This window comes from Drosophila takahashii, chromosome 2L (assembly GCF_030179915.1).
Source record: "Drosophila takahashii strain IR98-3 E-12201 chromosome 2L, DtakHiC1v2, whole genome shotgun sequence".
NCBI classification, from domain to species: Eukaryota; Metazoa; Arthropoda; class Insecta; order Diptera; family Drosophilidae; genus Drosophila; species Drosophila takahashii.
Window position 1 is genome coordinate 22,968,372 of NC_091678.1, and position 234,443 is coordinate 23,202,814.

Genomic DNA, 234,443 nt, shown 5'->3' on the forward strand with positions numbered 1-234,443 from the left:
GACAGTTTTACAAGCCATTGGATCGGAAATGCTGAGGCACTCCCTACGTCTCCTTTCACATACTTATATACCACACTGACCCCAACATAATCAGACTTTGTGTAAACGGAAACTTTTCGATTTCTGATTGTTCGATTGGGGCCTATGATATGTATTAAATTTATGACAGCCAAGCGATGGGGGGTTGAAATGTTTTCTAGGAAGCGAAATTTACAAATAATTTATTTTCTTAAAACCCAAAATATGTGTAATTATATGAAGTTTAATAAATCAATTTGGTTGTCTTCTACATAAAAGATGACTGTTTTTGGTCTTTTTTCTACTCAACAGTTTCTGATATAACTTTAAACAACTGACCGTTACCCTAGAAACTTTTTAGCAATTCCATTGCCATAAGGAGGGACAAAAAATGTTTCAACTTTCATGGCCAATCAGAATGCCATCCACACGCAGTCTCCATTCTCTAAGCCCCCTATTTTGGCCAAGTAGCTCTAATCGTATTTCTCGCAAATGCTTAATGTCTTAAAACCGAGCAGAATAAATACCGAAGTAGACATGAGGATGAGACAGGGATACTCTAGCCAGAGGATACTCCGAAGGAGCTGAAGCTTCATCTCTGAGTGCAATTAATTAAGCAAAGCTGAAAGTCATGCTCACAATCCCATCCTTTGGTCCTCACATACGCACAAATTTAATTGCTTACAAGTTGGAAACATGATGGAAACAAGAAGGGGTCAAGGAGCCAGGGGCAAATAACAATTGTAATAAAGCGTCAAGAGCAAAGCAAGAAAAATTGCAACAAATGTTGAACTAAACCATAAAGTGTGATTAATTGAATATTTCTTATGCTGCACGTAGACGCGTCGAGAGCGCACAAAAGAAATTCACTTTAGTGGCAAAGATCTCCCTTAGCTCCCCAACCACCACCTCATCCCCCCACATTCCCCCTTCAACGTTTTCAAGAAAGACAGAGAGAGTTCGAGTTCCACGGTAGCTAAATTTCTAGCTGGCGGCAATAAATTTAAATAAATATACGATTACGCGTGCGTATTAAGTTGCTTCGGGCCAACGAAGCCAGCGAGTCTAGTCCCGGGTCAGAGAAACAATGGGTCGGATTCGGTGTAATTCTGGAAAAAATAAAGAGACTTAAATATTTTCATTGAAGCGTTGACAAGTTCGGGTCGAAAAATAAATATTTTGTATAGTTTTATTTTTTTAGTAAATTACACAGGCCGACAAAATGTGACATGGGTCGATGTCCAGGCCTGCCACCATTTTATTTCGATAAATTAGGCTTTTCTAAGCATAAGTTGCCACTACGCCTATAGTCCATCAGCTCTGGTTTTTGCGGTATCTTTAATTTAAGAAAATCACAAAATTTCTTCGGCTTTTGGGATATGTCTTTAAGAGTGGTCAACCAATTTTGGTAATCTTTTCGGAATTAAATAGTTACATGTCTCTTTTATACGGTCGTTTTGGAAAATTCAATCTAACTCAACAACAAGAGGAGGTGGGCGCATTCAAAATTTTAAAGAAGAAATTTTGGGATTTTCTTAAATTAAAGATACCGCAAATACCAGAGCTGATGGACTATAGGCGTAGTGGCAACTTATGCTTAGAAAAGCCTAATTTATCGAAATAAAATGGTGGCAGGCCTGGACATCGACCCATGTCACATTTTGTCGGCCTGTGTTATTTTATCCTCCAAATTTTATGAAGAAGTGTGAAAAAAAATTGTTTTTCAAGCCCCCCCCTCAACATTTAAATTCAGTATCCACCACTCAGAACTTATTCAACAGCTTTAACAAACATGATATAAATTCAGCAAAGGTTTACCAGAATGAATGTTTTTGGACTTAAATCCTTAAAATTTTATAATTTATACCTTATTATAGCACGTAAATATCAACTTTTGACCTACAATAAGACAATAAAAAATGTATTTTTATTCTTTAAAATACTTTTTTTCAACATGTTTAAGGCTTTGCTTAAAATTTTCCCAAAATTCTTATTTAAAAAAAAATTGTTTTGTTTAGTTTTTACTGTCTGGTTGTTCCACGGTGCGCAGTTCCAAAACTGCCGCCTATTTTGTATCTAGAACAATGGCAATGCCTCGCCTGCCAGTGTTCTTCTTCCGCTGATGCTGATGCTGCCGTCCCTTCCTTCTGGTCCGTCCGCTCTGGACCTCCGCACCTCTTCCCCTTTCTCCGGCGGGCCGCTCGTGGCTCGTTATCTGCTGACTTCTAATTCAGCCACAATAAATCAATGCAACGTGCTGCAGCGGCGAACAGTGGCAACATTTTGTGGCGCAAATGTGTAAGTGGAGTTGATGAGTGGGCCAGGAGGCGGTGGTGGGGTGAGTGGGCGTGGCCAGCCGTACGACAAAAGCCCAAAAACACACACATAAAAAGTTCTCGCCCCGCTCGGCTAATCGAAATTTGTTGGGCATTTGTGCTCATTTTTTATACCGCCTTGTTGCCGATTTTATTCGCTTTTAATTGGCCATAATAAAAATTTATTGGCTCCAACTTGTTAATGGTTCGTTAATGTTGCGAACTTTTCACTCCAAATCGCGGCTAGCCGTGCATGCATAATGTATTTTAATATTATTACAATCGCCAGGCAGCTAAAAGGTAGCGAACGCAATTAATTGAAAACCAAACAGATTAATTAATTTCGGATATTGTCATAACCAAAGCAAAAACAACAACAAATTTCTTTAATTAGCTTGTGCAAATTGAAAATATTTTGGTCCCCCCATTTTTTATAAAGTATATTGTTTTACAATTACCGTAACCAGGTTTTTTAAGCTATTAAAATAACACGTTTGGTAAAAATAGGTAGGTATTTAGAAATATGAGAACTTTAAATACTTTAATAGGGTACTTTTTTAACCAATGCATCTCAAATATATGTGTGTGTTTTTAATGAAAACATATAACATAATATATAAAACAAGTTACAAAAAATAAATTTGATTACAACTAAAAAAGTATAGAATGTATACAAAAGCGATATGTATGCTTAATTGAAATCGACTTTTTCCATAAATTCAGGGCAATTGTTGAAGCAGATAAGCTGTCAATCGAGACTAATTAAACTGAAATGGCAAATTTAATTTCATTCAAATTTCAAAATGCTATTCGTCATTCGAGTGAAAAAATAATGATTAGTGGAATGGAAAACTGGCTCTAGCCAAAATGTCAAGTTCTAATAAAAACCTAACGAACATAAAAATAAAATCGTTTGGTTTTTTTTTTATTTTATATAAGTAAAAAGAATTTATTTTAGTTACTAATGTTATAAAAAACATGTTAAAGCCGGCGTCTTAGTAAGAAAGAAAAAAAATAATTTAAAGTAAGATAATTTTGAGCATTTGCGCTTAAAATTAAAATTATACGTAACCTATTCAGTAGACTTAAAAACGTATTTTCTTGATTTTTACTCCCAGCACTTATCTGCACCACTTAAAGTTCTGCGATAGTCTGAAAATGCACTGAAATCTCTAGCACCCCATAAGCAATAATCATCAGCCACTAGCACTAGTTTGGTGTGGTTTTATTGCTTCTATACTTATGTATATTTTTTATGGAACGGGGAAACCTGCTAGCGAGGGTCGACTTTCCATTTCACTCAGACATATGTTCCAAACGCCAAGTCTTTCCTTTCTTGGGGGTTTCTTTACTACCTCGTTTATGGGTTTGACCCCCCCCCCCCCCCCCCCCCACGTTCATCAGACAACCATCGATGTGCATTCAAATCCTTTGTTGTCACATTTGGCACGCGTCTTGGCCACGGATCATCAGGTGCACAAATGTATTCCGTCGCCAGTTGCCAATTGTTGTTCAGCTTGTTGTTGGCCATGATTGCTTTTTATTGTTGCCGTTGTCGACACACGAACACCTCTTGCAACGGGACAGAGACATTGAGACTGGGTCTCCGCCAAGGGGAAGGGGATAAGGAAGGGGAATCCCGGGACCGGGTACCAGGGACCCGTCGACATGCAAGCTGCTTTGCATAAGAACCGGTTCCCCTCGTGGATTTAACGTTTATTTTCTCTTATTTTCGTTGCGTTTTAAATTGATTGGAGGATTTAATTTCAGTGGCAGCTGCCGTCGCTACCGAAGCTGAACAAATGTCGGGTGTTGAACACCTTTTCTTATTTTTTTTTTGGATATGGTCAAGCCTCTGCACTAAATTACCGTAAAAATGTGCTCCCTTTTCTGACGGGATCAGTTTTTGTTTTTTTTTTTTTTGATAATTTTGCACATGTTGTGTAATACGAAATGATGGATGAAAATGCGGGCCCAAGAGTGGTATATCATTTTACTTCGGGCTGTACTGATAACAGCATTTGGCACAGTTTTTTAGTGAGCAAGTGTTGAATAAAACGGTTTTTATAGATTTTTTCCTCATATTCATATTCTTCAGTTATTATTTATCATTAAAGTTCCGAATTTTTAAGGACCTACCATAAGACAAAAAGGACAAAAACAGGACAATGCGTGCTAATTTAGTTTAACCATTCTTTATACTCTTACACTTAACCCCAAGTGAAAACCCAATGAGAAAAGTCGAGAAAAAATTACGGTTCAATTTGTGCATTTTATTGTCATGAATCATTTGGATTATTATGAATAACTTTTGAGTGGCAGTTGCAGCTTTTTGCGTGCAGAAATTAATTAAGTCTGCAATGCCATGACAACAAAGGCTGAGTGAGTGAGAGGAGAGATGGCGGGGGAGTGAGACAGGGACATAACACACCCTGTCGGCACGTCAAATGCTCCCTCTCTTTCTGGTCCTCTGTCCCTCTCGCTTGCGCCCTCCTTATTATATTCCTGCCTTCAGTCACCCACACATTTTGCAGCTCTATTCCATTGTGTTATGGCCCTGCTTAAATATGAATTGTGTTGCAGTTTTTGAGGTATCTCATACTTTAAATTGTTGGGTATATTGGTTGTGGTAAAATGTTTTTGTTGGTTGCTGTATAAGGTGGGTTTCAACTAAAACCCTAAAACAACATTTGAAAATACCTGCACAATAAATTATTAGATTAAATAAAAAGGAGCATCTAAAAAATCCAAAAAATAAAAAATACAATTTCGAATAATTCTTATTACTAAAAATGAATATTATAATACTTTACTGCAAATTCTGCGTAAAATATTCCAGGATGAGATAAATTCGACTCCTAACTTATGTTTGCTATTTATGCTTGGGCATATTTTTCACTTTCATCGAGGGTCTGACCAGGAACCAAGGGGAGGAAAACTCAGACAGACGCGTGACCAGGACGAGGAATCGAGCCAAGCCGAAAGTCAAGCTGGCCCACACACCACATGGCCAAGTCGGCACAAATATGGTTTTTATGCCGGGTCATAAATGTCAATTCCCAATGCATGTTTGCCACTATTTAGATTCCTGCTTTACCATTCTTCACTTCGTTTTTTTTCACTTTTATAGTTTTATGGTCAGTCCCAGGTTTGTTGAACTTTACAATTGCTGAGTCATTTGGTCTGTCGCGTGCCTCTGGCCCTGGAAAACCGGAGGCGGAGGCGGTTACAGCTGTGGGCGTGTCTGTGGTTAGTCAGCCCATGTGATGTGTGTGTGTCCTTGAGAGGGGTGGAGAAAGTGGGAGTGGAGGGGGGGAAACGGGAAGTGGGCAGGTCAGGCGACTGCACACAATCGAGGAAAGGAAAAGTGTTTGTCTGGCTGCCAGGAATCGGTTCGAGTCCAAAGTTGATGATAATGAGAACAAAAGAGCTTTTGTCGGGGTTTTCTGGGGTTGGTCATGACTTTCCGAAATAATTGAATAATTGCTGCGCCAAGAAAATTGAGGAAAAAGTGTTTTGTTACTCAGGGCGAATTAATTGCAAGTTGATTTTTTTGATATGTGCTGCACCCAGAGGAAATGCGACATGGGTCATAATTAAGCTGTTAAGAAAGAATTCGGGTTTTTTATTTATTAAAACAAGAGAGGACGCTATAGTCGGGTGCCCCGTCTATCAGATACCCGTTACTCCGCTAAAGGGAGTGCGAAGGAAATAAAAACTTTGATCCGCCGTAACTTTTTAACGAATGGTCTGATTTAAAAAATGTCTTTTACATTTCGATAGGTATTGATAAACACAATAAAACTGCATTTTTACTTTTCCGAAATATTGAAATTTTTAAAATCCTATTTTTGCGATTGTGGGCGTTAGAGGAGGCGTGTCACCCTTTTGAAACAAACTTGCGCTGCGTAGGAACTCCTAGAATCTGCATGCAAAATGTCAGTATTCTAGCTTTTATAGTTTCCGAGATCTCAGCGTTCATACGGACAGACAGACAGACAGACGGACAGACTTTTATCGACTTTGCTAGTGACCCTGAAGAATATATATACTTTATAGGGTCGGAAATGCTTTCTTCTAGCTGTTACATACTTTTGCACGAATAAAATATACCCTTTTACTCTACGAGTAACGGGTATAAAAATAGTACAAAAGCATCTGTATATTTATTTAATATTAAATATCATATAATATGGAATTCATTAAAAGGTACTTTTCTAGTTTAATATTTATACTGGTGAGTAACTCGTGATAACTTCGAGTGTTTGATTTTTACACTCTTGAAAGTATTAAGTTAATACTCATCCTATCAGGTTATTTTTAAAAAGTCTGAGTACGTATAGTTCAAAATGATTAAAATATTGCAAAGAAGTTACCATAGGCAAAGGAACCGAAGTATCCCCTCTAGAAACCCCTGCTATTTTTATTATTTTGATTGAGTCCAACGCGTCGCAGCGTCAGAAATTAAGTGGAAATGAAGTGAGCACTTGAATTTCAATTGGAGTGGCCTCTGCCAAACCAGGATTCAAGCCCAAAACCCAACACAAAACCAAAGCTGTGGACCAGTAACCAACCACCAAGAGCACAAAATACAATTCCTGGCCGAATTTCGAGCTATAAATAAGAACCACAGCAGCAAGACGAACAAAAAGAATACATTATTCCCAACATTATTCCACTTTTTGCGGTTGCCGGAGAAAGGGTTCTTGTTGTTGGCCCCTGAAATTGTTTGACTAATGAATATTTAAGTGAATTACCATTAAGAGCTCCGTTTCTCAGCTTCTCTCCGGGTAATTTGGCCTGGAGTGTAATTGTATAATTGTTGACGAATGTTTTAGCATTGTTTCTTGCCTCTTTATTTGCCTGCTCGCCGGCTTATTAATATTAATAAAGTTGATTAAAAGGCTTACACGGAAAACTAAACAAAGACACTTAACTTGAGTGTTTGCAAACGGTTTGCTTTTAGTGCAACTTGTATAAATCTCACGAGTCTCAAATCTCAGTGGAATAATAGGTGGAAAATAAACTATAATTATTTAACATTTGATATACAATCATTTTTGTATTTTATTAACCTAATTTTAAATACTTTTTTTGAGATAAACATTCCCACATCCGTGTAGGTTGCGGGGATATCCTTCTGTCCACACATTATGCCCCAGTTTACAACCCCAATCTGCTCGAAGACACCCGAATTGTCTCCAATGGAACAGAAAAAAGGAGATCCGCCATCTCCTGAGCAGACATCGCGGTCATGCGATTTTTGTGGATCTGTCAAGCATTTACTCCTGATATGATCCTTTAGCTCGAATGGTTCTTCAAAAAATAGCAAAGCCAAGTTGTTGGCACCACTATACAAATTGAATTGTTCGTGGATAGTTATCTTCTTCACTTCACGCTCCTCAAAGGCAAAGTCCTCATCCTCGGACTTCAAGTCCCATTCAGCAGCCCTAACCACAATGTCCTCGGCATCCTTGTAAAGTAACTAGTGAACTGTTGTAAGGACAACATTGGGTGCAATCAATGATCCGCCCGAAAAGTACTCATCATTGCTCAAGAGAGCCACCACCCAGGCATATTGACCAGGCTTGGACTGGCCATTGGTGACCTCATGTTTAAAGTCCAAGCCGTTTGCATTGCTCAGACTTGTTGATCCCTAGGAAGATCTCGTTCTTCTGGGCGACAAGTTGCGATTGGTGGTTGGAGTCCCCGAGACCGGAACAAATCCAAATTCTGCAAAAAAAATTAAACTTCCTTGTTACGTACTTAGGTGCTTAACGTCACAACAAACTTGATGGTCTGAACAGATTTCGGCACTGTTATTGGTTATAGGACTCTCTTCTAAACACTGATCCACCAGAACGCAGTACTTACAGGCATAGCCTAAAAAAACAGCCTAAAAGAAAAGCTGTGATTACCCAGAATCGTGACATTTTTGATAAGGAGTCTTAAAAAGACTGACAGCCATCCATATAAAGCTGCCTCTTTTAAACATCTCAATCACAATAAGTTTAAAAATTAAGAATGCGCCATAAAAAATATATATATGAATATTTTTCTGTAGAATGCCCACAAAACTGTTCTGTCCTATCCCTAGCCCAGTTGTCATAAATGTTGTTATCAACAGCCAAATTTCTGAGAATTTATTAACATAAAAATTACGAACTGACGTCATTACTCGCTTCTGCTATTTGAAATGAATTAAATTATTTTCTAACTAATTTTGAATTTAGTGAATAAAATTATTATTTTTATGAATTTTTTGAATTTGTCAGAATTTTTTCAGCTTTCTTTTGTGAAGAAATCAATGTTAACTGCACCCAAAAAAAATCAAATGTGTTAACTCTCTAAGCGTTGTATTAAAATTTACTAAATGTAGTGTAAAAAAGTGGTATTAACCTAATACTAAATAGTATTAATTTCACACGAAATAGTATAAACCTTATACTCTGTAGTTTCATTTCTATACCGAAAGTTTTAATTCAATACTTTTAAGAGTATTCATTTAATACTCATCTTATTGATGCAAATTTGACAATCAATAGTGTAGAATTCATGTAACAATAGTTTCGTTTCTATGACTATTTTTTTTTGGGTGTGCGTAGTGTATAAAATTCAGGCAAATTGAACCACATAATCATGGCCCTTTCAAATTATTTTGGAATTCATGCCACATAAGACAATAAAATTCAAAATAAATCATTGAATCAATTAATGCAACTTGTTGTAACTATGATATTTTTCATGACACACTTTAAATCACTGGATTTGCTTTAATAGAAAACAATTAAACAAATTTTCATTAATACTTAAGAAGAATTTCAGAATTGGGAGATAAGAAAATCTTTAGGATAATAAAGCATAAAGCTCCGAAATACGAATAAATATATTTTTTTAAATCATGCTATTTTATATTTATTTGCATAATTATTTCTTTACCAATGTTACCAAAACCATTCATAGTTTACTCATAACCTGGCGGAGTTGAAACAAAGTTCCGCATAAGACTGTCGGGTTCCCAGAACACAAATTCCTTTGCCAGAACGGGCTAATGCTAGATAAATGCTTGAGCGATGTCCAGTTGCAGACTTGGGCCTGGTCGGCTTCCAGATTGCTTACCCGAGCGCAATTTCCCATAAACAGGCGTCGCTAAAGCGATTTGCATCGGTTGCAAGTGGGGCTTCCCCAAGGAACTCCCCATTCCCAGGCCTCTGATGCAGCTTCAACTGCCGCCCAAGTCGGGCGTAGCATGTGGCACAAAGTTGTCAGGGGAATGCGGCGAGATAAGCACAAATTAGTGGTAAATTAAGGCATCAGCATTGCTTACCCACTCGGTGCACTGGAAAACTACTTGACAAACCTCATACAAATCCCATTTTTGTTGCTAGCTCATTAGTTTAAAATTTATTTATTTATTTATATTTATTTATTTATTTGTTTTAGTAATTAAATGATGTAAAATAATAAAAAAATTTCTGTGGTGAATTATATGAAGAAAGCAATTTACGATGAGCCAAAACCTTTTTTCCTGTGTACAGTCTCAACAAAACATGACAAACTCCCAGGAATATCACAAGACCTCTCTGTGAAATCCCCAATCTGTATCCCTGTCCACTGACCGCAGACCAAGTTTGATGGACGTGCACTCAACACGTTCGCCCAGCTGACAGTTACACTAATAACCCCCCTTTGCAACCCTTTGCACTACCCTTAACCCCCCTTTACACCTATACAACACCCTCCCTCCGCCCACCTCGAAGCCACTCCCCCAATGGCAATCCTGTGTGGCTTATCAGTTTTCAATCACATTTTGACTCGAATTTTGGTACATTTTGTGTGTGTTTGCCTGGCCATAAATCAACAAGACGCCCGATAATCCTCAATTCACGGCTGCCACTTCACGTGGCGAGTTGAAAGTGAGAGAGAGACGAGATAGGCACCTTCCCCCAAAATAGATAAACATTGACAGCTTGACATGTGTTCAAATACCAAATCCATCCCCTTCTCGGCAAGAAAAAGTCCTGCCACGGATCGAAAACGTGTTTTAATTTTTATTGTTCTGCGGTTCAAGGTTGATCTATTTTTTTTTATTGCTGGGGAAGAGAGCAGCTGATGAAAAATGGTGAACAAATGGGAAAACTCCTAGGATCTATGCTTCTTGACACGTGTCGTAGGGATACGTAGTTTCTTTTTGAAATGCATAATATTGAAATGTAAAAATTTTATAAACATTTTAAAGCGAGCTTTTCTTTTAAATTACCTATCTTCAGTATTAACGTTTTATTTTTATAAAAATGTATTTTGTTAAATTAATTAGTTATTATATTTAGCATATAATTATCTCGGGAACTACTCCAATTTATTATTTAGTTATTTTTTTAAATACAACGCATTTACAAAATTTCTAACGATTTACAAAGTATCTTACTTGCTATAATTACCTAAAAATTAAAAGATTATTTTTTTTAGAACCGCTTTCTAAGACAAGCGATTGCTAAGTTTTAAATTAAATCAAAGAAAAAGTCGAAAGGCAACGGCCGAGTAATTCACCAGGCAATTACCGAGCCATTAACCGGTGATGTAACCACTCTTCGGCTCCGTTACTTCTGCTCAGACACAAACACACATCAACTGCCATAGAGGACCTTGGCAGAAGACAGGACTCTTGCTGGAAGACCATAATAAAGCAATAAAAAATGAAGGAGGCCAGAAGAAGAAAGACGAAAGAAAGGTAAACGCCGGTGAGGCCAACTAAAGAGCCGCAAATGCTCCCTGCCCCGCCCTCGTCTTATATCCCTCTGTCTAATTTATCATCAAACCAGGCCAGGACAAAAGGATAAAGGACATGCGGCGGTGTAGTGACCATGGAACCAGCTGGCTTCCTGACCAAACCGACGGAACACAAAACACAGCGCTCGACGGAAACCTGCGGGTGTTTCTGGGTGCAGGTATATGTGCCCGAGTTTATGACTAAATTGAAACAGGTTGAGCTGAGATGAGACAGGTGAGAGGAGCCCGCAAAGGTGCTAGTAGTTTTTTTTTTGGAGGTAGAAGAACGGTAGAGATAGCTGTAAGAAGTAGTTGGTTGAAAGAAAGAATAAATGCGATATTGATAATGATGATATATTTACATATAATCCAACAGTAAAATTTTAAAACATATTCTAATTTTAAAAATGAAAATAACAATTAATTAATACGCTAGGAAACTTCTTCTTGTATATTTTCTTAAATTAGTAGAACTTTAAAATTCGTTTGTGAAAGACCAAAGGGAACTACAATGTAATTAAATCTCTGCGGCGGAATGTTTTAGTCAGAGCAATCGCCTTAGGCGCCTCGAATTCTTTCTTCCTCGAAGAGGGAACTCTTCTCAGAGAAGACTTCCCCTACTTCATGTTGTCAATCATTTGACTTCTTCACTTGAACCGATATCTGTTTACACAACACAATCGCACGCATCCCGAGATCAAAGCGACCACTTGAACACTTAACCCAAGGCGAGCCCCGGATAAACCCGAGTCCCAGCTCCGACTAAGGACTCCCGGCTGCCCTGGGGCTTATCTCACTTACAAGTAATTGTAATATTATCCCTAATAAGCAAAAGATTGATAGCATTCCGGGGAAGGACCATAAAAAAGGGAGAGTGTCGTGGGGCTGGGGAATTATCAGGAGGGTCCGAGGAGCGAGCCTCACTCGACACCGGCTTGAAAGGACACAAAGGACGGGCTGGCCAGCTATCTGCTTACTCTTCTCATCATCACTTGAGTAAACAATGTCATAAAATCATCAATCAAACCGGGGCGCTCCTCCCCCATCTTTTCCCCGTTCCAATCTCAGCCTTCTCGGGTTTTCTTGGCCCAATATATCCCCTTTTTGTATTGGCCCTTTGTGCGGGTCCTAAACTGTCTAACCAAACAACAACAAACTGGACACGCGTCCGGATTTGGTTTTTGCCTGGGATTACCCATTCCCTTCATATAGCCCTCCCTTTCTGTATGTCTGTGCCTGTTAATACAATTAAGTGTTAAATTTGTTGCTGCCTCTTTCTTGGGTTATTTGTAAGACGGGGCAAATTGTTTTATGGGCGTGCCGCTATTTACATTATAAGTAGATATGGTCAGGAGATTTTCTTGCGGCCGGTCTCAATGGGAATTCGGGGGCAAGATGGCAATCGCCTTAGTTTTTGGGGCACAGGATGCCAAGGTGCTTCATAAAGTGACTGAGTTTATGCACAGATGTGTGACCATGGTATTTTGTTTATCAGGTGCTACAGTTCCATTCTTGGTTGTGAGCTTTTCTTCAGTTAAGTGAGAACACAAAGTAACTAACACAAAGTACCTATATAATTTACTTGTCAGGTGTATAATTTTGCTCTGCAAATCCAAATTATAAGTATACAAAAATTAATAGAAATATTTATGATGGTAGCTTGTAATAAATCTTATTCTTTTGAAGAACTAATTGAATGATATCGCTTTTTATAATGTCATTGCTTTGTTTGGGTTGGTAAACAATAACATCTGCTTTTCTACCTAATAATGGTTAGATATCCTTAGACAACACATCAGCGATACCTGTTTATCGGCAAGAGGTCATATAACTGCAGGACAAATATTTTTGTTGGTCATGTTCATGCTTGAACGATTGAGCCGGTAGCAAGATAGGTAAATTGTTCTTATTAGAATACGTAAAGTGGGATTGGAATATATTTATATATTTCAAAAGTAGGTACCTTGTGGATTATTTTATTTACAGACAGCTTTTAAAAAACATGAATTAAAAACAAATAAAAAATAAAATAACCTGAACAAATTTAAATAATAATTCAATACATTATTATTATTTAAGAGTTTTAAAAACCTGTTTTAAATTATTTTGATTATTTTATGAATAAGAATTTTATTTCTCGGCTTGGCTGCCAGATTCATTATCGCCACTTAACACGGTGTTGTTTAGCTATGTTTTTTATGTTTATATTTTTATTTATATGTATTTTTATTTAAAACAAAAAATATGTATTGATTAATTTTATATTCCTATTATTTCTTAAGGCTTTAAAAATATATATTTAATGACTCTAACTTGTCAAACTTTTTTTTCTTCGCTTTTAAAAAATAATAATGTTGGCCTCCGAACTCAAACTACTTCTCCTCTTCGAACATGAACATATCACATCAAACTTGTGCTAAATGCGTATAAGACAGAGGTTACAGGTAAAATACGCTAGAGGGCGCCAGTTCGTGAATGTTCGGCTGCCTTCGGTAAAATAGAAAAAAATAATGCCGAAAATGTAGTTATAAATGTATGTCAGAGCTAAAGGCATTTTTGAATTTCAATTTGTTGACACTTTTTGACGCGCATTACTTAGATATTCTTTTTATTTCACATAACAACTTTTTGATATTCTTAAAGGAATTCAAAATGGATTTAAACATTAGTAACAGGGTTTACAAAAAGTAGAATATGATTTTTGAAAATAAATTCGATTTGCATACCCACAGAATTTTTCGGCATTCGATTTTTGAAACGATGAATTATACTTGCAGCCGGAAACTGAACGACGAAGTCAAATCAGCCAATCGGAAGGATACTTCCGTGCAACCCGAGCTCCTGCAACATGTTCGAGGCAACTTGTTCGGCTAGAAACGAAACAAATGCGAGCGAATGTATCTGAAAGATACGTTTAGTCGTTTAGTCTTTTTCGACGCGAGCATTGTAACGGATTGCAAGTCACGGACGCTTGGATTAACGGTACTGTTGCCCTCAGTGTCATCTATGTGTGAGTGAGAGTGTGTGACCGGTCAACAAAAAAAATTAACAACAAAAACCCTTTACTAAACCCCAAAATCGACACTCGTGCATGAGTGGTTAAAAAAGTGAATCAGTGTAACAGTTGAGAGTTCGAAAAACCACTTTCAAAATGATATCAAACGAAATATGATTGCAAGCAGCTGATAAACAGCGTACAAAACAGCATTCAGCCAAAACAAAGTGATCTAGAAAAAGTGTTAAGCTAAATCGTTCAATTTGGAAGGAACAAAGATCATAACCGCTCAAACAAGTCACATAAGTAAGTGCAAGAGCCCAATTAAATTAAACAATACAGCATTGCGGACGGTCATAATATTTATGCAAAACATAAAAAAGTGCGCCAAAAAATAAACAAATATTTTATACTAAGATAAACACAAATACCCACAATGGGGGCAAACGCCACGCCCCTCAAGCTACTGCCCACCTCCAGAGGGTGTCCCTTCTTTTCATTCCTTTTTTTTGGGTCAGCAAATGGAACCGATTCATTTTTTTGTGGGTTTTCCTTTGCTTTGTTTATTTTTCTGTAAGCGCGCGAGATTTTCCACACATTTTTTCTACTGTGCTCTTGGCATATTTGTTTATGCGTTGGCAAGTTTTGCTTTTGCCTTTGGGTTTTGGCGGAAAATGGGTTTCAAATTTGCCAAATCCTTGGCGGGAATATATCAAGCAACTGTCAATGGATTTGTGTGGTGGTTTAATCTCGGCGGAAGCTGAGACTAAGATTGTTGCTTAAATCAGAAGTTTTGATTTACATTTCCTCAGCTGATAAGAATGATTTGTTTGAATTGATAATCAACAAATTCAATGTTGATCTTGGGAGAATGATCTTAATAAAGCTTTCAATGCAACTTAAATGTATTTGCTAGAATCAGCCTTAAAGGTTGAAGTGATAATGAAGTATACTTATTTTACTTTAAGAAAGAAAAACAAGTGAAAATAGTTTGGAAGTTCATTACTACCAAGAATCCGATTTATTTTATTTTATAAAAGGTAAACCTATTAGATAGAAAGCTGATAAAAATAAAAAATTGACTGTCAATATAATGTTCACTAAAATCCTCTGAACATTTTTCACACCCAAGGCATTAAGATGTTGATCCAGTCACGTGAGATGTCGCCTCTGAAAATCTGTACTTCCAACCCTTTTCCCCCATCGCTTTTTTCACTAAACACCCGCATATACTCAATGTTGCCCATGGAATGAGACAGGAAAGCAGAGCTTAATCCTCAGACATTGATCACTCCTCGTTTGGTAGCTGTTTTCCTTTTCAGTCTTATAGACACAGAAATTTCAATTTTCTCCAGTCAAACAAATCCAAAATTTGTAAAACACCAAGTTCAAAAGACCCCAACAGAATCAAAATATATTTTAGCCCAAATGCAGTCCAATTGTCAACGATTTAGGAGATGTCGAGGTGCGTGCCCTATTAGCCCCCGCAATAAAAATTAACTCAGGTTAAAGACGGGCGAAAATCCCGGCGAAGACATAAATCTTCGAACAGGCCGCAAAGTCAAATGAAAATAGCACAAACAGAAATATTTTCATTAAGAGTGTGGAAAATATTCACCAGAGATGAGCAGGGAGAAGGGAGAATCAACATACATCAATCTGTCAGTGGGGCCTGTCAGCTGTTTTAAGCACCCACAAAGTGCTGCTGCCCCAAAAAAAATAAAAACAAGAAGTTGGAGACGCCGGGCAGACATTCAATAAAGATTGAACCAGCAGAAGAGCCCGAAGAAGATAAAGCAGAGCGGTGAAAAACCCCAAATGTAAATGTGAAATTTTTCGGAATGCATTTTTCGTGAGCCCCCATAAAAGATTTTTGTACTTTTACTCTCGTTTTTTGTTTGGTTATTGGGTAAAGTTTTTCTTTGTATTTCTTTTTTGTGTTTCTTTTTTTTTGCCACGCGCAAAACGTGCGCCAATCAATTCCAAACAGAACTCAAGAAACACACAAAAAAACGGCGTAGACAAAAAACCCTTAACCGTGTGAACATTTTTCCACTCCCACGGCAAACAAATTAAAGCAAAGTCGAGAGAAGAAGAGCCCGTCAAAGTCGTGTTAAAATTAGAGACAAAAGCAATTTGTCTTTGTGCAATACTTATACTCGAAGATGTATCTTGCAGATACATTTACATCTGAGCGGAGAGTCGATGGTCTATTAAGCGAACGTGTTGATTGATTTTTATTTTCGGGCATTTTACAAAAATCGACACAGGGCTCGAAAACTGTGTGTTCCCATTCCCATTGCGGTTTTTGTTAATGAAAATTTCCCGCCGCCTTTCTATGGAAAATCTGAATTGGAAGGAGAAGGGGCTGCTAAATCATTCAACACTTGAGGGTTTGCTTCTCCAGTTGATTCTATTAATTACGGAACCGAACTCAAAGTGGGTTTGTAGCGGCTGCCCTGGAAATCGATGACTTATTAAGGAGTCTCGTCTCAATGGGATCTGTTTGAATAAGTCGGATTCCGGATATATTTTAACATATGAAAACGTAAGATTTAAGAGTTGGATGAGTGAAAAAATTAACGGAATATTAATCATGCTTAATAACAATAATTTTTTGATTTAAAAAAAATTAATTCTTCGAAAAATGTGGAAACATTTTTTTTTAATTTTATATAATATAATGAAAAATATAAATCTTATTTTCAAATTATTAGAGCGATATTAAATATTTAACGATAATGAGGCAAGAAAAATGCAAAAGATAAAGCGAATATTAAGCCCCATTTTTAACGACTTAGCTAACAATTTAAGAACATCCTGCTTATCTTTTTAGAATCTTCGTATAAGCATAAAAGTAGTCGAAACTCCCCTAAATACTTTTCAAATTTCCCTCCCCCCGGCTCACCAATTTTTGTCATCACCTTGGCAAATAGATTTCAGTGTCGGACGAGCACTTAGAATGCTGCTTTGGCTGCTCTCCACTGGTTGCTACTGCCACTTGCCAGACCGAAAATTGATTGATTTTATTTGCACGAAATGGAAAAAAGAAACTTCCACCAACTCCTTCTCGTCGTTTCCTTACCCCAACGTTTTCGACGCGTTTGCGGTTCGTAAAAGGGGAAAATAAAGTTTGGTGAGGTGTCTGTAACTGACATTTTGTGGCCAACTCATTTGCACAGTTTGAATTTTGGGCTTCCCCTTGTCATCTAGCTAAAGTTATGGAAAATACGCATATTTTTTACTTTGGAATGAGGACCTTTGGCCTGTAAGCCAAACTCCAACTACGTGGCTGGTACTTGTCTGGTCGAAAGGTAGAAATATTCCTCATTCATTTATGGGCCGAAAATTGCTTTACATTTCCTCTTCCCCCATTTTCCTGCGGTTTCTCGCCTGCATTATCGATGAGTGGGTTTTTCATTTGCAGGTAAATTCACCTCAAAGCACTCGGCATAGTTGTGACTCCATTTTCATTTCGCATTTCCAGGCTGCAGCTGCGAGAAGCAAAAATTGTCATGAATAAATGATGGCCAAGACGATGATGATGACGATGACGACGATGTTACGGGCCAAAAAGTAAAGACACACAAAAATATATATTTTACACAGCAAAATCGTATTTTCCCTTGCTCTGTTTTCAATTTCTCTGCAAATTTATGGCATATTCCCAATTGAGATGGCCTCGGCCCAAGTTAAATAAAACCTTTGTTCCTTGTTCTCCGTAAAAATTTGTTGGCAAATGACTCCTCTCGAATTTCTTACCGACAATTAATTTGAGCTCCTCTACTCCCCATGGAAATTCGGTGTAGAATTTATTATAAATATAAAACTCAGAAATTCAATGAAAAATTGATGCATAAAGTGGCCGGTCCGGAATTGATTGAAATTGACTTAATGAAAATACTTTTATTTGTTATTTCTTTAGTCTCATTTTTTGGTAAAAGTGAGGATTATAATTTTAGTTTTGATTATGATCGCGTAACATTTTAATTAAAACATACATAGTATTTGTTGGTCAATCATTCAATTTCTAACAACATTCTTAACCTACCTTAAAGCAAGTTAAACATGTAGACTCTCTGAAAAATTACCATATCAATGAATGTTTTATAGAAAACAATATCGAAAATATCATCTTTTTCGTGTAAAGAGAGATAAACTGAAAGTGGAATTTGTTTCATGTCAGAGAATAATATCGCTTTTTAATCCCAATGTATGTGCATAACATAACTGAAATCAAACATTGAACGTCAGCGAATTATATCAAACAAATGGGAAATGTGTGTATTTATTTATGGCGAATTTACAAAAGGAAAATATTTATGTGGCCCAGAAAAAACTTTTGCATTCACCGATTGATTGACAGTCAAATTAGCGGCAAACAAATGGCGAGAAGCCAAGGCAAATAATTTTAAAATTCATGCGATATGTATATAGGCAGATGACATATATACACTCGGCTCATATACGGCATATCAATCAAATAAATTATGGCATTGTGTAAGGCAAATTACGGCAAATGGGCGATCCACTAGATGCAAATCAATATGTGCAGCAGGCAATCATTCAACTCGTTCGCTCGTCAGTCAATCAAACGCTGGCCATTAGTGGAGAAAGGGGAGGTGAAAGGGGGTTTTCCAACAGCCTCAAGTGGCTGCTACGGGCATAAACAAGCCAGTGGAAACTCTTTTCGCTTTTCCGATTGTTCCTCTTTTTGTTTTTTTTTTTTCTTCTTTTTCGAATTGGCGCCGGCGTCGTTGCAACCTAATTTCCCATTTATCGAACACTTTTCGGAACTGGCGCTATGGCAAATATGGCAATCATATGCTGCTACCATCGAATCGAATGTTTACACGGTGGGCGGAAAAGGGGAAGGGACTCGAAAAGGAGGCGCACACGCATCATCACTCATACGTCACGTTGTCTGACTTGTATATCAATTTGGGCGGGCTAGGAAGGGGGCGCCTAATAAAAGATACAAATGAAAACTCATCGAACGAATTGGAAATGCTCTGGTTTGGAAAATTTCAGGCAATTAAAATTGGCTTTATTCAACTATAAAACAATATGAGATTCTTGGTTAGTTTAAATTGTAGGCATATTAGTTTCATAGAAGCAACAGTTTTTCTAATCTCACGAATAATAAACTCAATAAAAAAAATAATTTCATAAAAAATAGCTTCTGTACATCCAAACTAAGATAAACTAATTAAAGTTTAGAAAAAAATAAAGAAAAACAGAGCACAAAACAAAAATATTTTACAGTTCAATACAGCCTTGGATGGATGGAACACATATATTTTATTTCGAGTACATTTAATTTATAGTACATTTATCATACTACCTGTATGGCACAATACCTTGCCAGCTAAACCTCTTTTCATAGGGTATTCTCCGAAGATCCCGCTCTTCGATGGGGCATCTGAAAGTACGTGCCTCATGTTTCATTTCTCATGCGCCATGCCCCGTGGCTCAATTCAATTGCAGCCCAATTGACGTTTGCATAAATATTCCCTTTCGACTCAGTTTTTGCCTTTTTTATGGCTGCCTCTCTCGGCCAGAGTTTGCACAGTTTATAAATTCTGTAAGTTTTACCCCTGCCACTCCGCTTTTTATGCCGCCTGTTGATTTTTTATGGCACTCGATGCGTGTTGCTCTTTAGCACAAAATAAACAAATTAAGGCGCACAAACTGCTGCCTTTTGTTGTTTATAAATTTCGATTCATTTCGGTGCTGTTTTTGTTGTACCCAGTTTATTGGCCGAGCGGAGATTTCTCAAATGCTGCCGAAGGGGGATTCTTCGCCCGGGTTGTTTATGAAGTTTTGAAATCGATTTGGCAACGCGGCAAGTGGCCCTCCCACACGAACGTAATAAATTCTAAAAAAACACATTCCTCTTTATTTGGTCTCGCAATGGAATTCTTGCTATTCCCAATCTATAAATAGCCTTTGTTATTTATTGTCCGGACTTATTAATTAATTCCCATCATCGTAATTTAGTTGGTTTTTATTTGGGCAATTTGAGCTGCCTTCAATCAAGTCAAGTGGGTGAATCGAATTAAGTGGTGCTGTTATGGGTTAATTTTCATAAGTATTTGGTAGTGAGCTTTTGTATTGAACCTTTATAAATGGAAAATGATTTGTTGGAATTTATATTAGTTTATTTTTTGGGAAATATTCGATTTGTTTGATTGCTTAGATAATTGAATATTAATTATGAATTTAATTGTCGATTTTTTAAATAAATGATATTTAATAAATCAATTTTATGAACATCCAGCACAACTGCAAAGTGCTTTTGAACTTTAATGAATTTCTGCCATAAACAGGCAACCTCATAGAATTACAAACTTAATCTACCTACCGAATTTTGTAAATTTTTTCGACTGGTAATTTTGGCATTTTACTACCTCAGTTATTCCCACTTCATCAGCCGCTTGGCCAAAAACCGAAATTCAATTACCTCAATATGCTTCGGGCCATGAAATTGTAACCTGATCCAAAGAAGCTCTGAAAATGTACGTCGAGCGAGGGAAAACCCAAAAACAATACATTTTTGGCATATGCTTGACTTTCATTCGAGAGCGGCATTGGGAAAGTCAATCACTCAAAAAGGAACGGTAATTGATAACTTTTCAATTTTCCATAGCCAAGGGCAAAATGGCATAGGGTGGAGAACCTGGCAGCAATTCCATCCCCATAGAATTTTCACACATTTTACTGTCAAGGGTCTCAGAGCAGCTAAAAACCCAATGAACCACAATGGGGAAAGCGAAAGTTTTTCGAGTATCATTCTCCTATTTCCCCACTTGCACAGCTTTTCATTTTGTCTTCTTCATCCAACTTCTGACCATAATGACCATTTGTGAAAATGAAAAATACACATTCAGCTTTTTTCCGGCTATCAAATGATTTTCCCATTGTGCGAAAATTTCAATTTAATTTCTCTGTAAATTTTACAATCTAATTACTGATGGTTAGTGCAGTTCTGGGATTTGTTTCCCCTGGGCTCTACTATCTACTCGTTCATTCGATTACACTTTTCCGCCACTTAACGACAGAATTATGCAAATGAAGCTGCCCAAAAAAAAACACACGTGAGTGTCGCAAGGTTAAAGATCCGTTTTTTGTGATAAGACTGTTTTTCTGGCACACTGAAAAAAAAAAGAAGAGGAAAAAACATTGAAGCATTTGGGTTTTGGTCTAAGAGCTTGCTATTAGTCGATGATGTTATGTTATTATCATATATTTTTGGCAAACGGTTACCTAAAATGAAGAACTTAAATATATAAAAAATATATAAATAATATTAAAGAGAGAGCCCCCATAAATGAACTCTAACCTTTACTTTTACCAACACTTGAGGTCACTAAGGACTCACCTGAGTTAGGGTATCGCTGACAGGGTGACATACGAGCACCACTCCCAAACTGAACCACCTGAACCACCGGAGGAAAGGAAACCCAACAACAGGCTGGGGAGTCGTCTCAGTCACTTGCGACAGTATCGCATTTGCTTTGAAATTAGTTTGCCAGCAACCGAAAAAAAGGAGCGAAAAGCGAAGGGAAAATGAGACGTGTGTGACGATGTTAGGGCTCCGTTTTGTGCACCTGTCGAGGGGGCGGGAAGTCCACCTGCAAATGGGGGCGGGGCTGTTGCCCATGGCAGTCGGTCCTTGTTGACTTGTTTACGGTGCCAGCAAACAGATACAAAGCGAACGGATGGGGGGAACGCAGGGACAGAGGGATTCAAAAGATACACGGATATGCAAGTCACATTATAGTCAGGATAGTCACAGTCTAGTTGGAGTTCAGTTTAGTGGAATTGCCCAAGTTTACATCTGCATGCAGGCACTTTTCTGACAGTCATTCGAGGCTCTAATTTATTTGATTTGGTTCTATCCGCACCATAAATGTCTTCTGCATTTGTCAATCAAAAACTTTTAGTGACCCACATGAGATTTATATATATAAAGCTTCGTGTCGGAGATTTTAGATATTTTTTGTGGGAGTGCTCAGATTGTATGACACATTTTCACAAATTTAAATCACAATGGAAAAATATCAATTTTTGAATGTTTAAAATTTTAATAAACCATAATTGAAAGAATTTTGTATTTCGATTTAAAAGTAATAAAATTTTAATAAACATAAATTGACATTTTTCTCCAAACTAAAATCCAATTTAAAGAACTCGTTTAAGATTTTGAGCAGCATGGCAAACAAATATCTTTCTACCGAAGAACTTAAACTATGGTAAATGTATAATACATTCCAGAGAATCTCCTGAAATATGTTTAGCTGACCAATCCCGAGGTGACATCATCCAATCGAAAGAATTACCATCTATGATCACATTGAGCCCCATCTTATCCCCCACTCAATCAGAGGGATTCATTTATCATCCTCTGCCTCATCTCCAGCCAATTGATCAACACTCCCCTTTCCCCACCGAGACCTTCAATTATCTATCAATTAGAAACACAGAGGAAGACAGGGAGAAAGGCAATGCCCAGCCTTTCCATTTAGAACGGAAATTATTCATGACTTCCAGGGAAAACCGAAAAACAAAGAGGCCAGAGGAATACTGAAAAAAATCAAATTCGAGAAGAAAGCAAAGAAGATAAATGACCAACAATTAGTCACACCTACGATGACAATCATTGAACGATTGTAAAAGGGGGGACAAGGTGGGTTTACCCATGGCTCCAAATCGAATTCAAATCCCCCAGTTCCTGGGTCAGACAATGGCCACAGTAATGAAAATTTAGCAGGCCCAAAACACAAAACCAGACTTAATTGCCGAGGGGAATGGGGAATGGGGAAGTGAACTGAGGGCTTTCCCCCAAAAGTGCATGTGTAGTTTTGATTAGCGTCAGGTGCCGTGTCAATCGGCAATTTATGGCTCGCCCCCTTAGGAAAATGACATTTGAATGATGACAGGCGAAACGGTGACTGGTAACAGGTAACAGGTTAGAGATCACAGGTGACAGCTGGCGTTCTTCCGCACTTGTTTTCCCTGGGTTGGGCCCATCCCTCCACACACCCTCTACCCAAAAATGTCTCTATTATGCCCAAACAAACAATCAAACAAATTGCTGCCTTCTGTTCTGTCGCCTATAGTGAGTGACTCACGGGCGTGTCTAGAGCCATAAATAATTATTTACATATTCCGTTTTTTTCCTCCTCCCATTGCAGATTTTGAACGGAGCAGGAAGCCATTCGAAACAAAAATCCGTCAGAAATCAACAACCAACATGTTTGGCCATCTCAATTTGCTGGCCGCTCTGTTTTTCATCGGCACACTGAAAGGTGAGTTAAGTCAACTCAAATTGAACACGTTTTTTCATAAATACCAGTGGCGGCTTCAGGTTTCGGTTGCGAGGGGGGTTCTTAGAATATATAGGTGGTAAGAAAAAAATTAACCAATATTGCCAAAAAAAAGTTTATTGTTTAAGATCATTCCTACCTTTCTAAAACAAAAATACACACAAAAAAAATTGTCAAACAGTTCCCAACCACAAAAAAATGTCAATTCTGTCAAGGAAGTTTTTTTTGTGTGTATACATTTAGAAAAAAATATTTAATTTAATGATAAAATAGTTTTGTCGTGGAAATATTCAATGAATAAGTCAATAAATTGATATGAGTATGATCTGAAACGATCTTAAAGCATTAGAGTAAACGAACCCATACGAATTGTAATATTATATTTATTTGCTACGTTTTTCCCCCAAATTATTTGATTATATTCCGGCGTGTGTTCATACTCGTAAAAGCTCTCCGATTCCATGACCAAATGTTAGCCAATTATGCAGACTTCATTTGTCAACGTTTTGGCAAGTATTCAAATATGAAATTTCACACTCTGGCTGACATTTCCCCCTGAACCCCGCCCCGCTGCATGGACGGGTGCAAAGGGGGGTGTCTGTGACCGCAGCCTGGCGCCAGCTCCATGGCGTGCCTCATAAATTAATTTACACTTGAAACTGGCCAAGCCAAACAACAACAAAAACGGCAACAACAACGGCAAAAATAAAAGTGTTTTGTTGCCGCAACAACAACGAAATCAACAGTGGCGAAATTGAATGCCCCCAAACCACCCACGATGGGTCGGAATTGCGAAATTGCATCCGGGAATTGGCAACGGGAATTGGGTCTTGAACAGCGACTTTGCACTCGGTTTTATAATATAAAAAACAAAAACATCCTCAACCGTAATATTTAAAATATAAATAATAATAATGATCATGATCATATAAGTAATGATCAAAATAAATGTGCACTGGTCAGGTAAAATAAATTAAACAGTACTACATTTCTAAACATAGACCATGCTTAAAAAGATTAAAAATAGGATATGAAAGCAGATGGCAATAATATAAACAGGCTTCGACCAGAGTTCCTTTATAAAAGAGTGTTACTGAAACATCTTACTTTGTTGATAAATAAAGTTATTCAGCTTCCTGACCGCAGAGCTAGCACCCGCCATAGAACCCCCGCTGTAACCCCCCTTTAGCCACCACTGTGCACTGTGGTCATTATCAACTTCAGTGGGCAACGGGAGCCACGCGTCTGTTTAATTGAAATCGACGCTCGGCGCGCTTACTTTCTTCGCACATGAATTTGTTTATTAACAGTTCCCTAAAAAAGCGATAAAGAAGCTGGGTTTTGGGTTAGCGAGGGGAGCTATAAGCGGATAACAGGAGAGGCGCCCAGGGGATGCTGGGTAAATTGCTCTGCGACGGCACTTTGTCGTCTGTCGTAATAATTCCGTTGCAATTGAAATAAATTAAATTGCATGCGGAGCCATTGTCAGCGACGTCGCCTGTTTTCCTCCGTTATTTGTGTGCGCTTTTGTCAAGCGGAATTGTCAGTGGGTTCTGAATTCAGCACCATCCAACCCAAACCGAACCCAAGTCTCCCACCCTTTATGGTGCATATATACCCAGCCCATACCCCCCATCACGAATGCAGATGCATAAACCGCAGCGGCCCAAACCAAAACCCCGGCAAAGTCATCACATCTCTCGTGATGTGCACATGTCACTGCGGCATTTGTTTAATTAACAAAAACGCTGATGTCCCTGCCCCTCGGTCCTCGGTTTTTCGCTGCAGCCCTGTGGATTGTGGGTGCTAAGTGGTGACCCCGACCTCCCCACTTCTCCCTCTCTCTATCTCTCCGTTTGGGAGCCAAAAAAGCCTTGCGGTTGTCAGTCATCGTTTGTCTTTGTAATTTGTGCCCTGATGAGTTATACTTTCGAGTGCGTATTTGTCCGTCTGTCCCACTGTCCTGACTGATTAATGTGATGTGTGTGTGTGTGGATCATGAGCTCTGTGGATGGTGAAAACTTTGGCTGATGGAATTTTGAGAATTTTGTGTGCTGAGCGCAGGAGCAAATGAAACCATGATTGGATGATGGAAATGGAAAGGATAATGCGGAACAAGGGAAAAGACAATCCTTCGATAGGACTTTTCACTTAAGTTATCATAATCAGGACGTCATAAAGGTCACACTTTAAGAATTTAAGAGAAAGATGACTTTATCTAAATTTCCTTTAAAATTAAGTGTATTACTTGAAGTCATTAAGATCGGAGTTCTAGATCGCTAGTCATGCCAAAGCCACAAAAGCACTTCTAACTCAATCGAAGAAACCTTCGGCTAGTCCTAATTCCTTGGATCTTGTTGACACTAAATACTTCAAAACAATTCTCCCAGCCACAAATCAGCTAAGCATAAAGGTCGCCACAAACAAAAGTTTCTCAATAAAATGTTGAACGAAACTTAAACCAAGCCGACAACCGCAACACGAAAACCATTTGAACTCCGGGCAAGAAAATAAAATACGAAGAACCGAACTGAAAACTGCTGATGACATTTTCCAGGCACTGAAAGAGGAAACATAGGTACACATTAATCATTTAATTTGATAAGCCAAGAACGAAGTTGCCGATTATCTTTATACGTGTTGCGTCGAAAACGGGGAAAATACTCTTTACTTTTCGGGGGGTTGGCTTTGACTTCGACTGCGACTTCGGTTTGGCTTTGGAACTGAACTTTGCGGGGTCTTAGATCTGCCAGTGACGCATTGCATGCAATTTCAATTGATTACGCCACGCTCGAGGGGCCAGCTAAAAAGATGAGAGACAGGCCCGGAGGAAAACTACTTTTGGCTTTCACTTCACTTGCAGACAATCGAGGGTTGGCCAAACTTGTCGCATGAAAATGCAATTCAATTGATTTATGTGCTCGATGCAATTACTTGAGAGGAAGCCGAAGAACGAAGCTGAAGTTCTGGCTGCGTGCCGGGTGCCAATAAAAATCCAAGCTGCCCCTGCAACTGACAGCCACATAAATTGCCGCCCCATTCCAGCGAAAAACCGACCAGAGAGCACCATCCACATCCACCAAAATCTTGGGCGGTGGCAACCCTGGACACCTTGTCACTAGGTGTGAAAGTGCTTCTTGCCACGCCCACTCCGAAAATAATCAATGGGCGTAACGGCAGCGGGCCAATTAAATTTATTGCCAACTCTTTTGTGCCTGCAAAATTGTTTTTAATTGTCCTTGGCAATTAAAAACACGCCTTGGCTTCTTAAACCCACCCCCAAAATTAATCGAGTCGTGTGCCCAGATAAACACAAATTTAAAGCGGATAAACCCAAGGGGGTTTTTGTGGTTCGTGGGTGGTTGAGTTTTTGAGTGTGCGGAAAAGGGTGGCGAAATCAAGACTAGGGTTGGCAAATCAAACGCAAAAACACAGGAAGGGCGCTGGGAAAAATGCTTGTTTCACTTTTAGTTCGGCATTAGACAGGATTTTAGATTAGTTTTTTGTCCCCCTTACTTACAAGCATCCATAAAAATTCGCTCTCAATTTTATAATTATAATTTTGTCTAAGATTAGAGGCATGTCAAAAGAACACCAATAAATTCTATAATCTTCTGACACAATTCATCAACTTTAAAAGAGTTATGCGACAGTTTTATAGGATTTTTATTGGCCATAAACCAAACGAGATAAGCTATTGGAAAACTTATAAAATGAGACTATACAATTTTTAACATAATTTAGAAATTATTGTTATAATTACTATATTATACTTTTAATGTCTCACAAATTATAAGATTTCCGTGTCTGAGCTTAAAACGCTTCTCTAAAATACCATAAAAATCCTTATCAATTCACTTGAGTTCTCCGCTTCCAGCTTGGCAATTTGACTTTTCGCAAATGAATGATTTTTATGAGCCTGGATAAAAAGGGATGAGGCTGCGGATACCTGAAGCTGCTTCGGCTTCATCAGCCCGCAGCCAAAACCAATGAAAACTTCTTTATCCCTTTACCTTCAATTTTTCCACTAACATGGCATTTTTCTTTCCCTGTGCCATCCCGTCCGAGGAGCAGTGCTTAAAAGATGCAAAGTAACTGCTGTCCTGGACCAATGTTGCCACATCTTGAGGCACTTTTTGAGCCACTTGCAGCCATTCGAGCTTCCTCTTCCATCTCATTTTTTCGTCATCTTTCCCCTTGCACTTTTCTCTTTGCATAGGAAAATCCACAAAATCGACATAATGCAATTTCATCTTGGTTCTGTTTTTTTCCTATTACGCTACTCCATCTGCTGCTGCTCTTTTTTTATTATCTTTATTGAAGTGCGTCTTTTTTTTTGGTTATTGTTAGGGAGGTGTACGTTGCTTTTAAAAATCATTGGAAAAGTTTCAAAGTTGCCTTTTTTAAAATAGGATAGATGAAAGATATTTTGAGCACATATTAATTTACCGTTTCACATAGAAATATGGAAAAATAAAGATTGAATTAAAGAACTTTTTAAAATATATTTTTTTTAATATTCCATATTTCCTACAATTGTATCACTATCTATGCTCGGTTTTGTATGTGCAACTGATTTCGATTTTAGTTTCTGTTTGCATCTAAAAATCTCCGAACAGAAGCCATAAATCAAACTTTGTTCTATATTTTTTTCCCTGCTGTTATCTCTAACTTCCCCACTCGTTCCGCTTATCAAAAAATCCCCCAAAATCCGGTGGCGCGTATTTTTCCTCACACATTTTATTCAAATGCTACGTGTTGCATTTTTTCAACCTGCACATCGCTCATAACTTTTCTCTGTCCATTTGGCGCTACTTCTCCCCACTTCCCTGAACTTTTCTGCTTGTGTTTCTGGTCTGGTTTAGAACAAGCAAACATCACTTCAAATGTTTTAAAAAAAAGCTTAAAAATTCACGAGCGATGACTGGTTTTAAAAATATTGTTTAATTTAAATTCAATATTTCGGCGAGTTAGGGAGAAAACATTGGATTAAATTAAATTATTCCCTGGAATTTTATATTTGGTCATAATCTTCACTCTTGGGTTTAACTGATCTAGAAATATTTTGGTAAGATATAAGTTTTATTTCAACGATTTTCCCCACCTAGTTCAGTTTTCGACCCTCTGGCTTTTCTCCATTCCTTGCCCATATTTATTTCCCCAGCCTGTGATTATTATTCCATTTGGCTTCTGCTTTTATGCCCTGTGCAGAATTAGCTGCCTTTTCATAATTTTTAGCGACTTTGTTTGTTTGACTTGTGTGCAATGCTGCGTTTCTGCTGAATGGTGGTGGGTGGCTGGATTGGATTTGTTGCGATTGGTGGCTCGCATGTGGGGCAGATTGCCATGTTGCTAACGGAGCGTGAAACGCGGCAAATTGATTAGCATTTAAATTGCTTGCGAAATGTGTGGCACAAACAGCAACTGCGGCAGCGCCAAAAATTAAGCCATAAAGCTGAAAGCGTACCATGAACGGTGGGTCTCTCTCTGTGTGTGGATCTGTCGTCTGACCAGCTCCATCTGTTCGCCACCCACTTTCCTGCCTTTTCCCATTTGGATTCCCATGGCTGCAATGAATTGCAAATAACGCATTGACCGCACTGCACCTTTGCCGCCACCTTTTGCGGACAATCCTGGGTGAACCTCAATCCCTTTCCCAATCCCAATCCAGGTGCATATATATGTGCGATATCTGTCCAACTTTGCCCGACTCCCGGCAAACGTTGCATGTTGCTGGCACAACAGCAACATAAATGGCAGCGGCAACATTCGTTGCGTTTACCGCCAAAAACAGAAAACTAAAAACAAAAACAATGCAAGGGGAAACCTGGACAAAAAGGTTGAAAAAAACCAAAAAACAAAGAAAAACCGAGTGCACAGCACGAGCATAAAATTTTTCATGAATTTGTAATTTATGTGCTAAAATGTTATCGTTGTTATCGCTGCCTTTGTGTGAGTGTTGCTGTTGTGGGGGCGCTGTTGTTAAAAGTTGTTGGCCAGCGAATTGTTGTGCACTTACGGTTGGCATCAATGGAATGAGTGGGCGGACAGTTGGCCAGGGGCGTGGCAGGCTACGGCCCCAGGTTGTGCTACATTTTCAACGCCGGTTAAGCGGTTAAAAGTGCTCGAAATGGATAAAAAGTAAATAAAATTTATCACATTACAAATGGTTATTACCATATGAATTTACTGTAATTAAGTTGTTAGAACTTTAAAAGCAAATTTGAAGTAATGTTAGATTTAAAAGGTATGATGGTTATACATTTAAATTTTCTAGATATTGCTCCGAAAAATTGGAAGTTAACCAATATTTGTTAATACATGTGTTCTGCAATGTCAAAGTCACCATAAAAGCTGCGCTGAAATATCCCTATTTTCTCTTCGCATTGAATAAGAGGGAACTTGATTGCATTTTTTAAACAATTTGCCTGCCTGATTTATCAATATTTTATTATTTATTAACCCGGTAATTAAATGTTCGCACACACATATCGCCTTTTTATTGTGTGTCTCAATCGTGTTGAAGTTCTCCTTTCATCTCTTGGGGGCCTTTCATCTTTCAGCCTTCCATTAAAAAATATCATAATCAATATCGATGACAACGTCGGCGGCAAGAACAACAATTAACCTTCTTCAGCAGCTGCGTTGCGTTCTTAATGTGAAAATACAAACAAGAATAAAAACAACAACCACACTGCAAAAAAAAAAAAACAACAAACAACTCAATTTGCCACTGTGGGAGTTGCTGTCTGCTGTTTATTGTTATTTTTACTTGCTCATTGGCGATGCGACGTGTTGTTGCTGTTGCATATGTTCAGCCATCGTTAAATCGTGGACATTCCAACCCCCACCACCCCATTCGAATTTCACCCCTCTCTCCGTCTCTGACAAAAAAAGGATGATGACGTGGCATTGATGAGTCGCCAGTTGTCGTCCAGCCGCAAACATTCAATTGAATTGCCCAACAAACAACTGAAACAACAACATGGAAAATTCTCTAAAAGGCGCTTCACATACGGGTTGAAAAAATGGAGACTGGGGTGCGGTATCTTCCCAAAAGGTCACCGCCGGCGGGAGACCTTTGCCTCTATGTTTTTATTTTCGTCTGGCCAACCGCTAAGTAAACCGATGGTCCAAGCATTAAACTTGATAATGAAATTGGAAAGAAGCGGGCAAAAAATATAAAAAAACTAACGAAATTGAAAGGGATTAAGAAGGGGAAGTTGAAACTTAAATACCCTTTAAGAAGGAAACGATACTCGGGAAAGAATTTAATTTATCTAAAAAAATATATCTATTAAACTATTCATCAAAGAAAAATATATTTAAAGAGATTAAGACAAAAAATATAAAGTCAGCCAAAAATAAACCGATTTTATAAAGTCATATTAGGTTATTTATTTTAAGATTTATTTGTGCGTTTTTAAATTGGCCTAAATTTAAAAATGTTTGCAGGAACAACAAAATTGCCATATTTAAATAAACATTCGTTTCAGTATTTTCCCATTGCCGCATGCGTTTGCATTGTGAAATATTTATGAAGTCATTTTTGCATAACCAAAATCCCAAATGTATTTATGGGTTTTACATTCAAATATGCACGCTTTTATTTATTGAACTTCAATAATATTTTGTAGCACTTTCTTTTTACGAATTTAAAAATTGAAACTGCGGTTGCTTGCATTCATATATTTTCACTATAGATCTTTATTTTCTGAGGCTATATCTCAAGCAATTAAGAGTTCTTTAGAGTAGAGCAAAGCTCTCGGTTGATAATTTAATTTTTAGCGGGGAGTCGGCCACATGGAATACATATCCATATACAACATATCCATATCCATTAGGCTGCCGCCGTCAGCGATTCATGTTCGCGCTCATGTCCAGACGTCGCCTTTCTGTTCTCAGTCCTCAGCTCTCTGTTCTCTGTTCTCCACAGTTCTCTGCGAAGATCTCCTTCCCTTTTTAAAAATATACTGAACAAATTTGAAATACATTTTGTTAATCTGCTTAACCGTTTTGCCCATAAAACATTACAACTTTATTTAAATGATTTATTAATGATTTATGATTTTATACCAAAAGTAAATTATTTGCTAAAAATACAGTACATTTTGTACTGTATCAAATGTCCATAATTCATCGTTTCAAATTTTAAATTTCTTAATATTTACTTGAAAATTACCTTATTGCTTTCAGTGCACTATTCTTTCCTCTACTTTTCCCTTCTGCTGTCATCGGCGTCGTTTTTGGTTTCGCTTAATGCAGCGCGCGACATGCAAAGCGGTCAATCCACTGGGCCCCTGCTCTTTGGCCTTAGTCCCATCGTCCCCGCCCCTTTCCAGCCCCCTCCACACCCACTTTTCCACCCCCGTCCCCAAAAACTGACCTTATCTCGCCAACGTTCGACGACATAATAAAACTCGCTCTGCTTCGCTTTTCAGCATTTATTCTGTTGTTTTGTTTTTCTGCTCTCCCGTTTTGGGTTCAGCATCGTAAAACATTTTTATAATGCGTTCACGTTGTTTGCCCGAAGATCGTTTAGAGGTCTTTTTCTTAGCTTGCCTGGGAATCGATGGTATGGAAAAGGTCTTTTACATTGTAAGTGAAGTACGCGGACAGTGCGTTTCGGCTCAGAATTTTTTAGAAAATGAGCACTTTAAAATACACACAAGTAACAATAAATCCTGTTTGATTTTAGGCTGTTCAAAGAATATTAGTTTTGTCAGCTAAATATTAAAGAGAAAAACTTTAACTTCAAAACAAAATAATCTTTATGATAAAAATGTGGAAATTTCTGTATAATTGCGTAAAAATCTAAAACCTTTCGAACTAAAGCTGTACCTACTGCTCCATTTTATCTATACCGTTTTTACACTCATGTCACAGCCTGTACCGTAGCATATCGCTTTTTCATTTGCATTGCGGAGGTGGCTCAATTTTGTCTTCGGGCCATCAAATATTGAGCGCGTTTTAAGTGACACTTTACATCAGCATTGACACTCACAGTATGTCGCTGTCTCTGGGTCCCCATATAAGCAAACGCATATCTCCTCTTCTCTTTCATTCCCCGATGCTATCTCTGTCTCCCGTTTCAGCTATATAGTTTGCGTGAGGATCGTAAAATGTGTTTTTTATGGTGCAAGGCTTTTTAGGAATTGTTTTTTGGGCTGCCTTTCGGTTGCACCATTGATGATGAAAAACTTGTGACTCCGTTTATCGATTGACTAAATTTAATGGCTTTTCCTTAGTTCGCCCCTTACTTTGCTTATGTTTATGCTGGTGGTATTTATCCGATTTCTGGATCGTTTGATCTTTCCCTAATTGGAATTCTCATGGAGTTTTTTGTTCCGGTTTCGTCATTGCTGTTGAAAATGAACGGAAGCAATGGTTAGGAAAGCTCTTCTGGTTTTTCTTTTATTCGCAGGTGGTGCAGCTGGTGGTGGGTTGTATACACAGTGCTTGGTTGAACTTCCTTCAAGTGCTGCTACTGGCGCCTGTCAACTTGCATCGATAAAAATCTGCAGCTTCCTGCAATTTCCGCTTTTGACAATATGCGGGCTGCATATAAAGTTTTCTTCGTTCCCCAAGCTCACTTTTCCTCGACTTTCCCTCTCTCCTCAGCCAGGTAAATATGTATTTAGATAAGTGTCACTTATCTAGACCATTCAGCTAAGAATTCCCATTCTTCGCCGGTTTTTCCGTCCTATTGGAGACTCTTCAAACTGACTGCCGCACACGCAATTAATTCTCTTAATTGAAATTGCAACCGCCTTCTGCCCACCTAATTGGTAGTTGCAGTGGGCGTGGCCACAAAGGAGGCGGGCTCGGGGTCAGGGGGCATATCACTTGCATCGGAAAGTGGCGCCCCAAATGAAAGCAACCAGCAGAAGGAACGAGTTGCGAAAGATGAGAGTCCCGAATGGGAATCGAGAATGAATGAATGAATGGTTGACTGAATGCGCACAGTGGATCGTTGGAATTGATGCGGAAATATTAAAAAATACAGCCCTGCATTTTATATATTCTCTTTGGAATTTTTCTAAGAATTTCGGTTCCAATTAATTTTAAGCTGTCCGCTATAAAGAATGGAATAGATGCTAGGTGATTACCAAATTCTTTCAGGGAACGCATAAAGTTAAACCATTTCAATGGGCCAAGAGTGATTAAATGCTATACGAATATATTAAAATATTATGATTTTTTTATGGCCGCGCACATATTTAAAGTCGTAATTTCATTTAAAGTATTAGGAAAATGTCCGTGGTATGAAATGAAACAATTTTTTAAAATAATGAGAGGTATCTTTTAATACAAAATCAAATTGGCCTATTTACGATTGGGTTATTTCTATAAATAAACATTTTTTTATTTACCGATTTTTAGACAGTAATTTTAAGAATCAACCCCACCGTGCATATTGTCGGTCGAATGAATGAATATATGGATTCCTTCGCAATTTTAAGGAGGGCGGTCGGCAAGTGTAAGAAGTGAGAAGTGCGGGTGAAGCGACAAATGCAGTAACTGGAAAATTGCGCGACAATTAAAGATTTTGCGCGACAGTAAGAGGGAGATTGTGGGGAGCTGAAAGGGGCTGGAAAAGGGGGAAAACAAGGCGGAGGCGTTTTCATCTCTGGTTGTCGTTGCCCCGAATGTAAGTCAAGTGAGGCGTAAAGTGCATGCGGGATAGGGGTGAAAGTGTGCAAAGGAAAACCATTGCACCGTAAGTCTCCTTCCCCTTCCTCAGCCCCTCATTTTTCACCCGTTTGCAGTCTTTTTTCCTCGCTGTAGTTGTTGTCAACTTGTTGCCGGCGAAACATTGAAGATCTCTCGCTGAAGCGAATGTGACAACTTGGCTGACAAAATGCTAACAAGATGATGTGGCGCAAACTTTTTTCTAGCGTCTGCCCGGTTTTTCCGCACTTTTCTTCACTTTTCAGCGTGCAACAAGCTGTGCCAACAAATGACCAAATGTCTGCCAAGTGTCGCCACCAAAAACGGCGACAAAGAAACGAAGGCGACCACCCAAAGCGACGAAGTTTTACACGTAGGCTGAATTTAATTCTAAACAACAATGTGTCTTCATCTCTTACTCTCACATTCTGGGTTTTTCTAAAGGGATTTTACTTTTTTATGGGAATAAATGTCAGCAAACCTCTGATCACTTAGAATAATTGATTTAATAGAGATTAAACAGTTCAGATATATATTCTATTTAAAAGCTTTTTAACTTTAAATTAATCGATAATTAATTTCATTTTTTTTATTGCGTGGTATTTGCTTACTGGAGTTACTTAAAATATAAACAATTATCACAGCTTTTGAATTTATTACATTAGGCCTAGTATTCAAAATTCATATGAAAAAACTCTTCAATAAATGTGGTTATTAGAATAAAAAGTAATCTTAAGAAATTACTATACGTTGTATATCAGTTCACAATATTTTCTTCGAAGAGGGTATTTAATGATCCGAATCCTTTTTAAAACGTCACCTCTCGTTTGCATTGAAATACTTTTCCTGCGTACAATTTATGTGCAAACAGCAGCAGCGAATAACAGCGGAAAAAAATGGGCAAACAAATTCTTGGTGGCGGCCACGCGGCGTATGCGCAATTTTCCCCTATGCGAAGCCGTAAATCATTGCGGCCAATGCTTGACATCTATGAGAGATGCTCTCTGTGTGAGTGTGGATCTATGGGTGTATGTGGGTGTCAACGCCCCCCTGTGGGCGTGGCGGATGCGTGTGTGCGTTAATCTTAACTGCGACTGCAGTCGCCGCTCGTCTTCACGTTTTTCTGCCTTTGACAGCGCCGGTCGGCATTTAGTTTTAATTTATGGCACATTTGCTCACTTTATGTTCATTTCTTTCGCCCAGATGAAGGCACCACCCACCCATCTAGCCGCCAACCGCCTACCCTTGTGCCACGCCCCCTCCAGAGGGTTGCGCCCTCGATTTAATTGCTTTGGAAAGTGCAGAAATTACTAGACAATGGGGGAGAAGACTACCCAAGAGTCTTTGAAGATCTTTTGTTCTTTAGAAATTGCTCAACAAAGATATTCTTCTGGGATAGGTCAATCTTCTAATATAAACTTTCTATAATAAAGACCTGAATAAAACCAGGGTGTAATATTTAAAACATCAAAAAATATTTTTAAAAAGTTGTAAACAACTTTTATAATGTGGGATGGAAAAATAACTTGAGTTATTTCTGATATTTTTTAACACAAACTAGTTTTCAACTATACACACCTAAACAAATTTGTTCACGTTTTAAATAATTTGTAAAAATGATTATTATATTAATAGAACCGAAACTTTAAGAAGTACTCAATAATTAAAAATTCTCTGGGCAAAATGAAGTAATAATCGAATAATCCTATTTTGGATTACCTCAAAAAGAACGCCCCCAAAGTCCATTGTCCAAACCCCAGCTTACTGCAACCGGGTTGAACAACGCGGATAACAACCATGAAGCACGGGTATTAATTTGGACTATTCAATGTGCCACTTAATACCAAAGACGTGTCAATTTCATGGCTGACAGAATGGCCCGAGATGATGATGCGCCGCTCCTCCTCCTCGCCGTTGACATCCTTTAGTGCGGTGATGGATTGAGAGCGGGGAGGTCAGAGGCAGGTCGCCACTGGGGATTAATTACAGCCATCAAAAGTTATTAGACGCAATTATCGCAATGTTGGCAACGTGACTACGATTTGAGGCCACTTCAAGCTGCCTGATGTTGAGTGAATAACCATACTGCAAATGTGACCCAGTGCGTTGTATAAGTATCTGTCCCTGGTAGGTTATAGATAGAAAGGCTGGGTCGGACATAAATATTGAGCGAATATCTTCTGTATTTTATGTTTATTTCAAGACCGTTGTGAATTAAACATTTTAGGCACTAAGCTACTTGGGAAATATTTGAATAACTTTTCTTTAATTTTTGTTAGAAAATGCCATACATTAAAATATATTCAAAATACTCATCAATGATGATAAAAAATAATATATATAGGTAATAATATACACACAAAAAAAAGCACGTCGCCGTAAAATCGATAAGTCCAGGTAATTTTCTGGTTATTCCTACTCATATCGTTTTTACCTGAAATATTCATAAAATTTACATTAAATAATATCATTTTGCCGAATTCTCTCTCTCGGAGATTCTCTAACTTCGAAAAAGAGCGCAAGAATCAATATGGCGAGCAAAATGACGTGAGTGGAAGCGAGAAAGACATATTCGAAATTCGAACTGACGTATTTCAAAAGCATGTTTTCTCGCTCGCACAAGTATAAGTTTTGTTCGACCATATCACATTTACCTGGCCCCATATCAAGTTAAAAATGATCTTAAAAAAGGTCAAATTGACCTACGATTCATATCGATTTTTTTTTGGGTGTATAAGTTTCAGTAAAAACATTAAGAAAATTCATTTAGAAACTCTAGCTTTGTTAATCTGCTACATTAACCATCCCGGTAGCAACATTTCCGAATACATCAGGCAGCACTTCAACCAATGGCATTAACAATGCACACCGCAGCAACAGTTGCTGGAACACCAGCAACATAAACAGCATTAGCACACTAGCAACAAGCTCATCAACATCTCCATCAGCAGCAGCAATTAAATTGTCCAGCCGAGAGCAGACCGAGAATTTTCATTGCTTCCTCATCGAGGGCATTTTCACCCCATTTCCCCAATCATTATCCCGCCCTGCCCAGCTCGTTTCTCTCGATCTCCCCGTGCCCATGTCTGGTCCGCATTTGTCAAAAGCTGCTGGTCTACGGTGGCAGTAACCGCAGTCTCTGGACCTCAACTTCCTCCCCCTCAACGCACCCACGAAACTTGCCCTGCCCACAACAAATGATTTGTCAGCTGGCACACAGGAATCTTTCAAAATTTGTCGCCGCCTAGTGTAATTAACACTTTACCGAAAAATTGAACTTGCCCCAGCCGCAGACGAGGCAAATATCCATTAACAATGGCTGCAGCTCCCCAATTTCCTTCTAATTTTCCCGCTTTCCCAGCCAGCGGGAGTGCCAAAACAATTAGAAACAGCCGCGCTTCGTCGCTTGTCGGTTGTCATTAACGCAGAATGCGACAAAAATGATCAGCAGCGGGAAAATACGGAAGGAGACAAGTGTGCAATTTCCACTGCACAGAGAAAAATCCATATTTGCTTAAACAAAATTTTTAAAATGTGAAAAAAACACGCCGGGATTGAATCGATATGCGCATAGTAAATTTCTGGTACCTATACGCATATCGTTTTTACCATGCAATTCTGATTAAATTGATACTTAATATAATAATTTGGCCGAATTCTCTCTCTTGGAGATTCACAGACTTCGAAAATGAGAGTAAAAAGCAATATGACGACTTGAATTCGACTTAGAGGCAGAAGAACAAAATGTCTCAATTCCAAATGTAAAGCTTTTTTTGGGTGCACTTTATATGTAATAGAATTATAAGAGTTATTATCAATACCGTACAGTTTCTTATAAATTCATAGGAAAATGTAATACATACCTACATATAAATCAGTAGGTATCTGATTTAATATTATTAGTAACATACACCATAATTAATTTATTATTCCAATATAATTTTATTTATAAATCAGCATCTTTATCTGATTTAAATGCAACTGATAAGACTTTTTGCTTAAATTACCTAGCCAGATTTTCTCTACCTGCTTAAATATTAAAAAACACTTTTTGTCAACTTTGTCGCTAGCGTAAATATGAAAACTTTTGTTGATTGAAGCAATTTGCAATTGGCCTCGCTCTTGGCCCGACCAAATGTTTGTCTAATTACACTCGGCACACACTTTACACAGCTTTCAGCAGCCTGCCATTTGTCTTCATTCTGTGGCAGCAGCAGCAGCAACTCGCTTTATTTGCCTTTGTCACGGCGGCAGCATGCAGCATGCAACATGCGAGGCAGCAGCAACATTGACAGACTCCGTCAACGAGACGTATTTTTTGCGACTGAAATTAATGTGGCAAAAGTTCGCCAACGCATGGCAACTGCAGCGACTGTTCCCGTATTTTCTACCCCATCATCCAAACTTTTTGACATTTCTTTTTTGGCCCGAGGCGCCTGTGGTTTTCACTGCCATAAAATTATACTTTATAGCATATTCCGGCTGCTGCTCCCGGCCGTATTATAAATAGGTTTGTGTTCGCCCGGCTGCAGGGCCAAATGTTTAATTACATATGGGGCGTGGTCCAGACCCCGATTGAGAAGTGCGAGCAAAAGACTTCCCCAGAAAAGCTGACAAATTGATTGATGATCTGCTATAAAATGTCTCGTTTGTTGTGAATGTAACGCAACATAAATTTGCGAAAAATTATAGCAGGGCAAAAGAAAGGACGCAGAAAATATCCGGAGAGAGAGTAAAATGTGGAACAAAGCCTCAGGCCAAGAAGCCATAAAAAAGAGTGAGCCAAACAAGGGGAATTCTGCAATGTCTGAGTTCGTTCGCCGAGGAGTGAGTGCAGAAGTTATAATTAAAAACATATGTGCCATGACCCAAGGCGACCAGAGAGTGAAAAACATAAAGAGAAAGAGGGAAAGTTTAAAAAAGGGGGAGCCAAAGAGTTGGGTTGGGTTAAATTGAAGTTTACTTAACCCCGAATGGGTTAATTAGACGACCGTGGCGAAGTCAGCTGCCAAATGGCAACTGAAATGAAACCAGTCAAGGTCAGAAAAATACCGCAAAAAGAAGTAAAGTAGAGGAAACAAACTGCAAATGCTTTTTCCCATTCCATTGGATTCCATTGTATTTTGCGATTTCTGTTTATGCTCCAAATGATTTAAATGTGAATAAGTTATTGAAAAAATAATTTCAAACTTAAATAATATAATAATATATTGTATGATAAGTATTGCATTTCTTTTAAGATTGGTCCGGATTATTTGTATTTGCCTTTTAAGGGTATCTTTCCTTGAACCAATCTTAAAGATTGTTGCAAGTGCTTACCGCCTCCCCCTCCCCCAACTGTTCAACTCAACTCCAGAAATCCCGGCTTTATGACCGCAATTTCTCGCCCACTGGCAACTCTTTAAGCCAAACTATTCGGGTCTGGAAAAAAGCACTCCCTGCGATCCCCAATGGCGTCATTTCTCTTCAATCACCTGGCGGTAGTCGTCCCATTTCTCTTCACTAACAAGGCCCCAGCCCCATTTGCTATCAAAGACGACTGTACTTTTACCTGTACCGAAAAATCGCTGAATCGTCACAAAATCACTTTTACGATTTTGGTTTATATACTCACATATAAGTATATATGGCAATAAAGAGGAAAAATAATATGGGAAACTAGCCCAATACAACTGAGAAATCTCAGCCCCAAACGGACCGAGATTTCCCACTCTGCGCTGTCGTTGCAAACTTTTGGCAGCCACTGTTCGGGGCTCAATAAAATTGCACGACGAAGGAGCTGCTGGCAAACAAAGTAATTTTTATAGCAGCCAACATCTTCCTGCACACATGAAGCTCGGTCCTACATATATGGGCAAATACTTTACTTATATTTCCTCAACTTTTTCACCTTCCTTGGGGTTCTTCCAGCTACCATGATTTTTTTCGTTCGGCTCTTTATTTTTTGCCTTTCCGCAACGTCACAAAGTTGCCGCAATCTGTTGAGGCTGCTCCGGAATCCGGAACGCGAAAAAGGTGGAGTTGTCTGGTAGTTCAATTCGTTAGCTATGGGGTGGTAAAGAAAAATGGCAGGGGAATGTTGGATATTCATAGCTGACTGCGAACAATTTACGCCCCGCATTACACAAACTTTTTTTGCGCCGCGTTAGTGAAAGTCAGCGTGACTTTCCAGTTGGGGGTTATGCTCGTATTTATTTACATTTATAAAAAATATTTCCCTACACACATGTGCATCAATGTTTTCGGGCTTCCCTAATTCCAAGAGCTGCAACTTATTGAAAACGAATGGCGTGTGAAAAATGTAAGGGGGTTTTTGGTTATGAGTTGCCATGAAATCGAAGCAAGTCATATAGCAAACATATATCAAAATAAACGAATAATATTTGCAAAAAATACGGGACACATGTCAATGTCCTATAAAGAGATAAAATGAAAGAAATACATATATTTGAAAGAGAGAAAAGAAGGCCGTATAATTTTAACTAGTCATTAATTCGATCATACTTTTCAGTTAATATTGTGTGAAAATAAAATATTACAAGTTAATCACACCTCCATAATACCTATTCCAGTGAGCTCTATCCTTTGATACTTCCCAGTAGATAGGATAATTACTGTCTTCCTCGACTGCTTTTCATTTCCATTTTCACACACAATGGCGAATTATCCCAAGGTTCACCACATGGGACAGAAATCCACTCAACCAGAAAGAGAGGAATATACACTTCATGAAAGAGAGAGGTAGAGATAGAAGGGGACGGAGGGATAGTGAACTTTTACAAACAGGATGACACAAATTAGGTCTCAAAATTAGCCAGCTTTGCGGAGGAGAGAGTTTTTCAACAGCAACTGAATCAGGGTTATAGTGGGCGTGCGATGGAGATAGTAACAGATTTACCGGAAATCTTTTAGCTGGAAAATATTTAGGCACAAATGCCAGCTAACTGTTGCTCGAGCACAAAACTTGGCACAGCCGGAATCCGTTTCCGGGATTTTTGCCTACTTTTCGTGGCCCGTATTTTCCCTTTTTCTGTCTGCTGCAGAAAACTGTTGCACTGTTCTTATTGTGCTTTTTGTTTTGTTTTGTAGCAGCGTTGCACATTTTTTAGTGTAAATATTATTGGCAACAAACGCTGAAGGAGGGGGTGGAGGGGGCGGCCTGACAATGGGCGCATGAAGTGGGTGTCTGGGCCTAACAGTTCATGGCTGGGTCGGAAAAGTCGGAAAAGCCGGTGGGGAACTGCTGAAGTAGCTGCTGTTGCTGTTTGTGCCGCACTTTAAATGCACTTGAAAGTGTTTGCTTATGGTACTCGAAACTCTCTCACACTCATACAGCTGCAACACCCACACTTGTGCGGAGTGTATATATATATAAATAACACTTGAGTTTAGTTTGGACGTCTTCAGCTTGAAGTTCTTAAAGTAATTTACTCTTCCTACCTATAGACCCTGTTTTATTTTTCCTCCTGCCACAGCCGAGGTGGCATGTTGTGTCCCTTTCTTGCAACTCATTCTCTTCCTTTCCGGAATGCATTTTTGATTTTTTTTATAAATTCCCTCGGCCTTGTTGCTGTTTTTTTAGCTGTCACTGTTGCTGCTGCTTGTAGGAGACTTGCAGCCATTTTGCAGATGTGTTGATGCTGCCCCTCTTTCATACCAATTTTCTCGTGCTTTTGCTTTTGCCACTGCCTTTTCCTTATTCCCATGTTGCTTTAATTCTTGTTGTTTTCCTGTTGATGCTGTTTGCTCTGTTGTTGCTGCTGTTGCATTCTCTCTGCCTTTCTTCCTTGCACTTTAAGTGCATTTTGGCCATGTCCGCAGCTGTGTGTGTTTCACCTTTTTGCTGAGCCATTTTTAAGTGACTTGCCGTCGACATTCCACCGACTGCTACACGAGGAAATGTTCATTTTTTATTTAAATAAAATAAAAAAATCTATTATATTTTTGATACAAACATTTTATTCATTATCTACTTTAAAATATGAAGTAAGAACTTAAATATTTTGTGCTTGCAGATCGCGATCGATCAAGAATGCTACAACTTATTTATTTTATACTTATTTTAGTTTTCAATAAAATTTGCCACTGTGTACTCACCTCTTTGCCCCCTTTTCCACAACACTTTCACCCACTTATAACCTATTTTTTGTGTGTTGCATACTTTTGCGAGCTGCCGTTTTTTTCCCGTTTCTTGTTCTCTCGTTTGCCAGCCATAAATCATCTTGTTGAGTGCCACACTGTGGCAAAGGCTTAAAGTGTTAAATCAGCACAAAATGCAGCCAGAAGGGGCGCCGAGGGGGGTTAAACAAAATGTGCCAAGCATACGGCGGCAAATTCAAATCACATTATTATATTTTCCATTCTCCCTCGTGGGAGGAATGCTCAAATAGGAGACGCTATACAGCAAGAACTTTAAAAACTAGCGATACTCAAATAGATGGAACCAAAATTTAATAAATTAAAATAAAATAATTTTGGTAGAATCAGATACACATCACCCAGACCCAATTATCTAAAACACCCTGTAAATGCCAAGTTACCAAGTTACCCCAATAGCGAAATTTCACAGAATTTCCTAACTGTTTCTGTCAACGTACCTTAACTGATACTTGTTACTCCAATTGGTCCAGAACAATAAGCCAATAAGTAATAGGCCGACCTGAGGCTTCCGTTTCAATCTCAATCCCTTTAGCCGTAATGAGTTTAATTCTCATTGCATGAGGTCAGAAGGTCCTTGAAGGAAATCCCACCCCTTGATAGTCGCTTTTAACCCAGCAGAGGGTCGCAGAGTCAGACCGCAGTAAACTTCTGAGACCGCAGTAACCAAATGGCCCAAGCCAACCGAAGCTATCTAAGCCAACGCACACAGGGGTCCTGGACCTTAGTCCCGGGACCTCAGTTCCCGGCCATAGCCCTGATCCTTCGCCCTGCTCGTTGAGTTGCAAATTTTAATCCCAGAGTGAAGCTTAAACAAATTTTGTGCCTCGACCGACATATGTGGGCATAATTGAAGTCGAAATGGGATGCAGAGCACATGCTCACTGCCTTTACACTGCGGGAAAAAGTCAAAATGTTGTCAGGCAATTCTTCAGCTAATGTAAAATTAGCAAACTCAAAGCCAAGAATGGCAAAATGTTGTTTTTTAAATGCAAGCCTAATACTAAAATTATTTATTATAAAATATGTGGAATATTTAAGTAGAAAATATATCTTATAAAATTCCAAACTCAAAGATGGTCACCATACTTGTCGACTATAAATATAGTATCATTGACTGTGCAATTTCATCTCTATGAAAATTTTCATTTGACTTGTTGTTTCTTAAAAAATTATAGCTTTTAAATGCATTTCTTTAAGTGAAAACTCCCATCTCATACAGACATTGCTCACATCGTTCTATTGTATTTGCATTAGTGTAGTAAATGCAAAGTGTTATAAGCTTTATTATGGTTGCCATAGCAGCAGCCTCCGTCTCTTTTTCGCCTCCTGCTCCTCTGAATTTTGTTCCTCCCCAAACTTATACCACATATATGTAGAAAGAAAGGTCGGTCCCAAGCACGAGCCCCAGCTTACGTCTGGGAGTTTTCTGTAATGATGTGCCCAAATCCCGCACACGCAGAGGCAAACTATAATCCAAATTCCATCTGCTGGGAAGCGAGTGGATCGGGGAGTGGTTCGGGTAAAACAAAGAAATTGGTTAACACGGTCCGATATTTATATACCGTTGTGGAGATACTCTAACTATTTTTAAAATATTAATTATTTTTAAAAATATTACAAAAATTAATATTATTATTTTTGGCGATCTAATCATTTTAATATGTCTTGTTTAATGTACTAAAAATAATATTAATAAAGTAATGGAATAAATGGATTATTATTTCAAGTACAGAGCGTTAGACTTTGGTAAAATTTAGTAACCATTATTCGTCGCATTATCTAAAATCAAATTAAACCACTATTTCACTTCACCCTCTTTGTTGTTCAGGGTAGTGCAAAACGTTTTGGTAAAACCCAAAAATGGATTGATAATATCCCGCAAATGATTAACTTGTCTGAAAGTTTTTTGTCAGCGCCTCGGGGGTTTTCAGATGGATTGAGAGAAGGAGAGGGGTTCTTATCGAGGGACCGCTCACACATGTAAGCCCCCGTATGCTAATAGTTTTCCGAGCTTCCAACAGATTTGTCAAGCTGTCTTATGCCTGCCGCTCACTTTTCCCTCCCCCTCTCCCATATTTAAATCAGTCCGGCAAAAGGGGCTAACGAAATAGAGAGGGGATAACTGATTGTGGGTTTCTCATCAAATTAGATCCAAATGGCATCGTTGATTGGCCTGCGTAACTGACAGCTCATAATGAGATTGAATTTTTCTCCCCAGTAATTGATAAAGGGTTGGATCCCCAGCTCCCTCCTGATTTATGCAAGTGTGTCAATGTCAAATGCCGGCCATAACTCTTTGGCCAGCCCTCGCAGCACATAAATATTGTATCACATGGCGTCATATAAGAAATAATGATAAATAACCAAATCAGCAGAGGCGGCAGCAGCCGAAACAGAAGTGTCCCAAAATGACTTCATTGCAGTGGATGCGACACCAGAAATTCATAAACAAGGAGACAAGTCCCCGAGTCGTATATATATCTTATACAGTCCCCCGATCTCAGTCCGTCTTTGCACTTCTCTTATCCGCAACGAGGCGGTAATAAATCTCTTGGCAAAAGGCGAAAAGGCAAATCGTACAGATTATTAGGCCTCTCACTCCGAATTTCTCTCCTTCTCGCTTTCCATTGCGTCAGGAAAACATCTGGCAGCTTTTGGAGGATTTTATGGATTTGCCAAGGGGAGGGCGTGTCCCAATAGAAATACTTATGTTTATGCGATGAGCTCAAGTTCTGACAGTGGATTAAGCATTTGCATAAATATTGAAAACAGTTTGAATATCTAAATCATCAAGTGGAAATCAAAATTATTGAGTGGAAAACCCTTAGGAAGAGCGTAGAACAATTTTGATAGATATGTGTGACGGTTACATAGATTTAAATTATAAATTTAAATTTATTTTAAAAATATAACTTAAAAAATACAAAATATATTAAAATCAATACATGAATTATCCGAATGTCTATTAATAAAATTCTGAAAAGTTTTCGCACTTAAAATTCGCATTGCACAATGGAGCCAACTTTGGACTCCCAAACAGCTAATTGCTGGCCATCTGTCAGCTAACCGCCAACGGCAATCAAAAAGTTAAGAGCCAGAAGAGCGACAATTCGACCGCAAACTAATTTATTAATCCCCTTCCACTTCACCTCACAGCGAAAAACTAAAAGTTTTAAAGCTTTTGGCTTCGTCCTTTTGCGGGCCAAGCTAACCGCTCTCGGACATGGCTAAAATATGCAAAACTAACATAAATCTCAATTTGGAGATTTATGAAAAAAACACACACACGTAGAAACCAGAGAACAGCAACTAAAAAACCGAGAAAAAGAGTCGCCCGCAAAGTAATAAAAAATTTGTAATTCCAATTCAGCGCAAAAAGAGAGATAGAGCGCGGGAAAATAGTTGCACCACAGCAAATATCACCAAAAATACCACAAACGACCTAGCGCTACAACAAAAAACCTTTAAAATAAAAAAAGCTAAAAATAAATCTGAAACCGAGTGAAAAAGCCGTGTTGTGAGGAAAAAATAGTGCAATGTTGAAACGTCGAAAAGCAAAAAGCAATAAATGGGATGCAGATAACGGTCCCAACTATAATGTATCCTCTATATTTTAAAGTAACAGTATATATTAGTCACCTTCTAATATAGTCGAGCATTAAAAGGAATTTTGTTTATTTTAATCTGGAATTTATTTTAAAATTTATTATTTTTTTATCACTTTATAAACTACTTCACTAGAACTTTTCCATTAATTCAATAAAAATATTTCCAAAATGGAGAAAAAATCAGAAATTAAAATCTTCCTGTGAACAAAAACGTACACACAAGCACACGACTGAGCCGCCACTGTCAAGATAAATTACTTACCGTAAGTTCTCCCACAAAACTTGGCGCTGAACAAATTGAAAAATAAAAAATGCAGCATTCCGCGAATAAAAAAATACTCTGGGGACGGAACTACTAGAATGAGGGGAGCCAGGAATGGCGGACATGACAAAAAAGGGTTTTGCCTTTGCCCTAATATTTTATTTGGCGCCCAGCCCCTCCTCACCTCCTAGATTCTCCAACAGTCGTGCGTGTGTAAAATCTGTCGCAGATTCGACTTCAATTATTTTTTACACAATTTTCTTGTCTCTTTTGGCGTTGCGCTCGCTTTTTTACTAGTGTGGGTGCACCGAAAAAAATATTACGTTTTGAATAGAGCCATTTAATTATTTTTTTTATTTATTTGGTAGTTAATGTAGAGTTTTAAATGCTTAATTTATACTTAATTTATGTTGACTTCTTTAAAAGCGTTTATGGATATTTTTAGTTTATAAGTTTAGGATATAATTAGTTTATAAGTTATTTAGTTTATATAAAAGTACATACAAAATTCTAGTATAAAAAATATTTTGTTGAAATGAGACTAACTTCTGAATATTAATGATTATTGTAATTATTGTAAATATTTTTATTGTCAGAAACTGTAACTATTTTTTCTCTCTAGGAATACAATTATTGAATTTCGTAAATAATTATTAATTAAAGCAGCCAATAAGTTGGTTATAGTTATATTATAGGCTTAAAAATTTTTTTAAATTTTTATATATTTTCAAAATTTTACAAGGCTAGCAGTGTGCCTCCTAGGCTTTGCACATTTTTTGTTCTCGTTGTCGTCGTTGTTGTTTTTGCTCCTTGCATATTTTCTTTTTCGGCGCTGCTCATAAATTTTGGGACTGTCCGTCGGCGGTAAAGAATCACTGCCTCTGCCGACTTCGCAGCTCCGGCTGCTGTTATTCTAATTTTATGGAAATTCCTACACTTTTTCTTGCCTTTGCCAGTGCCTTTTCTTTTCTTTTCAGCGCACAGATTTGTGTTTGAGAAAAATCTGTTTGTCATACGCTTCGTTGCGCCTCATTTTGCCATGGAAAAGAAGAAAAGGCGGGAATAAAAGACAGAGAGGGCCAAAAAAAATTTATTTGCCGGCCTCCCAAAAAAACCAAAAAAAATAAAAACTCCATTCAAAAGGCTGGACAGTGGGTGCCATAAGTATGCTGTTTCTTCTGGCAGCCGACTGCAAAGGAAAAAACTTTTCACAACGCATAAATTTGCCTGCGTTAGTTTGTTCTTTCATTATTTTGCGCCACATAATTCTCTCCGAGCAGGCAGCATATGCTCAACTACTATAACACCACCCCTTCAGATCCCCAACTTCTCGCTACGGTTCCAAAAATTTGATTTTAAAGCAGGCGCAAAGTGAATTTTAATGATTAAGTCCTCGGGTCGGCCATATAAAAATAAAACTTTTCTTTGGGTTCTTTTTTCGATTTTATGCCCAATTTAATCGAAGAAAATATATCGGAACTCTGGAAAATAAAAAATGTAATCCTAAAAAAATTTGTAATAAAAAGATAAAACAGTTTCACCTAAACTAAATGGTTACCCAAAAAATATTATATACATTATATTGATACAATTTCATTAGAGCATAAATTAATGCCACAAAAAGTACCAATTTAGATTTGTTTCACCTTTCAAACCAAAAGAACAACAATCAGGCTCATTTGATTTCACATTATTAATTAATTCATGGAAACGCCAACAAATTAATTAAGAATCCAGACAGCAGAAAAACGAAAGGGAGGGTATTGGGGCTAGAAAGAGGGGCGCTGTAATTTCATAAATTTGATTGTCACGCCAGCGAATTAGTGTCAAGCCAATTCCAACTAATGAGCAGCCATTAAAAGATATATGGAAATACACAGATATATAATTGGGCATGTAACTAAGAGAGATGGAGAATCTTCATTTTCGCATTTTCAGAAAGAGAACTACAAATGGGTCGTCTAATATTTGTTGTCATTTGTCTATTTATGATAATTAAGGTTTGACATTTTTATGTTATTAATTCATTTGACACAAAGTCAAGCCCCGCCCACGTTTTTCTAATTTTGTCACCGTTCAACGGATGTCGCCGACCACAAAAAGTTAATAGGCAAAGGGCCACAAGTGACCCAAAAAAAAAAGAACAGCAAAAGTAGAACAAAGCGGAGAAAAAGCACAAAATAAAATCAAATGAAACGGGAAGGTGAGAAAAGTGCTGCCCCTCTCGGAAGTTTCCCCAATTTTCCCGGCGGTATTAATCGTTGATCGGTGAGAGCATTTAAAAACTACATCAGCCGCCCAGAGGCGTTCGACTTGACTCATAAAACTGACAATAAAAAGAGGGGGAAGGCTAAGTGGAGGGGAATGGTATAGGGACGTGGGTGTATATCTCCACTGATTCATGCAATTACTCCCTTCTTCCATGTTTTAAAAGAGAAAATCCCTCAATGACAGGGAGCAATATGCACTCAAGAAGTCAGGGAAGTTTTGAAAGCAGAAGAAAGCATATAAATGTCAAAAGCAGGGTGTTTAAATTTAAGGTGTTAATATTAAATATTAATAATATTTATATCGTTCAATTTAACCATTGACTTTATTTATAGTACTTAGTTTCCCCTTTAAAAAAATACGTTCCTGTAAACTACTGCTAAAAGATGGATCGCCCTGCAAATGCCAATGTCAGAACCCCGACCGAAAACACTTCAACTCAATTTTCAACACTTTTCCCCCTTTTCCGAGCAACCACCGTGCTCTTTTCCCGCCATGCATTTTACCCCCTCTCCCAGGAAGTGAAATCGGAGTTTATTTTTATAGATTTGAGGGCAGACAACAAAAAATCAATTGTCTTACACACTTGTGCATCTGAACCATTTCCAACCCCTCTCCTTTTTAGCTCGAGGGCGTAGCAAACACATGACATGTGTCAAAAGCAGAAAGGGAGCGGGGAAAATGTAAAATAAAATATATGTACGTACTGGAAAAAGTGTCATAAGGATGGGAGGAGCATCCCAACTCTTCGGAAACGAGACGGGCGTGCTGCTGACAAATAAAACTGTCGGTTTTAATAACAAAGCAAGAGGAACTACTAGGGAGACCCGAAGATAGAGAAGTGCACTTTTTATGGCGACTAAACCATCTTGGGCCGACCCCGACTGACTTCTCCTTCTGACAGATTACAGCTGCGATAAACTTGCGTTTCCATACCTAAGTATTCCTATTTCTGTTTCATTTCCAATTAGAAATCAGCCAAAGCTGATAAGTCTTTTCATTTTGAATATGACTTTTCTTATTTCAACTAGCCCATAAATATATCAAACGTCATGGGGAGACACAAATAGAAAATGGTTTTCAGAACTCTTCCGTGATAAACTTTAGCACTTGAACTCAAAGGAGTTTTTAAGTCTGTGACGAACAAATAAATAAGTATATATAATTCAATAAATTCTTTCGAAATTTGACACTAATTAATAAACTCATTTTAGATTTCCTTCACAATTATTCTGCTCTATAAAATATAATGAAAAGTGCTCCAACTTAATCTCAAACTTTAAATGTAATTTCTAACTTTCAGTTTAGCTACAACTTTAATCAACATTTCTCTTATTCTTTCCCTTTTCTTTGTCTTTCAGGTAAGTCGCTGAGAACTTTTCCGACCGCCCACCCATCGACTTCTACCATCTTCCGAAATAAGGTAAACAAGGAAAACACTCAACTTCTTTGTGCCCTGCGAACAACTGTGTCGTTGTCGTTGGCGTGAAAAAATCCATTAGAAGTGGAACTATGTCAATCGATGGCAGAAAGAAAGAACATTGAGTGACGAAGAGGAAGAAAGCTCCGGGGCGAAGCATAAGCTGTACAAGTGCAGACTAAAACAGAGAATATTCTGATAAAAATGAAAGTGATTTTTAAAATTTAATACATTTTGTTCCAAGTCAATACATATACATTTAAAATTTTTAAATATTTTAAAGTAATTTTGATTATAAAGTAGTAAACAGATTTATTTTAAAATTCAGTTCTTAGCAGACCCATAAGCGGATTCAAATAAACCGGAATGGGAAAATGAATGTATGTGCAAATCAACTTAAAGTCCCCTCAACAAATGATTGATCTGGTCACCTCAAGTGTCCACCTGGGGGAGATTTCACTGTCCCCAGACATATGTGTATGCTAAGCTGACGGCGCATATGTATGCTGGCCTGTGGTAGCCATGAATTATTTACATACCAAGCCACCCAAATGCATTTCTAATGTTGCGACAGTAGCAAAACAGAAAGTGCAAATGAGATTTGGCTTTCACTGTGAGGCAGAGCGAATTTGTTGCCGGTCATCGGACATCAATGGATATATCTTATGGTGGTTAAGTCAAGTCAAGCCTTCGCTCAGTCCTATTGATTTTGGCCGGAGCATTGCCTTTGCCCCTGTTTTGGTTCTATATTTGGTCTAAGTTGGGGCTTAAGTGGCTCTCTTTCTCGGTGTCTTTGAATTTTGGGAAAATGGGGAAACTGTGGAAATTCGAGAATTCAAAATTAAATTAACTTCAATTGAACGTAATTGACAGACAACCGAAGGTTCGCCTTTGAGTGTGATTCATTACAAATTTAAGACACTTTCAAAAATGATCTAAGCTTAGGTACAAATTAATCATTACTGAAATGACAGTTAAGTTTGGCATATTTAAACCAAGTCACCCTGATCCTTTGCTAAAGACAGAGTAAAACAAAAGAGATCCCTAAATACAATTGGATGAAAAATCTTCGCTGAGCGTAATAACCTGGCTTTCAGTTTTCTTTCAGGAGAAAAAATAACATAAATACCTTTCCCTTTTCCAAGCGAAGACAAGAGTGAATTACATTTTCCCGCTTTTTCATCCAGACAACTTTCGCCATTCACTCCATTTCCATTTTCGCGCGGAATTTCCGCACTCAAAGTCAGTCGCACAATCAGTTGGCAAACAATTGAATGCCTCATCAGCAGGCGAAGGACTTCGATTGATATTATGGGACAGCTATTCAGGAGGATCCTTACACCGATTGCTCCGCCCCTTTACCACGGCACCCCCGCAGACAGCTGTTATTATCAAATAACCGCGCAGCATATCAAATAACAAGAAACAAACTTTGTCAACACGAGTGGAGAAAAATGCTGAGCCAGGAGGAGAATGGAATATACATATATATGTGGCTTATGGGGAGAGCTTATCCCGACTGCAAAAAGTCTCGGATAATATTTGCAGGACAGAGACGAAGAAAGCGGGGATGTTTGCACATTTGTTGGCATTTGCAGGATATTTGTGTATCCCCTGGATACACTTTCCTCGGGGAAGCCAAGTCGAGTGCAATTTGATATTATTGCCAACTGGCAAATACACTCGAACCATTTCATTGTATCCGTGTATCTTTGCATCTGTATCCATGTTTCCTTGTATCCAGGCATCCTTGCATCCCTGCAACTCGTGCATCTGATGGCTGAGGTTTTGCACATTTGTTTGCATTGTTCGGCGTGGCTGAGCATTCCTTGCCCTAAAATATGATTAAATATTTCGTAATGAGACTGCGGAATCCTTATAGCCACCGAAAGGCAGAAAGAGACGGCTGGGCTAATTGAAACTGTCAAGTTTGCTCTGTTTGTGGCTCCAGTCACTGCCAGGTGCCTCGAAACTTCGTCTCCCCAGAATGTCAAGTCATGTACGAGTATGTGCGTCTGGTATCTCGAAGATAAATATTTGCAACCGAGGGTTTGGGGTCGGTTCATTAGGGAAATGTGTGGGAGTTGGTAAAATACAAAATTTGCTCCAAGTGCAGTGCCGTAGATAAATGGTTGGGCTAAACTTTGACATTTTTCAGAGAATTCTGATGTCTGTGCGGTGGGATAAACTATTTCCCCTTAATCATCAAGGAGTTTTCCTTGCATTGACGTCGCATTCCTATTTTAAATTTATTCAAAATTATTATTTACATTTATTACTAGACATTTTTATTAATATTACAATTTAATTTTATTTTTTTGTTTGTTCGCAGTTTGTAGTTAAATAGTTAAATAAATAACGTATTTATATTTTATTATGTTTTACTGTGTTTTTCGAGATGTTCCTTAATTTCAACTGATAAAATAATTTGTTATTAAACAGAATTCTTTTATTTAAACTTTTTAAATCATTTTGGTTCCAAAAATCGAATGTAAAGTTTAGGGCGTCTTTATTGCTTCTTTAGAAAACCAAATCAACCACAATAAGCCTACAAATTGCGGCCCCTTTTCAACACCGTACATTTTAATCAAAGATCTCAAGTGCGAACTAGATTCCAATCAGAACTAGACCTATCCCAACACTTTACACCACTCAAGGTCACACACAAGGACCCACCGAGTGGGAAAAAGAAAAGGGCTGTAGATTGCGGCCCATATCCAATTTCGGGGCAACATTTTCGGCTGAAATGCTTAAATTGTTTTTCGTATAAATTTCAAATTAACAAGCCCTCGACTCGGGAAGTTAACTGATTTATTTCGGATTTGTGACAACAACCGGAGGTCGTCGGGACATATGAAACCCTTTTCCAGCCGGCCCGCCATGCCCTCGTCCTTGGCCGCCACATGAGCCTTTGGCTTCGAATTGGTTCTGATTTTATTTCTGCGACCTTTTTTTGTGGGTGCCTGGCGCCTCATAGGATCAAAGGATTACGCAAAGTTTGGTGATGCGTAAAATGAGTTTGATGTTGATATAAACATGTTGATGATGTTTTAATGTAAATAAACCTGAGCCGGTCCCATGATCCATTCTGAGCCATCGATTCCGTGTAATGATGTGTAATCTGTGGAGAGTTCTGTTGACCCGCTTTAAACAATCCAAATATTGAAAAGGGGGTATAGATTGGGGCTGGTAAAGATGACACTATAGGAATATATTTTTCCCATGTTAAATAACCCACAGGATAAATGTTTATTAAAGCATTATTTTACAAACGGGAACACTCGCTATACTTTTATATTTCCCTCATCCAAAGCGAGTTTAAATGTGACCCCTCAAACTTGACACGAACTTTGACCGCCTTCATTGAAACCGACACAAGGAGAGTTTATTAAATAGAAACTGTCTTCGCAGGATGATGAAGCTACTAGAAAATTGATGCGTGACCGCAGCACGTAGCTGGGGCTATAAATTCCATGGCAAGTGTTTTAAAAAATGTTTATAATTTTTGATGCTCCACCAGCGAAGGGTCGAAGTTCGCCTTCGCTTTGAAATATATCCAAGTATCTATTTTCGGTTGGGCCACACGTCTGCACCTTGGAGCCTGGAAACTCTCGGCACGCGTTCCGATGAAGTTACTCAGCCAGTGCTGTTAGCTAAGATATTTTGCAGCTAGATTGCGATATTTTCTTTTTCACTGTGTCTATTTCTTTAATGTTATGTTTTTTTTACAGATATGAAATTCATTTGAATTCAGAAATTAACTTCATAAAACTAGTTTGGTTTTTTAAAGGAATTGTTTTTAAAAACGTTAAAATATTAAATAAGTACCGACTTTTAATTGATAAAAAATTACGGTCGGTTAAAAATTATTACTGGATTAGAAAACTAGAGCTCCCTTCCATTTTTAATTATAACTATTTGGCTATGACTTGTGATCTATATTTGGCAACACTAGCCACAATGATGGGAATTGCCAGAAATTGGACGAGAATGAGTAGGGTTCAATGTCCCCGAGGCATCGTCTCAATGACAGCTACAACTGAGACCTGTGAGAATCCTTCGTCTACGTCCTTTTCCTTTTGCCGGGTTGGACGTGCGTAGTTTTCCATATGACTGCTCTGGGAATTTTGTGACGTGTGTGCTCCTGCTAATATATATCCTTAAATGCACAGACAATATTCCCTTTGCCTGTTTGGTAATGCGCTTATTATGATGATGCCACATAAAATAACAATTTAGTTGGGCATTACACAATTTGGCTGCGTATGCGTAGCCATATGCCCCACAGAAGTCAGCTGTTCCTCAATAGATGTCCTGCATCGACCTGTTCCCATGTCCTGCTCATTAATCCTTAATGAATTAATCAGCACGTGGCCCCTGGCCGTCTGCCTGTTTATCTGTCCCGCTTTCCTCAGCAGGATATGGCCAGAAGGACCCGGTTTATTGATATTCGTTGGCTACCTGGCAACTACCTGGCCAACTTCTCCAGGTGTCTCCTGCTGGGCCTACAGAAAACAAACAGCTGCACCTTTTGAAGCCCGATGTTTGACTATGAATTGAGCAATTATACATGCAGATATCTCTAATATTATTTTGCCTTTTGTTTGTGCAGTTCGGTTGCTTGTGTTTCCTTTGGATAACGGGCCAAGTTTAATTAGGTAAATTTATGAAATTGCAGCAAAGGTCGGGTAATCAAATATTGCGTTTGATGTTGCTTACTAATGGAGCAAGGCTCAAGTAGCTAAAATCACAGACGTACTGAGTTAATGAGCAACATGCTTACTTATTTATATTATATATATTGGGAAATAACTAAACATTGCTTGGGAATTATTTTCGATTGAAATTTGATTTAAAATGTCTCCTTGAATTACAACAATAGTGCTTATAATATTTTAGTGTTTATAAATTAATGTTTTTCTTCAATATTGATTTTATTATACTTAAATAAATGTTCTTACATCTCTTTTCAACATAAATAGAATTTTCAAAAATTCTTAAATATTAAGTAAATAATGCAATTGACCTTCGGATAAAGTTATTTGCTCTAAATTTTCGATTCCAACCCTCCCACGTCTGCTGATGCGGCACTAGCCAGAAAGAACAAAAGAATGGAATCGAATTCGAATTGAAAACATCTGTTTAAAGGGCATTAAGGGATCTGGCGAGGGGTCAGGGGTCACAGGCCAGGGGTTGCCCAGAGACAAGAGGGTGGGTGAAATGACCATAGCCGAAACATATTTCGACTCGGACTAAATAAAGCAAACACGTGACCCTGATGACGAAGATGACACCGATGGCTGAGGAAAGGGGGCGGGAACTACAGAGGCAGATCAAATTCCCCTCCTCTCCGATTTCCCTTAATTGCTGACCTTCCGACCAGATTTGGACTGTGACTTATTTGGCTTTCGCTTTTGTATTTCAATTATAAATTCCTTATGGTCAATACGCTTTAATTGCTCTCTTTATTTGGCCTGGCAGCCGCTCATCCGCCTCCTCCTCATCTAGTAACCCCGCTTTATCCACTTTGAATGATGTCCAGCCAAGCGTGAAATACATTAGCGTGTGGACCTTGTTAGACCCCCAACACACACACACTCTTGCCCTATACCACCCACATAAACACACACAGACGCACGCCAACTCATTTAAGGCCCAAAATGGGAATCCCCCAAAGAGCTTTTCTGGCCCAAAGGATGTCAACTGAACGCACCGGTGGGGAAGGGGAAAAGGCATTCGAATACCCTTCCTGCACCGAAGATTAAAAGAAAATATGTGGCTGGGTCCTTAAAATTCAAGGCAATTTTATTGAAGAATTTTTTTGACGCGCTATGTATTAAAATATTTTGTATTGGTTTATTATTTTGTTAACCTTTGAACTTGAAGAAAAGAAGAAAGTGGTCTTAAATGTATTAATTTTTAATGTGTTTTATTTAATTTAAAAAATATGGTAAATGTAAAATAGGTACATAAAATTATCTTACAGGAATTTAAAAATTTTTTTTTGAAATATTCCATTTTATTCCAGACCATTTTGTAAGAGTATTTTCCTTTTCAAACAAAAGGCATTTATCGACCATCATGTTTTTCGGCTGTCTCATGCAACGGACATTTCTATTTACCGCCACTATTTGCCACCCCCACGGCAACCCCCCTGCAAATGAAGTTGGCAACCCTGTTTGTCTATATTCCTGTCTGCTGTCTGCAATTCCCAGTTCCCAGTGCGAGCTCGGGACTTTGGCTATTAAATCGAAAAACGATTACAAACTATAATGCAGTGTTTGTTTTGGACGCCCACAACTCGGTAGTTTCCCCGGTTCCCCAACCTCTCTTCCCATTTCGAATTTAGCGTAAATGTCAATTCTATTCCGAACTCCATCCTCGATTTTGTCCCTTCTGCGGTCATTTCATTGTTTCATTTTCACACGCAACAATAATTCCAATCTCTGGGATTCCTCTCTCCTATTTCCCATTTCCTCTGGGACTTTCATTTTGGGCCATAAAATTGCATCAAATTTTATGTGCAATTTCGATTTTTATTTGCTTTTGATTGTGATTTGATCAATATGTTCCTCTTGTTTTCTCTGGCTCTCCTCGTTCCAATTGTTCCTGTTAATTGAAATGTTCATTGAACTGGTTTCGTTGGGCATGTAACTCCCCCGTGAATTTCTATTGTGGGTGAGAGCCCAAAACCAATTAATAATAAATTATGAAATTCAATGGAAGAAACTTTGAGAACTTGAATTTGTGGATTATAAATCTAGGGATACCCTCGATTAAATAAGTAAGGCATAGATACAAAAGACGGGATCGATTGTTAAGGAAATATTTGTAGTCTTAAAACGATTAATTATTAAATCTAAAATAAGTAAATTTTGTTTTAAATTTTTAGGAACATGTTTTTAAGAATTCATACACCCATTCCTTAAAATCTATAGGGTAGCATTAATATTAAAGAATTTGTGTTGATTCACGATTAGATTTCGTTCTGAGAATTAGCCACCATGGAATAATAAAACAGAATCGGAGGTGGAGTCATTAAGTTAATTCGGAGAAGAATTTTTCAACTGATGAACTATTTCCCTCCCCTTTCTTTCTGCCTTTCGTCTTTGACGCCCCTTTAATTTGTTTTTTTCCTCGCAATTTTTTCTTCTCTTCAACTTTATTAAGATAGAAATCAATTTGGTGTCTTGGCTGGACTGTTCCGCATATTTGCACGGTCCCAAGTCTGTCAAGATGGCCTGGATTCCCGTCCCCTCTGGAAGCCCTCCTCTGGATGCCCCTCGTCTAATTCAGGAAATTGCCACAAAACACGCCACAAGGCGAAGGCGCAAAAAGTGTCAACTAGTTGACCTCATCTCCGAAGCCAGCTGCATCCCCGAACTGGCAGGAACATGGAGGAAGAAACTGTTGCAGACATCAAAATGACGTGACTGTTGGGATGGCGCTGGGGGAGGAAGGCGGGGCGGAGATGGGCGGGATTGGGAGGTCCTGGTGGCTTAGGATCGGTGCAAATGAAGTTGCCAAAGCTGCTCCTGGGTATCCGCTTCTGATTCTGTCCTGGGATTGTCTCTTACCATGGGGCAATTACGATGCGACGGAGTCCGTGTTCGGGTCGTCGTGGGGTTCCCAAATTCCTTTTTTTTCGGTTTCGGTTTTCCGGGGCTATGTGCAGTCGCCAGATAAACAAGTTGGCAGCCCTGCGAGTGGCGTGCAGAGGAGATGCCCCCTTCTGCTACGCCTCTGACCTGCCATTTCAAAGCTTTACGCTCATTTTCGCCTTTTCCTGCGATTTTACTTCGTCGTCAGTGCGCTAGTTGCTTTTTTTGGGTTTATTTGGTACTCTAGGAAAAGGTCTTATCATTTCTTAAATTACTTTGGACCTCAAAAGACTTGATCGCACTCCTATTTAAATTAACTAATTTTTTTGTTTCACATTTTTACCAAATACAAAATAGTATTTAATATTACAATTTCTAGTAAATTGTAATTTTGTATTTTTTTAAAATTAAAATAATTTACAAAAAATGCCTTTAATAGTTTAACATTTTTCATCCATTTTGAAATGCATTTGAAAATGGTCTGCTCAATATATTTTAAATTGTTTTCTCATATCCTAATTAACTAGTGATTTAGAACACATTTCTAATTTCCAGGGTATTCAAAGCTTCCATATTTGAATCCTTAACCCATTCCTGTTTAGTTTTTTGTTCGCCTCGGCTCACGAGGAAAGCTCTTAATGGCTGAGGAAAGAACGTGATGCTGTATTTGTCTGAGTGTACCTTTTGTGTGTGTGCCTTGTATCCGTGTTTATCCGATTCGCTTGTATGTGTGTGTGTGCTCGTGTTTGTATGCGTATTCTGTCTTGCCCCTGTAGTTCGCCGGGACTGGTCCCGAACTAGCGAAATCGCCATACACCGGGGGCTTAGGACTAACTCCCGTTCATACCACCCGCAATGTAAATTTCTATCCACTTTTACCACGGCATGTCCTAGGCGGTGGTCATATGGCGAAGTTCTGCATTACCTTTCGCCACAAAAGGGACCGATAGGTGGTCCCATATTATACCCCTTTTCGCCACAAAAGGGGCCACCTATCGGACCACCTATCGGTCCCTTTTGTGGCGAAAAGGGGTATTAAATGGGACCACCTATCGGTCCCTTTTGTGGCCAAAAGGGGTATGAAATGGGGTTGGTGTTTTCAATACCAAAAAAGCTGGATGCTATGAAACTTCCCAAGAAAAAATACTTTTTGTTAAATTAATTTATTGTATTATAAGTAGACAATTTTTCTATTTATTTAATTTATATTTATTGAACAAATTCCTCTGCTGACACGTTTTTGTTGAGTTCCTCATTGTTGTTATTATTTGATTTGAATTTATTTTTAAAAAATCGTTTCTTTTGCAATTGAATTGCCTTGGGAATCAATATTTCAGCATTACCAGATTCTGAAACAATATCTAAAAAAAAATAAGATTTTAGTGTTTTAAAATAAAATGAGAACAGAAACTAACTTCGGCAAGCCAAAGTTTTAATACCCTTGCAGCTTTCAGGAATAAAATTGTGACTAGAAAAGCATAAATATAAAATAAGAATAACCAACAGTTCAATGTAGACTTATTTCCCGCTTTTGAAACTTGAACCGACAGACAGACGGACATGGTTAAATGGATTTACTTTATAGGTTTGAAAAGGTCTCCTTTACTGCGTAACAAACTTCTGGACTAAATTATAATTCCCTCTGCATGGGTTTAAATATATATTTTTAGATTTTGTTATACAAGCCTCTTTACATCAAACCATGTTTTAAAAGTGAAAAGCAGAAAAAGACAGAAAGAAATAGGATTAAAGACAGATGGCATTCTAAGTAAATAGATTGAAATTGAATCAAGAAACTAAGTGTATTATAAAAAATACAGTTATAAAAATAACCTACCGTGAAGTGCACCATAGAAATGTGTAAAGGAGTTTACGGCTTTTTTTTCCAGACAGGCCCCTAACATTAAATCCCACAACAAACTCATCCGTGAGAACCCTCCGCAAGTTTTTTAAACCCCCTTCTGGCAGCAACAACGATCTCATGGCTTTAATCTAAAAAGGAAGAAAATTTCACTAAAATATTTATATCAAAGAAAAAAGACTTACGTAGGAGTCCTTTGCACCACTATTTCTCCTTCTCCTCTTTAACAAATCGACGAATGTGCCTGTTGCTGTTCATGGCTAAATATCACACATTATTAGGTATTTCACTTGCACAACTCATGGTGTTACTCACCTGTTGACGACACTTCAGATCACAACAAAATATAACACTTTAAATGTACAATAAGACAAATTAAATACAATGTTTACAAAATTTGGCGCAAACGTTGGGTTAGTGATGGTAGCGGGGTTGGGTAGTTATGGCAATCCGTTACGATTAATATTGCGACTACCGATATCGTATAATCGATGGCAATAAAAACATTCGCTAATATTCTTTTTGTTTAGTTCTATGTATATAAAATTAGGTACTTATATATTTATTTTATATATCTAAGCACCAATAAAATCCGCTTGTTATGGAAGGAAAGAAAACGTTTTGCTACTGAACCACCGCTATTGTTAAAAATATTGCTGCAGCTAAATTGCTCATTATTAAATATAAATAATATAAAAAGAAATAAAATTCTATCATTTATTATTTTATTTTATCTCATTATTAAGTTTTTATTTTATTATTTTAACTTTTTTTAAATTTGTTTTTTATATAAACAAAATAAAGTTGTATTCGTTATTAAAATCATTATATAGTTGTCAAAAATTTCATTTTACAATTTTTTTAACTCATATAGAAGTGTTCACATAGAAGTGTTCCCTCTCCGATAACTCTTTTGCTCTTGTAAAAAATACACACGCCACCTATTGACCCTTAAGGGACCACTGGGTGGTCGATCCCTTTTCTACCCCGAAAGTGCCACCGGCCCCCTTGAGAACTACAGGGGCGGTTCGACAAGCGTAAGACATTTTCAATTACAGTTGCCAGCATGACCGCTAACCAGCCTCCGTCCTGCTCACTCCCGTTACGATTTCCCGCACATTTTCCCCTTTTCGCCTAGTTTTTCCGACATTTCCCAAATCAAGTTGCGTGCCAGCGTGTCAGTGTGTGTGTGTAAGAGTATCTTGTGGATGCTTGTCAGGCCACGAAATGCGTCAATTAGACGAAATTGCAATGTAGGAAAGTGCAAGAGCTGCAACGCCTTTTCCACTTTTCCCCCTTTTTCACCCTCTTTTTCGTTGTTGTTGCCTTGCACAAAAAAGTATTCACATAAATTCTCGTTGTTCTTTGTTGTTTATGTTGGTTTGCAGGCTGAGAAAAACTTTTATGAGTGTTAATTTGTGTTGTCAACAAAGTTAACATGCGACGAAATGTCGGACTCTTCTTGTCTCCATTCCTTTCTTTATTTCTATCTGTCTTTCTCTCTTTTCACCTCGACAATGGCAAGTTATGGAGCTGACTGACAGCCTTGGGTTAAGCAAGTAGGATAAGATACAGTGCCGGAACAAGAAAGAGGTGGCTTAAATGAAGGCCAGTCGGAGAGATATGCTAGCTAAGTACAAGGAATTTAAGGGATTTTCCATCTTTGGCATATTTCTTAGGTATTAAATCTCTGCTGTCTGGTATTTTCTGTTTGGAGTGTAAAGTTATGTCACAGGATCAGAAAAATAAGTTAAAAGGTTCTATCTACAGTTATTTGGATATTGCATAGCTTAATATCTAAAAGATATCGTTTAATTTCTGTTTAACTTGGTATAATTTCCTCATTTTAGTTTAATTTAGCAAAATACTTTCAAATATCCGACTTGATTTAACATCAAACAGATCGTAGCACAAGAACTTACTCAGCTCTCAAATTCCTTATCATAATGGACACTTTACACTTTTGAACTTGGAGAGATACCAAGTGATGAGCACTTAAGACCCGAAGCGATATCTCTGGCACTCTCTATATCTTCTCCCCAAATTCTTTCGTGGGTCAAGTATCAACACCCGTAATGCTCGAGTGCAATTAAGATGCAACTTTATGCGTCACTAATCTCCGGTAGAAGCCAGCTGTCAGGGGTGTACGCAAAGGGGGTTTTCAAGGGGGTGTCTGGTGGTCTTGAGGAAATGCGTGAGTGGGGCAAGTGACCGCGAGACCCCACAGAGAAGCCTGTCAATCAAGGAGCCGCAGTTGCAGTCCCCGTTTCGCTGCCAAGCACTTGACTCTGACCCGAGTCGAAAAAAACACTCTAAGCCATAAATCAATTAAAATTGATTTCACAAAAAAAGAGGAAAAATTGGTTGGTCTCTGGCTACCCCTCCTTGCCCCTTTTTACCCATCGCTTTTTTCCGACTGACAAAAGACAGCGCAAAAAGTATGTATTTTTCCCGTAATGAATGAAGTAGCTGGAAATGATCCGAGCTGAAGTTTTTGCTACTTAGGCAACGCAGTTGATGCCCCCGAATACGATTCCCAGTGGGGCTGCGTATGTGTGTGTAGCTTATCTGCAACAGACAGCGAGGCAGTCAAACGAAGCATGAAAGGCGGAGAACGGAGAACTGAGAAGTGCGGAGAAATGGAGAGCCGGAGACAGAGTCAAAATCAGAGGCAGAGTCAGGGTCGCAATTGCATTTTAGAGCACTGAAATAAATGTAGTTGTAGATGATAAAAAACCATGGGTAAACCCCTTTTTAGATGAATCACTTTAAAATTCACTAGTCCAAAAAATGTTTGTACATTTCGTTCGATTAACCTGGGATGAATAAAATAAATGTTTAATAATTCGATGCTTTACATAATTATTTGATGATGATGATGATCAATTTGATATAATTTAGGAGAATTAGTTCTTTCCGCTCCCACTGACGTAATTTAAGTCGCCATATTGCTTATGGCTCTCTTTTTCAAAGTCCGTAAATCTAAAAAAAAAAGAAAATTGGCAAAATGATATTAATTTCTATTAATTTTTACCAGTATTGCATGGTGAACACGAAATGCGTATGAATACCAGCAATAAACCGTGCGCCTATCAATTTGATCCCGGCCTTTTTTGTTTGTTTGTAGGTTTATCATTTATTCAATTAATATTATATTTGGAAAATAATTACTAGATGAAGTTGCAGTAAAGTTAATTTTGTTTAGCCTTAAATTGTTTGAGTGTAGTGCATCTCGACAGTCTATTTCTTCGCCCCCCTCGCATTTAAATATTGACAGCTATTGGCCAATTGCCTCGTCTCAGAAGCGCTCTGCCAAGTGTCCATAATTCCGTTTGGCACTTTTGGCTCATAAATAAAATTGTTGCTCGCTATTTTCTTGTGGCAGCATCTGTGTGGCATGGCATTGCCCATAAACAGGGAGACTGTGCACACTGCAGTGGATATCTCGATTTGGCTGTGGACACACACATTCCTCATTCGCTCCTGCTTTGGCCATTTCCATAAATATTTCATTTAGCCGAACTGCCACCAAGCTGCACGCTTTTCCTGCTTTTTCTGCTTTTCCTCTTGATTTTTCTGGCTTATCGCTAGTTGGGCATCTTCCAAGCTCAGACAGCCTGTCCCCCATTTTCCTCCTGCCCCATGGAACCCATTGAGACAACAATTCCCCCTCTGCATCCTCCAAGGACCCCCATCCGGATTCCTTCCCCAATTGTTGCAGCTTGTTGCGCGCTTGCAACTTGTCATACGTTGGCATAAAATAAGAGAAAAATTCTTTTGTGACATTTTCATAGAGCATCAGACTGTGAGATAATTCGGAATTCACTGAATTTGCAATGTGCATTGACATTCAACGGGAATTCTATTGAGATTTCAGGGGATTAAGCAATTCAACAAAAAAAGAAAAACACTTGATTGTATATAAGCTGATTTGCGTAATCATTGAATTTATATTATTAAATTATGTGATGAAAGTAAATTAAGTTTAATTTTTATGGCATGAAAGTTTAATCATAAAACTAAGAAGTTAAGAAGTAGTATTAACTAGCAGAAAAATATCCTGCATATTTTGTATTTAATACTGAATTCAATGTTGCTTATTTGCTTAGCAAGGTAATAGATTGACAACAAATATTTGCATAATCTATGCCTTTAACTTTGTTTAAAGACCACAACTTGGGCGATGGTTACCACATCGAGTTGTGGTCTTCTGCCGCAGGAAGTGGTTGACTCTTGACTTTGGCGGCCTAATCAATAGACCATTGGCCGCCCAACAATGGCCGGGTTAATTAGAAAACGCCACGCCTCCCTGACTCAATTACCAGGCAATTGCCTTCGAGAAATTATCGAGATGGAGGGAAATGGAAGTACCTGCTAATTGAAAATTATTTATAATGACTAAGCTAGGATTAATGCTGCCTTAGTCTGGACAAGTAGTGGCTCATCGGGCGGATTTATATTGTTGCTGGGATTTGAATCCCTAATGTCATTGGATCTGCTAGCCAATTGTTGTGGAGAGATGCTGGCGGAGGACATGACAGGATAATGGCCGCATTTAGCATACATTAAAACACTAATTTCCATGAAACGAAGCAAAAACGTAGTATATCCCTCCTTTTCTGCTGCTGCTGCACAGGCGGTGCCTTTTAATAGAGCCACACTAATTACATGCCGTTAGAGTGAATGCCCAGCCAAGTGCCGAGGAGTCTGAAACCCCCCCGGGAACCCAACATCCAACCTATTCGGCGGCTCTGTGTGCGTGGGAATCCACGCTTTTCTGGGCGAAGGGCAGTGGAGATGGAGGGATATCTGTGCAACAGCAGCACCCAAAGTCAAAATTTGTAATTAAAGCAACGGAATTTATGAAACGTAACATTTTGCATTTTGGCGTGCACCAAGGCAAAACACACACCGACGTGCACAAACACCAATACATCAGCAAGCACAAATACCAGCACAGCACACGGACAACTGAGGGAAGTTTATGCAGGGCCAGTTTATAAACAGTGTTTTTTGATCAGTGGCTTTTGGAAATATTAAAATGCTGCCAATAAACAAATTTCAATTTGAAAATAATATTACAATTTAAGAAGTTTAGTCCCATGTTTTTGAGAAAAACATTTAAAAAATATTTATGGGAAAATATATTATTTATAGTAGTAAAAAAATTTGTATGTTTTGAGGGAACAAACAAACCTTGTCTCTAAATATTTCAAAGTAGAATATTATAATTTATAATATACATTTCTGAGACGTAAAACATATTCTCTTATTTTCATATGAAAATTTAATTGTTATATTTTATGATCAATTTTGAGAGCCAAACTTGCAGCTTTCCCAGTCGCATAAACATTTTGTTCTTATTCTATGCCCTATTTGTTCTTCATTTTTTGCCCCTTGTGATACTCATTTGGACGCTTTTTTCGTACAATTTTGTTGTTCGCCAGCCAAGTTTTTCTTTCGTGGCAGTTAATTTTGTGCCAGAGAGACCAAAGGAAAATGTTTAAATTTTTATTTTTGCTTTTCAGTTAGCATTTTCCCCGGCTTAGACTCCCACACACACACACATGATAGGGGGGGAAATGGAAAACTCTTCAAGTTTTATGGCCACATAAGCGGCGCCATTCGAGCCGATTCAGCAGGTTGCGGATATATAATATATATAAGTGTATCCCTACTTGACGCTGGTCAGTTGTTCGATGGGCAAGGCATGCTGGCAATATATAAAATTTATTAGCAGAAATTATGATTATTTCGTTTGCTCTTTGCTGCGTGTACTTTTAATATCCACTTCGGTCTTTCCCGCTTTTCCTTCCGCCGACTTTTCCTTCTCCTGCATTTTAATGGCGCTCCTCTGCTGTTTCTTCTTCTTGTGCTGTCAGCTGCATCAATTTTCCAGCTTGGCCAGCAGAAGAGGAAAAAATGTGGAATGAGGGCTCGTTAAGCTCGCCTTTAATTTTTACTTGAGACCATAATTTTTGCTCAGCTTTTTTTGTTTTATGTGTGTGCCCCACAATTTGCGTGCGTTTAATTGTGGTCGAGGGGGTGGCGCACCCCCCAGCACCCACCGCCCGTGCCACGCCTTTTCGGTCATTAAGCGTGGCCAAATTGTTTGCGGCTAGGTGGACAAGCCATGGATTCTAATTGATTTGGCTTAAAAAGCTTCGGCATGCATATTCTCCTCTTTGGATTGCTCCTAAATTAAAATTAAAAAATGTCAGCTAATGCCCGGATTGATGGATGAAAAATTAAAATATCAAACAAATAAATTTAAGTTTACCCCATAAACTAATAAAAGCCAAATGCATTAAATTCTATACAGCGGTGTTTTCTAAATATTTTATCAATTCATTAGCTTGGAAAGAAAACTTAACAAAATAAAATTAATTTGTAGGACATATAAGTATTAAAATAATTATTATTTACAGCCCGAAAGTATGCTATGAAAGCCAATACATTCAGCATTGCCATAACGAATAATTGGCTGATATGCAGAAGACAGGGACCAGTGTGCCCTTAGAAAAATTCTTCCCTAGTCCCCTTCTATACCTCACCGCCCCCAAAAACCCACCAGTAAACCTTATAAAAAAAGACAAATGACCCATTAAGCGCAAAACTTGTGCACTTTCATTGCAAAAGATGGGGACTAAGGCTAGGGGTAAAATGAAGACGCAGGGAATGGACTCGAAGAAGGCAGAAAATGCAAAAATGGGGGAAAAATTATTGCCCCGCAGCCAAGACAACAAACTCTTGATTTTTATACCTGCAGCAGCCGCAACAAAAAAAATGGAGGGAGTAAGATGGTAAGGCTGAGAAAAAGATGGAGCTAAAGGATAGAGCTGGCTCATAAAACGCCAAGATATGCCTGGAAAAAGGCGCCACGCAGCGTTCGTCTATTTTTCACTTGGTCGGTTCTGGCAAAAAAAAACGGTGGAAGCTGGAAGCATTGCCCAGAGGTGTGGTGGTAGGGGGGTTAAAAGCGGGTTAGAGGGGGTTTGTTTTAGGATTTGTTGTGCTTATGAAAGCATTAAACTTTCCTCATTTAAGGGCTGCGCACTTGAGTTGCCTTTTTTACTGCAATTTCGCTCTTCAGCTTCAGCTGCCTCTCAATTCTCCCCCCTCGTGCACGACTTCCTAGCCTTTACCTCACCCCTTCCACTCCCCTTTGTCGGTGTCGTCTGATTATGTCGCACAGCTCGCAGCGGTACTTACTACTGGCAAGTTGTTTTGCTTTCTCCCCAGTCATCAATTGTCACTTAAATAAAAGTCGGGTATACGAGTTGGCCAAATAATTTCTAAAATTATATTCGTCCCAAAAAACCAAATTTTTACGAGCATTATTTAAGTAAAATTAATCGGTAAATTTTAACTATGATTTCAATAATTAAAAAAAAAGCTAATAAAATAATTGTGCCTTAAAACCATAAAAAAAATGTAAAAATATATTTAAACAAACTGGAATCTGTAGATTGTTAAAACTGGTCGGAAATATATTAAATAAATCATTTCTATAAAGTAGAATAAATACGAAATTGAGAGCGACTTTTATTCTTTATAAATACTTCCAAAAAATATTTATTAGATAAACAATAATTTCTAAGATAGTCATCAAGTTGTCAAAAGTATAATATCTACTTTTGTCCTTAATAAATACTTCTCAAAAATATTATATCTTAGATAAACAAGAATTCCTAAGACATTTATTAAGTTGTAAAAAGTATAATATTTTTTTGTTTGCCTCTCAAGGGTATCAATTAGTCGAAGTGCCTAGAATAAGCCAGTATGGGATTACTTTTCTTAACCCGATAAGCGCCTGGCGACAATAAGGCAGCCAGATCCTTGTCTATCCTTTCGTTTGTTTTTACGAGTGTGTGTGTGAAAAAATATTATGCAATTTCAACATTTTACACACTTGAACATTTTCATGCCGCCCTGCAGCGTTTTGAGCTCCCAGTTCGCCTTTCTCTCCTTTATATTTTCTTTTTTTTTGTCTTCCCACTTCACTATGCTCTCTTTTAGACACTTGATGAGCTGATGTTGCCCCACACACACAGATACACACATTGGGTGAATTGTTGGAAAAGTATTTGAGACACTGTCGCCCCTGTTTTTAGGATATCAAGTGGGCGTGGCTGCCTCAGAGCTCTGTTGCGACTTTCCTGAGGGATTTGCAGTGCCTGTTCGTCCTCATCTTTTGTTTGCTTTGCTGTAATGGAACAGCAAGCAAATGCGCCACGCCCCCAAACTACTCGCAGCCCCCAGTCTGTTGAACTTTGACTCGTCGCGAGCTGTCAGCTTTCATTTGAATGCCACAGTTGCAACCTAAACCGCTTAGACTTCTGTCACGGCGAACAGGATCAGCAGAAGCAGCCTTAACTAAGAAAAGAAGGGCTTCAAAGAGACGCAACAGCAGAATGCACTAAATAGGGGATTCGAAGAAGAAGAGCGCGTACAGAAATCCTGAGAAGGAGTTAAGATCTAAGAAGCCCCGGGCCAACGTGCAGTCGACTTAAACGCATTTCGATGTTTACCCCCTTGGCACAGTGACTGCTAAAAGTTTGCCTTAGTAATAATTTACACACAAACAACAGCAACGGCAAGGAGACAACAACGAGCATTTTTATAGTTACAACATATTTAGCTCGAGGCGAGACGTTCATATTTACTTCTGTGCAAAAGCAGCGCCAACAATAATAATCATAAAGTAAAGAAAGGAGGAGGGAGGCGAACAAAGGAGCACAAAAAATATGAAATAAAACTAACGACGCTACACGGAGAAATAAATTCGGTTGCACAAAAATAAACTACACCCAGAAAACAAAATGGACTAAAAAGGGGCCTAATTACCTAAAATTTTAGGAAATATGGCCAGAAAAACGCGCCAAGGCCATGCATTACCTAAAATGTTGTCCATGTGGACTATATTTTGTACGCAGTCTTGAATTTATTTCTGGTAATGGTTACCTAAAAAAATGGCTAGTGGACTAGATTTTTAGGTCAGAATTACCTAAATATTAGGTATTTAAAAAAAAGCTAGGATTTTTACTATTGATAGTAATATATTTGATTATTTTAATTGCTTATATTGTATTATTCGGAAAAGCAAATATTTTATCTTTCTGAAAAAACAATCACTTTATTTTGTCCTCGGTGGGAATCGATCCCGGGTCTTCTGCGCGAGAGTTCAATAGGCTAGCCTCTGGTCTACGGAACTACTTAAAGGCCCTGCGGCAAAACCAAAGCCTGCTTCAAGGGGCTCAGGCGAATTCTATTTTTAGAATAGGGCACTATTACCTTAAAAGTAGGAAAATAGTCCACGTAGGTATTGATTTTATATATTGAAACTTTTCCATCACTAGCTTTAAGAAAAGTCTAAAAAATTTTTTAACATTAAACTTAAAAAACCGAATAATTTGTTTATTAATATTAGGGACCAATATTTGTATTAAGTTGTGAGTGATAATCGACTTTAAATTATTCCTAAATTTTAGGTCTTATGGACCAATTTGAAGGTTACGATGGCCTATAAAAATCTCTTTAGCTTTACCTAAAAAGTAGGAACATAGTCCACATGCCAATATTTTTAGGTAACCCATTACCTAAATCTGAAATTTTAGTCTATTTAAATTTTTTAGGTCATACGTTACCTAAAAAATAGTCCCACATTTCTCTGGGTGTACGACGGGATCAAATTTATATGCGCATGATAAATTTCTGGTGTTTATACGCGTATCGTATTTACTTGTAAACTTTTTTAGTTTATGGTAAAATAACCTATTTAACTTAAAATCACAATAATAAAATAAAGAAAACCCATTTAAGCCACAAGAAGCACTTTATCATGAATCTTTTGTTATGTTTAATTTTGGTATATGCTTTAAAAGAATTTTTTCGGAGTGCTGCGAAGCTTTCCACTCAGCAACTCCCACGATGGGAGGTGAAAAGGTTAAAGGCAAAGGGAAATAATAATAACAAAAGGCAAACAGTGCGAGTGGAAAGGACTGGCAGCCAAGTCTCGTGTGGCGCCTCATGTGGGAATTTTCATACGGCGCGTAGCAATTTCACACATTTACATAGTAAAACACACACTGCACCTCTCTTTACTCCACTTCCAAAGGAAAAGTGTCGTCGCATAGCGGAAGTGAAAGAAGTTGTCGCTCCGGCAGAAACAAAAAAAAAAAGAAAATAGGAGAAAGGGAAGAGAAATGCGCAAATTATATTTCGTTGTACGGCAAAGGCAAACTAATGGTGAGAGGGTCTAAAAACGCAGGGGGGACATGCGTGTGCTGCTATTACAAATAAACAAACGAAAAAGGAGAAAAAAATGCTGGCATATAAATAAAATATCGTAATGTGGGACAAGCACCATGGGAGAGGAGTGTAAATTATGCATTAAAAACCCGCAAAACCCAAATGGATAATTGAAACTGCTCAGGGCTGGGTAAAATAAAAATAGATAATACATATTTAAGCTGCACAAATTAATTTAAGATAAATAAAATGTATGAAAAATGTAAAAGCTAATCTCTGTCTAATGTTGCAAAATATGTGTGCTAATTAATTAGTTTTGTTATTACAAATTGAATTAAATGAAAGAAATACATGTACCAATAATACAAATATAGTTGTGTGTAAAGTTACAAATACCACATTTATGTTTAATTACTATTGTTGATTTAATAACTGAGTTGGGTTTTTTATGCGGTAGTAAGCTACATAATTATTTAATAACTATAATTATTATTTTGTATTTATATTTCAGTACATTGATCACTTTTGACAAATTTAAGACTAATTGTGTTTTTATGATTTTTTATTAAACATAGCTAAGTATTAGCGCATCAACTTCTAGCAATTGGGTAAAAAAATAATGAAAGGGTTAATTAAAATGCTACAATTGAGTCATAACTTCCATAGTAAACAAAAACCATAATTTTTTGCTCTAATGAATGCAATAAAAATTGTGTAAATTTGATGCGCCAAAAAATAAATGTTTAGTGAATATTTTAGTGATGCAAACACCCATAAATTATATTGGGTAACATTTCTCTCCCTTCTATTTGCATTCGACATTTGTTGCGTTTTTCTAGCTTCGCGTTGTTCGCTTACATTTATTTTCCAACGTGAGCGGCCCACAAAAGTAGGCAACAATTTTTGTCATGCCTGTAACCGCAGTTTGTCGAAAGAGGCGGGTGGGTCAGGAAGGGGGAGTGGCATATCAGCGGGACTCCTGCTGTGCACAAATGCCATAAACGCTCACAAAACACACCCACCCACGCAGACTGGCAAGCAGACTGATGGGCGGGCGGCCTACATGACGTATGAGTGACTTTTATGTTTTAATTGTGGCCCCAAAATGGTGGGCGGATGTTGACTGCCACGCAGCTGCGACAGCCGGAAGCCTTGAGACACTCTCTAATTGGCAGTGAAAAGCATTCTCCCCTCCGCACTTAATCCTTCTCCTGGTGCTCATTAAAAATTTGCATAATTTATGGGATTTTTGCAGTAACATTAGATAAAATTGAATACCCCCGAGTGAAACTACTGTCGATTAATGATAAATGAGGGGAGTTTCTAAAAAAAAACTGAAAACGAATTTGCATACGATTTTATGACAATATTATTTCATAATTAAAATTTTATCGCATGTGGGTGAGTAATGAAAGAAATTATAATTATAAACTATGAAGAATACAAATTTTAAAGGGCGAGTAAACGAGACAATGAGAAATGAAGGTAGCTTAAATACAATTCATTTTTTGACCCGCAGCGCAGAATTGCCAGGCGTAGGCCAAAGGGCTTTTGGCCATGTCCAACACACCTACACCCACACAGACTCACTCGCCACCCACACACACACAGGCAGACAGTGAAATTAATTAAATAAGAAAAAAGGTAAACCGAGAAGTTAAATATAAAACAGGAAAAGACAAACCCAGAACAAAACCAAAGCGAAATGGGGAGAAGAGAGCAGTAAAGCGAAACTTGAAATTGAATAAAGCCCTCAGCATGGGTGGAAAGGGGAGCAGGGGGCGGGGGCGTGGCAGGAAAAATGGGAGCAGAGACAGGTGGAAAATGGGACCAAAGACAAAGGCAAGACGACTGCAATATAAAACCAAGACAAGCTTAAAACAAAGAGATCTAGGGGGAAATAAAGTTATCACTCAAAAAAAATTTCTTTAATCAATTAATAAATTAAAAAATATATGAATGCCCCAACTTGATTAATAATAAAACAAACAAATATTTTTTTCGCTTACTGCAATCTTATAAGCATTCCCCAAATTATTTATATTTTTTAAGGAACATTCTATCTATTAAATTTTACCTCTAGCTACACTGCTTCTTAAAAGAATTCACCCACAGCCAGAGGCCAAAAGTAGGGAGAGCCAGAAGTAGTACAAGTTAAAAAGGAAAAGAAGAATACTCCACCCCAGAATCAGATGAATGAGCCCCGAAGTCATATAATTTTCAATGCACACGGCAAATTTTCAGCCGAAACACCTCAGGGGAGCAATGTCAGTCAGCCTGTTTCCTCCCTTTTCCCCAATACACACCCACACACAAATGAATATCGCCCACTGCAGTTTCTTGATGACAGAAATCGGGGGATTGGACGGACGATAAGTAAGGGCGGAGGCGTCCACATGATTAAGGTTTCACAATATATCTAATACAATTAGTCAAAAGGTGAGCAAGTGTCACCTTAGCAGGACAAGGCGGTTCGGGCGGTTAGGGGTTCAGGGCTGGGTTGCGGTAATCGTAGACTCTTGGCGACGCATTTACCTTAATGTCCGACACTGTCCCCTCCTCAAGGGCTATCTTTTCCACGACTTTTCAACTTCTGATGCAAATTGTGGTCGAGTGGCTGGGAATGGGGCGTTGCCATCGGGTGTGACCTTTGTGTTTTATGGCAGATGGTGTTTCCGTTACAGTGGGTGTCTGTATCTACATGGTTTTTCTCCCAGTGCTTCCCACAATTCAACCAACACTTCAATTAACTTGGAAAACATTTCATTAAAGCCATTTTGAACACTTTAACTGGCAGCAAAAACACAGAAAAGATTGAAACATTTTCAAATGTTTGAAGAGGCCTTGTTTTTATTTGTTTGCAAAAAATTCAAAGATAACTTTAGTAGAGAGGTTCAGTAAAAAAGTTTTGATTGTTCAGCTACTAAAAAAAGGATGGCGTGTAATAATACGAATTATTTAGAACTAGTTTAAAAATAAATTTTTAAAATAATAACAAGTTTTATTGGTATAGGTAAATAATAATTTAAAAGAGATAGTTTTTCTTTTTATTCATAAAATAATATAAAACAAAATATGAGAAGAATACCTATTTACCAGCCCTCGTCAAAGTTTAAGGCCATATGTTCAACAGGCTGAAAAATCTCTTCTCCTCTTCCATTTGCCCTACTTTCCCATCGTTCCTATTTTCCCGCCCCCTTCTGTACCCCCCCCCCCTTTTGAGGCATTTAAACATGGCCCAATGCAATCTGTTGTCAACAGTTTTTCCCACTCTTCTCGATTTCTGGTTTTTCTATTTTTGAGTGCTTTTGTTTGTTGGCCTTATCACAAAACCGCAAAAAGGCAGAAAACTTTTTTGGCCAACTGTTGTTTATGGGGGGCGGTGGGGAGCTTGGTCGGGGGAAAACTGTTGGCAACAAACTTCAACAACTCAATGCACTCAATCAATGCACACAAACAGCAACAGTCGCCGCCTTTTGTGGCGCAAACACTCGACTCAAACGCACAGATACTCTTGCCAGCACGCACACACATAAAGCACTCATCAGCTGAAAAAAACACAAATTTATAGTGCGACAGATAAAGTGGGCAAAAAAATAAAGCTAAGGCCGAAATGGAAAAATCAACAAACGATTTTTCAAACAGCGACAAAGCAATCAGAATACAATCAGAAAGCAGGAGAGAGAGTGGAATATACATCTGTAGGCATAAACTTTTATGCCTTGTAAACAGATTGATTTCAAAAATGATAATGGGCCCCAAAAGCCGACAAAAGCCCAGAGCCAAGGAACGGGCGTAGAACTGAGAGTTCGAGGGGGATCGGAAATCAGGGGACTTGGGCAGCATTCCAACATTCACAGACCATTTGGCGGCTAAAGGTTCGCTGTCGGGTTATCGCTTAATCGCATCGCTTGCCAGCCACCCATCTTCGTGCACTGAAGGAAATATTTTAAAATATTATTTTAAATATTTGAAATATATAGCTGGCCAAATATTATAAAACAATTAACTTTAAATACAATAATATTCGCTTTATAATTATTTATATCATTATTACGTGTTATTTAAAATTAAAGTTACGTTCTTAACGAACCACACGTTATATGCATACCCAAAAATCAAAAAAATTTCTTAAAGGAAAATATTGTATTTTAATATAAACTTTACCTTAGGTAAAAAAAATATGTTTTTTTATAAATCTTTAAAATTTTATTAATTTTATTTTATTTTTCGCTCACTGTATCGATTATTTGTTGTTGCTGTGACTCCTGCTACTGTTGCCTTTGTTCTCTGTTTTGGTTTTGGTTTCGGTTTCTTGTCTTTGGCTCTTACACAAATCCTCCTTCTGTTAAAACCCCCCTCCCCACCCTATGTGTCCTTTTGCGACTCCCCTTACAATCATTTTTCAATAAACAAACAATTTCATGGGCGGCTTGTCTTTTGGCAAATCGGATCTAAGCCTCAATAAGCAGCCAGCGACAAGACGCACTTCCTCGATGGCCCCATCCTCCCCTCCAGAATCCTGATGGCTATCTGGGGGCCTTGAGGTTACCGCAAAATGCCCTCCTTTTACACTGAGCAACAGGAATCCTAATCGCATCTAGTTGAATCAACAATTCTGATTGGTCTATGCCAAGTGGAATTCAAATTGGTTTTAAGTGAGCAAACACGTTTTTATCTAGATTAATACAATTAAAGCAACGGACATTTAATGGTGAAGAACTAAAGGAATTTGGGTATTAACAAATATAAATTCAAGAAATGTCTAGGTGTTTTTATATATATTATTTTAGTTGTATTTTTAGTTTTCCAAATTGTATGGCATAGTGTTTATCGATTGGGAACTGTCAGATTAGGCGCTTCCGATAGATTAATAATTGTTTCTCTTCTCTTTGGCTTCTTCTTTTAATTCTATTACCAACTGAAATAACATACAACTTTTTGTGCAAGCCAAAAAAAGGAAGTGAGTGAAGGAATGTAACAGGCAAATATCCAGATAAATTTCAAGTCAAACAAATGGCTTAAGCCAGATCCGGAGAGTAATTACAAAAAGAAGCCAGAACAAAAAGTGAGAGATGTCGGGATAACCAAGGCTCCCATGTGTGTGTGTGTGATTTCATCTCTGACTGTATCTGTGTGAGTGGAAAAGCGGGATGAAAAATTCAACAATTTTCCTGGTTCCGAGCTGCTTGACTCCTCCTCCCTTTGTTTCTCCGCTTGATTCTGCAACGAATTGCTAAATTTTAACTGAAACATTTATCCTACAAAGCACTAAATTATTCCTTCCCTTTTGGAGAAATGGGGTGAGCTCAGAGTCCCCACGGCTCCTTTGTTGTATTTGTATTCATGTGGCAAATCGGCGACATTATCGTCAGCATCGTCATCAGCATCAGTATCATCAGCACCAACAGCTGCAGTTCGTGCCAAAAGTCATAAGAAAAACAAAAAAAGGGCAGGGAGAATCAGAGAAAAGCAGACAAAAGTCAAAAGCTGTTATAAGTCCGTTTCTCCCTTTCTCAGTTTTTACTTTTCTGCTTGCGGCATACTCTTATTATAACAGCTACATTTGTGCCACCCAACAAGAATTTTCACAAGAATTAATTACAGTTTTAAAATGCTCATTAAAACAAAAGCTATAAAACTTGTATCGGTTTTTATGTACACTTTTTCTAAATTTACTTTAATTTCCTATTTCAAATTTTTTAATACATTCGTGCAAAAATGGATCATTACATTTTATGATATAAGACATCACCATGCATAATTATGTAAGTAGTATTAATATATTATATCTGTTTTAAAGTATACCTACATATTTTTAACAAATGAATAAGAAAAGAAAAATCTTGTATATTAACCAATTAAAAAGACCCGAAAAATATATTCCTTTTTTCCGACAGCAAGAAAAATAAATAAAGGCCTGCGACCACTGTGATTCCATTTGACTTGACTTGGCGCCCGTCATTAATAACCTCGAATTATAGTTTCGCTTTTTTTTCGCCGCCAATGCGGTTTTCTTGATGAAGGAAAAAGCGGTTGGTAGTGGAAAATCGCACTGCAAGACAGCTTCATTTACTGCTTGGGGGTGAAGGGTGATGGGGCGGTGAAAATACGGGGGCTGTGCATTGGCTACGCACTCGTTTCATTTGCTTCTCGTTTGTCGTTATTCGGATTCATCCTGTTCTTTGGCTCTCCCCTTGTTTTTTGTGCCAACGTAAGCGCTTTTAATTTTCAGCTTGCATGCACAAAAGTATGCAATATGTTTTTGCTGACCCCCTTTTCCCGGCGCCCTTTCCCTGCTCCACTGCACTTATGCATGCATGACATGGACGGTGGGCGAGGGGGCTGAAGTCGGGGGATGCCGGGCTAGAGCCCGACAATAGCTTACATAAATTTTAAGCTCCATTAGCAAAATGTTTCAGCTTCAGCCCAGAGGCGACGTGTGCAACTCTCCCCCTCTTTCACTTGCACTCTGCCTCGTCTCTACCCCTCTCTTTCGACCACCCTGTAGCTGTCCCTTTCACACACCGACCAAAGTTCAAGTGCGGCAAAAGTTTCGGGTGTTGTATTATGTGAATTGCATATTACATAGAGTTGCAAACATTTTTGTTGGACAATTTCAAGTAAAAAACTTTTGGCTTACCTCAAGGCTCAGAGCTCATTTGTATATAAATTAAGTGGAGATGGTTTTGCCAAATTAAAGTGAGAATCAGATGGTTATCATAAGTTCAGTTTGTTCGAAACCCTCTCTTTAATTTTCCCATCCTTTGGGACCCTGGAAAGAATCCTACTAATTGCAAATAAATTAACTCAGCTGGCTAATGGTCAAGCTAAATCTCTTCCTCTCCGCAGAGAGAAAACCACCAAAATAAACAATTAAATTGGCCAAAAGGAACGCGAAAGGACTGCTGACCAGCTGATGGCGGCATAAAAATCAATTCCAGCCAACCAAAGCGGCCAAATGAGTTGCGGAAACTATAACTTACCAAGGCCAACACAGAAGCACATCGTAAACTTGAGGGATACAAGCCCCCGCAGCCCCCCGCCAAACCCCAGCCCTGCCCCTTTGAGCCGCACAATGAATACAAATTGCTCGGTAAATAAACAAACATCTCAATAAGGAGCAAATTACTGACGCCAGTCAGCGAAAATAACACAACGGCAGCAACAAAAAAGAAAACACAGTAGAGCAAACAAACTTCAGGAACTGAGCAGCGGCGGAGGATAGATGGAAAATTCGTAGGGGGCGGTGGGGGAAAAGCACCAAAATAAACACAGCCGAGGAAAGGAAAAACCAGCTCACACACATGTGTATAAATATAATCGCTCATAGGGAAGGGAAGCCAAAATGGCATGTATGGAGAGGAATGTGCAATGCATGACAATAGCAACAATTTGGATACTGAGCCGCTGTCTGCACTGAAAGAAAAAACCCACATACCGGGAAAAATTTCCAAATAAAGCGAAAGATTCCATTAATTTGCTCATAACTTTTTAACGAATGGTCGGATTCGAAAAATTTCTTACATTTTGGTGCTAATAAAAACAAGAAAATGCGTTTATACTTTTTCAAAATCTTTGAAGATGTGTGGTAATATTTGATAAATAGTCTTCAAATATTATTTTGATTAAGCATACACTTGCATACAAATTTATTTCAAGTGCACCCGAAGGCAAATGTGTGTGCTGCTAATGAATATAATGGCGTTACTCAAATGACGGCCAGCCAGTTCCAGTTGTTGTGCTCCTTGTTGATTCTGTTGCTTCTACTCATTCAGTTGCTGTTGGCATTGATGTGTGAGAAAATTGCTTAGCACCAACACAATTGCAAATAGACTGGTCCTTACTATCTGTGTGTGTGGGTGGGTGGGTAAAGCAAATAATGAGCGTAAATCATGGTTTATTGATAAATATGGACAAAGGCAAGGATATATAGGTTGTTCATGGGTTGGGATAGGTTTATTGAAATTCATGGACAAGGATCTGCATAAAAATGATGATGGAGAACCACGGTTCGCAAAAAATAGAAGATATGGGATAGGATTATTTTTGGGGAAATCGATGTGAAAGTGTTTGTCGAATAATAGATAACAAAAATAAATAGAAACAGGGATAAAAAATAAACAATAAATTAAAATTATGTTTATAAAATATAGATGCTTAAATCATAGTATAACTCAAATTTATGGTAATCATAAATCATAACCAGGTAATCAAAAACTATCCTATTCAAATGAAGAATCTAATAAAGTTAAATTGAGAGGAGACAGTGCAAGTTAATCAATTAAAGCCCATTCATAACTAATTATGGATGCTATTCTTTAAATAATCCCAGAAAGCAGGGGTCGGCGAAAAACTCACACAAAATTAAAAGCCACCCCTTCCCAAAAATTATGGATATAGAATGGCACGCCCCTTTTCTTTTATTCTCTGGCCCTAATCAAGTCCAGGCCGTATTCTTATCTTATTGTCTCAGCAATTTAATATTTATGCAGCCGAGGGGCTGGGGAATACAAGGTGGATCGGGGGCTACAGTCATGGTCCAGTTTAACCTCCATTTGCACCGAGGCCCTGCGGAATCCCAATCCCAATTCCGGGTCCAGTTGCCCCATCTCCTCCCCCTAATCATCATTTCGCCTTGTTTTCTTTTCATTTTCCATACAGTTTTTCGCTCTGCTGTCTTTTTTCAAGCCCCACCCTGTTTTTGATGTTGCCCCGGGGAGGGCTGAAGTAATTGTTGCGCTGCCTGCCACGCCCCCAAGCCAGCCGCCGCCCCTCGGCCCCCAGACACATTAAAGTCAGGCCAAGCGAGAATCGCGAATATTTTGCCCATCCCCGAGGGTCCGGGAACAGATAGCAGGGCTGAGTCAGAATCTGAGCTGGTCAAAATATTTTTGCAGCAAAAAACGTTGGCTTTCAACGTTTAACCCTTTTTGATTTCAGTTTCGACTCAGTTTGTTTAGATCACGCTTCCGTTATATCGTTTAAGGATACAGTAATCATTCCATTAACTTACTTAATTTGCATATAAAAGGTTACCGTGTATAGGAAAAATCTTCAGGTAAATTTAAGAAATAGATATAGTGTGTCTTAAATTTGTTAATACCTTTTTCACCTCTTTAAATTTTGCATGTTTTATAAAATAAATATGTTCCTAAACATTAAAGTTGTAGGTCGAAGTTCAAAAGCAAATCCTTTTCTCAAAAACCATTGTGAAAATACTCAAAGCATAGAATTTCTGCCGATAATGAATCAGACAAATAGCTGCCCAAATGGATATTTTTGCTCTAGCAGGGCTTCTACTGTAGTATTTTTCAATCCCAGGGAATGCATTGCCTGCAACGGGTTTTTATTAAATTCCGCAATCGAATTGCAGGCACCGCCCCGCATCCCCGACCGCCGCATCCTGGCCAGATCCTTATGAACTTTTACAGAGCCATTATATGCAAATGATGAGAGCGGAGAAAGCAAATATTGCTACCTCGGGCACTGGCCACAGTGGGGAAGGCGAAGGAGTCGAGGCAGGACCATGCACACGCACTGCCATTGTTTGTCCTGGCTGGCTGGTTGGCTGCCTGGCAGGATGAGAATGCGGATGAGGATGGTCCATAGTCCTGGCTCATGTGCAGACATTTACATAGGCAAACAGCTTCGGCTGCCGGCTCCTTTCATCTACTGCCCTGCTATCCTGGTATCCTGGCATCCTTGGTGTCCTGGCACGAACTACTAATAAACCAAAGACGAGCAGCAACAACAACAAAAGCGCTGGCAGCGGATATTAAGCCTGAACCGGCCCCGAGGACCCAAAAAAATTGAGGTATCCTACAGGCTAAGGTTTCGACATGGGGAACCTAGGGGACAGGGAAAAGCTGGAAAAATAGAAAGAAAAAAGCGCCTCGGCCTAACAAAAAAGGCCAACTCCCTAACGAGGCTAACTTTTTGCCAAAGATTAAAGATGTCCGGCAATAGTGTAACGATACGGACACAGTGACCTGCCCCAAGCATTGGTTTACCCCCGCCCATTACCCTGAAATTCAGGAGCTTCAAAACCGATGACAGCTTAAACAAGCACCGCCAGGGGGCGCTGCAGCAACAGTTGAGATGGGGACATTTTTGAGAGTATCCCCAAAGGCGAATCGGAATCAAACATGATTTGTCGCCTATTAACAGGCACAGCGGGCAATATAGAATCAATTTGTAGTGAAAAACATGCCTATAAGAGTTGATTTATTGTTTTAAAACTTTAAATTCTAAATTACCATACATATGTTTGATATTTTCAAAATAAAAGAAAATATAAATAGTTTTAAAATTTACAATATATTATGCACTTAACTTACTGTTGAGTGTGAAATATTATTTCAAAAAAATTTATAGTTTCCAACCAAAAACGGTTGGTTTTGTGCATTAATATTTCGAAATTATTTCTGTGACATCTCCGTTAATAAATTTTTTTCCAAATAACACAACGTCTAGAATTAATTACACTATGCAGCATCAAAAATTAACCTCGATGAATGCTATATTTTTGGATTCGTTACGAATTCCCAAAGAGTTCCCCGACGCAAGGATTCTTAGCTGCTGATTCTTATCTTTCAAACCCCATACATAAAATAATTTTAGGATTTTTTTTAAGGCAGAAATAAATTCCAAAAAACATAGTCAAAAAACTGAAAAACATACAGCTGCGGTCAAAATAGTAGCAGTGTTGCCGCCTTGTGTTTTTAAAAGTTTGATGTTGTAATTTTTTCTTATCCAATTAGTCTAATAGTAAAATTATAATCTATACAATATTACCAGGAAAAGATCAATTACAACAACAAACTTTTAAATACACAGGGCGGCAACACTACTACCATTTTGACCGCAGCTGTATACTTTTATGTTTTTTGACTATGTTTTCTAGAATTTGTTTCTGCCTTAAAAAAAATCTTAAAATTATTTTAAGTATGGGGTTTAAAAGATAAAGGGCGTATCTTTTAAAAAACTTTAACATCGAATCAAACCATGCATCCATTTGCCTCTGAGAGCTCCGCAAAGTTGGCCAATTTCAGCATTTTTCGAACTTTGAGGTCCATTTGCTAAGAATCCTTGCGTCGGGGAACTTTTTGGAAAACGCAGTTTAACTTGGGAATTCGTAACGAATCCAAAAATATAGAATCCATCGAGGTAAATTTAAAAAGCACTAAAAATGCTGCACAGTGTTATTTATCCACTTAACTAACCTATTTCAGGTTTAAATGCATTCTTAAAGAATAGTTGTCACTCTTTAAGCAGTGAAACGCGCTGTCTGAAACCATTTGCCACCAAAAGTTTCGACTTGTTAGCAATTATGCACGCGTCCCATCCCATAAATAAGGGGACTGATATCATATAAGAGGCGGTGGATCCGCATATATTTTCGTGTCATATGCGGAAAAGTTTATTTTACTTTCTTCTCCGCTCATTCTTTTTGCCATTCTGCTTTACGCACCCTCTTTTAGTTACTTCTACTGCGAATGTTTCTGGGAATTTTTGTGTCCTTTGCAAATTTAATCACTTAACCCCAATGAAGTATGAAAGGAAACTTTTGTCGCCCACAGAAAAAGTTGACAGAAGAAAAAGCAGGAGCAAACGAAAGGACGAAATTCACTTTTCTCAAAGCAAGTGCACGGAGAAAAATTTATTTTATGCTTATATAGAAATATTTGAGTTTTTAAAGTAAAAATAAATTATCGGTGTATTTCATTAACAACTTTAATAATTTGCAGATCATTTTTTATGATAAACCCAAATTTAGAAATGGCTATGAATATTTTAAACCTTATAGTGCTTGCTATTCTTTGCTTAAGAATTGCTAAATACTATATAAAAAGGTTAAGGTTATTTTAAAGTGATAGCATTTTTATTTTAATAAAATATTTTTCGCAAAGTGTGGGTGATGGGGAAATTGATTTTTGACTTGGCAAAGGTCGCAGCCTGAGCATATTAATTCCACTCAAACCCGAACTTCAACTCCGGCAAGAACCAAAGGATACAGGAGCAGCTATTGTGTGCCCTGTTGACATTCTGCATGTGCGATGTGTGTATGGGTGTGTCTGTGCTAGCGTATATTAAGTGTGTTGGTGAGTGTGCCAAGGCGCCCAAATGACAAAGTTACTGAAATTACCCAAAAGCAAAACTTTTCGTAAAACTGCTGCTGCCTCTATTGATGCTTCAGCTGTTCGGGTGCTCCTACTGATGGTTACAGTGAGGCCTCAGCATTCTGAGTTTTTTTTAAATAAAAGATAAACTTAACTGAATTTTGTTAAAACAAAATTTGTTTAAAATAGTTCAAGAACATTTTAATTTTTTTTGTAATAATTACTCGATGCTAAATAAACTTTAAAAATCTCTTAAAACTACATTTTTGAATTAAATGTTTTAACCTTAACTTTCGGTTGTCTTTTAACTGGTAACATGACTGTTTGGCTATGCCACTGCTTTTGCGTCACAGTTCCATTTGCAGTTCGACTCTTAAGCAGAATTAATGAGAGCTTGTAACCCAAATTCGCTGGAAAACCAAATAATATGAAAGTTTTTCTGTTTGCTTTCCGTTCTCCTGTATTTATTTTACCTTTTCTCGTGTGCATTTTTCTTTGTTTTGGATGCTGGCCAGCCAGTGCGCCAAAGGAGTTCATTTCGCATAGAGGACATGGAGCTTGTGGAGAGGATTTCTACCGAAAAACTTCACCCATGCAGTCTCATTAATGTCCTTCGGTCTCTCTTCCCTTCGTGTTGCCCCTCCACCGAACTGACTGTCATTTGTTGCAACTTTTCCTGCAAATTGTGGCAAAGTACTTGCTGCAAGTGGCTGCTTAAAGTACTCCGTACTCTCTCACCTGTGTGTGTTTGTGTCTCCATGGCTACAAGGACATATAAATGTATATGCACAGGCAAGAGTTTAAATATCCTGGCACCTGTGCAATTCATGTTTATTGGCAAGCTTGATGTCAGTTCTATTTTCACTTTCACTTTAATTTACGGCTCTTTTCATGTGTCGTTTTTCTGGCCTATTCATAAAATTTGATATTGCCCTTCTTTGACTCTGTGTTCGTAGCAAATTACATTTCTGTTGATACATTTTTAGGAACTTCAAGGCAACATCTTAAATGCATTTATCTACATATTTTAAAATTGAATCATTTTTTGAACTTCAATACTTTGTATCTGACTGTTTTTGCTTGTTCCGTATTAAATGCTTTATTTAATATAATAAACATTTTAGACTTTAACCTCTGGCATTTTACTTGCCATTTTAGAACCATTTCCTGCCAGTAATTCAATCAGTTTGAATAGCTTATCCATAAGTTAATTGAAAATCAGTGAAAAACTTGTTGTCAAAGTGTCTCTCATCATATTTTGACCTGCAAAATGTTTCTGTCTTCGACGGGACATGACATTGCACTCAACTCAGCTCAACTCAAGTGAACTCATCTGAACGGACAACAATTGCAAGTCATAGCGTTAGATATAGATATAGATTGGGATATAGATACAGATGTAGTCATACAGATTGATATGGGCCTGTGGGTGTCCTGCCTTTTCGTTGCCTGTGTGTACAATAATATCCTCTCACATTTTATTACACTTGTAATGTGCAACGATTGGTGGAAAACTGGGGGTTTGGGAGGCCAAGTGAGCAGTCATCCTCGGGCGGTGTAATAATGTGGGACATGCCGAAAAGAGTGGTTGGGCGTAAGTGTGTATAGATCCCATATTCCTCCACTATATTTCAGCCCCGCCCATTGTGTGTGAGCTTGTTTCATTGTCAATATTGACAATAAACAAGTTTGCCATAAAATGTAACAAGACTCGAAACGAGTCGGTCCAAGTGGGCAGTGGCACAGTGAGCTTCAGAAGTTTTCCGCACCGCCCAACCTAATATATATGAATCGGGGACTCTCAATCATGTCGCCAGAGCAAAACATCATTTCCTGTCAACGCACTGACTTATTAATATATATGTCGGTTTAATATACGAAGCACTTTAACAAATTAAACGAAAAGCGGGCCGATAAAATGGAAAAATGTTTTTTATAAATTATATTACGAATACATTATGCACTAAAGGGTTTGGGCTGAGTCCATCGCTCATTTTGCCGGTCAGTTGACACGGGCTCTAGTGAAAATAAACTTTGGTAATTAATTAAAAATTTCCAACTACATAAATCAATCAGGCGCCCACCGCCAATTAAAGTTTTTAAGCACCTGGAAAAATAAAACAAAATGCAAATTTAAAAGGTTTACAATTTTCGATTTGTGGGAGGGATTTTGCGGTGTGGAAAAGCTTTATCGTTTAATTGAGAGTACGGACATCTTGAATGCAATATAATAAATTAATGGATGTTATTTTTATACTCAAATAATGTTTAGATTAATCTTTTTAATACATATTTCCATATCTATTTATACCTTTTCTTATTACCAATGTACCCTAATCGCGTTATAGTTACTTGGTTAAAATCCGCTTTAATTTAATTATATCCCTTAATTTTATTGCAGATTTCAGCGTTTCAGGCCTGAAACTGACCGAGGTCCGCATACCGAAGTACGTGATTAAGGGTTCCGCGGCGCAGTTGGAGTGTCTGTACGATCTGGACGGCGAGGCCCTCTACTCGGTGAAATGGTATAAGGATGGCAACGAGTTCTACCGCTATGTGCCGAGGGATATGCCGCCCGCCCAGACCTTCCTGCTGCCTGGTGTTAGCGTCGATGTGAGTACCTCATATATACATACCTATATCCCCTTATAGCTGAGAAAAGGAACAAAGCCATGTTTGTGCTCGTGGTGGTGTCGCAACGCAAACTAAACATTAAAAACAACGTTGCATACTTCTGTGGTGCCAGCCAAACCAAACCAACAATGCAATGCACAGGCTCTTTTCTTCTCTCTTTGAGAAAGTTTATATAAACCTACATGGAAAGAAAGAACAAGTGTTTTAAAAAAGTATTTAAGAAGTAGTATTTAAGGGAAATATTTAATGATTTTAATTTTTACTTATTATAACTTTTCAATCATTAAACCATCCAAGCTTTATATAGCTTTTGTATTTTTGTTTTAGTATTTTTTTCTGTGTTTTCCTTTGTTTTTTATAGTCTGCTTGTGTGTGTAAGCCGAATTGTTTTGTTCAGGGGTATATGTGGTTTGAGGAGAGGATAGGAAAGCAACGGGAAGGATAGACTCAGATACTCGTCTTCGTAGACAATGCTATATCTTCTGTGAGGCAAGAACTAAAGGACAAATAAGTTCTATAGTAAGCTTTGGCTTCTCATAGGTGAAAGTTTTAATGGCAAGGTAAGAATCTTGGCCTCTGTTTCAGATCGTCAAAAGAAAATTAGAAAAAAAAGGCATACATTCTTAATGAAAACTTAATCAACCCTGCACAATATTATTAACATTTATATAAAATGGCTTACGCAAGTGCTCAGATTGCAAATATCACGAAACTAAAATGACAAAAGTGTTTTAAAAACTGCCTGAAGCTCAGTTATTTAAGATTATTCCATAGAACTCATGATAATAGTTTAAAAACTTTTCAATGCCAAAACTTCACCTTCAGTTATCTGTGTGCTTCCCTGTACTTCCTTGCAGCCAAAATTCCACACTCAAAACACAACACATAACCCAGGTACATACACACAAAAAAAAAACTTAGTAAAATCAACTGTAATAATTGTCAAACAGGCCCCAACCAGCAAAATTGTCAATTCTACTAAGTAAATAGTCATTTCACAACAACAAAATACACACAATTAGCAAAGACACAAACCCAAAGCAAAAACAAAATACACGTAACTATTTTAATAGTTACGTAACTATCTTTGTTGGTCAATTTTACCAAGCAAATTTTTTTGTGTGTACACTTCCTAAAATCCAACAAAGTTTTCGGTTTATTATGCCTTGAATTTCCTTGGTCCTAGGCATTACCAATCTTATTTTACATGGTCTTGGTGGAATGCTTCAAGCCAAGTTAAAAGTTATAAGAGCAGATACAGATGGCACGTCAAACATATGCCAAGAAAGATAAAACATTCGCAGATTGAACTGCTTAATCGACCGCAAAAATAGAATGAGTGTAGGTGTAGGGCACTTCCCCTGCCGTTGCTCCATTATTTTAGCCACTAAAACTTTGGCACGTAACAATGCACTAGACGTTAACCCACCGAAGCCCCCTGCAACCGCCGGGAAAGCGGAAAAGGGAATGCTGTGGGTGAAAAACGGGAGGGGGTGGGTAAAGCGAGTTTCAGATAAGCACGTGAGCAGACAATCGCAGTCAGTTGATGGTTACATTCGACATGCCACGCTGCTCTTCCTTCTCGGCAGAATTCCACATTTTCCCCGCATTTTCCTCTAATCGGCTACCGAAAAAGTGAAATCTGCTCTCACATGCACGCATCCCGCTCCCACTCAGTCCGTCTCGCTCGCTCGTTAAGTGCAATAAATATTTCAAGTTGCGCTTTTGCGTTTGCTGGCGGTAGTGGGCGTGGTCGACGGAGTGTCCATAAAGCGCGTTGCCCTCGCCACAGAAAATTCCACACTCTGCGATCCACGCTCCACATTACCACTAAACGATTTCCGTTCGGGACTACAGTGGTTTTCAAAAGTATAACGGTCTAATCAAATGAATCATGTAATGCTGGAGATGTATTAAAAATTGATAGCATTAAAGGAGAAATGAAAGTACAATACGAACCACATTCTGTCGTGCCATTTCGGTCATCGTCGTTTAGAAAATATTTAAGATGTTTTAAAATTTATTAAATTCTTCTGCATTATCAAAAATAGGTTTTTGTGTTTTTTATTAACAAAAAGCAACGTTCACAAAAAAAAAAACATTATAGACACCGAACTACTTGTATATATACTTCCAAACTATTGAGTTAAAAAATATTTCAGTAAGTACAATCAAAACAAGAGAGAACGCTATAGTCGGGTGCCCCGACTATCAGATACCCGTTACTCAGCTAAAGGGAGTACGAAGGAGATGGAGAAAAACTTTGATCCGCCGTAACTTTTTAACGAATGGTCCGATTTAAAAAATTTCTTCTACATTTCGATAGGTATTGATAAACACAATAACACTGCATTTTTACTTTTCCAAAATATTGAAATTTTTAAAATCGTATATTAGCGATTGTGGGCGTTAGAGGGGGCGTGGCACCCTTTTGAAACAAACTTGCGCTGCGTAGGAACTCCTAGAATCTGCATGCAAAATGTCAATCTTCTAGCTTTTATAGTTTCCGAGATCTCAGCGTTCATACAGACAGACAGACAGACAGACAGACAGACAGACAGACAGACAGACAGACAGACAGACAGACAGACAGACAGACAGACAGACGGACAGACAGACGGACAGACGGACATGGCTAGATCGACTCGGCTAGTGACCCTGATCAAGAATATATATACTTTATGGGGTCGGAAACGCTTCCTTCTACCTGTTACATACTTTTGCACGAATCTAATATACCCTTTTACTCTACGAGTAACGGGTATAAATATGTAAACTTTATAATATTTAGTATGAAATTTATACTACAAAATATAAAATTTGGGCTTATGCTACATCTGGTATATTTTTAAAACAACGATTATTATAAATTTTTGGTATATGTTATTTTAATATTATACCTTAGTAAGTAATTGCCAATTTGGCATTTTAACTTTAAAATACATTCGCTCAGCATTTTGTTATAATTTTAACCACATCATTTACTGATACTCCCCACTGTGCGCTGTTCCTTTCGCTGCTTGGCGGTAAACTTTTTGATGTTGGGGATGGGGAGGAGTCCGCTGGGAGTTACAGAAGATGCCAGTTAGCGATAACCAATTGATGTGAGTGTGTGCTGGCTCCATTTGCTGGATATTGTTTTAGCATAATCGATTTGAGTGACTGCGGCGGGGAGATATGTGTGCATGTGTGTGTGTTCGAGGGGCTTCCTTCTGTTGGTGTTTCGGCTTGTTTTATTGCAGTTGGCCAATAGTTGGTTGTTACTCCAACGGCCAACTTAGGATCTAGACGTGCGGTATACCTGGGCTCAACTCTATCCCATGTCCGTTTGTTTGTGTGGTAAACTATAAATTAGGTTAAAGCAACAACAGTGGGGGAGGGGGGTTGAGCCGGCAAAGAATGCGCAATAAAAGATAACAAAGTGCACTTTTCTGCTTGGCCAGATAACAACGTGGGGGAGGGTTAAACAACAGGCAGCTGATCTCCGTAACCCCTTCCACGTCCCCGGCCACATTTAGACCCGGATTTAATGGCTTAAACTTCAAGTGAAATATTTGCCTAACCCTTTTTCGGTCAAACATTCAGCGCTGACCCTTCGAGGGGGCTATTTTTTAAGGAGCTAAAGGCGTTGGACATCTCGGACATTTAAAAGGCATTTACGGAAAACAAAAAACGAGAAAAAAACCGAGGGCAAGAAAAAAGAAGGGCAGCTTGAAAAACAAGCGAAGCTGCGGCAGTTTTCAAAAGCAATTACGTTACATTAACGTCCAAAGTGGCTGCAGGAGCCACGAGTCCCCCCCGAAGCCCCCTCTCCAACGCCCCTGGCTGATGGTATTGAAACTGCCAATGACAACGCCAAGAGTTACAGGAAAAGGGGGTTTGTTCGGAGCAACTGCAACTTTTTGCCCACTTTTCGTTACATTAATTTTAACCAGCCATCTCCTGCGTCGCCATCACTCAACAATTTCTCTCGAATCAACAAAGTCCTTCCTTTAATACCCTTACTAAAGGTATTTTAAATTTTTAAAGTAATTTGTTGTACCATTTGTTTTTTTCCCCTTAAAATTCATATTTAAATTTGATTTCCAATGTAATTCGTATATTAAACTCTTTTCATTTATTTTAGAAAATTAAAATATTTTATTAATTTAAGTTAAGGTTTTAAAATAATATAACCTACAACAAAAAAAAAAAAATAAATAAATTTAGTTTTTAAGTATCTATCATCATTTATTTAAGTATCATCCTAACTCCTAAGTTAAGGATCAGTATTTATTTTCTTAACCTGCAGATCTTTAGTGCGTAGTGTATTTAATATTACATTTTCCTGAAAATAATTTGATCAATATACCCCGTTCTGACCGTTATTTTCCGCTCTCGTTTTTAATTGCAGTTGCACAACTCGAGCGACGCGATTGTTACGCTGCGCTACGTCAATCTGCAGTCGGCGGGCCGCTTCCGGTGCGAGGTTTCTGGCGAGGCGCCCTCCTTCCAAACGGTCACCGAGCACGGCGACATGATTGTTGTGTGTAAGTAGCATATATATCCCCTGCCCCAGTCCCTTCATTTCCCGCAGTTCCCACTTCCCCCTAACCGACTGTATGTATATAGCCAGCTGAGAGTCGGGCGAAAACTTATAACTCTAATTAGAAATTGCGGCCATTTGGCGCTGACTGCTGGTGGCCCAGATGCTGTGGCTAAAAGCGGTGAAGGGGGTCCTGTCGTTGGAACACTGAAGCTGACTTTGACTTTTACTCCTAAAAGTTGTCACAGGATGGCAGGAGTCGGGATTAACCCTATAAATCACAATTGAGTTGGTGCTTTTATTTTTTTATTTTTTAATGTTAATAAATAATAATGAAATATTAATTGTCTGTATTTAGCATTAAGAACATTGAAGCAAAATTACAATGGATATTAATTTCTTAAAAGTATAAACGTCTTCTCATTTAATACATGTCTTCTAGATTTATATATTTTTTATATTTATCCTTAAAAAGAAATGAAATTTACTAAATACCATATTTTATTATTGAGACATAATTGTGACATCAAGAATCACTTTAAGGTTAAACCTTCAGTCTTATAGTAATTAAAAAGCTTTGAGATATAAAAAGAAAAAGGTGTTTTGATTACTGTTGATTGAAATGCTGAAAGGAAAACTTTAATTTAAAAATGTACTGAGAAAATTAAATGGCAAGCAATCGTTGTGGAAAAGTTTTCGCTTTCTTTAACATTTAAGCCATAAAATCTGCGAGAAAAGTTTCCCTTTAAGCAAAGAAGCTAATCAGGTAAACAGACTAACCCCGTTAATCGCCACCCACCTGATTTACCTTGGCCTTGGCCCCGTCCATTCACTTTCGCCCGAACTGAGTAACTCCGCCCGATTCCAGCATCCTGACCCAATCAGCTTTATTCAATCGGAATTGTGTTTACTTAGTCAAAAAGCATTTGCAGTGCATTTGACAGGCTTCATTTGATTTCATGCTTCTAATGCCAAATAAGCTTACTGAACTTCCTACCGACTCCCACTTTCACCCCGACTTTCCCACTGGCAAAACTTGCCAGGGCTTAACAGTTTAACTCAATTTCGGAGGTAGTCTGTCCCCGGGAACATTGGCTCTTTTCTTGGCCAAAATTCCTGCAGGGCAATGCCAAAAATTTGCTCAAGACACCGCCGCAAAACTTAAAATGCAAACAAAACAACAACTAAGGCTTCATGGAACTTAAAGGTGTGAGGTATTATCCACCCTCCCATTTTATCCACACAAAAAAATGTTTGATGAATTATTCTTTGAGAACTTGCATCACTTTGGATTAGAGCTTTAAAATATTTTTATTTTTTGACAATATCGATTTGATAATATCGATGTTTTGAAGATAAACACAAATTAAATATCGAGAAATGTAAAACTGCCAATTTTTTTTAAGCTCTACTTCGGCTCACTCACTTGACAAAGGGATTAAGTTCAAACCAATTAAGAAAGACACATTATTAACAAGAGAAAACGCTATAGTCGGGTGCTACGACTATCAGATACCCGTTACTCAGTTAAATGAAGTGCGAGGGAAATTGAGATATAAAACTTTGATCGGGCATAACTTTTTAACCGATGGTCCGCTTTGAAAAATTTCTTGTACATTTTAATAGGTATTGATAAACACAATAAAACTGCATTTTACTTTTCCGAAAAGTTAAAGGTGCGGGCGTTAGACACATTTTAAAATAGTTTAAATAGTTTGTAGCTCGGCTCGGCTCGGCTGAAATAAACTTGCGCTGCGTAGGAAGCCCAGGAATACGTGTAGGTAATCACAACTTTCTAGACAAAAAGACAGACAGACGGACATAACTAGATCGACTCGGCTAGTGATTTTGATCAAGAATATATATACTTCTTTTTAACATAATTAAAGTAAAGTAAACTGTATTTACTAAGCTTAAAATTACGAATATAATTCTACCATTAGTAATTTATTAAAAGCGTTTAAGTAGTAACTTTATTTTGTCAGTGCTCCATACACACTTCCTGCATCCCCCCTCGCTACTACACGAGCGCTTTGAACTGGCGTTGACATTTCGTTTGTTCAATTATAAAACTTTTGCGTGGGCGTGCCAACACGCCTTCTCTGGCTCCCAACGCCCCCTTTTTTGCAATGGCTGTCTCCCTTTTATTGTTTAACGTGGACTGTGTCTTTGTTCTAAACGGGGGCTTTTGTTGTGCTTTTGTTTTCTGGCTTTCGGTGGTTGTGTAGCCGCTCATACTGCGGTCCCGTCCCGGCTGGTTCTGTTTGGCTTTCAATCAAAGTTTTTAAAAGCTTCGGCAACAGAACGAGCCGGGCATATGCCACGGCTCACAGCTCACAACTCACCGCCCACCATCCACCCATTCAGGAATTCACCCGCAGATGCCATTTTCGGGGCCCCTTTGGCAAACAACAACAAGTCGAAACCATTTCCGTTTCCGTTTTGCAGAGCCCGGAGATCCAGAGAGATTCCTGGGGATCCCTCGTTATGGCCATTTTAACTGGTCGGTCAGACTTAGATTTGTTTTGGGGCTATGGGCTCTGTTGTGCTGAAATTTGGTAGAACAAGTTTCTTTTTTTTGTGATTTAAAAAAGAGCGCATTAAATAATTTATTGTAATTTAATTTTAAAAGTATTCTTACATCTAAATTCAACATCTTAAAAAATACAATCTCAGTTATTTTCAAATAATATTTTTATTGACCTGAAACTTTTACTGAAATAATTAAAAAAATGCTAGCCATTCTTGTAAATTTCCTTAAACTAGTTTACACACTTTTCAGATTGTTGACACATCAGCTAGACAGTTTTATTGGCTTTCTCTATTTCTATCGTATTTTTCTTTATTTTTGCCGGTTTGCAATTTTACCCAAAGTCCGTCAGTGCATCAGCGGCTGGAACTTTTATTGAATTTCCGGCTGCGCTCCGTTGAGTTTGTTGTCCCTTTGGAGCGGTCCCTGCTCCCTTGTTGTTCCTGTGGTGGCTTGGGTTTATTGCAAAATTCAGTTACAACATCCCGCCAAATGTCTGCGGCCGTAAATGAAATTTGCTCTGGCCCGATTTCGTTAGCAGCCCTAAAACTGATGTTTTTCACTTATTTCCATTTGATTTTAGGTCTTCCGGACGAAGGAGCGCCAAAAATCAGTGGTGGACGACCGCGTTACCAGATAGGAGACTATGTTCGGGTAAACTGCACCGCTGGCCGCTCGAAGCCGGCTCTAGCACTATCCTGGCAGGTAAATGGAGAGGCTGTGGAGCAGCAGAAGCTTCGCAAGTACGACACGATCGTTTCGGGACGAGAGGGTCTGGAGACCTCTGTGCTGGGCCTACAATTCCGGGTGGAGCAGAAGCACTTCCGCAACGGAGACATGAAACTTAAGGTGAGTGCTGCAATTTATATAGACTTGGCTATCGAACTTTTTGGCTCAAAACAATCTCAAAAATAATTTAGAATTATGGTTTGGGTAGGTTAATAAACAGGTTTATATTTATAATTTTACTCTACACTAAGGGTATTTTTTTTATTTCTATTTTGTATTCATGTTTTCAGTCCTAGTTTAGTTTATTTTGAGGATATTGATTTACCCTTCGAAACCTATTGGCCCCTTAAAAAGTATTCCTATTTTGTGTCAGGAATTTCGATAGAGATAAATCGTGAAAAAGTATTAGATAAATAGATTGAAATTGTTTTGGAGTCGCGGAAGTTCGATGGTGTTCAGTACGCACAGTCAGCTAACCAGATTTTGTTGCATCTTGCAGTGCATAGCCGAGTTGTCGACCTTGTACTGGCGGAGCAACGAGGAGTCCGTGGAGGGCGACCGGCCGCAGAAGGCCCCGGTGCTCGAGTCCCGGGAAACGGTCTATGCCAGCAACTCGCGCGCCGATCCCGTCCAAGGTACGTCTTACCGGGAACTATTTGTGACCAAAATCTTATCGCTCTTGTTCGTCCATCCAAATGCAGCCAGTTCCACGGCTCCGCCGCCCTCGGCACCCGCGCCCCTCCTCCTCCTGCTGCCGGTGGCGCTGGCGGTGGTGGTGGCAGCCCTGGCGGAGGGGATCGCAAACGATACAGATACAGATAAGATATCGATGGATCGGACAGCCCCTGGGGGGATGGCTATAGCGAAAGGAGCCCGACAGGCGAGTGAGTTGCTGGCTGACCGCGAGGAGGAAATTCGCAGGACGAGAGCCGGAAAATCCGCGACGCAGCTTGAGAAAATGGCATTGACTGCACGGTAGCTGCATTAAGCCAAAGGCGGCTATTTCCCTCCACAGCACACACACACTTTTCACCGATTTTTCCGTCTTCGCTTTGCATAGAGAAAGAAACAAAGAAACTCACAGAAAATCAACAACAGGAAATGAACAAAAAAAAAGAGAAAATCATGCAAAACGAAAGAAATGCAGCTAATTTATTTATGCCGTTAACAAAAGCTTCTATGAATTTAATTTTTAACAAGAAAACAAAAAATATCTAGAGCATGAAATACAAAGACTAGTGTGAGATCGAGAAAAATTGTATGTGAAAAAGCGTGAAAATGTTTTAACACTCTACGGAAATGTTAGCACCTGTGTCGAACGAAAGAAATCCAACTGTAAATAGTTAATGTTTAATAAATATATTTATGTAACTGTATTGTATGTTAATAATTGTTAAGCTCACTCCCATAAAAACAGAATTTAAATATCACGCGAACGGAATAAACGAAAATGAATGAAAAATCCTCTACCAAGAGTCAAGGCAAAATACGAGTTTAACAAAACAAAAAAAAAATAATTATAAACATATAGGAAAAAATAATGGTAAGAATTTCATGGATAAGCAAAGAATAAGATGAATTTTAAGCAAACACACAGGCCGGATAAATTGTGAGCGGCACAGTGCGTTACGAAAGTATGATTCCAAAAATTAAATACGGCTAAATTTGACCCAAATAAAGCTGGCTAAAAGGGAAAATTGATTGTTAAATTAATAGAATATGTACCAATAAATTCAAATTCTGAATATTAATTTCCACCTAAGAATCAAATTGGCTTATAAACATACTTTCGTTAAGTACTGTATACCGTCACGCTAATTCATCCAAACCAACTAAAATGTCTTCTTTAAATAGTTGATTTTTCTATAGAATTTCGTTGTTCGTTGAGCATGCATTAAATAATGTAAAATTGTAATTAGTTAAACAAGAATAATGCGACAGATAAGAAATCACATAAGAAGCAAACCAAAAAAGCACTTAATTTTAAATTAAAACAAAAATAATTAAATGTAAAGAGAGAAAACTAATCAAAGTTAGCAATTACAACTTGGTGACTGTTGGAAAAGTCTTAAAACTAACAAAAACATATCGTACATTTATATGAATTGCCAAAGTCTTAATGGGTATTAACTAAAAGCGAGTGCGTGCTTCTGAGTGTGTTTGATCCTTTCTGAAAAAAAAACTATTATCATTCCGGGTTCGACCTAGCCATCATCCAGAGGAAATGTAAACCGTTTAGTTAGCCAAATATTAGGAACAATAGCAAAAGTCAAAAGAGCATGGGTAATGAAAACAAATTTAAACAATAGCAAAATGATTGTGATGAAGCCTTAATAACAAAGTAGAACTCAATTCAGATGTGAAATTAAGTGAAATGAAACGAAATCAAATGAAATGAAATGAAATGGATTTTATTGTGTAAATAGAAAGGCGCTTTGTCCATGGATTCCAAACTGTTTTCCCCATTGATATCCATAAATTCTGTGTGTAAATATGATTATGAGCTAACTAAATCAGAGTTAAGACGTCAGCAGCAGCAAAACAGAAATCACAGAAACGAAACAAAACAAAAAGCCAGAGCCAATTTTAATAATAAGCGAAAAACAATGGAAAAATATTAATTATACATTTAAATATCGATGAGCGGACATTCAAATGCTAATTGAGTACAATTGTGAGCGCCTGACCGGGTGAATGCGAGTGCGAATGGGAATTAAAATAGATATAGTTTATATTATAATACACACACATACATATATAAATCTGCATTGTTGTCAACTGTAACTGTTTTTTAAGTCTTATTTAATATCGATGCCATTAACTGCAATTAACAGAAAAATTACTATAAACAAAAACTGAAAAACAATGCAAAAGTACTAAAAAAAAAAATATAAATTGCATTAACGTTAATTCGAAAAAAAAACAAAAATTAAATGTGTGGTAATTGTAAGTGTAAATTATTTGTGTATTTAAATAAACAACTTTTAGGTGTATAAAAATGCAAAAAAATAAAAGGCGAAATGCATTCGAATCTATATGATAAACTCTATGTGAAACCGTAAACAATTCAAACCTAACAAGCTGCCACGTAAGCAAATAGGAATTATTTACAACTCAACTCAAATCAAATGCCATAAAGTAACTTCAACTGAATTTAAATGCCAGACGAAGGGGAGAAGTCTCTGTAAATATCTTTAAGCCTCATTCAATGTGCGACCCTTACTCGCAAGCGATTTAAAACCGAACGAAGAATTGTGAAGTAAACGAGTGGAAATTCATTAATAAAACATATTTGTTTCAAAATCAGTCAACAGACTACTTATTTGATTGCCCTAAAGGTACACAGGTAGGTTTAACTTACTAAAGAATGGTCTGCTCCTTAGTGAGTTCACATGGATATACCACATTTTACTTCCTTAAAATTTGTCTATTTATGTTTCTCCGCATTAACCCAGCTTCAATTATTTTCCAAAGCTAGGGCAAGTTAACCTGTCCAGTTGCAAGAGATACTTTTTCTGTGTTCTTATTATATTTTTAGATGCAACACAACACAAAGAAAATTGGGTAATTTTAAGAAAATATTTCAAATACGTGAAAATGTTCTCGCCGAACGTGACAACAGCCGTCGACGACAAATAAAAAAGTAATCGAGACAGAGAAAAGGAACATGGCGCAAAACATTTAGCAGTAAAAAAAAGCAGTTACCCGAAAAATAGAAAAGGCAAAAAAAATGGGCAAGTTTAGGAATGCGTAGTAGAGATATGCGTACAAGGTTCATAAAAAAGGTGTGGAAATGCAGTCAGCAAAGGAAAACTACACACAAAAAAAGACAAGCCGGGATCTGCGCAGTTTTACGACGCAATACGGGTAAAATTGATATTAAATAATATCATTTTGACGAGTTCTCTCTCTCGGAGGTTCTCTGACTTTAAAAAAGGGAGGAAGAAGCAATAAGACGTACATGAGTCGGAGAGAGAAAGACACATTCGAAATTTGATAAAAATTGTTACCACATAATATCAAATTGATCATCGTTTCATTCCAGTATCATTCATAACGCAAAATAAGAGAAACTGTAACAAGTTAATAATAAAAAGGGACTATATTTATTTTTGAGTAAATTAAGCTTAAAAGTAGGTTAGCAAGTAAACCATAAGAATTTCGGCTGTGGGATCCAAATTAAGAAATACAGTTTTCAGATTTATAAAAACTTTTTAAATATTGTTTACCACAAAAAACGTAATATTCCATTAAATCCCCCATTCTTAGATACTGTTCTATTCATACTATGTTTTCCCCCTAAAAAGAACGCAAGCCCCAGAACAGCTCCAACAAAGCCGGAAAATAAATAGAAAATATCTGCGGACTTATCCGTAAGTCGCACCGTAGCTTTGTCCTCGCCGGACTTCACTAATAAGCTGCCAACGAAATAAGAACCTTTGATAAATACCGAGGACAAAGCCAAACAAATTATAAGTGCCAGGGATACAGGATAACAGGAGATGACTTCGCAGATTTATTAGCCAGCCGACAAATGGCAGCAAATGAGCAGACGGAATGAAGTGCCCACCTGCTATCTTCGCCATCAAATGTCACATAAATCAGATTTGTCATCTAGTGAGAACAACATCCTGAGTTCCCAGGAAATACTAATACACCAGTGGACTACCTGGATGCTACAGGCTAATTCCCCATTTTGCTTGCCATAATTCCAGCGCCACTTAATCTGTAGTTCGGGATGTCATCGCCTGCTATCTAGGAGATACTTTCGGCATATTAAGGCCAATTGTGTGGGGCTTAAAAGTTTCATGTTTGATTTCGCACAGATAAGAAGGCATCAATTTGCGGCACAGGTAAACTTTTTGATTGCCCCCTCACCCCTCACCATCCGCCTCACACACAATGATAAGTTAAGCTGCTCATTCAAATCGGTGTGCGGGGTGGGGAATTGCTGAAGTGGGCGAGGAAAAGCTGCTAAAAACTGATGCCGATTTGCCCAAAAGTTTAATTGGGCTCGTTCAATTGGAAGGAATATACCATTTAGGGCGTTGGCTTGAAAGACATTTTGTTTAGTGATAACTTTGGTTGAAAGGATTCTTAACAAGGGAGAGTGGAACTATTGGGCTCATTGTTCCTAGGAAAATATACTATTATGATACCCTTATTAATTAAGAACACATTTTAAAAACCTATTCATTAGTTGCTGTTTAAAGTATTATATGACTTTGAAACGATTTCTAGTCAACAAGATTTATTTTATGGTTGGAACTTAATAAATGATAATTTAGAAAGTGGAAATTCTCAAACCCTCTAAGTAAACACTTCAATCTGAAATCATGCTCAATCAGTTGCCTAGCTGTTCGCATGTTTTATCCATTACCCGATCCGGTTGAATTATCGGTGGCAGACAGACAGGATGATTGCACCTTCAATCGATTTCCATGCAGCTCGAGGAAAATGAGAGAAAAATGGGGGCTACACAATCCTCATACACAATGTCATGTCGCCGGCTGCCATTATTTGTTGCCATTCGTTGTTGTCGCCTTGTATTGTTGTTAGCATTTGCAGCATTTGAAATGATTTGCAATAAAAGTGTCTGCCACTGTCCATTGGCCACGCCCCATTGGCAGATTACGTGCCACTTCAGCTGCTGTCCGTTGGTCTCCTTGTCCTTGGTTTTGTTGTCCCTGGTTTTGTGGTTGTTGGTGTAGCTTATCCTGCCTTCCTGGGATGAGTTGGCATCGTCATTGTCCATGCCACTGTCACGTAATTGCCTTTTGTTTACTCTGGTTTCTTTCCCTTGCGATGCCCCACGCACCTTGGCGTTTGGCATTTCACGCATTTTCCAGGTGCGCTGCAAGGCATTTAAAGTATTTTCAAAAAAAAGCTTCGTTTTAAAAATATAGTAGATATCCTCAGAAAGAATTACTACAAAAAAAATTAAAATATATGTATTATTTATTATTATAAAATGTATTCAATTGTGAACAACCACATAAAGATTAATTTTCTGATTAATTTTTATACCCGTTACTCGTAGAGTAAAAGGGTATATTGTATTCGTGCAAAAGTATGTAACAGCTTGAAGGAAGCATTTCCGACCCTATAAAGTGTATATATTCCTGATCAGGATCACTAGCCGAGTCGATCTAGCCATGTCCGTCTGTCCGTCTGTCTGTCCGTATGAACGCTTAGATCTCGAAAACTATAAATGCTAGAAGATTGACATTTTGCATGCAGATTCTAGGAGTTCATACGCAGCGCAAGTTTGTTTCAAAAGGGTCGCTTACATACGATTTTAAAAATTTTAATATTTCGGAAAAGTAAAAATGCAGTTTTATGTTTATCAATACCTATCGAAATGTAGAAGAAATTTTTTAAATCGGACCATTCGTTAAAAAGTTACGGCGAATCAAAGTTTTCATCTCCATCTCCTTCGCACTCCCTTTAGCTGAGTAACGGGTATCTGATAGTCGGGGCACCCGATTATAGCGTTCTCTCTTGTTGTATATATTTAATTATCCAAACCATAAAATCATCCAAAAAAATACACTTTTTTCCATTTCAATTAAACTTTATTGAATTGACCTTTCGAAGTATAATAATTCCTTGAAAAAACCTTCGAGGTATAGAGCCGCTCCTGATCAGTGAGTCTGCGATGGACAAAGCTAAAAAAAACATGGGCGAAACGGCAATGGCCACAATCTTCTTTCTGCATTGCCATAAAATGCGTGGCAGCGAACAAATTACTCATAAAAATAAATAAAAAATTGCCGCCTTCCCGTCAGTTTCTGTTTTGGCCAGTCCTTGGGTTGGCTGCAATTTCTGGCACATCATTCGGCGTTGCCAAAGCCGTAAATTATATAGATTCTGGTCGACTTTTCTACACTTCTGGCATGCAGGCAGCAGCAGGCCTTAGATGTTCGCCGGTCCGTTCCATTAAAAGCCATTTTGTCCGGGGAAATGGAAATGATTTCGTGTCATTGCAGTTACGTGTTGGTGAAAATGCCATCGCAAGTCCGGAAGCAGCATAAAATATAGAAAATTCAGCACGACATTGTAGCTTTAATTCTAGAACAAGGATTTAATGTTTAAAGTCCTAAACACCTTGTTTTGAATTCAAAACCCAACATGTGGACCCAAATGTAGTCAACCCATAAAATCAGTTCCCCAATTTACATTTTATCGAGAAGGCAGTTGCTGGCTCATTATGTTGGCCATTTTTATTGGCTTCCAAAGATTTGCAGCTCGGACCCAACTCTCGGAATCGAACCTTAAAACAGGAACCGCACACGCATCCTCTTCTTGTGCTGATTTCATCAGAAAATACATTTCGTTACCTGGACTTTTTATGGTCCCCCGTCCCCTGCGTTGGGGGTGTGGCAATGTGTTGTGGCAATTTTCATATATCTAAACAGAAGGAAAGTTTCCCGCTTCCTGCTTATCTGGCCGCAAATGGTTGATGCCATCTTAAGCGGCAGCAGACTCAGCCGATATTTGATTTTTTACGACTTTCACCCCACACAGAATCCTTTTGGTTGCGATTTACTTTCGCTTAAAATAACAATTTCAAATTGGTTTTACAGCCTCGGGGTTGGATTTTCTCCTCTCGTTCTGTGTTTATGTCGCCTCGCATTTTGATCGCTTTGCATAAGCGCCTTTCAGCAATTTGCTTTGCCTCTGACCATTTGCTATATGCGGCTTAAAGTGGCCCTCCTCGCCCCCTTTACCGCTCCAGAGTCAAGTGCATTAGATCCGGAAAAGCTGCACTCGAAGGGGTGAAAGGCGGTGACTTTATTTTGGTAGGAGAGGAGGAGAGAAAGCGAACTTTTGTGCACCAGACAATAATTGAAAATGCCCTCTCTGCTGGTGTACGTGTGTGTGTGCGTGTTGGCCGAATTTGTTGGCCCAACTTTGTGCGCCGGCATTAAATTTATGTTAATTGAAATTTATGTGCGCTGGCCACAGCTCAAGCTCAAACAAACAAAATTTGAAAAAAGAAGGGCCATGGAAAATGGCAAACTTTTCCTGACATTGGCATCCAGCCTGGTTAGCTAGTCTAGCATTAAAGGGCCAAAAAATAAATTCAATTCGCAATTCTCTCTGCTTCAGCATTACATAATTTGATTGTCATTCGTTGTGAAATATAAATCACATTCAAATTAAATTTCCTCTGTTCTGGCCAATGGCAATTTGTGACAAATACAATCCCTTTCTGCTACAATTTATTTGTTCAGTTTTGCTATTTGTACATATTCTGCAATTTAAATTATATATAGAACTAACTAAAATGATTTACACATTTCGGTTACAATGTATTTATTAATTTAGCGTTGTGCCATTTGCAATTTCGTACTGAACGGTGCTTACGGAATTCAGAATGGTACAGAAGAAGAAATCCAAGACAAAAGCGCAGCCGCAAACTTGATGATCACTCATTATCTGATTTCTAATGGGTTGTGCCCTTAACTGTAAGTCAAAGCAGGTTTGCTGCAATGGAGGGGATATAGAAAATTAATAAAATATTCATAAAACACCCACCATCTTCTTGATTTCGTAATAAAATTTCTCCTCCAGTTCATTGTAGTTGGGTTGGTTTAAATTGACGATCAAGAGCTGCAAGTTCAGGAAGTTCAGCATCTGCTGCAACCGATCGTTGCATAGTCCAACGAATAGAATCCTCAACAAGGGCGCCAATCCTGGGCCCAGGTGTTTCCAGAATATAAAACCCCACTTTTCAACTAAATTCAGGTGGTGACTAAACAAAATGCAGCCGATGATGGAAGACCAATGGACCACTAGCTCTACAATGTTGGAGAAAAGCATGCTGGCCACTGGAAGCCACAGAACTTTGATGTCCTGGTGTCCGTTGCTGATTTTGGCATACAATCGATATAGCTGGATAAGCTGCAGTCGTTGCGTTCTACTCGGTGTTTGATTCTGCAAGTAGCTCTAAAACAAAGTAATTACTTTCATTTAAAGGAAACATTTGAAAATAAACATTATTATTTAATAAGAAAAAGGAATAAAATCATTAAAAAGGGAATTACCTCCAAAAAGCGATTAAAAGCAGCAATACAAGAAAGCAGCAGGAACTGATAGGCCACATATACGTTATAAAACAACTCTAGGAGCAGGATGTTTAACAACGATATCACATAACTGTAACTAAAAATCTGCAGTAGAGTGAAGACCAACTGAAGTATGTAGAGGATCAGCAGGGGCAGATCATCTAAGGTGTGTGGTTCAAAAGTGTCAGCCACCAGAGTTACCACAAGGATCACATCGTTCACAGCGGTTACAAAGAATCGATTCCAGGATAAGCTGCTTAGCCAGGAATATAGACGAGCCGTATTCCAAAGCAATAGTTGCACTGCAATCGCACCCTCTAGGTTATAAAGAAGGTCATTTATATCTTGTGGACTACCGTCCCTTAGTGGAATCAACGGAAGAATCGCAGCCAGTAAACTTTCAAAAAGGAAATTATTTAGGAACATGGCAAATATCTTGAGGCACAGAGCAATCCGTTTGGTCCAAATGTTTCGAGGTATAATAACCATTTTTCCCTTCTTCGGATCGTACTTCATCTGCCCAACCACACAGCCGCGATAAAAAATATATGAGAACCAGCAAATGACGAAAACAGACCATCGCAGAACTCGCGCTTTCCACTTATTAGCGGAATTTCTATGAGTGCACCCGTGTCCTTCCTCTGGCATTATAAAGACCTCTGAATGAGTCCCATACTTCCGCTCTTTACATAAGTGGTTTTATGAAGGCTAAAATGGTAGGGGAACTGTAAGTGATGAATATGTAATTTACTCAAACTCCATTGAAATCATTATGCTTATATGGTTATGCAACCAATTACATAAAACCATAAACATGAAAAACTAATATTTTCTCATTTCTTCGTTTTTGTATCAGCTGTAAATAAAACCAGCACTTACTTGACTACTTATTAATATCCAAAAATCATCCGATACCATAATTCAGAATATAGAGTCACTTTACCATGTTATGAGAGCGGACGGCCAGCCATTCCATAATAGATTCGAGTGACTGAGATAACTTTATGACGTTCAATCCGAGCGGGTCCCGAACAATTTGAAATTGGCGGCTCTCAAACTTAAAGAAAACAAGAGAGAACTCTATAGTCGGGTTGGTGTCCCGACTATCTAATACCCGTCACTCAGCTAAAGGGAGCGCGAACGCTGTGCTCGGGTTCGTGTCCCGACTATCTAATTTTCGAACCTTAGCTAAAGGGAGTGCGAGGGAGAAAGATGTATACCGTTTTTTTGATTGCGTATAACTTTTTAATAAATCCGATTTAAAAAATGTCTTCTACATTTCGATAGGTATAAATATACACAACAAAATTTTTACTTCTCGGAAATATTTAAAGACAAGGGCGCAGGACACATTTTAAAATCGTTAGTGGTCGATTGTGGGCGTTAGAGGGGGCGTGGCGCTCGGCTGAAATTAACTTGCGCTGGAAAATCTCAACCTTCTAGCTTTTGTAGTTTCCGAGATCTCAGCGTTCATACGGACGGACAGACGGACATGGCTAGATCGACTCGGCTAGTAACCCTGATCAAGAATATATATACTTTATGGGGTCGGAAACGCTTCCTTCTAGCTGTTAAATAGTTTTGCACGAATACAATATACCCTTTTACTTTACGAGTAACGGGTATAATAACGTCTTATTATAAATAATGGTGTCAAAGCTTTTCAATATATTTCTTCGGAAACGCTTGAAACGTTCACCTTCTCTAAACAACCAATTCTATATTCTATGTACAAGAAAACACAAGTGTATATATGCACACAAAAAAAAAATTGTCAATAAGACCCCAACCACAAAAAATTGCCAATTTTGCCAAGGATATAGGTGTGTGTCTTTGCTAACTGTGTGAATTTCTTGTTGTGAAAGTAACAATTTACTTAGTAGAATTGACTATTTTTTGTGGTTGGGGACTGATTGACAATTATAACAGTTGATTTTGCCAAGTCTTTTTAACTGAAAAAAAAATTATTTTCTGGAATATTTTTTGGCCAAATAAAAAAACCTAATCGAAAATTTGTAAATTAGGTTTTATAATATTAGATGCGAAGTACAAAATACATTTTTTTCAAATAAATCAGAAAAAAAAATCAAAAACAAAATGGCGGCTCTGCAGCATTTCTTCGTTAACACAAAAAAATTGTCAAAAAGACCACAACCACAAATAATTGTCAATTTTGTCTAGGATATAGGTGTGTCTTTGCTAATACTTACTAGTACTTGTTGTTGTGAAAGTAACTATTTACTTAGTAGAATTGACTATTTTTTGTGGTTGGGGACTGATTGACAATTATAACAGTTGATTTTGCCAATTTTTTTTTGTATGTAGGCCTTTTTTTTGAAGGGGGTCCATGGCCGGACAGCTAACGTCCTTAATTTTTGATCTGGAACCAAAAATCAAGTTTGGTTAGTTTCTATACATTAACAGCTTTCGATACTCGAAGGGTTTTTGCGATATATTCATTTTTTGCAAAAAGGTAAGTGATTGAAAAAACGTTAACATTATACAAAATCCTACGAGGATCGATAGATAAAGGTATTTTGAATATTCTGTCAAAATTTCAAATCGATCGGTTTAGATTTGTTCGAGTTATGTGTCCGGCAGTCTCAAAAAAAGTGGTTTCGAGAAAAACGCGTTTAAAGTTTGCCCGAGAGGCGTCTTCGCAGAACGGAAAATTTCGACATTTAGACACTTTTGCCGGACTCTATCTTAGGTACAAAATTTAACTGAGATCGTTCCATTCAAAAAATCATAAAAAATACAAGGAAAAATATTTTGAAATATTTTTTTTTGCAGTTATTATTAATTTTGATTGGAGAAAAATTTTGCATCAAAACATTTTTGTTTTAAGCCCCAGGAAAAAAGTTGAAAATTGTATTTTCGCAAAATTTGCTCACTTTTCAAAGGGGTCTTAATGGGTTAAGAACATTTTTGTATGTGACGACTCATTTTTGGAGTTTAGGCGCACAATTACTTTTATGTTCCTATAAACTAAGCCTAGATTTAAGTCCACTGAAGGATAAATTAGTTAAGTTCAAAACCCAACACTCTGTCTTATTTATTAAGCGATAGGGCGATAGTTAGCTAGGGTCACACTAGCTGCAAGTTCATCGATTACCAATCGATTAGTCGTGAACACTGTTAACTATCATCGGAACAGTGTTCACACACCCCTGTCACATATCGAATGGAACAATCGCCGATCGAATAGACCAATTGGCTCTGATAGAAGTTAGGAACCACGCGGAGCGAGAGAGAAAGGCTCTCTTGTGCTTCCGATCGTGCCAGCGAACAGACGTGTGCTCCGGGTAAGACTCTTGTAATAAGTATTCTCAACGGCAGAACGGGCAGTTTTAGGGACACAGAAGACCCGCGATACCTGATCAAAACTTAATAAATTAACCCAGTGTACTGATGCTAAAGTGAAATTCTCCCGTGTTTGTATTTATTGCCCCCACCGATCACTAACCGTAGTTCTGCATTACCGGCGGCCATTCCCTGTTAAGCAACTAACCGTAGTTTTTGCATTATCGGTGGCCATTCCCTGGTAAGCAACTAACCGTAGTTTTGCATTATCGGCGGCCATTCCCTGGTAAGCAACTAACCGTAGTTCTGCACTAGTAGTGGTTATTCCCTGGCCAGTTACTAACTTTAGAGTGCACTGCCGGTGGCCACCCCCGGAAAGTCAGTTTCCCCAGCGCGCCTCCCCTCTTGACAAATAACCGATCGTAGTTTGCACGGACAGTGGTTATTCCCTGGCCGGCGGCGTCCCAGTAACCTAGGAATTAACTAATTGTAGTCCTCCATAGCCGGTGGTCATTCCCCGAGAAGCGACTAACTTTAGGGTGTGCGGGCAGTGGTTGCTCCCTGGCCAGCCGCCGACTGTTACGTGCGCTGCCGGGTGACATCCCTGGTTGGTTCCCGTTCCTCATCCTACGCTACCGGCGGACATTCCCCGGTAGATGGTAATCCCAGGTTTCGCCGACCAAATTTCGAGAGTCATTTCCTTCTGCTATTATCCAGCCACAGGTTCCCCTACCTTTTCTTTTTTACAAATTTCTTGTAAAGTTCCCTAGACCCGGCTGAATGCAACCCTGGACTAAGAAATTCGTTATATGTGTAATTTAAACGGAATTGCAGTGCTCTTTCTATAGGTGCGGAAAGTTTATATTAAAAGTTTAAAATGTGAGTACACTTAACATTCAAATCTGTCAAAATAATTATGCCGACTAGTGTATGTTAAAGAATTTTGTTAACGAAAAAAAAATTTCGATTTTTTCAAAATTTTAGTCAGATGTCCCCTTAAAACAAAAGAAAATATTTCTTAAAACAGGAAATGTAATTCTTGTTTTCAAGGTGGTTTCTTTCTTTAAATTTGTTTTAAATGAGAAAAAATATTTCCGAGAAGATTATAGCCAACTCATGTTAGCTTATGTGCAGCTGATGTGCATATATATATATATAAACTTCTATAGAAGTTTCGACGCTACCCAGCGGCGAACATGTGAATGGGGTCTGGAGAAAAAATGCATTACAAGTGTAGACATTGTAATCGATTACGATCGCTGTTTTTCGACAGTGAAGTTGTAATCAGAGCTCCTATGACTTCGTATTTTTGTTCGTTTACGATTTCCTTTTGTCAAAAATCACAAACACACCTAAAAATTATTTCTATGTGTTCGTTTTTCGTTTCCCCTCCGCCACGGTTCCCAGCGGCGAAAATTGCCATTACAAAATGGATTACGAATGCATTACTTCTCCTCCAGTAATAGGGAAACAATGGATTACAACGTGGATTACTTTGCCATAGGCATGGCCGCCTTGTAATGTGGTCGGGACACAATTTGCATTACTAGTAATGGGAAAAGTATGCTGGGGCCGAGTCACCTTCGGGTCTCCGTTACGAATTCACTATACTTTCCCAAAATTGTAATGCAAAATGTAGACAGACTAGAGAAAATTCAACATACATTTTGAAAAACGTATGCTGAGTTGTAATGCTGTTCATTTATGAAAACTAAAAATATTTTTTCCTCATGTAGGAAGTGAACATGGGTATTATTGTATAATGGATGGAAAGGCTAACCGCTCGGCCATTGTCTGTGCTTCTTTTAGTTCGTTAAACTATACTTAGAATGCATGCTGTTATTATTAAAGTTCCAAAGCTCAACCGTGACGGAGGGGAAACGAAAAACGAACACATAGGAAATAATTTTTAGGTGTGTTTGTGATTTTTGACAAAAGGAAATCGTAAACGAACAAAAATACGAAGTCATAGGAGCTCTGATTACAACTTCACTGTCGAAAAACAGCGATCGTAATCGATTACAATGTCTACACTTGTAATGCATTTTTTCTCCAGACCCCATTCACATGTTCGCAGCTGGGTTGAGCTTCGGAACTTTAATAATAACAGCATGCATTCTAAGTATAGTTTAACGAACTAAAAGAAGCACAGACAATGGCCGAGCGGTTAGCCTTTCCATCCATTATACAATAATACCCATGTTCACTTCCTACATGAGGAAAAAATATTTTTTGTTTTCATAAATGAACAGCATTACAACTCAGCATACGTTTTTCAAAATGTATGTTGAATTTTCTCTAGTCTGTCTACATTTTGCATTACAATTTTGGGAAAGTATAGTGAATTCGTAACGGAGACCCGAAGGTGACTCGGCCCCAGCATACTTTTCCCATTACTAGTAATGCAAATTGTGTCCCGACCACATTACAAGGCGGCCATGCCTATGGCAAAGTAATCCACGTTGTAATCAATTGTTTCCCTATTACTGGAGGAGAAGTAATGCATTCGTAATCCATTTTGTAATGGCAATTTTCGCCGCTCGGTAAGCTCAAAACCTCTTCTCCGGCTGATGAGTTAGTTGGGCTGCCCTTTCAAATTTCGCCAATCTCATTTCAAATCAAATTTTGAAATTTTTGTAACTGGACCGTTACGTACTGGTACCAGAACCGGAACCTAAACCTAAATGCACTCGACGAATTGAAGTTCATGGTCGAAGGCGTCGTCTTGATATTCTCCAGAATCCCCCTTAGCTTGTTAATCTTCTCCAGGGTTTTGGTTGGCGTCCTGACCTGGTGCCTGGCCACAAGGCCTTGAGTTGGCATTGCCAACGCGGAAAGTGATCTTTTTAGCTGGACAACCAAGAACTCGTTAAAGGTTATATTGTCCCTTGCGAAGATTTAAAGAACTTCTGAATTTGTGAGAGGGGCGGTTTATAAAGCAAAAAGTACACTTTCCCTAGGGACACGTCCACTTTATTCAACACGTATATTCAGAATGTCTAACATTATAGAAAATGTTATCATAAATGTTAGCCCTATACTAATTATTGTGAGTTTATCCGGTGTAAGATCCTCAGCCTAATAAATAATCTATTTGTTATTTTTACATTTTAAACGATTATTTAGTTTTTTGTTAGCCTCCACGAAAACCGCTGCCACTTGAAATTTCGTACTGAACGCAGCTTACGGAATTCAGAATGGTACAGAAGAAGAAATCCAAGACGAAAGCACAGCCGCAAACTTGATGATCACTCATTATCTGGTTTCTTATGGGTTGTGCCCTTAACTGTACATCAAAGCAGGTTTGCTGCAATGGAGGGGATATAGAAAATTAATAAAATATTCTTAAAACGCTCACCAGCTTCTTGATTTCGTAACAAAATGTCTCCTCCAGTTCATTGGGTTGGTTTAAATTGACGATCAAGAGCTGCAAGTTCAGGAAGTTCAACATCTGCTGCAACCGATCGTTGCATAGTCCAACGAATAGAATCCTCAACAAGGGCGCCAGTCCTGGGCCCAGGTGTTTCCAGAATATAAAACCCCACTTTTCAACTAAATTCAGTTGGTGACTAAACAAAATGCAGCCGATGATGGAAGACCAATGGACCACTAGCTCTACAATGTTGGAGAAAAGCATGCTGGCCACTGGAAGCCACAGAACTTTGATGTCCTGGTGTCCGTTGCTGATTTTGGCATACAATCGAAATAACCGAATGAGCTTCAGTCGTTGCCTTCTACTCGGTGTTTGCTCCTGCAAGTAGCTCTAAAGCAAAGTAATAACTTTCATTTAAAGGAAAAATCTTGGCCCTGAGAATGAATCGTTCTTAAATTGATTAGGAATATAAATAACACTAGTTTACAAAATAATATTCTTGGAGAGCTCCAAAGCAATTGTTGGCAAATTCTGTTAGTGTTCGACCCCCAAATCACGAAAATACCACTAATTTTTTTTTCGATGGCACAGTTTTTTTTTAAAGATTTTTTAAAGTTAAAAAAGGTAAAATATCGGACTTTTTCGAATTTCTTCTTATATCTCGGCAAATATCCACCCAATTGGGCCAGTTTTTGTTTCATTAAAAAGTCAATAGATCAGAGATCAGATCAGATATGATTGGATAAGTAATGGCAGCGCAGCAGCTCGACAAAGATGAAAAATGTGTTTTTTGGTCCTCTGTAAGTCGGCTGTATGTATCGTAAAAACTCGAAATAAATCCGTTGAAAAATTATAATGGGTACAAACTTAATTTAATTTTTAAAAATTCCTTAAAAAATATAAAATTGCTTGCGTTATGACTGTGAGTATTTTTAATAAGTAATATCCATTTGAATAAATCATTCTTATAAAATATCCATCAACCGAAAAAAGTTGAAAAATCCGAACTTTAAAAATCCACCATAAATCCAATTTTTTATGAATTTGGGCCATACTCGGCTTGTTTTGGTATTTTCGTGATTTGGGGGTCGAACACTAACAGAATTTGCCATCAATTGCCTTGGAGCAGTTTGGCTGTAAACTAGTGTAATTAAGTCAAAAAAAGGAGTGGTTCAAATACCAGAGGCTTTATGATGCCATACCTTCAAGAAGCAATTGAAAGCAGCGATACAAGAAAGCAGCAGTAACTGATAGGCCACATATACGTTGTAAAACAACTCCAGCAGCAGGATGTTTAACACCGATATCACGTAAGTGTAACTAAAAATCTGCAGCAGAGTTAAATGCAACTGAAGTATGTAAAGGATCAGTAGAGGGAGATACTCTAAGAAGAGTGGTCCAAAAATGTCATCCACCAGAATTACTACGTGGATCACATCGTTCACAGCAGCCACAAAGGATCGATTCCAGGACAAGCTGCTCAGCCACAAATATAGACGAGAAGTATTCCAAAGCGATAATTGCAATGCAATCGCAAGCACCAGCTTATTAAAAAGTTGACTTATATATCGCAGACTTTTGTCTCTTGCAGTGAAAGGTCTAACAGCCGAAAATATAGTTTCAATCAAGAACAAGTCTAGGGAAAGTCCGAACATCTTTATGCACAAAGCAATCCGTTTGGTCCAAATATTTCGATGTTGTATTATCATTTTTGCTTTCTTCGGATCGTACTTAATCTGCCCAACAACACAGCCGCGATAAAAAATATATGAGAACCAGCAAATGGCGAGAACTGACCATCGTTGAATTCGCGACTGCCACCTTTTACTGGTATTTCTCTGAGTGCACCCGTCTACCTCTTCTGACATTATGGAGCCCACTGAATGAGTTACATGTTCTCGGTTTTAATATAAGTGCTTTCATAAAGGCTAAAACGGAAGGGGAACTATAACTAATGACCATCTAATTTACTCAAACTACATTGAAATCATGTGCATTATGCGGTTTTCTAAGTAATTAAAAAAAACCATAAACATGAAAAATGAATATTTACTTCTTTATTGTATCAGCTGTAAATAGAACAAGCATTTTCTTGACTACATATTTTTATCAAAAAATAAACAAATAAATCTATATGAGAAGTCAGTTTCAGTTTACCAAGATATGTGTCCAGTGAACAACTTTTCAGAAAGCAAAACCATATAAAACTCCTAAAAGTATTCCATGTCAAATTGAATAAGGAATATCGAATGTGTGATAATAGATCCACACATGGCAAAGGTAGAGCTGCGAGTGACAGAGAATAATTTCATGACGTTCATTTCGAACGGGCTCCGTACAAGCTGAAGCTGGAGGCTCTCAAACTGAAAGAATATAATCTCGGTTATAAAAAAACGTAAAAAAACTTATTGCATCTCACAGATTCCTCGAGTCGAACATCCAACCTAGAAGCAAACAATGTTGCCTCCTCCAATAGACGTCTCATCTCCTTGTGATCATCCAAAACAAACAGCATTATGGAAAGATTAAGCAGGGCATCTAAATAGTAGAAGAAGTTCCAAGTGTATGCAAGGATAACAGTTTTAAGTGTCAAATTCAGAGTCTCGTGTCCATACTTAAAGAGACTGTAGGTCAGATACGTGCCGACCACCGAAGATATGTAGTATCCACTGTATACCATAACCCCCTGGAGCCCAAATACCTTTCCCAACTGGGTCACAATCGACTGTAGTTTGCTTTGTACTTTGGCAACTTCTTCCAACTGATCGGAAAGATAGCAACATCTGGTCATAAAAGCACCTCTTCGCTGTGGATGATTGCTGAGCATCTCGGTCTCTTTAATTACTTTTCGGAGCTCAGTGTTCATAAACCGATATTGGGCCCGGGCAAACAGCATTACCAGATAATGCTGCGAAACTGCGAGGTTAAGAATAGTCGAGGTCCAGAACTGCAAAACCAGGCCCAACGTTTGCGATGTGTTCATACCACCCATCACATCTAGGGCCAGTGCGACATGGAAGAGGTCAGTCGCAAGACTGGCGAAGATCTTTATAACAAACTCGCAGCGGGACCATCTACCCGCTTGGGGATTGGCCAGAAACAGGTGGAGCACGTTTCCTACAAGGTCCATCAGCTGATTTCGATGGCGCCATCTGCTCAGCAGCGTAGAAAAACCTGAAAAAAGTGTTACCCAATTATGCTTATTAAATTTGTATGTTTTAATATTATTTCTTAAAAGTAAACTTACCTGCAATTATCCTCAGACTGGACATAGATACGATAACATATATATGCAGCTTATTTTCATTTCCAAATAGCACTTCTAAATTGATTTGTCCGGTCCAACAGTAAATGTGTGTACCAAATATAGTTAAATTAATCACTACGGCATAGAAAGTAGCTACCCAACTAGAGAAGACACGCCCTGATTTCCAGTCGTACTCAAAATTGCTCAAGCCGATCAACCGACTGTAAAAGTATACTGCCAGCAGCAATAAACCGACCCAGTCGACCATTTCGAAAAACTGTTGGTGGCCTAGCTGCTTCTATGCTAAAAAGGGTAATTTATTTATGGTGATGACAGAGATTTTTCTAGTAGATTTCATATTTAATTATACCCGTTACTCATAGAGTAATAGTTGTATATTGTATTCCTGAAAAAGTATGTAACATGAAGAAGGAAGCGTTCTATATATGTTTTTGATCAGGATCGCTAGCCGAGTCGATCTAAGCTAAGATATCAGAAACTACAAAAGCTAGAAGGTTGGGAATAATCACAAATGTTATTGGGCTTCCTACGCACCGCTTGTTTGTTTTATCCGAGTGGTACGGCCACTCGTACCAGACATTTGCTTTAAAGGATTTTTAAATAAGTCTGGCGCCCACATCTTTTGTAAATGTGATTTTGTAAATGTGATTATGCCATTTTGTCGTGTTTATTTATACCTATCGAACTGTTGAAGAAAATTTTTAAAATGGACAATGCTTTAAAATGCAATGACCAAAAAATTAAACAGCCACTAGATGGAGCCAGTTGTTTTGACGGCTGCATATCTCCATCTCCCTCGCACTACTTTTAGCTGACTAACGGGTATCTGATAGTCGAATTACTCGACTATAGCGTTCTCTCTTGTTTATTTTTTGATTTGAATGGTAATTTTGTGAAGAGCCTGGCAATCATTCATCAAAACTCATTACAACACCAATTACTTCATACAGAGGAACAAAAATCGATTTTCATATTTAAGAGCCCAATGAAAGCTACTGAAAGCTTCGAGATAAAAATTAGGGAACTAGGTACTACTTCAAATGACTTATAAATTATATGTTATAATTATATTGAAAATTCTTTGTAACTTAAAAAGGTTTTTAGAAAACAATTAAGAACCACAATTATCTTGGTCTTTCATACTGGGCAGTTTATTGAATGGAAAATACTTTTCAGAAGTTCTCCATGTCGTATTGAATTAGGAAGATGGAATGTGTTATCAGATTTCCAAACATGGTCATGGTAGAACCTCGGGTGACGTCGTATAAATGCATTAAATCAATTTTTAAAGGATTTCGAATCAGCTGCAGCTGGAGGCTCTCAAACTAGGGAGGAGAAAATAATACACATGCAATATCGTAATGCACCAGGGTGTTTATAACGTACGGCTTCTTCGAGTCGCACATCCAAGCCGGGTGCAAATAGGGTTCGCTGCTCCAGTAGACGGCCCATATCCTTGTGATCATCCTGGACATGCAGCATGACGGACAGATTAAGCATACCATCGAGGTAGTAGAAGAAGCTCCATACGATGGACAGGATCACAATAGTCAGCGTCATCTGCATGTTCTGGTAGCCAATTTTAAGGATGCTATAGGTGAGGTAGGAGGTGGACACCGAGGACATGTAGTATCCCATATAGACCAGGGCGCCCTGAATGCCGAATACTTCCTCCAACTGGTTCACTATTTTTTGCAGCTGACTCTGGAGCTTGGCTATGTTGTCCAGCTGATCTGCCAAGAAACAACACCTAGTCATGAAAACCCCCTGCCGTCGAGGATTCCAACTTAACTCCTTGGACTCCTCGATCACCTGCTGCAGTTCAGCGTTGAGCAGCTTATACTGCGTCCGAACGAAAAGCATTATAAGATAATGCTGCGATACGGCCAAATTGAGGATGGCCGACATCCAGAACTGCAAGCCCATTCCCAAGTAGAATTGCGAGTCCACGCGGCCTATTGCGTCCAGCACGAAGGCCATTTGGAGGAGATCAGTCACAGATCCAGAGAGAAACTTGGCGAGAATGCCCCAGCGGGACAGCCTCTTCACCTGGGGCCTGGCAATAAATACCCGAAGCACCTTCCTCGTCAAGTCCATCATCTTGCAGCGCTGGTACCATCTGTGAATCAAGGTAAATAGACCTGAAAATTTGAGAAACCCTTTTATTCGACTCTTGAGTTAAGTTTTTAAGATATTTTTTGCTACCTATACCAATTCTCAGGCCTGACATAAGGACGACAACATATTCATGCAGCTTGTTTGCCTTTCCGAAGCCCAAATTAATTATATTCGTATGACCGGTCCAGTGATAAGTATATAGAATACAAACAAGGGAGTTAATCGCGACAGCATAGAATGTACTTCTTTTGGCAGTAAAGACACGACCCGTTTGCCAGTTGAACTCAAAGTTACTAACTCCGATGAGGTGACCATAATAGTAGACCGCCCCCAATATCAAACTCTCCACGTCGACCATTTCCGTGAACTGAAAGTGTCCTCTATACTTTGTTTTTCCCGAATGCGGAATTATATTGTTACTGAAGCTAATGTGCTGATTCCGGGAAATGATGAGATGGATGAGATTGGAAAAGGAGTTACACCTACATTGTAATAAAGTGAATTGAAGTTAGTTTCGTTCATTACGTTTAATGTGCCTCCATTCCATTTAAAAATACTCCATGTCAAATTGAATAAGAAATATTGAATTGGCTATAACAGATCCAATCATGGCCGCAGTTGAGCTTCGAGTGATGTCAAAAATTCCCATGACATCCATTTTCAATGGGTTTCGAACCAGCTGCAACTGTAGACTTTCAAACTATAGGGAAATTACTCAATTAAAACATTGATTGCTAAGCTGAACATATCTTACGGATTCCTCCAAGCGAACGTCCAATCGAGACGCAAACTCTATTCTCTCCTCTAGCAGACGCAGCATTTCCTTGTGGTGATCCCACATATAGAGCATATTGAAACAATTCAACGTGGCATCGAGATAGTAGAAGAAGCTCCAAAAGGTGGCCAGGATCATGGTCTTAGCCGACATATGCAACGCTTCCGGGCCATATTTGTGTATGCTGTAGGTCAGATAATATGCACCCACCGATGATATGTAGTATCCGGCATACGACATCAGACCCTGAATGCCGAACACCTCTCCCACCTGGTTCAAAATCATCTGCAGCTGGCTCTGGGCTTTCGCTATATCCTCCAACTGATCCGAAAGATAGCAACATCGGGTCATGAAAGCACCCCCACGCCTCTGGAGGCAGCTCAACCTTCGGCTTTCTTCGACCACCTGTCGCAGCTTTATATTTACTATCTTATATTGCGCCCGAACGAAAAGCATTACAAAATAATGCTGCGCTATGGCCAAATTCAGAGTGAACGAAATGCAGGTGTGCAGACTCACACCTATAATTTCTTCGGAGCTTAGACGGTTCATTGCACCAATGGAGAGAAGCAGTTGAAGAAGATCTGTTCCAGAGCTACTGAAGACTTTCAGTAAAATTCCCCAGCGAGTCATTTTCTTCACTTGGGGATTGGCCTTATACAGACGAACTATGTCTCTGACCAGGTGCATCGTCTGGCTGCGCTGGAGCCATCGGTTAAGCACCGTTACAAGTCCTTAAAAAAATATGATTTAGAGGTGTAAAAATTATATTTCAATTTATTTTAGCTTGGCTGTACCTTCAATGATTCTCAGACCGGACATGACGATGATAACATATTCATGCAGCTTGTTGGCGCTTTCAAACACCAAATTGGTCTTACTTTTTCCGGTCCAATAAATAACGAGGGCGGTCGAAATCCCGGCATTAATCGTGATGGCATACAGAGTAATTGGCAAAGAAGTGAATACATGACCTGTACGCCAATCGTATACAAAGTTGCTTAGCCCTATGAAATGGCAGTAAAAGTAGATTGCCGTGAGCAACACACCGACCCAGTCGAACATTTCGAAAAACTAAAATGGGACATTCTGCGTATGGTAATTAGTGGAAGTCGATGACAACGTTGAATTGAATCCACCAGATAAATGAAGTAAAGATTTCGAATACGATAAATCATATCATACACGGAAAACATTTTCCTTGGATGAAAACTAAATTAATTAGTTTATTATACCCTAGCAGAGGGTAAATACGCTCGAAGATCATTCCTTTTAAATTACAAATTACAAAATGTTAAATTTCCTTTCGTTAATTTTTCTATCCTTCCTATGGCGGTTATAAAATGTAGTCGTCCGATTATTGTTAAATTTAATTCGAAATTCTGAAATAATAAAAAAGAGTCATATGCCAGAGTTGTACACACAAAAAAAATTGTTTGGTAAAATTGACCAAAAAAGATAGTTACGTAACTATTAAAATAGTTACATGTATTTTGTTTTTGCTTTGGTTTGTGTCTTTGCTAATTGTGTGTATTTTGTTGTTGTGAAATGACTATTTACTTAGTAGAATTGACAATTTTGCTGGTTGGGACCTGTTTGACAATTATTACAGTTGATTTTGCCAAGTTTTTTTTTTGTGTGTAGAGAATACAATTTCTCATTAATTTTCCGATCGTTACTACCTATAAGAGCTATAGGATATAGAAAGACTTTCGAGAAAGTTTTATATCGATAGCTTAAAACTGAGAGACTAATTTGCTTCGAAACGGGCAGAAGGACATCGCTAGATCGACTCGTTGAGTGATGCCGATCAAGAATATATATAAGGTGAGAAACGTCTCCTTCCCTGCCTTGCAAGCGTATAAAATGCATTACACACAAAAAAATTTGCTTGGTAAAATTGACCAACAAAGATAGTTACGTAACTATTAAAATAGTTACGTGTATTTTGTTTTTGCTTAGGGTTTGTGTCTTCGCTAATTGTGTGTATTTTGTTGTTGTGAAATGACAATTTACTTAGTAGAATTGACAATTTTGCTGGTTGGGGCCTGTTTGACAATTATTACAGTTGATTTTACCAAGTTTTTTTTTTGTGTGTAGTTTTCAAAATTTTATTTTTTCAATGCGCACAAAATTGTTCAATATTGAAAGAAAGCTGGTTAAATAGCCCATCGATTATATAAGAAATAATTCATTTTACATCCCTGACTGAATCATAAATTGAAATTGAAATGGTTTGTATAGAAACGATAGACATAACTGTAAGAAGGACAAATTAAACGAAAAATGGTTTAATTTATGGTATTCATGCCATGTTTAAAAGCTCATATTATAAAATTATTAAACTTACAAAATATCAAAAATTTTCTAGGTCACATTGAATAAGTAATATTGTGTGCATTATAATGGAGCCACCCACCGGGAAAATTCCTCTGGAAAATAACATATTTTCAAGAGGTTTCTCCATAGAAGCGGAAGGGACTAAACCTCATTCACCCCTTACATTTCTTCCATCTCTGGTTTCAAAATACACGGGGGTGACACAAAAAGTAAGGGGGAAATGAGGTTTCTATCTGGATCTCTGGCAGAAGAATGCAGGACAAAATCCACTGGTTTTTCGACTTCCCGCATTATAGATTTTCCACACGTACCCAGTTATGGTTTTCCTCCACTTGCAATATCTGTTTTTCTACACCCTCCCAGTTTTGGTTTTTCCAGACCCTCGCAGTTTTGGTTTTGCACTGCTTTGCAGTATCTGATTTTCCACAATAAAAATCATGTTTTTTGTAATATTTGTTTGTGTATTTATTAATAATATTTACAATCGAAGCATTGGAACTACAATTTTTTAATGCCTGAAGAATTCCCGGGTTTTGCTTGGCCGAATGCAGTACTTTGATATCCATTTCTTGTCTGTCTTCTGAAAATATCAAACATAATTTAGATATGAATGTAAGACCAGGAATAATAATAAGAGTAATTACCATTATTAGGTCTCCGCGCAAAATTAAAGGATCTCTCCAGAAATTATGCTTGGTTTGCCATGGCCGATCATTTACTATCTGTTCAGTTGTTTTATGTCGGGTATCTATATCAAAAACTATGAGAAGAATAAATAAAATATGACAAACGCAGGCGCAACACTTCTGGTCCCAAGAAGTCTCAGTCGGCCTGGCTGAAATAAATGTTATATTTTGATTAAGTTAAACAACTAAGTTAGTACTGAAGTACTATTTATACAACCATTTAATGAACACCTCACACCATTTACCACTGGTAAAGATTAAAAACATTTCAAGTGTCACTGAAATGCAGAATTTGTGTTGAAGATAGCATCCGGAGGCGTATATTTATTAATGGCGAAAATATCTGTGATACTAACCTTTGTAACGCTGAAATAAAGGTTATAAAAAGACAAAATTCATTTTATCACTCACCTTTTTATTGTTTTTTAGATTAAAATTAACTATTTTCACTTTTTTTTCACTTTTTCCAACAAATTTAAAAATGATGTGACCCTGCATTATATTCTTGATAATACCATACAAAATGCAGATAAATGTGCGGTAATTTTCTTTGTAAAGTTGGGTCACACTTTGGCGCCGAATAAATATTTAAACAATACTTTTCAGGGACCGTAATCATTAAAGGTTACGTATATTATAGGTATATTAGGCATTTTTCGTGTTATCAATACCACCAACACGAATTTTTATATTTTAACAACAGTTAAAAATGGCTTAAACCACGATCTGACGATCAATTTATTTTATTTCACAGAAAATGTTTAAAAATGTAAAAAACAACAATAGTTTTCTTTGTAATTTAATGTAATTCCTTGATAAATGTGATCAAATATTTTAATCGTCTTACCGTGGCTTTTCTCTATAATTTGGTTGAATAATGTTATATAGTTTAATTTTTTTGATTAACAATTTTTAATATTTATTCTACGACTTTTAAAATTACTAAAAATTAAAACTAAATGTGAGAACAAGTCTTTTGGTTTTGGTGTAAATCATAGGACTTTTGAATATTATAAGTTGGTGATTTTTTTATTAAAAAATATTATAATCGTAGTGCCACAGAAATCACACAGCGCATAAATGGCCTGATATTGATGCTACTCAGAAACCCACCCTCATTTAGCGCTCAGAAATTATCTATCCCTACACCGCCGCCTGCAAAAAGGAACAGGATTTCAAGAACACAAAAACCAACCCAGCGGGAATGTGAGAAGTTGGTTTTTGTGTTCTTGAAATCCTGTTCCTTTTTGCAGGCGGCGGTGTGGGGTTAGATAATTTCTGAGCGTTAAATGGGGGTGGGTTTCTGAGTAGCATCAATATCAGGCCATTTATGCGCTGTGTGATTTCTGTGGCACTACGATTATAATATTTTTTAACAAAAAAAATCACCAACTTATAATATTAAAAAATCCTATGATTTACACCAAAACCAAAAGACTTGTTCTCACATTTAGTTTTAATTTTTAGTAATTTTAAAAGTCGTAGAAAAAATATTAATAATTGTTAATCAAAAAAATTAAACTATATAACATTATTATCATAATGTCTATAATGATAATATTAATTTATTTTACTCAACATTTTTCAAATAATAATAAGGATGAATGTGGGATTCAACCAAATTATAGAGAAAAGCCACGGTAAGACGATTAAAATATTTGATCACATTTATCAAGGAATTACATTAAATTACAAAGAAAACTATTGTTGTTTTTTACATTTTTAAACATTTTCCGTGAAATAAAATAATTTGTTCGTCAGATCGTGGCCTAAGCCATTTTTAAGTGTTGTTAAAATATAAAAATTCGTTTTGGTGGTATTGATAACACGAAAAATGCCTAATATACCTATAATATACGTAACCTTTAATGATTACGGTCCCTGAAAAGTATTGTTTAAATATTTATTCGGCGCCAAAGTGTGACCCAACTTTACAACGAAATTTACCCCACATTTATCTGCATTTTGTATGGTATTATCAAGAATATAATGCAGGGTCACATCATTTTTAAATTTGTTGGAAAAAGTGAAAAAAAGTGAAAATAGTTAATTTTAATCTAAATTATAACCTTTATTTCAGCGTTACAAAGGTTAGTATCACAGATATTTTCGCCATTAATAAATATACGCCTCCGGGTGCTATCTTCAACACAAATTCTGCATTTCAGTGACACTTGAAATGTTTTTAATCTTTACCAGTGGTAAATGGTGTGAGGTGTTCATTAAATGGTTGTATAAATAGTACTTCAGTACTAACTTAGTTGTTTAACTTAATCAAAATATTATATTTATTTCAGCCAGGCCGACTGAGACTTCTTGGGACCAGAAGTGTTGCGCCTGCGTTTGTCATATTTTATTTTTTCTTCTCATAGTTTTTGGTATAGATACCCGACATAAAACAACTGAACAGAGGGTAAATGATCGGCCATGGCAAACCAGGCATAATTTCTGGAGAGATCCTTTAATTTTGTGCGGAGACCTAATAATGGTAATTACTCTTATTATTATTCCTGGTCTTACATTCATATCTAAATTATGTTTGATATTTTCGGCCAAGCAAATCCCGGGAATGCTTCATTAAAAATTTGTAGTTCCAATGCTTCGATAATAAATACACAAACAAATATTACAAAAACACATGATTTTTATTGTGGAAAATCAGATACTGCAAAGCAGTGCAAAACCAAAACTGCGAGGGTCTGGAAAAACCAAAACTGGGAGGGTGTAGAAAAACAGATATTGCAAGTGGAGGAAAACCATAACTGGGTACGTGTGGAAAATCTATAATGCGGGAAGTCGAAAAACCAGTGGATTTTGTCCTGCATTCTTCTGCCAGAGATCCAGATAGAAACCTCATTTCCCCCTTACTTTTTGTGTCACCCCCGTGTATTTTGAAACCAGAGATGGAAGAAATGTAAGGGGTGAATGAGGTTTAGTCCCTTCCGCTTCTATGGAGAAACCTCTTGAAAATATGTTATTTTCCAGAGGAATTTTCCCGGTGGGAACTTCTCACATTCCCGCTGGGCAAACATAGCAGCTATGGAGCTTCGTGTGAGACAGAACATTCCCATGACTTCCACTTTCAAAGGGTTTCGCACCAGTTGTAGCTGGAAACTTTCCAACTAAAATGAAATGAATGTACATTGAAAAATGTAGGTAGTTTAGCATTCTTTTATCTTACAGATTCCTCGAGGCGGACATCTAAGCGAGTAGCAAACAAGGTTCTCTTCTCCAATAGATGTTTCATCCTGTTTTGATCATCATAAATTGAAAGAAAGTTCATAAAATTGAGGATGGCATTCAGATAGTAGAATATACCCCAAAGTATGGACAAAACGATTTCTTGTTGTGTCATATTCAAAATCTCTTTGCCATTTTTAAAGGCAGAGTAGGTCAGGTAGCCAAAGGATACCGAAGACATGTAGTGTTCGCTAAATACCATAACCGACTGAAGGCCAAGTAATTCTGCAAATCGCTTCAAAATCAAATCGACATCGTCCTGCAGTTTGGCAATACCTTCCAACTGATCCGATAAATAGCAACATCTAGTCATAAAAGCACCCTTTCTCTGGGGAAGGTAACTTAGCCTTTCGCTTTCTTCGATCACCTGTCTTAGTTTAGTGTTTATTACCTGATATTGCGTCCGAACGAATATGATTATCAGAAAATACTGTAATCCGGCTAGGTTTGCTATAGAAAAGCTCCACGAATGTAAACATATCCGGAAATTTACTCCAGAGCTGTGACTCATTAGTCGTAGGCCCAGTGCAATATGGAGGAGGTTGGCTGTGAAGGTGGTGAAAATTTTAATGAACATCCACCAGCGGTACGATCTTCTGAACTGCGGATTAGCCAGCGAAAGACGAAAAGCATTTCTAATAACCTGCATCAGCTGGTTGCGCTGACGCCATCTGTTAAGCAGTGTAGAAAGTGCTAAAGAAAGCTTAAAATAAATTCGATTTAAATTATTTTAGTCTCACCTGCTAATATCCCCAACCAGTTAACCATTAATAATACACTCGTGTGCAGCTTGTTTGCTCTTCCATATATCACGCTGAAATCTATTGGCCCGGTCAAACAATAAATGGAAAGAGAACAGAAAACTATATTGATCATGGCGGAATAAAGAGTACATCTCCTGGACTTAAATACACGTCCCGATGGCTTGTCGCACTCAAAATGGCTTAAGCCGATCAAGTGGCTGTAAAAGGAAACTGCCCTTAGCGACACACCGATCCAATCAACCATTTTGTAAAACTAAAATGTCCTTCGATGAGGTCACCAACGGAGTCGCTTACGAAATTGCGATGGCTGACATGAATAATGGGCGGAGATTTTTTTTGGTGAGATAAGTCCAGACTAATATTTTATACTTCTCCGTAGCGGATCTAGATTTTGTTGTGGGGGGTGATATCAGAACAATTCTTTTGTTGCATACTTCTTGAACACCAAAATTACTTTAATTTTTCAACTGGTTTTCAGGGTGACATATCACCCCGAGGATCCGTGCATGATAATTATATATTTATACCCGTTACTCGTAGAGTAAAAGGGTATATTGTATTCGTGCAAAAGTATGTAACAGCTAGAAGGAAGCGTTTCCGACCCCATAAAGTATATATATTCTTGATCAGGGTCACTAGCCGAGTCGATCTAGCCATGTCCGTCTGTCCGTCTGTATAAACGCTGAGATCTCGGAAACTACAAAAGCTAGAAGGTTGAGATTTTCTACACATACCTACGCAGCGCAAGTTTATTTCAGCCGAGCGCCACGCCCCCTCTAACGGCCACAATCGCCCACTAACGATTTTAAAGTGTGTCCTGCGCCCACATTTTTAAAGATTTTCGAGAAGTATAAATGCAATTTTGTTGTGTATATTTATACCTAACAAACATTTTTCAAATCGGACCATTCATTAAAAAGTTATACGGAATCAAAATATCTACATATACCTATCTCCATCGCACTCCCTTTAGCTGAGTTAAGAAAATTAGTCGGGACACCAACCCGACTATATAGTGCGTTCGCACTCCCTTTAGCTGAGTGACGGGTATTAAATAGTCGGGACACCAACCCGACTATAGCGTTCTCTCTTGTTTTTTTGTGATATTTGATCGGCATACAAAAATGTTTTTTAAGCTTCTTGATAGGCTTAAAAGTTTTAATATATTTGATAGAGATGGCTACTAAAACTATGCTAACTTTTGGTAAATCCCTGGCTTTAAGTCTTAAGGCAGATAATTATAATTACAATTAAAAACGAATAATATTTTTAAAGCCTGCCTTCTTAACAAAAAAATATTCCATCGATATCTAAGGCAGCTTTATGATGGTAATATTATTAGATTGGCATATACTTATGCAGTGAGTAATTGAGTTGTGCAATATATCAGATTAAATATGAAAGGATTGGACTTGTTGAAAAAATAAATACCCTTAAATTAGATAGACTTTATGCTTGATGAAGCAGAGTTCTAAAACCGCTATCAAAAATTTAAAATAGTCAAAAAACCATACTTCCAAAATACCAAAAACGTAGAAAACTTTTTTTAATGACCCTAGTGTACATCTTAAAACGTGTACGGTTGTCCATTGTTTCGCCAAGTCGTTCCCGAGATAAAGTAAATAAAATTTTGCAAAAATTGTTAACTTCTTAACTTAAAGAAGAGAGGACGCTATAGTCGATTACCTCGACTAATGAATAGTCCGATTTTAAAAATTTCTTTTACATTTCGAAAGGTATTAATTAACACTACAACATTTTATTAAAAGTTTTACGAAATTTAGAAAGATGTGGGCGCCACACACATTACAAAGTCGTTTAATGCGATTGTGGGCGTTAAAGTGGGCGTGGCGCTCGGCTGAAATAAACTTGCGCTGCGTTGGAGTCCCAAGAATATAAGTATGATGTTAGTCCCAACTTTCTAGCTTTTGTAGTTTCCGAGATCTCAGCGTTCATCCAGACAGACAGACGGACATGCCTAGATCGACTCGTCTAGTTATCCTGATCAAGAACATTACGCTTCAATTTACCTGTTACATACTTTTCCCCGAATACAATATACCCTTTTACTCAACGAGTAAAAGTTAATTGCTTAATTTGTAATATTGTTTGGCGCTAGCCGAAAGTGTTATTATTGTGAAACTTGTTTAAATTAAAAACAAGAAAGGAAGCTAGCTTCGGCAAACCGAAGCTTATATACCCTTGCAGATCATTCTATTAATTTACAAATCGCAAAAATGTTAAATTTCTTGGAAATATTTCAAAATAGTCATATCCCAGAGTAGAAGGGAATGTAATAAAAACCAACAAAGATATAATTTTTTTCCCATAAATATTCATTTAATTTTTCGACCGTTCCTATGGCAGCTATATGATATAGTGATCCGATTTAAAAAACAAAAAAACCGAAATTCAGAAAAATTTCAAAAAACACCGGAGCTAGAATTTTTTACGTTTTTTTTTTTGATCCCTCCTATGGGAGCTATAAGATATAGTTGTCCGATCCGGTTGGTTCCGACATATATACTACCTGCAATAGAAATACGACTTTTACGAAAGTTTCATCCCGATAGCTTTAAAACTGAGAGACTAGTTTGCGTAGAAACGGACGGACAGACGGACAGACGGACGGACAGACGGACAGACGGACATGGCTAGATCGACTCGTCTTGTGATGCTGATCAAGAATATATATACTTTATGGGGTCGGAAATGTCTCCTTCACTGCGTTGCAATCTTCTGACTGAAATCATAATACCCTCTGCAAGGGTATAAATATCAAAAGTTTTCTAAGTCACATTGAATAAGTAATATTGTGTGCATTATAATGGAGCCAAACATAGCAGCTATAGTGGTCCGAGTAAAAAGGAACATTCCAATGACATCAACTTTTAGTGGGTTCCGTGCCAGTTGTAGGTGGAAACTGTCGAACTAATAAAGAAGTATACGCTTATCATTATAGATAATTGAGCTTATATCTTACAGATTCCTCTAGCCGAACATCCAAGCGAGAAGCAAACAATATTCTCTTCTCCAATAGGCGATACGTCTTCTTGTCCTCATCAAGAAGACAAAACATGATAGAAATACCAAGCACAGCCTTCAGATTATAAACGAAGTACCAAATGCAGGTCATAACAAAATAATGCAGTGTCATATTGAAGTTTTCTTGTCCATGTTTTAACGCAGAGTAGATCAGAAAGCCAAAAGACACCGAGGTCATATAGTATTCGGTAAATACCGTAGCCGCCTGGAGACCAAGAACTTCTCCAAAACGGGTCAAAATCGAATGCAACTGGTCCTGAAGCTTGGCAATACAGTCTAACTGATCCGATAGACAGCAACATCTAGTCATGAAACCACCCTGTCGCTGTGGGAGGTAACTTAGCCGCTCACATTCTTCAATCACTTGTCCCAGCTTAGCGTTTATAACCTGATATTGTGTCCGAACGAACAGGAGTATCAGAAAATATTGAAGCACGGCCAAATTCGCTATAGAAAAGCTCCAAAGCTGGAGACCGGAATAGAGATTTACTGCTTGTACGGCCAGTGCAACATGAAGGAGGTCAATCGCAAAAGTGGCAACGATTTTATTGAATGTTACCCAGCGCATTGTACTGTTAAACTGCGGATTAGCCAGCGATAGACGTAGAACATTTCGTATTATTTTAACCAGCTGGTTGCGCTGGCGCCATCTGTTAAGCAGAGTAGAAAGTCCTGAAGAATGTTTACAATGAATCTGTTTTTAATTATAACTTGTGTTACCTGCAATTATCCTCAAGAAGGTCACCGTCAAGAATACACTCATTTGCAGCATGTTTAATTCGCTAAACATCGCAGTAAAATACATTGTTGTGGTCCAACAGTAAACGACAGCGGTACAATAAACGATATTGATCGTGGCGGCGTAAAGAGTACATCTCCAGGTCTTGACCACACGCCCTGATTGCCGATCCCACTCAAAATTGTTCAAACCAATCAAGTGGCAGTAACTGGTGGAAGCCCTTATCGACAGACCTACCCAGTCAACCATTTTGTAAAACTAACAGGGCCTTCGATGCGGTCACCAAAGGAAGGCGAATATTACATTGTTGTGACTGACATGAACAAATTGCTCTCATTCGAAACGAAGACTTTTCTGATCTGATAAAAGGTGGCCAATATTTAATACACGGGTGTTACAGAAATATCTTCCAACCAAACTTTTTGGTGTCACAGAAACCGTTTCAAAATGAAGTACACGATTTTAAACCAACCAATAGCATCATTTTACAAAAAACAAGAAAGAAAGCTAGCTTCGGCTTGCCGATTATTCCTATTAATTTACAAATCGCAAAAATGTTAAATTTCCTATTATTTTACATTAATTTTTCGATCGTTTCTATGGCAGCTATATGATATAGTAGTTCGATCTTTTTAAAATTAAAATCAAAGTTAGGAAATACTTAAAAATAGTCATATCCCAGAGTAGAAGAGAATGTAATAAAAATCAACAAAGATATAATTTGTTTTCCTATTAATTTCCATTTAATATTTCGACCGTTCCTATGGCAGCTATATGATATAGTGATCCGATTTTTAAAATATTTAATTCGAAATTCAGAAATATATAAAAAATAATATTCCCAAGAGTAGAAGGTAATACTTGAAAAAGCACCGAAGCTAGAATTTTTTGACGTTTTTTTTTCCGATCGTTCCTATGGGAGCTATAAGATATAGTTGTCCGATCCGGTCGGTTCCGACATATATACTACCTGCAATAGAAAGAAGACTTTTGGGAAAGTTTCATCCCGATAGCTCAAAACTGAGAGACTAGTTTGCGTAGAAAGAGACAGACGGACGGACAGACGGACAGACGGACATGGCTAGATCGACTCGTCTTGTGATGCTGATCAAGAATATATATACTTTATGGGGTCGGAAACGTCTCCTTCACTGCGTTGCAAACTTCTGACTGAAATCATAATACCCTCTGCAAGGGTATTAAAATTGATGAAACACACACTTCATGAAACCTTTATTTTCCGGTAAGGTACATTTTTCTGATTAAGAAAAGGGCACTTACAATTTTTTGTATGGTACCAATTTTTTTTTAAGTGTAAAAAAGTTTTTCACGTTTTTTTAATTTCTAACTCTAGCTGTGATTAACCGATTTCGGACATCGAAGACTCATTTTACAGGTAATAGAATGTCCTCTAAACAGCTTCTAGCTGTTACATACTTTTGCACGAATACAATATACCCTTTTACTCTACGAGTAACGGGTATAAATACATCGAGAGTTGAAAGTATCCGGTGATCTGCCATGACAACAAAAACCGATTGGTCCATCGTTCTTCATTTGTCCCATATCGAAATCCGAAGTCCAGTCATCATTCTAGATTGACACATTCTTTTGCAAATCCCGTGGTTGTGTACAGTGCCTGAAAGTCAACTATCAGGCAATAATTGTCAAAATAACTAATATTATTATTCTTCTTATTATTATTAAGTAAATATACCAAATATGTTTAAAAACTAAAATGTTATTAAATTCGTAACATGAACAAAGCAACTCAAAAATATTCCAAGTCGTATTGAATAAGAAATATTGTATGCGTTACTAGAGATCCATACATGGCCGAAATGGAACTGCGTGTGATAGAAAATATTTCCATAACTTCAATTTGAAACGGGTTTCGTATCACTTGAAATTGAAAGCTTTCAAACTGTAAGGACAAAAACTTGTAAATCATTTTGTGGCTAATCGAAAAAAAAACATATTACGGATTCCTCCAAACGAACATCCAAGCCGGATGCAAACAGCGTTCTCTCCTGAAGTATTCGTATCATCTCCTTGTGATCATCTAGCAGATTAAACATCGTGAACAGATTGATCATGGCATCCAAATAGTAGAAAAAGCACCAACTAAAGGCCAATATCACAGCTTGGACAGTTAACTGCAGATTTTCAAGACCATTTTTGAGGATACTGTACGTCAAGTAGTATGTAGCTATTGAGGATAAGTAGTATCCGCCATACACCATTAGCCCTTGAGCACCGGCGACCGCATTTAACTCGGTCACAATGGATTGCAGTTGGGATTGTAGCTTAGCTATATTGTCCAACTGATCCGCCAAGGAACAACACCTGGTCATGAAAGCCCCTTTTCTTTGGGGGAGGTAACTCAAAATCCTGCTTTCGTTGACCACCCGTCGCAGCTCTGTGTTTAGCAGATGATAGTTTGCCCGAACGAAAAGTGCTACCAGATAATGCTGCGATATGGCCAAATTTATAATGGTCGACATCCAAAACTGCAAGGTCATTCCAATAAATTGATTGCAATCCACACGACCCACTGAATCCCAGGTGATTGCCACTTGCAGAAGGTCAGTGACGATGGCTATGATGAACTTGATAAGAATTCTCCACCGGCACATTCTTTTCACCTGCGGCTTTTCCAGAAATAACCGGAGCACTTTTCTGGCCAAGCGGATGAATTTGGCTCGCTGGTGCCATCTGTTGTGAACGGTGAGAAGTCCTGAAAATGTTTCTCAATTAGAAGAATTGATAGATGCAAATTATGCATATATTTGACCTGAAGCCACTCTCAGTCCGACCAAAACAAGGATAACAGCTACGAGCAGCTTATTTGCATTTCCAAAAAACACATTGGGATCAGTTTGTTCCAAGATTTGCCACAACAGGACAATAAAAATGCTGACGTTGGTTGCGAGGGCGTAGATGGTACTGCTTGGGGACGTATAGACACGACCTGTCCGCCAGTCAATCTCAAAGTTTCCAAGACCAATAAGATGTCCATAATAGTAGACTGCCTTCAATAACAAACAGACCCAGTCGGTCATTTTAGCCAACTAAAAAGTAGTGCTTGGCCTTGGTCCACCAAAGGTAATTAATTTGTCCCAGTGACTTACAGTAACCTAATGTACTGATTCCAGACACACATAGGTACCTATTGATTTTGAAGAGGTATGTGATTGACCTCGAAAAAGATGGTGAAGAGGTATGAAAAAAAGGAAAAGTTATTTTTAGAAGGCCATATCTTACTGCTCAGTTTTTTTAAATGTTTTTAAAATAAGATCAATCGTTTTTAAACAAGAACAATTGTTCTTAAGCTTTAAATCGCTAATACTTTAAATCTAAAATTTAGAGCCCACCAAATGCCATGCTGCAAATATTTGTACTCCTGTCCCTCTTAGAGTAAAAGGGTTTATGGTATTTCTGCAAAAGTTCATCTGTCTGTCTGTATATACGCTGAGATCTCGAAAGCTATAAAAGCTGGAGGATTGACACTAAGCAAGAAGATTCTAGGGCTTACTACGCAGTGCCAGTTTGTTTTATCAAGCTGAAACGTCCCTTCTAACGCCCAGAAACCGCAAAAGCTGTGGCGCCCACAGTTTCTTGTATGAACAGTACCAATTCCATGCCAAAGATGGCGCCGTCGCCGCGTGTTTAGCACTGTTGCTGGTGGTGAAAAAAAGCCTCTAGCTCTAGAGCGCCGTATTCAAATGGATTATTTTAACTACTAGGCCTGGTCACTCTAATTCCCACTATGTTAATGTAAAATCTACATTACTTGAAATGGCAACAAGGCATTTTTATTAGAGCCCTGCATGGGTATATGAAAATGGGATATTTGGGTACCCAGACCAAAATATTACCTACCCAACCTGACCTCAAAATTTTCAGGTCGTTTAGGTTTGGGTAAAAGCCCTATGCTCACTTAATAGGACGCTGCCGACCGCTGTTATAGAGCCAAGTATCACTATGGACGGCAGTCCATGTAGTGACGAAGCGCCCCAGGAGAGTGTGCGAAGGCGACTACTATATATACACGAAGAAATGAAAATCTGCTGTGATAGTCCGATCGTAATGAGTAATACACCAATCGAAAGGTATTGCAAAAACTTAAAGGATTGCATACCAAGACTTTAAGAAAATTAATTGGATTGGGAGAGAGAGCGGTGAAAGTGAAAAAGTGCAAATTTCGAAATTTGGAGCTGTTGGGGCCGGTGGGGAAAAATGCCCCCTCGCAATGTTTTAGTTGTGTTCCTATTGAAAATACCCGTCGAATGAGATAAAATGAAAGATAAAATCCGACGCTCCGTTCAAAAGTTATAGCCAAAATAAGATTTTCTTCATCTTCCCAAAATGAAAATTTAATTCTGTTTGTCAGTTTGTCCGTTTGTCAGTTTGTCCAAAATATGTTTTTTAAGTTCTGAAAATTTGATATGACGTTCATCACATCGATATAAAAAACTATTTAATGACAAGTGTAATAATTTTTCGTCACAAATGTTGATATCAGCACTTTTGTATGTTGAAGGTGCGATCGTCACTAGTTTTTTACCTCGTTAAGAGGTGTTTTTATTTGATAAGCAATAGTGCCTTAGCTAAGATCCTCCTGTTTTTAAGGATTCGCGGGTTGGTATAATTAATATAAAATCAATAGAAGCCCTTTATATTAATCGATTTATAAATATTGTTTATATTAAAGTTGTTAAGGTGAGTAAGGGGTATTTAATAGTCGAATATAGCGTTCTTTCCTGTTATTTACTCAATATTTCTAGTGAACTTCATATGTCAGCATTTGTTCCTTGCGTTTTATTTTATTTTTTCGTTTTATTTTTATGTACTGATGACAACAATTCTATTTGTAATCGTCCAAAAAGAAAAAAACTATTAAAAGGTAATTAAGCTCTTACAGAATCAAACAATGTTCCTTACATAAATAGATAAATTTTAAATAAATAAATAAATTTTATTGTAATCGTCCAAAAAATAAAGGAGTATGAAAAGATTGAGCATTGATTTGATCAGATTCCATTATAGCAGGTCTTATCGATCTTCAGCATAAATTAACGTATCGGCGTCAACGGTAATTTCATACTGGGCAAAGCACAAGGCATTTAGCAATGTGCAAAAAAAGAAGTCTAGGACAAACGAACCTCCGCATTCCAGATTGGCGTTCATTATCCGGTTCCTGATCGGCTGGACTCTGAACTGCACATCAAAGCAACTTTGCTATGGTGGAAAGGATATAAGAATTAGGGAACTCGACCCGATTGGCTACACACCGACCAAAGTCTGGACATCCCTGACGAAGTTCTGATGCCGCTGAAGATGCAGTGAGAAGCGCAAATCGACGATTAAAAGCTGCACTCTAAGGAGAGTCTGCAGAATGCACAGTCTATCATTGCATAGACCAATGAACAAAATCCTTAAGAAAGATGCCTGCCCACCAACTGCGGCTCTCAAACATTTCCTATAAAATTTGTCGTCTGCAAACAAGTGGTACTCCATGATATTTTTGATGATAAACGCCCAATTGATCACTAGTAGCAAGATGTCGGTGAAAAGCATGCCGATGACCGGCAGCCACAGCAGTTGGATTTCCTGGTTAATATTGGCTATCCTGGAATAGAGGCGAAGCAGCCGAAGAACCTTTAAATGTTGCCTTTTTGTCGGTTTCCGTTCCTGTAGATAGATCTGAAATTTAAGACCAGTAAAATTAATTCAAGCTCAATAAATTTAAGAAGTTATCCTACCTTTAAGAACCTATTGAAAGCAGCGATCCAAGACAGTAGCAACAACTGGTAGACCACATAAATGTTGAAACACAACTCCAGCAATATGATGTACAGCGGGAAGACGTAAAGACTTAGTTGACTTAAGCCCGTGATCTGCAGGACAGTAAAGTCCCACTGAACTATGTAAAGGATCAGCAGGGAGATACCTTCCAAGGAAGGCCTCCCCAAAGTCTCTTTCATCAATGTGTTTACTTCTATCACCTCGTTGATCAGACCCACTAAGGATCGATTATAGGACAGACTACTCATCCAGTTCCACAAACGTATAATATTACATATGGCTATCTGCATGATGACCCCTGTCATCAGAGTATCAAAGTACTTTGGACTAGAAAATATGCCTTCATTACTTTCAACTGGAATGACTGCAATGAATGCTATTGTAAAATAAGTGATAATAATATTACAGCTGAAGTAGAGCACCGACAACTTTAGGCACAGCACTATTCTTTTGGTCCAAATGTTGCGACGTTGGATAATCAGTTTTCCCTTTTCTTTGTCGTATTTAATTTGTCCAATCACGCAGCCTCGATAAAGGATGTACGAGGACCAGCAGAGGCCCAAAACAGACCATCTTAGCAGTCGCGACTGCCATTTCTTATTCAAAGTTCGTTCTGCACTCGTGGCCATTATCTGCCCTTCTGAAACCCGCGAAGCTAGCTATTATTGCTTTCTGTAGTCTGACTTTTTTCATAAATAATGAAACTGACCTAATGTCCAAGTAATTTAGACGAACTACAATACAATATTTCATGTTTGCACTCTGCCAAATCCATTGCTAATGGGTTATGAAATTACACCTCTTTTACAGTGAAAGTAACATTTTATTGAAATCTAAAAGAATAATATTTTTGGGATGAATTCAAAAGTACTCCATGTTGAAATCTAAAAGAATAACATTTTTGGGATTAATTCAAAAGTACTCCATGTCATATTGAATTAGGAATATCGAATGTGTTATTAGAGATCCAAACATGGCCGTTGTAGAACTCCGAGTTATTGGAAAAAATTTCATTATTTCCATTTTGAATGGGTTTCGAATCAATTGCAGTTGTATGCTCTCAAACATTAGTGGAAGGATATTATGGTATAATTTGACTTTTATGTATGCTAAAACAAATTTACCGATTGCTCCAGACGAACATCTAAGGTAAAGGCAAATAGTGTTCGCTCCTCCAATAGCCGTATCATCTTCGTGTGATCTTCCAGTAAATTGAGCGTATTGAACAGATTGAGAATGGCGTCCAAGAAGTAAAAAAAACACCAAGTGAAGGATAGAATCATCGATGTGACGCTCAGCTCCAGATTCTCGTGGCCATTTTTTAGGATACTATAGGTTATGTAAGCTGTTGCTATTGAAAATATGTAGTATCCGAAATACACCATAAGCCCCTGGATTCCGAATACTTCGTCCAGCTGGTTCACAATCGACTGCAGTTCACTTTGAAACTTGGCAATACTCTCCACCTGATCCGCCAACGAGCAACATCTGGTCATGAAAGCCCCCCTCCGCTGAGGATGGTAACTTAGCATCCTGCTTTCTTTGATCACCTGACGCAGCTCGGTGTTTAGCAGATGATAGTGGGCCCGAACGAAGAGGGTTAGCAGATACCGCTGCGCTACGGCCAGATTTACAATAGCCGACACCCAGAACTGCAAGGCCATTAGTATTGTTTGATTGGCTTTCGCATAGCCCAATGCATTCCAGTTAATTGCCATTTGCAGAAGATCAGTAACGATTGCAATGGTGACCTTAATAAGAATACCCCAGCGGGAAATTTTCCGCAAGTGCGGGTTTTTTAGAAATACACCAAGCACTTTTTTGGCCAAGAGCATCATCTGTTTCCGTCGACTCCATCTGATGAACACGGTGGAAAGACCTGAAAATATTTAACCACAATTCTTAAACGGTATAAATATGATTTTTAAATAAATAAAAGTTTGTATCTTTTTTCAACTTTTTCAAGTCTATTTATTCAAAAATTGCTCAGCATCACTGGATAGTCGATCAAACCATGTCCATATGTTCGTCGGTCCGTTTAAAAAAATAATACCTATCATGTTTAGTGAAATCGAATTAATGTCTTAAAAAGACTTTGTTACAAAAACGAATTTTCGCACCTGCTACAACTCTCAGTCCAAATACAATGATAATAACATAATGGTGCAGCTTGTTTGCCTTTCCAAAGATCAAGTTAAATTCAGTTGGCTTGGAGATTTGCAAAACGATAAGAATAACCAGGATGACGTCGATCGCAATGGCGTAGAGGGCACTTCTTCGGGTCTTAAAGACTCGTCCAGTCCACTCAAACTCAAAGTTACTAAGACCGATAAGGTGTCCATAATAGTAGACCACCTTCAATAACAAACCGACCCAGTCGAACATTTTAGCAAACTGAATGAGTGCTGGATTGTGCTCCGCTCAGGATTATTCAATTGTGCCAATGACATTCACTTCAGTGACTAATGTACTGATCCCAGACAAAGATGCAAGTGATTAGATTGAATTTTGAGGTGTCCTTAATAATAACACATGTCAATGTTGTTGGTAAATAGCTTATGAACCTTTAGGAAAATGTTAATTAATTAATAAAGATTTTTAATTCGAGGTAGCCACTTTTCTATGTTACTCGGTTTTTTTTAAATTTGCAAGATATTACATTGAACTTTTACTGCCAACTAGAAGCACCAACCAAAAAGGATGTGTCATAGTGCTTTCACCCTTTGGCGTCATAAATCAAAATGTAGCCGCAATTAAACCGCACACGTATGCACACTTGCGCAATGAATCATTGTATTGGAACGGTGAACGGGGGCGGTGTAAGTCTGAGTGGGCAGGGGGCGTAACCACAGTTCGTGTTGCATTCCCGTTAGTTATTCATGGTCAATAAGCGTAGCTCAAAAGGGTAGAAAGACAACAAACACACCGAAATTGTTATTGCATTAACCAGTGTGTTTATGCTGAAATTTCCCGCGGTTTCCCCGCTAATTTTGGTCGGTGGGAAAGGGTGAAGGGGTCATTGGTTAATTTATACATTCATTCCAGCCAGCCTTTATTGCGAATTATCTATTTGATTGTAATTTAGTTGATACATTTAAATTCATTTATCAAAAATCCGGTCATGCACTTGAACAAAATTAAGCTAAAATATTTCCATGACATGAAAAGGTAACATTTAAGGGATAATATAAAAGTCTCTTTTTTATTTATAAAATTATAAAAACTATTTTAGAAAATCAAATTACAAAAATCACGCAATTATATGAAACAAAACTTTATCGGAGATTCACCAAATTATCGCTACCGCGTAAGCATGTGCGTGGCTCTTTTATCAAATTTACGTTTATTGCATTTTAATTAATTATAAACAGGTAATTATGGTAAACAGACTGGGCCGCCATCGGCCCATAAAACTGGGCTTACAAACATTACCAATTTACGAGCCAAGTGCTTGGCAGTACCGCCAAAGTGCCGTTGTGGGACGGGTAATTCGTATATAAAATTAATTTAAAACACGCCACAAACCCTTAACCACCTCTTTCCGCACCATGCCATTTTCAATGGATTTCCACTGGTTTACTGCAGTTTTTAGTGTCTGTCTGTAGTCGTTCAATGCCTAAATGTTTCCCCCATTAATTTTTGCATATTGTGCAAAAGCGTTGGTAATGAGCGTACCACTGTGTGCTTTGGAGGGGGTTAAGAGGTGTAGGAAAAATATTTTTAAGGGGGCCTTAAAACCTAATCTTCGTTTCGAAGAAATCGGAGAAAATATATAGATAATTATATTTATATGTTATTCCAAAACAAAAATTATTTGAACGATTTTTATTCATTTAAAAATGTTCCGAATTTTTCTGAGACTTGACCCCAAATTGCCTGTCACGTTTGACATGAAATGAGTCATATACTCGTACTTTTTTTTAGGTCGTACTTTTTAAAATTTGTTCGGCTACATTTTAAACAAAAAAGGAAGGAACCGGGGTCCTCTCGCTTCAAGACAGACACCTTACCAGTCGCACCATCAGACACAGTTAAGTACATGTCTGTAAGCGATCTCTGATATACGAGTGTATATGGAAACTAGAAAGGAAGCTAGCTTCGGCCAGCCGAAGCTTATATACCCTTGCAGATAATTCCTATTAATTTACAAATCGCAAAAATTATATTTTCCTTATTTCTCATTAATTTTGCGTTTGTTTCAATGGCAGCTATATGATATGGTAGTTCGATTTTGATAAAATTAAAATCGAAATTCGAAAATATTTGAAAAGAGTTATATATCCTAAAGTAGAAGAGAATACAATAAAAACCAACGAAGCAATAATTTATTTCCTATTATATTCCCATTAATTTTCCGATCGTTCCTATGGCAGCTATATGATATAGTCGTCCGATTTTGAAAAAATTTTATTCGAAATTCAGAATTAGATAAAAAATTACATTTCCAAAAGTAGGATGTTATAGGTTCAAAAACACACAAGATATAATTTTTTTACATTTTTTTTCCCGATTGTTTCTATGAGAGCTATATGATATAGTTGTCCGATCCGGCTTGTTCCCACTTATATACTACCCGATAGTTTGAAAACTGAGAGACTAGTTTGCGTAGAAACGGACGGACAGACGGACAGACGGACATGGCTAGATCGACTCGTCTAGTGATGCTGATGAAGAATATATATACTTTATGGGGTCGGAAACGTCTCCTTCACTGCGTTGCAAACTTCTGACTGAAATCATAATACCCTCTGCAAGGGTATAAAAAGCTACACTGCTAAAATTTCCACATCTTTTTACACAATAGAAAATACACATTCACTAACTTAAAAAAATAAAAGTCAACTTTATTTTGCAAAGATCGTGATAGTTTTTTAAATTTTTTTTCTTTTCAAAATAAAAGAACAGCTTAGAAACAGAAAAATAAGTCTGATGGCGGCACACTGCCATATTCGCCATTGGTTGTTTTGGAATACTTGTATCCTATGAGGTGCGCCATGGAAATATGCGTCTTCCTGTCCTCCTTTCCGATTGTAGACTTGGTTTTGCAAGTGAACTCAGGCCGCAGGCGGTTCCTTCTTGCGTAGTATCCGTATATTTCATCTCCGTATTTTTTCCGGCTTTCAGCGTATATGGTCGCATATTGGGAGTAATGCTTCCTTTGGGCAGCAGAAAACCAGGAGCTATTTTTTTGCCAAGCAATACGAGTCTTATCGATCTGGCTGGCCACAACACGGTGGTGTTTCAGCTGATCAACGAAGATCACCTCACCGTATTCCTTCATCTTTGGTTAACACAAAAAAATCGATCAACTTTGTGGAATTACAAACCACGTTAGAAAATATACACTTTCAAGTTTTTTTTTCGTGAATTTTAAGGTATTTTTTTCTGCCCTTGCTTACCAAAAAAGGAAAATATAAAAAGTGGCATTTAATAAAATAAAATAATTATTTATTATATTTTGTAATAGGTATTATAGTTTCTATTTGATTGTTTATTGATTGATTATAATCAATAAAATAATTATTTATTATATTTTGTAATAGGTATTATAGTTTCTAATAGTCGAACTATACTACTACACAGAGAAAATTATCAAAAGTTTTAGGTGCAAAATAAGGGGTGAAACATTTTACTTTTTAAAACGTTTAATACAAATTTATTTTACTTTGCATTTTTAAAACGTTTTCATTTTTATTTTTAAAACATTTTTATATGAAAACGGCACCTAAAACGTTGTATAATTTTCTCTGTGTATGGCAGTCTGTCTTGTTTTTTTTTTTTATTTTTTTCGCGAATACTTTCGCCAATGCCGGCTCGAAGTGAATTCGATTTTTTAATAAATAAGTAACTGTTACATTTTGTAAAAGAGTGTGTTTATGATATTTTCATAAAATGTTGTGAAAATATATAAGATTCACAAGAATAAAAACTATTGTATTAAAATTAAATAATTATATTTTTGCAATACTTGTTGAACTTCAACTAAAGGCTTTTGAATACAAATTATAAATAATGGCTTTGACAAGCCTTTGATTTAAATTCAATTTGTACCAACATCGCCAAGGGGCAATGGAAACGTGAGCAGGACAGGACGAGACAGACGACCAACCGGAAACGGAAATGCGCTCCTCATTCAATAAAAAGACCGTCGATTTTCTTTGCTTTTCTGGACTTCATTTATTTCTCATTTTTATGTTCAGTTTTACGAACTAACTTGTTTATCATTCTTTTTGTCAAACATTTGATTTTTAATACTTACAAATAAAGGCTAAACTGAAAGGTTAACAAAGTTCATTGATGAAGGTTAATGAAGAAGGTTAGTTCTTTGACTTATCTAAAACCCTTGCTGGTTTTGTTTTTCGTTCAGTTATATTTTCATTGTTATTTTTATTACTTTTAAATTTACAACACGCACAAGATTTGCTTAGATTTAGATGTAGATTATGCTTAGAGAGTTGCCGAGGATTTTTCCTGCTTAGATCCTAAGTAAATTTGAGTTCAAACGTTGCTGGCTATGTACAAGAAACATTCATTTGGCTAAGTAAGAGGGCTTTCCCCCAGCCAGTCGATCAATGCCAAGCTGAGATATTTAAGATACATTTTGGCCAAGACCTGCAGCTGTTTGTTGGCCATTTGTAGCCATCGCCTGGCTGCCGTTGGCCCACAATCGAACGGCTTTGTATGCAAATGAGCCATTGGATTGCATTTCTCACGCCCAGGTGAACCCGGCAGACATGCGATGTGTGTACGAAACCCACCAGCTCGCATGAGTCATGAACTGCTTTCGGCCTTTTGTTTGCTTCTTGGTAACTTTGTTTGTACTGAAATGCATTCGATTGTGGTTTGTTGCGCATTTTCGCATTTTGCATGTCTCCGACAATTTCCACCTTTTTTTGCCATAAACTGCTCGATACCCCCTTAAAGGCGGTATCAGACCTCGGGGAACTCTGACTCAGTTTGGGCAAAATTAGCATAAGCCAAAGGATTAGTATCATGCATGTGGCTAATTTCTCAAGGGGGGAATTTAATGTTACCCTTTTGGAAAGAAAAACTTAGCACAAAGCGGGATTTAAACAATTCAAGCTAGCTCAACAGTAAAGTTGATAAAATTTAAGAATTGTAGGTTCAGAAGTAATCAAAAAGTGCTCACAAAAAACACACAAATATAAGCTTTACAAACCTTCAGCCGAAATCAAATTATCTTGAAATACAAATAATCAAATATTCTTGAGTAGAATCATAGCTAAAGCCAGAAATGTAGACCTTTCTGTAATAATTGTTACAAATAGTTGTATTTGCTGAAGACCATTAAGCCGAATATGTGCTTTAGGCCAGGCTTACACTGTACTGGATTTACAGGGCTTGTCTTAGTTTGTCATAAACGATATAATGTACACCTGCCCCAAAGCTTGCTAGCAGACTGTAATTATGATTGAAGAATGGGTAAGGATCTAAAAAGCCTTGAAGAGGAGCATTGGCCGAACACTCCCATATTCTTCGTTGGAAGTGGAGGATGCTTTGTAAAGGGCTATATGATCCATAGGTATTTCTGAGTCCCGTGACTGACTCTGTCTGTATGAATTGGTCTCAAGCCTAAACTCTTCCCTGAGGCGGTTCCTTTTCGCATAGTACTCGAAGTGGTCATTCCCGTACGTCTTTAAACACTCCTTATAAATTTGGGCGTACCGCTCGTAAAGTTCCCTTTGGGCCGTTGGAAACCACGAGCACCGCTCCTCCCAGGTTCGACGTGTCTCCTCGATCTGGCTGCCCACAGTTCGGTGGTGCAGAAGCTGATCTGTGAATATAACCTCCTCGTATATCTTCATTTTTTCACTGACTATGTGGAAATTTCGTTGGTGTTTTTTTGGTTTTTATTTTTTTTATTTTTCTATTTTATTTTTTTTTTTTCTGTGTGGCTAACGCTTGTTAACGAATTAGTACTTTTTGAGAAAGTGATTAAATATTCAACGGATACTACATTTTGAGAAATTTTGAAATTGATCTTGCTAATTCCGTTAAACAAAAGTAATTTGTACAAATTATTACAAAAAGAAGATAATTTTATGTGCATACAAATGGAGGAAAAAATTATAATCAGTTTTAGTTTACAACTCCACGGCGGACAAATCGGACGTCGTGCGCTTTGATTTAAAAGCAATCCCCTGAAGACGATCTCCGGAGGAGATCGAAATATATTGGGAAAACGCAAAAATAAAGCACCCAGACCTCGAGCCAGCCAAACCAATTGTTTGAATCATGAAAAACTATTTTCTTCAGATTTTGCCTTTATTATTCAATAGTATTATTCTGCGTCTTCCAATCCAATAATTGTTTTGACGAATGCTCTTTTCTTCTAACAGAGGCTTAGTAAATTTTTTGTGTATACTAGTACAAGGCTCATGAAATAAGGACTGAGAATTTGGATGGCTTTAGATAGAGATCTAAAAGCAGTGAAAGAGTAGCATTGGCTGAACTCTTCCATATTCCCCATTAGATGTAGGAGACGCCTTGTAGTCCTTTAAATGATCCATTGATCTCTGAGACTTTCGCTGTTCCCGATCCCTATACGATTTGGTATTGACCCTATGCTCTTCCCTCAGGCGATTTCTATTAGCATAGAACTCGAAGTGATCATTGCCGTACTTCTCCAGACACTCCTCGTAAATCTCGGAACATCTTGCATACAAGTTCCTCTGGGCAGCCGGAAACCAAGAGCATCGCTCCTCCCAGGTGCGCCGTGTCTCCTCGATCTGGCTGCCCACAGTTCGGTGGTGCAAGAGTTCATCCGTGAATATCACCTGGTCATATCCCTTCATTACTTTAGTATGTGTATTGTTGTGTATGCGTTTTGAACAATATATGTATAACGAGAACAGATTTCAGAATTGATTAAAAAAGCAAAGTTTCCTTGCCAAAAAACGGTTCTTTATAATTTTGTAGGATTCAAATATTTATACCCTTGTAGAGGGTATTATAATTTCAGTCAGATGTTTGCAACGCAGTGAAGGAGACGTTTCCGACCACATAAAGTATATATATTCTTGATCAGCACCAATAGCCGAGTCTATCTAGCCATGTCCGTCTGTCCGTCTGTCCGTCTGTCCGTTTCTATGCGAACTAGTCTCTCAGTTTTAAAGCTATCGCGATGAAACTTTCCCGAAGGTCTTCTTTCTATTGCAGGTAGTACATATGTCGGAGCCAGCCGGATCGCACCACTATATCTTAAGGCTCCCAAACAAATATAAGAAAATTCATTGTAACTTTGTAGGAAGTAGGCGTTTTGATTCTTGACTACTTAAAAACAAAATTGAAATAAATCGAAACGCTGAATCTGGAATCCCTGGAACTGCACCGAGTGAGTATTCTTTTATCTACAAGGGTATATAAGCTTCGGCTGGCCGAAGGTAGCTTCCTTTCTTGTTTTGATTTAATCTTTCAAAAGGAAAGCTTTTAAAATGTATATATTCACAAATTCAATGACCATTTGCTTATTTATTTTTAAGCAGGGGTGCTCAGACCCTAAAGTAACAATGCATGCCTGCGGTCAGACGCCTATTTCGATTCATCTTTTTGTCGCTTTCCGCAATATAAGCAAGCCATTTTAAAACTTTAAATGATCCATTTACATCTTAACATAGCAGTAATTCAACTTTTCTTCATGACAACGAATGCTTTAAAAATGATATGTCGCAGCTTGGCACTGATTGAACTGATTACATTCAGATACACACACACACTTAGATGGAAACTTCTGCCAAAATCTGAAAGTTCTTAACTTGTGCAATCCTTGGCTCTTCTCAGGCTATTTACAGCTTGTGATCATATATTCTTATACGTAATATTTCTCTTTGAGGAATGTTTGGAATGCAAGTTTAAGTTTTGCCTAATCCTAGCTTAGTTTACTTTCTGCATGGTATTTTGTTATTTTCGTTTTCAGTTTACTTAACTTAAATGCTATAAAGTTTAGATTTTTTGCTTTACAATTTTCTTACATTTGCTTATGTTGATAGGTCAATGAAAAGTTTATTTGGGTTAAGTTGTAGACTTGATTTGGTATGTAGATCAAAGTGCGAATATGTTTGTTTTTACAATCGAAATGTTTAGTTGTTTTTGATATGCCCGAAGAGGGTGGATAAAATGGAAAGGAAGGGAAAAATCAGCTTAAAATGGTTTGACTCCAAATAATTTTCTACATGGTTTTTACTTCCTTTCGTTTTAAAAATGAAGATAATATCACAAAAGATCAACGAATGTTTTGCCTAGACAACGATTTCTTAAGACTACATATAATTGCCTAATGTTACGAATAAATATGTACAGTTGCTTAGCCTCTGCTTAAATGCTCGCGTTGAGTAGTTACCATTTTGATATTCTAGTCAATATCTGGCTCTTAATTGGGGAGTTTCTATTCCCGTTTTTATGCACACATACATCGATTGAATTTCAAATTGAACCAAGGGTTATGCTATAAATAAATCCTTTAGTTTTTGTCTCAAAGTTTTTGGCGTAGGATATGTCTGCTTTTTCGAACGGCTCTGCTAGTCTATGGGTTTTAGTGTTTGCGCTCCTTAATCCTCGGATAGTTAACTGTCTCTGGGCCAGGTCCAATTTTGAAACAGCAGCAGCAGGAAAACCGGAGGCAGTAAAGCAATGAGGCTGGATGGCAGTTTGGAGGTGGCGGCAGCTGTGGAAACAGAGGCTATTAGTTTGGCTTCTTAAATTAAAAACTGTATATTTTATTTCGGGTTATACCAATCGTGCTGGACTTGGCCGCCACCGTCTCCCGGGATTCCAAGGCCGGAGCCCGCTGCTGGCGATCGCTTTCCACACTCTCCTCGTTGCTCTGCAGATATAGTGAGCTGATCTTGGCCACGCACTGTGGGAATATATATGTTTCAATAAAGATACTATAATCTTGAATAATTTCAGAACTTATCCCAACTCACCTTCAACTTCATGTCGCCGTGCTTAAAGTGATAGGCCCGCACCCGGAACTCCAATCCCAGGCGGGCCATCTCCAGTCCATCCCGATTCACAACCACCTTGTCAAACTGCCGCAGGTGGGTCTTCTGTACCGGTTCCCCGTTAATTAGCCAGCTCAGGTGACAGACGGGCTTGGACGGCGACGAGGTGCAATTAACCCGGACGGTGTCTCCAATTTGGTAGCGTGGCTGCCCGCCGGTTATCTTCGGTCCGTGGTTGGGAGTCACTGAAAGGGAAAATATCCATTTTATATGTTGTTTAAGTCAATAAAAGAGAATAAAATTTTTTTATATTAATAACTAGCTTTTTTAACTTTCTTTTTAAATATCCTTTTCTGGTCAGACTTTACTTTGATGCATTTTTATTTGAAATATTTACATTCCTTTAGTTCCGGCTTTTATAATTTACAAAAGGAAGACTTAATTTCCCCCCATTCCCTTCCCCATCATTTGGCCTATAGTCTCACATCGCCGACATTTATGACTCTTTGGGCTTAGCTAGGATTCGTTGCACTTCAATTAAATTCCCCTCAATTCCTTCCATCTCTCTTCTCACTTAGAACTCCCAAAGCTTTACCTTGATTCTCTGGCCAGCCCCTCATTTGAAGTCTCGCCTGAGCTTAGTTATTTAATTTTAATGAGCCGGGGAAATTGAATATTTCCTAGAAGAGAACTAGCTGGCCATTTTGTGCCACGTTCTCTGCTTTCCCATCCACCTTTGCCCATCCTCCTGGCTGTTTTATTATTTTATATGCAGCATCGCTTATTTGCCCCACTGCCCCATAAGTAAAGTAAGGAAAGTGCGGGGAAAGGGCACTTTCCTCATGGAGGCTGGCCAAACATTCCCAAGATTTATGTGAAGATTTTCTCCAAGAGTGGGTGGATGTAAAAATAGGGGGAAGGGAGGTACCCGGGATACAGGGCATTGAGAGAAAGAACTGTTGTTTTGGGCATACGAAATGCTTATTCAAAGTTTATTTGGCCATGTGTGTGTGAGCCTGTCCTGCAGTGCCCTTCTGTGTGGGTGTTTTTGTTTTACCCCATGAAGGTGTACATGTGGGTGTGGGTTTATGGGAAGGGCATCTGGCCATCATCCATGGCCAACGCCTTTAGGGCATATTTCCCAAGCATTACAGAAGAAATACAAAAATACGCGTACGAAATTAGAGCGGAAAGAATATTAAATAAGACAGAAAATCATTGCTTACAGATTTTATATGTAAAAGTAAGGAATTTATAGTGTAGGATAATAATATTTATGTATGTGACAAGAATACTGCCGTATATGCAATAACATCTTCTAATAAACGTTTTATTTTAATCGTAATATCTAACAAAATCCAACTTTTCCTTAAAACTAAATCAATTAAAATAAAACAAAATTTATTAAATTTTTATAGCTACCATAGAAACCATTCCCATTGTCTTCTGCACCTCACCCTTTTTCTTTTTATTATCATCCACAAAAGATGTACACAAATAAAAACCAAGTCAAGTGGGAACACGACCAGAATCAGGACTTCTCCTTAGGCGGGCCCTTGTCCCCTATATCTCCTACTTCCCTCCTCAACTCAGTCGAGTGTGTTCTGTATGCATTAAAAATATTCGCCCATGCCAAAACCGAGAAAAATCGAGAAGGGAAATCTTCCTTCTCATAACATTGCGGCTGCTGTATGTGTGTGTGTCAGCCATAAAATAAAATTAATTTTTAATAGTTTTCAAAAAATTAATTTTCCTTAGTAGTCGCCTTGTGTTTTTGTTGCTCTTGCTTTTGTTTTGTTGTGGTTTTGGCCAGTTTGGATCCGTTTTCAGTAAAGTCTAGTCCATGCACTTAGAAATACATTTTCTATTTAAATTTCAAAGTCTAAAATCTTAGCAAAAGTTGTAATACCATTTACTAAAATATCTGAAATATTTAAGGTAGCTCTACAGTTTTTTATTACTTCAATGCATTTAGTTTGTATTTTTTTAGTATCTAGGATTTTAGTAAGCAAAATTTAGTAACTTAAGGATAATATTTTTGTTTGAAAAAATAATTTTCTAAGTGTAGGCGTCCTGGACAGGTTGCCCTTTTCCGGGATTGCATTTCCCTCTCCCTTTTGCTTATTTGTAATTTATAAAGTGAAGTTTACTTTGCTTTGGTTCTCCTCTCTCCCATGCAAACTTAATTTGCTCCATGCAACTGACTTTCTGGGTGGAAGGGGGTGAATGTTGGCCAAGGGAGGGGGATAAGGTCGTACAAAGGCCAACCATGGCGCAATCTAAAAATCCAACTTGGAGAAATGCATTTTTGATAAACGCATTTGTAGAGATTGAAAATATTATTTCATGTTTTCACTTTGTTGGCATTCCAAATTACATTTTTTTGCCCCTGAGCTGCTGCAGTTGGCAAATAAAACTAAGTATATAAAATTATGTAAATACTGTATTTCGATTTCTGCTAATAGCAACTATGCACTATGAATTTATCATATATGAATTTTGTCATATTTATAACTAATTCAAGCTTATCATAAACCAAGTAGGCATCTTCAAAAGTCAAACAAAACAAGAAAGGAAGCTAGCTTCGGCCAGCCGAAGCTTAAATACCCTTGCAGATCATTCCTATTAATTAACAAATCGCAAAAATGTTCAATTAATTTCATTAATCTCATTAATTTTCCGATCGTTCCTATGGCAGCTATTTGATATAGTCGTCCGATTTTGATCAAATTAAAATTGAAATTCGGAAATATTTAAAAAGAGTCATATCCTAGAGTAGAAGATAATACAATAAAAACCAAAGAAGTTAGAATTTATTTCCTATCACTTTTCCATTAATTTTACGATTGTTCCTATGGCAGCTATATGATACATTCGTCCGATTTTTTAAATATTTAATTCGAAATTCAGAAATATTTAAAAAATAACATCCCCAAAAGTAGAAGGTAATATTTCAAAAAACACCGAAGCTAGAATTTTTTTAACGTTTTCTTTTCCGATCTTTCCTATGGGAGCTATAAGATATAGTTGTCCGATCCGGTCGGTTCCGACATATATACTACCTGCAATAGAAAGAAGACTTTTGGGAAAGTTTCATCCCGATAGCTCAAAAACTGAGAGACTAGTTTGCGTAGAAACAGACAGACGGACAGACGGACAGACGGACAGACGGACAGACGGACAGACGGACAGACGGTCAGACGGACAGACGGACAGACGGACATGGCTAGATCGACTCGTCTAGTGATGCTGATCAAGAATATATATACTTTATGGGGTCGGAAACGTCTCCTTCACTGCGTTGCAAACTTCTGACTGAAATCATAATACCCTCTGCAAGGGTATAAAAACCAGAATCAGTTAATGTGAGGCGATCCGTTTCAGTGGTTGTTAACCTTGCCTTGCAAACTGAAACTAAATTCTTCCTGATTTCGTGTTCCATGACACATTCGTGTCCCCTTACAGAAAATCCGTACTTTAATTAATGGATGACCGAATAAATTCAACTTTATCTTGGCCCTATATTTATTACCCCAAAAATACATTTGCTACTAAGACCCAAAGTCCTTTCCTTAACCCTCTTAACCACCTGCCTGAATTGGGGTTATGTTCGGATAATTGTTTATATATATAAACATTTTTTAAGTCAACGCCATATTGTCGCACTTAAATTTTATTTTGCGGCATAAATCTAGGGAGACAAAGCCATGGAAACAGAGGGGGACGTGGAGGAAAAGGAACACGTATGTCTGTATGAGTTGGCAATTTATTTTGGCCAGACTTAGCACGCAACGATAAAGGACACACAAAAGGAGGAGGGCAAACCGGGGGCAAATCGAGCCAGATGAGGAGAAAAATGCGCAGATGGGGCGGAAAGCCCGCAGGTTACAGGAGCTGCAATAAGCCGAAAACTAAAAGCTAAAAGGGAAATGACCGAATGTCGAATAGCCACATGCTTCAGGTATATTTTCGGCATTTTCCTATGACTAAGCAGTTTCTGCTGGCGAAAAGAGTGAGTGGTGGTAAAAATGAAGGGGAGGACACCTTTTGTGCAGTAGCCAGAAAAAAAAACAAGTAAAAAAATGTCTGAAGCACTTCCTCACCAGCAACAACAAGTACGTAGAACAGTAAAAGCAGAAATAGCCGCAAACAACAAGAGATTTTCATACTAGACGCAGAATTTATATCATATCATACCCTGTAATACAAAATCAGTTAACTATTTTCATTCTAATAATAAAACTAATAATAAGTAAAACTAATAATAAATATTCGCATTGAAGTGGTCAAAAATTACAAGTAATACACAAAGAGGTATTAAATATTAAGCTTTCAATCTAATTGATGGTTTTCAAATTAAGGGAACATTGATGGTTTGGGACCATAACCGTAGTATCGGTCAGCATTATTTTAAACTTAAGGCTTAACTTTAAACTTTGAGTAAATTTATTAGCGATTTTAATAAGATACATTGGGGGAAATTAATATTAGTTTCAAGTTTAAGTATCAATTTTCAACTCCTTGCTTTCTTTAAGTCTGCCTTAGTTTTTGTAATTTTCTGTTTAGTCTTATAAATATATATAATAATGCTGTTTTATTCAAAAGAATGATGTTTTTGTTGGCAATATACCTCTTGCAAAGGTATGCATATTCAGAACAACGAGAACTACTAGCACTGTAAGTGGGCGTCTATCTAGGTTTTTTCAAGACTTTCCTGCCCAGTTGGTGGTCTTCCCTTAATACGCTGCGGTATATTTTTTGTTACCAGCCAACCGTCCACCTGAAAACACCTCCCCTTTGCGCTCGAAGCGCACTTTGCAGCTTCTTCTTAGCAGGTGATAAGCCAGGTCAGGTGGTTGGGATTTTGGCAATGAGGTTGTGGTGGATGGTAGCACCCCTCCAGGCATTCACCTGTTCTATTTGCAATGGACTATAGCTCTGGGGTGTGTGAGTGGGAGTGTGGATTATGCACATGTCGAGCCCTTCGCCTAAGTGTTTTTCTGTGTCTTCTCCTCCAGATTGTGGAACAATCTCCACTTTTTTACTATTTCGTTGTCTTTATCTTAGGAATTTTAATAAACATTTTCAGACATGATTTACACTCCATTATATGAAATTTATTCAACTCCATTGCTGGTGAAAGTGGTCTGGTATAAAAATATGTTAATATATATGCCATAAAATTATGTAAAATAGCCATTTGAATGCCTGTATATTATAGAGGTCTCTGTTACTATATAAAGATTTAAATTTATTTATTTTTCCGACTTGTCGTATAGCTGTTGAAAATAATTCATACAATTTTTTTTATTTTTAAAATAGAGCAGTTGTAGTATTTTTGAAAAAATGGAATAAATCGCATTTTAAAGTGTGAAATCCCGACAGTTTCTATCAGCAGTTAAGTCCTTGGAAAGAACTTCAGTCGCCAATCTTCCGTTTCACTTCCCCTGTCCCAACCACTTCACGCTCCGTTTCTTTCCGCCCGTTCTCGTCCCCCTCGAGTCCTTTTACTCCCGTGACATCCCTCGTTTGTTATCTTTAATTTTGCATATGGCAACGATTTTTAATGCACGATACGAGTCCTTTCCCCTTTGCCATCGTATCCTTCGGTTCAGTTGCGGCATGTTTGAGTTAAGACAACATTACAGTTACCGTTACTTCCGCGGCTCTTCCGTATCCTCATCTGCATCGGACTCTCCACTGCTACAGTGTGCGTGTGTTTTTATGTTCGCACTGGAAAAAAAACTACAACAAAATTCAAAAAATAAACCTAAATTCTTATTTTTAAAAATAAAGAAATTTTAAAATCGCCAATTCTTGAATTGGTCATCGCTGTATTACGCTCTCCTTGATAAAAGGATTTCGTTGTCAGTTGAATTGCATATTTTCTTGTTGTTGATTGGAGTGAATATTTTATCGCTCCCGCCAGATACTTATGATTTCACGATGATTTCTTGTTTGATCCCTTGTCGATATTTCTTTGAGCGAGCGGTTAAAAGAATATTATTCAAATATAAAATTTATATTAATTAAGGCAAATCTTAAAATTAAAATTAACTTATAAATATTGAGTTCCCCTAATTTGGTTTCTCCCAGTGCATTTGCTGCGTATCGTACGTTGTTTTATAATTAATGAGCACGCAAGGCTCTCAACGCTTGGCACATGTCCTGCTCTCTCCGCGCGATTTTCTGGGTGTCTCTCTGGGTCCTCATCCTGTTCCTGAATTTATGGTTAAGTGCACTTTAAAGGACAAACACATATATAACTCACTTTTCCCGCTGAGTTTCTTCGCTTCTCGTCCTATCTCTTTTTTTTCCAGCCCCTCTCTGCTTCTCGGACACACTCATACTCAGACATATAATGTGATCGCTTATCGATTTTACAATATAAAAAAGCAATTGCCTGCATAAAGGACCTGGAACAGGACCCCTTACTTACAATCGCAGGCAACCTCCCACTGGCAAGCAAAGTTAAATGTGATTTTTATGAGCTATGAGCGAAGTTTGAGGGCGGAGAAGGCTGGGGCGGTACTCGGCCGTAATATTTATTGTTGCTCCTTGGCCTGGTCACACTAATGAGCTGTAAATTATCCCAAGTAGGCCAAAGGCAAGGCGCTCATTAAAGTTCAGGGTACACCCCCTGGGGCACAATTTTAAAAAGGTATGGGCTGAGCAAAAAGTCATAATTTTACAATCATTTTCAAGCGCTTTAAATGGCAATTAGTTCAAACTTTTTCAGAATAGTAAGAAAATTGTTTAAACGTTTCTTAAATTGTAGACTTGAAATATGTCTACATGAATAATTAAAATATCTAATGCAGGGCCTCAATATATTTTATTTATATTAAGTATCTAATGTGGTAGCTGTACTACTTACAGGACTTAAATCTTCTAAATAAAACATAAAAAATAAGTCACAACCGCGGAAATCCAAACTCCAGAGACTCTCCGTCATCCGCAATGTTGCCGCTGACATTTTACGATCGCCAAATTAACATTGTCAACTCCCTGTGGGAACAATCGGCTTTCACTAGAGCATATTTTATGGTTCACTTGCATTAGCAGGACGAAGGTCCCTATCCCCAAGCTCGTACAAGCCCCGCGATTCTTTTCTCTGACGCTGACACAGTTGTTGATGATGAGGCTTCCCACTCGACTCCACGACTCCCTACTCTTTCTTTCCTTCCTATTTTGTTTCGATTTGGAACGCCCACAGTTGGTTTATACTAAAGGAAAAATTTCAATTATGTGTTAAATATAATCAGGAAGCTCAAGGAGAAGTACAATCTTTATTAATGGAATGCCAATATTTTGTATATGAAAGATTTAAATTATTTTAGAAGAGAAATAAGGTATCACAGCGTTTCAAATATCCAATGACCACTGTTTTTTTCTTTTTTTTCGCCACCCACTCTCCTTTTGCCCTATATTTTTTCTCGTTTTTCCTCTCCGACTTTCGTTCGAATATCGTTCAATTTGGGTGCCCAGACACATTGTTTAATATGCAAAACCATTTCCCATTTCCCCGGCATTCCGGTGCGTCTTCGGGGGCGGGATGTTTTGGGGAGGAAGCTAAGGGAATGGCCAAAAGGAAAATCAGCATGAAATGTGCTTAGTGCGTGGGCGAGGGGCGTGGCCGCCTTTCTTGGCGATGTCCTGCTCCTTGTTGCCATAAGTTAATGCAGGTTCCTGCCCCGAGGACTGCGGCTTCCATTGATGATGTCGGTGGTTCAATGTGGCTCACTGGTGCTTCTTTGTCCCCTGGGGGATTCCCCTGCCTAGCGATTGCTCCTGCTGCAGCACATATTGATAACCGTTTGATTCTTTTATGAGTTTATAAATTTGTGATTAACTTCAGGCGCTGTCGGCAAATTTGATTGGGTTTTCCATGAAATTTGAGTGGTATAGGAATACGGAAGAGCAGAAGTGGTTAAGCTTGTCTTAGAAAGAACTGGGTGTATTAATTTAATACAAAATATGATTAAGGCATTTAATAAATAAATTTAAAGTGATTTTAATCTTGCGTTTACTATTTTATGTTGTATTAATTATTTTATGAAGTCAAATTTATAAATTAATTTTTTTTGGTCCTGATTACTTTTTTCCCAAGTGTATTCCTTATCCTTCACATACACATGTAAATGGTGAGAGAATAAACGATCTTTTTCTTGCCAGCCAGCCTCCGCCAGATGGCGCCATTGTCTTAGCCCAGTTTTTACCCACTTGAAAGTCGGACATGAAAACATAATTTTACTTCAAAATTGCAATGACAGTGGCACCGGGGCTCCGCCCATCTCGGCCCACGACCACGCCCCTTCACTGTACACACATGTGCGCCTTTTGTTGGCGCTGCGTTGACGCCAACTGCGACTGCAAAAATTCCATTTCAATTGTTTGCTTAGATTATGCAGTTGTATTAAAAGTGGGGTGGCACAAAAAAAAAAGAAGAACCGAGGGGACAGGGGCACTGCATACAGAGTCTAGGGTTGCCAAGGCGAAAGGCAAAGAAAAGCGAGAAAAATCCGAGAGGAGTGAAATCCTTTAAAAAGCTGCGAACAAGAGGAAAGCGAGTGAGTTTACAAGGAGCCTGGGAGTTGAGACGACTCGACAATGCCATTTGCAACGCATTGCCATGTTGCATGAATTCCATTTACGGACTGCGACTGAAACTGGAGAGTGGAGGACGGCGACCGGAGACCTGCAACCTCGACCAGGTGGTCCAGGTGAAACACCATCAGGATCTGCACCACCTGCGGGAGGCAGCCGCTTTAAGTTATCGTGGCGAATCTCAAGGAATTTCATTTCATTAAGATGATTAATGTGGTCTTAAGTGTGAGAGATTTATTCAAGAAATTAAACCAGTGCAGAAATACAAGAGAATCTATTTTTAACAAGAAATCGGAAAGAAAACCTAACTGTTGTAGAACATAAATATTACTTTTGGGGCGAGTTTTAGGTGATTATTAAAAGCCTTTATTCAATCTTGTCTGGGTTTATTTTTAAGCTAAAACTTCAAACTTTATAAGGCAACCTTTATATAGGTTTTATAAGCATATAACCCAATCAACACATCTCCATTTTTTATCGAAAATATAAACCAATCAATCTGTAAATAATAAATGAAGTTCAATACATGATAAAAATATTAAGAGCTAGCAGATTATAATAAAATTTCCCCCTAATTGTTATTAAATCTTTCCCAACCTTCCACCGTCTTTAAAAGCACCTGGTTTTTTATAGCCAATTTAATATATTTCCCACCCGTCACTCTGCTGGCCACCTTAAAATGCTCCCCACTTTCAAAAGTAAAAAGTGGGGAGCTTTCTATAGCATATATGAAGGGGAAGCCCATCAAAGACTCCTTGACAGGGAGCTGACAACCTGCATGCAATTTACATTCAGCAGCCTCAGATTTCGGTTGCCTCGCATGCGTTCTTAAATGGTTTTGCCTCGATTCGAGTTTTTCAACCCAGTGACAGGAGCCGGAGTCCTCGGCTGTTATCCTTCAACTTGCCGCTGTCAATCCTCGTCGGCAGCCTTTTGGCTCCGCTCTTTATCCACTCCCAGCAATTATGTTGCACATTCTGGATGCTGAGTTCTGCATTCTGGTTTCTGCAACTTCAGATGCCGCATCACTTGCCACTGTCATTCACAACATTGTTGGCTGCCCGGCACTATTAGCATTTTAATTAAATTTTCTGCTGTCGCCTGTTGTCCAAGTGCCTCGCTTTCTGCACAGCCCCCCATTTCCATTCCGCCGGCATTTATACACCACCCTTATGTTAAACTCACCCACAACGGTCATGGTCTCCGACTCGGATACGGTGTTGAATGCGGGCGCCTCGCCGGACACCTCGCACCGATAAACTCCAGTACTCTGCAGCGTTACGCGGCGCAGAAGAATCTGGGTGTCCGAGGAGTTGCGTAGCTGTAGAGAAAAAATAAAAAGAAGGAATTATAAAGTGTTCCATGGATTCAAGATGTTAATACAAAGGAGGTACATTTATCCCTTTCATTTATATAGTTTATTCGTTTAAAAAGTAAGCCACAACTAAATAAAAACCCTCTCTCGATGATTCTCTGACTTCGAAATAGAGAGCAATTCATACCACATAACATCAAATCGATCATCGTTTCTTATCAAGTTTTGTTGGGTGCAAAATAAAAGGATAATACAGCCAATCGAAATCTTATCAGTTTTTAAAAAGTACTTAATATGATATATTAAATTTGGAAATTCTATTTCATCATTCCTTTTAAATTAGCTGTACATTATTTTAAGTTTAATTCATATTTAACTTTCTATTTATTGGCGCACGTTTAAAGTAAAATAAAATAAAGAACCTTAATGTATACTATGACCATTTCCCTAATTTTACTCAAGAAACCCAGCGAGATAAATGGCGTGCCAATGAATCGACAGAAAATCAAAGGCAATTAGAGTTCAAGATTTTTCTATGGGTGATTTTTAACATTCACAAATTCAACGCAAAATGAAGATTGATGATGGAAGAGGCAGTTTATTATTAGTTTAGCCACACTGTAGGCGGAAAATGTAATTTTCTTAAGGGCCGCAAGAAGGGAAGCCAAGAAAAGGAAAGCAAAAGTCATAAACCAAAAAGTCGGAAGAGCCGAAACTGAAAAGCCAAACAAGCAAATGAAAATGAAATATCTAGAAACAATCGCACAAGAGTCTGAATAAAAGATGGAAGATACGCATGTGAGGGCGGAATGTTGTAAAAGTCACTCGTACAGTTTTCCCTTTTTTTTGCCCATTTTCCCTGGGCAACAATTGCAGTCAAGTCAAGTTCTTAAAGTTGCACTTTTATTATCGCATACACATGCGGGAAGAAAGTTTCATTTGATTCGGGCAAATTTTTATGAAAATTCTTTGCTCTCGCTTTGTGCTTTCCCTTGGCCACATTTCACCCACCCCACCCCATTCCACTCCCATTCTCCTGCGTAAACAATCACAAAAGTCACGTTCAACATTATTTTTGGTTTGTTGCTTGTTTTCGGCTGTCCCTACCCCTCCCCTTAACCCTTGGCTGCCCCTTCGGTCCTTTACAATGGCTGTGGACTGGCTTTTGTTTGTTGCCTCCTTGGCAGTACTTAAGCCGATTCTTCTTCCCATTCTGCAGCTGTGTCTTCTGTCTTCGTCTTTTTGCCAATTCTTTCGGCACGCTCAAGTTGTCAGCACCCCCTGAAAAATTTAGCCGAGGCAGGGGGGTCGTTTCACTGCGGGCTGTAAAGGGGACTGGAGAAAGTAAAGCACTCTGTGCTCGCCAAAAAACCAAATCTAACCGCAATTCAAATTGCAGTCTCCCTTTATTGCTTCCTCGTCGCCACCCGGAACATGCGCGGCCATTTCGCTCATGACTGCAGATTGAAGTTGTTATTTGTAATTCCAAATTCGGTTTGGCTAAAAAGAATCAGCGCTCTAACCTTGTTTATGTTGCTCTGATTGCAGTGGCCAACAAATAAAACAGAGTCACATTCCGACAGAAACAACTGGAGGTTTCAATAAGAACAATTTATTTAAGATAGCAGAGTCTGTCAGCAATGAAGAAAAATTCCATTCATGAAATATCTTCGGGGTATGAAAGTGAATGCAAAAGTCGGAAAATTCCGTCAGCACTGAAATCAAGTGCAGCGGAATAACAATGACAAATATTATATTACTTATCTGAGAGCTTTAGATGCTCTATTAGGATTTCTTTTAAATCTATAATAACTTTTATAGTTTCCACTTTGAACATCAATCATTATAAGCTCGAATTGCTCATATTACGAAGGGGCTTACTACCCAAATCCTTCAATTAAATAAATGAATTTCCTTATTCAAGGCAGCCCGCACAGCCCTTATTAAAATGTTCCCACTTTATCAGGCTTTTCCCAGCCATACCACACTCACTAACATCCGTACCCCGAGGAAGCCTTCTTTTGTTCTAATCATTTCCCTCCACTCAACTCGGCCTTCAACCCTTTTCGAGGGGGCGGCGCCCGAGTGCAGACATTGAAACCAAACGAAAATTATGCCGCATTACGCATTATGCTTCCACTAAAGGAGGCTCCTTTAGTCAGCGATTTCCTTTCCTCTCTCTCTTCCCCATTTCCCTAGACTTTCCTTAGATTTTCTTGTGTTTCCCCTTTCCAGCCGCTTGGCCACACGCACACAGGCCATAAAACACGCTGGCACATTGCTCATACGCCACGTTAGCCCCGACAATTGACGGGATTTACTTTGCTTCGCACGGAGAGAAAAATATCTCTCTTTAATAAAATTACAAAAATTACAAAGGAAAACAAAAATATATAAATTGATTATATCATGGAAACATCAGTTAAAATTTGTATATATTTCTTATCTCGCTGAAAACTACATACGCTTTTTTCACAGTGCAATTGCGCTTTTTCTTAGCCTCGCTTTGCTTTAACTGCCCGTCTTACAAAGTAGACGCACTTAAGTGCTTTTGGCAAATTATTATTATTAGAGCGGCACGAAGTGAGGAGGGTTAGCGCAGGGATATCAACTTTGTCTGGGATATTGACAGCTTTAAGTGATTTCCGTTAACCTTTTCGATCGCTGGGCAAGCAGACCAACACGTGACCTTAGCGAAAGCAGAAGGGATAGTGAAAATGGAGGGCTGGCGGGGCGGAAGAGCAACCCACCCAGACACACATTTTTATGGGCAACAAAGGAAGGTTACATCCACATTAAATTAAAGTTAAATGGCAAAACTACGTGGCAGCAATTTTCATTCCAGCGACGACGTAATCAGCAACAAGCAGAGTGAAAAGAGGGGAGTGAAAACGGGCGGAAAATCGGGGAGAACAGCTCTAAGGGCTTCCTTCGCCATTGTGGCAATTACATGTTTTAAAATAATCATTATGATCGGGTCGTAACACTAAATCCAAAGCAACATCCCCCACCATCCTTGAAAGTATCGCCATAAATTGTAATAAAATTTTAAATTAAAATTTTTCGCTTCCTTTTTTTTAGATAACACCTGTTGCTGTTTTTAAAATTACATTGAGAGAAACAATTCTACAATTGTGGCAATTAGTATAAATCAAGGCTGCTAGTTTTTTATGTTTGGCTTTACATCAATTCCATAAACGTTTTATAGCGTTCTTTTAAGTTTCGTAAAGGCTATAAGTTACGATAAAATCAGCTCAAACTGATTTATCTTTATCTTAAATATAAAATTACAAAAATATTATTTTTTTAAAGGAATTAATCTTCTATGAATAATTTAATTTAAAATTTTATATATTCATTAAATTAAAATATAAGATCTATAAGGGATATATTTTTGTTTCAAACATTTGTGATTTTAAAAGATGTTTATTTTAAAAGTTTTATTATCTCATGTAGTTAATTTACTACTAACAATTCTAAATTTAATTGTTAAATTTTCCATTTTATGATAAAATAAAATGGTAAATTATAATAAACATCAAATTTAAAATGAAAATATTTTTTCTGGGAATGTTTGTGATAACAAAAGTAGAAAACCAAAGCCTGTTATTGACGCTTTTAAATTTCTTTTTTTACTCCTATTGAGTTCAGCTTATAAGTGTAGATATTATCTGCTATGATCACACAATACGCAAAATATTTTATTTTTAACCTGTTACGGTGCACTTACATCGATGTTGACTCCGGGCAGGGGGAAGGACTGTCCGGGGGGCTTATCGCGTGGCACATAGCGGTAGATCTCGTGCCCGTCCTTATACCACTTCACCGAGTACAAGGACTCCCCGTCGAGGGCGTAACGACAGCCCAGAGTGGCGCTCTTCAGGCGCATTATGTGATTGGGTATCTTCACCTCGGTCATTGTCAGCGAGCTGCTAATGTCTGCAATTAGCGTGGGGAAAGAAATGGAAAGGATGTTAGTGTGGCGAAATTATTTTTAATGGAATCAGCCCCTTGTACTGCCATTCCCGTTCCCATTCGCATTCCCATTCCCAACTGCAACTGCACCAAAGTTATCCCCTTAATTCGTATGCCCTAACCCACATTCATATTTCAACTGTTATGATTCCAGCTGGCCATATTTTCCCACCAAAATGGCCAGAAGGCAAACACAAAAAACCTTTTCGGCCCTGTCACATGAATTTCGACTTGTCCTGCTGGACTCGGGCTCTTAGATCCCGGGAAATCCAGTGCACGTCACTGCAGTCCACAATTCACGTGTAAGGCGAAACAAAAATACATGCGCAAAAAACTCAAAGTTTCGAGGGAGACACAAAAAAAACGTATGATGGTACAATTTGAATACTCTTAAATGTCTTTTAAAATTTCTTAAATATTTCTTATAAAGACTTCGGTAATGACAAATATTTAAAGTTGTTTACTGCTAATAAGAATTTGAATAATATATATTAAACGAAAATGTAACGAAAATAAATGTTTTTATTTGCTCATAAAGAACAGTGAATTTTTTTAATTTTTCCAGAGGAGTTCTTTACATTTTAGTTTTTATTATTATCGAGAGCACTGCAAATGAAAAGTGGTCATACCCCCGAATGGAAATCAAAGCCAGGCAGAGCCCAAAAGCTTTTAAATCACAAACAGCAAAACCTGGCACATATCCCCATATTTGCTTGCGCGACATTTTGGCGGGTTTTCGGTTTTCTGGTTTCGGAGTCCCCAAACGACGAACGGTAACCGTAACAGTGGCCAGGACACTAACCGTTATATTTTCAGCATTGTGGGTGGGGTTACACCCACTTATTTAATATACCGCTACACTTTTCATTTTTCCAAACGTCAAACGTGAAAAAGTGAGTTCGTTCTGCGGGAAAGCGGAAAAACAAATACTCACGCACACTTCCACAGATACTCTCGTCTCAGACGCATATGTATATGCATGTGTGGCTGGGCAGTGTGTGTGTGTGTGTGGTGTAACGTGCAGCGCCGCCATTGAATTTATCACATTCACATGCAAATTGCGCCAAACGACCTTATTATGCAAATTGCCAACTGCAAATGGAGAACGAAATTGATTTTCCTGCATTTGCCGCTCCAACAACAACACGAATAAGGAAGCGAAGGGAAAGTCAAGGAAAGGGAACCATGCACAAGGAACTATGGAGGTACAGTGGTTACCTGATAAGGAAAATGAATTACTACACGGAAATGTGTTACTTACACGATCAGTTAAATTGGCGAATTTAAGAGAGCAGTAAATGCGAGCTTAAAGACCGAAATTAAGGGTTCTCATAAAATTGAAATGACGGATTTACACATCTAAGATGGATAAAATTAAATTTCTGTGATGCGTGAGAAATCGACGATGTTAAAAATATTATTAAATTCAGCATAGTTCCTTTAAAATCTGATAAATTTATAAAACTTATAGTGGAAATAATATCCAATAATATTTATTTTCGTATGATTTTAAATTAAGTCTCTAAATATTTAATAAGTAATCTTTAAGGCATTTCAATTTATTCACTAGATATTAGTTTTACCATAATAGAACCAAGGTGACATTCCCTTTCCGCCAAGAAGTGGGTGGTGGGTGTTACAGGTGTAGAGAAAGGATCTCCTGTTGTCTATAGCATCGTTCAACAGTTTTGCGACACTCGGCAAGCCACGTTTATATGACAACTAGTGGAGAAGAGACCAAAAACCTCACCTTAAGTGGGCAAAAAGAGAGACGGAGTGTGTGGTTTATACAGCGACAAATGGCGAATATATTGAGCTGTCACACGCCCAACTCAAAACCCCGCCCGGGGGTAATGCACACAAACACACTGGCACAGTGGCATCTGTAATATTGAACAGTGCACTATGGGGCATTTGACCACTTTTGTTGGCCGAAATTAATAACTCAGTCATTTCAAAAGATATTGACTTGAAACTTTACCAGTCGCCATTTCTTATCCCCCCGCATATTATATATGATAATCATCCGGATCGGAAAACTATATCATATAGTTGCCATAGAAACGATCAAATTAACTTTGCGGTTTTTGGAGATAAATGCACATAACTTTAGAAATAGCAATTATGTAAGTTTTTAAAACAATATTAACAGTTTTGTACAAATCGGACGACTATATCCCAAAGTTCTCAAAAAAAGGGGCAAATGAAAGAATTTACTTTACATTTGTACGACTTTTTGTTCAAGTTGTAGCGGAACTTTCGTTTTAAAGCCGCTAAAGTCCACTTAAGTTAGTCAATTACAAAGCTAAGTATTTCTACTATATTTTGATAATAATTTAAAGTCACGAAAGTCCTTACTTCCTTAGCCACCAGTGCAAAGGATAGGAGTTTGTGAAATTTGAGGTTATGGTCTAAAAAATTAAATTACAGAAAAAGTGGCAATAAGTGGCGATTCTGACCATATACATTTTAACAACAATTAAATAATCTACAAATCCCAATAGGTTCCAGAAGTGGACTCCGCTGGACTCACTTTGTTGCTCCATTTGAAAATTAGTTTTCTTACAAAAATGTACTTGTTAGACCACTCCCTTTAACACTCATTTGTAAGAAAAATCCGTCTCATTTTTGTCGTCGAACCACACAAATACTTAGTAAATAGCATAATCCTTTAAATCCAATCCAAAAAGTTTACTTAGATTGCTTAAAAACTCAAATTTAAAGCTCTTTAAAACTGCAAGCAAAAAGTCGAAATTCAACAGCTCGATAATTGCATATCGAACAGCTGATTTAACAGCTCCTACCTTAACAGAGGCGACCTCTATCGGATTTCTGTAAACGTAACATTGTTAAATGGTCTTTTGTTAACACATCCTCAAACAACATTTTTTGTTTTAACGAGTTTTAAAAAATGGGTTTTGGCCAACCAAAGTGGTCAAATGCCCCATAGTGCAGTGTGCACAGAAATAGGACAGCAAGACACTGTTAAAATAAATGCAATGTATAAAATAAATAAATATTATTAAGTAAATAAATAAAATAAATCATTAAAATCAAAAGGTAACATTATTGTTTAAAATAGCAACTAAACATGTATGATTTTTTTACGAATTATATTGTTTAAAAGGCAATGCAGTAAGGCCATCCTATTTTCTCTCGGTGTACAGAGCACCCAGGGTCAGAAAGAGACAAAAGGAAGAGGAAAGCAAAGAGAACAGCGGATTTGCAATCGGAATCAAAATCGCAGTCGCGCCTTCAATAAAAAATACGTTGAATGCTTTCAGCGTGTTTGTTTCACGTGTGTTTGTACGTGTGCTGGCCTTTTGGTATTTGTGTTTGTGACGCTGGCAGACAATTGGCATAACAAAGAAGAAGATACAGCAATGGCAGCCACAAAATGAGTTAGTTGTTTGCCTTTTTGCTGTTCCACAAAACACACACAAAGGCACACATGCATTCCGCTTTTTTGGGCTCGAATATTTTATAGCCCGAAATACGAATCAGCAACAAGAACCAACATCATGCATTATAAATTCATTTCCGTGTCGGCATATTTTTGTTATCCCACCAGAAAAAGGGCAGATAAATGGAGTAGATGGTGCCATCAAATGTGCTAATAAGCTACGTATTTGTGTCAGTGTGCGAGGAGAGTGAAAAGACGGTCCTAAAAATTTTAGTCTTTTGGAATATTTTAAAAGTTACTATTTTAATGAAAGGTCTTAACCCAAAAATATTCTTTAAATTACATTACATTTAAATGTTATTGAAAATATTAATAATAAATACAATTTTTGTTAATCGGGAACTAAATTACATTAATTTATAATCTCCATCTGAATTTAAATGAAGAACTTTCATGAATACAAAATACAAAAATGATCCTGGTAATTTAAGGCCAACTAGCCTTTTAGGGGATACGCCCTCCGCTTTTAGCGCTTTAATTGCAGTTGACTGGCATTTGACTTTGCAAATTGGCCTGGGACAGTCCCCTCTCTGTCACTTCACAACTCCCCGTCTCTTTCGCACTCTTGCGATGCAGACCTGACTGCGTAAATGGTGTGTGTCCTTCTTTTTACTGCAGACTACAGTAACAACAACTGACTGCACATTAAAGATTAAAAAAGCCAACAAAACGACAAGGGAACTTGAGACGGGGAAAAGCAGAGGCTGAGAGTCGTTTTTGTCAAAGGGGTTGTATAAAAAAACGTAAACTAATTTGAACCAACTCTTCCAGAATATAAATTATTATTTAAAGACTCCAGGGTAGGCAGTAATATCGATACATCAATGTTTTACAATGTTTCCCATCACAGAAAACAGTAGGGGAGAGTGGGGGAATTTCGTCAGCATTTTTTCAAAGCTATTTTTTGTCCATCTTGAGACACGTTATCATATTTCTATTTTTATTGTTGAATGCGGTTAGCACCAAGCTTTAAAATGTGACATTCCCCTATTTTTTTAATTAGCTTGGTGATTTATAAAAAAATAAAATGTAAAACCAATATACTGGGGCAATCTCACCACACAGGGGGGTAAAATCACCACACAACTGGGGAAATTTTGTCACCTGAAAAATGTAGGGAGTTTAACGCCTGAAAATATGCTACACTGATCAAGCTTACCATTTTTGTTGACGTCCTATATTTGTTGCTGCTGCTGGTAGTCTGTTCGTTAGCCAGCTCGTCAAATATAAAAATATGTATTTAAAATAGGTGCGAATTTACCCTTAGCTTAGGGTGGCGAAATTTCCCCAGACCGTACTTTTTTAGAAATAATTATTTTTCTTGCGAAATTAGGCGCGAAGTTAAAAACCACTGACGCAGAAATGCACATTATAGCACTGTGTATTATATAAAAAATCGTGTATCTTATTCCTTTTGAATTGTGGCATACAGAAAAAATTTCGTCGAGAACTAAATGTAGCTTTTGAACTGTTAAAACACATTTAATATTATAGCTTATTTATCTTGGCCTTCTGTGCAAAACAAATGCATTGGTTGTGTCTGGCCGTCTTGAAGGACTAAAACAAAAAAATTATATATTTTTACGACTTATGGATTCCGAGATATTGCAGGTGACTAAATTGCCCCTGTGACGAAATTCCCCTACATGGAGAGGGCTAGATAAATGTAAGGATTACATTTTTATTTTTTGTAAAGCAGAATACGAAACATTTAATTGAGTGGCATTTAAAAATAACGTTTCAAAGAAATATTTATGATGGTTCTCTAATTTAAATTAGTTTAAAATAAAATCAAACTATGCCTGACACCATCATTTGACGATAATAAATAAAATTAAAATAATAAACTAAGCATTTTTATTTTGTTTGATGCTTTTCCCTAAAAAGCTGTATAAGATTTTTTGATGAAAATTTAACGCTATCGCCGAAAAACCACTTTTCTACGTCCATGTGTGTGGAAAACAGTAGGAAGAACCCGATCCACTCAAAGTCAAGAGCCAAAAGCTAAAGCTAAAGTCGAAGAGAAAGCTGAAGAACGGGTAGGAAAATTAAGGGGAGTGGCTGTAAAAGAAATTTGCCTACGCCAACGAACAGCAGCAGGGAGAAAAGTTGAAAAAAGAAGCAAAGTAATTTCATGCATCGTTTAATTTTCATTCGGGTTTAATTTGTGCAGCGCCCCCACAACATAACCCCTCTTTTCAAGCATCCAGTCCCGCCATTCTCACCATATCACCATAAAGAGTTCCTTGATGGCATTTCTTCCCCTTTTGGCCGGAATGTTTGCAATTCCCCATTTAGACCTAATACTCAACAGCCACTTTCAGCTCAGCTGACAATTGAAACAGCAAATAAAATGGAGGGTAAAAGGGGTAAAACAAATGTTAGGCAACCAGAAAAACAACAGCCCGCAAAAATATACATCCTCGCACTGAGCTGAAATTGACACCAACTGAATTTGAAGTCAAAGAAAATTAAATGAAGCGCAGCTTTATATTCTTTTTGGGATTGAAGCAACCTTATTGCAAAGCAAAAGTTTTAAATTCATTGGTATTTCAATGTATATAACATGTATACCACATTCTTGTAAATATTTACTAGTTTTTTGGTTAAATGAATTACTCTTGATTATATTATAAGTTATGAGTCATAACTTACGACACACATAAAAAGAATTGTATATGTCGATATTCTTGAATCCTTATCCCTTGTCAACCGTTTCGCTGTCATTTCCACTCGTCCAAAAATAGACGACTTGTAAGCAGACAAAAATTGTTTCAACTTTTATGAAGTCAATTTTGGTAGTCGTTCCTGACGCCCCCCAGTTCCATCCTTTTAAATCTACCCCCCTTTTGTAATTGAAATTTTTATAGTTGTCGCACAGTTTGGTATCTCCGGAAAATGAAAATGGAAGGAGGCAAGGGAAAAACTCGGCTGAGACAAACTTTTATCAGCGCCTGGCGCATTCTTTAAAACAATTTCCATCCCACCCATGCACCACAGTCCCCTTTTCCGCAACAAATTAATCCCTTTATTTGCATAATTGAAAAACATCAACCGAAGCAGTCAAAAAATATCAAGAACTCCAAGTTGAATAACCAGCGGGCCAATGTCCTGGAAGAGGCTAAAGAAAAGGATACACTTCGGTTAACAAAATGTGTTTCCTTTTTTTAAAAAAATAAGATGGATTCCAATTTAAAAAAAAACTAAAATTTTATTTAAAAATAAACTCACCTAAAAATTTCTGGGAAATTAGAAAATTTTTAGATAAAAGTCTGGTGTTTTTGTTGTAAGAATGCATTTTCTGCATAGGCAATTGTTAATGCTTAGCTTGGACGAAATATTTTTTCCAAGTGTTCAGGCCCGGACTGTCGCCACATTTTAATGTTGTTGGCGGCATCGCTGCCCTGGGGAGCTATTTAACATTTTTCCAACACTTTGATAATCGCACTTTGCGGGCAGATTAATTATTTACGAGCGGCGTGTCCTCTTCTACCTGAGTTCACTCGCATCGTTTAACCCGCAGACAGACGGAAGACAACCGACAGCCGACGACAAAAGCCCAGAAGTTGCTGTTAAATCTTGGTAATGCCTAAAGCTCCGGTTCGCCCCGCCCTCAAATCCCAAAACTCGAACGCCAGACCAAGTATATTTGTCGCCGGTCTTAAGAGATTGCGGCGCACAATTTCCGCGCCCGGTTTTGGGGTCAGGTCGCCTCCTCGTCCGCTTTCCCGGGAGATTTTCCGGGGCGGAAAGGCAGCCGCAAGACATCAAAGCGCGCACAACGAGTAGCAAAAGTCAATGGGAGTCAGGTGAGGGATGAGAACAATGCAAAGGCGTAGGCAATAAAATGCCGCACTTATGGAAAATATTACAATAAAATAAAATCAAAATTAAAACCCTAAAAAAGCTATGTTATTATAATCTACATAACAATCAATAATTTGTAGAATTTGTTATGTATTATTATCACTATGAAAATAATTACCAAAGTTAAAAGCTAAGCTGACAAATTCTAAGCTGATTTTGGTAAATCTAATAACTTAATAACTTATTCCCAAAAAATATTATCCATATCTAAAATCTATCTTAATATCTTAATAACAGTGGTAATTTATCAATTGTGGCCTGCCCTTTTTAAAATTGAAAACAAACACAAAGACGGAACTAGATCATCGAGTGCTTTAAGTAAATGGGTGGCGGGTTTAACTGCTTCATAATATCCCGTATCCACCAGAGGCGCAGCGAAGGCGTCAAATTAATGCGCTAAATGCAATTTGCGGCGCTGAAAAGACGGCTTAAGGCGATGCCAAGTGCCTGGTTCTTTGAGCCAACTTTTCCTTGGGACCTGGCCCGGCCCTTTGCCATATGAATTATGCAGTCAAGGAGAAAGAGAAGGCTTGGAAGTAACATAAGATGAAAATCGTTTTAAGTTCTTAAAGGGATGAGAGAAAAAGCTCAGCCAAGTAAAACACATTTATAATTTAATTGTGACGTTGTAACTATTTATAATCAATATGAGATTTTCTTAAGCGATTCATATTTTTTAAAAGCTTTGTAAGCATTATTTGACAAAAAGAACCTTTCATAATAGATTATTGGTATGCAATTTCTGATGACTTATTCAAAAAGTTGGACTTCCCTATTCTTGAAAATTACACCGCAAATCCTCTATTAACATACGTCCCACTTATTGCATTTTCTTCTTCTACTTCCTTCCAACCGACATTAATATTTGATTACCACTCTCAATTTGGGTTTCTTTTGAATAGTAACGAAAAAAATGCCTATGCTCGAGGCCGAGACCAAAAGTTTAGCTAAAATATTGGCTCATAGACTGCCTTCAGTCGGACGTAGAATATGTGCCTAAATACATAGCGTGGAATTTAAAATAAAAGGCCATAAGCACGCTTCCAACCGACCAATTTTCTTTACTTTCCTTCTCTTGATTTTTTGTATTTTTGACTGCTTCTGGCATAATTTGAAGAACTTCCTATTCAACTTTTGCCGGGCAGCCCCAGGGAACGGACACACACCTCAGAGGGGGGTGGGGTATATATATATTTATAAAGACAACTTGGCCCTGGCACATTACCATGCCGAGGGATATACGATGTCTTGGACCGACCGAGAGTATTATAAATAATTCAGTGGCCCGGCTCTGGCCGGAGGCGCTTTAATGAGGCCAAAACGGACTTTGGCCATCACGAGTTTAAGCAATTTTCGTAGCCAGGTGAAGGTAGCGGAATTTATGAAAAACTTTTTCTTTTTGAATGGATTTTCCCTTATTTTCATGGGATCTCACTTAGAAAAACCGAATAGAAAACGAACTGTTTAAATTCATGTCTTACCTATTTCTATCAAAAATAAACTGAAAGAATTCTGATCTATTAAATTAACAAAAAACGAGGACGGAAGCTAACTTCGGCAAGCCGAAGTTCTAATACCCTTGCAGATTTTACGAATTAAAACTTGACTAGACTAGCAACATGCATTAATAAACAACAAAATATTTTATCCTTGTTTGTTTTGCTTTTGTGTTTTGCCGTTTATTTTGATTTCTCGAGAGGATGTTATCCCCGCCATGCTGTACACTCTAGTCCGGGTAGCGGAGTTCGTGGACCAGTTCCTTCTGCGTCCCTTGGCCAGCGTTATCGATGCGGTGGTCACAGGGGTGTACTACTTCCTGTGGGGCAGCTACTTCGTCGGCTATTGCTTGGTGGAGGGCAGTACGTTGGCTTGGAATCTGGTGAGATCTACGGTCAGCGACATCCACCGGGGCTGCTGCGACCTGCGCCTCATCACGCTGGATGTGACCGACTACTTGAATGACGGAACCAGGGGAGGTCTTAAGAACGCCTGGGATTTCGGACAAGCGGTAGGCCGGTTCTTCTGCAATCTGCTCATCGAACTGGGCGATTGCATCTTGTGGGTTTTGTTGCTGCCCCCACGGATCATACTGTTCACCGTGGACTGCCTCCTGGACTTTGTATTCCACTCCATCGTGGCCCGTGGCCTCAGCCTACTGAACAGCGTGTTCCGACTCTCGATCGGATTGTCCGTGCTCCTCGTTCTCTACATGTTTCGGCGATATGTGTACCTGCTGCTCATCTACCTGCTCCAACGTGCCCGCATCGAGATCTCGACGAAGACGCAAAGCGTCTACCACTGGACCGATCAGCAGTTGCAGCGATTCAGGCAGAACATGCGCAACGATCCGGGAAACGCCGGATCTCCGAATCGCGGAGGCTGTGTGGTCTGCATGGAGCGCAGCCGGAACATCGTGATCATGCCCTGCCGGCATCTCTGCCTCTGCAAGGAGTGCTCGCAGCAGCTGCGGCTCCGCTTGGAGCATCGCTGCCCCGTGTGCCGGAACGACATCATGTCGTTTCTGCCGGTCTACATTTGACACTGCCTATTTTTGTAAAGATTGTAGAACTTAGCATAAATGTATATAAGACTGCCAATTGGAATTTAGCCTTTAAGAGCACAATGTCGGACTAAGAACATAACCAAATGCCATTGGTTAATGATAATTATTACAGAATACAGTACCTAAAAATAATTGAAAAAATAAAATTTTAAAATTTTTCACCCTATTGTTCCTATGGGAGCTATAGGATATAGACGCCCGATCGGCACGCGCGTTTACCCTGATGAAGGTACGCACAAAAAAATACGATTTGGAAAGTTTCATGGGAATAGCTAATATTTTGCGCGAAATATCCTGAAAAACGTCAAATTTTGACCGATTTCACCCTATTGTTCCTATGGGAGCTAAAAGATATAGACGTCCGATCGGCACGCGCTTTTACCCTGATCAAGGTACGCACAAAAAAATACGATTTGGAAAGATTCATGCCAATAGCTCTTACACTGAGCGAAATATCTTCATTTTTGTGAAAGCTATATCCGATTGTTCCTATGGGAGCTATAGGATATAGACGTCCGATCGGGTCGGCTTTCAAACTTGATCTGCGTACACATGTTTTAGGACGACTGTGAAAGTTTCAAGGCGCTAGCTTTTAAACTGAGCTCGCAAACGGTATTGAAACAGACATGGGCGGTTCTTTTACAAACCGAACACCTTTTATTGGCTCACATTTTTGATTTGCCTGAAACTTTTTTTACACGTACTATTCGGAAAATAAGTAAACACGTGTATCAGGATTTAACCGAAAAAAAATTATTTTCCTAGTTAGAATTTTTTTAAGTGTGCCAAAAATTGTCAAATTTGAAAAAGTACCCTCTCATTGAAAATCTGTATCTCCGGTTATATGAATCCAATTGACTTCATATCTTTTGCATTAATTCCTCTAAAACCTCTCCTTTCAAAATAAAATTTCTTAAAAAATTTTTTTTTTAATTTCTTAAAAATAAAAACAAATTAAGATTTAAAAAAATTTTTTAACTATTGCCCCCACAAAAAAAAAATTTTTTTTTTATTTTAATACTTGCGCCATATTGTTAGTTACAATCGGTTTTTGTAAAAAGTTGGAGCCACTTTTAGTTTTTAAAATATCGAATTTGTTTTAGCAAGGCCTCGGCTTTTTTCTATGAAAAAACGTCGCAGCAAGTTGATCTACTCTCTCACTCTTATCGGATCCTAATGGAATTTATGTTTTCTCATTGTTTACTAGTCCTTTAACAATTGTTAATGATTAAAAGTTAAGTTTTAAGTTTTTTGACAATTTCTGAATGACAAAAAGTAAAAAGTCATTTTTTAATCAATTAAAAACTTACAACTATTTATTTAACCGTCTATTTAATAAACAATAATTTTAAATTTATTTTATTTATTATTTTTTTATATTATGTAATTTATTAAACATTTTTAAATATTTATTTTTAAATTAAAAAAAAAAATTAATAAAATTTTATAATTTTTTATTTTTATTAAATAAATTTTTTTAAAAACTTAAAAAAAAAATATTTAAAAATGTTTAATAAACTACATAATATAAAAAAATAATAAATAAAATAAATTTAAAATTATTGTTTATTAAATAGACTGTTAAATAAATAGTTGTAAGTTTTTAATTGATTAAAAAATTACTTTTTACTTTTTGTCATTCAGAAATTGTCAAAAAACTTAAAACTTAACTTTTAATCATTAACAATTGTTAAAGGACTAGTAAACAATGAGAAAACATAAATTCCATTTGGATCCGATAAGAGTGAGAGAGTAGATCTACTTGCTGCGACGTTTTTTCATAGAAAAAAGCCGAGGCCTTGCTAAAACAAATTCGATATTTTAAAAACTAAAAGTGGCTCCAACTTTTTACAAAAACCGATTGTAACTAACAATATGGCGCAAGTATTAAAATAAAAAAAAAAATTTTTTTTTGTGGGGGCAATAGTTAAAAAATTTTTTTAAATCTTAATTTGTTTTTATTTTTAAGAAATTAAAAAAAAAATTTTTTAAGAAATTTTATTTTGAAAGGAGAGGTTTTAGAGGAATTAATGCAAAAGACATGAAGTCAATTGGATTCATATAACCGGAGATACAGATTTTCAATGAGAGGGTACTTTTTCAAATTTGACAATTTTTGGCACACTTAAAAAAATTCTAACTAGGAAAATAATTTTTTTTCGGTTAAATCCTGATACACGTGTTTACTTATTTTCCGAATAGTACGTGTAAAAAAAGTTTCAGGCAAATCAAAAATGTGAAATTTTTTTTTTGGCCAAATCTGTTCGGTTTGTAAAAGAACGGCCCACATACAGACGGACAGACGGACAGACGGACAGACGGACAGACGGACATGGCTATATCGACTCCCCTATTGATCCTGATCAAGAATATATATACTTTATGGGGTCGGAAACGTCTCCTTCACTGCGTTACAAACTTCTGACCAAAATTATAATACCCTCTGCAAGGGTATAAAAACAAATTAAAAGAATAGTATTTATATTTTAATCCTTAACCAAGAATAATTATTTATTACGAAATATAAAATCTCTGTAATATTAAATTCATATTGTGAATAGATATGTACAGAGGTAAGATGGTTATTATTTATTATTTTAATTAACATTTATAGTGCATTTAAACTATTTTAATTTATTCCTTTGTTGCTTAAGGAAATTTTTCAAAGTGAATCAAATACAAGTTGGCTTAGATTGCTGAGCGTCAAGGAAAATCAACTGATAAAGGTAAATATACATGACATATCCAAATGTGGGCGGAGTTTGTCTGGGGCGGAAGTAGATGGGCGGGGACGATGGGATAATGGAGGGGGGAGGAGGGTAAGCAGCCGCAATGCGTTGGGGAAAATCAATTTCGCATAAAAAATTCAAGCAAAATTTTATGCCAACCTTTTTTTCTGCCCCTGTTTCGGCTGGAGCTCAAGTAAAAGTTATTGCCAGTGTGTGTGTGTACGAAGTGCATGTGTGTCCGTGTGGCGGCATGTGAACTTAATGATTATGCAAATTGGCCTATAAATCGATTGCCAATCGTCGGTATTCCGAAAATTGTCGTTAGTTTTTTTCCAATAGCGACCAATACAAAAAAAGAAGGGAATGTGTTTATACCAATAACATTATTACATATTTCAAAAGATTTTTTTTGAAGCAATAGAACTCCAGTTTTTCATTCGCAGCCAATCCAAGCCCAAGATAAAATATCTCAGGCCTTCCACCCCTAATGCTCTTTCAGCTCGTGAACGCACTATAAAAATACCATTATCAGTGCAAAAGTTTGCTTATCAAAGATGACTCCGACAACAGCAACAGGATGAAAAACAAGTGATGCTGGGGAAAAATGTGGCAAGAAATTTGCATATTCCACAAGACACGAGGCAGAAGCCAAAGACACGCGGCTGCCACTGTCGTTGAAGTTGAAAAATGAAAGGCCAGGAAAATTGAATTGCCAACTGGTCGTCTGGGTCCTTCCCCTTTCTTGATTTGCCAACGTCTCACAGAAAGCTTATCATTAAATTCAAATATCAATCAATTTATCATAAAAAGAAACGGAAGCGTCAACAAAGAAGCCAGTTCAAAGGGAGAGGTGGGGAATTATGGGACTGCATCCGCCAGCAGATGCAATGGGAAAGGGAATAGAAAATCAGACAAAAAAAATGATATTCGTTAGGTCATTAGTTCTTTGAATTTGAAGTGAGGATACATTAAAGTGTGGCCTTTTAAGTAAGTAAGTAACCAATGACAAAAATTATATAGAATATCATAAAATCATTTGTTGGCGCTCGTATAAAATTACTTAAGAGTACATAGTTAAAGGCTAAAAAAACATTTTCAAAATGATCAATCAAATTAGTATTATAAATATGCCTTTTAAATAATTTAAAGAGTTCCATATATCTTAGAAAAAACTCTGTTTACTCCCTAACCACAAACAGGACTGTCCCTAAAAGGCTTCTATTAACCAGTTGACACTTCTGTCTTCGACTCCTTTTAAGCCCTTAAGTAAATTATTGCTAATGGCCTCCACAGAAGGTCTGCCATAGGGATTGCGATTGGAATCGCTCCACAGCAAAGTAATCACAACATTTGATTGATTGAAATCAATTTCCCGTCAGAGACATCTGTGAGTTGTGTGTGTTTGATTTTTGGGGTGTTTGTGTTTATGCATATATTTGGATACTTTCTTTGGTGTAACACTTGCAAAAATATAATGGATATAATGGAGGATCCTTACACTTTTCAGTATTTGTATAGATTAGTAGACGATTTTGCAATTGTTACATTACAAGACCTTTAAAAAGAATTGCAAACGGTTCATATGGATAACGTGAAAGGTATATATTTTTAGAATATCATATTTTTTCTCCTTGTGTATGCTAAGGTGTCTGCATAGTAGAATATACGTATGCCATTAGATAGCGATACGCTTGAAATCAACCAGGGAGAACGACACCCCCATTCTCCCGTTTTCTCCAATTCTCTGTTTCTCTGCCGGAGTTGCCATAGATGCCAAGTGCAGACAAGCGACAAGCTCAAGTTGGAACGCATCGTTATCCTCCGTTTACAGCCCCCTAAATATTCTCATAATTTATCTGGTACATCTTTGAGTTGCTGCTTCATTCCGCGAAATTAATTTCAAACGAGTGTCTGACTGTCATCGTATAGAGTCATATATGAATAAAAATTGAGAATGCATTTGTCTGGAAATCTTCAGTTCGCTCCATTTCCAATTTTCGCCCACATTGTTGTTAGGTGTAAGCAAAACAGAGCCAACTACGTGGTTGGGGTTTTTATAACCAAATCAGGACCAGACCAGCCACCCAGTGAGATACAGCTGCTTTTTGGCAATGCTTTTTATTGTTTTTTATGATCATTTGTATTCATCAATTTTGTATTGATTTGGCTGGGGAAAGCTAAGCAAGAAGAGAAGCGTTTATATGCCAAGGCAGCGAAAGGATAAACAAAACTTGGCAGAAGCCAATGAATTCTGATGTTCTGTGGGCCGTTTCGCCCTTTTCCTCGACTTCCTCGCCTCCCCCGCTTCTTGGCAATTCCGCACAGCATCTTACGAATTTATGAGCTATAAAAACATCTGCCCGAACGGACTTTTCCCCTTCCATTTCCACCACCGTCATTTTCCCTGTGTGGTAAGGACAAACAAAAGTAAAGTGCTCCACTTTTTGATTACTTTTTGTTATTGTTTTTATGATTTTTGTTTCTGTTACTTTGCTTTTATTTTACATTTTTATATTTCTTCCTCCGGAGTTTGAGTGTCCTTTCATTTCTTGCGTAATTTTAATTAGGCGCCAAATGCATAATAAAATAGATATTTGCTTTGATAGATGGGGGAGGTTCATATGTGGATAGGATTCACAAAAGGAGGTAAAAGTTGTAAAAAACATGGCCAAAGGAGTCCTTAAAATTTGAAAGGTTTGTTTAACGAGTAATGAAAAATATTGCTAAAGTTGTATAGATTGCCAATATGACTTGCATGATTTTGTTTTTAAATATTTTATTGCGATACTGAATAAAATAATCTCATTGGCTTTCATTTGTCATTAAAATTATTTTAATAAAATATGAATATTTCTCATTCTCTTTGGTACATTATAAGTAAAAGAAAATGCACGCTTAATGCAATTTATTGAATTTATTAAGTTCAGCACATACAAATATGGATGGTAATTAACTTTTAACCAGCTCGGAGAGCAGACTGAGAAAAAAGGCGGAAATTTTAAATATTTAATAAAGCTGCGCGCGCATATTAAAATTGCATTAAGAGTGTCAGGAAAACACTGCCTTTTTTCCTACAGAGCCGAATTAATCCACGAAAAGCCAAGGGGGTGGGATGAGCGGATAAAGGAGATGCCAAGCTGCGGTGAAAAAGCGAATAAAAAATTGAATATGCACCCAACGGAATAACTGAATTCATAAAACGCATCGCAGGCGAAATGAAATGCGGCAAAAATGAAATGTTAACAACGCCAAAAGCCGAAAAGTAGTTCGGCCATTTTCCATGGGAAATAACGAAACGAGGCATATATAAATAAAAGAGAGCAAAGAGACTTTCGGCGACATCAAAGTTATTGACAGCTGTAAAGTTCGGTGTAATCTCTACTCCCATTCCCGCATGGTAAAATGTCAGAATTCAATTAAAATTTTATGATATGCACAAAGCAGCAAAAAGCAGCGACTCCAGAGGGCGTAAAAAGTAGAAAAGGAAAGTTAAGCAGGCGGCGGGAAAGAGGGAAAATTTCCTGTCATAATGAAAGCAGCTGCATGCCCACTCACACGCTTGCACTTTAGCTCACACTCACACACATACACACACAAGCACACACACTGAAGCGCTCATTGAGGCCATTGGCAGTTTCCCCCGCTTTTCCCCACCATTATGCGCTTTTCCCAGCTTTTCTCTTTACTTTGTGGCGGCGACAACTGCACACAAGTGCTGCGCATTTTGATATAAATTTATGTATACCCTTCCCGCCGGCCAAAAGGCATATTAAGATGACTAGAGAGCATTTAAATGTTATAGACCCACCCAAAAAAACTTGATATGAAACTATGATGGATTTGATGTTTTGTAGTATCAATGTTGACTTAATATGCTCGAAATGTAAGCAACATGTTCTAAGTAGGCCAGTTCGAATTTCTAATGTGTCTTGGTCCTTATCCCGCTCTATTTCGAATTGAGAGAATTAGTTATTCTCGCTACCACAAACGTAATTTAAGTCGAAAGAGAGATAAATCGGTATTCCGTGGAAAAAACTATATGGGTATAAATACCAGAAATTTACCATGCGCATTCCGATTTGAACCCAGCGTGTTTTTTTTTTGCGTGCATTTATATTGGTAAAATAATACCTGATTATATTTAAAAAACTCTACTTTTATTTATAAAAAATGTAATCCTTGTAATACTCATAAAATTAAGAATTTTTAAAACATTTCCTTAGAATTTAGAAACTTGAAAGAAGGACATTCAGAAGGCCACTCAAGTCGATGCCAAAAGTACTTGCCATGACAATCTAATTTTTTTTTCTTTTGTTGCTATTATTGCTGTTGGCCATCTTGAGCATCATTTGTGCGCCGATTTTTGTGCTGAGCTCTTGGTTTTTGCGACTGCGAAAAATAAAACGAATATAACCATTAAAATGATGGTTATAATTTAGCTAACCATTTCGGCTGGCATTGTTTTGTAGCTGGGCCAGCTGCTAATGCGGCTTTATTGTTATGGATGTGACAGTACTTTTTCGCCTCTCTTTTTACAGGACCATTGAAAGTGCTCATGTGCATGTGGATATGCAAATGGGTATGTTAACAGGATGTTGCAGCATGTTCGTCATAAATTCTGTTGGAAAACAGTGGAGTGAGGGCCACAAATCGACCATCTGCAGTGACCTTTCAACTGGCGGCCATAAAACTGTCTCTCAAACCACCCCCCGAGCCTCCCTCACCGTCCTTTTTTGGCCACTTTACAACTTGAAGACCATGGAACGGACCGAGAAGCGGATGCGATAAGCTTAACCCATCCGCACACTCAGTGGAGGCATTGATTACCGCCGGCCCAAATAAATTACGAGAGCTCAGTGCTTTCTGGTCCAGTCAAATGGCAAACTTTCCCCTGCAACTTTCACTCTGGGAACACCGAACATCGAGGGACTGAGAAAGCAAAAGCAGCCATCGGAGGCGGAATTTTTCCGCTCTATTTGCTCCGCACAGTGACTGCCAAAAATCCACTGCAGGCATCTAACACAAGAAAAGAGACTAGGAAGATGGGAAGAAATGGGAAAAATTTGATAGGAACGAAAATCATTTCAATGTTATGTGGTATTCATTTTGACCTGATATGCGGCATATCAATTCGATATGCTTGAATTTTAATTATGAATTAGTATTACACGGAGAAAACGATATGCGTATAAATACCAGATTCCGTCCTGTTTTTTTGTGTGTAAATATAAGAACACATTTAGTCGATACAAAACTTCAGAACTCAAAGCATTTTACTTGAATTTATTATTTTTATATAAAATTTATAATAAACTTAGGTATTTAATAAAATAAGGTATTTAATATCCGTTTTCAATTTTAAAAGGTTACCCAGAGGTTTTATAAAATAAATATTAAAACATATTTAATCGATATAAAACTTTAGAACTCCAAAACTTATATTTAATTTGTATATTTCAAAAAAATAAATCTATATAAATAGAAATAAAAAATTTCTTATACAACTTAAAAGATCGCTTCCTACACACCCTTGACCCAATGGTGGCAACCGTTTGATGGCCCCTAAAAAAATAGAACGAAAAAGCAACTTTGAGCTGCCATTTGCCATTTTCCAGGGCCTTTCTCGAGAGCGTCTTGGCAGCGATGGGCGCGTGACAGGCGGGGGGCGTGGCAACTGATGCGTGAATAAATCAGCTCGAGTTGCAGGCACATGTAAGTAATGTTTCCTTGGCCAGACACGAGCCCATCCCTAAACTTCCGTGGGAATGTGTTCGAGGAAATGACACAAGTGAAAATATTTCAAACACTTTGGCCCGAAGTGAGCAAGGAACTTTCCCCGAGAGCAATTGTGATTGTGTGGGTAGGGGCCATCGATTGAATTGTCTTTACGCTTTGGTGAGCGGCTTACACGACTTAGCCAAAGCTCCGATTGTGGGTGTGAGCGTCTTATTTACTCACACGGCCCCGCTTTCTTCGGCCAAGTGTCCCAAGCCTTTACTTTCGCTTGCCTGCACTTTCTCCTAATCAAGTGCTCTCTACCGCAGAGTGCATTAAACATTTAAAAATAGCTCGAAGGTCAAGTTTGTATAGGCGGAAAGTGTAAACTGAGCTAAACAAATATATCTAAAATATCGCTGGAAAACTTTAAGTACGCATATAAATTTAAAATCCTAATGCTAAATCCCTAAAAAAAATATGTAATTTTTAGAATTAATATAGTTGGTTAAACATTTATTTGAATTAGACAGAAAACCATTATTGCGATTAAAACTTATACGTGTTTCTAAACTTTTTTTATATTTTAAAATGCTTAAAAATATTATTAATATTAACGGTTTACTTTTTAAATATTGAAAATAACAGAAAATACCATACTTTTGGTAGACAACATTTTACACGCTAGATTCCACATCCGTATCAAATCTTGTGACCATATTAGTATCCCATTCCTTATCCCGATGCCCCACACAGATTTATCTACTCGATTTGCACATTTGATAATTTCTGACTGCGAATCCAAATCAATTTGCTGGCCATCAACGCCCATGAGGTTGAGGTTGTCAGGTCTGACCTGGAAAGCCTTTTAGCCCAACATTTGCCTTTCCTACGCCCTCCGCACAATTTCCTCCCAATTTCCCGCACCCTTCCTGTGGATCCTTGACTGTGCTTATTATTTTATGCCTGGACGAACGGTCAGACGGTGTCATGTTGTTGCCGGCCCCTTGGATTTTTTGATAAATTTTCCATATCGTTAGCGGCAGCAGCTGATGGGGAACGAGAGGGGCAGCAAGGACCCTTTAGGGTTTCAGGGTCCGTTTTAAAGGGTGTTTCTCCCCGTTTTGGCTTGCTCTTTTTTGTTCGGGCTAGCTGCACAATTTGTTGTAATACAATATTTTGGCCATTAGCAGCCAGAAGTTGGGAGCAAAACAGGCAAATGGCCATTGACTTTGTTTGCTGCGCAATGTTTGCTTGCTTTTTTCCTGGGCTTCTGCTTCTGTTGCTTACACTTTGAACCTTCGCACATGCCGCAAGTGGTGGATGGAAATTCGAGAGAACTGAGGTGCAGGATATCGAATCGAAAAATAAAGGGTAAAGCTACCTCTCACATTGCGTCCTCTGATATACAAGACAAATCAATTTTTAGTATTTCACATTAAAGACATGTATGTCTCTTTAAGTTCAATGCCCCTAAGCATCGGAGTTAAATTCAGATTATAATAATAGCTAACTACTTTTGTTTATAGAATGTACAGTCTTACATTACCTATTTAAAGTAATTAATGGATTAAGTGCTTTTTAGCCGTTTATTTTATTTCTCATTAGTTCTCATAAAAATTGTAATTAATTTTGTCTAAAAATTAAATAAGTTTTGTTTTGTTTTTAAAAGGGTATCCCATGCATGTCCTGAATCTATGTGACTCGACCAGTATGTTTAGGAATTTTTCTGGTTTGACCCAATCGTAATCTGACCAAGTTGAGGAATTATGCTTCGAATATTTTTGGGCATAACCTCACACATCTCCTTCATCTTGTTTTCTGTTTTTTTACCCTCCTAACTCCCAGTCGTTGACTGCTTAATGGAACGTAAAGTCTGCATGATTAATAGGCGTCAGTGGGTCGTCCGTCTGAGCCTCGTCAGACATTAATGCCAAATCCTACCGAAGCCCAAAAATATACACTTTTTGTGCTCTCTCTACGCCTTAATGATTTCAATAAAGCAACACAAAAAAAATGCCCAAAAGAAGTCAACACACGGGACTTTTATTTTGTTTCAATTTGCTTAGGGGCGTTTTCGGACCGGATCGGACCAAATTGAACCGAACTGAACCGAAAAACCGGGTCCCAAACTGTTTGCCTTGTCCAGTGACTTTGTGAACTTCTTGGCTTCCTTTTCTATCCATTTAGACATTGATTTTAATTGTTCATTTCAATTAAATAAATTTCACTATGCTTTATATTAGATTTTCATACAAAAATCTATATTACCAAATATAGTAAACTTATATTCATAATGTAATTCAAGGGTAGCTAATTACTAATATCAAATCAGTTTAATTTTATCAAATCCATCAATTTTTTAATTTTGTCAAATGAAAATAAATCGTCAATAAAACCCATAAAGTTATGTGTTCATGGAAAATACCCCAGTATAGTTTTCATCAACCAATTTATATAATTTATATAAATTAGACACCAAACACATTTTATGCTATTTGTTCCATCGCAATGCTGTCACGTCAACGTAAAGTGCCCTGAAATATGTACGAATGTTTTGGATTACAGTTGATGGGCATTCGCACTCCCCCTATGATTTATTTCAGTTTGAGGCACCTCTACTACCTGCTGCTTATGTCAACGACAATAAATAAAAGTAGGAAAAACAACAATGAGCAAAGAAAATAGAAACAATCGAGGAGCTTCCATCAATTGGGCAAATGCAGAGATAAACTTCAACAAAAGCTTAGTGGCTCAAAATGTTTTTGTCTGGCAAACACAGGACATTGATACGACCGTGTGTGTATTTCCCATCTATTGCAACAATCTGGGTGTGCGTGTGTGAATAATCAAAACAAATACAAGCCAGGGGAAAAGAACACTCCCCACACACAGAGACTCAGTTGCTTTGGCCATTGTGGCGACACAGTTTTATTTAAACAAAAGCCTACTTGAGCTTATGCTCAGTTTGCCAGCAACAATTTAATAGCATCTATGGACGAGGGGAATCACGAAAATAAGTACACAGTGTATACACATGTAGCCCGTAATGCCCACATATGCATCATGTGATGGGTAGTTTTTTGGTTGTATAAGTTTTCTATGACAATGTGCGAAGGAAATATATTTTTTCACATAAATAAGGTTTTTTTTTATCCTTGAAATATTTATTTTATCTCGAAAGACTCTTACAAAAATAAATAGGAGCAAAACGAATTCTGATTAATACTCGTAAATCCAACAGAAAAGAAAATACAGCATACTTATAAGCTGAAGTTTGTGATTTGGATTCGCAATCTGGTTTACTTTGATAGATTTTAATCAAAGTTAGCTAGCTCTCACTTTTTAAACACTTTGAAGCCCCAAACAAAATGAAATTCACATCAATTATTATTACCAGGAAATATAGGTATAATAAGAGAGAGAGCCTTGCCGCATTTCATATGATTATTTTGACCCCTGTCGATTTTTCTCGTTTTTTTTTTGAAGTGAGTCAAGGGCAATTTCCACTGTGGGTCGGACTTGATTAATGGGAAATTGTGTTACCGACTAATGAGGGAGGTGGGCGGCAAATGGGCGATATGGATATATATCCGTAATATATATATGTAAGAAGAAAAGGAGAAGCAGGTGGAGCTGTTTTATTTGCGTTTAAGCATTATTTTTTGCCAAAATTCAATGAGAACGAGCCGAATTTCCAATGAAATTTTAACGAATTTCATATTTACAGTTGGCCCGGGGTGGGTGGGCGTTTTTCGGGAGACGCTGTCAGAAGCAATCAGGCTGCAGGCGCTGCTCGGCAATATCAAAGAGCGTATTAACATGCAAAGCAGGGCCCACAACCAGAGCCAAAGTCAGAGCGCTAAAAAAATGAAAAGTAGTCGGTGTGGGTTGCAAAAAAATACAAAAACACAAAAAATAAGAAAGGAGAAAAAAACAGACTGGAAAATAAAGAGACGCGAACTTGACTTGCCACAGAAGGCGCAACAAAATTGAAAACCATTAGGATTAATATTTAGTTGAAAGATTTGCGTGTTAAGCCATTTTTACATGGCTGCCTTCGGCTGCCTCCAATTGCTAATGTAGTTTATGTGTAGGAGTGGGTGGTGCCTGGATGGTGGGATATCTGGATGGCTCTTTGGTTCTTGGGCTCTTTGGCTCCCAGGGAGTATCCCTAACGCTAACTGACGTTGGCTTCTGCTGCGGATGCTGTTACTGCTGTTACTGCTGTTAGGCTTAAGGCGAGACGCACAAACGACATGTAAAATGTGACATTTTAATGTATGCAAATGAGACGTTGAATTAAGCCAACGCACCCACACGGAGATAGAGAGAGAGTGAAGCGAGGGGACAGAATAGCAGAGGAGAAGGATATAGGGGAGCCGAAGAACCTGCAGATCCCCGCTGGTGTGCAAACATTCACTTGGCTCCATATCCGTTTCCGCTGCTCAGCGTTCCCCATCCCCATCTCCTTTTAGCTCTGCTCTGCCTTTTGTGATATGATTTGAAAATAATGAAAAGACAGTTACAGACTTTCCCCGCAGCTTTGGCCACCCCGCTTTTTTTGCCACTCCTATTGGTAACCCCCTCACGTTCCGGCCCTGGCGGAAATGTCAACTTAACTGGCTTGAACCCCAGAAAAATGCGACAAAATACAACACCAAGGATGATTGAAAATATTATAGATAACGAGATATGAAAAAAATATACCCTTAAAAGAATAATTCAAAATAAAGATGGTAAAAAAAGTTATAGATGAAATATTTAAAACCTAATAGTATTACAAATAATATAATGCTTTATTCAGTAGGAATAAAATCCCTAAATCATATAGAAAAAATTGATTAATTTACATTTAATAGTTTTCAGATCACTTATATTAGTCCAGCTTTCTCAAGTCAAAATTTGTGCAACTAGCCTCCCATTACTACTGCACCAAAAAAAACAGAAATAAGTACAAACAATCCTCAGCAAGCCCAAAGTGCGGACTTCTTGACCAATTTATTAATTTCTATTCCGACTGCGTCCCCCAATTTGTCCTTATCGGCCCCTTTGTCTTTCGCCAATGGACTTGTTCGATTGTTTTGGTCTTTGGCTTTCAATTTGTTGATTGTTTTTCTTGGGATTTTCCCAGGAATTCATTTTGAGCGAACTGGATTTCCGTCCACAGAAACAATGCTGTAAAAATGTTTGATTATGAAATGCGTAAACTTTGTGTTTGGCCTTAGATTTTCTGAGAAATGCTGGGAAAACATTTAAAATATTTGTTACTTCACTTGAAAGTTCTCGGAAAATGCGTGGCGTAATTCTTTGGGGGCGAAAGAAAAAGTATTGTTGAAAATTCTTTTGTTTGGCGAAGGGTTTGCTTGAGGAAGTAGTAAAGAAGTATTTCAAGATTATAAATAGATTTATCGGCATTCGAGTGGGCCTAATCAGTACCCTAATCAGGACCCTAATCAGTAAGTTTTATATTACAGTACCAGGTTGTCCAGTGAACACTTTACAAAATATTCCCTTTTAATTATTAAATTTTAATAGTCCCCTTAGTTTATCTCATGGGCAAACTTGTATAATTAGATGCCCTCTTTAAATTAATGCCAACTAAGGCTTACATTTGCCATTAGTGCTTGGATATGTTGTTCAGCCAAATATTTGTAAATAAATAAAACAGAAAAAAGATGCTCACAACCCTGGCCTGGGCATTAATTATGAGCCATTTGAAATGGGTCCCAAAGAACCTTTTGTATGTTCAGAGGGAGATTTATAACTCACCGATTAGGACTAGTATCACATGTAGGATGTACCAGATCTGCAAGCTCGTGGCCGCCGTCCTTCCCGTGGCCGATTTTCTCGCTCCCGGAGCCTGTTGCTCCACCCTCAGCTGCTGGTGGCATTGGTGGTGCTCGGTTTTATGGTGGTGCGGCAGCTGGTGCTGGGTGAAGGGATCCACTGCACACATCTTGGCCTCCGTTAAATGCCCCAAATGAGCCACGCCCGCACGCACTAATGTCTTTATTAATTTCGGTGTGAAAATTTCACTTATTTCATTTGGACATTAAGTTGTTGTTCCGGGGGTTCCCCTTTTTAGTGCTGCTGCCTCTGTGCGGTAATAAAATGTTGGCTATTAATCACTTTTAATCGCGACGCGAACAAAAACAACGGAAAAGTTAAAGGCAAAAACTATTAAAGGACCTGCTGGCCCCCATTTTGCCGCTTCCATCATATGGAGCGGCACTGCAGTCAAGTTAAAGACATAAATTTTCAAGCATTTTGGGCAAAGATTAATTGCACAGCAGCCTTTTCTCGGTTCCGATGCGGGAAAAGCGTGGAAAAGCGGAAAACGAAGGAAAGACCTTGCCACATAAATTCAAAATCCAGTACCCGCTCGCTCCTTAACCCCTTGCTTGATTTAGAGCGTCAGGAAAACGCTTGCCGGGCAATTGAGTTGGTGACTTAAAGTCCAAGTGGCAGGATGAGTTGAGGGTTTTCCAAGAACTAAGGACAGAAACATCCGTTTGGTACGAAGGCTAAATCGTATTTATAAAACACAAGCATCGCCAGAAAAAATATGAGTCATAAAAAATGATTAAAAAGCAAGCATTTATCAGACAAATAATGTGCCTGGTAAACACGATCAATCAGATGGCCAATTAACACATATCGCTTTATTTCTGTGCATTAAATGAACATCCCAGAACTTTTTGTTTAGATTTGGCACCGAAGCATCGAATATCTTTCATATATCAAGATATGAAAATTATAGCCTCATCTGAGAAATGTATTATGTGCGAATTTATTGGGTTGATTCCAAATTATTATTTTATTAATGACGGCCATTAAGGTGAGAAATAATTGGTTAGATATTTTCGTTAATCCATGAACAACGGAATTTAGGTCCAACTTTCAGGACCGGAAAATATTTAATATCATGAAGCGCTAAAAATTCATATTCAAAAGCATTTGAGAAAGAAGCTTATTGAGCGAATACAAAGGATTTTTCTTATTTTAGCTACATTATATTGTCATAATACAGATAAAATGTTTAAGCCACTCTTTTTTTATGAAAAAAACACATATCTGGACGTGCTTATACGCAATACATGCAAATTTCACCGGTGTTGGTCATGATGTGTGGGCATTCAGAAATCTATCGACAATACGGACAATTAACAAATATTAATAAATATTTATAAATATAAATATACTGACATACCCTGACAGCTAACAATAATATTCAACTTGTATGCTTATTTCCCATTTTTTTGTTTTGTTTTGGAACATTCCGCTTTGTTTAAAGCCAACAATGGCTGGATAAACACAAATAAATAGCTAAAAAGTCAGGTGCAGATAATAAAGCAACAACACCAGACGCTGTTATTATAATTACAGCAACAATTAAATCGCGTACACCCGCAAAACCAACAACAACAAAGGCAAGTGGAGCGCCTAAAAATATGCAGCACGAAATAAATGGCCAAGACCCAGCCTTATATACACACTCAAAATAAATTTAACCCTAAATTTTAGAAAATCGCCATTAAAATTTCTTATTTCTAAATACAAGAAAGTTATTTCTAAATCTAAGGAAATTTTTCTTAAGTCAAGAAAGTTTTCCTTAAATCCAGGAAGTTTTTCTAAAATGTAGAAAATGGTTACCATGAACTAAGATCACCCTAAAATCTAGGAAAAATACCCTTAAAATTAGAAATTATTTTCTGAAAAATAGAAAGGCAAACAAAAGAATGAAATATTTTGGCAACGCCTTTTCTAAAAATGAGTGCCCTAACCCTAAAATTAAGCTAACCCTAAATAATAGAAACATTTCCGAAAAAGTAGAAAGTTTTTCTAAAAAATAGAAATAGTTGTTTTCACATGCTCTGGCACACCAAAATGTTCAATGCCAGAACTTGTCAGCTGTCGGGCGGCTGTACTCGTAGCGCAGACGGTTAAAGCACTTGGTTAACAATCGAATCGACCCTGGTTCGAGTCCCAGAGCAAACTATTTTTACCTTTTTTTTTAAGTTTTTTTTTTAGTTTTTTTAAATTTATTTTATTGTTTTTTTTAATTTGTTTTTTTTAATTTTTTTTATTATTCCTTTTTTTTATTGATGGCAAGCGGTAAACCGAAAATAATTTGGTTTATATTTAGCTATTTACTATATACTACACATAATATAAATTGCGATAGCATAAATATATGCATATGTATATACGTATGTAAATAAGTAAAACGCGAATGGTCAAAATTATGCAATTAGTATTCAAATGTGTTGTCCGCTTCACCCTTTACATACAATGCTCGGTTTGCCACAGCAAGTTTAAGTGCTACAATGGCCCAGTATGTAGGCCATTCGCTCCTCGCGCGGGAGACCCGGGTTCGATTCTCACGACGGACAAGTAAAAAATTGTAAGTTTTTTTCATGAACATAAAATATTAACTAATCATAATTTCTACATTCCCAATCTTCCGCAGTCCCGTAGTCCACATTTACAACCACATTTGGCTTTGGTTAGATAAGAAATCCAAGCGCAAATACATAATAATAAATACATAACCTTTAACATTCACAATATACAAGACACACAACGCCTGCATATGTATATAGGGAGGAGTACATAATATAAACGTATATACAAAAAAAAATCATGATTGAACATGTTTTTTTGTTTTGTTTTTAATTTCTATTTTTTAGGAAAATTTCCTACTTTTTAGAAATTTTTGCCCTTAAATTTAGTAAAACTACCCTAAAATTTAGAAATATGACGTCAAAAAAAATCAAAAATATAGAAAATTGTGACCCTAAAATTTAGGGCGAGCTTGTCTTGAAGACAAAAGTAGGGCGATTTCCTTGACTTTAGGGTTAATTTTATTTTGAGTGCAGGACACCACATCTACTCCAACCCTCCCAAGCAACATAATTAGCCTAAATTGAAGCAGGAGCCAGAAAGGCAGGGAGGACAAGAAAAAATGACAAAATATAATTAAAGATTAAAATGTTCTCTGGCTAAAAGCGGAATTTATGATGGCAAATTTTCAAGTCGGGAATTTCTGGTGAAACTCGGGAAGTCAAGCTGTGTTTTAGGTTCTTATTAAATGCTCCGATTGAATGTCTCAAGGATTTTCTATTTCTATTAGAAGTAAGGAACATAACTAAGATATAACTATATATTTAAAAGTTTACGGTATATTTATAAAGGTTATGTTAGCTGATAACATTAGCCAAATTTTTTAGTTTTTAAGGTAATTTTAGGTTACTATAAAAACTGATGGTATAAAAGTTTGACCCTTGCATTCACTTTAGTCCTTTAGTAACCATTCCCTTTTTTTTTGGTTGTTTCGACTATTTTTAATTTTGGTTAGTTTTGGGGTCGTCGGGTGATTACTCCTTGTGTTCCACTTTTCGCGCTTTAATTAACCGCAACCGCAACAGTTTTCTCAGTTTTTCCAGCAATAACAACAAATGCTTGACAAATGTTTTCGGCACGCAACAAATGCGGCACTTCAAGCTAAAGCTCAAAGATTTTCAATTTCCACGGCATGCACTTTGTAAGATTTTCATTGAAAACGTTTCTGATATTATTGCAGCCACACTTGCACTTTTTCGTTTTTGTTTGTGTAGTATTACGGTATTATTCTCCTTCTTTTTTGTAAACACGATATTACTTTTAGTGGCCACTCGCACAAACACACACAAGAGTTGGCGAGTGTGCGTGCGGTTCGTTTGACTCAGTATTCAGTTTCGGGTTTCGAAGGGCTCTTTCAAAAAGAGGGGTTTGAACTAACGCGCGCGACAAAAATGACGTGCGTTCGCCTCAAAGTTGAAATTGCGACTAAAAAAAACTCAAGTTCGCAGCGCCTAGTGCGCGGGTGGCGCCATCGCACGGTCAAACCGTGAAGCTGCCTTGGTGGAAGGTCGTTTGCAGAGAGAAAGCGAGAGAGTGAAAGCTCGGTGTGAAAGGCTTTGCTCTCTGGCTTTCTCCCTTCCCCTTGTTTGTTCCATTTCCAAATGGTTCAGATAACAGGGCTGAAATTAACAGCAGAACTTTCCTATAATAATGCAGGATGAGTGGGTACTTACATTCGGGACAAATGTTAAAACTAGGTACCTAGGAACGACAGTTTATTTTTGTCAATTCATAAAAACAATTTTTATTTCCTTCATTAATGAATCACCTGTTAGACAGCAAGGAAATGGTTATTTTAGGAAAAATATCCCTGTTTCACCTAATAAATCCCAATTAATGTCCGAAAAATAAATAAGATTTGTCATATGTCACCACACAGAGAAAATTATACATCGTTTTAGGTTCCGTTTTCATATAAAAACGTTTTAAAAATTAAAATGAAAACATTTTAAAAATGCAAAGTAAAACAAATTTGAATGGAGCGTTTTACTTTTTAAAATGTTTCACCCCTTATTTTGCACCTAAAGCTTTTCATAATTTTCTCTGTGCAATATAAATTTAAAATTGTTGCATTTTATTTTAAATAGATAAAAATAAATATCTGTTTATTACAAAAAAATAAGAGCCACTTATAGTATTACTATCGTTAAGATGTTATAACAGAAAACATATTAAGTAGGTAAGTTAACATTATAAGTTTGGTAACAGCTCGCCTTAAGCTTTGAATATTTTGAATTGGACAGGACATCAAAATAAGGGGATTTTCCGTATCAAACAGAAACCTTTTAGCGTGTACATTTTGTAATATTTTTTATTGCGTATACAAATTTTAAATATATTTCTAAATTTATTGAAAACAGAGACGACAAAAATAAATTATAAATATACAAAATTTGTTAAACAATTGAAATGAACAAACAAATTAAACTATTGGAAATTAGTTTTCGTATTAATTCGTTCACCATGCCTAATTACCCATACGCACTGTTGGCCAACCAAAAATTCAAGGCTAGCGGAAAAATTAAAAAACTTGCACGTTATTATCTGGTGCTCAATTAAACACCATTAAACGAAGGACGGAGTAAAAAGGTATATGCAAATAAATAAAAACGAAAATACATATAAGCACAAATGAGTGTGGATGCGAAAATCAAATATAAATGGCGCTTTGCTTAATGAAATAAATGTAAATTTAACTGTCACTGTAAACCACTTAAAAATAAATATGAAAAATTATCACAATATTTAATGAACCAACAGACCAGAAAGCCAAACTCCAACTGATGACGTCAGAACAGATGGGGCGGGGCGGAAGGGTTTTTAAAATTATCCCTGATATATGACTTTATCTATGCGATGCACACAACTGAAGGGGAGGACTGGGTTAAATGAGCGACTTTTGTTTGCCCAACGGCAATGACAATGAGCAAAAATGGAATTCAAATTGAAAATGAAAAATAATGCAAATAATTGCACTTTGTGCGCATTAATCGAGTTAAAGTTTCGTTTTGCAATGCAAATTTAAAAATGGATTCAAAGGAAAGCAAACCTACTGACCTTTTCAAGACTCATCTCTGGATTTTGGACCAACTTAGTTTCCTGGTTTTCTGCTGACCACAGCTGTATCATACTACATCTTCAAAATAGCACTGAGAAAAATAAAAGAGAACATCGTTAGAGATAATAACTTAATACAAGGAAACTATAATCTATTCTTATTTTAAAAAAGTGTAGTAAATTAAAATTTGTAACCAACCTAAAATATTGCTTTTGTAACACTACAATGACATAAAGAAATATTCCGATAATTGTAACAAGTATACCTACAATCAGTTAAATCATGGCAATTTGTTCTAATATATTAGAATTATTTACTAAATGTTCTCCTATCATATTTACATTTTTCTTTTGTGCATTCTCCTTTTGCTCATTCCTACTTTTCTGTCTGTAAAATCCCTCTGGGTCAGTGGCAATTCATTCCTATGCCGGATTGAAATCGGTGCAGCACTTGAAATTTTTAAGCTTATGTGGTACTCAAATGAAGCCTGAGCTATGATAGGGTTAAAGGGTTAAAAGGAGGGCCAGCAAGAGGATACAACGCTCCTCTCTGTGTGCTTAGCTAATGGTTCAGGCTGGCTTAGATAGCCCTGGAGAAGATTTCATATCCAACCAGAAACATTTGTGGCTGAAATAGCCAAGTCCGAGGTCAGTCAACTAAAGCACTAAAAGAAATATAGACCTTTCAAAATGCAGATAAAGAAAAGCAAATCAAAAAACAATTAAATACTTTAGACTGCTAGATTTAATCAATCAATAGAAAACAAGGTTTTATTCCATTTACCATAAAAGTGTAAATATTTATATAACTTTTATGTACACATTATACACACCATGCTAGTATAATTAAATTATTATTTAACTAAGAACACACATAATGTTATCGGTATATCTGCAAGTCCTTTATTATACTGCTTTTGACATTCGGAAAATATTCTATATTATTATTTTTATCCGTATCAATGGACTCCCCCTTCCCCAAAATGACACCCCCTGCCCACTGCCAAAAAATAACTTTCACTGCCATAACTTTACCCGCAGCTGTCATAAAAAATACGCGCAAAAGAATACTTTTCGGTCTGGCCCAAAGGGGCGCGGAATTGGGAGTGGGTAGGGTTAAGGGCACACACATAAATTAATACGAAATACACTTAAACAAGAGAAAAAGGGAAGAAAAAGTTTTGTACTCATTGATTTATAGCGTTAATATTTCTGCTTTAATGCATCAAATAAATTAAATTGTCTTACGCACCTTTCAGCAGTTGAAGAAGGGAAAACTTTGATGCCTTTTGAGGGGCGGGGGCGTGTCTAACAGAGCATTATTTCCAGCAAGAAAAGAGCGAGCAGCAAATGCATAACTTCGATTTCGTAAAAACAAATAAATATTCATAAAAAATTATTCCACTCTCTCCCCTCACATTCAGTTGTCTCTTTTTTCTTTCAAAAAAAAAAAGAAAGAAAAAAGCACTTTGCGGATCTTCAGTCGCCGCCGCTGTTTTGCATACTGAAGGAAAAAGTATGGGCAAAAGGCGTTTGAATTATAAATATTCATTTATGCTAAGCAAGGTGTTCGTGGGCGGAGGCGTAGGGACGAGTAGTGGGGAGGGTAGACTTCTCCAGGTGTATTTTGGGGGCGTTGCCTTCGTCACGCCTGTTGCCTCCCCTTTGCCACTCGCTTTTTTGGCTGTTCCTTTCGCTTCTGTTTCTGTCTTGGCCTCTTTACCAACAGGTGTATGATTGATTTAATTACGGCGTAAGGTGTGTTTTTCCACCCAGCTTTCTATTTTTGTTAGTGCTGGGTAGATCAAATATGCTATAGGCAGTAGCCTCTTTTTTGAAATTATCCAAAACAGTCCATTACTTTATTTGCATTATTCTAAAAATAATTCTTGGAATCAACAACAAACAACATAAAAATAATGGAAAATAATAGGGTAGATATATGGACAGAAAATAACCGTTTTTGTATGTCCTTTAAATTAAAATATGAAGCAAAAGAATCATAATTTTACCTGAAAACTTAGTAATGTTGTTATGTTTTATTGATTTCTTTACGTGGTTCTTTAAAATTAAAAGTCCAAAATAGTAATAGACCTACTTATCTAAAAAAAAAATTTTTTTGAGACTTTTTTTTTTCTTGGGAGATTAAAATTATTAATTAATGATTTTTTTTTAAAGACAAACGATAGAAAATATATATAGCGTAAAGTTTTACTTAATAGAGTGTCAAGAAGTGCAGAGGTTCGGATCCGATGTATTTTGATCCTATATCTAAGGAAAAATATTTCTATTTTTCCTTAGATATTGACCCCAAATCGACTGTCGGGTTGCACGTAGAATGAGCCATCTTTCAAAAATATTTTTTTTTTATAAGCTCACAGATGCAAATTTGTTGAAAAAAATTGTGTTGGCATAAACATTTTTGCCATAATCTCTAAAAATTATTATTTAATACATTCTTTGTTAAGTTTGAACTTTTTTATCAGCTTTTTGTGTGTATATTTAGAGCGGCGTTGGTTGATCTCTAGTATTGGGGACTTTCTTTTTTATCGCTTGTCTGGACTTTAATAATCTAGGTAGGTCATTAAACTCGTCGCCCCCCCTCGCTTTTCCCAACGGATTGCTTATCGCAAAACAACCAAATGCTTGCAATTTATGGGCTCTGCTCATTGTTGTTGCCTTCACCGCTGCTGTTCGGCCACTGCTGTTAATGCCGAATGAAAAGCTCGGCTAAGCGCCAACGCCCGCATCTACACATAATTTCCGTTTTCCTTTGTGGCGCCCACAGCATCGGATGGACAAAACGGGGGCGTGGCACACGGGAAACAAACAAGCGGCAGTCGTACTTCATGTAATCAACATTTTAATTGCGGAAACGGAACTCGCACACACACACGCCCATTCAACGTGGCGTATGTGAAGTATCTGTTACACATTACGCATACGCAATGTATGCTTCACTCCGTTTTGTTCGTTGGTTTGTTTTTTGCTATGCAGCCCACCAAAGAAAACACTTTCCTCTTTGCCATTTTTTGTGGCACACTTTCTCTGCCAATCTCAAATTTAGTTTGCCTTTCTTTCTCGCAGGAATTCATTACATCAAATATAAAGAAAGTTTTAGGCAATTTGCCAGAAATCCCAGGGAAAGAGAAAAGTGAGGGCAGCTAAATTCCATTTCCCTCCCGCAGCGCTTCCAAAAAAAAGGGGATATACTATATATACCCACTCAAACCCTGTAGCTGCAGCATAGCTGCATGCAGGTAGCCCAAGTCTACTTAGCTGATGGCGGTCGCCCGGGGAAACGTAAAAGGGGGAGTGGCTAGGTAAACGTAAACGAATTTGCGAATATTCAGCAGCCGTGGCAGCAACATCAAACTAAATCAAGGAGTGCCAGAAAGGTGTCGCTTTTAAGGTACTCTTTTAAATTATCCAAACTTCAAAAAATTGAGACTACAAAAGAAAGCAAAATATAATGATTGTTTTTTTGTGTACGTTTTATTTTATTTTTTTTATATAACTTTAGGTACTTTTAAGATTTATTTTATTATTGCAATGATTAAATTGATAAGTTTCTTTAAAACAGTTTTTTGGGCTCATGCTAAAAAAAAGTGTACTAAATTAATGAACTATAGTGATCTGTTTACAGATTTAAACCAAAATCACACCACCAATCCTATTTAAAAGAATATATGTTTGTCAATTTAATCCCTCTGCACATCCACCTCAATTACGCTAGTCTGTCAAGATCCGACGACAACTTGCTACCCCTTCCGCTATAGAGACAGATATCCTGCCGACCACTCCCCTTCGTCATGCAACTTCTAGCCATCTTACTTTCGCCGCCACTTGCCTTATAGATGGCAAGCCAGTTGCCGAAACACTTGAGCGACAATGGCAGGCGCCACAGCTCGGGGCTAAGCAATGCAGACGAAAGCCCAAAAGCCTCGAACCTCGATCCCCGCGGGTCCTTCGGCAAGGATGCCCTGTATTTTCGTCTCCCGCTCGCCAGTTTCCACTATTTTTTATGGCTGCATCAACAGCAGCAGCAGCAACAGACATGATAAATTCTCTTTAGTATGCGGCATACATGAGTGATGATATTAACCAACAACAGGCACCTTCCTCGGGCTAAAAACGGGTAACGGGATAGTCAGCCAAAAAGGGAGAATCGCTTGAATCTGCACCTTCCCACTCTAATTTTGTTTTTCCAGCCGGTAAGTGTTCAGGGCCGCAAGGAGGTATTTGGCATACTGTCTATAGATGGTGTTGGAGTTGATGGCTGCAGTGAAAAGTTTAGTTTTTAACTGGGAAAAAAGGGCAAGCTAAAGAGGATGAGTATGATTTACGCTTAAGGAGAAATCCATATTAATCCTGGTTAACCTTAATAAAATTCTAATCAAAATACACCACGTTTATGGTATGAAAATCATGACTTCATGCTAAGTATATAGGTCTCTGAAAAATGAGATAGAACACAGTAGTCACCCCAGATAAAGTATTTAAAGATTCTCTTATACAGTATCTCGTATTTCTTTGCATTCTTTCCTCAGGTGATAAACCTAATAATATTATTAACACTAGTTTACAGCTGAAATACAAAATACAAAGGATGATTGCAGTTCCTGGTGCGTTTGGACCCCTAAATCTAAAAAAATTTAATCAATTTAAGGCAAACATGTTAAATCAATCGCCATTTGGGGCTTCCGTGTACAACCAATGACACTGGTCGTTGATCCTAAAGCCCAATTTTGTAAACAGGTTTAACGATGCCTTATTTTCTGAACCCACTTCGGTGATTGTGTCATGTCCTTGCACAGCCTCTCTTCTGGAATATTCTTTCACAATCATAGCGCCAAAACCTCGACGTTTGTAAATGGGTTTGACTTGCAGGGCTGCCAGTAAACCATCCTGAACTCTGTTAAAAAGCAATAGTTAAGAATATATTTTGTCCGGATCTAAATCTTAAATATTTACCTAATACACCAAGCCACGAGTTCATTATTTTCGTCTTTATACAAGCCCACACTGGTATTGTAACCAATTTGGCGTTGAATATACGAAAGACTGCCACTCAGTTCACTCCATTCCCAATTGTTGTTAATTACGTAAGCATCGTCCAGACTTACAGATTTCAAGGAAAAGCCAACTGTTGCTCTATCAAAATTCTTAAATTAGTTGAAATACATAGATCATTCTACTTTATATGTACTTACTCCACCTGAAAGTATTGTGCTTCTTCTTTGCTTAAAACCATAGAATAGGTGATACTATCGAGTTGTAATTTCAGATTTTTCTCCTGAATAATATCATTTGCAACAGTCAAATATCTTTTTGGCATAGAGGCGAATTGTTCGCCGCCAAAGAAGTCCAATTTCAATAAGGATTCCTTCAGAACACTTTCAGATCTTTCAGCTTCCAAAAATACCACAAAAATTTGATGACGATCCTTTCCGATTCAAATAACAAAAAAATAAAAAAACAAGAGAGAATGCTTTAGTCGGGTGCCCAAACTATCAGATACCCGTTACTCAGCTTAAGAGATTGCGAGGGAGATGGAGATATAAAACTTTGATAGCACGTAACTTTTTAACGTACGGTCAGATTTCTTCTATATTTCGATAGGTATTAATAAATATGTACAATAAAACTGAATTTTTACTTTGCCGAAGCCTTGAAAGCAGCGGTCGGCAGCGCCCTATTAAGTGAGAATAGGGTTTTGTTCTGCAAGCGCGCTGCTCGCACATGTATAACGTAGAACAGCGGTCTGCACACACACATCGATGAGCTGCCCAGTGCAAATTACTCACACAAATATAAAACAAAATGTCAAAGTATGTGTGTGCCGACCGCTGCTTTAAAGATGTGGGCGCCAGACACCTTTTAAAATCGTTTAAGGGGATTGTGGGGGTTAAAGGGGACGTGGCCCTCGGCTGAAACAAACTTGCGCTGTGTAGGAAGCCAAAGAATATTTGTGGGTAATCCCAACATTCTTGCTTTTGTAGTTTCCGAGATCTCAGCGTTTATACGGACAGACAGATAGACAGTGATGGCCATATGGACTCTGCTAGTGACCCTGCTCAAGAATATATATACTTTATAGGGTCGGAAATGCTTCCTTCTAGCTGTTACATACTTTTGCACGAATTCAGTATACCCTTTTACTCTACGAGTAACCGGTATAAAGATCGCACAATTTAAGAAAAATTTATCACACTCATACCACGATCACAAATAATCCTAGTCCTAGATTGGGAAGAGTGTAAACTTTCACATCCTCCAGTTGAGTGTCCCATTTATGCAGATCCAGAAAATTGTCCAGGCAGTAGTACTCTTTGCAATATTTTGGCCAATCTCGAATGAACAAACTTTTAAGATCCTCCAGCTGCTGGATTACTTGTGCTAGGTGATCCATTTTGAACTACTTACTATTTCGAACTGATTCCTATGTTCAATTTTTACTCTTAAGTAGCTAACATGAAAATCTTTGGTATACTTAGGTTGAAAGCCCCAATGATAAGCAGGTATGCCTGCAAGGGTTTCATTGAATGGGTTTGGATTTTTCCAGTCCTCATATGTTATCGCTAGCACCCCTTGCAGGTAAACAGAATGCTGGGATTAAAATGTATTATCTTGGATTGTAAAAGTAAATACTTGTACATATCTATATAGTGTTTTTATGTGTGAACAACAAACGATCAAAAATCACAGGTAGTTTCATCATTTCTCAATATGTTTATAAGCGCCTACACAGAGAAAATTATACAACGTTTTAGGTACCGTTTTCATATAAAAACGTTTTAAAAATAAAAGTGAGAACGTTTTAAAAATGCAAAGTAAAATAAATTTGTATGAAACGTTTTACTTTTTAAAATGATTTTCTCTGTGTAGTCTAGATCTATCTAACTTAAATTAAATATCATTCCAAAATCATATAGAAATATGTTTTTATCAAGTTTCAAGCTTTTGACAGCAAAGAATTGTCCATATGTTTTTTGAGCTAAAAATTAGAGCTATGTAGTTCCAAAACTTTTTTTTATATCAGCATGCTTTCGTTTAAATATCAAGCTTATACTTTTTATTGACTCTGCGTTTCATTTGTCCGTTATTTATTTTGTAGTCGTTCCTTGTTTTTTTTGAGTTTTCGCTGTTTTATGATTTAGACCACTATGAGTATAATTCAGAGAACCTCATATTCGTTGGTAACCCCAACTACACCACACTCCATAGAATCCATAGAGCCAAGATCCAGGATAGGATCTACTATATTGATAGAAAACGAAACGATAGAAAAGAAAAAGACTGACATTAAATTGGCATCAAAGACGGTAACCAAAAAGTTTCTCAAAAAAGGGCCAGCTAAAAGGGAGAAGACTTCAGAAGCTACAAGGACTCGTGTTAAAAAAGGACCACTAAAGGGGGCCAAGAGTCCGCGGAGCAAGGTACTGTCGCGAAATAACTCGCCGACGATCGTAAAGGACGGGAAATCCAGGGGAAGTTCTAGGGAAGCGTCACAGAGGTCGAGCCAGAAATTCAATTTCCGTGATCGCTCCTCTAGGAGTTTACTTCTCGATTCCCCAGCGAATCGGACGAGTTTGTTCTCTTTGGCCTCGGATATATCCCTTTCATCCAGATTATCCACGAGTTCGCGAAGACACAAAAGCAGGGCTATCAGAAGTAAGTCATCAATAACCAAGACAGGATATTGGGGTCGCCATAGGATACATCTTCTAAAAACGGAGAAGCCACAGGAAGCAGATGATGTGCAGAAAGATAACTCAGATGCGGACAATACACAAATAGAATTTGTGGAATCGTCAGAATCCGATTCGGTAGAGATAAATACTATCTCAGATAGCGATTCTAGAAAGGCTCTTACTAGCATTTTATCAGGTTCTGAGACCGAAACAGAGTCTACTCTTTCGGAACTGGAATGTGGCCTTGAAGAACCAGAGCACGATGGACAAGCTGAGAGACTTAATTTTCTGCAAATATTTGGCCGCCTTCCCGACATAAACCTCTTGTCGGCTAGCGGCAGTGCCGAGATCGTACACCCAAAAAAAAAATCCTGAGTGTCAAATTAATACTTGTGGTTTAAAATGACACTGCCCCTAGGATCAAATTTTTGGGGTCAATTTGCCCCCAAATGAGTGTCAAAAGTATACCACGTTTTCAGAAAAATCGTATTTGATACTAAATAGTGTCATTTTGATAAAACTAGGTTCACATCGATCCCAATAATTATCATTTTTGGTTTTCGAAGTTCGAAGTTCGGCGATGTTTTACTCGAGTATCGATTTTGTTTATACTTGTCAAGAGTTCGCTCGCGCGCAAAACGGTTCGATGGCCCAGTTGGTAAGGCGTCTGCCTCTGGTGCGCGAGGTCCCCGGTTCGAAACCCAGTTAAGTCGGAGTAGGTAAAAAGTTTTTAAAATGCATATATATCATTTTAAGAACAAAAATGTTAAGTTGTGTTAGATTACTGATAAAAAAAAAAAATAATAATGGTGTTTCGAGCGGGATTCGAACCTCGTTCCCCCGAGCACAAAATAATATCAGAACCTAGCGCCTTGGCCCCTGAGCCATGCCCATATTAATTTTTGCCATGGCAGAATGGTTACAGGAGCTTTCAAGCAAATGTCAAATTTTATTTAATCCTAAGAAAATGACACCGGCTAGTGGCTCTTTGACACCAAAAAGGGTCAAATTAATATTTTCGAAAGTATTAAAGTGACACCAGAATAGGGTCAATTTAATGACGTTCGGATCAAAGATTTTTTTCCACTCAATAGTGTCACATTGACACCTAAATAGGGGCATATTGATGACTACTTTTTTTTGGGTGTAGAAGTACCCAATCAGGAGGGGCGATTCCTGCCAGCCTTGGACGTAGGAAGCTATAGATCAAGAGAGACGGACAGCTCAACGGATCTCGAAGTGGAGGAAGAATACATCGAAAATCCAGACCTAAGAACATTCAGCTCTGAAATCAGTCTAGGCAGTCTTACCGATGGTGACGAGGAAATCGAAATAGTGCCACAAAAAATACCGGATGAGGATGTAAGTGAATATTTACTGAGCATTCGTCCCAGAACAACGATCTTCAGTGATACCTCGCCGATCGATGATGAAGTCAGCTTGGCCAACGCGGAGGTTATCGAAAACTTTCTTATCGTCATAATAAACGAAGTGGTGGAGTACGCTGAAAGAACTTCAGTGCGAAGGGGGCGTGTAAGTCGACTGCTGGACAAGGAGAAAATGCTGGAGGAGCTGCATCATTTGGTCATCGACTACCAATCCGAGCTGCACCGAAACCACGGTCTCGAAAAGGTCACTACGGAGTATTATGTGAGGCGTAAGGAGTTCGACTTGGTCATTGTACCCAAGCAAATCGATACAATCTATCGCGAGCGACTTATATCAGCTCAAGTGGAACTCGATAATCGCTTGGAGCAGATGAAGCAGACTGAGGAGTTATGTCACAAGCAAATTCAGGACTTAACCGAGGAGCTCGCTGTTTCTCGCCGCCTGAATGCCGAGAAAGTCACCCAATTCGAAGCGAAAGTCAGAGAAACTCTCTGTAAAGAAGGTTGCGATCACTTGAAACTGGTCATTGAGGATCTGTTTCGAAAAATGAACACAGTTCGCGATGAAATGTCTCATATGCGAGGTGAATTGATTTTCATTCAGCACCGATTGCAAGCCTTAAAAAATGTGAGAACATTTATTCAATCTAATTTAAAATTTGAATTTAAGTAATATTTTAGAAATCGGAAAAACTGGAAAATCTTGGTAATGGTCTGCGAGTTCTTGAATATATTTCCAATCAGGGCAGCAATTACGCGCTGAAACAAAAGCTTGAAGGTAAAACTTTAACATAATATAATATAGTAAAATATTATTGAGGGTATTTTAATTTTAGTCACAACTTTGCTATGCAGTTTAGAAGACGTTTTATACCCTGTTGTATAAATATTCTCTATCAGCATCACCTAATGGGCCGATCTGTCCTTCTGTTTCAATGTCGTGGCTAGTCATATAGTTTAATAATAGTTAAATAGCTATCTATTTGATCTGATTTTTTGATTTGATATTTTTGGCTATATTTTAAATATTTATTATAGTTTTAATGCAACATCCCAATTATTTAATTTGTTTGCAATAATAATGGTACATTAAATCTTTAAAAAATAAACAGTTAAGTTTATTTTACATAACTCCAAAAAAAGTAATACGACTTATAAATCTTCAACTATTTTGAACCCATAAAGATAGAGATTTGGAGCTAAAGCGGTTGCGCGAACGTCAAATTCACGCTTTCCATGCGATGGCCCATTGGATGAATAAAAAGAAAATGAACGAGGAATTGCTGCACCCAAAAAAAAAATCCTGAGTGTCAAATTAATACTTGTGGTTTAAAATGACACTGCCCCTAGGATCAAATTTTTGGGGTCAATTTGCCCCCAAATGAGTGTCAAAAGTATACCACGTTTTCAGAAAAATCGTATTTGATACTAAATAGTGTCATTTTGATAAAACTAGGTTCACATCGATCCCAATAATTATCATTTTTGGTTTTCGAAGTTCGAAGTTCGGCGATGTTTTACTCGAGTATCGATTTTGTTTATACTTGTCAAGAGTTCGCTCGCGCGCAAAACGGTTCGATGGCCCAGTTGGTAAGGCGTCTGCCTCTGGTGCGCGAGGTCCCCGGTTCGAAACCCAGTTAAGTCGGAGTAGGTAAAAAGTTTTTAAAATGCATATATATCATTTTAAGAACAAAAATGTTAAGTTGTGTTAGATTACTGATAAAAAAAAAAAATAATAATGGTGTTTCGAGCGGGATTCGAACCTCGTTCCCCCGAGCACAAAATAATATCAGAACCTAGCGCCTTGGCCCCTGAGCCATGCCCATATTAATTTTTGCCATGGCAGAATGGTTACAGGAGCTTTCAAGCAAATGTCAAATTTTATTTAATCCTAAGAAAATGACACCGGCTAGTGGCTCTTTGACACCAAAAAGGGTCAAATTAATATTTTCGAAAGTATTAAAGTGACACCAGAATAGGGTCAATTTAATGACGTTCGGATCAAAGATTTTTTTCCACTCAATAGTGTCACATTGACACCTAAATAGGGGCATATTGATGACTACTTTTTTTTGGGTGTGAGAAAAATGAAGGCTAAGCTAAAATCGCAGGAGCAACTGAAGAAGGATCTCCGGGATAGTCTCTTCAAGGAAAGGGTGCAACACAAGCATCTAAAAAAACAGACTACGAAGCTGAAAACAGCCGGCTGTCTGATGCATTATCCGGATTTGCTGCGGGACTACGATGCAACTGAAAGCCACTTGAGGACCAAGCGAGTGTTGGTCAGGAAGCTCTACATAGAACACAACCGCCTGGAACAGAAAATATCAGAGGTTGATGCCAGTATTGACCGTTTTACCTCGGCACTGAGATCCAAACATAGCTTTTTCTTCGGCTCCTTGAGGTTTAGCAGACAAAGGAGGCAAAGTTAACAATTTCAATAATAAAAGTTTTTAACAGGCATTTGTTGAGGAAATTACCACTTGAATTATTCTTAATGAACATATCACACCGATTTTTTTTATGAAGAAATTGAAAGATACAACCTGTTATCAAACTTTTTGAACGCAGTGAATTTCAAAACATTCCAAGATTCAAAAATATAAATAAACTAAAGCATTTGGTATAATAATGCAATAAATAGTATTTAGTAGTAGTGTCTATTGTATTTATCAAAGCTAGAAGCTAGGCTTGAAGAACTACAAATGAGGTAAATCTCGTTTGGATTAGTTCATTCAGATTTTAAATTCTGAACTGCAGTTTCACTCCGAAACCCAAAAAATGTAACATTATGTAATTAATTTCAAATTAACATATGTTTGCAATATTTATTTGTATTCTTCGGTGTTAAAATATAAAAATGGTTTTCCATATGCAACATAAAAATAATTTGTTGTTAACCAACGAAGTATTAAACTCCTGACTTACAAAGCTTCGCAGGGCACTGCTTAATTCGTATGTATAGAAAAGTCATGTTCTGCATCTTTTGGCAGATGCCATATATCTTAGTTCCCAGGCCCTAAAACAAGACTACAGAAACATTGGATACATAGTCGACACACTGGCGAACGTATATCTATGGGTGCAACCACTGGGAGTGTATTAGTCAGTGGTGAATTGGAGGCAGCTTCCGAGGATGAACCAAGCAAAATGCAGATGAGATGGGGGCCGAGAGGTACAAGGCAAAAAGGGTGTGGGTCGGGAAAGGGCGAACTCCCAGAGTCTGTCCAGGCTCATGTCCGTGTCTGGTTTGGCCTGCTCCTTGGTATGCACATTTCATGTTGCACTTAAAAACAAAAAACGAACAGGTGAGCGCAGGTATGTTCGAGGCAAGGCTGTTGAGTGGCGGACTTTCGGAGAGTGAGGGTGGCGGTGGCTCACACAAACATGTGGCGAAAACTAATAGCAAAAAAGAGGAAGCACCGGTATCCAGCAAAAACCGAACCAAAACGAACCGAGTAGGGTTAATGGCAAAGGTGCTGATGCTGCTGCTCCAGCTGAATTTGCAGCACCCTTTGACCCCGAACAAAGCAGCCCTTGCCCATGACACCCCATCTCCGACTGAAAACCTACCCTGACTCTGGAATTTTTTTTGTTTTTGTGACCAACATTAGATGTAGCACAGGTGCACGCTTCCACTGGGAAAAATAGAATTTCCGTATTAAATTATATCCAGCACTCTTTGGGAACTAAAATATTTTACTTCGATCTAAATAGCGACGAATTTTAAGCTCGAATTAATTTAAATATTCGTTTTTAAAAAATATGTAATTTTTGGGTTAATAAAATAATAAAGGTAATATCTAAAATTATATTTTATAACCACTAAATAATTGTTTTCTATGTATATATTTTTAAGAGTGTCCTTATATGTGTTTTTAGCACGCATGTTCCAAGCGCTTATCACCATCGTCGGCTGCTGTTAAAAGAGGTTAGAAAAGTAGGATTTTTTTGCGGGGAAACGTGTGGGCTAAAGAGTTAAAGGGACTTGCACAGGATAGGAGGGATGGTTAAAAGAGGATGGTGTGGGATTCTTGGCAAGCAAGACGAAATTCCGTTAGCTAAATTCGATTTTGCACTTGAGCCGCTTGCAGACCAGCTAATGCAGAGAAGCGACCTTCTGCCAATTCCTTCTTTTTTCACTACTTTACCCCTCTGGTAAAACCAACTTTAACCTCGATGCCCAAGTGGAAGCTGTGAAAAAAATGTTAAAAACTAAAGCTAATGCGCTTAGTCAAATGGTTGAAAAACAAGAAGTGAGATTGAGAACTTTTCCTATCAATTCAATTAAATTATTGGTAAATTAATGGCCTCGAGTCCGCTAAAGTACTCAATAGTAAACAAAGGTCGATTAAATCACTAATTAATTTTCTTCTAGTTAGCCTAAATAGTATTTAGAGAATATTGCAAGTACTGTTTTTGATTAGTTATTAGTTTATCTCAGATAAAATACGAAGTATACGGAGTAAACTCAAAAGTCCCGAATTTTAGAAAATTTGGGTCAATGGTGATATTTACATAAAATTCAGACAAATGTTCTGTCCTGAGGAAAATGTTGTGCAAATAAATATTTTACTAAATAAAAGAAATTTGTTCTGAAATATAAATAATTAAGTAAGACGTCAGGTCGCCAATAAAAGCAATTTGAAAGATATGTTAATGTTTATAGTCATTTAGAAGTTATATAATATTTATGCATTTCAAAAAAGTACCAATGGAACTAAAATAGAAAAGAATACAAAGGAAAGGTGCCTTATTAGAATTAAGTACTTATTTATTACCTTTCTTTTTATTGAGAGTGTAACTTTTTAAGTTACCCTCTGGAAGCAGTCACATTTTCTTGAGGGCGGCATACTTTTGCACACTGAAAGCAATTTGAGGTAATCAGCAGCACACTCACACTCTTAGAGATAGACACACAAATGTATTTAGGGTGGACATATGCATTGCACGTCTAAATTTGCATCTTCAATCTGCAATTCGGTCGAACGGAAGGCGAGGCTAAATAGATATATATCTATGGCCCGGCATCTGTAAGCCAATTTCCGCTGGCTATATCCGCTGCCAATATATCCGCCTCTGTCGTTGCTGCTTTGCATTGCAGTATAATGTTGTTGTTTCAGCAAATGCGGCGCTCAATTAACGCATCCTGGCTTTTTTGGGGCATTTCCTCGCGATGCACTTCCCTATCTGGCTCCAAAAATGTGGGTGTCTTCTCTCCTCCTGTAGGTGCTTTCGCTATATTCGCAATTATCATTTAAGTTAAGTGATCAAGGTTAAAATTCGTGCAGAACGAGTTCGGTAAGAATAAAAAAAAATAAATAAATAAAAAAAATAAAAAGCTTTCAAAGCTACGATTTTCAAAACACTTACTTTTAAGTTAAATACAAATTTGCTTAATCTCCATAGTACACATCAAAAAACGAGCAAATGAACATTTTTACGTTACGGTATCTTAGCTGTTCTAAAAATGTCGTAAAGTATTATATTAATTTGCACAAAAAGAACCTATAAGCATGGCAAAGTAAACAAATAAGTTCTTTAAAAAATAAAGACAATTATTTATGCCACTGAATTGCATAAAGATTTTATGGCGTGGCCACATACATTCGCCACTCACTGTCTGCCGCAAATTTGATTAAGCTGCGCAGCGATTTATGCTTGGAAATTATTTATAAATAAATCTAGCTAACTATTTGCCTGCAGCTCGCGGTGGCTTCGTCAGGGGGCGAAGAAGGACGTCAGGCCCTTTCTGTTGGCTGCCACGCCCCCTCCGCCCATATGGTGCATGCCACTTAAAGCGTGCCGCTTACACACACACACACACGCAGAGTGGAACATTTTGAGTAATAAACTCATTTCATATGCTGACTGCTTTTTCATTTCAAAACTTTTTTTCGCTCTTTCACTCTTTTGGTTTTCCTGTTGTTTGCCTCTTGTTAGCGGGAAAAGCGGGAAAAGGATATGGGGGCAACTTCTACAGCAGGGTCAAATGATATACGAGTATGAGCTGTGTTCCCTTTTTTTCCAACTCCAGTTCGGAACCCTTTTTTCAGCTAACGTTCCTTGGCTTTGGCTGGAGAGTTTCTGCAGTTTCGGTTGTTGTTTCGTTTCGTTCCGTTTCGCTTGAAACTTGCAACTTGCATGGGAAATATTAAATATGCATACGCTAAATGCAGTCGACTGCGGCATCCGTGACTGCAACTGCTCCCGTTCCTGTTATTGTTGCTGTTTATGTAGTTTTTATACGTGGTAATAGGTGAGCTTGGAGGGTATATTATTTCTAACGAGGCTCATATACTATAAATATATTTTTTGTACCATATCTGAGTAGTAATAATATTTTACTACCAGTATATACCAAATCTGAAATGGGTTTTAGAGCGCAAAGATGTAATAACGCAATGAAAACAAGAAATATGATATGAACAAAGTGTAATAGCTAAATAAACCAAAGTAGTAGCAAAATATTGCCTTTAACATAAAAATTTTAAAATAAATTATGGCCTATAAACTTTTATAAAATTTAATATTGTTTGTACCAAGCAAGCATGTTTTGTAAACTATTTATATTTTTAGGGCAAACGTCGTACTAACATAAGCTTGAGTCAAACTATATATGAGACAATATGAAATTTTATTGTAGGTAATTAGTAAGAATGCTTCCAAAATAAAAATAATTTGTAGTTTAGACATAACCCAATGTCGAAATATTTAACAGCGCATTTTCCAACACTTACGGGTGTTAGGACTGTGCTAAATGTAGGTGAAACTGGCTGTCAAAAAGGCTGACACAGCTGTAATGAAATTTGCACAGACCACGTCGACGGGCGTTCCCGCATTCGTCCTTTGGCACCATCGCCAACAATCGCTACCTCATCTCACCTTAACTTTTTGCACTACATATATCGTACTAAACACAGTTGAGTGACATTTTAATAAAGTGCTCACTTGTTCAATTAAATGCCTGAGGCTTAGGGAAAAAAATACAAAGCTGAATCGCAAAAAACTAAAGTGCACAAGCAGACAAACAGTCAGTCAGTATGTCAGGAGACCCACGTGGCGTATACGTAATATGCAAACTGCATTCTCCCGATGTCTTTTGTCTGTCATTTGATTGTGTTTACACTCATAGAAATTTTTACCCTAAATCGCCCTAAAAAACGGACTTTTCGCCCGTGGATTTAGAAAATCGCCCATAAATCGTATTCGCTGGCGATTCGCCCGTGTATTTAGAAAAATTTTCTAAAAAATCCCGATGGAAATTTGGTTTAATTTAGGGTGATTTTTCTTGAAATAGGAAATATTTTCCTGTTTTTAGGGTGATTTGCCCTAATTTTAAGGTGTATTTTTCTAAAATTAAGGGCGAATTTTCTGTTTTTATAGGCAAATGCCCTAAAAAATTAGACAAATTAAAAAAAATCGTGTTTGAGCATGCTTAACTGAATTTGGGAAGCATGTTTTTTTTTAATCGTCTATATTCTGGGAACTGGGACTGCTTTAATTAAACAACACCGGCGGAGGACACCGTTTCATATTATTGTATTGGTGTGTAGTTTATATGGGAGCCGGGTTAAGAGGGGGGCCCGATCTATACAGCACAGCCGTTAGAACTGAAAAATCATGTTTGTAAATGAATTAGGGAAATAAATATGAGGAGAAAAAACAACTTACTTTTTTTGGCCATGGCGAGAATCGAACCCACGACATCTCGGTTTAGAGTCTAACGTCCTACCGCTGCACCACAGACCCATCGCGCAAGACGACGAACAAACTCTGCACACATTTTATTTTCTTGAGGTCTACGTTATAATATGACTAAAGGCAACTAAACCGTATATTTTTTTCCTGACGACTGTGACAATTAGTCCCGTTTTCTTGCCCGCCAACACAAAGTATGCTTTTAACTCAGAACTCCCATACGTTTTTAAGGTTTAAAGTCTAAAGACTACTACTCAGTATTATAATGTTTACAAAAAAAAAAAAACATAAAAATCAAGTTGAATCACACAGGGTTCGAACCCACAACCCCACGACCTTAGTCCTCATATAGCAAAGTTGAAAGCGCAAATGATTAGACCGCTGGGCTACCGAATTTCACACTTTTGGAGTGATTTTTAAGGCAAACCGCCCTTGTATTTAGAAAAATTTTAGAAAAAAAATTAGGGCAATTCGCCGTTGGATTTAGAAAAGATCAAAACGAAGCAAATCGAAAAAAATCGCCCTAAATATTAGAAAAATAGAAAAATTAACCCTAAAAATATTTATTTATGGTCACCTGCCTTAAATTTATGGCAAATTTGTCGTAAAAATAGAAAATTTTTCTCAGTTCAAAGGCGAAAAATTTTTTAGGGCGATTTTCTAAAATGTAGAAAATTATTTTTATGAGTGTAGAGCTAACAAGAGATGGATGGCATGGATGGATGTCTGAACGAATGGTAGAAGTGATGGGTCGATAGATAGATAAATGGTCGGTTATGTCGGTGCATTAGCTCTCAGGGTATTCGAGTAATGACAGTTCCCGAGGTCATGACACATCTGCCAACGTTGAGCTCGGTCGGGCTCATTTATGTACTTGGCTAAATACAAATAACCAGCTTATCAGGTTACAAAGGTACGCAACTAATGATTGGGATAATGACATAATTACCGCTTACAAATATTGACTTACATTAGTTTAAGTGGAATTAAATTTGAATGCAAACAAATTGGTAAATATTTATTTAAATAAATTACTTTTGATGGTAAAAACAATATCTGTTTGTTGTTTTTGGGGTTTGATTCCTAATGATTATTTCCAACTCCATCAATTGAATAAAATAGAATAACACTAAATTCTGGAGCTTCAGACTTTTAAATTCTGCAAATACCTTCAAGTATTTTCCGCTGTCATCCATTCTTGTTATTTAATTTATTAGCTTTTTATTAGATTTTGATGCGGTTGGACTCCAAATTTGATTTGGAACAAGAAGACAGAGCTGGGTATAAAAATCGGCAGCAACAGGAGAAAACTCAATTAGAGAAAATGCGATTTCGGGTCACATTTTGCTGTAGGAGAAATTAAATTAACCAAAGAAAATATGTTATTTTTAGGACCGCGCTTTAAGTGGAAAAGTTGCTGTCATAACCGAGTGCAAATTGCAAAGTTAAAACTGCAAGAGAAATGCAAAAACTTCTACCTTCGTCCACTTCGACAAACTGTCAACATCTTGCGGAAAGTAGGGAAAAAGAAAACGAAACGGCGGCATCAACTATGAAAATTGGCACATCAAGGGCTTTAAGCGACAATCGTTTGTCTCCAGCCCAGGTTGGATCGGTTCCCGGATATACCCGGATATATAGATGTGCATGCATTAAACGGGCGACACGATGCGACAAGCAGGGAAAATCGCATTGCAAACGAATAAATTTTACGCCGGAAAGCAAGAAAGAGCAGATGCTCCCCAAAGACATTCATATATTTTAGGCCAAATCAATCAGTGGGAACATTATCAATAAATAAGTCAGAGTGTGTGCTTATTTAAAAGTAAAACAGATAAAAAACATATATGTGATTCTTTGTGAAACGTATCGAGATTTTCTTAATGGTCTCAAAACGATATCTCATTTTTATCACGACATTTCACCATTTAAAAAAGAATTTTTAAAAAGGTAAAAAAAAAAATCCATTTGACAGAAGCGAAGATATGGCGACGCTTTTTTTTTTGTTTAAATAATTTATAACTTTAAATTACGTGGGGTATAAAATAAATAAAAATACTTTAAAATTATAATATTTGACAAGCTTTCATATAAAAATAACACCCATAATGGTTCCAGTGCAAAATATAGTCCAAACTTAAAAAAAAATATTTCATTCGCGGTTTTCTGCAAATCGGCATTTTTAATCTTTATAAAAAAATAGTATAATGTTCTATACATAATTCTTGTTGGCTCCTGAAAGTTTCGTTATGGGACCTCCATTACTTTCTGCATAATTTAATAAAACAATAAAAAACAAAGCAGTCTTTCGTTGTTATATATTAAATTATATTAGACAAACAGTTTTCGTTCTTCATTAATTCCGGGAGAACGGCTGTTCCCATTTAGGTAAAACTCATAGGAAAAATGCAGTTTGGTATAGCAAAGAAATCCCTACCAATTTTAACGTGGGACAATAACTTCTTGCTACTTAATTATAAAAATATATTTTAATGCATTCTAAAAAAATATGAACCGATTTTAGGGCTTCTTCCTTACAAACTTACTTCCTTTGTGGGTAAATAAATTTAATTGCACACACTAATTCCGCTGGCAATTTTATGGCGCAGCAATGAAAAACTAAGTCGAAGCATAATAAGGCTGAAGACCGAAATAGACAGCCAACGGGGGTGAAATTTACGAAGAAAGCGAGCTGGGAGGCGCATATTCTAATCACCCGAGTCACGCAAATGTCAATGCTGCTGTCAAAGTGTCAATGAAATGTTCAATGGAAATAAAATGCGCAAATAATAGGCGAACCAAGGCGAACGGCAAAAGGCAGTCACAAAAGGATGGCTAGTGAAAGGCGGCGGGAAAGTGGGCGGGATGAGCTGGAGAAAGTTGCGAAAAGCGCAAGAAACTTTGTCAGTTTTGTGCTGCTTTCTCTCGGTTCTTGGTTATTGAAAATATGGCTTATATGGAAATGCCGCGGAAAATACGCTTTTTCTTCTTTCGCTTCTTCTATCTACGGCTTCTTCCTCTTTTTCTTTCTTTTTTAGTATCATTAAGTAGAGTACTTTAATTTATTGAATAATATTAAAATACACTTTTCTAAAAATATTAAAATGTACTTTATTTATTAAAACATTATATTTGCTAAGAATTAATATACAAAAACATTTGTATAATTCACTACGTTATTAACATATTGTTTATCGAAGCAAAAAATTGTTCTGCTTCTTTTTTTTAAACTTTGAGATGAAGTAAAGAATTGAAAAAATATTTCACTTTTAGTTTTTTTAAAAAATAAGTGTTTTTTTGAAATACATAATCTGGAAGAGTACCTAAAGCTTCGATCTTGAAGTCTAAGTTTATTTTTGTGCTCTTTCTGGTATTTGTTTTATTAATAAAGCGCCAGGCGAATTCCCTTCGCGTCTGTGTGTGCGTGCGGAAGTGGTCTAGCATGCCTCACTTTATTTCTATTCCTCACCCTCTATTTCCGGCTCTTTTCCCGCATCACTTCCCCTCCTAGTCACCGCCCTCAATTAAATTTTACAGGCTTTAAGGCTTTGGCCCCAGGCCTCCACTAGTTGGAGGCAACAAAAATTAATAGAGCAAAAAAATGGCAACTCATTTTTACTACCACTACGCAATAGAAAGTCCCATTGGCAAGGAGGTCGACTGGATTGGAGTGGTCTGATATAGGCTGGGCGGGCTTTAGATTGCTCTGGATCTGGATCGTTTTGTTATACGAAATAAATTAAAATTATTTATTTTCCAGAATTTGCAACTTAAGTAGATGCCTGAAGTTGCTAAATATCTTCGGATTGAAGCAGATAATGGTTTAAAATTCAACATCATCTGCAAAGCCCCATTGGAAACCCTATCAATAACGCTGGCCATTGATTTCTTCGCCTCCCGGCCATTGCTAATTGCTCGTAAGTCTCTCATCGAGGACGATTACTACTACTACTCCTGCTAATGGCTGCATTCCTCCCCATTCGCCTGCATTTGCAGCACCCACAGGCAGTGGATTGTGAGGATAGACCAAACTATGAAAATTTGCCACAATTTGTGTGTGCAACCGACTCTGACTCAGACCTCACAAAATTTGACGCCTGATCAATAATATTGGCTGAGCTGGGGAAGCTCTCTCAAAACACACAGACTGGCGGAGGGAAAACTGGAGAAGAGGTGGGAAAATTTGAATGCATTCGAGGCACGAGTGGGTTTGATGATGAAATTAAAGCAATACAACAAGCTGGTTGCAGAAGTACAAGGGAACTGCCGAAATTTACACGTTGAATATAATTTCACTCTGACTTTAGTGATTAAAATCTATAACTATGTAATTTTATAAAAATCGACTAAATAAAAATAATTTTTTTATTTGTAAAAATATATTAATGTTTTATTTCAACTAAAATCACACAAAATTCAAAACCAAGAACTTAGAATAATTTGCAGTGCACGCAGTCAGACTTAACTGCCAGAATGAGTGAATGACTGAGTCTGGGATTCGGTTCGGAATTGGAATCGGTTGACTGCATCCATCGGTGGAATATTTTGGGGGCGAAATCTATATTCCATGCACACGTAGCAAATTGCAAACGGACGTAAATACATCAATTGCAATTGGGGAGCAGTCGGTGGCCTAAGTGTGCACTCCGCTCCCCTTGGCCATTCCCGGGTGACAAACAGTTCAATAAACCTCGGCAAACAAATTTAATATGCGTGGACAGTGAGTTGACAACTCCTGATAACCCGGCCAGAGTTACCAGCTGCACCTGGGTGTGTGTGCAGCATCAATTGTAATTAATTGGCCATGTCTGGCAGTCAAAATTAACACATAGTCATCAAACAAATTTGCAGCAATTTCCAGTCAGCATTAGAACTTGTCTTGGCAACTGGGTACACTAATCCTTTCTCGACAATCTATGACCCTTAATTATTGACGAACAAGATTGTGAAGTCAAATTGTTTGTGTCAGCATATGGGTCAGTTGATTAAATTTATACAATAAATTTTTATTTGCTAAATATAACGTCGTCAATATTTAGATATTTATAAAATAAAACATTTTTTTTATTTCCTAAATAGATAAAAAGAAGACAGTCCTCCAATAAAAGTGTTCAATGATAATTCGCTACAAGATAGTTTCAGTTTTATATCTTCATTGAGTATTTCCCACTCTTGTTGCTTTCTAACAGTTTTCCCTGTCAAGGTCCTGTGGTGCATAATGCTTATTAAGGAGCGGGACCAAAGCTCTCAACCCCTTGCACTATTTTTCCTTTTTGCCACCTACCCAACGCCCCGAATTCCCGCACTTTTCCCCTTTCCCACGCTTGACTCTCCAACTGTTTTGCTATGACGCTTGAGTCAACATTAATTTAAATGAGTTGCCACTTAACTTTTAATTAAAAATTCACTTTTTATTTATTTAGTTGGAAATGGAATGGACTGGCCCCGACCCTAGCCCACTCCCTCGCCTCCCACCACTTATGTTGGTGGGACACCCCGTTCGCTCGCTTTGATTTAAAAAAAAAACGAGGGAAGCCAACTAAAATAAAAAATTGCTACACAAAAAAAGGCGAGCAAAATTAACAAAAAATAGAAAAAACAAGTGCTGAAAGAGGTCGCAGTTTGGCATACGCGCAGTTTCGTATAAATTAGAGTTTGCATTATTTTATTCTGCTTGAAATGAGCGCAAATGGTTTTCATTTAATTTGCAAAGCGCGACTTTAATTGCCATCGACTAAGTAAATATGTGCAAGGAACAAATGGGTGCAAATATGGAAGAAAATGAGAACTCATTTAAACTCCTTCCCTTGTAAACACACTTTTGTTCGCTTCTACTTCTCACCTCTTTTTCTGCATATTTTCTTATAATTTTTCCACAAGATTCATTCGTCTGTGTTGTCCTACTTTTTAATTGGATTTCATTGTTATTTTTTTTTTTTGGACATTTTCTAAGATTATAATTATATTAATAACATCTATTAAAATGTTCCTAAATTTCAATAATATTAAGTTAAAATCGTTTGATTTTAGTTTCCTAATGATAAAAACTGAAAAATTTGCCCAGTTTGTTTAAACGAAATATTTTCGTCCTCACCAACTTTCAATCCCCCGCCACATTTCCCATCCCGAAATGGCATCCTGGGATATTTTCTCCCCACAGGCCCATTTTGAAATGGCTTAAGCTGGCCAAAGCTGATTATTGAACAATTTCCGTTCGGTGGTCCATTTCACCGCCATCACTGTCCCTCGGCCAACAATAAACCGAAAACCCATCAGAATGGAAACTGCCAAAAGAGCTGTCGAGGATGCGGCCCGAGCTGCCTGCAATCCAATCGCGACTTCAGTTCGCCAGAGAATGCAACTCCTGCCAAGTTTCGCTGTAAATCTCTCGCCGAGCAGAAACTTGAGGAGGGTACACTTACATAATTGAATGGGTTGCGATTGGGAAAAGCGCGGCTCGCCATGAACTTTATCATTATTTTGTGTTAATTATGCAGCTTTCGACAGTGGGAGGTTAGGGGGGAATTAGGGGCTTTCTTCTCAATGCCCAATTATCATTTTCGGGTCCGGGAACTTTTGCAGCACTTAATAACCAAAGATCCCAGACAACACGCAAAACTTTATCCGCTCTAGAAAGTCCTGGGGGATATATGTGAAATGGCAGGGGGATTATCAATTTTCCGTTCTCTTTTCATTATGGCAACCTTTGAACTTTGCGCAATAAGTTGGCTGGCAAGGCTTGCACTTTTCGATGGCTCCGCCCCTCCGTGTAACCGTTTTTTTTGCCCTGTCAATTAGCCAAAGCCTCAGTCTGAACAACAGACAAATAATTAAACAGAATTACAGTTTAATTCGTTCATTCTGGGATAAGCACAAAACACGCCAATCTCCTGCTGTCTTTCGCCTGAATAAACTCACAACACTCAGGCCAATGAATGAAATAAAGTACAGTTTTCATTTACACCAAGTTGGCAGGTCTCCTCATTCCATTCAGGGTTGTATTCCGAGCGGGGTTGCATTGGTGTTTTATATTTGGGAAGCTTTTCCCAACAGCATTCTTTTTCGCCGCTTGAAAATTAAGTTTGTTTTCCATTAAGTTAAATAATTACAAAATTATCCACCAAAGGAGCCGTCTACCATTCCATTTTGCCCTTTTTTCAACCCCCTTTGGGGCGTGGCCGGAATAGCAGCTGCAGTTGCTCTTGTACTCAACGTGTAACTGCCAATGATAGCTGCCTCCTGCTTGACTGACTAACTACTTGGCCAGGGCTGGGAAAGTTGGAGCTCAAAGTGTACTGAAGTAATAAAGTCCTGACTTGGGAACAACTATAAATTAGTAAACATGACAAAAGTAGACTGATTTTTTACAATTTTAGTTTTTAACTTCTCCCTTAATCTCTGAAAACGTTCACTTTAGTTTTCATTTGCGTTCCGTCCCTGGAATCGTAACAACTGCCGTTAGTTCGGCTTGGGTACAGAAGAAGAACGGAAGGCGAAAAGTTTCGCTTAAACGACGCCTCAACACTGGCTCATTATCTTTGGCCTTTCAGTTGCCTCTTTTTCCCTTTTGAGGCTGTGTGTCTTTTTCTTTAACGCTTCGCTAATCAAATTCAACATTTTTCCTTTTTAATTTGACAATTCGAAAACAGGCAGCCGGAAAAAGATGGGGCAACAGCTGAGGGCTGTCAATTGGAAAATGATCAAGTAATGCGTAGATGAAAATTGGCAGTCCCAAAAGAACTTAAAGGAAGTCTTCCAAAAGTCTGAGCCTGACATCTTCCAAACTATTTGGTCGCTACACTTTTGGAGCAGTTATTCTTCAACCGCTTTCCCAAGGTGACCCTTGCAGTGCAGCAGAGTAAAATGCATTACAATTAGCGACCAATTAGGCGAATGTCCTGTCCAAGAGCTCGGCAACAATTGTCACTAGTTTGCGTCCTCGCAAATTGATTGAATTTACTTGGCATGAACGTGACCAAAGCTCGCCACTCCTTTCAACGCGTGTTTGGCATATCTTAGATGCTTCAAATGGAATTGCACGGTAGGGTTGCTAAGACCCAGGAGGCACCTCTCGAGAAATCCTTCCAAATGAGCTCACTAATTGGGCTGTAAAGTGTCTCCAAACACATTTTAGAAATACCTGCTTGTTTTCTTTTGCTCAATTGCGTTAAATCATTTTTTTTGGGATTTTAGGCTGCTGCTGCTAGCACCCAAAAAAATTATAAGTTTCGTTAAGACCATTATATTACTTTAGCAAAAAAAATAACTACCATATTAAGACGCAGACCACTCTTTTCAAATTTTGATAAAATGATTTTTCAGAAGTCGAGTGGTTAATGGAAAAACAACGAAAAAATTAGAATTAGTGTTGGGAAGAATTGAATGATTTATTTTTTATATATGTAGAAAATTATTAGTGAGTGATCAAGGCCACTTAACTTTTGTTGGAAACATTTTATTAAATTAATAGGAAAATATTACAGATAGGGTTAACTTAATTATTAAATATTAAATAATTAAAATGACATATAAGTATGTATAATAAGCTCTTGTGGTCTCAATGAGCCATCCACTTTCTTTTAGATTTGGTCCAATTAATATACATGATCTAAAAATTTCACAGCTTCATAAAGCTATAATGTTTTTCCGAGTTTTACGTAGCTTTTTTACAGCTTTTATACATTTCTTTGTGCTCATTCACTATTTCTAATTTTAATTTTTATTCATTTATTTATGCGGAGGTGTGCTTGCCACATATAGTTGGCAACTTGTGCGTTTTCTCCTCGTCATAATTTATGCATTACGGTCTTGGCTCGGCTTTCATGAGTATGACCCTCCCTCCCTCAATGGCCGTATGTGTGTCCGCTTGGCTGACTCTCTAAGCGCAGACTTTTTGATGGCCTTCGCTTTGGGTTTGCTCACTTATCAGGAGTCTTGCAGCCGTATCCTTGCACGGCGACCGTCAGATGTCAATATAATTTAAGCAAATATATGCAGCTCTCACGGACATTCGCACTCATATACCAAGTATTATACGCTTTTGATGAAATTTTTAATCAGACCAAACTCTGCTCTAGACGCAAGCGAGACGAAGAGAGCGCCTGAGATTTGCATATTTCTAATTTCAAAGTTGTAATTAGTATAATTTTACAGTTCTAATTGGATGATGATTGGGCCAACTTCATTTGGGCCGTATGTGAGTCGTACTCAATGAATATGCATGAATATATATGTATAGCTTTGGCACGGCAAAGGAACTAGGGGTAAATGGAAGTAATGCGTGGAAGGCCAAAGCATAACCTTCATTTGGCTTTAGCGAGAGTGAAAGTCATTAACATGAGTTTCCAATTAGAGACTGCAGCCTTGGCAGCTGCTGATAACTTTACGAATTCTGGGTTCTGCCAAGGCACATAATTATCTCACTCTGAAATTCGTAATGCAAGCTATTTCTTACTTTTAAACAAAAAACATTTACAAAAATCCAACTGCTTATGCAGGTTTGTAGAAAATAAAATCGCTCAAAAGGAACAAAATTTCAAAACAGGAAGTGGAAAGCCCTCGAAAATAAATAAAGGAGGGAAATCGTTGAGCAAACATGACCAACGACTGCATTTCGATGGGAATGCGAATGCATACGCGTCCTTCGATGCACATTGAGCTGAGTTTTGAAGTCATTTTCAATGTTTTTGATTTCAGTGATTTGTTTATTTATGCATAAAGCATGCGATTCGTAGCTGGCTTTTGTGCGAGCATCAGCAGGAACCCACTGAGCCAGAAGTAGGAGCCTCGCCTGTGGAACTGGAAGCCGGCGAAACTTAGATATTCCGAGCGAATGCACTCTCTCCAGCTCTGCAGCGGGTTTTCTGCAAACAAATCAAAATCAAAATCGTGTGCGAATGCGATCGAATCGTAAACATGGCTGCCGTTCCAGGGAAACGCAACTGGCACACACACACCGCAGTTCAGAATAATAGCACAGCGAATTTATAAAGATTTCTTTATGGCTTAAAAATATTTTGTATCTCCCCAGCTTATTGTTAAAAAATAATGTAGACCATTAAAAATCCTATTTTTTTAATGAAATGAAAAATTAGTATTAAAAAGTATTCCCAATACGATACGATTTTTCCTGAGCTATAACTTTTGAAATATGATTTATCTATACAGTTGTTAAATTTTCTAAAATCCTGAAAAACAAAAAAATATCTTTTAAGAGCTAGAACTGTGACCATCCCGATGTCAATGTACATTCTCACAAAAACGATTTCATTTTGCCCCCAAATAACCATTGATATGTCCGCTCTCTGTTCGATGCTTCCTGTTATCCTGCCACCGCCCCCTTTTCCGACCACGCCCCTGCTCCGTGTTATCCACTGCATTGTTTGCATTGACACGGAGCGGCTATCAAACTGGCAGAAGTTGACTTGCCATTGGCAGGCTTTGTTCGCCAGCTCGCCGTCAACTTGTGGCCATAAAAAATGAGGTGGCAAATAAATATTGCGTAGCAGATACACACACGTCCACATCCGTCCGCACATGTCCATCTATATATATATATTTATGCAATCTTGGTAAGTGTTGTTCAGGAATGGGACGGATATGTGAGGGTTTGCTCTGCAGATTATAGTAAGTTGAGCACATTTTCTCAGAGGGTACTCTCTATTTTCACAGCCTTGAAATGTACATGGCTTGGGAATTTTTTTTTATAAAATATGTCTTAACTTACAAATTATTTATTTTTATTTCTTTAAAAATATTACTATTTATCTATCTTTAAAGCCTCATTAAATTGTGCTCGACCTTATTCTCTTTAAATGAGCCACGTCTAGGCTTACCGTAACCACACCTTTCTACCAACTTGTCCAATTCCATTTTTGTCAACATATTCGCTTTTCAAGTCAAGCAGGAAGGCAGAAAAGCAGAAAAGCAAGCCAGCAAACATTGTTCTCCATCTTTTTCGCCCACTACCTCATGATTTCTTCACTTTTCTCTCGTTGCTCGTTGGGATTCTCGTAAGAATTGCTAATAACCAATTTCGATTCAATTCAAGTGTCAGCACAAGACGACAAAGATGACGACGGCAGCCAACGCAGTAGAGTATCCCACAGAATAGATAGGAAGTCCTTTCGGGGGATCGGGGATTGTGGGGAGCCGGCGGATGAGGGGTTACAACCACGACCACAATCCACATGGGAAGCACAGCCAATTGAGTATTAATGGTCAGACTTCTCCTAGCTGCCCCGGATTCTGTGGCACTGCGAAAAAATACTTATGCCAGAAATCAACTTACCATTTCAATTAAGTGCCTCATTTAGATTTAAATATTAATGTATTTCTAAAACAATCAAGTAAAGGAAACCTCATAGTGTTTTATACCAAAGTGGAGTTAAATCTATGTCAAAAGTATGATTTGTAATACACATTTTGTATTGATATTTTAGGCGTTTACTAGGCTCTAAAAAGTTATTAAAAAAAAAAACCAAAATACCATACCTATATTATAAATAAACATATTTCATATCGTTTCAATACCACAATTTTGTTTCAGTGCATCCTGGTGCTGCTGCTGATGCCAGCAAGTTTCGTGGCCAGAATTATGGCAGGTCGGGGGTGCGGAGCGGTGGTGATGGGGACAGGAGGGGTCACCCATTTGAAAGTAAAATCAAACATATTAGAAAAATTGTTCGACGAGCCAGAGCAGAGCGAAATGCGAGTCGGGGTCAGGTCTGCTCCGGTTCAATTCAGCTCGGCTCGGCTCGGAGCGGTTCGGTTCGGTTTCCTGTCATTCGTTAGCAGATCCCGGCGAAGATGATATATGAGATTAGCTCGAGTGCCATGCGATGGCAGCACGCCAAGGCGACACTTCGGAACCCCCCTTGATCCACGCTTTTGTCGGATTTTATATTAATGATAAATTAAATTGTTCATTGACTTGAATAATTTTGTGCGTTGTCGCTTTCTGGGGGAATTTTGCGGATAGTTTCCACACCAACATCTCGAAATTCTCCTGCGTTTCGCATGATAAATTAGTGGATTTTCGATGGCATTTGATGAGGAGTGGAATAACAATAGCGGTTGTCACAATTATACAACTATATTATGTTCGCATTAGTGAATAATTGATGAAAAATAAGATTGGCTTTAAGGGAAAGTGTTATAAATGATTTACATATATCCATAGTTTAAATTACTACATTTACTTACTGTCTGTTAACACACCAAAGGCCATCCAAATATTTTCCATTTAAAACTAAAGCACTTATAGTGTTAGTAAGTAAATAGTTGCAAAACAATCTCCACTTGACTTTCTTTTTCCCTCTTCGGCCTTATGCAATAATTAAACAATTTTCATAGTTGGCGGCAATAATTTTGTGTGTTGTCAAAACTATTTTTAGGAAAAAGGAAAAGCAGCGAAGTGCGGGCGAAAGCGATGAGCAAACGAAACGAACCAAAAACAATTTACAGATTTTGCACAAAAATTTTAATTAAACAAATTTTGTGTGTGGAAAGGAAGTTGAGTGTAAAAGCAGAAAAGTTTTGGTTCGCACGGTCTGCGACTTCCTTTTCCCTCCTTGCTGTTGGTAGGAAGTTGGCACGAGGAACTCCGGTCGGGTCCTGTTCCTGTTCTCGAGCCTCTGCCCGAGTACCCAATTCAATTCAATTTTTGCACCATAAGTTGTGCTCAAAATACCAGAAAACTTGCTCAATAATCTGGCCAAAAGAAAAATATATGTATAAATATATAGCCCAAGACAGCTGAATTTTGTGTGCAGGAAATGTTGGCAGAAAGTTTGCGTTTTTCTCTCGCCCCGCACCAAAAACTATGCTTGACCCTGGATGGAGGGGCACATTGAATTTTTGGGGCAGAAGCTGCCAACCCGCATAAATCTCGGCAGCTGGCTAGAAATTTAACTCGGCATTTGAATGTCACCAAGCTCACCCAACTCCATCCCGTCTAGACTTATAAAGTCGTCTTATCCCGGGGACAAAATAAAGGCGGAGAGAGAGAGATAGATCCTAAAACCAATGTCTGACTACCACTTAAGCGGGCTGGAACATATAAATCTAGCAATGGTTGGAATTTCCACAGCAGCAACAACAAGTTAAGGACAACAATGTGCAATTTTATTGCCAAACCTCAGACGTTGCGTATACGTAACGTAAGCTGCTGTTACTGCATCAGCAACGGAATGCCACAAAATGCTTCCACCATACGTTGCCACACACATTTTGTGGAATGAGCGGAATGAATGGATGGCAGGGGTTCTTTGAGGGAGGGAGGGGCAAAGCAGTAAAGCTTTTGACTGCTGCGGGGCTTCAAACGGAGTTTGACAGTTTGACGACGAAAATGTTTTTGGGGCGACTTTCGAATACAATGCCTGGGCGGGGGCAGCAGAACAATTTGGCTTTAAGCTTTGATCGCCTAAAACGAAATCGGAAAAAGTGAAGAAATAAAAGACGACTTTGTAGACAATATTCAAACGTATTAAGGGCAGCTTAAGCGTTGCTCAAGATATTTTGATTGTTTTATGAATGTTTTTAAAATATGTACTTTTAAGGATTCAAAGCTCTTTTATAATTCTAGCTGTTTTCAACTAAAAATTTGTTTAGAAATGCATAATAAATGGCTACCCAACTTCTTTTATTTGTGTAAACACACCAAAGGCCATCCAAATATTTTTAAGTACTGAACTTTTGTGAAATAATTACCTCTTTCGACAATTACTCTTTAAATAGCCCTATCAAGTCCCAACGTTTACAATTTACCCACCGTTTGAACTGCAGTCCCACAAAAACAAGCGGCCTATCGAAAGTAATTACCATAAATATCTATTTCACAAATTTAACGCACCTTTCACTCTGTGACCGCACAACAAAATGCTGAATACAAAACATTTTGTTTGTGGCATTTGGGGCATGTCCCCGGCGTCATAATTAGAAATGAAAAGTGAAAAATATATTTCCACTTTTCAGCAGCAGCAACAAAGGGAATAACGAGAACAACGACAGCAAGCGACCACTTGGCTATTATTTATGTTAATTGTAACGAAGCTGAGGCGACGTTCATCACGCTGTCTGTCTGTCTATCTCCCTTGCTCGTCTCTTGTCCTCTCGCTCCTCCCACAGCTGACTGTTTGTTGCAACTATTGTGGCATTGTCGTTGTTGTTTTTGTGGCCGTGCTGCACACGTGACAGCAGTGGGCACTTGCCTATGTACGCAGTGTCAATTCGCCTCCTGTATCGCACATTGTAACAAGAAATGTCCTGTAGGAGGTGTCAGCTATTAACAGGAGAGGAAAAAAATATTACAAATTACTTTTGTAAAGAATTATAAAAAAATGTAATTTTTTTGTATGTTCTGAAATATTTATTAGAACATAAATTGTATTAAAACTAACTAAAATTACTTTTAGGTTCACTGAATATTAACAATGAAATAAGTTTTAAACCATTTTATTTATCAAAATAAGGAATACTTAAATACGAAACTTATAACTACTTTTATTTTCGATTTAAGGATAAATATATTTTAGCTGACTAACCACTGTCCATCTGTGTGGGAGACATGTGCATGCGAGAGCTAGTCGGTGCTTCTGCATGTGTGTTGGTGCATGGCGTTATTAGGCTAATGGCTGCCCCGTGGGCATTCAAAGCTTTTGTGTCTGGGCAAAACGCTTTTGTCCGCCACTGTCCCTCTCTCCCACTCACAAACTGTTGCCCTATCACATTCTCCGTTTTACCCTTTCTTTCTCTACACAGTAAATGATATTATTAGGTTAGGTAACTCATAAGCTAAAGAATTCGCGATTCCTTTGAGTAATGAGAGGTTGTAAAAACGTTGCAAAGCTAAACTTTTTCTTTATTAATTTTGTTTTGAAATGAAATTTCAAACATTCAAATATAAATCAACTTAAAAAATCGGTTATGAAAATATAGTTAAAAACTATAACTATTTTTTGCGAAGTGTATTTTTTACTCTGTCTCCTCAGTTCGTCTGGTGCTGCAAATATGCAGCGCCGGGCTTCCAGGCTAACTGCCAAAGCCACGCACAAAACGCATTGAGACGCCATAATTGCAGCCAGTTGCCGCTGGATGAGAATGCTGTCTCCCCCCGTTATACAGCACTTTTCCCCCCTTCCAGTGTCGAGCCCCCTCGGCCACCGCCTCTGAATGGGCGCAAGTGCGTTAAGTGCAATGACAGCAATTGCGCTGACAGCGAGGCAAAATGGAACGCACACACATTCACATATGCGGACGGAGACAGAAGTTGCCCCGCCATTTGGAGTGCAGTTTATATTTAGTCTACCGCACGATGACTGACGGGATGTCGCCACACTCTAACTCGATGCTGTATCTCAAAGCCCACAACCTACATATTTAAAAATTGTGATCCATTTCTCGAAAACAAGGCTGAAATATTTTGCAGTAAATCTCAGTAAAAGAGTTTTTAGAGCTTCGTTTTGTAACGTAATATTAAAATCCATTTAGGGAGATTAAAGCCATGAATTAATACAAACATAAATTTAAGCTCTACGTTTTTTTCCTCTTAAAGATACATTTTTGTATGAGTGTATCTTGATGGCCATTATCTCAGCTCTGCTTCTGTTGTAACAAATAAATTTTAACTCGAGCTGAGTTTGAGTTGAGTTGAGTTGACATGCTGCCAATTGGCCGCGTGCGTGTTGCATCTACAATTGCGAATCGGGTCAATTTGCAGCCGAGCATGAGACCCGTTATGATGTGAAGGACCTCCGGCAGGAGGGGGGCTCTCTGAAAGTGCTGAGATTGTTCGCTAGCAAATGGAAAGGAATATACAGGGAGAAGGCATGAGTATCACGATTGTGCTCTGAATGAGATATTTTACAATAAGGCAGATAGAAGAAGAATAGATAGAAGGCGTTCGTAAATGGTGAAATAAGATGGCATGGAAATTAAAAATTCGTCGTTAAACAATTGATTTAAAAAATTTAAATTGTATACTTATCAGATAGCGTACAAATAGACAGTTTCAATCTTAACTAAAATGTCTCATTTAATACTGGTAATATTTAAAATGTACAAACGAAAAATACAGATAGTGCTAAAAAGAATAATAAACGAAAAAATATGAAACGAAAATCAGAGAAACAACGAGAAAAACTGAGAATATTAGCAGATATACCTCCCCAGACGCCACTTAGAATTCTCTAAAATTTTCATAGCATACTTTGCTGCTAAGCAGAGATGGTTATCATTTCCTAGAGCAAAGCCCGAGCTAAACTGATAAGTTTAATGGCAGACGCTTAGCCTGCACCCTTTTATCCCCTCTGTCTCCTTCTAATTTCCCTTCAGCCTTATTTATATGGGCCTAAATGAGTGCCCTTTCAGCACAGCGAATTTTTCATTAGCCGAAAAAGGACATGGCCGAGGTCGGGGGAAATTATGAAATATAGAGTTGAACTTCTTAGGGAAAAATACGAGGGCAGAGCCTCCCAGAGTTTCGTGATTTATGCGGCCTCGACTTAACACCGCAAAATCTGAGCCTTTGTGTCAATTTGTTTTGCGTGCCACGAAGCAACCCAAGACAGAAACTGACTCACGCACCGCCTAAACAAGGGAAAAGTATGAAACTGCGGGGATGGAAAACGGCGGCGGGCGGAAAAAGGGCAAGTGAATAATTAAGCGGTTTATAAACATTTGTCTCAGACATCGTTAGGTGGCATAAGTACACTAAGAAACTAGAATGGACTACGGTCAGGACAACAATGAAGAATGCAATAAATTCCAAATGTATTGTTATTAATGTGTTCATACTTTAAAATTTATTTAAAGCTTAAATATATTCTAAAATTTTCATTAACAAAATTGCTTTGAATGAATTCACACATTTATTAAAGCAATAATTATAATTGCTGTTCAAAAAATGGAAACTAAATTACCCGTCGTAATTTGTACCAATCTACCATAAGTACAAAAATTTTAGCTTCTAGAAGTATAAACATTTCGTTATCTTTCTTGTAAAGTTTCTTCCAGTGTTTAAAGCGTTTCCAAGAAACAGAACCCACTCCGGCCCAAACAACATAATTTATGTCAGCCGGCCAAGGGCCAAGGAAAACCGGGAAAAAGACAGCGAAATACTTACATAGCCCGTTTAAGTTGAGGCTAATTTGCAAAAGGGGCCTTTAAAGTTGGTCCGGACTGGACTGCAACTATTTATATTTAATCGCATGCTCCAATTGCAAAAACAATTTAAAATCAACTTGCTCGTTAAGTGAAGCGGCACACAAGGACCCCAGTTCCTACACCCCCTTCTTTCACCCAACCGCTCCCATTTTCCCACCGATTTCCTACCATTTTACTCCTCTTTTTCTGTTAACCAAACTGGGCTGCAGTTGTTGGTCCTACTGCTGAGGCTACTACTGCTGGCATCGTTACTGCTGCATTTTCGACAAGTGCTTTTAACATTAAATATTCATTTACAGCATTAAGGGCACTCGAAGTCACGCGTTAACGGTACCGTCAGAGCACACACACAAACAAACACAAATACACTGCGCAAACCGAGGGGGCCGGTCCAAAAAAATGTTTGCTGAGGGGAGGGGACTTTTGGTTGCAGCCAACTGAGAACGTGGCGCATCAAGCAAAACGGACACGGGCGTGCATTAAGTGAATATATTTCTGAGCCCAAAAAAAAACACTAAACTTGGTCACCTGCCGTGCCGCAGGGCACTGAAAAAAACGTTATGCAAAGTTAAGGCAAATAAAAAAGTCCAAGAAGTAAATGTACCTGTTAAGATTCCTTTCTTAAAAAATATCAAATTTTAATGTATTTTCTAACCAAAACATTTTACATTTTATAAAATTAAATATATTTAAAGAAATGTAAGTTTTTAATTTTCAAAAGAGGAACGTCATTTGACTTATGAAATTTTCAGTTCTAAAAATTATTTGATTTACATTTATCATTCATATTCATTTAAGTCATTTATTATTATGGTGAACAATATGAGTGCACAATAAATAGTATTTTTCTTTGTGTGGCCACTGATATATAACAGCTCCAGGTATGTTTTGTTTTTGGCGAGGAGATGATTCAGGAAAAGCCACGATAATGTGAACAGAGCTGCGTTTCAATGCCGTTTGTCTCAACTCAGCGATGTTTCAATACCAAAAGCTTCTCTACCGAAAAAGGAGAGCGGCTTCTAGAGAGGATATATCCCGATTTGGGTCTCTCTCTGATTCGGGTTTGCTCTCGTTGCACCTCGGTTTTCTCATTTTAGGGCTACATTTCGGCTCCTAAACTTCGACCTGCCTTCAGTCTCAATTGCAGTTCCGTTTGAGCTCAGTCGAGGCTGAGGCTTTTGGCTGAATAAACATTTGTAAAAACCAGGCCAAATATGCGACACAAAATACTTGGGTCTTACATTCTAAACAGATTATTATAAATGGTTATGATTTTAATAAATCTATTTTAAGCTTACTCCTAAGCTTTGGTAAATTAAAATTACAAACAGAAACAAAACTTTTTTTAAAGCCTATCTTCTTAACAATAAGAAAATCCATCGATTTGTATGGCAGCTATTTGAAGGGACGGTGGTAAAATTATGATATTAATATATCATCAATCAGTGAGTAATTTATTTGTGCAAACTTTCAGCTTAAACATATAAGAATTGTACTCGTTGGAAATATAAATAGGGTTTTTTTAAATTCGCATAAAAAATTATATCTCTTGGAAATAATGAAAAGGAACAAAAACGTTTCTTCGGGTAAATTAAGTTGGGTTTGAGATGGACAATTTTGAATAGTTGAGTTCATTTTTTAGAATGAAGAAGACCCAAACCGCCATAAAAAATTTCAAATAATTAAAATTCATACTTTTGGACAACAAAAAATGTAATAAAATATTTTCTTAAATCTATTATTTCATATAAGCAGTTGCGAAATTTTTACCCTTCTTTAAAATACAATATAGGAATTTAAAAATAAAAGCTTCTGTCAAACCCTTTAAGCTACACAATAATTTAACAATATGAATTAGCTCAAAATAAATATTCTCTATTATTTGTCATAAAAATTATCCAATTTCATCACGAAGCTATTTTTTTTGCTTCAATATAGCAATCGCATTCAAAATGGGTCACTGGCCTCATCAAGAACTAACATTTAAGCCCACGCACTCGCCCACACATATCATAAAAGTATTTATGCGCAATTTAACACGAAATGAAATATAATTTTTTTTGTCCTGCCGCAGTCGTTGTCTTTGTCCTTTCCTAGCTCCTTATGCCGCATGCATGACAATTATACCAAGCTAAATTTGTTCGCGTTGAGGCCAACGGAGCCAACATTTCTCAGCTTTTGGTAATGATTAATGAACGTGTGTCTGGGTGGTTCAGTGGGTGGTTTGTGTGGGTGTAAGGGGTTGAAGGTTGAACGATGTACATGTGTCCCTGTTGCTGAGTGTTGACTCCAAAGTTGACATCATAATTCGGGCATTTGTTGGTCAGAATGCGTTGACAGTTTTGAGACATTATTCCGGGTGGAGGTCAGATCAAAGCGAGTGCTCAAAATTAATTTGCCAAATTTAATTATACGAACATGAAGTACAAATCAGCTCCGGGAAAAATCAAAGAAGCTAAAGAATTTTAAGAATGAGATTATCTAGAAAATCTGCTTTCCAAAAAGTCACAGCCAGCTGATTGGGAATTTATATGCAAGGCGCATGTTGCCGCATGCCACATGGTGCTAAACATTGGCCTAGACAACAAGGCACACAATCTTCTAGCCCAAAGAGAGGCGCGCATTTATGCCAAACACATTGGCAAACATAAAATTTTAAACATGCATAGGCCAAAAATATAACACAGAATACAATACAACAAACAGAAACAAAAAAAATGGAAACGTGCAGGCAAGCAAGCTAAGCAAGAAGTACAAGAAATGGACTACTAATTGGAAGTCTTCGGAAGACAGAATACCCCTAAAATGGTTCATATATACTTACATACATATATTAATCTTTATTGTGTGTTGGAATGTGTTGGAACATTACAGACTTACTAAATAACATTTGTTATTATATATTTTTGTCATAATATTTATTATTTATCTTAATATTTATAATATTTAATATTGTAAAAAAGTGAAATTCCTTTTTTTATAACAATATACCAAAAATATTTAACAAAAAGTTTCCGAGGGAGACAACTTAATCACTAGTGTTTTTTGAAATTGCGCATAAGATTGTCTAAAATACGCAGCGTATCAAAATTTATTAAACTCTTCAGTACAGTTAAATGAGATCACCTTGACTCAAACCCAAGCTAGTCAACTCCTTTGATCCCTGTCACATTACAGGGTATCCTGCGAGTAGTCGATGCTTGTTGTTTGCTTAGCCCCATGGCGGCCTTCTAAGCAGCTTAAGGAGCAGCAGAAGCGTAACCAGAAACACAGAAGAAGCTCAAACATTCCACTAAATTTATACCCCACACACACACACACCCAAGGCTTCAGGACTCACACACATGAATGTGGCACATATATTTGCATATTTGCGTGTTCTCCGTACCGCTCTTTTTCCACCTTTCTCTTCTTTCCCTCCTTTCGCTCGCTGCGCCTGATTATGGCGCTTAAAGAAAACACTTAAAAAAAAGAGGAGGGAATGCGGAGGGCTGTGGGAAAAGAGAAAACAGCTCGAGGCAACCCGACAAGTGCCAAGCGCAATTGGGGTTAATATCCTAGCACGAAAATACTCGCACACACACTCAAAAGCTGCCCAAGTTTATTTTGAATTATTTATGGTTAAGTTTATGGCAGAATTTTTGACTTGAATTTATTTGGCCTTTGGCTGCCTGCGAAATTTCCCATGAAAAATACGCAAAATTAATAAAGCAAAGCGAATGAGGAGAGAACCGACGAGAAGTGCCAAAAGAAATAGAAAACATTTGTTGCATAATAAGCCGTTAGCCGTTACCTTTTGTTGCCCTTGCGTGCTGGCCAAATTAAAAGCCAACAATGTCTACAAAATGAACCAAAAATAAAGCAAAAAAAGAGCGCGGAGTTACGAAAACTGAATAAAAATCCACAACGTGTTGTTATTTGTGCCCGCTTGGCGAAAGATTTTTGTCGCCATGCTTGAGGGCAATAAATTCGCTCAGCTTGTCGCAGAGTAAATACAGGGTAATTGAGGCTTATGGGACAATTTTATTGAAATTATAAAAAAAATTGAAAACTATTAAAGGACAATTCATGATTTTGTGTTAAGAAATGTAGTATTTTTCCACATACCTATTGCCAAAACGATGATCAATTTGATATTATGTGGTATAAATTTTGAATTGATATGCGGCATCGCAATTTCCGAGAGAAAGAATTCGGCAAAATTATATTTTTAAATATAAATTTTACCAGTATTGGATTATGTGTGTACCTACTTTTAGTTAATAAAATAAATTTTATTCCTTAGAAATTATTTTTTAAATTTAAAATGTATACAATTCTTTTTACGTTGTTTGTTATTTAAATTATGTATAATATATAAGCACTAACTATATATTTAAAGCATAGTCGAAATCGTTATTCCCTTCCACATAATCACTTATTCGTTGCCATTATTAAAAGACCCCTTCCATCGGCATGTGGATAGTCCTTTGCTCGTAGTTGTGTGTGTTTTTGTGCATTGACATTTACAAAGTGAGAATTTAATTAAACTTAATGAAAGTGCATGAGTGTCTAGGGAAGGGCCAGTAAAGTGAGGGGCCATTCTGGCATTGGGCCAGGCCCAGCAAAAGGTGAGAATAAAAAGAAGTTCGACTTTAGTGGGCACTTGGCAGGCCATTTCGCAAGGCTGCCTGTTTACGGTTTCGGCCATTAAAGGCCAACATTTGGTAGGAGGGGGCAGGAGGCAGGAGGCGTGATGAGCAGGTCAGCTTCAATTGCAGCCGCACCACATTGCGTATGCTTAACGCACCTAGAATGGAAATCGAAAGCAGCGGCGAACAAAACAAACGAAAATCGGTGCGGAAAAGCCAAAAACGAAATCGAAGCCAAAGGAAGAAGGAAACTGACCCAAATTTCAGCTGCATTGCTTTCGTACCCCACTGCGTATGATTAATTTAAGTGAGAGTGGCCCGCAGAAGGGGTGTAAAGGGGCCAAAGGAATGGGGACCGACCGGCTGCTGTGGCATTTTCTGGTCGATAAATTTAATTTACACAAATTAGTCGCGCATTGTCGTAAAAACGCCATCGAGGAGGTAAGGCAACAACCAGAGAGCGCCAGCATAAAAACAAAAAGCTAATTAATTAAAACACCTTGGACACAAACGCACACCGACACAAGCACACTCGACTTCGTTCGCTCCGGAGTAATCGAAATAAGCTAAGAAAATAGATGGCTTTTTCGAAGGGGGCACGCTCTTAGGGCGATTGTTGGTTGTTCGGCGAACAGAAAAGAGTTAGGACAATACCTTAATGCTATAAGTTAGTGAAAACATTGGTCAGAGCTACGGAGAAATACAGCTTTTTGTTGGACTGGTAATGAATTGGGAATACGACTAGTTCAACTACTTATAATTAAATGCATTGTAAAAACACTCAAGGACTTGCTTAAATTACTGTAATCCCAAGGATTTAATATACGTCGCCTTTGCTCGCCAAAGCAAAGCAAACCCAAAGGAGCATATTAAGAAATGGCTGCTGATTGAAATGGAGATGGGGAAAAGTTGAGCAAATAAAATATGCGAGCACACGATCAATTCAAAGCGAAAATTTGTGAACGTTTCCTTGGGTCCGGCCACGCACGTTTGACCATTCCATGGTTGAACCATCTCCATCTCAAGGTCCCCTTCCCCTCGCTGTCCCATCCGCATTGAGGTCCCAACCATTTTCATTACATATCTGCCTTTGTGGTCCCTGTTTTTGCTCTCAAGATTCATTCGGGCATCTCGCTGAGTGGTAATTTATGGCTACGCATTTGGTTTACTAATAACATAGCCCCCTTTGCCAGGATGGTCTCCAATTTCGATACTGGTGCCGCCTTTTGTTTACCTAAGCAATAACAATAAATTAATCGCCATCGACAGCCATTAGCAGGCCGCTTCCTCTGGCCTCTCTTTATGCTTTTGTATTTTTAATTATGTGTCCAAATTTTTGGTATTCGTACTGCCACAACGCTCGCTTTCATGCACCGTGAAAAATATTTGGTATTTGCTGGGGATACAAACAATTTGCTTTAAAAGGAAAGAATCCCAAAAATCGTATTTATGAGTTCTGTATAGGTATAATATTTAAAACAAATATGTTTTAGGATCTTACTAGCATTTTTATTTTGAGATAATTAAAACCTCCTGAGCATTACTAGAAAGTAGATTATACCTAGCTAATTAATAATAATTTTTTCAGTACACCGCTTCTTTCGTGGCAGGAATAAATATTCCTGAATATTCATATATGGGAAATATGGCGTGTCGAGCTGTTAATTGCCTCTATCAATGCCGCTTCCTGTCCGCATTTTACATGTGTTTAGACACCGTATATCTAGCCACCCAAACTCCCTAGTTTTCTATCCCACCTAATTGTGGGTAATGTGTTTGGGTTATACTTTTTTTATTTGGCCGATTTTCTGGTTTGGCAAAATGCGTGGCAAATAGTTGGTGTATAGTTTTGTTGCTTTTCGTTATATTTGTTAAACTTTTTTGGATATTTAAATGTATATGTCGGATATGCGTGCTTAGCTTTCTATGGGGTTAAATGGCTGATAAGTATCTACATAAATTGGTAGGTTAGTGTGTTCATATACATTTTAGATGAGGAATAATTGTCCGTTATCGGTGAGTCATGTCATACGAATAGGTATTCAAAATATTTGAAACAATTTTATAAAGTAAATGTTTGTTTTAATTTAAAACTTTTAAATGAGTTACGCAAAATATATTTACATTGTTGCTATGTTTAATATGAAGCGAACTTTTATTTCAGTTCGGTTTTTTGTGTCTTTTAAAACACATCTGCATTTTTTTGGGCAACTGACGCCCCTGCGGTTTGAACCAAAAATGTGACTTATCAAAGATGAAATAAATAGTTTTTTGTCTGAAAAATGTTTTTAAAGAATGTTGACAAAACAATATAAACAAAACTCCAAGAACTCAGTGACTCTAAAAAATCATCAAGCCAGTTAATGAATAAATGAATGAGTAAATTGAATTGAAGTGCAAATCATTCAATGCCAGCCGAAAATTTACACTTGAATGAAATGGTTCATTGTGCCTATCAAAGGCTAACCGAAGGACTCACTTTAGACACTTACACACACGCAAAAACAACCCAGACACGAACAACAAATTGTGTAATGCATTGAAAATGGAAACCACAGTACAGAATGCAGCATGTCAACGTTGAGGAAAACGGAAAATCTTGTTATTGTGCGAATGTGTTTGTGAGTGAAGCTGTAACAAGGCAGCTAATTAGTTTTTGGAAAATGCCGCAGGATATTTCGAATGGTGAAACGCAAAACATGTGTTAAATTACAAGCGACAAGAGAAAAGTTCGTCCAAAAATACCGAAGCTCTAAATGCTCTTCAAGGGAACATTTTACTCACTTTTTGAATTTTTGATTGTAATTTTGAGATGTTTATATTATTTCAAATATATTTTATTTTACATTAACAATAAGTAAAAATGTGTCAAATTTATCACTTATTTAAATTATTAAAATATTTTATTTAAAATTCAAACGAATCCGTGTTTACTTTATTTAAGTTATAAACCAAAAAACATGATGCTTGCTATATGTTACAAACTCCTCTTGGAACTTACATTGATGCACAAGCCACTTATTCTGAATAATTGAAAATATTATATTACCAAAAGTAAATGTGTCACATTTCCTGTTGACTTTAATTGTTGTCAGAAGCCCGCCAGGCGAAGAGAATAACACAAAACCGACCAGCACAACGGAAGTGAGTGTGTGCGGGGGGTGTGTGGATCCACAGTGCGTATGCGTAACTTATCTTACCGTTGACATAAATGACATTTTAAGGGCAATAAGTTATTTCACATTATGCTGCTTTAACCCCAAACTCATCCGCTTGCAAGGGGCGCGGACTGAGACGGTTGGTGGGCTTCCAGGGGTCCTGGCCGTACAAGCCCAGCTACAAGCGGTCGGAAAGGACACAAGGACATCCACAGACTGGCTCGAGTTGTTAACAACTATGGGAGCAACTTTATGAATGCAACGGGGGTGGAGTGTGCGTAAGTGTTTGCACCGCATGCGGAAGTCACATGTTTGCATTATGTGTATGTGTGTCCTTTGGCATGTCCTTGTCCTAAGCCCCCCGCCCCTGCTTCCACTGCACTGCACCCGCTGCAATTTGGCCACCACCCGAAGGACTCCCACTCGCAGCGTCGCATAAATTTTCCACATATATTTACCCAGTGTTTGCGTCTAGCTGGCAACATAAATTTTAACTGCTGTGAAAATATTTGTTTAATGAGAAACTTTTAGCCAACATCCGCTCCCAGGGAGCAGTCAGTCAGCCGGACCGGCATTATAATTTATTAATTATTTAAATTAAAGCCTTGTGGCTGGCCGTGTGTAAATAGACAGATAAAACATTCAGGAATTGCCAAATGTTGCAACGGCACCAAATTAGATTGACATCAATTCTCGAGGAGAGTTTTCGGCAGACAATAATGATGTCAAGAAACTAGATCTTGACTTCAAACTATTTTCGACCCTCTCAGCAACAACAATGTTGTTATCATTTATTATATCATTTGATTTTTATTGCCGTTCGCTACCGTATTAAATTTTGAATTGACTATATATTGATTAATCAGCTCTTATTATTTTTGTTTTTATGCGCAAGATGAACGATTATTGTACTTTAAAGTCTATTAAATAGACCGAACTTTAATGGCAGGAGTTAACCGCCAATTTATTCCCAGCGCCAAATTTATAAAAACCATGAATGGAAAAATTTTCAATTAGACCGCCAACGAGCAGGAATATTTCCATTTTTGGTTAGCCACATTTAGTCAGAGTTGCCGGCACTTAACCTGCCATGGCCCACATACACACACACATCTACATCCCCATCCCTTTAGAGGGAGACAGCGAGATGGAGCAGCGCACACACAGATACAAATTACCAAAGATTTATCGCTTGTGCACTTGGAATTGATGACCAGGGCCTAATTGTCATCCGATATGAGTCCACCGCATGACTCGCATTGTCGAAGGAGCGGTGAAGCAGTCAACGGAGGCGGAAGAGGGCGTCGGCGGCGGCGGTGGTGTGGAAAAGGGGGCGTGGCTGGTAGCATTTTCCACCGGTTGGCAAGGGACCATTCGCCACCAGCACATTTATACACTTCAACCGAGCACGTGCATAGTTTTGCATGCTGTGCATAACTTGCACACACAAAAACACTGGAAAAAATGGGGAAAACTTGAGTTTAGAATTTGTAAAACCAGAAATCGATATAAGGGGTTTATAAAATTGTATAAAGTAAAATATTACTCTGCAAATTCCTTATAATAAAGTTAAGGATTAATTTGTGTTTATACCTGATATTGAATTTATATTTCTCTCTGCACACACACGCAAAGCTATAATTTTTAAAAGGAGTGAAAGAGAGCAGGCGAAGTCGAGATGGAGTAAAAGAAGGAATGGGAATGGTAGAGCGATTTATGTTTGACTTTCGTGTGCGGCCAGTGGTGAAGAGATGTGGATACGAGGACTTCAAAGTTCCCCTTAGGCTGACCATATTTGCCTCCACATTCCCAGGAGAATATCGTGTATCTCGCCCGGATCGCTTGATAGACCCCCTGAATTAATATGAACTTCAGGAAGATCATATATTTCAAACTTAAATAAAAAAAATATAAAACAGTAATATTAAAAAAAAAAAAATTAAAATTAACCACCTGATAAGAAAAAAATCAAGAAACATGTTTTGTTAATTAAGAAGAGCAATTTAAAGTAAATAATACTAGGCATAAAATTGAATAATGCTTACAATGTTTTTAATGTTTATAAGGTATAATTTTGTTTATTTAATTTGTTTATAATAATTTATTTTTATAACTTAAACGTACTTTACAGGTGTCTCACTGTTCGAGTGAAACCCAAAATGGCATCTCCATACGATTTTGGCCCTTATTTTCCCAGTTAAGTTAAAACCTTAGCTAGATCTGGACTGTAAGCTGCTGGGTAGAGTAACTTCTGCCCAGTTGTTGTTTTCGTTCCTGCATTGACTGATAAATCGCCAGCAATTTATTATTGATAACACATTGGTACATTGATTGTGTATTAACTGAAACTGTTTGCCAAAGTAAAGTGACATTGATATATGGCATGTACATGAAATATCGCTTGTTCCGACTGTTTCTCTCTTTTGCACAGTGGGCCAGTGGTGGGTGTGGATGCGAGTCCTAGGCTGCAGAATGCCCATTGTGGCAATCAACACCAGACGCTGACGCAAGATTTGTGGCCCACCAGTCCGTCAGCCAGTCAGTCAGCCAGTCGTCCCGTCGAGGGAGTTCGGTTCGGTTGAAAACTTAATGCCCAACATTTGACATGCCATCAGAAATGATGACGGCATTTCATTTTAATTTGGCACATAACAAAATGCAATTATTTATATCAAATATGCATGAATCGTTGATGTATTTATTGCATCCCCTTAAAAATGCATGGTTTAATTGTTTTACTGGAAAGGGATTATTGATAAAGGCAGTTTTTGAAAAGAAAAGTATTTTTACCCTGATCATCAAATACGATCTGGAAATTGAAACTTATGTTACTGCGCACAATTTCTTTGACCCGATTGTTCGATACATTTAAAATTGAGCCATAAAACGGTATTGAAACGTACGGACATGGCTAAACGAATGGTGCTGATAAAAAATATATGGCCCGTTATTTTACAAACCAATCACTTTTGACTGGCTCACATGTTTGATTCCAAAAGTAAGTATTTGTATACTTTAGGTTTAAGGTTATTTAATTTTATAAAAATTCTAGCTAAAAAAATGTTTAGTTTGCATTTTTTAAGTTAAAAACCTCTTATCTCAAAAGATGCACTCTGTTTGAATATCCCGATTTTTTTGTATTAAATTCTTTAAAACCTTTTATTTTAAATCATTTTGTTTTAAAACGATAATTTTGTATATAATTTAATTTTACCATATGCGGAAATTTAGGTTTTTTAAAAATTTAAGATTTTTTTTGTTTGTTAACCATATATCTGAAATGCCTTGGCTTTGTAATGATATAACATAGTGATACTTAGTTATAACAACAATTTAAATAAACTCGCTTAATTGGCCCACAAAGCAAAATACTTTAATTCTGGCCATAAAAGATCAATACGATTATTTATACTTTATACACTTCGCTGGAATATTTACATGCCCATAAAATATGCAGGCGTACACATGTACCAACTTCCGTCTGCATATGGAATAAAAAAGGCAGCCGGAGGACGAAGGAGTCAACAGTCTCGTTGTGCACAACCAACATGCAAATGCAGACAGATGTGGCAAATGAACAACTACCAACTAGAGCAACAACAGCCGGAAAAACAATGGAGCGGAGTAACTTGTACAGGAACAAGAGACAAGTGACAAGCAACGCCAAAACACGAAAGTGTAATCAACGCTTAAACACTCGCGACGAGCAGCGGGATTCTAACATGTCCCTGTCTCCGCGCTGCTCTACTAATGTCCCTATCTACGTCCTTTTTCTCTGCACTTGGTAGTCCCAATGAATGGTGTTCCCATTTTCACTTCTTTTCTACGTTTTAGTATTTAGAAGATACAGGTATAATTTATGGTATACATTTATAGTTTCTTATATTCCTATAATAACAAAATAAAAGACACTTTTTCGAGCGTTTATTTTTTAAAATCTTCAAATATAAAAAGTAAGAAAATGAAAATGGAAGCATCCTTCCTCCATCTCTTGCCTTCCAGATATAGCTTACTGTTTCCGGACATTCGCTAGATGGCGCTGCAAAAAGACAGTGGGACAAACATTGCGACACATTACTGTCAAAACTCATGAAAATATTTCAACCCGGACCGGAGGATCACACACTTGCCCATGGAAAGGGGCATCCAGCGAAAGAAGCTAAACAGCGATGAGAAAAACTCACTAACAAGCATCATATGCCAGCTGAAACGTCAACAACAATGCAACATTCTCTCACACACACACAGCTCATTAGAGCCGTGTTATAGAAGGGGATGAAGGGTAACAATGGCTGGAAAGGAGGGAGGATGGGAGGGTGTTTAAGGATTTACTACGCCGGCTTAGCAGGAGCAGCAGCCGGAAATGCAGCAACAGCAGCAGTGGAAGCGTCAAAAGAAGCTACAGAAATTGGAGCAACAGTGGAACAAGCTTCATAGTACAGTCATATCTCGCTTATAAAGGCTTTTAGAGCAATTTTAAAAAGATATAGAAATATATTTTTTCTTAATGGCTAAAATTTTATTTCAAAAAGTGAACTTTGAAAATCTGTAGTGGTCATCAAAGACCACTTTTTCTTTTCGATTTGAATGCAGAATTAAATAGTTTTAAAAGTTGCATTTCAACATTTTTAAATTCTTACAAACTTAAAAAAAGGTTGTTCCACGTTTTCTATCATTTGTTAGTCGTGCAAATTGTAGGTATTTTATTTTACTTGCTTGTTGCTATTGCCACGCCAAAAAAAATTAAAATTGGATTCAGTTAAAATTTTTGCGCAAATATGGAAATAGCCGCTAGTTGGCGCAATCTGAGGCGGGCGGCTTTTTGCTTGCCTATCTCCGCCTCTCTCGTACTCCCTTTTGTATCTTTTTTGATATTTGAAATTCTAGGCACTTGACTATTTCATTCTTTCTTGTTGACCTACAAGTTTCGCAGGCATATCAAAATTTCCCTTTAAAAACCTGAATATTATTAAGTAATTCAATTTATGTCTTCGAATAGTAACACATTGAATTCCATGTTTTTAAGTGATACCTGTATCCTTAGCCAGGATATGTGCACTACTATTCTTGCCGCTGTGTAGTTTCATTCAACATTCATTTGTTTTAAACTTGTTTACTTTTTTCGTTTTGTATCCCCACTTAGAAATGCTCTACTAATAAATTTAGAGCCATTACCATATTTTTACGTTGTTTATTGTACGTTGCAAAAGCAAATAATATCAATAGTTACTTTTACAAAAAATCTCTGGCCAATATTTAAGCTTTTTTGGGAAAATTCCAGGCCAATGGTAAAGGGTATTCAAGCTGTTAGCTGATGAGCCGTGAGGGGCCTTCTCTGTTTGCTGTTGCTGGCATTTTATGACAGTTACAAAAAGTTGCCTGATGATGTAATGTTTATGTGTCGCTGACACTGCCGCACAGACACACTCACAGAGAGTTCCTTGTTTTTTCGCCCCATCACCACCCACCACCCTCTGCCGGTTTTCCACGAGAGAGACACCGATGCGATGCCCGCCGTCATAATTGCACCTGCAAGGCTAACAGTCGCAGACAGCGAGGAGTTGGGGGCTGGGTAAAAGGGGGTTTCCCGGCAAAAAAGAGGTACGGGAGCAGGAGCAGCTGCAAAAAATAACGCACAAGGAACAATGACACGACAGAAATATGCCAAGTAGCTGACTCCCCAGCCCCCGCACCACCGAAAATGACAGCGGAAAAGCGGGGCGAGGTGGGCGGAAAAGCGAGGAGACATATGATGCATATCGCAAATGTCGTTTGCTGTCAGTTTCCGGTTGTTGCAGCAGCCATTTTGTTTATGCATGAACACGAATGCGACTGCGAGTGCGACTGCAACTGCAACTGCAGCAAAAAGAAGGCCGAAAAGAGTGTTGGTGGTGGGTGGAAAATGCTGGTGGCGGCGAAAAAACCAAGCAGTAGAGTGGGCGGACAGTGGGCGGACAGGTGGTCGGGACAGGTGGCACAGGGTTCAAGTGTAAACTAATTTCGCGCTTTGCACTTGGTTAGCTCGACATTGAGTTATGATTTTCGGTTTCCTTTTGGGGTCAACACTCATGGCACGTGACGCCCGGCTTAAAGTCATATTTTATGGATAGCCTCCCGTTCGTTCGGTTCCTCCTCCAATCCCAAACGATAGCCCACGTTTTGACAGCTTCACGCTCGATGGCGGTTGGTCAAAAGGGTAAACTGTCCCATAAGTGCTAACAAATGGGGTAAATCAATCAATCAATCAGGGTGACATGGGGAGGACTCGCTCTGCTGCTTATGATTTCATTACTTAAAAATGCATATATTGCTATACAAATACATTTTTTACTATAATGATGGATATAAATAAAAAGGCATAGCTTTCTTAATTAACACGATATCAACTCGAACTGCGAACCAGTTTCCTGACATGCCAGAAACCAACATTAAAGCACTTCAAATGTGCGAGAGAGCCCGGAACTCATTCCATGCTTGATTGCCCATAAACAATTGCCAGAAACTTCGATTGCCATCGACGAACGTCGATTGCGGTTCACTCCCCTCGATGGACATCAAGTCGGAGGCTCTCCAAATGCCGCCGATTGCAATGGACAAATGCTTTGTATCCTGGTTACTCAAAAGCATACACATACAAGGACAAGGACACACTTGATCGGGTTGACATAAGTCACGATGACTGGCCACAATGTTTGGATGATGATTAGGGCCAGGCACTTGCGAGCCACTCCACTTGATTCGACGGCATGACAATTCATTTTGTGGCCCTCAAAAAAGAAAGGTAAGTCGCTGTGCTAACGGTTAATGCCGCTTTGATGATACCCTCTAAAGCAACTGAATTTAATTAGCAAAATTTCAGATTCTATGATCAAACTTTTTAATATTTTTTTCTATTCAATAAACTTTACTTGCTTCTTTCATTTAAGTTTATTACATTATTCCTTGCATACTTTTTGTCCACAAAGCTTAAAACAAACAGAAGAGGTATAAAAAACAATGTAGGCTTAATAAAAAAATAATAATAATTACATTACATAACAAGCGCATTAGATCTAGGATAAATCACTTTAAGAACCATTAAGTTCAGCAAAATGTAGTAGAAAATTAAGAGTTCATATTGTATTTACTATATTTAAATTTACTTTGTGACCTATCTTAAATATTAGATTGAAATCTTGAAATTTCCAAACAGCTAAATCAGGAAAGGTCAACAACTTGTTCCGCTGCCCTCTAAAAAGAAATTAACCCTTATATCCTCTAGTAAAAAGCAACTTTGGTGCAGAAGAGTGTGTGTGTGTGGACTAAAAGCAAACGGCAATTAAATGTCATAAAAGTACCCGCAATGTACTAAAGTAGGGATTGAAATCTCTTCGTTCTGTTTTTGAACTTGAGACGACGGGCAGCAGATGGGACTGCAACCACAGCCGAGGGGTTCAAGCAACCGAGAAT

The 234,443-nt window shown here is 37.9% G+C and overlaps 16 protein-coding genes and 2 long non-coding RNA genes across 21 annotated transcripts; 4 read left to right on the forward strand and 14 right to left on the reverse strand.

Annotated features, from left to right (window-relative positions):
• Positions 1 to 14,038: 14,038 nt before the first annotated feature.
• beat-IIIc (beaten path IIIc) lies at positions 14,039 to 95,374 on the forward strand. 2 transcript variants are annotated; one of them, XM_070218453.1, is made up of 7 exons: positions 14,039 to 14,403; positions 23,295 to 23,408; positions 84,052 to 84,263; positions 88,678 to 88,813; positions 91,923 to 92,188; positions 92,568 to 92,703; positions 92,770 to 95,374. In XM_070218453.1, the coding sequence occupies exons 2-7, from the start codon at positions 23,354 to 23,356 to the stop codon at positions 93,045 to 93,047; spliced, it is 1,083 nt and encodes a 360-aa protein (XP_070074554.1). In that variant the 5' UTR covers positions 14,039 to 14,403; positions 23,295 to 23,353; the 3' UTR covers positions 93,048 to 95,374. The 2 variants fall into 2 exon arrangements, with proteins under 2 accessions (XP_070074554.1, XP_070074553.1); XM_070218452.1 differs by having other exon boundaries at positions 92,568 to 95,374.
• LOC138913779 (uncharacterized) lies at positions 49,047 to 50,140 on the forward strand. Of its 2 annotated transcripts, XR_011419623.1 has the most exons (4): positions 49,047 to 49,335; positions 49,427 to 49,550; positions 49,610 to 49,680; positions 49,757 to 50,140. It is a non-coding gene; the product is annotated as an uncharacterized lncRNA (long non-coding RNA). The 2 variants fall into 2 exon arrangements; XR_011419622.1 differs by having other exon boundaries at positions 49,050 to 49,550; positions 49,757 to 50,137.
• Positions 58,585 to 59,753, reverse strand: LOC123002935 (uncharacterized). Its single transcript, XR_006412323.2, has 4 exons — positions 59,593 to 59,753; positions 59,463 to 59,537; positions 59,254 to 59,408; positions 58,585 to 58,777 (listed from the first exon to the last, which is right to left on the reverse strand). It is a non-coding gene; the product is annotated as an uncharacterized lncRNA (long non-coding RNA).
• Positions 95,375 to 100,372: 4,998 nt separating the features above from the next.
• On the reverse strand, positions 100,373 to 101,787 carry LOC108062677 (gustatory receptor-like 36a). Its single transcript, XM_017149455.3, has 3 exons — positions 101,119 to 101,787; positions 100,610 to 101,020; positions 100,373 to 100,558 (listed from the first exon to the last, which is right to left on the reverse strand). Exons 1-3 carry the CDS (start codon positions 101,785 to 101,787, stop codon positions 100,391 to 100,393), a joined length of 1,248 nt encoding a protein of 415 aa, XP_017004944.2. The 3' UTR covers positions 100,373 to 100,390.
• A 5,788-nt stretch (positions 101,788 to 107,575) lies between these two features.
• Positions 107,576 to 109,683, reverse strand: LOC108062676 (Gustatory receptor-like 36a). The gene is made up of 3 exons (XM_017149454.2): positions 109,018 to 109,683; positions 107,801 to 108,205; positions 107,576 to 107,749 (listed from the first exon to the last, which is right to left on the reverse strand). Exons 1-3 carry the CDS (start codon positions 109,681 to 109,683, stop codon positions 107,576 to 107,578), a joined length of 1,245 nt encoding a protein of 414 aa, XP_017004943.1.
• A 279-nt stretch (positions 109,684 to 109,962) lies between these two features.
• LOC138912478 (putative gustatory receptor 36a) lies at positions 109,963 to 110,822 on the reverse strand. Its single transcript, XM_070213417.1, has 2 exons — positions 110,235 to 110,822; positions 109,963 to 110,178 (listed from the first exon to the last, which is right to left on the reverse strand). The coding sequence occupies exons 1-2, from the start codon at positions 110,805 to 110,807 to the stop codon at positions 110,026 to 110,028; spliced, it is 726 nt and encodes a 241-aa protein (XP_070069518.1). The 5' UTR covers positions 110,808 to 110,822; the 3' UTR covers positions 109,963 to 110,025.
• A 1,433-nt stretch (positions 110,823 to 112,255) lies between these two features.
• Gr36c (Gustatory receptor 36c) lies at positions 112,256 to 113,559 on the reverse strand. The gene is made up of 3 exons (XM_017149451.2): positions 113,289 to 113,559; positions 112,470 to 113,224; positions 112,256 to 112,408 (listed from the first exon to the last, which is right to left on the reverse strand). The coding sequence occupies exons 1-3, from the start codon at positions 113,557 to 113,559 to the stop codon at positions 112,256 to 112,258; spliced, it is 1,179 nt and encodes a 392-aa protein (XP_017004940.2).
• Positions 113,560 to 113,748: 189 nt separating this feature from the next.
• Gr36b (Gustatory receptor 36b) lies at positions 113,749 to 115,041 on the reverse strand. The gene is made up of 3 exons (XM_017149459.2): positions 114,774 to 115,041; positions 113,956 to 114,710; positions 113,749 to 113,901 (listed from the first exon to the last, which is right to left on the reverse strand). Exons 1-3 carry the CDS (start codon positions 115,039 to 115,041, stop codon positions 113,749 to 113,751), a joined length of 1,176 nt encoding a protein of 391 aa, XP_017004948.2.
• Positions 115,042 to 126,561: 11,520 nt separating this feature from the next.
• LOC108062684 (putative gustatory receptor 36a) lies at positions 126,562 to 127,852 on the reverse strand. The gene is made up of 3 exons (XM_017149460.2): positions 127,585 to 127,852; positions 126,773 to 127,527; positions 126,562 to 126,714 (listed from the first exon to the last, which is right to left on the reverse strand). The coding sequence occupies exons 1-3, from the start codon at positions 127,850 to 127,852 to the stop codon at positions 126,562 to 126,564; spliced, it is 1,176 nt and encodes a 391-aa protein (XP_017004949.2).
• A 1,993-nt stretch (positions 127,853 to 129,845) lies between these two features.
• On the reverse strand, positions 129,846 to 131,227 carry LOC108062673 (gustatory receptor-like 36a). The gene is made up of 4 exons (XM_044393624.1): positions 131,005 to 131,227; positions 130,556 to 130,953; positions 130,089 to 130,496; positions 129,846 to 130,031 (listed from the first exon to the last, which is right to left on the reverse strand). Exons 1-4 carry the CDS (start codon positions 131,225 to 131,227, stop codon positions 129,846 to 129,848), a joined length of 1,215 nt encoding a protein of 404 aa, XP_044249559.1.
• A 283-nt stretch (positions 131,228 to 131,510) lies between these two features.
• LOC108059887 (putative gustatory receptor 36a) lies at positions 131,511 to 132,983 on the reverse strand. Its single transcript, XM_044393704.1, has 3 exons — positions 132,719 to 132,983; positions 131,715 to 132,477; positions 131,511 to 131,655 (listed from the first exon to the last, which is right to left on the reverse strand). The coding sequence occupies exons 1-3, from the start codon at positions 132,981 to 132,983 to the stop codon at positions 131,511 to 131,513; spliced, it is 1,173 nt and encodes a 390-aa protein (XP_044249639.1).
• Positions 132,984 to 135,421: 2,438 nt separating this feature from the next.
• LOC108059869 (uncharacterized) lies at positions 135,422 to 136,020 on the reverse strand. The gene has a single exon (XM_017145331.3). The coding sequence runs from the start codon at positions 135,877 to 135,879 to the stop codon at positions 135,505 to 135,507; it is 375 nt and encodes a 124-aa protein (XP_017000820.1). The 5' UTR covers positions 135,880 to 136,020; the 3' UTR covers positions 135,422 to 135,504.
• Positions 136,021 to 136,781: 761 nt separating this feature from the next.
• On the reverse strand, positions 136,782 to 138,424 carry LOC108059898 (uncharacterized). The gene has a single exon (XM_070217284.1). The coding sequence runs from the start codon at positions 138,422 to 138,424 to the stop codon at positions 138,050 to 138,052; it is 375 nt and encodes a 124-aa protein (XP_070073385.1). The 3' UTR covers positions 136,782 to 138,049.
• Positions 138,410 to 139,498, reverse strand: LOC108059909 (uncharacterized). The gene has a single exon (XM_017145375.3). The coding sequence runs from the start codon at positions 139,412 to 139,414 to the stop codon at positions 139,040 to 139,042; it is 375 nt and encodes a 124-aa protein (XP_017000864.1). The 5' UTR covers positions 139,415 to 139,498; the 3' UTR covers positions 138,410 to 139,039.
• Positions 139,499 to 140,492: 994 nt separating this feature from the next.
• On the reverse strand, positions 140,493 to 183,612 carry beat-IIIa (beaten path IIIa). The gene is made up of 7 exons (XM_017145308.3): positions 183,461 to 183,612; positions 179,569 to 179,895; positions 155,215 to 155,423; positions 151,355 to 151,490; positions 141,545 to 141,807; positions 141,351 to 141,474; positions 140,493 to 141,282 (listed from the first exon to the last, which is right to left on the reverse strand). Exons 2-7 carry the CDS (start codon positions 179,753 to 179,755, stop codon positions 141,182 to 141,184), a joined length of 1,020 nt encoding a protein of 339 aa, XP_017000797.2. The 5' UTR covers positions 179,756 to 179,895; positions 183,461 to 183,612; the 3' UTR covers positions 140,493 to 141,181.
• Positions 164,442 to 165,437, forward strand: LOC123002854 (uncharacterized). Its single transcript, XM_044393506.2, has one exon. It carries the CDS (start codon positions 164,504 to 164,506, stop codon positions 165,326 to 165,328), a length of 825 nt encoding a protein of 274 aa, XP_044249441.1. The 5' UTR covers positions 164,442 to 164,503; the 3' UTR covers positions 165,329 to 165,437.
• Positions 183,613 to 189,852: 6,240 nt separating the features above from the next.
• LOC108059835 (uncharacterized) lies at positions 189,853 to 191,711 on the reverse strand. The gene is made up of 4 exons (XM_070219707.1): positions 191,480 to 191,711; positions 190,473 to 190,705; positions 190,234 to 190,413; positions 189,853 to 190,174 (listed from the first exon to the last, which is right to left on the reverse strand). Exons 1-4 carry the CDS (start codon positions 191,669 to 191,671, stop codon positions 189,943 to 189,945), a joined length of 837 nt encoding a protein of 278 aa, XP_070075808.1. The 5' UTR covers positions 191,672 to 191,711; the 3' UTR covers positions 189,853 to 189,942.
• Positions 191,712 to 192,338: 627 nt separating this feature from the next.
• Positions 192,339 to 196,804, forward strand: LOC108059843 (centrosomal protein of 135 kDa). Of its 2 annotated transcripts, XM_070219675.1 has the most exons (5): positions 192,340 to 193,304; positions 194,100 to 194,969; positions 195,023 to 195,119; positions 195,527 to 195,625; positions 196,421 to 196,804. In XM_070219675.1, exons 1-5 carry the CDS (start codon positions 192,426 to 192,428, stop codon positions 196,771 to 196,773), a joined length of 2,298 nt encoding a protein of 765 aa, XP_070075776.1. In that variant the 5' UTR covers positions 192,340 to 192,425; the 3' UTR covers positions 196,774 to 196,804. The 2 variants fall into 2 exon arrangements, with proteins under 2 accessions (XP_070075777.1, XP_070075776.1); XM_070219676.1 differs by lacking the exons at positions 195,527 to 195,625; positions 196,421 to 196,804 and adding an exon at positions 195,178 to 195,330 and having other exon boundaries at positions 192,339 to 193,304.
• Positions 196,805 to 234,443: the final 37,639 nt, after the last annotated feature.

Coding starts and splice junctions, on each gene's coding strand:
- LOC108059887 (XM_044393704.1), bottom strand. CDS start 132,983: ATGTTCGACTGGGTCGGTTTGTTATTGAAGGTGGTCTACTATTATGGA. Junction 132,478..132,718: donor TGGACTGAGAGTTGTAGCAG/GTGCGAAAATTC, acceptor AAATATTTTCAG/GTCTTTCCACCGTGTTCATC. Junction 131,656..131,714: donor CTGGAGCAATCGGTAAATTT/GTTTTAGCATAC, acceptor AATGTTTGAGAG/CATACAACTGCAATTGATTC.
- LOC108059869 (XM_017145331.3), bottom strand. CDS start 135,879: ATGAAGGAATACGGTGAGGTGATCTTCGTTGATCAGCTGAAACACCAC.
- LOC123002854 (XM_044393506.2), top strand. CDS start 164,504: ATGCTGTACACTCTAGTCCGGGTAGCGGAGTTCGTGGACCAGTTCCTT.
- LOC108062677 (XM_017149455.3), bottom strand. CDS start 101,787: ATGCCAGAGGAAGGACACGGGTGCACTCATAGAAATTCCGCTAATAAG. Junction 101,021..101,118: donor CTTTTAATCGCTTTTTGGAG/GTAATTCCCTTT, acceptor ACTTTGTTTTAG/AGCTACTTGCAGAATCAAAC. Junction 100,559..100,609: donor ATTACGAAATCAAGAAGATG/GTGGGTGTTTTA, acceptor CCTCCATTGCAG/CAAACCTGCTTTGACTTACA.
- LOC108059898 (XM_070217284.1), bottom strand. CDS start 138,424: ATGAAGATATACGAGGAGGTTATATTCACAGATCAGCTTCTGCACCAC.
- beat-IIIc (XM_070218452.1), top strand. CDS start 23,354: ATGTTTGGCCATCTCAATTTGCTGGCCGCTCTGTTTTTCATCGGCACA. Junction 23,409..84,051: donor TTTCATCGGCACACTGAAAG/GTGAGTTAAGTC, acceptor ATTTTATTGCAG/ATTTCAGCGTTTCAGGCCTG. Junction 88,814..91,922: donor CGGCGACATGATTGTTGTGT/GTAAGTAGCATA, acceptor ATTTGATTTTAG/GTCTTCCGGACGAAGGAGCG.
- LOC108062684 (XM_017149460.2), bottom strand. CDS start 127,852: ATGACCGACTGGGTCTGTTTGTTATTGAAGGCAGTCTACTATTATGGA. Junction 127,528..127,584: donor CGGACTGAGAGTGGCTTCAG/GTCAAATATATG, acceptor AAACATTTTCAG/GACTTCTCACCGTTCACAAC. Junction 126,715..126,772: donor ATGTTCGTTTGGAGGAATCC/GTAATATGTTTT, acceptor TTGTCCTTACAG/TTTGAAAGCTTTCAATTTCA.
- LOC108059843 (XM_070219675.1), top strand. CDS start 192,426: ATGAGTATAATTCAGAGAACCTCATATTCGTTGGTAACCCCAACTACA. Junction 193,305..194,099: donor CTAGCGGCAGTGCCGAGATC/GTACACCCAAAA, acceptor TTTTTTTTGGGT/GTAGAAGTACCCAATCAGGA. Junction 195,120..195,526: donor GCTGAAACAAAAGCTTGAAG/GTAAAACTTTAA, acceptor GAACCCATAAAG/ATAGAGATTTGGAGCTAAAG.
- beat-IIIa (XM_017145308.3), bottom strand. CDS start 179,755: ATGTGTGCAGTGGATCCCTTCACCCAGCACCAGCTGCCGCACCACCAT. Junction 141,475..141,544: donor ACGGCGACATGAAGTTGAAG/GTGAGTTGGGAT, acceptor ATATTCCCACAG/TGCGTGGCCAAGATCAGCTC. Junction 141,283..141,350: donor GGCCAAGTCCAGCACGATTG/GTATAACCCGAA, acceptor CTGTTTCCACAG/CTGCCGCCACCTCCAAACTG.
- LOC108059835 (XM_070219707.1), bottom strand. CDS start 191,671: ATGGATCACCTAGCACAAGTAATCCAGCAGCTGGAGGATCTTAAAAGT. Junction 190,414..190,472: donor GCACAATACTTTCAGGTGGA/GTAAGTACATAT, acceptor GAATTTTGATAG/AGCAACAGTTGGCTTTTCCT. Junction 190,175..190,233: donor CTCGTGGCTTGGTGTATTAG/GTAAATATTTAA, acceptor GCTTTTTAACAG/AGTTCAGGATGGTTTACTGG.
- Gr36c (XM_017149451.2), bottom strand. CDS start 113,559: ATGGTCGACGTGGAGAGTTTGATATTGGGGGCGGTCTACTATTATGGT. Junction 113,225..113,288: donor AGGCCTGAGAATTGGTATAG/GTAGCAAAAAAT, acceptor TCAAATTTTCAG/GTCTATTTACCTTGATTCAC. Junction 112,409..112,469: donor ATGTGCGACTCGAAGAAGCC/GTACGTTATAAA, acceptor TCTCCTCCCTAG/TTTGAGAGCCTCCAGCTGCA.
- LOC108062676 (XM_017149454.2), bottom strand. CDS start 109,683: ATGTCAGAAGAGGTAGACGGGTGCACTCAGAGAAATACCAGTAAAAGG. Junction 108,206..109,017: donor CTTTCAATTGCTTCTTGAAG/GTATGGCATCAT, acceptor ACTTTGCTTTAG/AGCTACTTGCAGGAGCAAAC. Junction 107,750..107,800: donor GTTACGAAATCAAGAAGCTG/GTGAGCGTTTTA, acceptor CCTCCATTGCAG/CAAACCTGCTTTGATGTACA.
- Gr36b (XM_017149459.2), bottom strand. CDS start 115,041: ATGTTCGACTGGGTCGGTGTGTTGCTCACGGCAATCTACTTTTACTGC. Junction 114,711..114,773: donor CGGTCTGAGAATCATTGAAG/GTACAGCCAAGC, acceptor TATTTTTTTAAG/GACTTGTAACGGTGCTTAAC. Junction 113,902..113,955: donor ACGTTCGCTTGGAGGAATCC/GTAAGATATGTT, acceptor ATTTCCCTATAG/TTTGAAAGTCTACAGTTGCA.
- LOC138912478 (XM_070213417.1), bottom strand. CDS start 110,807: ATGGGTGGTATGAACACATCGCAAACGTTGGGCCTGGTTTTGCAGTTC. Junction 110,179..110,234: donor ATGTTCGACTCGAGGAATCT/GTGAGATGCAAT, acceptor ATATTCTTTCAG/TTTGAGAGCCTCCAGCTTCA.
- LOC108059909 (XM_017145375.3), bottom strand. CDS start 139,414: ATGAAGGGATATGACCAGGTGATATTCACGGATGAACTCTTGCACCAC.
- LOC108062673 (XM_044393624.1), bottom strand. CDS start 131,227: ATGGCCACGAGTGCAGAACGAACTTTGAATAAGAAATGGCAGTCGCGA. Junction 130,954..131,004: donor GTCGGTGCTCTACTTCAGCT/GTAATATTATTA, acceptor CAGTCATTCCAG/TTGAAAGTAATGAAGGCATA. Junction 130,032..130,088: donor TCAGGGATGTCCAGACTTTG/GTCGGTGTGTAG, acceptor TTTCCACCATAG/CAAAGTTGCTTTGATGTGCA.